Source organism: Symphalangus syndactylus, chromosome 12, assembly GCF_028878055.3.
Source record: "Symphalangus syndactylus isolate Jambi chromosome 12, NHGRI_mSymSyn1-v2.1_pri, whole genome shotgun sequence".
In the NCBI taxonomy this organism is placed as follows: Eukaryota; Metazoa; Chordata; class Mammalia; order Primates; family Hylobatidae; genus Symphalangus; species Symphalangus syndactylus.
The window spans coordinates 132,164,803-132,451,946 of record NC_072441.2 but is presented as its reverse complement, the minus strand read 5'-3'; the positions used below and the strand labels follow the sequence as shown (position 1 = coordinate 132,451,946).

The window sequence follows — 287,144 nt, the reverse complement described above, 5'->3', positions numbered from 1 at the left end:
CTTTACGCTCCTACCTTGCTCAGTCATTTGCAGGCTGCCCCTAGAAAAGTATGACCTCAGATGAAGCAGATCTCTGCTGCTGAGACAGACCGTGAATCAGCTGACAGTTGGAAGCTGTCTGATGAAAGCACTTCCGGCAGCTGGGCAGCAAGTAGTTCCCTGAAGAGAAACAGTGTAGTTCACCTTCATCTCTACCACATAAAGAAAAATACCCCACCCAGGGTTATGCCTCTTCTCTCTCAGGTCAGCCCACATCTATTTCCAGATAATTCTCAAGTGCCATCCCAGCTGCAGAGCTCCCCATAGGATTGACTGAAGTCTCCGTTGCGATTCCATCAATTCGACTTCTCTGCCCTCCTAATCGTGCTTTCCTCACTCCTTTATAAGTGTCCTGAAAGTACGCAGGGAATTGAGGCTCGGAGAGGTTAAGTAACTTGTTCAAAGTTACACAGCTAGAAAGTGGCGGAACTGGGAATTGGGCCCAGGTCTCCAAACACAGCACTTAGGAATTTAGACCTCATTCTCTACGAAACAGAATGTTTGAAGGTTTTCCTTTCCTTTTTGTTTTATTGGAATATTTGCTTTTCTAATGATGGCTTTATTATATAATTCATACATAATAGAGCTCACCCTTGAGAGGTACACAACTTTGAAAAGTACACAATTTGGTGTTATTTAGTGTATTCAAAGATTTGTGCAACCACCACTATCTAATTTTGGAACATTTTCACCCCAGAAGGAAATCCCATACCCATTAGTAATCACTCCCCTTTACTCACAGGCCCTAGGAACCACTAACCTACTTTCTGTCTCTAGGATTTGCCTATTCTGGATATTTTGTATAAATAAAATAATATATGTGGCTTTTACCTTTTTATTGTGGTAAAATATACTAAGATTTATCATTTTTAAGTGGACAGTTCAGTGGTATTAAGTACGTTCACTCTGTTGTGCAACCATCACTCCTATCTCCAGAATTTTTTATCCTCCCATACTAAAATTCTAGTTCAACAGAACAGTAACTCTTCATTTCTCTCTCCCCTCAGCCCCTGACAACCTCTATTCTACTTCTATCTCTATGAATTTGCCTACCTAAATACTGCATATAAGTGGAATCATATAATGGTTATCCTTTGGTGTCTGGCTTATTCACTTGGCATAATCTTTAACATTCATCCATGTTGTAGCATGTATCAGGATTTCCTTCCTTTTCAGGGCTAAATGACATTTCCTGTAGATAGAAAGACAGGAAGGAAGGAAGGAAGGAAGGAAGGAAGGAAGGAAGGAAGATAGACCACCTTTTGTTTATCCATTCATCTGTCGATGGACACTTAGGTTGTTTCCATCTTCTACCTATTGTGAATAATGCTGCTGTAAAACATGATTGTATAAATATCTGTTCAATTCCCTGCTTTCAATTATTTTGGTTATACACCCAGAAGCAGAATTTCTGGTTCATATGGTTATTCTATGTTTAATTTTTTGAGGAACTGCCATACTGTTTTCTACAAAAGCTACACCATTTTGTATTTCCAAATGGTTCCAACTTCTCCACATCCTTGCCAACATTTGTTATTTTCCGGCTTTTTAAAAAAATAATAACCATCCTAATGGGTGTGAAGTAGTATTTCATTGTGGTTTTGATTTTCATTACTCTAATAATTAGTGCTGTTGAGCATCTTTTCTTGTGCTTATTGGTCATCTGTACATTGTCTCTGGAGAAATGTTTATTCAAGTCCTTTGCCATTTTTGAATTAGGTTGTTTCTTGTGGCTGAGTTGTAGTTCCTTAATATATTCTGGATATTAATCCCCTTATCAAGCAGTTTGGTTTTGAGTGGCTATTAAGATATCCATTTAGAAATATCTGGTAGGCAAATATATATGCTGATCTTTGGATTATTTGGAAGTGCTTCAGAGTTTCAAAGGGAAGAAGTAGCTGGCCATGCTGATTAAGTTCTGGTCTCCATCCCAATCCCCAGCACAGCTTGGATTTTATCTGCTGCAAAAGCTGGAATTCCAGCACAAGATTTCATTTGAAAGTTAGAGTACAGTTGCTTTAAACAAATTTTAAACCACTACATCATATCATGCTATCTTTTTTTTTTTTTTTTTGAGACAGAGTCTCGCTCTGTCGCCCAGGCTGGAGTGCAGTGGTGCAATCTCGGCTCACTGCAAGCTCCGCCTCCCGGGTTCACGCCATTCTCCTGCCTCAGCCTCTCCGAGTAGCTGGGACCACAGGCGCCCGCCACCATGCCCAGCTAATATTTTTGTATTTTTAGTAGAGACGGGGTTTCACTGTGGTCTCGTTCTCCTGACCTCGTGATCCGCCTGCCTCGGCCTCCCAAAGTGCTGGGATTACAAGCATGAGCCACCGCGCCCGGCCCATGCTATCTTATGTTCATAAAAATGTAGTTGAAACTGTAGAAATAAATTAGATTGTAAATTAGAAGACTTGATATAAGGCGCATCCTACTATTGTGGGGTAAGAGAATAAAAGAAAATAGAAAGAAAGCCAGAATGGTGAAGTAAAACAAAAATCTAGGAAGAAACGTTTCAAGAGAAATGTACAGTAGACTACAGAAAATTCTATATAGAGGTCATGAAGAATAAGGACTAGAAAAAAGATACTGCGTTTGGCAATCATGAGGTCACTAGCGACCTTTAAGAGATCAATTTTAATTTAGTGACTGAAAGAATAAGTCAGACTACAAAACCTTTAGAAGGTGGAGTGAAGGTTGAGGGAGGGAAGATAAATACAGAATACTCTCAATTTTGGTAAAGGCTGTAATAATAATAGTAAATATTTACATAGCACTTAATGTGTTCAGTCTCATTCTAAGTGCTTTACATATTAATTAATTTAATTCTCAAAACAACCTATGAAGTAGATACCATCATTTTGCCCTTTTACAGTTGAAAAAACTGAGACTTTGAAGGAGCCAGAATTACATATTTGTGATAGTATGTATGTATACATATGTGTGCATGTGTATATATATATATACACACATGCACATATGGTAGATATATCCAAATACATGTGATGGTAAAGACTACAATAATATAATATTCAGTGAGACAAAAGATAAGAGTTTTTCACAATAGGGAGCCATAATGTGGGGAAGGATTTTATATTACTAATAACATCAATGTATGTTGGTGATGTTGGCTAGTCATATCAGTTAGCAGGTATTGATAGATTTAAACAAAATAAGAACAAGCTGGCTTTTCCAGAATCTATTAGTGCTACAGGCCTCTATTCAATAAAACCATGAATGAATAGAGGGAAAAATGTAATTATCTCCAAGGCTTTCAAAGACACAATACATTTTCCTGTTGCTCACAGACCAAAAGATAATGGAACAACAAAAAGCTATTTTCCTGATTAGTTCCATTGTATGTTTATACCTAAAAGAAACAACAATTTTTTAACAAAAAAGGAAAGGATTATCTGAAGACAACAAAAAGCTATTTTAAAGCCAGAAATCTGTAAAGTTTACTCTGAGAAAAAAGGATTAATATTTGGTAACATCTTGTCATCTTCCTTCCTACTAATATTACCCCTTTGGATCAACTATGCACCAAAGTATTACGGGGCATACAAAATGTTAATACAGAAAGAATTTTATTAAAGGTTAATCTGGCCAGGCGCGGTGGCTCACGCCTCTAATCCCAGCACCTTGGGAGGCCAAGGTGGGCAGATCACAAGATCAGGAGATCGAGACCATCCTGGCTAACACAGTGAAACCCTGTCTCTACTAAAAATACAAAAAATTAGCCGGGCGTGGTGGCGGGCATCTGTAGTCCCAGCTACTCGGGAGGCTGAGGCGGGAGAATGGTGTGAACCCAGGAGGCAGAGCTTGCAGTGAGCCGAGATTGCGCCACTGCACACCAGCCTGAGCAACAGAGCAAGACTCCGTCTCAAAAAAAAAAAAAAAAGGTTAATCTAACTTGTAAGCAGTAAAGTGTTTTCAATCTTTATTGCAATATTAGACATAATTCTAAAATTTCTTATTAATTGGAATTATATTAAAATAGAGCAATGTATCCTGTAGTCCCTACTTCCCAAGTTAATCACTTCCTACTCTCTGCCCCCATAGTAACTTCTTCTATTATTACAGAACATTGTGGTAAATGCCATTTTATCTATTCAGACCCTTAACTGATTTAATAGAAAATTTTTAAACGCCATTTTTATATGTACATTCCATAGTAAACTGTGTGCCTCTTAAATATAGAAATTATGTTCTGTTTTGCACAGAACATACTAAAAAACTTAAAGTTTTTGTTTTTTTGTTTTTGAGACAGGGTCTTGCTCTGTTGCCCAGGCTGCAGTGCAATGGCCTGTGATCACAGCTCACTGCAGCCCCAACCTCCCAGGTGCAAGCATTCCTCCCACCTCAGCACCCGCAAGTAGCTGGGACTGTAAGTGTGTGCCAACATGCCTGGCTAATTATTTTTTTTAATAGAGACAGGGTCTCTCTATGTTGCCCAGGCTGTTCTTGAACTCCTGGGGTCAAGTGATCCTCCCACCTAAGCATCCCAAAGTGCTGGGATTACAAGCATAAGCCACTGTGCCCAGTTAAAAAAAAAATAGGTTTTATAAATAAATGGGTGAACAAATATGAAGAAAATTATAGCTTGGCATTATATTAAATACAAATGTCTTTTGAGGATAGTAACAATGACAATTTTTACTTTGGAATAAGGCCTCTCCAAAATACAGAGAGACATTCTTTGAGTAGTTAAGAGACGATTTTCCTTCACATCCATTAATAAAGATAGGTGAAACAATAAATAGAAAAGGAAGTTGACATGGTCCATAGCATTTGTAGAATAAAAATTACATAAAGTTTTGACTGCCAACAACAGGTTCAGAAACAATGATAACACTAATAAAGGTGTTAATTTTTCTTCTTTTTTTTTAGACAGGTCTCACTCTGTCACCTAGGCTGGAGAGCAGTGACGCCATCATGGCTCACTGCAGCCTCAACCTCGGAGGCTCAAGCGATCCTCCCACCTCAGCCTCCCAAGTAGCTGGGACTACAAGTGAGCACTACTACACCCAGCTAGTTTTTTTTTGTTTTTTTTTAAAGATGAGGTCTCAGATCACGAGGTCAGGAGATCGAGACCACGGTGAAATCCCATCTCTACTAAAAATTACAAAAAAATTAGCCGGGCGTGGTGGCGGGCGCCTGTAGTCCCAGCTACTCGGAGAGGCTGAGGCAGGAGAATGGCGTGAACCCAGGAGGCGGAGCTTGCAGTGAGCCGAGATTGCGCCACTGCACTCCAGCCTGGGCGACAGAGCGAGACTCCGTCTCAAAAAAATAAAAATAAAAAAAATAAAAAAAAATAAAAAAATAAAAGAAAAAGATGAGGTCTCAATATGCAGCCCAGGCTGGTCTCAAACCCCTGGGCTCAAGTGATCCTCCTGTCTCGCCTCCCAAAGTGCTGGGATTTCAGGTGTAAGCCACCACGCCTGGCCAGGTGATCGTTTTTCTACAACAGCATTTCTCAACCTTGGCTGCATATAAAATTACCCGGGAGCTTTTTAAAAATTCTGAAATTTGGTCCTAATTCTCAGCAGATTCTGATGTGATTAATTTGGGGTGAGTACCAGGTACTGTTTTGTTTTTTTTTTTTAATTTCCCTACGTGATTTTAATGTGAAACCAAGATTGAAGCCCACAATTCTTTTTTTTTTTTTTTTTTTTGAGGCGGAGTCTTGCTCTGTTGCCCAGGCTGGAGTGCAGTGGGGCGATATCAGCTCACTGCAAGTTCCGCCTCCTGGGCTCATGCCATTCTCCTGCCTCAGCCTCCCGAGTAGCTGGGACCACAGGCACCTGCCACCACGCCCAGCTAATTTTTTGTATTTTTAGTAGAGGCGGGGTTTCACCATGTTAGCCAGGATGGTCTTGATCTCCTGACCTCGTGATCTGCCCGCCTCAGCCTCCCAAAGTGCTAGGATTACAGACGTGAGCCACCGCGCCTGGCTGAAGCCCACAATTCTTTTCTTTAAAATCAAATTTTTGAGGTACAATTTACATTCAGTAAAATTTGTCAATTTAAGCATACAATTTAATAAGTTTTGACAAATGAATATAGTCACGTAACCACTACAGTCATTAACATTTCCATCACCCAGAAGTTTTCTCACACCTACAAACCTGAGCCAATCTCTCAAGACGAATCCTGAGTGGCTAACTGGTCCTATATTTAAAATAGAGCCAAAGAGTCATTTACTGACTAGAGGTTACACACTTACTCTGAGTTCCTGGAAAACCCACACCTCTGCTTAACTTTGGGACTTTCATAGCTGACTATTCCTATTCACACTGCCCAAAACAACCAATAGGCTGTGGCTTGCATCAACCAATCAGAACTCAGCTGCACTGACCAATTAGAGTTTGTCCTTTATTTGCATATATGGACCTGATTGGGAACCTGGACAGGAACTTTCAGTATAAAAGCCAAATCCCTTGTTCTCTGGAATGCACCTTTGTTTTACACCAACAGCTGCATCTCCCTGGTTTGCAAACTGTTCTGTGGAATAAAGTCTCTTTCCTCTAAATTCTATTTCAGAGAACTTTTATTCACAAACTCCATTCCCTTCTACTTTGATCTACTGATCAAACCACTGATCTACTTTGTCATTATATCTCAGCTTTCTAGAATTTCATATACATGAAATTGTATATAGTCTTTTGGGTATGGTTTCTTTTATTTAGCATGATACTTTTGAGATTCATCCATGTTGCTAGCCTATCAGTAAGTTTGTCCTTTTTTATTGCTGAACAGTATTCCATATGTATGGATATACAACAATTTCCTTATCCATTCACCCATTTGGTAAGCATTTGGGTCATTTCTAGTTTCGGGCTATTATGAATAAAGCTACTATAAATATTCAAGTACAAGTCTTTATGTGAACATATGAGGGTCTTCAAAAAGTTTGTGGAAAATGAGTATTATAAAAAAACTACACATGGATTTCACTTTTTTTTGCACTAAGATAAACTCACACTAACTTGCTATAATATATCTGGATAGGATCTAGTTTAAGGCACTAAAAAGGATAAGACATTAGTTTGAAAAGAGCCCCTATCAGAGAAACATGAATACTGCTAAAATTGAAGCAAGAACAAACACCAAATTCATGGTGAAGCTTGGGAGAAAGAATGGTGAAGCCACTGATGCTTTATAAAATGTATATGGGGCAATGCCCCAAATAAATCAGCAGTTTACCAATGGGTAACTCATTTTAAAAGGATGAAACGATGCTGAACATGAAGCCCGCAGCAGCAGACCATCCACATCAACTTGTGAGGAAAAACACTCATCTTCTTTGTGTTCTAATCGAGGAGGGCAGACAATTAACAGCAGAAACAATAGACAATATCATAGACATCTCAATTTGTACAGCTTACACAATTCTGCTGAGAAATTAAAGTAGAACAAACTTTCCACTTGACAGGTGCCAAAACCACTGCATCCAGATCAGCTAATAAGAGCAGGGCTTTCATTGGAAATTTTAAACAAGTAGGATCAAGATCCTGAGGCATTTCATTGAAGAATTGTGACAGGAGATGAAACATTACTTTACCAGTATGATCCTGAAGACAAAGCACAATCAAAGCAATGGCTACCAAGAGGCAGCAGTGGTCCAATCAAAGCAAGACCAAACTGATCAACAGCAAAGGTCATGGCAACAGTTTTTTAGGATATTCAAGTCATTTTACTTGCTGACTTTCTGGAGGGACAAAGAATGATAACATTTGATTTATTATGTGAGTGTTTTCAGAAAGTTAGCCAAAGCACTAGCAGAAAAATGCCCAGGAAAGCTTTACCAGAGTTTTTCTCCACCACAGCAATGTTCCTGCTCATTCCTCTCATCAAACAAGGGCAATTCTATGAGGGTTTTGATGAGAAATCATTACGTATCCACCTAACAGTCCTGATTTGGCTCCTTCTGACTTCTTTTTGTTCCCTAATCTTTAAAAAAATCTTCAAAAGGCACCAATTTTTCTTCAGTCAATAATGTAAAAAAGACTGCATTGACATGGTTGAATTCCTAGGGCCTTCATTTCTTTAGGGATGCACTAAGTGGCTTGTATCATTGCTTACAAAAGTTCTTGAACTTGATGGAGTTTATGTTGAGAAATAAAGTTTATACTTTTAATTTTTATCCTTTAATTCCATTTCTCCATGAGCTTTTGAAATCCCCTTATATGTTTTCATTTATCTCAGGTAAATACCTAAGAGTAGGATTGCTGAATCTTTTGTTTAAGTATATGATTAGCTATATAGGACATGGTTTTCCAATGTAGCTGCACCATTTTGCATTCATGCCATACATTACACACCAGCAATGTATGAGAGTTCCAGTTACTCCACATACTTGTCAGCAATTGGTAGTCTTTTTTTTTCTTTAACCATTTTAGTGTGTGTGTGTAATGTAGGTATTTCCTTGAATTTTAATTTGTATTTCTCTAAGGACTAAATTATACAAAGTATACAAACAGCTGTTGTTAAGGCAAGAAAACCACTAGGCAGAAGGGCACTTCAGCTTTTGCTTCAATAGTCTTTTTTTTTTTTTTTTTTTAGACGGAGTCTCACTCTGTCGCCCAGGCTGGAGTGCAATGGCATGATCTTGGCTCACTGCAACCTCTGCCTCCCGGCTTCAAGCAATTCTCCTGCCTCAACCTCCTGAGTAGCTGGGACTACAGGCATACGCCACCACACCTGGCTAATATTTTTGTATTTTTAGTAGAGACGTGGTTTCACCATGTTGGCCAAGATGGTCTTGATCTCCTGACCTCATGATCCACGTGCCTAGGCCTACCAAAGTGCTGGGAATGAGCCACCACGCCTGGCCTCAATAGTCTACTTTTAAATAAGGTAACTATGTTATACTCCCCTAAATACCACATTCATCACTCCATTATAAGGAACAGGCAAATGACCAAAAAACATGTATGTGAGGAACTTTTCAAAAACAGGTTTCAGAAACTCTCAGAGTCAAATACTCACTCAGTTTATAACTTCCTCCCTACATAAGGAAGGCAACGTAATGTAGTCGTTAGTTTAGGCTTTGATGCCCAACCTAACTTTGTACTCTAGGATAGGAAAATGCAAAGTACTACAGAAAGATTTCCACCAAAAACAGGTAAACAATTATTTACTGAGCCTTACATGTAATAAGTGACTAAATGTTAATTCAATGACTGAACCAAGAACAAGTTAATAATAAGCTTCAAGGATAATTTTTATCTATGTAATGCTTTAAAAATCAGAAGCGGGCCGGGCGCGGTGGCTCATGCTTGTAATCCCAGCACTTTGGGAGGCCGAGGCGGGTGGATCACGAGGTCAGGAGATCGAGACCACGGTGAAACCCCGTCTCTACTAAAAATACAAAAAATTAGCCAGGCGTGGTGGCAGGCGCCTGTAGTCCCATCTACTCGGAGGGGCTGAGGCAGGAGAATGGCGTGAACCCGGGAGGCGGAGCTTGCAGTGAGCCAAGATTGCACCACTGCACTCCAGCCTGGGCGACAGAGCGAGACTCCATCTCAAAAAAAAAAAAAAAAAAAAATCAGAAGCATCCAGAAATTGAGCCACAAATGCCAGTACATCTTTTAGGCTTCACTTACGTATAAATCAATTAAGAGAGATGTCATACTACACAAATATAAAAAATGATATGACAATTTACTCATTCATTCAATAAACATTTACTGAGCACCAACTTAGGACAAACCACATTATATATCCTAAGGGGGAGAACAATTACACTGAAAACCAAAAATTAATCAGTTGACTATATATGATTACAAAAACTATCGCAGAGTAATTTAGCATATAAATCACATAATACTACAGCTAATATTTAAATAAGTATGATTTTCTTAGTCTACTAGCTCCATGATAGGCTAAAAGTGTCCAAGAAGCATGCTGCCTGTATTAGAAAGAAATGAGCCTATAAACCACAAGGTAATAAAATCCACATAAAAATTATCTGGAATAAATTATTATCTATTTCTAATATCAAACACTAATTCTAAACCATAGTAATTTAGGGTTTGGAAACAGACATTACAACACTGTTTATATGCTTTCAAGGTTATCCATTTCTAAAGCTGAGTTATAAATGGTGTGCACGAAAAAAAAACCCACAGTATTCTATTCATTCATATATGTGTACCCTGAGTGCTATATCACAGTCATTTTTTATCAAGAATGACAATTTTAACCTTTAAATAACCACTTATTTGTCAAAAACATTCCACATGTATTAAGATTAAATAATCAATCATGCAAATTGAATCAAGCAAGTCTAAATAATGCTTACCTAATAAAATTAATATGGTGATTTCCTAACTTAAGCCATACTTCATGTAATAAAGTTTAAAATTCACATGAAACTCAGATATGCAACAAGAAACAAGTATGAGAAGCTGTTATGGGCTGAATTATGTCACCCCCTAAAAAATATGCTGAAGTCCTAACCCCCAATACCTCAGAACATAACCTCAGTCCCTCATGACGTGACCTTGGAAATAGGGTTGTTGCATATGTGATTGAGACGAGGTCATACTGGAGTAGGGTGAGCCCCTAATCCAATATGACCGGTGTCCTTACAAGAAGGCCATGTGAAAACAGACACACACAGGGAGAATGCCACATGACCACAAAATCAGAGATTGGAATTTTGCAGCTACAAGTCAAACAATGCCAAAGACAGCCAACAAACCACCAGAAGCTAGCAAGAGGCAACAAGGGATTCCCCTGTAGGTTGCAGAAGGAGCATAGCACTGCCAACACCTTGATTTTGGATTTCTAGCCTCCAGAACTCTGAGACAATACGTTTCTGTGGTTTTAAGCCAATCCAGTTTGTGATACTTTGTTACAGCAGCCACAGGAAACTAATACAGCATTTTATAGTAATAGAATGTTTCTCTTGTACATTATATTAATGCATTGATTTTTTAAAATTTTATTTTCTATGGTATCATACAGTAAACTTGACTTTCTTGGTGTATAGTTCCATACATTTTAACACATGTATATATTCATATAACCCTCACCATAATAGATTACTGACAGTTAATGTCTTGTTTTTTAATTGCCGTTATTGAAACAAGAGAAATAAAAGTGTTTCCCATAGCCATAAATTTCCAGCCTTTTCAATAATATATTTTTAAAATTCCTAAAGATAATCTCTAAAATAAAATTCACTATCTTTAGTTTATTCATCATCTTTAAAATCCAAAGTTCTATCCTTGAGAAAGTCACCTTTAGAAAAATTCATTTAAAGCTTTCATTTGAAGAAATTGATAAATCACCATTCTTCACACAAAACAGATGGTTAAACACAGAAGATACATCTAAGTTGTAACACGCATACTACTTAATGCTATCAGTTTATTATATGCACAAGTCTGGAGTTTTCCCCATATATTCCAATACCACTCATACTCAAAATTCAGGTCTCTCTCTGTTTTACAACACTGAGAAATTCATTCTTAACATTCAGTCATTCAACAAGCACTTACTGAACATTAAAATGTGTGCATATGTGATGTGTTAGGGTGGAGGGAGAGAACTCATTGCTCAAAAAAAAAAAAAGATAATGTGATTTAAAACCTGAAAAATTTCTATGCTAAAAAGCACACCCACTTAAAGGAATGCAGCTGCCTTCTGTGATGGAATATCTTAAATATCAATAAAGTCATTTTTCTCCACATGAAATTTTATTATAATTTTATTCATTCTAACTCACATACGATGCCATAGTTTTTTCAATGTAGATATCTTTTGTTCCCCCAAACAATATAGATTAAAACAAATTACATGTAAAAATCAACAAACTGTAATACTTGTTACTGATAAATTTCATAAAAGTTATACTACAGAAAAATTTCACAGACCTGTTTATTGATGATGTACAAGTGTACACAATTTTAAACTTACTACCTGATGTTTAAGTTATAGATAACTTCCTGAAATGGGCCACTTTTTATATTTCCATTATTGACTTTGTAATTGTACCTCTTCCACATAAGGTAATACTTAGCATTCTGGTTCTAGTCGTGAAGACTTCAAGAACAAATCATGTACTTATTTAAAAATGTGTAGACTAAAACTATGGGGTTTTGTTGAAGTCACCTGTCAAGATCTACTTAAAATTTCTGGATAAATATGTACATAACTAAGATGTACCAGGCGCAGAAGGCCCCTGAATGCCTTTACCCAATATTTAAAACTAAATATTCAAGTAAATATAATATTTCTGTGTTTAAGTGAGAAAAACTGTTAATTTTTTTTCCTTAATTCAGATTTTCCTGAGAAAAAGCAAAGCCTCTTTAAGTTTTACCAAACACAAAGAAATCGATTTAAAATACAGTGGATAGCAAAAGGGTCAAAATGTTAAAACCGTTAGTAAATTATAGGTGTCTTATTCTTATGCCATCTGCAGACTCCTGAATAAGTATTTTCCCAAGGTTTATACTACTACTGTATCCATGGGCTTCTGAAACAAGTTAAAAATGCAGACACTGAAAACATATGAACTCTATTACCTTTACAATACTGAGATCAGACTATAAGTCTATTGACATAGCTTCAAACTTACAGACATCCCTGAAGAGACTAATTTGCAATTTTCCCCTTTTAAAAGGAATACTACTTCTGATGCAGTACTTACCTAAAAGAAATGTATCCTTTGAGCACAGCTGGAAAAGTTTTAGTTTTGATTTAAAATCTGAAGTATCCAATTTTTAGCCAGAATTCATGACTTCCCATTACCAGATTTTGTGTGGAAAGTAATTAGAAATGACAGAATTTAATCTATCTACTCTTTCTACAAGTTTTTGTTTGTTTTTAATTTATTTGCCTTGAAGGCTTTTTTCTTTGTGCTTTCTTTTTCCATTTAAATTCCCTTTTTCATTAAATTCCCTTATGACTCTTTTTCTTAAAAGGATGTTGTCACAGAAATACCCCAACTTTCTGTTCTTCCTAAAGCAACGGCCTTCAGTAACTTCCCAAATCTGAGGTTCAATCGTTTAGAAACAGTAAGGAAATATGCAGAATTCTTAATTAGCATCACTTATTAATTAATTGAGTTTGAAGTGCAGTTATAAACCGAAGAACACGATTACCATCTTGGTATATACGAATCACTTGCTTACTCATCTCTTGGCAATACTTTTAGAAAGCCTACTCTCTAGATTAAGTCATTTACTTACAACTTTAAGTTTAGGAGATTGGGGATGAGTCTCTATTAAAGGTGGTTCATACCAAAATACAGAACTCAAAAAGATGCAGAACAGGCTATCCTTCTCTCCTATACTTATTAACCTAAATTAAGGTCAGAATAATAAAAATTACACAGCTTGTGGTTCTCAAGTAGCATAAACTTAAAGTGATAAATTTATTCACCGGTCTTCGTCTTTGAAATCCAAAGTCAATCAGAAAACAAGTTTGTTTATATGTGTCTTTTCTCAAGTCAATCAGAAAACATGTTTGTTTATATGTGTCTTTTCTGAAACTACCATAAGAGAGCCTGTAACTCCAGAACCACATTAACTTTCATATTATAAAGGGGAAATATCTGATTTAAACATGATCTAGATTACCCAAAATATCCGATTTCATTTGGAACGTGACACTTTAGTCATTTTAAAAATAGACACCTCTATAAAACTCTTCCTCTCTTTCATTTGCTCCCTCAAGTTTGAAAATTCTTCCTCATCCATCTCTTACTATAAAACGACCACTTAAATTGCTCCTTTTCCATTTAAAATATTTGAAACAAGAATCTTAAAAGTTAAATGATCGAAACTCAGAAAAATTAAAATTTACAGACTAATAGGAAAATGATTGTATTTATTTTCATGTTTTCAGTGTTTCAGTATTAAAGCTGTACACCTTAATTACATATTTATTCAAGTCACTCTTTCAAAAATATACACAAATAAACAAAGGACTAACCTCTTTCAAATAAACAAAACTTGCTCAAGCCACTGTCACTATATTCTGGCACAGGATAAATTTACATTTCACATTTGCAAAACAAATTGTGGTATGCTGTTGTTTTGGTTAGAAACACAGGAATCAATGATTCTCAATAACCAGAAGCAGATTATATGAAACAGCACGATTCAAAGAAAAACATTTTTCGAATATGTTGGTTTTACCTGGAGAGCTAGATGTCTGGGGTTTGTGTCTCTCTGTGCTTGTTTAATTCTAAAAACAACCTCCCTTCAACTCCTTTCAAAAATCAGTATTTTCTTCAATTAATAAGAGCATATAGTGTACAATAAAATGCATAAAGATATGTACTTCCAGAATGCTATAATAATCCAAATAGAAAAAAATTGGTGTTTTAATTTTCCACATAGCAAAGTCAATGTTAATCAGTCATTTTTTTATCCTTCTCCTTAACCATTCCACAAATCAGAAGCACTGTATTTATATATTTAATAAGATTAACAAACTGACTAGAAGCTCCGGAGGAGTAAAGGAAGAAATCATTTGTATAATATATTTTTCCATAACAAAAAGATAAAAGCAAATAGGACTTGTTAATTGAGAAGCATTTGAAAAACCCAGAGTGACCAGCTTTTGATTTACCCCAGTCTGACAAGGAAGAGAGACCCCACCCCCACTCCAGATTGTATGGCTTTTTTTTTTTTTCTTCCTTGGGTGGGGGTGTGGAGGAGAAGCTGTCACACTTCCATCTTCGGTTATTGTTAGTCCGCAGCCTAGATTCCCAAGCATCACTGGTCCAGGGGAAAAATCCTAACGCAGACAATTAAAACTGTCTGAAACATGCAGTATTTTGTTGGGGCTTTTTTCCCAGTGTTAATTTCATCGAGACTCAATCGGCTAGGGCTATAGATTGCCTCTGACAGTCTGTCCCTCAAACGCTCCCTCTAAAACCGCTTGTTCCAGATTTACTAACAATCCTCTCCTCTCCAAACTTAAATTAGGACAACACATTTGTGAAATTATTACATCCAAAAAGTCATACCTCCCTATTCTCTTTGCCTTAGTGTGGGGAATAGAAAGAGTGAAGAAGAGAGATCTATTCACTCTTCAAACAAAAAGAAATTGGGGTAGAGGGTCAGTGGAGGAAAGAGCAGTGGTGGACCTGAGTGAAAGGTTGAAAAAAGTTTTTGTGACTTGTTCGTCCTTCGGCAGGGGTACAGGAGTTGGGGAGAAGGCCGGGGTCTCGGCCCCAGGGCTCGGGCAGAGAAGAGGCACCTGCGGAAGAGGAGGCTGAGGACCCGAGAACGCCCGGACGAGCACATACCGACTTGCAGCACGTTCTCCACGGAGCCGCTGTCCAGCAGACGGATGCCCCGGCGGAACGGGAGCCCCTCGCCACCGCAGCCGGCCCCTGCGCCCAGCGCGGGGGATACCCCAGCCGCGACGCCCCCGGGGGCGGAGCCGGCCGGAGCGGCTGCCCCGGTGGGTGGTGGCGGCCCCTCCTCGGCCGGCGAAGCCCCCGCGGCGCCGCCAGCCGCGCCGGCGCCGGGGCCGCCCCGGTACTGGAAGCTGGAGTACATGCAGATCTCCCGCTCATTCCGCGGGAAGGACCAGTAGACGATGCGGCGCTGCACGGGCTCCGGGATCCGCTCGAAGCGCTCCTCCACCCGTTCGTACGCCCACTTTTCCGCCACCGTCTTGGCGGCGCAGTCCAGTAAGGACTCCGGCTGCAGGTGGGGGCGGGCCCCGAGGACCAGGCAGCTGCTGCCGACGCCCCCTGCCCCTCCGCCGGCTGCCCCAGGCGAACCGCGAGGGTGGTGAGCCTGCGGGCTGGGCCACGAACACAGCCGCTTGGCCGGAGAGACCGGTGACGGCGAGAGCAGCTCCTCTCGCTCACCTCCGTCCGCCATTGCTGGGGACTGACTGACTGACTGAGGCGGCGGCGGCGGCGGCTCGGGCTGCGGCGAGACCCGGGCCACGGCCACGCGCCCCGCGCAAGCGCCCAGCGGCGGCGCCGAGGGGGGCGGGGCGAGAGAACTCGCGAGCCAGCCGGCCCGAGTGGGGAATCGCGGCCGGGCCCGGGAGCGCGCCGCGAGGGCAGACGCGGGCGGCCTGCGGAGTAGCGTGAGGCGGCGCGCGCTGTCCGGGCCGCCGCGGACGCGAAGACAGGCGGGAGCGAGCGCGGGCCCGCGGCGCGCTCCAGGCTCAAACAGCCCAGAACGCCAGCAGAGCGCTCTCGCGGATCCGGCGGCCGCGGAGGGGAGAGGAGCGCCGGGCGCTTTCGCACGCCCGCCCGCTCACCTCCAACCCACCTGCGGTCGGCCAGACAGGAATGGACTGTGTGACTGAATGAAATAGCGGGGCCATAAGCCATCCAAGGAGCCGCCTCCGTGAAGTTATAGGCTCGCGGGGTACAAGGAGAAAAAAACAATCCAGCTCCAACGGTACTGATGTGACAGGAGGCTGTCACAGCAGAGCTGAAGATCTGGCAGAAAGACGCTGGGAAAGAAGACACTAGGGGAAAACATCAGAAAGTTCGAATGATGAAAACTCGCCTCACGCCACAACAATGTAGGATAAAGCCGGCGGTCACCCCACCCCAGAGTGGGACAAAGTCGCATCACCCCTTGGCAATGGGGCATCAAGATCTTATCGCCACGGGGGCTGCATCCTGGTGGGGTCTTTTGGAGGGTTTAGCACCTTGCATCCTAGGATACAAAACACTTTTTGTGTGTTTTTTGGTAGAATTCTCTGATCCCCTACCTCCAATCTGAATTAGGTCTTTCATGTTTTCCTCACTTGGCTCAGTCTTCTACACCTTTACATAGTTGTATTTTTATATATTTGTTTAATGTCTGACTGTCAACTCCATAAGAGTGAGAATCATGTCTGTTTCCTTCACTATAATTTATCCTCTGCCTGGCACGTAGTGGGTGTTCAAGAATGGCAGCTTCATCACTAACTCCATAAACAACACGCAATTGTAAGTGACTGTCTCTTGCTCCATCAAGAAAGCTCAGAGTATTTCAGAATTTGCTGACAAACTAATCTCTACAACTTTAAAACGTTCCAAGAACTGTATTAAAAGAGTTTCTATAGTTGAGTTTGCCCTTCAAAGTGAGCGAGATTTAGAATGTAGGATAAAGTAAGAGTAAGAAGAGTGTAAATGATTGGAGACAGGCTGGAGCCACAGTTTGGTTTTGCTGTAATCTCAGAATTAAAGAGCACAGGCTATAGGGTCAGAATTGGGTGTGAATCACACTTGCTGCCTGTGATGCTATTCATGATTCAATTAAATCATTTGTAAAAGGGAGCTAGTAATAATGCTTCTACACATAAATGTTGTAAGAATTAGAAATAATTCACTTAAAAAAAAGTTTTTTTAGAGACAGGATCTCACTCTGATGTCCAGCCCGGAGTGCAGTGGGGTGATCACTGCAACCTCAAACTCTTGGGCTCAAACTGTCCTCCCATCTCAGCCTCCAGAATAACTAGGACTACAGATGCACAGCACCACACCCAGCTAATTCTAAATTTTTGTAGAGGGGATTTCTCCCTATGTTGCCCAGGCTGGTTGGAATTAGAAGTAATTCAAATTGTTTGCTTATTCAGTGTAGTAGGTCCTCAATAAGTATCTGTTTAGGCCAGATGTAGTGGTGCATGCCTGTAATCCCAAGGCTTTGGGAGGCCAAAGTGGAGGATCCCTTGAGGCCAGGAGTTCTAGACCAGCCTGGGCAACAGAGCAGACTGGAGACCCCATCTCTACACAAGAAATAAAAAATAGCAGGGATTAGTGGCCTACACCCTGTAGTCCTAGCTACCCTGAAGGCTGATGTAGGAGGATGGCTTGAGCCCAGAAGTTCAGGGTTACAGTAAGCTATGATCATGCCACTGCACTGTAGCCTGGGCAACAGAGCAAGACCCTCTCTAAAAAAAAAAAAAAGAAAGAAAAGAAATCTTTATATTGGTAAATGGATTTATATCTGTAAATATCTATAAATAGATTACTGCAAAATAGCATAATCCGTACTCCACCTTGAATCTGGTACCACATTTACAGGCTTCCATAACACACATTATTTTCCTTCCTATAATTTATCAGAGTTTTTTGGGATAATGAATATTCCTTTAATGCCTGTCCCCGTAACTAGACTATGAGCTGTGGAAGGGCAGGAACCATTTCCATGTAAGGGCCTATTTCTACCACCTGCCAAAATGCCTACACATAGAAGATATTCAGAAAATATTTGCATTTTGAATCAATGAATATGTTACTCTGCCTTAATCAGTTACTGCCTTTTTTTTTTTTTTTTTGTGATGCAGTCTCACTGTCACACCCAGGTTGGAGTGCAGTGGCACAATCTTGGCTCACTGCAACTTCCGCCTCCTGGGTTCAAGTGATTCTCTTGCCTCAGCCTCCCAAGTAGCTGGGACTATAGGCGTGTATGCCACCATGCCCAGCTAATTTTTGTATTTTTAGTAGAGATGGGGTTTTACCACATTGACCAGGCTGGTCTCAAACTCCGGCTTCAAGTGATCTGCCCGCTTCAGCCTCCCAAAGTGCTGGGATTACAAGTGTGAGCCATGGCGCCTAGCCTATATTTATGTGTTTATTTGCTTAATGTCTGTTTCACAAAATAGACTATAAGCTCCATGTTAGGCGGGCGTGGTGGCTCACACCTGTAATTCCAGCACTTTGGGAGGCTAAGGTGGGTGGATCACTTGAGGCCAGGAGTTCGAGACAAGCCTGGTCAACATGGGGAAACTCCACTTCTACCAAAAATACAAAAATTAGCTGGGCATGATGGTGGGCATCTGTAATCCCAGCTACTCGGGAGGCTGAGGCAGGAGAATTGCTTGAACCTAGGAGGTGGAGGTTGCACTGAGCCGAGATCGTGCCACTGCCAGCCTGGGAGACAGAGTGAGACTGCGTCTCAAAAAAAAATAAAAAATAAGCACATAAATATATAAATACAGATGGTAATAACATGACGAATAAGACATTTGGGAATATGCAATATGTGGTTGTGAATAACAAGAATGCTAGATTAATTGGACCATAAGTTTGTGGTCAGATATAGTGGGAAAAGACTGCAAGAGAGACAGGAGACATTGTGAAAAGCTTTTAAAAGCATTGTAAAATGCTAACTTGAGGAATCTGCATTTTCTTAGGTTGGTGGAGGGAAGCTAATAAAGGTATTTTGAGCAGGACGGTTATATGATAAAAGGCAGCGTTTTAGGAATATTAATCAGACAAATATGTAGGATGAATCAGGAGAAAAATAAAGTCTGGAGGCAAAGGATGAGTTTGGAGATAAACCAACAGTGTGGGAAGGAGGTAATAAAGGCTTGTAGAAGGCATTGGACGAAAAGATATCTAGACTTTGGGCAAAAAGGGGCTGAAATCTGGCCAGCACTCCATTTGCCCATCCCTGCACCAACCAGGTTGCATCTGGGTGCCTCTTTCTCATTCTCAGCAAGTGACCATATGGGCTAGCAATGGCTCTGGGCCTGTGTTACCTCTCTCTGTTTGATCCCTCTTCTCCGATGAGAGAATTGACGTATTTCAAGGAGACTGTGGGAGTCTAAAGATACTTCTTTTACAGCATTGCAATCTCCAGGGTGAAAACATAAATACCAAAAATCAATAACCAGGAAGAATACCTCACATCTTAAGACAACTCTTTTGATGTCAGGAAAATTTTGATCCAACCTTCGAAATAAATCTTTAAATTTGCATTTGTGAAACATCCTCAACCCCTCTGCATGGAATGAAATGATGAAATGAAGGTGAGGGATAGAGTGAGGCTCAGAGATGAGGATTTAGGTATCATTTGACAAGCAAACTGTATGCAACCCAGTCATTTAATAAAATTTATTTTGGCTTCTATTTCAAAATGTAGAAGATAGACACCTGTGCTTCCTGATAACACTTTGTTTGGGTATATAATAAACACTGAATGAAGTGGGAATGAGAAACATTTAGGAACTAGAAAGGAAGATCATGATTTTTTTTTTTCTTTTTTTCTTTTTTTTCAGACAGTGTGTGGCTCTGTTATTCAGGCTGGAGTGCAGTGGTACAATCTTGGCTCACTAAAACCTCTGCTTCCTAGGTTTAAGCAATCCTACCACCTCAGCCTCCCAAGTAGCTGAAACCACAGGCATTCGCCACCACACTTGTAGAGACAAGGTCTTCCTGTATTGCCCAGGCTGGTCTCAAACTCCTGGGCTCAAGCAGTCCTCCCATCTTGGCCTCCCAAAGTGCTGGGATTACAGATATGAGCTACCATGCCTGGCTGGAAGACCATGATTTGAATTGATTGGACCTATTACCCTCTGCTATTTTTTTTTTTTTTGATACAGATTTTCGCTCTTGTTGCCCAGGCTGGAGTGCAATGATGCAATCTCAGCCCACTGCAACCCCCACCCCTTGAGTTCAAGCAATTCTCCTGCCTCAGCCTCCTGAGTAGCTGGGATTACAGGTGCCCACCACCATGCCTGTCTAATTGTTGTATTTTTAGTAGAGACAGGGTTTCACCATGTTGGCCAGGCTGGTCTTGAACTCAAGACCTTGGGTGATCCACCCACTTCGGCCTCCCAAAGTGTTGGGATTACAGGTGTGAGCCACTGTGTCCAGTCAACTCTGCTATTTTTCTTGTGGTAGACTTTGTGGTTATCTTCCTTCAGTTATGGAGCAGCCATAAAATTAGGGGACTTTAGCTCCAAGGGTAAGCGCTAACTTGTCTGATCAACTGGCATAATTCCATATCTCATTCTAAAGTGATTCATTCAGGGATAGGCAGAGATAAGTCAATCAGTGTATGGCATTTCCCTGGTCGTAGGGATTGGTTCAGGAATGAGCATAACCTATTGGGCCAATAAGATATGTGGTTTGCTAGCAACTTCCAGGAAGGAAGAAAGTTCTTATTCTTTTAAGAGAGCTTACAAAAGCAATTCTCTTAGTGCCTTGACCCAGAAAAGGAGGTTGTTGGTAGCATGCTGTGAATACAAAGGTAAGCCAGGCTTGGGTTGAAGCTGACATACCAAAAGACTTAAGGGAAAGATGAAAAAAAAAAATGAGATTTCTGATGGCATTGCTAAACAGCTGAATCAAATCTACCTGAAGCCCTCTAAGTCTATCGACATCCAGTTACATGAACCATTTTCATGCATTAAAATGCACAAATCGCTGGGCGCAGTGGCTCACACCTGTAATCCCAGCACTTTGGGAGGCCGAGGTGGACAGATCATGAGGTCAGGAGTTCGAGACCAGCCTGGCCAGCATGGTGAAACCCCATCTCTACTAAAAATACAAAAGTTAGCTGGGCATGGTGGCACGCGCCTGTAATCCCAGCTACTCAGGAGAATCACTTGAACCCAGGAGGCGGAGGTTGTAGTGAGCCGAGATCATGCCACTACACTTCAGCCTGGGCGACAGAGACTCCGTCTCAAAAAAAAAAAAAAAAAAAGCACCGATCTTTTTTTTTTTAGTACTTTTAATTAAAAGGCACAGATCTCAGGTGTACAGCTTGATGACTTTTCCCCCCTCTGAGTCTGCTTTCTAGGAAGACTTTTTACAAATGTATACACCCATGAGGTCTTTACATAGAAAAAAATGTAGAATGTTTCTGTCATTCCAGAAAGTTCCCTTATGTCCCTTTCAGCTTGATACCCACCTCCCAGAGATACCAATTATTCATTTAAATGGAATAATATAGCATAAATTATTTTATGTCTGGTTTATTATTAAGCATAATAATAATTGAGAGTCACCTATGTTATTCTCATGACAGTTTGTTCTGTTTTTATACTTAGTAGTATTCCACTATATAAATGTATCACATGTCGTTTGTCTATTCTCCCTCTAATGGACATTTAAAGTGTGAATTAGTCAAGATGGGATTAGATGTGCAAGAGATTAGACATTATGCTTAATAGGGAACATGGAGAGGAAGCTAGGAGCTAGGGAAGACTGTAAGAGACATCAGATCTCAATGCAGATGAAAGAGAAAAGAAAGGAAGGAAGGTTGAGTGGGAGGGTCTTAGAGTGCAATACAGTTTTCTAAGAAAGTTAGGCAAGACCAAATGTGCCCATCAGAGGAGTCCTGCGCCTTCTAGGAATGGACCTGTCTTAGTACTCCTTCTCATTGTACCAAATCATTGGGTGGCAGCAGCCTGTGGAAAGCATTTGTCCAGAGGTAAATGCAGGGATAGATTTTGGAGCACAGCAGCTAAAGTGGTCAGTAAAGTATGCCTCCCACAGCCAGAAATCTGAGAAGAGGATTTTCATGGCTGCCACAGTTCATCTCTTTTACCTCACCAATTTACTTCTTCATGCAAAATCAGGGAGCAGATCTTCCACGGTTCTCTTCCTGAGGGGAAACTCAGAAGAGGATAGTTAATGGGATGAGCTATATTCCCTATTGTTATAACTGGTCTTGGGGTCACAACTGGAACTCATCTTTTGCTTCTTCCACTATCCATTCTGAATTCCCCTCACCCTCAGTCATCACCTCAGCAGGTCTTGGAGCTTGCTTAGAGGTGTGATCCAAGCCCTCAGTCCTTAGAGTTCTGAGCTCTCAGCAATCATAGCTTTATAGGCCAGGATTATTCCATGTGTCTGTTCACAGTTACAGTGGGGCAGGGAGGCAATCAGGAAGATCTCTTCAATTCTACACGTATTCCTTCCTGCTTGCACTGTATAAGAGGAATACTGCCTCCTGCTTAAGGGTCAATGACTCCTGCCAGTATGCTAACTCCTTTTCTCACCTGCTAGCCCCTGGGCACAAGGAGTCTCTGATGCCCTGGCAGCAGCCGTAAGTTAGGGTGCAATGGATTCGAACCTTTAGTCGTGTAGAACCTAGAGTTGTGGGGACAGGAAGCACAGAATCTCCCAGAAGTTCACTGTAAATGATGATAAATAAAGAGGCCACTCTTGTCTCTACTCCTTGGTTTCTAAACCTATGTCTCATTTCTGTTGGAGCCACAACACTATATAGAGGTGCCTAATTTATTGCATACTCATCATCTTGAAGGATGCCACCCCATCCCTTCAAAATGTGGTCTCTGAACTAGGCATATCAAATGTGTCTATAGAAGGGCATTTAAGTATTTTATAAGGCTGGTTGCTTCTATGCCTGTAGAAGGTCTTTCCAGCATTTTATGAGGCTGGCTGGATAATGTGTTATATGATATGACTAACGTATTCAATGGTCATGCCAGATACCTTAGTCCATTTTGTGCTGCAATAACAGAATACCACAGACTGGGTAATTTACAAAGAATATAAGTTTATTCAACACATATTTGGAGGCTGCGAAGTCCAAGAGCATGGCACCAACATCTAGTGAGGGCCTTTGTGCTGTGCTTTCCCACAATGGAAGAAAGTGAGCCTGTGAGACAGAAAGAGGATGGGGGCCAAACTTCATCCTTTTATCAGGAACCCACTCCTGTGATAACTAACCTACTCTCATTATAATGATGGCAGGGCCCTCATGACCTAATCACCTCTTAAAGGTCCTGACTCTCAATGCTGTTATAATGGCAATTAAATTTCAACATGAGTTTTAGAAGGGACATTCACACTATAGTACCCGATGACTCTCAACCACCTGTTGCTGTGAAATGGGTTCCCTGGTTGGTTGCTATTCCTTGTTGAATTCTATGCCTGTGGATCAGGCATTTCGTAAGCCCTTGGGTACTGGTGCTATTTGAGGTCTGTAGGCAGGAAAGGCAAACTCATATGCTGGTATCTCTTCTTTTGAAAACAAACTCTTGACCCTTTTAGAACGAAAGGGACTGGTGTGCTGTGTCTGCCACCAGAGACCAGTTGGCCTGTATCAGGAACAGTGCTATATCAGGAGGTTAGTTGTTCATTATGGTTGCCAACAGGTTGGACATTTAAGGCAGCAATAGCTAAATAAATCTTGATAGGTGGGAATGCCTGCTGTTGAGCCTATACGTAATTTCCACTTATGCCACCATGAGTTCTCTGTCATGTCCCCATCATACCAGTCCTGGGGCAGCCAGATAGTTAGCACCAAGCTAGTTAGCAACACCTGGCCAAGTCATTTTTGTCTGCTTGACTGTTCAATGCCTCTTTCATGTTGGATGCTTTTAGGTGGCCATTAATATGTGACACAAAAATCCTTTCCCTTCCAGGTCCCTGACCAGAGGGCCCAAGCTTGTATCCACATTCCAAACAGGCCTACCCATAAACCAAGCTCAGGCTTTTTCTTCCTTTTTCAGCTCTCATATCAGACTTACCTTCTCTCATATAGATATAAGCACAAGCTTCGGGAAGAGCAATAATGCAAATATAGCAGGTGGTATAGGAGGCCTAGACTTCCTGCTCATGCTCTCTGTTCCTCCTAAGGCTGTTATAGTCCTGGATGTAATGTCTCTGTCTAATGACAGATGCTGGTATGGCTGAATTTATGACTTGGCAGGTCTAACAGAACCTAGCTCATAATGGAAAGTTTCATACTCAAAGTAACTTTGTGCCCCAGAGTCAAGCGTCCTGTCTCTACCAGGGCCCGGTAAGGCACCAGGAGCTATTTCTCTTAGGGTATATAATCCTCTCCTGTGACTAACATGACCTTGTTCCAAATTCCCAGAACCTGCACTGTGATTCCTCCACTGGGGCTTCCCATAAACTCCATATTGCATCTTTTCCCACCACAGATACCTTCAACTGGGCCTGCTGGCTTATACAGCCCAAGCATCAAGGCTGCTTCCCCTACTGCTTGGCCCTGCTTCAGAGCCCTTTCCTACTCCAAGCACCACAAAGGATGATAGTATTCTGTGTTATCTCAGTACAGGGGCTAGAACAGTATTCCTAGGTGTGCAGTCCCTCTTACCTTCAGAACCTGAAGAGGCCTATCTGGCTCTGTGCTTCTTTCTATGTACTTGGGATGCAAGATGAAACAATTTTATCTTTCACTTATCCTAACATGTTTCACATGTCCTAACATGCCCTGAAACTGGGCCCCTAAGCGTTTTACCAAAATGACATGTCTCCAATTCACTGTAGTTTTTCTCCCACCCTGCACAGCACATATGTGTCTTAATAAGGCCACTAGCATCCTAGCAAACTTTTGCTTATGCTTTTCAGTCAACTTGATGTCATCAATGTAATGAATCAACATGATGTTCTTTGAGATGGTCCGGATCATACTACATTATGACAAAGGGCAGGAAATGTAATATAACCCCAAGGCAAAACTATAAATAACTGCAATGGTTAATTTTATATGTCAACTTGACTAGGCTACGAGATGCCCAGATATTTGGTCAAACATTATTCTAGGTGTTTCTCTGAGGGTATTTTTGGATGAAATTAGCATTTAAATCAGTAGACTGACTTAAGCAGATTGCCCGCCTGGATATGGGTGGGCCTCATCCAACTAGTTGAAGGTCTGAATAGAACAAAAAGGCTGACCTTCCCCTTACTAAGACGGAGTTTTTCCTGCTTGACTGCCTTTGAACTAGGACATCAGCTTTTTTCCTGTCTTCAGACTCAAACTGAAATATTGATTTTTCCTGGGTCTCAAGCCTCACATAATTCAGACAGGAACTATACTCTCAGCTTTCCCGGTTCTTACACCTTCAGACTCAGACTAGAACTAAGCCATTGGCTCTCCTGGGTCTCCAGGCAAGGTAAGCTTGCCAACTTACCTTGTAGATCTTCTCTGGAAAACGCTGACTAATACAATAACTATGTTTCATGTGAGCGTATGTCATTCTGATTCTTTCTTGATTTGGACAGAAAAGAAATGCCTTTGCCGACAAAATGGCTACATGCTATGTACCTGAGGCCATATTAATCTAATCTAGTGATAATACCATGTCCAGTATGGCAGTTGCTACTGCCATACGATCAGGGCTGCTACTTGGTTGAGATCGTGGTAATCTACAGGCATCCTTTGGAAACTTTCTAGATTCTACAGGGGCCATATTGGCAAGTTAAATGGGGTTACAGTGGGGATCACAACCCCTCGCATCTTTTGCATCCTCTCAAACTTTAAACATGGCACTAATCTCCTCCACTGTCCCCACCCCAACTCTGAGCGTTCATAGGGATGGGGCATTTTCAGAGGCATGGTGGGATCAGACAGGCAGAATGGTCAGACCATGGTGCCAACCTTTGCAGCCGAATAGAGGGCTTCAGGGTAAAGATTTCCCATTAAAAGAGTCCTGCATTAAGCACAAATGGCAAGGCACATGTACAGTCATTGGCTAGAGCCTCCCTGAGAAAAGCATGCCTTCAGCTCACAAACTGAGGTAGACCTGATGAAGCTAACAGCTGGAAACTATTAGCTAAACACATTCCTTGCAGTGGAGCAAATAGTCCTCCTCAAAAGGGGATATCAGTGACACAGTTATGTGTCTACCACTTTTTCCTTTCTTCCTATACACCCACCCTTATAAACTTTTCCAGGCACCTGATATCTCCAAGCCCTGAGTTTTTCTAAGGTTTGCAATCTAAACAAACCTTCTTTGTGGATTTCATCCCATGAAGATTCCCGGGTTTCTTCCTACACCATTCAGCAAAGACAATTTGTCCATCTGCCTTTCATCTTCCAGGTTTTTAAAAAATGTTGGTCCTCTGTTGTTATCTCATTTGTTCTTTCCATGGGTTTATACTTTTCTCATTCTCTTTTTGCCATCTAGATAGGCGCTGGCAAAACTTTTTCTATTTAGAGACAGATAGTATATGTTTTAGGCTTTACAGGCCATGCAAAAAACAGGCTGTGGCTGTAGTTCATCAGCCCCTGATCCAAAGCCTTACTATCCAAAATGTGATCCACAGATCAGCAACACTGGCATCACCTAGAAGCTTGATAGAAATGTAGAACCAAGCCTCACCCCAGAATTGTTGGATGCATTGCATGTTAATGAGCTCCTCAGTTGATTCATATGCATGTTGAAGTTTGAGAAGTACTGATCTAGAGAGATTTAGCGGAAGGAGCAGAGATAAATGCAAATGTTCAACCCATTATAGTTAACCAGAAGTCTTTTTCATTAAAGCTACTCTGACTTGGGGTTTCTAATACTTGCAATTGAGGGTGTGCTAATTCACATCTCCTTGGTGATGGAGCCTCATGCAAATCATTTCACTTTTCTGGATCTTATTCTCTTTTCCATAATTAAATGTTTACATCAGATGATCTTTTATGGTCTCTTCTAGCTCTCAGATTCCATGACCCTGTGTCTCTAGTCCTGAAGAAGAAAGAGAAACTGACGCCCTGGGCAGAAAACAAAAATAAAATGAACTCAGACACAGAGACGCAAAGACCCAGTTACTGGACTTTAAATAAGAGGATAAGGTTTGATCTCCGAATGAAAATAGATATAACATGATTAAAATGAAGCTTAAGTTTCAAAACCCCTCACTTGCACTGGCTGCTTTTTTTTTTTTTTTTTTTTTTGTAGAGACAGAGACTTGCTCTGTCGTCCAAGCTGGAGTGCATTGGTGCAATCTCGGCTCACTGCAATCTCCCCATCCCAGGTTCAAGCAATTCTTCTGCCTCAGGCTCTCAAGTAGCAGCTGAGATTACAGGCGCGCGCCACCATGCCCAGCTAATTTTTGTATTTTTAGTAGAGAAGAGGGTTCGCCATGTTGGCCAGGCTGGTCTTAAACTCCTGACCTCGGGTAATCCACCTGCCTCAGCCTCCCAAAGTGCTAGGATTACAGACGTCAGCCACTGAGCCCAGATGCACTGGCTGCTGGCTGCTTTTAAACTGCACCTTTTTTTTTTTTTTTTTTTTTTTTTTCCAGACAGAGTCTCACTCTGTCACCCAGGCTGGAGTACAGTGGTGTGATCTCGGCTCCCTGTAACCTCTGCCTCCTGAGTTCAAGAAATTCCTCTTCCTTGGCATCCCAAGTAGCCGGAATTACAGGCACATGCCACCAAGCCTAGCTAATTTTCCTATTTTTGTGGAGACAGGATTTCACCATGTTGGCCAGGCTGGTCTCAAACTCCTGACCTCAAGAGATCTGCCCGTCTAGGCCTCCCAAAGTGCTGGGATTACAGGTGTGAGCCACTGCACCTGGCCCCATTTAAACTCTTGTAACTAATTTGCTTTTGTGCTTAATCTTATATTCATAATTGTGTTCCTTTTCTTAAAGACAACACCTAGATTGCATAGGCTCCTGGTCCCACAAAACTTGGACCTGCCTCAATTTCTGAAAAGTAATAAGGAATAATTACCAGAATCATATATAAGAAGAGAACGACCAGGCGCAGTGGCTCACACCTGTAATCCCAGCACTTTGGGAGGCCGAGGCAGGTGGATCACAAGGTCAGGAGTTCAAGGCCAGCCTGGCCAAGATGGTGAAACCCCGTCTCTACTAAAAACAACAAAAATTAGCCCGGCGCGATGGCAGTCGCCTGTAGTCCCAGCTACTCAGGAGGCTGAGGCAGGAGAATCGCTTGAACTGGAAGGCAGAAGTTGCAGTGAGCCGAGATCACGCCACTGCACTCCATCCTGGGCGACAGGGCGAGACTCCGTCTCAAAAAAAAAAAAAAAAAAAACCTCTGAATGCATTATCCTCAGAAGATTAGTTATCCACTTATTCTACAAAGAACAATAGGCCATTGCACTGACTTCTTCCTTTCCTTCTCTAAAGATCACAGCATCCTGCCTTCTTTTTACCCTGCCTCCTACCAAATTTAAGCTCTTCGCCTATGCCCTCCAACTCACCTTCTCTGGGTCCTTCAGGATCTTCCTGTCATAATTAGCCCCTATTTTTCAGACCTTCTCAATTTCTCTCTCTCCACTGGGGATTTTCACTTCCCCTTGCAATATGTACAAACTCTCTTATTCTGAGAGGAAAAGAGTCTCTGTTTGACCCCTCAGTTCTCTCTGACTTGTGTTATATTTCACACTCTCTTTTCATTGTCATACTTGAATAAGTGGTCTAGATGTAAAGATCTCTATGTCTTCATCAGTATCTCCTTAATGCCCAGGCATTAATAAACACTGGCAGTATCAATTACTTCTGAAACTAGGGATGAAGGAGAGTAGCTAAAATGAGGATTGGGTAAAAGCTGTTTGAGTAGTGATTACTTTCCTACATCTCCTCCCCCATTTCCCTATGGCTACATGACCGTCCCTCTCCCACTACAGTGGAAGTTTAGAGGCTTATTTTCTGGGGAGGATATGATGAAAACCTCTGGTCTGGGGGTGCCAGGTATAGTTAAAGGGTTGGATACTTTGTAAAAACAGGGAAATCAGATGACAATACACATACTAAATGCTGAGACCCTCTTAGTTCATCTCCCACACTGCTCCCAGAACACTGGCTGCAGCTGGACCTCTGCAGGCAGGAAGTTTAAGACTCTCACCGGGGAGTCTGACCATCCCAAAAGAAAGACCTAAAAATACTGACATTAGGGGTTTTTCCAACAAATGGCTCGTGTTGAACTGTTCACAGAGAGACTCAAAATGAATAAGCCCCACCTCGTGCTCAAGCTTCCAATCAGCTCTTTAACTTGTAATCATGAGCAGATAACCAAGAATTTTTATATCTTTGAAGAAGATATATGTCTCACACAAAAGACATATATCAAAACAACCAAACAACAAATAGAAAAAAAAATCTTAGGGAAAATAAAGCATCTGCCAGGAGAAGAAAATTCCACAGAGAGAAGAGAGAATAACACATGCATAAAACAAGAATAGGGTGTCATCAAGAATGAATTAATAAAAGGAGCATTTAGAGGACAAAGGAAAAAGAATTTTGGAAATTAAATACATAATAGCAGAAATTCACATATTAATAAAATTGAAGAAATCTCTTTAAAGTAGTGCAAAATGAGTTAGAAATGGAAAATAGGAGAGAAAAGATGAGAAAAATAGATGACCAGTTCAAAACGTACAACATCAGAATAATAGCAGTCGCCCAAAAAAATCAGAGGGGAGGGAATCATCAGTGAAATAATTTAAGCTGGGCAAAGTGGCTCATTGCCTGTAATCCCAGCACTTTGGAAGGTCAAGGCAGGAGGTTTGCTTGAGGCCAGGAGTTTGGGAACAGCCGGGGCAACACAGTGGGACCCCATCTCTGCAAAAAAATTTTTAAAAACTTAGCCAGGCTTGGTGGCACATGCCTGTAGTTCTAACTACTGAGGAGGCTAAGGTGAGAGGATCTCTTGAGTTCAGGAATTTGAGGTTACAGTGAGCTATGATCACACCACTATGCTCCAGCCTGAGTTACAGAGTGAGACCCTGTCTCTAAAAAAAGAAAAAGGAAAGGAAGAACTCAAGAAAATTTCCCAGAATTGAGGCACACAAATTTCTAGATTTGAAAGGGCTATGGCAAAAAGTTTGAAATGACTGGAACATGAGGAGTTAGTGACGCCTGCTGAAGGACCCTTTATGCCATTCCAAGGAGCTTACATTTTATCCTTAAGCACTTAGGAGCCAGCAGAGATTTTTAAGAAGGGAATGACCAGATTAAAGTGTGTACAAAGAGGATGTCAAAATATGGCAGTAGCATGAAAATGGTGTGGAGAGGACAGAAAATAATGGCAATGAGAATGGTTCCATGGATATTTCAATGGGTTAGGAGAAGAATGTTAAAACAGATTTAAGAACTATTTGGGAGGTGAACTAAGCAGACCTGGAGCTTTGATGAAAGATAAGCTTTGATGAAAAATAAAGAAAGTAGAAAGTGGTTTCAAATCTTTAACTTGGACTATGTAGTAAAAGTTGAAGTCAATAACCAAAATAGAAAATTCAGGAGTAGCAGATTTCTTTTTTTTTTTTTTGAGACGGAGTCTCGCTCTGTCGCCCAGGCTGGAGTGCAGTGGCGCAATCTCGGCTCACTGCAAGCTCCGCCTCCCAGGTTCACGCCATTCTCCTGCCTCAGCCTCTCCGAGTAGCTGGGACTACAGGCGCCCGCCACCACGCCTGGCTAATTTTTTTGTATTTTTAGTAGAGGCGGGGTTTCACCGTGGTCCCGATCTCCTGACCTCGTGATCCGCCCGCCTCAGCCTCCCAGTGCTGGGATTACAAGCATGAGCCACCACGCCTGGCCATATTCAGCATTCTTAAAGAAAAGAATTTTCAACCCAGAATTTCATATCCAGCCAAACTAAGCTTCATAGGTGAAGGAGAAATAAAATACTTTACAGACAAGCAAATGCTGAGAGATTTTATCACCACCAGGCCTGCCCTAAATGAGCTCCTGAAGGAAGCACTAAACATGGAAAGGAACAACCAGTACCAGCCACTGCAAAAACATGCCAAATTGTAAAGATCATCAAGGCTAGGAAGAAACTGCATCAACTTACAAGCAAAATAACCAGCTAACATCATAACGACAGGATCAAATTCACACATAACAATATTAACCTTAAATGTAAATGGGCTAATGCGCCAATTAAAAGACACAGACTGGCAAATTGGATAAAGAGTCAAGACCCGTCAGTGTGCTGTATTCAGGAAACCCATCTCACGTGCAGAGACACACATAGGCTCAAAATAAAGGGATAGAGGAAGATCTACCAAGCAAATGGAAAACAAAAAAAGGAGGGGTTGCAATCCTAGTCTCGGATAAAACAGACTTTAAACCAACAAAGATCAGAAGAGACAAAGAAGGCCATTACATAATGGTAAAGGGATCAATTCAACAGGAAGAGCTAACTATCCTAAATATATATGCACCCAATACAGGAGCACCCAGATTCATAAAGCAAGTCCTTAGAGAACTACAAAGAGACTTAGACTCCCACACAATAATAATGGGAGATTTTAACACCCCAGTGTCAACATTAGACAGATCCACGAGACAGAAAGTTAACAAGGATATCCAGGAATTGAACTCAGCTCTTCACCAAGCAGACCTAATAGACATCTACAGAACTCTCCACCCCAAATCAACAGAATATACATTCTTTTCAGCACCATACCACACCTATTCTGAAATTGACCACATAGTTGGAAGTAAAGCACTCCTCAGCAAATGTAAAAGAACGGAAATTATAACAAACTCTCTCTCAGACCACAGTGCAATCAAACCAGAACTCAGGATTAAGAAACTCAATCAAATCCGCTCAACTACATGGAAACTGAACAACCTGCTCCTGAATGACTACTGGGTACATAATGAAATGAAGGCAGAAATAAAGATGTTCTTTGAAACCAACGAGAACAAAGACACAACATACCAGAATCTCTGGGACACATTCAAAGCAGTGTGTAGAGGGAAATTTATAGCACTAAATGCCCACAAGAGAAAGCAGGAAAGATCTAAAATTGACACCCTAGCATCACAATTAAAAGAACTAGAGAAGCAAGAGCAAACACATTCAAAAGCTAGCAGAAGGCAAGAAATAACTAAGATCAGAGCAGAACTGAAGGAAACAGAGACACAAAAAAACCTTCAAAAAAATCAATGAATCCAGGAGCTGGTTTTTTGAAAACATCAACAAAATTGATAGACTGCTAGCAAGACTAATAAAGAAGAAAAGAGAGAAGAATCAAATAGACGCAATAAAAAATGACAAAGGGGATATCACCACCGATCCCACAGAAATACAAACTACCATCAGAGAATACTATAAATACCTCTACGCAAATAAATTAGAAAATCTAGAAGAAATGGATAAATTCCTCGACACATACATACTCCCAAGACTAAACCAGGAAGAAGTTGAATCTCTGAATAGACCAATAATAGGCTCTGAAATTGAGGCAATAATTAATAGCTTACCAACCAAAAAAAGTCCAAGACCAGATGGATTCACAGCCGAATTCTACCAGAGGTGCAAGGAGGAGCTGGTACCATTCCTTCTGAAACTATTCCAATCGACAGAAGAAGAGGGAATCCTCCCTAACTCATTTTATGAGGCTAGCATCATCCTGATACCAAAGACTGGCAGAGACACAACAAAAAAAGAGAATTTTAGACCAATATCCCTGATGAACATTGATGCAAAAATCCTCAATAAAATACTGGCAAACTGAATCCAGCAGCACATCAAAAAGCTTATCCACCATGATCAAGTGGGCTTCATCCCTGGGATGCAAGGCTGGTTCAACATATGCAAATCAACAAATGTAATCCAGCATATAAACAGAACCAATGACAAAAAACACATGATTATCTCAATAGATGCAGAAAAGGCCTTTGACAAAATTCAACAGCCCTTCATGCTAAAAACTCTCAATAAATTAGGTATTGATGGGACGTATCTCAAAATAATAAGAGCTATCTATGACAAACCCACAGACAATATCATACTGAATGGGCAAAAACTGGAAGCATTCCCTTTGAAAACTGGCACAAGACAGGGATGCCCTCTCTCACCACTCCTATTCAACATAGTGCTGGAAGTTCTGGCCAGGGCAATCAGGCAGGAGAAGGAAATAAAGGGTATTCAATTAGGAAAAGAAGAAGTCAAATTGTCCCTGTTTGCAGATGACATGATTGTATATCTAGAAAACCCCATTGTCTCAGCCCAAAATCTCCTTAAGCTGATTAGCAACTTCAGCAAAGTCTCAGGATACAAAATCAATGTACACAAATCACAAGCATTCTTGTACACCAATCACAGACAAACAGAGAGCCAAATCATGAGTGAACTCCCATTCACAATTGCTTCAAAGAGAATAAAATACCTAGGAATCCAACTTACAAGGGATGTGAAGGACCTCTTCAAGGAGAACTACAAACCACTGCTCAATGAAATAAAAGAGGATACAAACAAATGGAAGAACATTCCATGCTCATGGGTTGGAAGAATCAATATCGTGAAAATGGCCATACTGCCCAAGGTAATTTATAGATTCAATGCCATCCCCATCAAGCTACCAATGACTTTCTTCACAGAATTGGAAAAAACTACTTTAAAGTTCATATGGAACCAAAAAAGAGCCTGCATTGCCAAGTCAATCCTAAGCCAAAAGAACAAAGCTGGAGTCACGCTACCTGACTTCAAACTATACTACAAGGCTACAGTAACCAAAACAGCATGGTACTGGTATCACAACAGAGACATAGATCAATGGAACAGAACAGAGCCCTCAGAAATAATGCCGCATATCTACAACTATCTGATCTTTGACAAACCTGACAAAAACAAGAAATGGGGAAAGGATTCCCTATTTAATAAATGGTGCTGGGAAAACTGACTAGCCATATGTAGAAAGCTGAAACTGGATCCCTTCCTTACACCTTACACAAAAATTAATTCAAGATGGATTAAAGACTTACATGTTAGACCTAAAACCATAAAAACCCTAGAAGAAAACCTAGGCAATACCATTCAGGACATAGGCGTGGGCAAGGACTTCATGTCTAAAACACCAAAAGCAATGGCAACAAAAGCCAAAATTGACAAATGAGATCTAATTAAACTAAAGAGCTTTTTTTTTTTTTTTTTTTTGAGACGGGGTCTTGCTCTATCCCCCAGGCTGGAGTGAGTGCAGTGGCGCGATCTCGGCTCACTGCAAGCTCCGCCTCCCGGGTTCACGCCATTCTCCTGCCTCAGCCTCCCGAGTAGCTGGGACTACAGGCGCCCGCCAACACATCCGGCTAATTTTTTGTGTTTTTAGTAGAGACAGGGTTTCACCATGTTAGCCAGGATGGTCTCGATCTCCTGACCTGGTGATCCGCCGGCCTCGGCCTCCCAAAGTGCTGGGATTACAGGCTTGAGCCACCGCGCCCGGCCTTTTTTTTTTTTTTTGATAGGATTTTGCTATGTCGCCCAGGCTGGAGTACAGTGGAACAATCTCAGCTCACTGCAACCTCCACCTCCTGGGTTCAAGAAATCTTCCCATCTCAGTCTCCCCAGTAGATGCGACTGCAGGCACACACCACCACAACTGGCTAATTTTTTATTTTTCTGCAATTTTTGGTAGAGATGAGGTTTCTCCATGTTGCCCAGGCTGGAGGAATTTCTAGCAGTGCAAGAACATCCTAATATAATTCCCTTTAAATCAGAAGAAAAAACAAACTTTTAAGTCAAAGGTTTTTTGGTTTGTTTGTTTTTGAGATAGAGTCTCGCTCTGTCACCCAGGCTGGAGTGCAATGGTGTGATCTTGGCTCACTGCAATCTCCGCCTCCTGGATTTAAGCGATTCTCCTGCCTGAGCCTCCCGAGTAGCTGGAATTACAGGTGCACGCCATCACATCCAGCTAATTTTTGTATTTTTAGTAGAGATGGGGTTTCACCATGTTGGCCAGGCTGGTCTCGAACTCCTGACCTCAAGTGATCTGCCTGCCTCAGCCTCCCAAAGGGCTGAGATTACAGGTGTGAGCCACTGCACCCAGCCTGTTTAAGAGACAGAGTCGCTCTGTTGTCCAGGCTGGGGTGCAGTGGCTTGATGCTAGTTCACTGCAGCCTCGAACTCCTGGGCTTGAGTGACCCTCCTGCCTCAGCCTCCCAAGTAGCTGGGACCACCGGCTTGACTGCGCCTGGCAAAGAAGATGTTTTAATAAATAATATTAATATAATTTATCTTTGTGCTAATGCAGTCATAAAATATAACGTTAAAAAAATGTTTACAGGCTGGGCGCAGTGGCTTATGCCTGTAATCCCAGCACTTTGAGAAGCTAAGGCGGGTGGATCATGAGGTCAGGAGTTCGAGATCAACCTGGCCAACATAGTGAAACCCCATCTCTACTAAAAATACAAAAATTAGCCAGGCATGGTAGCGTCTGCCTATAGTCCCACCTACTTGGGAGGCTGAGGCAGGAGAATCGCTTGAACCCGGGAGGCGGAGGTCGTGGTAAGCCGAGATCACGCCACTGCACTCCAGCCTGGACAACGGAGCGAGACTCTGTCTCAAAAAAAAAAAAAAAAAAAAAAAAAAGTTTACATAGGAAGGGGCTCACAAAGTCTTAATGCTGCTCTGTTTGTAACAATAAACATGCTTTCTGCTATAACAGAAACCCAGTGGCAATGGCTCCAACAGTGACAATGTTTAATTTCCCTTGTGTGAGGAAGTTCAGTGTTAGTGTGGCCTCCAGGGTTGGCAGATTGGGTGCCCTTAAAGGCAAAGACTCCTTCCATCTCTCTGCTCTGCCACCTTTTTTTTTTTTTTTTTTTTTTTTTTTTTTTTTTTTTTTTTTTTTGTATTTTTAGTAGAGACGGGGTTTCACCGTGGTCTCGATCTCCTGACCTCGTGATCCGCCCGCCTCGGCCTCCCAAAGTGCTGGGATTACAAGCGTGAGCCACCGCGCCCGGCCCTCTGCCACCTTTATTGTTGGCTCCATCCTCAGGTGTTAGCAAAACAGCTGCAGCAGTTTCAGGACACCTTCAGACTTCACAACATTCCCAGGAAAAAGAGATACTTCTGTTTACATCACTCTCACCTAGGGGTGAGGAAACCTTTCCCAGAAGGCCTTCAGCAAAGGTCCTTGTTATGGAATAAATGTTTGTGTCCTCCAACATTCTTATGTTGAAATCCTAACCCCCAAGGTATGTATTAGGAGATGGGGCCTTTGGGAGGCGATTAGGTCAGGTGATTAGGTGTTTGGTGACCTTATAAAAGAGACCCCTAAAGAACTCTCTTCTTATTTTATTTTTATCTTTTTAGAGACAGGGTCTTGCTCTGTCACCCAGGCTGCAGTGCAGTGGCACTATCATAGCTCACTGTAGCCTTGAAATCCTGGCCTCAAGTGATGATCTTGCCTCAGCCCCCAAGTAGCTGGAACTACAGGTTCTCACTATGTTGCCCAGGTTGGTCTTGAATTCCTGGCCTCAAGCAATCCTCCTGCATTGGTCTCCCAAAATGTTGGTATTACAGGTGTGAGCCACAGTGCCCGGCCCCCAGAGAACTCTCTAGCCCTCTTTCTGCCAAGTGAGGTCACAGCAAGAAGACAGTCAATGAACCAGGAAGCAGGCCCTCACCAGACACCGAATCTTCCCATCCTTTGATCTTGGTTCCCAGCCTCCAGAACTGTAAGAAATACATGTGTATTGTTTAAACCATCCAGTCTATGGTATTCTGTTATAGCAGCCTGAACTGACTAAGATGGTCCCTTTCATCTCACTGAGCAGGACTGGAGCATATCTTCATTCCTAAACCAACTACTGGCAAGAAGGATGGAACGAATGTGATGGACTAAGATCAATCACGTGGGGTGGAAGAGTGCTTAGGGAGTCAACCCTATGCCTTCTCTAGAAGTCTTCCTCCAGGAGGTGGGAATTGAAGCTGAAAGCATGGATGAGCTCACCCAGAGAGTGTTCAGAGGGAGAAGCACAGAAGACCTAGGAACTTCAGCTGAGCTGGAGATCCAGCTCAACTGGAAGGCTACATAGGCAGAGACTAAATCAGTTATGGCTCCTGCTGCAGAAGGGCTTCCTGTCTGATGGAAGAGACCACCATCAAATACAGTTACAGATGGACCCGAAGTATAGTTGGGTCAGCCTGTGACAGTAAACTGGATTGAAGTCCCAGTTGTTTATTAACAACTGTGTGACTTTGGGCAGGTTACTTAAGCTGTATGGCTCAGTTTCTTCCTCTGTAAAGCACCCTATACATAGTAAATATCAAATAACTACAGTTATTATTGTCCACATGATTATCATATTTAGGTGGTGGGAGGCCAATGGATGGGATCTAAGCAGGAAAGCGTCCTAGTCAGCTTTACATTTCAATCAGGTAACTTGGGCAGCCTGTGTTCTGTCCCTGCTCAGAGGTACCTCTTACCCTCACTGAGTTTCCATCCATCTTCCCCCAGAACTGAGCCCCACCAGACCCTTTCAGGCCCCAGCAGCATCTCCACAAAATCTCTCTGTTGATTTTAGCTGTGCTTCTGTGCCTCGGAATCAGGATGAGTTACTGTTCCTCATTTCACCTCTGTCCACTTGGCATTGTTGCCGCTCCAAGAAATTAATCAGGTTTATTAAGCACGACCTCTCTTTTGTGAGCCCTGTTCCTGGCCTGCTGATCTGTACCTGTCTGCTGCTCTCCTGGCTCGGCTCAACTGGAGAGGCCTCAGCCTCCATTACTGCTTTGGTGGGGGCAGGGATAGGCGGCCGGGTGGTCACATCTTTTGTTTGCAAAGACTGACGCACCAGGCTGGATCAGAGACAAAGGCAGGACGCTCTGCTAGAGTGAGCACGAGGCCCTTTGTTGCCATGGCTGTGGAAAAATAGGAACAAAAAGGATAAACGTTGCATCCAAATATGCTAATAATTAACACTTAGCACCATGGATATAAAAAGCACTTAATGCTAAATTACAACGATCATAATAGCTAGTCTTTATTCAGCCCTACTCCATATGGCACCATGGCTTGGTAGCTAAGTATGTGTGAGCTAGAGCCTAAGTGCTTGGGTCCAAATCCTGGCTCTGCTATTTACTAGCTCTGTGACCTCAGGCAAGTTACTCAAGCTCTCCTGTCTCAATCTTTGCATCTGTAAAGCACAGATAATGAAAGTACACAGCTCATAGGGTATACGAGTTCACACCATGCTTAGAAAGCACTTCAACATGGCCTGCCACATGATAAGCACTCAATGAATACTTTATTTTTATATACATTTTTATAGACATTGATCAGCAAATTCAGACCTCAAAACAAACTTGTGACATAGATATTATTATTCCTATTTACCAGTTGAGGAACTCAAGACTCAGAGAGGTTGAGTAACTTTCCCAAGGTCACCCACCAAGAAAATAGCAGAACCCAGTTCTGTCTGACTATAAAGTCCTGTGCTTTCCACTGCACCAGGTGACTGTCTTCCATGAGCTTCTGGCAAGAAGCCCCAGGTCAGTATAAGGGTACATTGCTGATGACTGTCTCACAGTTCCCTCTTCCCTTTAGTCACAGTTGGAACACACTAGGTATTTTCAGAATGAAGGACAGAGGAGTCCTGAGTACAAGGCAGCTTCATCAGTCATTTCTGTCCACTCCAGCCCTGCATTATGCTCAGCCTGCCCTAGAATGTGCAAGGCCCAGTTCTCTGGTAGAAGACGGAAGGCCAGCTGTGGAAGGACAGAGACATGACCCAGCTCTGATGAGGACTTGCTCAAGCTCCACCTGTCCAATGATGTGGCTGGCTGAGTGGAGCCACAGGGCAGAAATTAGCCACACCACAGGGCAACGGGTCACACCAGACACAGGTGCTGGGTAGTTGGCAGATTTTTGCACCCTAAGACTCTTGGACAGAGTCAAGGAAATGCAGTGAACCTGCACAGCCTAAAGCCCACTACATTTGAATAGCAGCTGCCTGCCAGGGAACTTAAGATTCCTGAAGGATGTTTGTATTTTGTTTTTTAATATGAAGGAATCCCAGAGCTGGCTTATTACACCTCCTGTGGAGGGGACATCTGGCTGCCAGGCCACTTCCCATCACAGTCAGGCCTTGGTCCATACCTGTACAAAAGCAACTTTTGTTCAATATTCAAAAGCAGCTCAATTCCTAAGTGACTGCCTGGGCAAAATAAAACTCAGCCTTACAATGTCCCTGGGAAGGAGAGAAGCCTGGCTATACAATTAACTGCAACCATTTACTGAGCATGACCCTGGTCACAGCTCCCACCCAGCACTTGTCCCTCCAGTTTATGGCTAACTCCCGTGCTCTCCCATGTCCAGACGTCCTTTTGTAATCATGAGAGTGGGCTAGGTCCACCCTGGACTCTGGGAAACATAGCCCTGGCTCCTCAATTAGGACCCAACTTGGTGTCAGAATAAGTGCCCATGAAGGAGCCTCCCTGGATGTTCCCAGGCTATGTCCACATTTAGCTCAAGGTGGCAGAGCCCACTCATGAAAGGACAAGCAAGCTGTCATGCCATGTGCCCATCCCCTTCCCCAAGCCCTGATCACAGGCCCCCTTCCTCAACCGCTTCCACCCACACCTGCCTCTTGCTTCCCATTCATATCCCTGGGTTCCCAAATGAAGATTAGAGCAGCAGAAAAATGGCCAGGCTGCAGGTTCAGGGAAAATCGCAGGAGCTCTGTGGTTGAACAGACATGCGTTTGAATTTCACCACTTAACACCTGTGTGACTTGGGCTGGTCACTTAATCTCTGAGTCTCAGTTTTCTCATTTCTAAAAGGGGAGTAATCTGTACTCTTAGGATTTCTATAAGGATTAGAAACAATATGTGTAAGTGTGTTGTACCCAGTGGCACTCACTAAATGGTAGTGATTGCCTGACAAAGGTGAGTCTCTTTATTTACAGTGTAAATACTGTTTCTCTCTTAATTCTTATAATCACCAGGCTGCATGCAGGGTCTGCCCACCATGGATGTTGCTGGGAGGGGTTTGGCTGGTTGGAGCTAAGCCCTCTTGCTGGGCCTGGACCTTGCTCCAGGTCAGATACGGGAGTTTTGGCTCTTCCGACTGCGGTTGGGTGACCAACTCTCCCAACTGCCTGGGATTATCCCAGCTTTAGCACTGAAAATTCCTTGTCCTTGGAACACTGAAAGTTCAGTCCTGGGAAAACTGGGATGTTTGGTCATCCTATCAAGGCAGCTGGCCAGGACAGATGGAAAGGTATCAGACCTGTGGAAAGAAGCTGAGCTTTTCGACAACCTTTCCAACTTGCTGGATGAACACACCAGGCTGGGGACCACTCAGCCTAGACTGAGTTAAACTAAGGCCAATGATGACATCTACAGGTCATGTGAAAAAACTGCAGCCTAGGAATCACCCACTTAGTCCGTAAGTGGTTCATATATTCATTGTGGTTCATATATTCATATATGTAATGTGAATAAACATATTCATATATTTATTGTGCTCTCAACACGGCATACGTCTCGGCGGTCTTGGAAGGCATCCCCAGGCAAGTGAAATTTATGCTGAGGCTTGGTGATTGAAAAAGTGTTAGCCAGGTTAAGGTGGGAGGGAAAGAAAGAGCATTCCAGGATGGAGAAAACAGCAAAGAAAAAAGCCCTGAGTGCAAAGGAACAGAAAACCTTCAAGAAACAAATTACGGCATGGGGAAGGGGACAGCAGTAACCAAAAAAAGCTGGAGAGTGTCTGAGCCTAATCAACCATGGAAAAAGTTTCTGTCTTTACCCTAAGAGCAATCAGAACTTACTGAAAGGTTTTAAAAAGCAGGATAGTAACATAATTAGATCTGCATTTCTCAAAGTTAACTCTGGCTACAGGGTGGAGGCTGGTTTAAAGAGTAGCAAGCCTACCACTTCAACCCGGGGAGTCAAGGCCACAGTGAACTAAGATCACGCCAGGGCACTCCAGCCTGGGGTACAAAGTGAGACCCTGCTTCAATTATTAAAAAAAAAAAAAAAAAAAAAGTAGCAAGCCTAAATCCAGGGAGGCAATTAGAACATCATTGCAGTGTCCAGGCGGTACAGAAGGTGGTGGGGACAAGGGGAGGAAAAGAAAGGTGACCGTTGGTAAGAAATAATGGAAAATTGGCCCGGCGCAGCAGCTCACGCCTGTAACCCCAGCACTTTGGGAGGCCAAGGTGGGCGGATCACGAGGTCAGGAGATTGAGATCATCCTGGCTAACACAGTGAAACTCCGTCTCTACTAAAAATACAAAAAATTAGCCAGGCGTGGTGGCAGACGCCTGTAGTCCCAGCTACTCGGGAGGCTGAGGCAGGAGAATGGCGTGAACCCAGGAGGCAGTGCTTGCAGTGAGCTGAGATCGCACCACTGCACTCCAGCCTGGGTGACAGAGCGAGACTCCGTCTCAAAAAAAAAAAAAAGAAATAATGGAAAATTAGCCAGGCATGGTGATGGTGGTGTGTCTGTGGTCCCAGCTTCTCGGGAGGCTAAGGCAGGAGGATCACTTACAGCTGGAGAGGTTAAGGTTGCACTGAGGCATGATTGCACCATTGCACTCCAGCCTAGGCAACAGGGCGAGAACATATCTTAAAAGAAAAAAAAAGGGAAAGAGATTATGGAAATAGAATGGGCAGGGCCATGGTGATTGACTAGAGGTGCAGACTGAGGAATAGGGATGTTCAGATAGCCAGACCTGTAGGTTTCTGGCTAGGAGAGCAGTGGAAGAGCTACTGAGATGGGAGCGTGAGAAGGGGGAGGATAATGTTGGGTATGACTGATTTGAGGTCCCTGTGGGACATTCAACTCAAGATGACAAATAAGCAGTTGAATAAAGGTTAGGAAGGGAGACTTCACTGTGTGGATCAACTGCATGTAGATGGTAATCAAAGCTCTGAGCAGCACCAACATTTCAGAGTGGGCAGAGGAAAGACAACATGGCCAGAGGAAAACCAGGCAAGTGTGGCACTATGAAAGCTGGAACAAGAATGTTTCACAAAGGAGAGAACGGTCAACTGTATGAAGTCTTTGAGAAGCAGTGAAATGAGATCTGAAGATTGTCCATAGGACAACATGAAGATCATTGGTGACCTTTGAGCCTTTGAAGGTGGAGTGATAGAGAGAAGCCAAATTAGAATGAGTTGTGGAGTGAGTAGGAGGTAAGGCGGTGGAGAAAGCAAGTGAGACAATTTGAATAAATGTAGCTAAACAAGTCACCAGTGGGAGGGTAAATAGGTAAAATCATAAATTAAACACACACATAGCTTTTACCCCAACAATTCTACTTCCAAGAAATCAGACTACAAATATACTCCACATGTGCACAAAGACCTACAGAAAGGATGTTTACTACACCATTTTATAAACAGCTACAATGTTTATCAATAGGGGGCTGGTTAAATTAATATAACACATCCACACAACAGGGTATTATGTGGCCATTAAAAATATCATGGTAGGCTGGGCGCAGTGGCTGACACCTGTAATCCCAGCACTCTGGGAGGCCGAGGCAGGTGATCACCTGAGGTCAAGTGTTTGAGACCAGCCTGGCCAACATGGTGAAACCCCACCTCTACCAAAAATACAAAAATTAGCTGGGTGTGGTGACAGGTGCCTGTAATCCCAGCTATTCTGGAAGCTGAGGCAGGAGAATTACTTGAACCCCGGAGGTGGAGTTTGCAATGAGCCGAGATCGTGCCATTGCCTGGGCGACAGAGCGAGACTTCTGTTTCAAAAAAAAAAAAAAAAAAAAATCATGGTAGGGCCATGTGCGGTGGCTCAGCCTGTAATTCCAGCACTTTGGGAGGCCAAGGTGGGCAGATCACCTGAGGCCACGAGTTCCAGACCAGCCTGGCCAACATGACAGAAACCCCCATCTCTACTAAAAAGACAAAAATTAGCCCAGCGTGGTGGCGCACACCTGTAATCCCAGCTACTTGGGTGGCTGAGACACGAGAATCGCTTGAACCCAGTGGTGTGCCACTGCATTCCAGTCTGGGCAACAGAGCCAGACTCCATTAAAAAAAAAAAAAAAAGTACATATGGTAAATATGTGTATTTTACCAAAACAATTTTTATTTTTAAGGCAGAGTCTTGCCTTGTCGCCCAGGCTGGAGTGCAGTGGTGCGATCACAGCTCACTGCAGCTTTAACCTCCCCCAGCTCAGGCGATCCTCCCACCTCAGCCTCCCGAGTAGCTGGGACCACAGGCCTGCGCCACCATGCCCGGCTAATTTTTGTATTTTTGTAGAGGCGGGGTTTCACCATGTTGGCCAGGCGGGTCTCGAACTCCTGATATCAAGTGATCCGCCCGAATCGGCCTCCCAAAGCGCTGGGATTACAGGCGTGAGCCACCGCATCTAGCTGAAAAAGAATTTTTTTAAGTCACCATTTCTACGAGGTTTTTCTGGGCCACCCCCCGGTAAAATGTCAAGCCCTCGACAAGCCGGGAGAGAGTCAGAGTCCTGTGGGGGAGGCAGGGGCGTGTCCAGAAAGCCGGGAGCTTCCGGGACCGCTTAGAGCTAAGGGAGCTCGGAGCGGGGGACGCGGCCGAGGGCGGAGCAGGGTGGGGAAGGCGCGGGTCCAGAAAGACGGGAGCTTCCGGGGCCGCCTCCTCTGGAAGGAAAAGGGGAGGGAACGTAGAGGGGGCGGAACCAGGAACGAGAGCGCTTGGGTTTCTGGGGTGTCCGCCGGCGCCCGCTGGGACTGGGGAGAGAGGGAAGGGCCGAGGCTCACGGTTTCGGAGTAAGGGGAGCGGTTAGGCAAGCCTCCGCGCCTCGGTTAAAAGCAGCAGGAGGAACGTGGCTTCACGAGTTCGGCTCCTCGGCCATCCACAGCCGGGGCCTCCGCCTCTGCTGACCTGGCCTCTGTAGAAGGCAGAAGAGGCCTGAAACCTGCAGCAGGAGCACCGCCCTGCCCCGCGGCCCCGCGCGCCCTCCAGTGACGTCATCCCATTCGCTTTGGTCTCGACTGGCGCCCCTGCACTCGGCAGCGGCACCCCTTGGGAGGGCAATCGCGGCCAGGCTTCGAGGACACATCTTGCGAAAGTTCTGCAAGGTCCTGACTTTAAGGGAACAGGGGTCGTACGTGGGCCACGGCCGGAAGGGAGACCCAACATCCATGACGACGTCTACCCCCCAGCCTACCTCTTCAGAGCCCAGTCTGTGCCTTGCATAAAAGTCAAGCACAGGGCTCTCGTAGGGCACCAAGCCCCAGCCAAAATCACCCTTTTCTTTCAGATAGCCCCCACTTACCCCCAGAAACCTTACTCTCTCCCTCGGGAGCAGGTGGGAAGTGAAAGGCCGGGGGGTCCTGTTTCTGCTCCCCCTGGATGTACCTGTGGCCCTTGAGTGGAAACCCCCGCCGCTGGACCAAAGACCTCGAGGGTCCAGGATTGCCCACTTGGGACCCTGACTATGAAGGGTCAAGATAGCCCATTCTGCCCCAGCACTCACAGAGCCCTATTACCAAGGCCCCTACCCCAAGAATCCACCATCAAAACCGGGGCCCTGCCAGTGCCTTCCCAGTGTTCAGGCCTGGGGAAGAGTAGCCCCATTATGCCTGTTACTCCTGATCCTTCTGCAGTCTCTCTCTCTTTGTGACCCCATGGCCTTTGCTGCTGTGTCTGCCCTGGCCCCACAGAGTGCCAGGTCAGAGCCACCCTGGCCTACATAGCCAGGCCCCGGTTCACAGGCTAAAACCTGGGCCTCCTGCCAGGCTGCAACTCCCAGCTGCACACCGCAACGTGAGACATCTCAGCACATTCTAGGGACTAGTAATTGGGACGCTTCCACTCCCTGGGGAAGGGAGATTAGGGCCTCTAGCTCTCCATGCCCAGTCTCTCATCATCAAAGTCATTTAAGGCCCCAGCGACCCCAGGGTTCAGCAGCATCCTGTTCATCATGAGCAGGGGGGTGGCTGAATAGAATGGGAGGCAGGTGTGGCCTGAGCAGTTCCCAACTTGAATTTTCCTTTGAGCTTAGTGATTTGGGGTGGGGGATTGAGATATTTTCCTTTCACTTGTGGGAAATCTTGGGGCCCCACAAATCACTAAACTGAAGGGAAAAGTCAAACTGGGAACTACTCAGGGCAAACCTGCCTCTCATTTTATCCAAAGTCACTCCTCTGCTCACTGAGATAGACACATACCTGATTGCCTCCTTTGGAGAGGCTTATCAGAAAGAAAATAATGCAACCATTTGTCTCTCACCTACCTGTGACCTGGAAGCCCCCTCCCCACTTCGAGTTGTCCCCACCTTTCTGGATGGAACCAACGTACTTATTACGTATATTGATTGATGTCTCATGTCTCCCTAAAATGTATGAAAGCAAACTGTGCCCCGGCCACTTTGGGCACAGGTCGTCAGGACTCCCTGAGGCTGTGTCACGGGCACGCATCCTCAACCTTGGCAAAATAAAGTTTCTGAATTAACTGAGACCTGTCTCAAATTTTCAGGGTTCACATTTTGGTAACCATTGAGGGATTCTGAGTGGAGATGCCCCTGACCTTTGACAAATCTCCCACTGGTGCATGGTACCAGCATGAGCTAACTTTATGGCTCAAACCAATAGGACAATTTGCTGAGGTCTGAGAGTACCCCTCCAGAGAATCCCTGATCTCCCAAAATTTAGTCAAGATCTAAAGTTTATTTTGCTGTACAACTCCTCTTTTTCTAGAGTTTTACTTGCTTCCAACACAAGGAAGGCAACTTTTTTCCTGCTTCCATGACAATGGAATGCAGGTAACTCCTATGGAGTTTGAACTCGCTTCTAACAGGGAAGATGAGTTTGTTTGTTTGTTGTTTTTTTCCTGCTTCTAGGATGGTAGGAAGCAGCCTTCAGCCTGAGACCCATCCCTAGGTAGGTAACTGAATTGGGGTTTGTCTTGGATAAAGTTAAGATTAACAACCAGCTGGTCTTAATTTCTCCTTACCATTAGAGCGCTCAGTGATCACATTGTTGGTTTTTTGTTGTTGTTGTTTGTTCCAGTCTGAAGTTGTTGTTTAAGGATCCTAATTCTAGTTCAGAGATGCATTCTAAAGGGTCTTCTCTATTGCTTTTTCTCCCAAATTTAAACTTAATTCGGTTTGTCTGTGTGCATTTGCGTGAAGAAGTGAACTGTTGTTTTCATACGTTAATGACAGTTTTCTCAGCTCCGAAGAGAAAGGGTGTTTACTCCTCCCAGCTGAAAGAACCCCTGGGTGACTGGGGACCTCATGGGAGTCGGGGGGGGGGGTAGACCCCTTGCGATGTGCAGCGGCCCTGGAGGGAAATCCCCAACAAAAATTAATTTTTAAAATGGCTCATCCAGGAAACGCATATAAGGGCTGATCGCCCAGCCTTTTGAGCCTTTTCTGAGGTCATAAACCTCTGGAGAGAGAAACTGAGACATGTAAGAGGGTGGAAATGACTCAGCGATGACACCATAGCACCCTGCCCACAAGCAGCACATAGCAATCAAAAAACCTGGGCCACAGCTCAGTTCCTCCTATTAAGACCAAAAAAAAAAAAAAAAGTGGGAAACAATCTAAGAATGAGGAAGAAACAAGGAGAATCGCCCCTTTCGAGCACTCCATAGGTTTTATGGCACATCTACTTGCCAAAGTTTATGTCAAATGGAAGTAATATGGTCTTTGTGCACATTTACATTAAGGAAAAAGAGCCCTAAGATCGACCTGCAAATTATAGAGTTCCTAAGTGCTCTTTTTCTCTATTTTTTTCTTTTCTGCCTGCTCTAAATCTGCTGTTATTTTTCTATTAAGATAAAAACAGCTGTATCCAACAAGTTCTTTTTGCAGGCTGGTGAATTTGTGTTTATCTCATGGCTAAAAGTTCTGAAGTAAAAGCTATATTTGTTTATGTGAGTGTCTATGTGTGTGTGTATATATATTTAAAAGGACTTTATAATTTCTACAATTTTATGCTTAATTGGCAATTAAATCTGTTTTAATTTCCCTCTAGCACACCAAACGTTTTCTCTCTGACCTTATAATGTAAATTTTGCTATTTGACTTTCACCTAAGTTGTTTCCTTTAATATGCAAATGTAAGGCTATTTAGCTGAAAACTGCCCAGGGTTATGAAATAGGTCATCAAGAATCTGAAAGTCTAATAAAGGGGAAAAAAAGGTTTTCATAAATCTGTAAAATGGCTTCCTTCCTTCCTTCCTCCCTCCCTCCCTTCCTTCCTTCCTTCCTTTCTTTTTCTTCTTTCCCTCTGTGGCCCAGGCTGCAATCTACTCGGCTTGCTGCTGCCCGCGCCGCGAACTGCCTGGGACTGCCGGCGCGCGCCACCGCTGCCTGCCTTTTCTCCTTTCACTGCAGGCACGCGTTCGCCATCTTGGCCACGCTGGTCGCCAGCTCCTGACGCCCAGTCCTCTGCCCGCCTCAGCCTCCCGAGGTACTGGGATTGCAGACGGAGTCTCGCTCACCCAGTGCTCGGTGTTGCCCGGGCTGGAGTGCGGTGGCGTGGTCTGGCCTCGCGGCAGCCTCTACCCCCCGGCCGCCTGCCTTGGCCTGCCAGGGTGCTGGGATTGCAACCCCTGCCCGGCCGCCGCCCCATCTGGAAAGTGGGGAGCGCCTCTGCCCGGCCGCCCCGTCTGGGAGGTGAGGAGCACCTCTGCCTGGCCACCCCGTCTGGGAAGTGAGGAGCGCCTCTGCCCGGCCGCCCCGTCTGGGAAGTGAGGAGCGCCTCTGCCCGGCCACCCACCGTCTGGGAAGTGAGGAGCGCCTCTGCCCGGCCACCCACCGTCTGGGAAGTGAGGAGCGCCTCTGCCCGGCCGCCCCGTCTGGGAAGTGAGGAGCGCCTCTGCCCGGCCACCCACCATCTGGGAAGTGAGGAGCGCCTCTGCCCGGCCGCCCATCGTCTGGGAGGTGAGGAGCGCCTCTGCCCGGCCGCCCATCGTCTGGGAGGTGAGGAGCGCCTCTGCCCGGCCACCCCGTCTGGGAAGTGAGGAGCGCCTCTGCCCGGCCACCCATCGTCTGGGAAGTGAGGAGCGCCTCTGCCCGGCCGCCCCGTCTGGGAGGTGAGGAGCGCCTCTGCCCGGCCACCCATCATCTGGGAAGTGAGGAGCGCCTCTGCCCGGCCACCCATCGTCTGGGAAGTGAGGAGCGCCTCTGCCCGGCCGCCCCGTCTGGGAGGTGAGGAGCGCCTCTGCCCGGCCACCCATCGTCTGGGAAGTGAGGAGCGCTTCTGCCCGGCCACCCATCGTCTGGGAAGTGAGGAGCGCCTCTGCCCGGCCGCCCCGTCTGGGAAGTGAGGAGCGCCTCTGCCCGGCCGCCCCGTCTGGGAAGTGAGGAGCGCCTCTGCCCGGCCGTCCCGTCCGGGAAGAAGTGAGGAGCGCCTCTGCCCGGCCGCCCCGTCCGAGGAGAAGTGAGGAGCGCCTCTGCCCGGCCGCCTCGTCCGAGGAGAAGTGAGGAGCGCCTCTGCCCGGCCGCCCCGTCCGGGAAGAAGTGAGGAGCGCCTCTGCCCGGGTGCCCCGTCCGGGAAGAAGTGAGGAGCGCCTCTGCCCGGCCGCCCCGTCCGGGAAGAAGTGAGGAGCGCCTCTGCCCGGCCGCCCCGTCTGGGAGGTGAGGAGCGCCTCTGCCCGGCCACCCATCGTCTGGGAAGTGAGGAGCGCCTCTGCCCGGCCACCCATCGTCTGGGAGGTGAGGAGCGCCTCTGCCCGGCCACCCATCGTCTGGGAAGTGAGGAGCGCCTCTGCCTGGCTGCCCCGTCTGGGAAGTGAGAAGCGCCTCTGCCCGGCCACCCATCGTCTGGGAAGTGAGGAGCGCCTCTGCCCGGCCGCCCCGTCTGGGAAGCGAGGAGCGCCTCTGCCCGACCGCCTCGTCTGGGAAGTGAGGAGCGCCTCTGCCCGGCCACCCATCGTCTGGGAAGTGAGGAGCGTCTCTGCCTGGCCGCCCCGTCTGGGAAGTGAGGAGCGCCTCTGCCCGGCCACCCCGTGTCTGTGTAGAAGTGAGGAGCGCCTCTGCCTGGCCGCTCCGTCTGGGAGGTCTACCACGGAGGCCAGAAGCAATGTGGGGGCTGGTCGTGGTGGCTCACGCCTGTGGTCCCGGCACTCTGGGGGGCGAGGCGGGTTGATCACTTCGGGCTAGGAGTTCGAGACCAGTCTGGCCAACTTGGTGAAACATGAAGAATACAACAGACAAACCAACCAACCAACTCAGTGACAACAAAACAGGTCTACCCTGGAGTCATACTCTAATTTTTTCTATTTTCCTCCCTTTCTGATCCTTTATCCCACTTTCTTTTTCTTCCTCTTCCTTCTCCCTCTTCTTTGTCAAATAGAGGATTGAGTTATTATCACTGATCCATATAAAGTCCCTCTCTCATTTATTTTAACTCCCACCCCCCATTTCTAGTCCCCGACTTCCCATGTGCAACCTTCCTAATATGTTTGATACGCATCTTTTTGTTTGTATGTATTTTTAGAAAATGTTTATTGTTTTTGTATGCAAAAAAAATTAATAATAAAAAAATAAAAACAAAACAAACAAAAAAATAAATCTGTAAAATGTACTTCTGTCGGCATGCCTAATACGTCTATGTATTTATGTGTTGTGTACAGTGTTTCACTACTAAAAATATATAAAAGAGCACTAATTAATTGGTTTAAAATAATGAAATAAAAGTGCTTAAATCATATACTACAAAAGACTAGTGAAATGCTCTTTCAAGTTTATGTAACTTAAGTAAAATCTTTAATAAATAAGCTAGCTTTAAAATTAATGGTAAGGTAATATTAGAAATGTCTTAAGAATTGCCCGCCTACTTTTTTCTTTGCATGTATTAATGAAGCAATTTCATACTCATCCCTGCCAAATATTATAAGGTGTCAAAATTTGGCATAGGGGTTACAAAACTATAAACGCAGCCCAAGACAGAATGATCTTGCTTGTGTAACCTTTAACAAATAAGATACTGATATGGGTTTAATGAATATAGTTATATCTTGAATTATTTAGTAAAATCACCATAACCTCTAATCTTGTGGCTTTAGGCAGTCTAATCCACAGACGGTAAGTAGGTTTGTTTTGGGAAAGGACTGTTACCATCTTTGTTTCAAAGCTGAACTATAAACTAAGTTTCTCCCAAAGTCCAGGAATGAACAATGACAGCTTGCGGTTTAGAAGCAAGATGGAGTCAGTTAGGTCATATCTTCCTCACTGTCTCAGTTATAATTTTGCAATGGCAGTTTCATAACTTTATTTTTTATTTTTTATTTTTATTTTTTTGGAGATGGTGTCTCACTCTGTCACCCAGGCTGGAGTACAGTGGTGCAATCTCGGCTCACTGCAACCTCCGCCTCCCGGGTTCAAGGGATTCTCTTGCCTCAGCCTCCCTGGTTGCTGGCATTACAGGCATCTGCCACCACACCCAGCTAATTTTTGTATTTTTAGGAGATATGGGGTTTCACCATGTTGGCCAGGCTGGTCTTGAACTCCTTACCTCCGGTGATCTGCCTACCGGAGATGTGATCTGCCTACTTTGGCCTCCGAAAGTGCTGGATTACAGGCATGAGCCACCATGCCCAGTCATTTATTTATTTATTTATGGACAGAGTCTTGCTCTGTTGCAAGCTGCAAGCATCTGTGATGGTCCAGGAAGCTTCTGAAGTGATCAGGCAGCATCAGTCTTCAGCCACTAAGCCAAGAAGATCTGGGAAGGAGTCAGTCAGAGAGCCTTGGGCCAGAGTTCCAGGGGCTCTGGGAGTGGCTGCTGGGTGAGTTGGACAGTCTGATTTTCAGTGGGGTCCTGCACAGATGGGACACAGCTTAGGAGGAATCCCAGGCTGCGGGCATTCCTTGTCCCAGTGGTCAGATTTCTGGCACTTGAAGCAAGATCCTGATGGAGAAGGTCCTGTAGGATTGCTTGACTGCTGTGGCTTAGGCATGTGCAGCTTAGGCATTTCAAAGTTCTTGTGTGCTAGAGGTGTGGCTGGATTTTTTCTCACAGTGGAGGCAAGTAATTGTAACTTTCCTCTATTATTGTACACCTTGAAAGCAAAGTTCATTAAGTCCTGTTGTGGGGTTTGAGGGCTGGAATTTAATTTTTGGAGCTTTATTTAATGTTGGGAGTGGATTGGGTAATAAAATGCATATTGAGAATAAGATGGCCTTCTGACCCTTCAGGGTCTAGGTCTGTAAAGCGTCTAAGGGTTGTTGCCAAATGGGCCATGAACTGGGCTGGGTTTTATCTTTGATGAAAAAAAGCCTAAACACTAACTGATTTGGGAGAGGTTAGATAAAGAAAAAGGAGCATTAACCTTGAATATGCCTTTAGCTTCAGCCATCTTTTTAAGAGGAAATTGCTGGGCAGGTGCGGGAGGGCTAGTTGCAGAACAAAACTGTAAGCCAGACCAGGTGTAAGGAGAGGAAGTGATAAAAGGATTATAGGGTGGGGGAGTGGAGGCTGAGGAAGAATTAGGACCTGGCTTGGCCTGGTGAGGAGCATCCTGGGGAGGAGGGGAGAGGTCAGGTGGGTCCGTTGAAAAGGAAGATTGGAAAGACTCAGAGATGCTTGGGTTTGGGACTGAGGGATCAGGTGGGAGGGAAAGAAGGAAGATTTGGGATGAGTTGCATTGGGAACAGAGACTAGGGAAGGACTGATGTGTAAAAGAATGCCTGGACGTCAGGCACCTCAGGCCATTTGCCCATTTTATGATAAGAATTATCTAGATCTTGTAGGATGGAAAAATCCAAAGTGCTGTTTTCTGGCTATTTGGAACCACTGTTGAGTTTGTATTGGGTCAAGCGGCATTGTAGAAGAAAATAAGGCAGTTAGGTTTTCGGTCAGGTGTGAGTTGAAGAGATTTGAAGTTCTTGAGAACACAGGCTAAGGGAGAGGAAGGAAGAATGGAGGGTGGAAATTCACCTATAGTGAAGGAGGCAAGCCCAGTGAAAACAGAAGGTAGAGATACGGAAAGAAGGGGTGGGGGGTGCTTGCCCCCCAGGAAAGTGGAGAGAAAAGAGAGAGTAGAGACACAGAGAGAAGGGGGGGTGCTTGCCCCCCAGGAAAGTGGAGAAGGGGTGGAGGGTGTTAGCCCTGCCAGGAAAGTGGAGAGAAAAGAGAGTGTAGAGACACGGAGAGAAGGGGTGGGGGGTGCTTGTCCCCCAAAATAGTGGTGCTTGCCACTGAAGGTGAAGGATCAAAGCAGGCATCCCTGCAGTGATCAGACACCTCTGAAACATGCGTGAATAATCAAGCAGGTGTCCCTGCAGTGATTAAACACCAAGGGAAAACTGTCTTCCCCAGTCCATGACTGGCACCGGAGTTTTGGATTCACGGAAAAAATGTGTCTCCTCTGTCTCTACCAGAAAATGAAAGAAACTGAAATTAAGAGAAGGGAGAGATTGAAAGATGGCACCAAGATTGAAAGGAGAAAGAGGTTGAGGAATAGTAAGAGAGGTTGGAGAAGAGAGTAAAAAGAGGCCGCTTACCCGATTTACAATTGGTGAGATATTCCTTGGGCTGGTTGGTCTGAGGACCCGAGGTCGTATGTGGATTTTTCTCACAGAGCAAAGAGCAGGAGGACAGGGGATTGATCTCCCAAGGGAGATCCCCCATCCGAGTCACGGCACAAAATTTCACACAGGTCCATGTGAAGAGACCACCAAACAGGCTTTGTGTGAGCAATAAAGCTTTTTAATCACGTGGGTGCAGGCGGGCTGAGTCTGAAAAGAGAGTCAGCAAATAGAGATAGGGGTGGGGCCATTTTATAGGATTTGGGTAGGTAGTGGAAAATTACAGTCAAAGGGGTTTGTTCTCTGGCTGGCAGGAGTGGGGTCACAAGGTGCCCAGTGGGGAAGCTTTTGAGCCAGGATGAGCCAGGAGAAGGAATTTCACAAGGTAATGTCATCAGTTAAGGCAGGAACAGGCCATTTTCACTTCTTTTGTGATTTTTCAGTTACTTCAGGCCGTCTGGATAAATACATGCAGGCTTGGGCTCAGAGGCCTGACAAGATCGAGTTGGTCAAAACCAATGGGAAAAAGACCGAAACAACAACAAAAACAAGCAAACAACAACAACAAAACATTTAAGTAAAACAAATGATCGCACAACTTATATGATTACTGAGTGCTCTAATGGTAAGGAGAAATTAAGAACAGCTGGTTGTTAACTTTAGCCAAGGAAAAAACCCAATTCAGATACTTACCCAGGAATGGGTATCAGGCTGAAGACTGTTCTCTACTATCCTAGAAGCAGGAAAAAAACTTCATCTTCCTTGTTGGAAGCAAGTTCGACCCCCATGAAGGACTTACCTGCATTCCATCGTTATGGAAACAGGAAAACTTGCCTTCCTTATGTTAGAACCAAGTAAAACTCAAAAAAAAAAAAAAAAAAAAAGGTAGGGGGGTGGGGAGTTGTACAGCAAAATAAACTTTAGATCTTGACCAAACTTGAGGAAATCAGGGATTCTCTGGAGAGCATGCTCCCAGACCTCAGCAAATTGTCCTGTTGGGGCCAGGCACACTGGCTCATGCCTGTAATCCCAGCACTTTGGGAGGCTGAGGTGGACAGATCACCTGATGTCAGGAGTTCCAGACCAGCCTGGCCAACATGGTGAAACCCCATCTCTATTAAAAATACAAAAATTAGCTGGGCATGGTGGTGTACACCTATAGTCCCAGCTACTCAGGAGGCTGAGGCAGGAAAATCGCTTGAACCTGGGGGGCAGAAGTTGCAGTGACCCCAGATCGTGCCACTGTATTCCAGCCTGGGTGACAGAACAAAACTCTGTCTCAAAAAAAAAAAAACAAAAATTATCCTATTGGCTTGAGCCATAAAGTTAGCTCAGGCTGGTACCAAGCACCGATAGGAGATTTGTCAAAGGTAAGGAGCATCTCCACTGAGAATCCCTCTGTGGTCACCAAAATGTGAACACGCCAAATTTGAGACAGGTCTTAATATAGAAAGTTTATTTTGCCAAGGTTGAGATCATGTGCCAGTGATACAGCCTCAGGAGGTACTGACAACATGTGCCCAAGGTTGTCAGAGCACAGTTTTGTTTTATACATTCTAGAGAGACATGAAATATCAATCAACATATGCAAGATGGACATTTGTTCAGTCTGGAAAGGTGGGACAACTTGAATCAAACGTGGGAAGACTGGAAGTGGGAGGGGGCTTCCAGGTCACAGGTAGGTGAGACACAAATGGATCTTTGTGAAAAGAAAATAAATCCCCCCGAAATCATTAAGCTAAAGGGAAAAGACAAGCTGGAAACTGCTTAGGGGCAATCTACCTCCCATCCTATTCAAATTTGTCCCTCTGCTCACTGAGATAGATGCATATTCTGATTGCCTCCTTTGGAGAGGCTAATCAGAAACTCAAAGGAATTCAACCATTTGTCGCTCACCTACCTGTGACCTGGAAGCCCTCTCCCCCTTCAAGTTGTTCCCACCATTCTGGATGGAACATATGTACTTCTTACATGTATTGATTGATGCCTCATGTCTTCCTGAAATGTATAAAACCAAGCCATGTCCCAACCATCTTAGGCACGTGTCATCAGGACTTCCTGAGCCTGTGTCATGGGAGTGTGTCCTCCACCTTGGCAAAATAAACTTTCTCAATTAATTGAGACCTATCTCACATTTTGGGGGTCCACACACATTTCCTCCCCGCCTCTTTTTTTTGAGATGAAGTCTCCCTCTATTGCACAGGTTGGAGTGCAGTGGCATAATCTCGGCTCACTGCAACCTCCGCCTCTTGGGTTCAAGTGATTCTCCTGCCTCAGCCTCCCGAGTAGCAGGGACAACAGGCGTGTGCCACCATGCCTGGCTAGATTTTTAGATTTTTAGTAGAGATGGGGTTTCACCATATTGGCCAGGTTGGTCTTGAACTCTTGACCTCATGATCTGCCCACCTTGGCCTCCCAAAGTGCTGGGATTACAGGCATGAGCCACCACACCCGGCCCCCACTTTTTTTAAAAAAAATCTTTGGGAGAAACGATTTTACAACAAAATGAGTCTCTGGTCTCAGGTTTCATCTAATCTCTTAAGGCTAGAGGGTTTATTCTTACACAGGCAGGTCCTGAGATATTAGGACAACTCATTTTTAGCAGGTTGTGAAGTCTCATGTCCTATAAAGAAAAATGGGGGAGGAAGGGAGAAAAACAAGAACAAACATAAGAACAATCCCGGAAGGGCCAGGCTCGGTGGCTCACACCTGTAATCCCAGCACTTTGGGAGGCCGAGGCAGGCAGATCACGAAGTCAGGAGATCGAGACCATCCTGGCTAACACGGTGAAACCCCGTCTCTACTAAAAATACAAAAAATTAGCCGGGCGCGGTGGCAGGCGCCTGTAGTCCCAGCTACTCGGAAGGCTGAGGCGAGAGAATGGCGTGAACCCGGGAGGCGCAGCATGCAGTGAGCTGAGATCGCGCCACTGCACTCCAGCCTGGTCAACAGAGCGAGACTCCGTCTCAAAAAAAAAAAAAAAAAAAAAAAAGAAGAACAATCCTGGAAAATCGATATAGGCCATTTTACTCTGAAGTCTATACATCAGTAAGCAGGTATGAAAGTGGCTTATGTATGTAAATAGGTTGCTGGTATTTTCTTCTGAAGTTTAAGTTGTCTAGCTTACTCCAGATTAGGAAAAATGGGGGAAAAAAGAAGAAAAACATTGAAAACATTATTTTGAAGACTTGTAGCCTAGAAAAATCAGAACTTGGTCCAAACTGTAGAAAATAATGAAAGTGGAAAAACATTAGGCAAGACTAAAATGTAACAACGGGTTTACTATAGTTTTTGAAACATAATTTTTTTCTCTCCAGTTTCCCATTTTTACTTAAGACGAATCACGGTAGGACTGGTTTGCTTTATTATACTTGGCCAAATTATTGGTATAGAGTGGAGCGAGGATATTCTTACCTAGGCTTTTAAATGGGCTTTGATGGAACTGGTTCCTTGGAAGGAATCTCAGATGAGTTTTTCTTTCTTTCTTTTTTTTTTTTTTTTTTTTGAGACGGAGTCTCACTCTGTCGCCCAGGCTGGAGTGCAGTGGCGCAGTCTCGGCTCACTGCAAGCTCCGCCTCCCGGGTTCACGCCATTCTCCTGCCTCAGCCTCTCCGAGTAGCTGGGACTACAGGCGCCCGCCACCACGCCCGGCTAATTTTTTGTATTTTTAGTAGAGACGGGGTTTCACCGTGGTCTCGATCTCCTGACCTCATGATCCGCCCGCCTCGGCCTCCCAAAGTGCTGGGATTACAAGCGTGAGCCACCGCGCCTGGCCTCTTTTTTTTTTTTTTGAGCTGGAGTTTTGCTCTTGTTGCCCAGGCTGGAGCACAATGGTACAACCTCGGCTCACTGCAACCTGTCTCCTGGGTTCAAGCAGTTCTCTTGTCTCAGCTTCCCAAGTAGCTGGGATTACAGGCATGCGCCACCACATCTGTCTAATTTTGTATTTTTAGTAGAGACAGGGTTTCTCCATGTTGGTCAGGCTGGTCTCGAACTCCCGACCTCAGGTGACCTGCCTGCCTCAGCCTCCCAAAGTGCTGGGATTGTAGGCTGGAACCTGGCCATTCGGATAAGATTTTTTTTTGAAGCTGAGCCCAGTCATGAGTTTGTGCCATCAAATACCCATGAATTGGATGATCCTCTCCTCTTGAGGTTCCAAAATAAACTTGGGGCTCCTGGGCCTGCCAGAAAGTGACAGTCTTTACTTGCCATGGTTCAGGAACCCTGTACAGGGACTGTGTAGACAAAGGTATGAGGCCAGTTTTTCCAAGGGGCTTTTATTGGTTTCATAAATCAAGTTCGATTCCTTAAAGGAAAGCACACCATTCCAGCCAAAGCCTTGATAAAATAACCAGTTTCTGTAATTGTGTCCTGTTACAAATGAAAACAGCTTATTATTGCACTTATGCAAACAAGTGTATTGCCATAAGAACACTCGCAAATAGTTTCCAAATTCTGGAGAAATCAGATAGAGAGAAACAGATATGCTCCAAATGTTGCTCTTAAGAGTATATTTTACTCAATTGTTAAAAGCTTAAAGAAAAGTTTTCTTGGCTCTGAAAACAAAACAAAGAATCAGCAATGTTTTAAGCAAAAAGACAAAAAGATCACTTTAGTCTTCTATTAGTTCAGCTTACACAGTTAACTCTTGTTCTGCTTGATATTCATGAATATTTCAGCTCTCCATGAGAGTCTGGAAAGGTTTTCCCTCTATTCTAATGTCGTGATCTCCAAAGTTATCAGAAATCTGCATTTAAGAACACCTGTTAGAGGCTGGGCATGGTGGCTCATGCCTGTAATCCCAGCGCTTTGGGAGGCCGAGGCGGGTGGATCATCTGACGTCAGGAGTTCAAGACCAGACTGACCAATATGGTGAAACCCTGTCTCTACTAAAAATACAAAAATTAGCCTGGCCTGGTGGCATGTGCCTATAGTCCCAGCTAGTTGGGAGGCTGAGACAGGAGAATTGCTTGAACCCAAGAGGCGAAGGTTGCAGTGAGCTGAGATCACACCACTGCACTCCAGCCTGGGCAACAGAGCAAGACTCCATCTCACACACAAAAAAGAACACCTGTTAGAGTTCTATAGCTGATTATAAAACTACATTCTAAGGAGGATCAAAACAAGACAACAATTGTCCGTGGATGACAAAAGGTTTTAGGGAAGCTGTAGTCAAAGACACAGTTGACAAGGAAATGTGTTACCTCAGTGGCACACTATAATTTAACATAACAACTATGATTATTACTGATAATGTACACTACATCATATCAGAACTATAGGAGTTTCCCATGATTTTGGAACACATACCAATAACATATTTATACAAATACAGCCTACGGAAAACCAAACATCATTTCATATTTGACAATGTTTCCTGCATAATTTTATACTAAATAAGCAAAATTATGTCATTTTTGGATTTTTAGGGAAAATAATATCTTAAAGGATTAATTAGATCAGAAAAAGACATAATTTATCATTTGATTTTGGAAAGTTTCTCAAATATCAAAGGTTTAAAACACTTGATACGAAAGTTCATTGTAAAATAAGTCATTTATTTAACCAAAGTGATAACTCAAGGATTTTTTTTAAAAAGGGCAAAAACTTTCATTGCTTGAGAGAAGACTGAATTTTCCAAGCAAGAAGCCCTAATAAAAACAGCTGAAGGAATTAAATTTGTTTTTCCTAATTTTTTTTATTATTTATTTATTTATTTATTTGAGACAGAGTCTCTCTCTTGGTTCCCAGGCTGGAGTGCAATGGTGTGATCTCAGCTCACTGCCAACCTCTGCCTCCTGGGTTCAAGCGATTCTCCTGCCCCAGCCTCCTGAGTAGCTGGAATTACAGGCTCCCACCACCACACCCAGCTAATTTTTGTATTTTTAGTAGAGACAGGGTTTCGACATGTTGGCCAGGCTGATCTCGAACTCCTGACCTCGGGTGACTCTCCCACTTCAGCTTCCCAAAGTCCTGGGATTACAGGCGTGAGCCACCTCACCCAGACCCATTTTTCCAAATTTTATAAACAATCTATAAAATTTTAATCTTGATCAGAAGATATAACTTCCATAAGCCTTTTATAACCTTTATAATTTTTATTTAGCAGTCGGATAATGCTTCAATAATACCTTTTTAAGGCTGGGTATGGTGGCTGACGCCTGTAATCCCAGTGTTTTGGGAGGCTGAGGCAGGTGGATCAGGAGGTTAGGAGTTCGAGACCAGCCTGGCCATCATGGTGAAACCCCGTCTCTACCAAAAATACAAAAAATTAGCTGGGCGTGGTGGTGGGTTTCACTGGCTTCCGTGTGAAGAGACCACCAAACTGGCTTTGTGTGAGCAACAAGGCTGTTTATTTCACCTGGGTGCAGGTGGGCTGAGTCTGAAAAGAGAGTCAGCAAAGAGAGATAGGGGTGGGGCTGTTTTATACGATTTGGGTAGGTAGTGGAAAATTACAGTCAAAGGGGTTGCTCTCTAGCTGGCAGGGGTGGGGGTCACAAGGTGCTTAGTGGGGGAGCTTTTGAGCCAGGATGAGCCAGGAGAAGGAATTTCACAAGATAATGTCATAGCTAAGGCAGGAACAGGCCATTTTCACTTCTTTTGTGATTCTTCAGTTACTTCAGGCCATCTAGATATATACGGGCAGGTCACAGGGGATATGATGGCTTAGCTTGGGCTCAGAGGCCTGACATTCCTGCCTTCTTATATTAATAAGAAAAATAACATAAAATAGTATTGCAGTGTTGGGGCAGTGAAAATTTTTTGGGGGGTGGCATGGAGAGATAATGGGCAATGTTTCTCAGGGCTGCTTCAGCGGGATTGAGGCGGCATGGGAACCTAGAGTGGGAGAGATTAAGCTGAAGGAAGATTTTGTGGTAAGGGGTGATATTGTGGGGTTGTTAGAAGGAGCATTTGTCATATACAATGATTGGTGATGGCCTGGATGCAGTTTTGTATGAACTGAAAAACTAAATGGAAGACACAAGGTCTGAATAAGAGAAGGAGAAAAACAGGTATTAAAGGACTAAATGTTGGGAGGACCCAGGACATCCAATTAGAGAGTGCCCAAGGAGGTTCAGCATTGTCCTGTCAGCAAAGATTATTTATTTACTTTAAGAGGGAGTTAAGAGTGGCGGTTTGGGGGTATGACTAGACAGAAGATAGTAGGGATGACAAGTTTTTGGGGCACAGTCCAAGTTGGGCTGGTATCTGGAATGAGACTGGGGCCTAATAAAAAAGAGTGTCTATACAGGAGCTCGCATGGGCTGTACCCTGTAGCATTCCGAGGACAGGCCCGAATTTTGAGAAGGGAAAGTGGTAAAAGTATTGTCTAGTCCTTTTTAAGTTGGTGGCTGAGCTTGGTGAGGTGTGTTTTTAAAAGACCATTTGTCCGTTCTACCTTTCCTGAAGATTGAGGACAGTAAGGGATATGAAGTTTCCACTGAATACTAAGAGCCTGAGAAACTGCTTGGGTGATTTGACTAATAAAGACTGGTTCATTATTAGACTTTATAGAGGTGGGAAGGCCAAACCGAGGAATTATGTCTTACAGAAGGGAAGAAGTGACCGCGGTGGCCTTTTCAGACCCTGTGGGAAAGGCCTCTATCCATCCAGTGAAAGTGTCTATCCAGACCAAGAGGTATTTTAGTTTCCTGACTTGGGCCACGTGAGTAAAGTCAATTTGCCAGTCCTGGGCAAGGGCAAATCCCCGAGCTTGATGTGTAGGGAAGGGAGGGGACCTGAACAATCCCTGAGTAGTAGAATAGCAGATAGAACACTGAGAAGTGATTTCCTTGAGGATAGATTTCCACGATGGAAAGGAAATGAGAGGTTCTAAGAGATGGGCTAGTGGCTTGTAACCTACATGGAAGAGGTTATGAAATGATGACAGAATAGAATGGCCTGTGAGGCTGGAAGGAGATATTTTCCTTGGTCTAAGAACCATTTGCCTTGTGTGGGAAGAGATTGATAGGTGGAAGTTTCAGTGGGAGAGTAGATGGGAGTGGCCAGATGAGAAGGAGAAAAACTGCCGTGAGGGATAGAAGTTGGAACCTAGCTGCTTTTTTAGCTACCTTATCAGCATAAGTGTTGCCCTGAGTGATGGGATCTGATGCCTTTTGATGGCCCTTGCACTGAATGACTCCAGCTTCCTTTAGAAGTAAAGCGGCCTTGAAAAGAGTTTTTATTAAAGAGGCATTAATGATAGAGGACCCTTGCGTAGTGAAGAAACTTCCTTCAGCCCATATAACAGCATAGTGGTGCAAGATATGGAAGGTATATTTAGAGTCAGTATAAATATTGACACGTAGTCCCTTTGCAAGGGTGAGGGATCAAGTTAAGGCAATGAGTTTGGCTTGCTGAGAGGTAGTGGAGGGGGGCAGAAAGTATATGCGTCAGGTGTGAGGAAGAAAATCGATTTTGGAAGTTATGAGAACTGTAGAGAGTGAGTTGAGCATAGTTTGTGATTTTTGAGGGCTTCTAAAAGTATTAAGGCAGCGGCAGCCGCTGTATGCAGACATGAGGGCTAGGCTAAAACATTAAGGTCAAGTTGTTTGGATAAAAAGGCTACAGGGTGTGGTCCCGGCTCTTGGGTAAGAATTCTAACCACACAGCCCTGCACTTCAGCTGTGTGTAATGAAAAAGGTTGGGATGAGTTAGGGAGAGCTAGTGTGGGAGTAGCTTTTAGGGCAGTTTTTAAGGAACAGAAAGAGGAGTGGGGAAAGGATTTAGGATCTGTGGGGTCAGCTAGGTTTGCTTTTGTGAGTTTATATAATGGTTTAGTCAGGATGGTAAAACTAGGTATACAAAGGCGGAAGTACCTAACCATGCCTAGGAAGGAAAGGAGTTGTTTTGTAGAAGGGATTGGAGTTTGGGAGATTAGCCAGACCTGATCAGCAGGGAGAGCAGGTGTGTTTTCATGAGAATTATGCCAAGATAGGTAACAGATGAGGAGGAAATTTGGGCTTGACTGAAGTAATGGGGGCTGTCTGTGAAGCCTTGCGGCAGTACAGCCCAAGTAGTTTGCTGAGCCTGATGGGTGTCAGGGTCAGTCCAAGTGAAAGCGAAGAGAGGCTGGGATGAACGGTGCAAAGGAATAGTAAAGAAAGCATGTTTGAGATCCAGAACAGAATACTGGATTGTGGAGGGAGGTTTTGAGGATAGGAGAGTATATGGGTTTGGCACCATGGGGTGGATAGGCAAAACAATTTGGTTGATAAGGCACAGATTCTGAACTAACTTGTAAAACTTGTCTGGTTTTTGGACAGGTAAAATGGGGGAATTGTAAGGAGAGTTTATAGGCTTTAAAAGGTCATGCTGTAACAGGAAGTGATAACAGGCTTTAATCCTTTTAAAGTGTGCTGTGGGATGGGATATTGGCATTGAGCGGGGCAAGGGTGATTAGGTTTTAATGGGATGGTAAGAGCTGCATCATCCGTTGCCAAGGAGGGAGTAGAGGTGTCATACTTGTGGATTAAGGTGCGGAGATACAAGGAGAGGATGTGAAGGAGGCTTTGAACTGGGGGAAAAGGCGGCAATGAGGTGTGGCTGTAGCCCAGGAATAGTCAGGGAAGCAGATAATTTAGTTAAAATGTCTCAGCCTAATAAGGGAATGGGGCAGGTGGGGATAACTAAAAAGGAGTGCATAAAAGAATATTGTTCAAGTTGGCACCAGAGTTGGGGAGTTTTAAGAGTTTTAGCAGCCTGGCCGTCAATACCCACAACAGTTATGGAGGCAAAGGAAACAGGCCTTTGAAAAGAAGGTAATGTGGAGTGGGTAGCCTCTGTATGAAGAAGGGGATGGACTTACCTTCCACCGTGAGAGTTACCGAAAGCATCTGTGATGGTCTTGTAGGCTTCTGAAGTGATTAGGCAGTGTCAGTCTTCAGCCACTAAGCCGAGAAGATCTGGGAAGGAGTCAGTCAGAGAGCCTTGGGCCAGAGTTCCAGGAGCTCTGGGAGTGGCTACTGGGTGAGTTGGACAGTCGTCCGATTTCCAGTGGGGTCCCACACAGATGGGACATGGCTTAGGAGAAATCCTGGGCTGCAGGCATTCCTTGGCCCAGTGGCCAGATTTCTGGCACTTGAAGCAAGATCCTGATGGAGAAGGTCCTGTAGGAATGCTTGACTGCTGCAGCTTAGACATTTTGAAGTTCTTGTGTGCTGGAGATGTGGCTGGGGTTTGTCTCACAGTGGAGGCAAGGAATTGCAACTCAGAAATATGTTACTAGTTGGCTGCCTCTACTCTATTATTGTACACCTTGAAGGCAAGGTTAATTAAGTCCTGTTGTGGGGTTTGAGGGCTGGAATTTAATTTTTGGAGTTTTATTTAATGTCGGGAGCAGATTGGGTCATAAAATGTATATTGAGAATAAGACAGCCTTTTGACCTTTTAGGGTCTAGGGCTATAAAGCGTCTCAGGGTTGCTGCCAAATGAGCCATGAACTGGGCTGGGTTTTTATATTTGATAAAAAAGAGCCTAAATGCTAACTGATTTGGGAGAGGTCAGATAAAGAAAAAGGAGCATTAACCTTGACTATGCCTTTAGCTCCAGCCACCTTTTTAAGAGGAAATTGCTGGGCAGGTGGGGGAGGGCTAGTCAAGGAACGAAACTGTAAGCTGGACTGGCTGTGAGAGGGGAAGTGATAAAAGGATTATAGGGTGGGGGTGTGGAGGCTGAGGAAGAATTGGGACCTGGCTTGGCCTGGAATGAGCAGCCTGAGGAGGAAGGGAGAGGTCAGATGGGTCCGTAGAAAAGGAAGATTGGAAAGACTTAGCAACGCTTGGGGTTGGAACTGAGGGGACAGGTGGGAGGGAAAGAAGGAAGATTTGGGATGAGTTGCATTGGGAACAGAGACTAGGGAGGGACCGATGTGTAAAAGAATGCCTCGACATCAGGCACCTCAGACCATTTGCCCATTTTAGGATAAGAATTATCTAGTTCTTGTAGGATGGAGAAATTGAAAATGCCATTTTCTGGCCATTTAGAGCCATTGTCAAGTTTGTATTGGGGCCAAGCAGTGTTGCAGAAGAAAATCGGGCATTTAGGTTTTGAGTCAGGTGTAAGTTGAAGAGGTTTTAAGTTTTTGAGAACACAGGCTAAGGGAGAAGAGGGAGGAATGGAGGGTGGAAGTTTGCCCATAGTGAAGGAAGCAAGCCCAGAGAAAAGAGAGGGTAGAGACATGGAGAGAAGGGTGGGGGGGTGCTTGCCCCACAGGAAAGTGGAGAAGGAGTGGGAGGTGCTTGCCCCCCAGGAAAGTGGGAAAGGGGTGAGACATGGAGAGAAGGGGTCAGGGGGTGCTTGCCCCCCAGAAAAGCAGTGCTTGCCACTAAGGGTGAAGGATCAAGGCAGTTGTCCCTGAGGTGATCAAACAGCTCTGAAACGTGGGTGGATAATCAAGCAGGCATCCCCACAGTGATTAAACACCAGGGGAAGACTGTCTTCCTGAGTCCGTGACCAGCGCTGGAGTTTTGGGTTCATGGATAAAACTCATCTCCTCTGTCTCTACCAGAAAAGGAAAGGAACTGAAATTAAGAGAAGGGAGAGATTGAAAGATGGCGCCAAGATTGAAAGGAGAAAGATTTTGAAGGATATAGTGAGAGAGGTTGGAGAAGAGAGTAAAGAGAGGCATCTTACCTGATTTAAAATTGGTGAGATGTTCCTTGGGCTGGTTGGTCTGAGGACCCGAGGTCATAGGTGGATCTTTTTCACAGAGCAAAGAGCAGGAGGACAGGGGATTGATCTCCCAAGGGAGGTCCCCAGATCCGAGTCACGGCACCAAAATTTCACTCACATCCATGTGAAGAGACCACCAGACTGGCTTTGTGTGAGCAACAAGGCTGTTTATTTCACCTGGGTGCAGGCAGGCTGAGTCTGAAAAGAGAGTCAGCAAAGGGAGATAGGGGTGGGGCTGTTTGATAGGATTTGGGTAGGTAGTGGAAAATTACGGTCAAAGGGGGTTGCTCTCTGGCTGGCAGGGGTGGGGGTCACAAGGTGCTTAGTGGGGGAATTGTTGAGCCAGGATGAGCCAGGAGAAGGAATTTCACAAGGTAATGTCATCAGTTAAGGCAGGAATAGGCCATTTTCACTTATTTTGTAATTCTTCAGTTACTTCAGGCCATCTGGATGTATACCTGCAGGTCACAGGGGATATGATGGCTTAGCTTGGGCTCAGAGTCCTGACAGTAGGCACCTATAATCCCAGCTACTTGGGAGGCTGAGGCAGAAGAATTGCTTGAATCCGGGAGGTGGAGGTTTCAGTGAGCTGAGATGGAGCCATTGCACTCCAGCCCAGGCGACAATGTGAGGCTTCGTCTCAAAAAAAGCAAAAAAACAAAAAAACAAAAAGCCTTTTTAATATGACACAGTGGCTATATGCTGGCCTTGCATCAGTGTACCTTTGACATTAATAATTAATTTATAGAGAAACTAAACTTATTTTATCATTCAAATTGGCCCTTACAATCTCATGCACCCACCTCTTCCATGATAGTCCCTGGGCCTTGCAGTATTGAATGGGTTTAATTTTTGGCCCTGTGTCTCAGGAATGCAGTTTATTTTGACTGGCATCTTCTTCCAGACCTAAAGATGGGGCTTTAATTGCTGTCAGTGTTTAAGATTTAGCAGGACTTGTTGTCCTTTTCAGACCCTGTAGTCCAAGTCCTGTAACTCAATGTCACGAGTACTTTTTTTTTTTTTTTGAGACAGAGTCTTATTCTGTCATCCAGGCTGGAGTGTAGTGGTGCGATCTAGCCTCACTGCAACCTCCGCCTCCCAGGTTGAAGTGATTCTCCTGCTTCAGTGTCCCAAGTAGCTACGATTACAGGTGTGTGCCACCATGCCCAGTTAATTTTTTATCAATTTTTTTTTTCGAGATGGAGTCTTGCTCTGTTGCCCAGGCTGGAATGTAGTGGCACAATCTCAACTCACCGCAACTTCCACCTCCCAGGTCAAGTGATTCTCCTGCCTCAGCCTCCCGCGTAGCTGGGATTACAGGCACCCACCACCACACTTGGCTAATTTTTGTTTGTTTGTTTGTTTTGTTTTGTTTTTGAGATAGAGTCTTGCTCTGTTGCCCAGGCTGGAGTGCAGTGGCACAATCTCTGCTCACTGCAACCTCCACCTCCCAGGTTCAAATGATTCTCCTGCTTCAGTCTCCCAAGTAGTTAGGATTACAGGTGCATTCCACCATGCCCTGCTACTTCTTGTATTTTTAGTACAGATGAAGTTTCACCCTGTTGGCCAGGCAGGTCTTGGAACTCCTGAGCTCAGGTGATCCATCTGCCTCAGCCCCCCAAAGTGCTGGGATTACAGGCATAAACCACCACGCCTGGCCTAATTTCCTATTTTTAGTAGGGTTTCACCATGTTAGCCAGGCCTTTGGGAGGCCGAGGTGGGCGGATCACCTGAGGTCAGAAGTTCGAGACTAGCCTGACCAACATGGGGGAGAAACTCTGTCTCTACTAAAATACAAAAAAATTAGCCGGGCGTGGTGGCGCATCCCTGTAATCCCAGCTACTTGGGAAGATAAGGCAGGAGAATCGCTTGAACCTGGGAGGCAGAGGTTGCAGTGAGCCGAGATCACGCCATTGCACACCAGCCTGGGCAACAAGAGTGAAACTCTGTCTCAAAAAAAAAAAAAAAAGAAAAAAAGAGTTGCCAGCATACATTTTTGTTTACACTTATTGATCAAGCAATTTCATACTTATCTCTGCCAAATACTACAAGGTGTCAAAATTTGGCATCAAGGCTAAAAAACTGTAACTCAGCCCAAACAGAATAATCTTTGCTTGTGTAATTTTTGAATAAATGAAACATTAATGTTAGTTTAATAAAGATAACTACATCTTGAACTATTTAGTGAAATACCCTAACTTCTAATGTTGTAGCCTTAGGCAGTCTAGTACACAGACATGAAGGAAGTTTGTTTTGGGAAAGGACTGGTATCATCTTTGGTATTAAAGAAAAGAGAATTTATATAAAAAAAATCTTACATGGTAAATTCTTGTTCTAAAGTAAATTAACTGGTTGTTTAAAGAGAGGGATGTTTACAACAAGTCACAAAGCCGAGGCATGTCAGAAATTGTCAGCATAAATCATGAAAAAATTTTATAAAAGGGAATGTTGTACAATTTTAAAGTGATTAGGCCTGCTGAATGCTTTATAAAACGCCACTATAACTCTTAGCTGTACAACTTGTCTGCTTTGCAGCTAGGTAAGATCTAGGACACATGGAGTTAAATGCTGGAATAAGTCAGACCCTATCTGCACTTCTGTCTAGGTCCCAGGCTCTACACCTAGTACATAATTAAAATCCCAAACTTACTAACAAAAGTCAAAGTTGCTAAAAGGTAACAGTGTAATATGTATTTAAAACTACTGAAAAAACAGTTTACATATGCTTTTGGTAAAAAGATTATAAGGAGGCATGAGAATGTGGATTTTTACCTAGATTAAAAGATTGAAGAATTGTTTTGAAGGTTTAAGCAAGTTTTGAAAGGTTAATTGTAAAGGAAATTCTATGTGTAAACATTGGCTAAAGTTGAAAGGGTATCATCCAGTTTTTCTGTAAATTGAGCATTAAAATAAAAGCACAATGGGTTTCTCTTAAACCACTAATCTGCTCTTTAACAAAAATTATAGAGGGTTAAAAAGGTTCTATAAAAGTCTTACCTTACGGTCAAACATTAAAATTGGGAAAATGTGTCTACAAGATTTTATTAAAATTAAGTTTAACATTAATAGGCCAGGCGCAGTGGCTCACGCCTGTAATCCCAGCACTTTGGGAGGCCGAGGTAGGCGGATCACCTGAGGTGCAGAGTTCGAGACCAGCTGGACCAACATGGAGAAACTCCGTCTCTACCGAAAATACAAAATTAGCCGGGCATGGTGGAGCATGCCTGTAATCCCAGCTACTCTGGAGGCTGAGGCAGGAGAATGGCTTGAACCCAGGAGGCAGAGGTTGCTGTGAGCCGAGATCGCGCCATTGCACTCCAGCCTGGGCAACAAGAGCAAAACTCCGTCTCAAAAAAAAAAAAAAAAAAAAAGAAGCACACTAATATGAAGATAAAATTTGGCTTATTTGGCATAAACTAATACAGGAAACATTGTCGAATATAAAATGGTGGTTTTAGGGCTATATTTGTATAAATATATTATTGGTATGTGTTCCAAAGTTATGGGAGACTCCTCTAATTCTTATATATCTTAGTGTACATTATCAGTAATAATTATAATTGTTAGGTTAAAATTATTGTGTGCCACAAAGGTAACAGAAATCCTTGTCAATTGTAACTTTATGGCTACCCTAAAACTTTTTGTCATCCATAAGCAATTGTTGTCTTATTTTTGGTCGTCTAGAGACTGAAGTAATAACAGATATCCTTGTCAATTTTGACTTTATGGCTACCCTAAAACTTTTTGTCGTCCATAAACAACTGTTGTCTTGTTTTGGTCCTCTTTAGAAGGTGGTTTTATAATCGGCTGTAAAGCTCTAACAGGTGCTCTTGAATGCAGGTTTCTGATAACTTTGGAGATTATGACATCAGAATGGAGGAAAAATGTTCAGGACTCTTGAAGAGCTAAAATGTTCATTAAGGCCAGGCGCAGTGGCTCATTCCTATAATCCCAGCACTTTGGGAGGCCAAGGTGGGCACATCACCTGAGGTCAGGAGTCCAAACCAGCCTGTCTATCATGGTCAAACCCTGTCTCTACTAAAAATACAAAAAATTAGCCAGGCTTGGTGGTGCACACCTGTACTCCCAGCTACTTGGGAGGCTGAGGCATGAGACTCACTTGAACCGGGGAAGTGGAGGTTGCAGTGAACCTAGATTGCACCACTGCACTCCAGCCTGGGCAACAGAGCGAGACTCGGTCTCAAAAAAATAAAATAAAATAAAATGTTCATTAATATCAAGCAGGACAGAAATTAACTGCATGAACTAAACTAATAGGAGACTGGAGTGATCTTTTCAACGTTTTGCTTAAAATATTGCTAATCCTTTGTTTTGCTTTTCAAAGTCAAACTTTTCTTTTGAGCTATTGACAGCTTTTAACAATTTAATATACTCCCATGAACGAAATTTGGAGCATACTTGTTTCTCTCTACCTGATTTTCTCCAGAATTTGGAAACTATCTGTGAGTATTCTTAAGTTATGGCAGTATAGTTATTTGCGTAAGTGCAATAAGAATCTGTTTTCTTTTGTAACAGGACACAATTGGTGAAACTGGTTATTTTTCCAAGGCTTTGACTGGAATGGTGTGCTTTCCTTTGAGGAATCAAACTTGACTTATGAAGCCAATAAAGCCCTTGGGAAACCGGCCTCATATTTTGTGTGCACAGTCCCTGTGTAGAGTTTCTGATCTGCAGTAAGTAAAGAATGTCACTTTCTAGCAGGCCAGGAACCCCAAGTTATCTAGGAACCTCAAGAGGAGAGGAATTCTCCCAACTCATAGGTATTTGATGGTACAAATCCATGGCTGGGCTTGGCTTTAAAAAGTAATCTCAGATTCCTTCTACGGAACAAGCCAATTTAAAAGGCCTACATAACAAATAATTATTCTTGCTGCACTGTATGCAAAGAATTAAGCTAAGTATAATAAAGCAAACCAGCCGGGCGTGGTGGCTCACGCCTGTAATCCCAGCACTTTGGGAGGCTGATCTCTAGGTAAGGAGATCGAGACCATCCTGGCTAACACAGTGAAACCCCATCTCGGCCGGGCGCGGTGGCTCACGCTTGTAATCCCAGCACTTTGGGAGGCCGAGGCGGGCGGATCACGAGGTCAGGAGATCGAGACCACAGTGAAACCCCGTCTCTACTAAAAATACAAAAAATTAGCTGGGCGTGGTGGCGGGCGCCTGTAGTCCCAGCTACTCGGAGAGGCTGAGGCAGGAGAATGGCGTGAACCCCGGAGGCGGAGCTTGCAGTGAGCCGAGATTGTGCCACTGCACTCCAGCCTGGGCAACAGAGCGAGACTCCGTCTCAAAAAAAAAAAAAAAAAGAAACCCCATCTCTACTAAAAATACAAAAAATTAGCCGGGCGAGGTGGTGGGTGCCTGTAGTCCCAAGCTACTTGGGAGACTGAGGTGGAAGGATTGCTTAAGCCCAGGAGTTGGAGCCTGCAGTGAGCTATGATCATGCCACGGCACTACAGCCTAGGTGACAGAGTGAGACCTCATCTCTAAAAAAACTTTTTTCTTTTCTTTTTTTTTTGAGACAGAGTTTCTCTCTTGTTGCCCAGGCTACAGTGCAATGGCATGATCTTGGCTCACTGCAACCTCTGTCTCCTGGGTTCAAGTGATTCTCCTGCCTCAGCCTCCCGAGTAGCTGGGATTACAGCTAATTTTTTGTATTTTTAGTAGAGATGGGGTTTCGCCATGTTGGCCAGGCTGGTCTTGAACTCCTGACCTCAGGTGATCCACCTGCCTCAGCCTCCCAAAGTGCTGAGATTACAGGTGTGAGCCACTGTGCCCAGCCCTAAAAAACTTTTTAAAATAAATAAATATTAGAACATGTGGGAAAATAAAATTAATTTAAAAAAAACAGTAACTACAATAGCCACAGCTACTATTTACTGAACACTTACTCCACCTCACTTAATCACAACTCTTTGAAGTAGGTACTATTATTTCCATTTTTACAGATGGGCAAATTAAGGCTCAGAGACGTTAAGCAACTTGCCCACACAGGCAGTAAGTGTTGCTGGTGATTCAAACCCAGGTCCATCTGGCTTTTGGAACTCATGTCCTCACATTCACTGGTCTGCAGAGTAGCACCAAGTACCTTTTACCACCCTGACCAGCTCCTGGGTACTGCCCTCCTGCCTCCAGGCCTGAACACCATGACATCCAGCTAGCCCCTGTCCCCTATGACATCCTTCTCCCTCTTGCCAATGAGACCCAATAGATCAGGCTGCCTGACAAAAAAATCTCTTGTGATGCCTTGGACTGTGGCATTCACCCTAAATGCCTCCCTAACAGCATGGCCCATTGCTCCTCTAAGAGTCTGGCTCACATTCTTACTGAGTTTTTGCTTATGCCTTTTGCCCTTCTTGGATGCCCTTCCCTAACCCTTCAAGGGCCACTCAGTTGAAGTTCCAGAAGACTCCAAATTCCACAATCCAGTCATCTCACACAATTCTGGGTTCCAGAGCCAGAAGTGCCCCCACTACAGAAATCTCTGGCTCAATGCCAAGTCAGGAAGCTGCAAAGAGCAAGAAGGGCCTGAGTTCCAGTCCTTAAAGGACGGGGAAGGGGAAGGACAGCCAGGCAGCTGTTCCTTTCAGGTCCCGAACTCTCAGATTTTTCCTCCAAATCTTGCTTGGGACCAGGGGTTAAATGATGTTGACAGAAGTGGGATTGAAGAAAGAGACAGGACTGGTTGAGAGATTGCCCAACACTTTGGGAGGCTGAGGTGGAAAGATGGCTTGAGCCCAGGAGTTTAAGACCAGCTTGGGCAAAATAGCAAGACCTCATCTCTTAAAAAAAAAAAAAAATTATTTTTAATTAGCTGGGTGTGGTGGCGTCCGGCTGTGGTCCCAGCTATTTGTGCGCTGAGGCAGGAAAATCGCCTGAACCCAGGAGCTGGAGGCTGCAGAGAGCTGTGATTGTGCCACTCCAGCCTGGGTGACAGAGTGAGACCCTGTCTCAAAACATAAACGTGTGTGCGTGTGTGTGTGTGTGTGTGTGTATTCCAGGGAACATTAAGACTTAGAGGCAAACTCCAGAACTTAAAGAAAAAACATGAAAGTCCTAAGAAATTCCGTTCTTGTGGAGAGAGAATTCCAACTCTTTCCCTGAACCCGGGCTGAGTCCCTTCGCTGTGAGTTGGGGGGACAAGTGGGAGCCCAGCGCCTGGCGCCGAGTGAAGGCAGCCATTGTGAGTTCCTGGGCTGAGGAAGGGAGGCTCAGTGCCCAAGGATGTGACCGGGCGTGAGGCCCCGGGAAAGAGCAGCGCGGCGACACCGCAGTATCCTAGGCGACAGGTTGTGGGCGAGGGGGTGGGGAGTCAAAGGCGGAGTCACGGGCTCCACCCTCTTTCTCCCGCTTGGCGCGAGCACAGGCTCCGCGTGGTTCTCACAACTAGCAGCTCGGCTCAGTGAGACCCGGTGGTCCAGAGGCTGCTCCTGGCTGGGGTGGCGCTGCAGGGAGAACCGCGAGCTCTCAGGGGTAGGCGGGTGACTTCTTTCCGGAAGAAAGCGAGGAACGCGATCTGCGGGGTGAACTGGACTCCCCAACTCCGGACGATCAGCCCAGGACCGAGAGCCCCGAAGTCCGCAACCACAAGTGAGCGGCCCCAGAAGGACAAGTCTAGGTCTCCGTCCAGAGCGCCATGGCCGCGCCCCCCCTTCGTTTGTGCCACATCGCCTTCCACGTGCCCGCGGGGCAGCCCCTAGCCCGGGACCTGCAGCGCCTCTTCGGCTTCCAGCCCCTGGCTTCGCGGGAGGTGGACGGCTGGCGGCAGCTGGCCCTGCGCAGCGGCGACGCGGTCTTTTTGGTGAATGAGGGCGCAGGCTCTGGAGAGCCGCTCTACGGCCTGAACCCGCGTCACGCAGTGCCCAGCGCCACAAACCTGTGCTTCGACGTGGCGGACGCCTGCGCTGCAACCCGGGAGCTGGCAGCGTTGGGCTGCAGCGTGCCTGTCCCTCCCGTTCGCGTGCGGGACGCGCAGGGTGCCGCCACTTATGCCGTGGTCAGCTCGCCCGCCGGCAACCTCAGCCTGACCTTGCTGGAGCGCGCCGGCTACCGCGGATCCTTCCTACCCGGCTTCAGGCCCGTGTCCTCTGCGCCTGGCCCCGGGTGGGTCAGCCGCGTGGACCACCTGACCTTGGCCTGCACCCCCGGCAGCTCCCCCACACTTTTGCGCTGGTTCCACGACTGCCTGGGCTTTTGCCACTTGCCACTGAGCCCAGGTGAGGATCCCGAGCTGGGCCTTGAAATGACAGCAGGGTTTGGGCTTGGGGGACTGAGGCTTACAGCCCTGCAGGCCCAGCGGGGCAGCATTGTCCCCACTCTCCTGCTGGCTGAGTCCCTGCCGGGGGCGACCACACGACAGGACCAGGTGGAGCAGTTCCTGGCCCGGCACAAGGGGCCAGGCCTGCAGCACGTCGGGCTGTATACTCCTAACATTGTGGAGGCCACTGAGGGGGTGGCGACTGCTGGAGGCCAGTTCCTGGCTCCCCCTGGGGCATACTACCAGCAGCCAGGAAAAGAGAGGCAGATCCGAGCTGCAGGGCACGTGCCTCATCTGCTTGCTCGACAGGGGATCCTGCTAGATGGTGATAAAGGCAAGTTTCTGCTTCAGGTCTTCACCAAGTCCCTTTTTACTGAGGACACTTTCTTCCTGGAGCTGATTCAGAGGCAGGGGGCCACTGGCTTTGGTCAGGGCAACATCAGAGCTCTGTGGCAGTCCATACAGGAGCAAGCTGCCAGGAGCCAGGAAGCTTAAGGATGCCCAGAGCTGGGTGCAGCCAGCTGTCCTGCAGCTCTGGGGAGACCAGCACGGAACTGAGGAACATCGGCAGGAGGCTCAACTAGTGAAAGGCTTTGCCTCCAGGGGGCAGGTGTGACTTCCATCTTGCCTGCCAGAAGCCATGTCTCTCACTGGGCTCCAAAGAGGTGGGATTTTTTAAAACTAAAATATTTCTTATATACAGTCTATAATAAATATGTAAGATACAAAGAACAATAATAGAATTACACACTAGGAAATAGAACATAACCAGTACTTTCGAGTCCTCCTTGTGTCCCGCTGTGATTCTATTTCCTCCCACCCACTCCTCAAATCCTGTCATTATTAGCCCTTTGCTTTTCTGTATTGTTTCACTCTGTATGTAACATAACCCTAAATAAATGATTTCGTATTTGAGGTAGGAATTTAAAACAGAACAAATCTTCTCCTGTGCTTCCTCTCCCCCTAGGGAGCGACCACTGCAGGTGGGGAGGGGCTGGGTGAGAGTTAAGCCCAACTACCTGCTCCGGAGTGATGCCACCGCTCCAATCAGAGCTGATGCGAGACCTAGACGGAGGGTGTTGGGTGTCAGCCACTGGCAGGTTCTCCCTGTAGCTGCCTTGCCTTTCTCCTGGGGGATGGAGAACAGATCAGTCTGGACAGAACACCCCCCCCAACCCCATCTGCCCAGGGCTGGCTGGGAGTTCAGCCAGAGGAAGTCAGGACCAAGCAGAACATCAACACTTTTCTGGGTCCCTCCCTCAGAAGTGAGGAGTGAGGGGGCTAGGGAGAGGGTGGAAGGCTGTCCAAAATAGCTACAAAAGGGCGAGCGTGGTGGCTCATACCTGTAATCCAAGCACTTTAGGAGGCTGAAGTGGGAGAATCACTTGAGGCCAGAATCACCTGAGTTCGAAACCAGCCTGAGCAACATAGCAAGACCCCCATCTCAAAAAAATATAACATAAAATAACTACAAAAATAAGCACTTTACTAACAGGATTCTCGGGGAATGGGGGCTTTCAGAGGTGTCACTGGGCTGCACTGTTGAGGCTATGTGCATCAGTGGAGATGTGAGACCGAAAGAAATTATCCAGGACTTGCTGGCCCATGCGGGGCTTTTTCCGACTGCACGGAGAGGACACCTGGGACCTTTTGGAACCCTGCGAAAAAATGGAAGGAGGGAGGCCTTGTAGTTGGGGGAGGGGGAGCAGAGAATCCTCTCCTTGTCCTCCCTCCTTTTCCCTGACTCTACTGATCTAGCTCAGGCTTAGCCTGGAATGCTGTAGAGCTTTCATCCTGCCTCAAGTATCTGCCCCATCAATCAACCCTCCAAAAGGCTGCCTGAGGGAATCGAATTGTCCTAAAAATGCAAATCTGACTCCTCTCTCCTCTACCTAAAATGGGTCAGCAGCCTAGGGCTCACACCCTGACTGACCCAGCAGGCCCTGCTGACCTTTCCAGCTAAACCAACTGCTCACAGCTCCTTGAGCACTGCAGCCTGCACTGGGCCCCACCTTTGCTCACACTACTCTTGGGACTGGAAAGAACATCGCTACAGTTGATTCCCCTCCCAAACTTGAAGAAAATGATTCATTTCTAGGACCCAGATTACCAGCTGCTTCCTCCAAACAGCCTTTCCTGATCCTTGTCTCCCAGATAGAACTGATAGCTCCCATGGATGGGTGTGGTGGCTCACGCCTGTAATCCCAGGACTTTGGGAGGCCAAGGCAGGCAGCTCACTTGAGGTCAGGAGTTCGAGACCAGCCTAGTCAACATGGTGAAACCCTGTCTCTACTAAAAATACAAAAATTAGTTGGGCGTGGTGGCGGGCACTGTAATCCCAGCTACTTGGGAGACTGAGGCAGAAGAATCGCTTTAATCCAGTTGTCAGAGATTGCAGTGAGCCGAGAACAGGCCACTGTACTCTAGCTTGGGTGACAGAGCAAGACTCTGTCTCAAAAAAAAAAAAAAGAACTGATGGCTCCACAATTCATATCCCACAAAACCCAAAACCCAGTACACGCATTTCACACACCTGTGACACTGCAGCGTCCTCATCATTTTTTTCCTTTCCCTCTACCCTGCACCCCACAATGCAAGGGCTCCAGGTCAAGAACTATTCCTCTCTCCAGTGAAGCCTCGAGTGGAGAATGTTCACCCAAACATTCGTCGGTTAACTGACTAAAAACCTATGGACTCAGGCCTGGGGAGACACAGTTGGGAGAGGCCTAGGAGACTTACCGTACAGGTCCCTGGCTGTTGGCCCTGATACACACGGAAAACCTAGACAAGAAGACAGGGAGGTGAGGGCTGGCACTTTTTCCAAAAGAGATAAACTGGTGTTCTGCCCTTAACTTCATGTCCCAGTACTTTTGTTTAAAATACGCTTTTTTGGCCAGGCATGGTGGCTCACGTCTGTAATCTCAGCATTTTGGAAGGCCAAGGCGGGTGGATCACTTGAGGCCAGGAGTTCGAGACCAGCCTGGCCAACATGGTGAAACCCCATCTCTAAAAATACAAAAAATCATGGCTGGGTGTGGTAGCTCACACCTGTAATCCCAGCATTCTGGGAGGCTGAGGCGGGCGGATCACTGGAGGTCAAGAGTTCGAGACCAGCCTGGCCAGCATGGTGAAACCTCATCTCTACTAAAAATACAAAAAAAAGTTAGCTGGGTATGGTGGTGCAAGCTCATAATCCCAGCTAATTGGGAGACTGAGGCAGGAGAATCACTTGAACTTGGGAACCAGAGTTTGCAGTGAGCTGAGATCACACCACTGCACTCCAGCCTTGGTGACAGAGGGAGATGCTGTCTCCCTCCCAAAAATTAAAAATAATACAAATTCAAAAATAAAAAATCAGCCAGGCGTGGTGGCACACGCCTGTAATCCCAGCTACTTGGGAGGCTGAGGCAAGAGAATCACTTGAACCTGGGAGGCAGAAGTTGCAATGAGCCAAGATCATGCCATTGCACTCCAGGCTGGGCAACAGAGCAAGACTCCAACTCAAAAAAAAAGAAAAAAAAAAAAGCAATTTTTTTGGCCAGGTGCAGTGGCTCATGCCTGTAATCCCAGAATTTTGGGAGGCAGAGGTGGGTGGATCACTTAAGGCCAGGGGTTTAAGACCAGCCTAGCCAACATGGTGAAATCCCCATCTCTACAAAAAATATAAAACTTAGCTGGGCATGGTGGTGTGGTACACGCCTGTAATCCCAGCTACTCGGGTGGTTGAGGCACGGCAATCACTTGAACCCAGGAAGCAAAGGTTGCAGTGAGCCAAGATCGCACCACTGTACTCCAGCCTGGGTGACAGGGACTCCATCTCAAAAAAATAAAATAAAATAATCGCCGGGCACAGTGGCTCATGCCTGTAATCCCAGCACTTTGGGAGGCTGAGGCAGGCAGATCGCCTGAGGTTGGGAGTTGGAGACCAGCCTGGCCAGCATGATGAAACCCCATCTCTACTAAAAATACAAAAATTAGCCGGGAATGGTGGTGGGCACCTGTAATCTGAGCCACTCAGGAAGCTGAGGCAGGAGAATTGCTTGAACCCAGGAGGCGGAGGTTGCAGTCAACCGAGATAGCGCCACTGCACTCCAGCCTGGGCAACAGAGCGAGACTGCGTCTCAAAAAAAAAAAATGCTTTTTTTCCTGTTTACACAGTAATATATTCATGTAGAACATGTAGGAAACACAAGGAAGTACAACAAAGACAACAAAGGTAGTGCCTTTTTCATGGCGGTGGAAACAGCTGCCGTGTGAAATTCCTCCTGGGTCAGCCAGCGAGCGCCTGGTGGTACGGTGGTCACTGGGGTCTGCCCTTCCAAGGCCAGACCATATACTTGATATGTCAGCTTGATGTGAGAGAAGGTGTGGACAACCTGGAGGAAGGGCCAAGGGATTCAAATAGGCCTGTGGATATAGCCTCAAGAGCCAACATCCTTGGCTGTTCCACCGCTCACTTACCTCTCCAAGGTGCCGGAGGCGTGTGGCTTGGAGGGGCCCAGCCCAACGCTGTAGTTCCTGCAGCAGGGCCTTGCGCTGAAGCTGCTCTGAGGGCTCCCAGGTCACAGACGGGAACTCCCACAGTCCTGCCAGCAGACCTGAGAGGGAGGGCAGCCAGGCAGGGGTCAGGACTTAGCTGCCGATTCCCTCCATTCTCCCTTGTTACTCACGCCACTGCCCTCCACGCCCAGTATCCAGGTACCTGAGTTGGGCCTCTGCACCAGCAGAATTTGGGCCCCAAGGGCGCCAGGCTGTTCCAGAACACAGGTGGCAGAGCTCTCCTCCCTGGGGGGCTTGCGGCTGGCCTTTCTGGGGAAGTTGACCACTCCCAGGGTCTGGTCCCAGGGCTCCGAGGGAGGCAGGCACAGGTGGCACTGTCCAGTGTTGGGAGCTGGGAACGGAGATCCCCGAACCCTACTCAGGCCAAGAGGGCTTCAGGGGCCAACCTAGAGAGCAGGCTTTGGCCGGGTTCTGCAGAATCTTACTCAGGTTAGAGGAAGAACTGGAATGGGGCTTCTGACTGGGCCAGGAAGGGTTGGGGTGGGGGCTAGGTTTGGTGCTCACCACACTCCTCCACGTCAGGACTGCCCAACAGGCTCCGTGAGGCTAAGAGCTGTTCCCGCTCCACCTGAGAGGCACAGGGTTGAGTGTCATAGGGCAGAGTCACTCCTTAGGACTTCTCACTGCCCCTTCCCCAGTAGGCTTACTCTCTGGCGTGCCCGGCACAGGCTCTCCACAGGGCACTGGCTGCACAGTGGGCGCTGTGGGGTACACACTGTGGCCCCTAGCTCCATGGCTGCTTGGTTGAAATCTCCTGGCCGGGCTGGGTCCACCAACTGCTGGGCTAGACCCCTAAAAGGAGGGAACATTGCTGTGAGCCAGAGCTCCTTTGGAGACACCCCTGAAGCACCCTTGTTACCTCAACATCCTACCAGAGCTGCTGGGAGACAAGAGTGCTGCTGGGATCAGCACCAATGGCTCGGACACGGCACAGCACCCGTGCTACGTTGCCATCCACCACACCGGTTGCCTGGCACAGAGGGGCCAAAGAGTTAGCCTGGGCTGGGAGGAAGGAGGCTGGGCACGCACAAAGTGGGGGTGGGCTGTGGGATCACCTGGCCAAAGGCGATAGAGGCAATGGCCCCAGCTGTGTAGCGCCCCACACCAGGCAGGAGCTGCTGCAGGGTCTCTGCTGTACGTGGCATGTGGCCCCCTAGCTCCTCTACCACCTGATTGGAGTGCAAGACTCAAGATTATGAGACACCCAAGACTCCTGGGTTCCTACCCTCCTGCAATCCCCTTACCTTCCGAGCTCCCTCCTGTAGCCGCCGGCCACGAGAATAGTAGCCCAGGCCAGCCCAGAGCTGATTCACCTCCTGTGGGTAGGATCAGAGGTCAACGAGATCACCCGTCAGTCCCTCTATCGTTCCTATTTCCCCTACCCTAGGGTGGCTCTCACCTCCAGGGAAGCACTGGCCAGGTCCTGCAGTGTAGGCCACTTCTATAGCCACAGGCAGGCAGAAAGAGACAAGGTCAAGGGTGAGAGTGGTAGAGGAAGCCTTCTCTACACCAATCCCAAAGTAGAGGCTCTCATCTGGGGTCTGACCCATGACCCTTCCCTTCCTCCCCTGGAGTCACCTGCATCCATCCGGTATAGTAGTTGATCACAGTGGCAACCTGGGTCTGCTGCAGCATGACCTCTGAGACCCACACTGGGGGAAAGGGGTTGGCATGAGGACACTGCTGACCTGCCCTACCTGGCCCACAGCCCCCAGACCCAAGGGCCTCGAGGCAAAGTGGCCCTGCTCTCAGGAGATGTACTGACCAGCATATGCCCGCCTGTCCAGGTCCACCTCATCTTCTGCCTGTCAATGCAACCCCAGATGAGGAGTTAGGGTGGAGGGGGCTGGGTGCCTGCCTCCCACCCACTGTCCCTGCTCCTCACCCACCTACCCGTCTTCTCCATGGTAGGTCCCGCTTCGCTTGGTCGTACCAGCTTAGCAGGCTCCCTCGGAAGGCTGTGACTTCAGCTACGTCTCTGAATAGATGGTATGAGGAGACAGAGGCCTGCAATACCACCTCTTCCGGCTGCCTGGCCAGGCCTGCTGGGGCCCCAGGACACTCAGGAATCATCCCTGCACAGGCTGTGCATCAGGGTCTTGGGACACAGCAGCCTGTGGCAGTATGCTCCTACTTAGGGCTTCCCCCAACCAACCCCCTTAAGCTTTGGAGCTGGAGTCAGACCAGAGTTATGTAATTGTGTGTAGCTGTGGCTAAGTTTCTGGCTTTAATTTTCTCAGGGTGGTACTGCTGGCTTCTTCGTCTCTGAGCCATAATGAAAACCTAATAGTTTTAGCCAGCTATAATGTATACTGGTGCAGGACCTTCCTATTTACAAAACACTTTCAGGCTCATAAACTCATTTGGTCCCATGGAAGCCACATGAGGGAGGAAATGCTGAACTACTGCTCCATTTTACTGGTAAGAAAGCAGCCATTCAGAGCAATTATCCTAATGTCACACAGCAACATAGTCAGAATTACACCCTTAGTGAGTCTCTCTTTTTTTGAGACAGAGTCTGGCTCCATTGCCCAGGCTGAAATGCAGTGGCACTATCTCGACTCAGTGCAACTTCTGCCTTCCAGGCTCAAGCAATCCTCTCACCTCAGCTTCCCGAGTAGCTGGGACTACAGACGCTCACCACCATGCGAGCATAGAGAGGGGGTTTCGCCATGTTACCCAAGCTGGTCTCAAACTCCTGGGCTCAAGGGATCCACCCACCTCGGCCTCCCAAAGTGCTGGGATTACAGGTGTGAGCCACCGCACCTGGCCCTTAGTAAGTCTCTTAATGTCTTGATACGTATCACAATCCCTTCCCAGCCTGAATCTGCCCCCTTTCATGGCTAATGAGCCTTGGGTCACAACCGAGTTCCTTACCATCACAGGCAGAAGGCTTGGCCTGACTGTTGTTCTTAGCATGCTTCTGCCTCCCTTCCTGGCTGGCTGCCTGCTTCCTGTGACCACTTCCCACGGCTGCTCGTGGCTTCCTCATGATGGCCTGAAACAAAAAGACCCAGCCAAAGCAGTCAGTCATGATGAGGCCGAATCTTGAGGCCTTCCAAGGGTGATTGCCATCTCCCTCTCATCTACCATTCATGTAGGGTCCAGCTTTTCTCAAGCACTCTCAAGATGCTCACGGGTTTACTCTTGGCTGGCTGCAGCACTGAGATACAACTAGTACAGCTGAGCAAGTGGCCTCAAGGGGGCCAGCGTTACAGCCCTGGAGACATGCAAAGACTGAGAGGCCAGGGCTGGGATGGGTCAAGGACGAAAGCCTCCTGTTTGGGAGCATTTGTATATCTCTGATGCTTACTGTGACTGTGTGTGTGGATAGGAGTTGTTTAGGTGTGTCTGGGAGAATGGGGGTAGGAGGTTTCTCTGCCTCTTAGAGACGTAGCATGGTTACACTGAAACAGCCTTTAGTAGTCATCTAGTCCAAAACCTTCATTTTATCCTAGAAGAAACCAAGGAACAGAGGGACAAAAGATCTGAGAACAGATGGCAAATCAGTGGGAGAATAGAGATTAGCTATTTTTATTCTTAATCTTTTCCTGATCTAGTAAATCATAGGTGGCTGACCATCAACAATGAGAAAATGTGCCTGGTTGATTTTCACTGCTCCCTGACTGTTATAATGGCCGCCTTTTCTCTAACAGCTAAAATTAGCTGATACTTGGTGAGTGCCTACTCTATGTCAGACCCCATGAAGAGCTTTACCGGATCTCTCAATCTCCTGGTGACTCTATGAGGTATGTACTTGTATCACCTCCACCTTAGTTATAAGGAAATTGAGGTTTATGGAGATTAAGCAACTTGTTCTTTCAAATCCACAACCAGCATTCTTATACTGTGATAAAATGCAGTCCTTGCTAAGCCTCTGTATCAAACTCTCCCCCCAAACCTTTGACTTTACCACCTCATCTTCATCAAAAGAGCTTGCCTCCTCCTTCAGAAAAAAAACAACAAAAACTTCAAATCTACCTCCATTTGCACTGTCCTACCCTCCTCCTCTTCAGAGTCCTGCTCCTCCAATCCCGTCTAACTGTTGGAACTCAGAAACCAATACCCCAGGCCGGGCACGGTGGCTCATGCCTGTAATCCCAACCCTGCGGGAGGCTAAGGCAGGCAGATCACTTGAGGTCAGGAGTTCGAGACCAGCCTGGCCAACATGGCAAAACCCCATCTCTACTAAAAATCCAAAAAAGTTAGCCGGACGTGCTCGCTTGAACCCAGGAGGCAGAGCTTGCAGTGAGCTGAGATCATGCCACTGCACAGCCTGGGCAACACAGACAGAGCAAGACTGTGTCTCAAAAACAAAAAAAACAAAAAAGAAAAGAAACCAATACCCCAAAATATGGCCCTCTGATATGCTGAACTCAAGAAGCCTCAAGGTCTCTCTGATCCTTCCACCCCAGACTCTCCCAAAGCCAGGACAAAGTTGTTCTCTGGCACTCTTTATCTGCCTAAAGTCCAAACCCACTAAAAAGAATACTTGTTTTTTCTTCCCCTCCCACTAAGACTAACATGTAACCACACCTGAACAAACCCTTTCACAGGTATTGTGTACCTCAGGATCATTCAAATTCCAAACAGAACTATTAACAAATTAATCTCTGTCCCCATTCCATTCTCCCTAGTAATCCTTTATTGCCCTTCAACAGAATCTCCTTCTGGCAAAAGTTCAGTTTATTTAAAAACAAATAGAGCTGGACATGCTGGCTCAGGCCTGTAATCCCAGCACTTTGGGAGGCCAAGGCAGGATTACTTGAGCCCAGGAGTTCGAGATTAGGCTTGCAATATAGCAAGACCCGGTCTCTACAAAAACAGAAAAACAGAATTTCTCTTCTATCCCTCATCAGGCCTCTGAGCCCAAGCTAAGCCATCATATCCCCAGTGACCTGCACGTATACATCCAGATGGCCTGAAGCAACTGAAGATCCACAAAAGTGAAAATAGCCTTAACTGATGATATTCCACCATTGTGATTTGTTTCTGCCCCACCCTAACTGATCAATGTACTTTGTAATCTCCCCCACCCTTAAGAAGTTTCTTTATAATCTCCCCACCCTTGAGAATGTAGTTTGTGAGATCCACCCCTGCCCCCAAAACATTGCTCTTAACTCCACTGCCTATCCCAAAACCTATAAGAACTAATGGTAATCCCACCACCCTTTGCTGACTCCTTTTTCGGACTCAGCCTGCCTGCACCCAGGTGAAATAAACAGCCTTGTTGCTCACACAAACCCTGTTTGGTGGTCTCTTCACACAGACACATGTGAGACACCCCTCCCATAATCTGTTTTGCCAGATGGTATATAAACTCACGAACTCTGTAGGGAGATGGGTAATCACTTTGTGGTTCTCCCAGTGTGCATGTTAATAAATTTGTATGCCTTTTCTCCAGTTAACCTGCCTTTTGTGAGCTGAGTTTTTCAGCAGATCTTCAGAGGGCAAAGGGAAAGATTTTCCCCTTGGCTTGTACACAATCAAATCCCACCCTCCTTCCCTTCATAGCCAAACTTCCTTCACCAAACCTGCTTACTTCCACACTCATTCTACAATCCATTCTCCAAAGAGCAAAGGAACCTTTTCTAGATCATGTCACTTCCTTCCTTATAACCTTCAATGGCTTCCCATTCTTTTTTTTTGAGGGGGATGGGGTCTCACTCTGTCACTCAGGCTGGAATGCAGTGGTGTGATCTCGGCTCACTGCAACTTCTGCTTCCTCGGCTCAAGCAATCCTCCCACCCAACTCCAAGCAGCTGGGACCACAGGTGCACACCACCAACACATCCAGCCAATTTTTGTATTTTTGTTAGAGACAGGGTTTCACCATGTTGCCCAGGCTAGTCTCGACCTCCAGAGCTCAAACAATCAACCCGCCTCGGCCTCCCAAAGTGCTGGGATACAGGCATGAGCCATGGCGCCTGGTGACACCCCATTATATTCTTTTATTTATTTATTTATTTATTTATTTTTGAGATGGAGTCTCGCTCTGTCGCCCAGGCTGGAGTGCAGTGGCGCAATCTCGGTTCACTGCAAGCTCCGCCTCCCGGGTTCAAGCCATTCTCCTGCCTCAGCCTCCTGAGTAGCTGGGACTACAGGCACCCACCACCACGCCCAGCTAATTTTTTGTATTTTTAGTAGAGACAGGGTTTCACTGTGTTAGCCAGGATGGTCTCGATCTCCTGACCTCGTGATCCGCCCGCCTCAGCCTCCCAAAGTGCTGGGATTACAGGCAAGAGCCACTGCGCCCAGCCTATTCTTTTATTTTCTTTCTTTTCTCTTTTTTTCTCCCTCCCTCTTTCCTTCCTTCCTTGTTTCCTTTTTCTTTTTTAAATACTCTAGGCCTTTACTATGGGTCATTAATTCTTGAGCAAGCTGGTTGTGGTGGCTCAACACTGTAATCCCGCTACTCTGGAGGCTGAAGTGAAGAACAGCTTGAGCCCAGAAGGTCGAGGCTACAGTGAGCTATGATTCTGCCACTGCACTCCACCCTGGGCTCAGCAAGACCTTGTCTCTTAAAGAAAAAAAAAAAGATTGAGCAAATATTTATGGAGCCCCCTAATAGGTGCCAAGAAGTTTTAGGCACTTGGCGTACTTCAGTAAATAAAACATCAAAAGTTCCTGCCCTCAGGGAGCTTATATTCTAACGGGGACAGAAAAGGAATAATGAACATAAGTAAATTCCATAAGATGTTAGGTGATAAAGATTAGCATAAAAAGCAAAAATTAGACCAAGTCGGGAAAAAAAAGAGTGCCAAGGTGGGGTTTAATGTTGCAATTTTAAAGACTGTGGTCAAGGAAGACCCAAAGCATTCTAAAGGAGTGCAAAGGCCCCAAGGAGGGTGCCTGGTATGTCTGTGGTACAGTAAGTAGGTCAATGTGGTTAGAATGGAATGAGATGGGACTGAGTGGTAGAAGAGGTCAGAGAAGTAAACCAGATGAGGTGGGGAGAGGAGGGTCACAAAGTACCTTATAGGCCATTGGAGGGATTTGGCTGCCACACCCTTGCTCTTATAAGGCAGTCCTCTTACTACAGCCTTGCAGGTCCAGTGATCCAGGCACCATCTGCCTTATCCCCTCACTATGCTCTAGCCAAGGTTGACTGAATTTAGTTGCTTGAACACCTCAAGTGTGTCTGCCCACCTTGGGGCCTCACACAATCCATTTCCTCTGTTTGGACTCTTTTATACTTTACCTAACATCTAATCATTTTTCAAGTCCTGACTGAAATGTCCAAATCAGGTCCCCTCATCTTATCCTATCACATATTTCTGCCTTGTAGCTCTTACCTAATGTAATTTCACATTACTTTGATTCTTTCCATCAGCGTGTACTTCCTGAACTTGACTGTAAAAAACGACTTGAGTTCAAGGACTGATTCTCTTTTGTTGACTGGTGTGTGTCCAAAGTCAGTGCCAGGTAAACTGTACACAATAGTTACCTGTTAAATGAATTAATGGGATGGGGGATAGTCAAAAGACTTTCCCTTTTTTAGGATAGGAGAAATCCAAACAGTTTTTTTTGTTTGTTTGTTTGTTTTTTTAGAGACAGTGTGTCCCTCACTTTGCTGCTCTGCCACCCAGGCTGGAGTGCAATGAGATCATGGCTCACTGCAGCCTCAGCCTCCTGGGCTCAAGCCATCCTCTCGCCTCAGCCTCCCAGGTAGCTGGGACTACAGGTGCGCACCACCATGCCCAGCTAATTTTTAATTTTTTTTTGTAGAGACAAAGTTTCACTATGTTGCCCAGGCTAGTCTTGAACTCCTAGGGCCAAGCGATCCTCCCACCTCGGCCTCCTAAAATGATTACAGGCATAAGCCACTGCGCCTGGCCCAAGCAGTTCCGAATAATGATGAAATGGGCTCAGTTGAGAGAAGCTGAAGATGAACTATAAACAATGAGGAACAAAGAAGCATTGGAAGGCAGAGGTGGATGGGAATCGGAGTGTTTACGGAGGGACTAGTCTCCGATAGGAACCTCTTTTTTTTTTTTTTTTGAGTCGGAGTTTCGCTCTTGTTGCCCAGGCTGGAGTGCAAAATGCCGTGATCTCGGCTCACTGCAACCTCCGCCTCCCAGGTTCAAGCGATTGTCCTGCCTCAGCCTCCCAAGTAGTGGGATTACAGGCACCTGCACCATACCCAGCTAATTTTTTTTGTACTTTTAGTAGAGACGGGGTTTCACCATGTCGGCCAGGCTGGTTTTGAACTCCTGACCTCGGGTAATCCGCCCGCCTCGGCCTCCCAAAGTTCTGGGATTACAGGCGTGAGCCACCGCGCCCGGCTTAGGAACCTCTTTCAAGTTCAATCACCCTCTAGGTCGACTATACCGCCTAGCTGTTTCACAATTTGTCCCTTCCTCGCCATCCGTATTGTCAGCCTTAATTCAAGTTCACATTATCTCTTGATTGGATTATTTCAAAAGCTTCCCTACCAATCAGTCGCCCTACACCCTCCACCGATGGCCTTCTCCTCACCTCTTTCACTTTCTGGAAATCACTAAGCTCTCCATCCTCTCTGGGAATTTACCCATGCCCAGAACGCCCTTTTTTCCCCCCACCCGACCCTCTCCTAGTCTAACGCCTGGGCGTGCTTTAAGCTCAGCTCAGGCAGCGTCACCTTCTCTGGAAAGCCCAAACCCAGCCACCCCACTACCCCCCACCCCCGGCCCACGCTGATGAAGACAGCGGAGCACGAAAGCCCCACGTTCCCGCCGCGAGTGCGGGAGAGAAAAATTACCTCCCGAGAGCTCTAGCGCGCCCGGCTTTCCGGCGCACTCCAGGGGGCGTGGCTCGGGTCCACCCAGGCGGCAAGCCAGCAGCACAGGCCAATAGGCAATTAGCGCGCGCCGGGCGGCCTTCCCCGCGCCGCACCCGGGAGGTCTGAGCGGAAGTTCAACCCCTCTGCGACCTGACGGCGAGACCCCGCCCCATCCCCGACTGCCTGAACCGCGCCAGGACACGGAGCGCAAGTCTAGCGTACCCACAGACGACTCAAGCGGGAGACGAGCGGTGTCATGGCCGCCGACAGTGACGATGGCGCAGTTTCAGCTCCCGCAGCTTCCGACGGTGAGCGGCTTCCCAGAGGTAACCTTCAAAGCCTCTGCGCTCTGGTAGAGGGGAAGGCCTCGGGCTCATAGTTCTAGAGGCCCCTCAAGCTTCAGAGGACTGCTCCTTCCGCCTGAACTAGCCACGAGGAGACTACAAGTTCCGTTGTACACCGCGGCTCGGGCTGCAAAAGCCTGGAGCGTTGGGAGCATGGGGCTGATGGAGGCATGGCGGGAGATGTAGTTTGGAGCTCATAATGGTTAGTAATAATAGTTGTGATTCAGTTCAGTGGAGTGGATTGAGCGTTGTGATCCAAAGGAAGGTAGGACGTATTGGGAGCTCTGGTGTGGGGCACTGCCAGGCTCTGGGGCTTACTGGGAGCTGTTGCTTGTGGCGCTGGGGCACCATGAGAACAGTAGTGTGGATCCCTGTGGGATATTAAGGGAGCTGAGATCTTCAAGCCCTGCAAAATGTTTCCTGCAGGACATGGGAAAAAAGAATCAAAGGTCATCTAGTCTAACTTTCTCCTCTACAGATTGTGACAGCGAGGTGGGAAGTAATTTACCCAGGCTCATATAAGCCACTAGAAGACTCAGGCTTCCTCTCCCTAAATTCAGGGCATTCTCCACTCCAAGGCCTGTGTGTAGAACACGTGGGATACAAAGGCTTGTGGGAAAAGCTACCAATGGAAACTACCCCACTCACCACCATCACCGTGGCCTAGCTTGGTGTCTGTTCCCCTGGGCTCTTTCCTTAAGCGTGAACATCCATCACCCTCCTAACCCCCAGGTGGTGTCAGCAAAAGCACAACATCTGGGGAGGAACTAGTAGTCCAGGTTCCGGTAGTGGATGTGCAAAGCAACAACTTCAAGGAGATGTGGCCATCCCTCCTGCTAGCCATAAAGACAGCTAATTTCGTGGCTGTGGACACGGTGAGAGTTGGGAAACAAGGAGGGCAGGTGGTTGTGAAGGGGCTGGTGCTAGAGGCCTGTCACAACCCTCCCTTTACCTACCCACAGGAGCTGAGTGGGCTTGGGGACAGGAAGAGTTTGCTGAACCAGTAAGTATAATAAGCCCTGTTCTCTTTAGTGCCAGCCCTCAACTGTGGAGTGGGGGGGTGGGGGGGTCACGGACCTGGGTGGTTTGGGTCCTTCATAAGGCTAACTCCTAGCCACAGCAACCCCCATACCCAACCCCAAGGTGCATCGAGGAACGTTACAAGGCCGTGTGTCATGCTGCCAGGACCCGTTCTATCCTTTCCCTGGGCCTCGCCTGCTTCAAGCGGCAGCCAGACAAGGTATGAGCTGATCTCACCCCAATCCTAGGTGTGGCTGTGGGGAGGAGGGTAGAGAGATTCTGGGGAACATCAGATATGAAGCGTTTTTCTCCCAAATCTTTTTTTTTTAACTTGATAGATTTTTTTTTTTTTTAATTTGAATAGGTTTATGGGGAACAGGTGGTGTCTGGTTAAATGAGTAAGTTCTTCAGTGGCGATTTCTGAGATTTTGGTGCACCCATCACCCAAACAGTGTACACTGTGCCCAATGCGCAGTCTTTTATCCCTCACCTGCCTCCATCCTTTCCCCCCTGAGTCCCAGAGTCCACTGTATCATTCTTAAGCTTTTGCATCCTCCTAGCTTGGCTCTCCGAAATCTTGATATAGCAGACTTCTCTTTCTCCCAGGGTGAACATTCCTATCTGGCTCAAGTGTTCAATCTCACTCTGCTGTGCATGGAGGAGTATGTCATAGAACCAAAGTCTGTGCAGTTCCTGATACAGCATGGCTTCAACTTCAACCAGCAGTATGCCCAAGGCATCCCCTACCATAAGGGCAATGACAAGGTAGGCCTCCAGCGTCCCTAGCCTTGAGGCTGCCCCTTCTGTGACTTTATTTCTTCCTACTCTAGGCTGGATGTCTGGGGAGAATCTGCTTCTTAGGGAGTATGGGGAATCACTAGTGACAGGGCTTGGGAAACAAGACTGGTATGAGGAGGGTGGGTAGCATTGGGTAAGGTAGAGAGAGAGCGTTCCAAGTGGAGAAGTCTGGGATAAGTGCCCAGCAGAAGAGGCTCCCTGGGGGACTCTGTCCTCCTCATTGACCCCTTTACTTTCGCCTAGGGTGATGAGAGCCAGAGCCAGTCAGTACGGACCCTATTCCTGGAGCTAATCCGAGCCCGCCGGCCTCTGGTGCTACACAATGGCCTTATAGACTTGGTGTTCCTGTACCAGAACTTCTATGCACACCTCCCTGAGAGTCTGGGAACCTTCACCGCTGACCTGTGTGAGATGTTCCCAGCAGGCATTTATGACACCAAATATGCTGCTGAGTTTCATGCCCGTTTCGTGGCCTCCTACTTAGAATATGCCTTCCGGAAATGGTGAGGAAATGGTTGAGGGAAAGGGGTGGGGCCTGATACGAGTTTATTTCATTCACTTAAGATATTTATTGAGCTCCTACCGTGTGCCCAGGCAGTGTTTTAGGTGCTGAGGATTCAGCAGTGAACAAAACAGACCACAAAACCCTGCTCTTATGGAGCTTATATGCTAGTGGACCATTACCCTCTTGCGCTGTTGCAGTGAACGGGAAAATGGGAAGCAGCGGGCAGCTGGCAGCCCACACCTTACCCTGGAGTTCTGCAACTATCCTTCCAGCATGAGGGACCATATTGATTACCGCTGCTGCCTGCCCCCAGCAACCCACCGTCCTCATCCCACCAGCATCTGTGACAACTTCTCGGTGAGAGCACCCACCTATTTCTTGGGAGGGGAGGTTCTGATGCCTGGAGCCTCTTTCTAAGCCTCTTTCCCACCCCTAGGCTTATGGCTGGTGCCCCCTGGGACCACAGTGTCCTCAGTCCCACGATATTGACCTTATCATTGACACTGATGAGGCTGCGGCAGAGGACAAGCGGCGACGGCGACGACGTAGGGAAAAACGGAAGAGGGCTTTGTTGAACCTACCGGGGACACAGACCTCTGGGGAAGCTAAGGATGGTCCTCCCAAGAAGCAGGTCTGTGGGGATAGCCTCAAGGCTGAAGAAACCGAGCAGGAGGTGGCTGAGGATGAAACTAGGAACCCGCCTCACTCCAAGCAAGGCAACAAAAATGACTTAGAGATGGGGATTAAGGCAGCAAGGCCTGAAATAGCTGATACAGCTACCTCAGAAGTGCCAGGGAGCCAAGCCAGTCCTAACCCAGTGCCTGGGGATGGATTGCACCGGGCTGGTTTTGATGCTTTTATGACAGGTTATGTGATGGCCTATGTGGAAGTGAGCCAGGGACTGCAGCCCTGCAGCTCTGGACCCTGGCTCCCTGAATGCCACAATAAGGTATATTTGAGTGGCAAAGCTGTACCCCTCACAGTGGCCAAGAGCCAGTTCTCCCGTTCCTCCAAAGCCCACAATCAGAAGATGAAGCTCGCTTGGGGCAGTAGCTGATGCAACTTCCACCTTGCACTCAGGTGGAACAGAGGTATTTTGGGTCTCTCTAGCCTGAAATGTCATCCTCAATTATTACTGAGTTTAGGGGTGGGGGAATGTCCTGGCAGACATATCACTGCATTGCCCTGGACCACCTCCTTTATCCCAGTGTCTGAGGTACAAGTAAGAAGGCTGACCAGCACCTGTAACACCGACTTTATTTTTAAGTCTGAAAATGTCTTGGGAAAGTTTTACAAAAAAACAACAGAAGCAAGTTATGAAAATATTTGACCAGCTTCATCTTTGGTTATTTCTTATTGCAGCTCTGTAAGGACAGACTGTTCCCAAAGCTCCAGCCATGGCAGGAAGGGAAGAAAATCAGTCCATGTATAAACCATTTAACCAACTGAATGTATCACATGTTGACAAATACATAGAAGCAGGCCCTAGGGCCTACAAAACCAGCCCCACTCCCAACCACAAGGTTGAAAGTCTTATGGGGCAGAACATTAAGACTCCTTTATAAATATGAAAATAGATTAATCAATGGGAAAAGATCTTTGAATAGGTTAGCTAAGAGCCATGACCACCACGCTGCCTTGCTGTCCCCTTGCATAGAAATGTAGTGACGTGGTCTGACCATGCAGTAAGTGCAAACAGCAATTACTCAAGTGTCTTAGAATACTGGCAAGAAGCACCCCAATATTCAGGTCTGGGAAACAGCCATGCCCATTTTGGCCTCTTGGTCAGCTCCATGTTCCACTCAGTAGCTTATATGCCCCAAGAAAGGGGAAGAGACGGACCTGGGGTGGGGAAAGAACCGGGGTAACAGCTGCCTGCCAGCTCAGCCTAGAACTAGACATCCTCTGGTCTTATCTGGGGAAGTACACTGGAGGGGGTCTGGTGGGAGGCAGACCTCCTTGCCGGATTTCAGAGGCTTGGTATCAGCTGTTGGCCCTGACTAGGAAGGCCTCTCACTGCTGCCTCCCCTGTCATACACAGCCAATGGGCACTGGGAGCCCAGAATTTGAACCTAGCTTGGCCTAGCCTGCCTGCTCTGTAGGCTCCAGGGAAGAATCAAGGCTGTGCACCTAGGGGGCCATATGGTTTCAGCTGAAGGTCCATCCCCAAGGTGAGGCAGGGACCAACCCCCCTCACTCATCCTGCTTTCCCTGGGTTTGCAGGCCTATGCCCGAGGTGGAGAAGGTGGCTGGAGTTGAGCCTGCTGGCCTTTCTTCTACCTCCATCTCCTCAGAAGCACCCGCAGGGCATGGACTGGCCCCCTGGGGCCTGGACCCAAAACCATTTTCTTCCTGGAGACTGGAGCAGTCCATAGCCTCATGGGCTTGAGCAGCTGGTAGGGCAGATGCCCGGAATGGTGGGATCTCTTTAACTCTGTACTTGAGACTACTTAGGCGTGGTGGGGGCCCATCAGATAGCGATTCTTCCCGGCCCACAAATGGACAGGCCTCTTGATGCAAGAACTCAGGCGAACCAGGCAAGGAACGCCACCGGCGAATAGGTGGGGCCAGGGGCTCCTGCCAGTCAGCCAGGGGCATAGTTCTGGGCCCTGGTGCATCCAGGTCAAATACCAGAGAGATGACAGACTTGCTGGGAAGGTCAAAAAACTTGATCTTGCCCCCCTTGAGGTCCTGGCGAGCACTAAAAGGGTTGACTTTGGGGGTGCGGGCAGCACCATCTCGTGGCCGGTAGTATGGGTCCAAGACGCTCACTGTACGTGGGGGCTTACGGGAAAAGATGTCTGACTGGCTTCGAGACAGCCAGATGGTACGTCTTGGGCATGGTGACTTGTGGGGGATCTTGTCATCCAGTGAGCTTAGTCGCTTCACCCCAGGTGCTTTCTCCAAGAGTCCTGAAGAATAATCAAGTCTGGGTTACTCTCACTAGTCATAACAAATACAAGCAGCATTTTACCACAGAATGTTTTCACTCATGAAAGTAAAGCTGATACCATGGCCCTGTTTCACCAGTGAAGAAACAGACTCAGAGATGGGAAGCAGTATGCCAAGCTACAGCTCTTAAAAAGGCCAGTACTTTCTGCATCATCTCCTTCCCCTCCGCTTTGTTTCTGGACCTGGGATCCTGGCAATCACAACCCTAAGAGGACAAGGCCCCACATCTGAATTTCCTCCCTTAGGGTTAGATTGGGCTTCCTGGTCTAATCTCTTACCCCTGGCTGTGGGCTGCAGCTTCCTATCCCTCTCCTGCTCTTCTTCCTGTAGGCGGCTCAGAATTTCCTCCAGGGTCTTCCCAATCTCCACAAAAGATGGGCGCAGTTTGGGGTCCATCTGTAGGTATCCACAACAGCCATGAGCTCTGCCCTCCATCTCCCACCCCAAAGATGGCATTTGAGTCTATTTCTGGCATCTTTGAAGATTCAGATGTGCAGCTGAGAGACCTTTTCTAAAGGCCCCAGACAATGAAGGTGATCCCTACAGTTCAGGTCAGGGAAAACACTACTGTCTACTACCCTCCCTGTCTTAGTGTTTGTCTTACCACCTTGTCACAGAACCTTCCAAAAGTATGCTCATATTAGTTTATTCTGTTCTTGAGTTCTGCTCCTAATGTGTTTCTGGGACGTATCTGAACGAAGCCCACCTACCCCTTGATCCTAACAGGTAAGATCCAGCCCCAGAGCTATATATGTGAAGGCCAAGAAGAGCCTTTCTCATATGCCTCAGGACCAGTTGGATCCACAGTCCAACAATAAAACCCAAGGCAAGGAGTGATGGGTCTACTCTACAAGCTGAGGACCAGATAATACAAAGCAATTTTTTTCTTTCCTTGGTCCAGAGCTCTGAATAGGTTAGCTGCCAGAGGGAGGAGGAGGAGGTGTGGTTGCTGTCACTACAGTGAAAATGAGGTCCCTCATGAAGCTAATTAGCAGCCTCTCTGTACAGTCCTAACCAGGTGAAAAGGGTTCAGCCAGCCCCTGATGAAAGGCAGAGGGAGAAAGACACTCACATTACAGCAGTTGAAGGTAAGCTGCAGAAAGTCTGGGGGACAGTCTCCCACCATGTGCTGGAAAGCATCATAGTCCAGCCCGAAATTCTGTGGATGGGTATGGAAAGCATAGGTAGACAGTTCATTAATCCCCCCACCCATCCCAGCCTGCTCAGTAGAAGAGGTTGGGAGCTGCCCCTGACAACCAGCAACAGAGAGTTCCAGCAAGTCCACCCCAGGGACAGAACAGTTCCATTGCTTCAAACTAGCCCCATCAGTGGCCATGCTTGCAGCTCACCTCTGTGCGGGGAAGATAGTCCGGGTCGGCCTGGATGCGGGCGATGATCTCGCAGAGGATGATACCATAAGAGAACACATCTGCCTGGTGGATAGTCGGACTTTGGTTTCCCTCTTAATGGGTTGAGGGGTAGGGTATCTGCCCCTGCCCCTGCCCCTGCCTCCCCCCCACCCCACCATCTAACAGCCCAGGCCTGGGCCATATTGCCCATATTTCATCCAAGTCAGTCACTGGGCAGCTGCCAGGTACCACCACTGCTCTTGGTAGGAACATCTTGGACACTCTGCTAAGAGTGGATTCTAAGGAGAATCGGCCGAGCGCGATGGCTCATGCCTGTAATCCCAGCACTTCGGGAGGCCGAGGCGGGCAGATCACTTAAGGTCAGGAGTTTGAGACCAGCCTGGCCAATATGGTGAAACCCTGTCTCTACTAAAAATAAAAAAATTAGCTGGGCGTGGTAGCACATGCCTGTAATTCCATCTACTTGGGAAGCTGAGGCAAGAGAATAGCTTGAACCCGGGAGGCAGTGAGCCGAGATCGTGCCACTGCATTCCAGCCTGAGCAACAGAGTGAGACGATCTCAAAAAAAAAAAAAAGAAAAGAAAAAGAAAAAAAGGAGAATCAGGCCTTGAGATCCTCCAAACTTACCTTTTCATTATAGGGCTCATCTCGGAGAACCTCAGGTGCCATCCAGAATGGGGAACCCACCACAGCCAGCTTCTCACTCCCCATGCTGTGGGGTGAGATTATACAGAAAATGAGCTTACCAATGGCTGGTGCAATGGAATCTTTTGACCATTCCTCCACCCCAAGGATGGGTACAGACGAGGACTAAACAAATTTAGGGAGCTGAGGTTGAGCTGTGACCAAGTCCTGGCCTCTGGGAAGGAGGCTAGAATTTTCCCTTAGCTTCAGCCTCCTGTCCCTTGGACCCCAGCATCCAGTAGGGCTACACACCTGACATCGGGGATCTTCTCAGCCAGGCCAAAGTCAGCTACCACTGCAGAGTAACCATCCTCATCCCTCTTTATCAGGCAGTTCTAGGGTTCCCAGGAAGGAAGAGAAAATAATGTGGCTCAGAAGTGGGGATCAGCCAGCCAGAGTTACCACCCATTCCTCCCTTCCCAGCACAGGGCACCTTGTTCTCTGCTCCTTGGTGAACCGCACTCAAGCTGACCCCACTGGTCAGATTAGGGGCTCTAAGACAGCCAGGTGAGATGAGTTAGTCTTGGGTCTTGGGTGGCTGTCCTAGGATACACTTCACATTCCCAACAATTACTCATCTTTGCTTTCTAAGTACTAGGCATAGTTTTAAGTGCTAGAAATAGCTAGATGAAAACCAAAACCCTTGTCCTCTTGGAGCTTGCAATATAGGGGAGAACAACAAACTATCAGGCCCCTGGCCTCCCTTCCTCCTTCCTCAGAAACACAGACCCAAAGCCCAGGCCAGACCTTGCCAACTCGATACAAGCACAAGACAAGTGTTTAAGCCTTCACTAACCTTCACTGTCCACAAGATCACAACCAACCTCTTCTCTGGCATTAAAAGTCTATGATCTGGCTTTATCCAACTGGCCTAGCAGCTGTCCCCCTGTTCCTGATGCCCCTATGCACATATCCTCATCCAAACTTGTCACAGACAAGCTTGACTTACAAAACCTGAACAGGTCCTTCAAGCCTTTGCCTTTGCTTACACTGTTCCCTTTCATTTGAAATATTCTCCCAATTATCCTTTTCACCTAAGAAAATTTTGTATTTTAAGGCAAGCTGCCTTTTTAGCCATGACCTAATCTTTCTTTTCTTTTTTTTTTTTTTTTTTTTTTTTTGAGACGGAGTCTCGCTGTCACCCAGGCTGGAGTGCAGTGGCGCGATTTTGGCTCCCTGCAGGCTCCGCCCCCCGGGGTTCACGCCATTTTCCTGCCTCAGCCTCCCGAGTAGCTGGGACTACAGGCGCCCGCCACCTCGCCCGGCTAATTTTTTGTGTGTGTTTTTAGTAGAGACGGGGTCTCACCGTGTTAGCCAGGATGGTCTCGATCTCCTGACCTTGTGATCCGCCCGCCTTGGCCTCCCAAAGTGCTGGGATTACAGGCGTGAGCCACCGCGCCCGGCCGCCATGACCTCATCTTTCTCCCTCTCATCTCAACTCCTTTAGCTCCTTCTCTATGCCACTCCTCTTACAGTCTAGCAGAAAAGCTGTGAACCCCTCAGGAGCAAGTTCTGGTTTGCCTTCCTTCCTCAGCTTTCAATTCATGAGATAGGCTGAGAACATGCTCACTGAACAAATGCTGTCTTCAGGTCAACCCAAGTGACCTGTAAATAAACAAAAAGCAGCAACCAGCTCTCCCCAAATAGCTGCTTTCAAAATAGCCCTACACTGCTCTGGCTCAAGAGGCACCTCACCCCACCCCCTTCCTTCAGAATAGCAGAGAGCAGGGATCCTTGGCTCACAGAAACACTTCTGGAGCCAGCAAGGCCCCATCTGACCCAAACCAGCCCTCCTTCCTTGCCAGCCTTGGTATCTAGTTGCTAAGACATGGCCAAGTCACCTCCTGCTTACTCCTGTCAGGTACAAATCAATCCCTTGCTCTGGCCTTGACATGATTACACTATTCCCCTTACCCAAGCTGGAAGGAGCCGTGATTTTATCACTTCTACCCTGGATCACAGGTAGACATGCCTCATCTCTGGTTTCCAGGAAGGACAGTTCTCGTGCTTGTCCTGGCTTTGGCTCTCTAATCAGTCCTGTTGGCTCAGCACCCCCAGCTCCCTGACTTTGACTGACTGTGAGAATATGGGCCCTAGGCCAGCCTGCCTATTAGCCAAAGCCCCAGATATAGGGCACCAGCCTGTGAGGCAGTGGCAGCTCAGATATGTCACCTATGTCTCTTCCCTCCTAGAGGACTTTTGAGTGAGGTAGCCCTGCCTACACTAAGCAGTAAGAGAGGCCCAGTCAGATTTCCCTGAGGCAAGAGGTGACCTTTTCAGTTTCAGAAAACAGTCCAGGCACTGTTGCTGCCTGGTTCCCGTTCTTCATTGTCCTCACACCTATTATGTTACACTGCAGCAGTGACTTACATGTTTGCCTCTTCACTGGCAAGGAATGATTTCATTTGTCTCTGTATCTGTAACCTAGCACAGGTACCCAGAAAGAGCTTGGCAAAAGTGGGTTAAATGAAAGTTTGGTCTGATGACTGAAGCAACTGGGCTTCTTTTAAAAGCATGTGTCAAGCTGGGTGTGGTGGCTCATGCCTGTAATTCCGGCACTTTGGGAGGCCGAGGCATGCGGATCACCTGAGGTCAGGAGTTCAAGACCAGCTTGGCCAACATGGTGAAACCCTGTCTTTACTAAAAATACAAAAATTAGCCAGGTGTGGTGGCAGGCACCTGTAATCCCAGCTACTCGGGAGGCTGAGGCAGGAGAGTCACTTGAACCCGGGAGGCAGAGGTTGCAGTGAGCCAAGATCACACCACTGCACTCCAGCCTGGGTGACAGTGAGACTCTGTCTCAAAAATTAAAATTAAAAAAAGCGTGTGTCAAACGTATACAATAATCATACATTCCACTCTCCATAGTGAGGACTGAGCTGAGAAGAGACTCAAAAGGGTGGCCATGGATGCATTTCCTGGAAACCTACACAAATTCTTCAGAACTGGGCCAGATCAGACACCTGAAAGTTCCTGGGGTGTCCTGGAACAGCTGCACAGTCAGTATTAACACTGAATAAAGCTACCTGAGTGGAGAAATGCCAAGTCTATTCATGTTCACTCCAAAGCTGTTTCCGCAACAAAAACAACAAAACACTTTCTGTGTGGCTTCACCTCTTTCCCCTCACCCGCAACAAACTGACTCCATAAACCCAGTTGGGATCAGGCAGGAAAAGACTGATTCTACTGAAAGACTGAACAGTTAAGAGGTTCTTTTCATAGCACAGGGAGATCAGTGACCGAACTGCCGGACTCCTAAATGCCTCAGGGACTGTTATATTTCAAGTCTCTTAGAGGATTATCTGTTTTGGTGTGATGTGTCCCATCCCTTGCCCTCAATCCCACTATGTGATCCCATACCTTTACCATAGCTCTTGTGTAATGACCTCCTGACTTAAATATCTCCACAACTAGAGTAGAGCCCATGGAAGGTAGAGATTGGATTCCCCAATATTGTGCCCTCTAATAGCACAGCATAAATAGTTCCCAGAAGCTGCTGATGGTTTTAATTATAAAAATTAACTTCAGGGTACACTAACAGTCATTCTCTATATCCCTCCAGCATTCAACGTTGTTCCTAATTCATGTTGTCTTCACTCTGAAAATTGGCATTTTCTATTCCTCATTGTGTGGCATAGCCTAAGACCATAACTGAATAGGCTTTTCATTCTAGTGAAATCACCTAAGTGACTTCTATGCAGTCAACAAAAACAACAGAAAAGAACTAAGAACTAAAGGTGCAATTCATAATTCATACTCATTCCCAACAGTAATCACAGAAGATCAGTTGGGCAGTAATGGTATTAAGCAGAAGCAAACTACTTTCTCAGCTGCCCCCAAGAGCCAAGGCTCGGGTATGTGTGTACTGGTTACTTCTAGAGCTACTGATAAAAGCCTGTGTGTGGCTATTGGCACTTCTTCATAGTGCTCACAAACTGAATATTTTTAAAGCCACACTGCCTCCCACTTCCTTCTAAGTAAGTTCTTGGCCTTGCCACTGCAAAAGTCTGTTTCAGGCTGTTTCTTAGAAGTAATTACAAAATTAGACTGAATGGCTATATCTGACAGACATTTTACTCTTAGAGCATTATTGCAGTAGCTGCAGACATGAATCCTATAAAGGCAATACTACTTTCAGGAGGCACGTTGATAGGAAACTAGGGATCTTTTTGCTTCTAACCACAGGCTCAGGATCATTTGGAAAAAGGCATCTACTTCTCTCTGTCCTGGTTTACCCACTTGGAACATGTTACCTCTACTTTAAATCCCTCTTGTCAGCTCTGGTCTGAGCAGTGTGGACTGATCACTCCTGCAAAGTCAAGGAGAGCATCTATTTTACAGACTGGGAGCGTGGAGGTTCCAAGGTCACTGAAGTCATTCAGAGATGGAGACAAAACTGGGCCTGGGACCCAGAATCTCAGCTCTGGAGCAGGCGTTTTGGCCTCTTTGCTATCAAGCCCTTCGCCCTTCCTTGAAATAGGCCCAGGAAGACTTTACTCTCATAGGCTCTGTGCTAGGTGGTAAGAAAACAAAAGTGAATAAGAGGAGCACTTGAGAAACTCATATGCTGGTGGGAGATACAGACACAACAGAACAATCAAGTGATATGGAGTGTATAATATTAAAATATAAGAAAACCTGATACTGTCCTTAAAGAAATAAGACACAGACCCAAGATGGACTATGAAGAGATAATTTGGAAATCTCAGAGCCCTCTACTGTCCCTTGAGCTTTATTTCTCAGAGATGATAAAAGGGCAATGAACATAGACAGTATCTCAAATTGGACAGTCTGGTTCATAAGACTCACTTGTTTGTCTTCAACTTGAGATCCCCGATAGTGTACTTCCCAGCCTTCCTCCAGAGTTTGCAAAAGTCCTTTGTTCTCACCACCTGGAAGTATCCTCAAAACCTCCTTAAAGTCCAGACCCAAGAAAGTATAGCCCAGAAATACAGGGAGTTATTTCTCCTATGTTCCTAGTTTCTTGTCTCAAGCCAACTGACACTGGGAATACCCGTTCCCTATAAGGAAGAGCAAAGGGTAGTGGTCTTATCCTATAGTCTAAAAAGGTTATTTTTATAATACAGCACAACAAGCCCGGACAGAACCACACTTGGACACTAGCACAATGGGACAAAGTGCTTTTGGGGCACAGAAGGGAATATGATGAACTCTTAGGGAGTGGGGGCTTTCCTCGAGGAAGCCTAGCTGCCCTGGCCTAGAGTGATATTTCCTGCTTGGAAAACTTGTTGTCTATGTAGCTAAACAATTATAAAATGCTGTGCACTACTTTTTAGTTATTTGCCAACAAGACTGTACATACCTCTAGGTCAGAAGTTCCTCTTTTCTAATATTCCTTCATCCTTGGAGCCAGGTACAGGAGACACGTGTGTGTGTGTGTGTGTGTGTGTGTGTTGGGGGGAATATCTGAGTAACTGATATGTATTTTGTCACAAACTCCTTCTATCTTAGAAAAAATGGTGCTTTCTGAGTAGGAAGCAAAGATCTGATATCTAAGTTGATTCAACCCCATCCATTTGCCTGGAACAAATGCATTTTTCTTTTTCTTTTTTTTTTTTTCCAAGACGGACTCTCGCTCAGTCGCCCAGGCTAGAGTGCAGTGGCACGATCTCGGCTCACCACAACCACTATCTCCCGGGTTCAAGCGATTCTCCCGTCTCAGCCTCCGAGTAGCTGGGATTACAGGCACCCACCATCATGCCCGGCTAATTTTTGTATTTTAGTAGAGACAGGGTTTCACCATGTTGGTCAGGCTGGTCTTGAACTCCTGACCTCAGGTGATCTGCCCGCCTAGGCCTCCCAAAGTGCTGGGATTACAGGCGTGAGCCACCACGCCTGGCCTGTACTTTTCTTAGTCTTGGTTTTCCAAAACATTCTGGGGGAGAAGAAATGGCTAATAAAGAGATAAGATACCACCTTCCAGGTCCCAACTGCCTAACTGTCCAGTTCTTACAGACAGTAATGTAGATAAAGGTCTCCTTACAACTAGGCCTCAGCTGGTTCCCAGTTTCTACTTGCCAGTCTTGTGCTCCTTCAGGAACAGTGCAGCTGACTACAAATGACTCTGCCACACACCAAAACCATTCCATGTGAGGCATCCAGGTACTTACTGCTTTAGGCTTTATTGACTCAGAGTACTGCTACTTTTGTTCCCTTTCAAGCTTTTTCTTTTTTTTTTTTTTTTTTTTTTTTTTTTTTTTGAGACAGAGTCTCGCTCTGTCGCCTGGGCTGGAGTGCAGTGGCGCAATCTCGGCTCACTGCAAGCTCCGCCTCCCGGGTTCACGCCATTCTCCTGCCTCAGCCTCCGAGTAGCTGGGACTACAGGCGCCCGCCACCGCGCCCGGCTAATTTTTTGTATTTTTTAGTAGAGACGGGGTTTCACCGTGGTCTCGATCTCCTGACCTCGTGATCCGCCCGCCTCAGCCTCCCAAAGTGCTGGGATTACAAGCGTGAGCCACCGCGCCCGGCCAAGCTTTTTCTTAAGATGGGCTCCCTTCCCCTCCCCCTCATCTGGGGCAGAAGGAGTAGGAGTATGTGCATGCATGTGTGAATATGTATACATGTAGGTATTGAGGGTGGGGAATGAAGTGACAGCTATTCTTAGGCAGGTACAAAACTCTTATACACCTCCCTAGCAGACTTTAATTCAGTTCTTGGGCAGAAGTCATATTAGATATGTTAGATTGCCTTATAGTTCTCCCATTAATAATCAAATAGTACTATTTATATAAGCCTTGTCATGATGGTATCTTAGGCCATTTGGCTATGAGGTGCCTGTTTTGTGGCATGGCCAACTTCCTCTGAAAGCGACTCTTTTCTAACCTGGTCACACAGCAATTTGGACAGCAAGAGAGTGCTACAGAGATCAGCTGATGCCAAAGAGGAACTGGCAGGGCAGTAGAAACTCAATCACACAGGCAGAAAATGGGTCAGTACATATGGCCCTAAAAACCTGCATTCAAGTGACTAAAAATCACTGAACTCCTGCTCTTAGCTAAGAACTACATCATGGGGCCACGGGAAAGAAAACTTATAGGCCTTGACTGCTGTCATTCCTATAAGGCAAGAATTTCTTAACCCTTCTCATGTCATTTGCTCCTGTAACACATATTCAGGAGATTGAAGTTAAACATGAAGGCTCTCAAGATGTATGAGTTGGCTGGGCACAGTGCACACCTGTAATCCCAGCACCTTAGGAAGCTGAGGTGGGTGGACTGCTTGAGCTCACAAGTTTGAGACCAGTGTGGGCAACATGGCAAGACCCCATCTCTATTAAAAATACAAAAAAAAGGCTGAGTATGGTGGCTCACGCCTGTAATTCCAAAACTTTGGGAGGCCAAGGCACGTGCATCACCTGAGGTCAGGAGTTTGAGACCAGCCTGCCAACATGGTGAAACCCCATCTCTACTAAAAATACAAAAAATTAGCCAGGGGTGATGGTGGGCGTCTGTAATCCCAGCTACTCAGGAGGCTGAGGCAGGATAATTGCTTGAATCCGGGAGGTGGAGGTTGCAGTGAGCCAAGATCACTCCATTGCACTCCAGCCTGGGCAATAAGAGTGGAAAAAAACAAAACAAAACAAAAATACAGCCAGGCATGGTGGTGTACGCCTGTGGTCCCAGCTATTCGGGAAGCTGAGGTAGGAGGATTGCTTGAGCTGATGGAGTGGAGGCTGCAGTGAGCCGAGATCACGCCACTGCACTCCAGCCTGAGTGACAGGGCGAGACCCTGTCTCAAAAAAAAAAAAAAAAAAAGTATGTGTATTGGCTCACTCAGCACTGAAAGGAACCTGCTGTAAGAAAATACAGGCTTATGGTGGGGCACAGTGACTCATGCTTATAATCCCAGCACTTTGGGAGGCCAAGGCAGGGTGGATTGTTTGCAGCCAGGAGTTCAAGACCAGCATGGCCAATATGGCAAAATTCTGCCTCTACTAAAAATTAGCTGAGTGTGGTAATACGCACTTCTAGTCCCAGCTACTCAGGAGGCTGAGGCACGAGAATTGTTGAACCCAGAAGGCAGAAGCACTCCAGCCTGGGCAACAGAGTGAGACACTGTCTCAAAAAAAGAAGGAAAAGATGTAGGCTTTCTAGGGACCAACTATAAAATATAATGAATTATGTCCTCTGTGATTAAATGTTAAATCTAACACAGCTTTCTTGGCAAAAGAGAAGGGTGGTATCTCTCAATGAGTTGTGAGAGTAAAGCCTTCATACCTTAGATGTGAGGTCCCGATGAAAAATGCCTTTGAAGTGAAGGTAGCTGAGGCCCACCGCTATGTCATAGGCCAGTTTTACCCTCACAGTCCAAGGCAAATGCAGGTTACTGTCTAGCAACTGTTCCAGGTTCCCGGAGTTGATATACTGCAAAACAGAAGGAAAACCCAGCTACCATTTATCAGAAATGTTTAGGCTAGTGGTGAAACCATTAGAGAGTAAACACCTAGAAGAGAGAGACTGTATTTTTTTTTTAAGTTACTGAGGGCTTATTCTGCCTCCAAGCACTATGGTAGGTGCTGCACACAGTGACACTTTCCTTTAAGGAGATCACAATCTATTAAGGGACATAGTCAAACAATATCATATAATAAATATTAAAATATAATTATGTGCAGGTAGGACAACACCATGCAGCGACAAGGATAAAGCTAAACTGTGGAGGCATGTCAGAGGAAATGCAGAGAGGAAATAAGGAGTCAGAAAGGATGACCTGGAGTAGCAGGAAAGATAGACACAGAGGGAGCAGCATACGCAAAGTTATAGGTTAAGTGCATGATGCATTCAGGAACTTAATTTACTTCGATATGGCCAGAGTGCATTTATAGACAAGTCAGGAAGTGAGGCTGATATGTTTTGCTAAGATATGTGAACTTTATCCTGTCTATAGGAAACAAAAGAAGCATTTTAAGCAGGAGAGCCACATGGTTATATTTGCTTTTTAAAGAAAATATTATTTTAGCAATGGTATGATAGGTGGATTAGAGTGAAAAATACAGAGAAAGGGAAATAGGAGATTACTGCAATAATGCTGGTGAGAGCAGGGCATCTGAATCATGGCAACAGTGGAGGCATTAGAACAAGGCAAGATTCAAAATGTATTTAGATGGCAGAGTTTAAAAAAAAAAAAACTTGATAATTGCCTGGATTAGAGAATGAGAGCAATAGGCTATTGGTCCCTGGGTGTCATTTTTAAATACCCAGAGAGCAAGGAGGGAGTAGGTCTTTAGAATAAGAGGCAATGTTAAAAGAGAGTGAGTTCAGGCCAAGTGTGGTGACTCATGCCTGTAATCCTAGAACTTTGAGAGGTAGGAGGATCGCTTGAGCTCAGGAGTTCAGACCAGCCTGAACAGCATAGTGAGAGACTTAGTCTCTACAAAAATAAACAGAATTAGCTGGATGTGATGGTGCACACCTGTAGTCCTAGCTACATGGGAAGATCACTTGAGCCTGGGAGGTTGAGGCTGCAGTGAGCTAAGATCATGCCAATGCACTCCAGCCTGGGTGATACAGTGAGATCCTGTCTTTAAAAAAAAAAAAAGATAGTGAGTTCAGCTGGGAGAAGTTAAATTATTAAAGGTGCAGGTGCTTATTGGACAACTAAGGTGGAAATGATCTAAATAGAGTCAGTTTGAAGTTTAAGAACAAAGTCTAAGTGAAAGACTTAATATTTAGGTGGTAAAAACATTGAGCTGAAGCAGTCATGCATTCCAAGGTCATGCATGCCCAGGGTTTAACATGTAAGATGGGAAATTAACAGAATCCCAAGGAACAGACAAGAATGTCAATATGAGAATATTCTAAATGTTCAGAAGGACTAAACTCCATCTCATAAATAAATAAATAAATAAATGTATGTTCAGAAGGACAATGACATTCTACATGTCAGAAGGAAAGCATTCTACAAAGGAAATGACTGACAGTATCAAAAGCTATGAATGAGGAAGACGAGCTTGAAAGGTGTCCACTGAATTTGCAACCAGGAAATCACTGGCAACCTTGGACAGAGCAGTTTCAGTAAAGTGGTTAAGACGAGTAAGACTGAAGTGAACAATGGAAAGAGTAGCAGATAAGGTTATGGAGAAACCATGTGAAGATTGTCTGGCTGTTCATCATTCCTAAATACCCATGAAGGGCAGCTTTGCTTTTTTATTTAAAAAAAAAAAAAAAAGTGAATAAGTCTGGGCACGGTAGGAGGCCAAGGTGGGAGGATCGCTTGAGGTCAGGAGTCTGAGACCAGCCTGGGGAAAGTGGCAAAATCCCATCCCTACAAAAAATACAAAAATTGGCCAGGCGCAGTAGCTCCCAGAGGTGGGATCACAGTAGCTCACACCTGTAATCCCAGCACTTTGGGAGGCCAAGGCAGGTGGATCACCTGAGGTTGGGAGTTCAAGACCAGCCTGACCAACATGGAGAAACCCCGTCTCTACTAAAAATACAAAATTAGTCAGGCATGGTGGCGCATGCATGTAATCCCAGTACTCGAGAGGATGAGGCAAGAGAATCACTTGAACACGGGAGGCGGAGGTTGCAGTGAGCCGAGACCGCACCATTGTACTCTAGCCTGGGCAAGTGACGGAGTGAAACTCTGTCTAAAAAAAAAAAAAAAAAAGCCCGGGCGCGATGGCTCACACCTGACACCTGTAATCCCACCACTTTGGGAGGCCGAGGTGGGCAGATCACGAGGTCAGGAGATCGAGACCGTCCTAGCTAACATGCTGAATCCCCGTCTCTACTAAAAATACAAAAAATTAGCTGGGCGTGGTTGCAGGCGCCTGTAGTCCCAGCTACTCAGGAGGCTGAGGCAGGAGAATGGCGTGAACCTGGGAGGCGGAGCTTGCAGTGAGCCGAAATTGCACCACTGTACTCCAGCCTGGGCAACAGAGTGAGACTCCGTCTCAAAAAAAAAAAAAAATTAGCTGGGTGTGGTGGTGTGTGCCTATAGTCGCAGCTACTCACAAGGTTGAGGTTGGGATGATCACTTGAACCTCAGGAGGTCAAGGCTGTAGTGAGCCATGATTGTGCCACTAGATTCCAGCCTGGGCAACAGAGAGAGACCCAGTCTCAAAAAAAAAGTAAGTATATGTATTTATAAATAATAATAGCAGATGTTATTTATATAGTATTTAAATTGTTTCAGGCACTGTTCTGAGAGTTTTGCCTATATTATCTCATTTAATCTGCACAATAACCCTATAAGGTAGGTATACTGTTACTTTTTTTCCTTTTTTTTTTCATGTCAGACAGACAACGTGCAGACATTAATAAGGTTTAAGGGTAGTACACCTCACATGAAAATCCAATCATCATGCTGTGGACTACAAAATGACTATATACTATTACTCTTATTTTAGAGAAGGCATTTAGAAATTAAGCAACTTGCTTAAAGTTATCCAGTTATTAAGTGGCAGAGACTGGCAGACTCTGCAGTCTGGCTCCAAGTCCATACTCTTTACCACTACGTTGCATTGGAGAGTTAGAGACCACAGCATCTGAGTCAGAGAGACTCATGCAGCACAGGAGCTCAAAAATGAATTTACTCAAACCTTATATGATGTATTATCTCCCTCCTCCTCCCAAGGGAGAAAAAGGGAAATTCCTCTAAGCGTAAAATTTATATCTTAATACATATTTTGGGGTACTATTGAGTTTACAAAGGACTAGGGAACTTAATGGGATAAGAGGAGAAATATCTGAATTCTAGCCCAATTCAGCCTCCTAATAGCCATTTAACTTGGACAAATCAACTAATAAGGCTATCCATCTTTCACTTTTCTCAACTATAAGTAGGTGTGATAATCCCTGATTCACCTAATTTGCAGTGTTGTTATGAGAATCTAATAAAATATGTGAAAGTTGGCCAGGCGCCGTGGCTCACGCCTGTAATCCCAGCACTTTGGGAGGCCAAGGCGGGCAGATCACCCAAGGTCAGGAGTTCAAGACTAGCCTGGCCAACATAGTGAAACCCCATCTCTACTAAAAATACAAAAATTAGCCGGGCATGGTGGTGGGTGCCTGTAATCCCAGCTACTCGGGAGGCTGAGGTAGGAGAATCACTTGAACCCGGGAGGCGGAGGCTGCAGTGAAGTGAGATTGAGCCACTGCACTCCAGCCTAGGAACAGAGTGAGACCCTGTCTTGAAAAAAAAATATGTAAAAGTTGGCCAGGCAAGATGGCTCACACCTGTATTCCTAGCACTTTGGAAGGCCGAGGCAGATGGATCGCCTGAGGCTAGGAGTTTGAGACCAGCCTGGCCAACATGGTAAAACTGCATCTCTACTAAAGATACAAAAATAAGCAGAGCATGGTGGCAGACGACTGTGATCCCAGCTACTCGGGAGGCTGAGGCACGAGAATCGCTTGAACCTCTGAGGCAGAGGTTGTGGTGGGCAGAGATCATATCACTGCACTCCAGCCTGGGCAACAGGATGAGACTCTGTCTCAAAAAAATAATAATAAAATAAAATACGTGAAATTGCTTCGGAAAAAATTTAAATGTCATGTATTTTCTGATGTGGTAATAATATAAGCACCAAAAAGAACCAGTTGGGGGCAGCACCACGCAGCACTTCAGATCCTTGGACGCGTCGGAGCAGTTTTGCCAAGGCAGAAAGAATGACTAAAAATAAATCTTCTAACTTCTCAAAAGGGAAACTTGTTGATCTGCTTCATCCTGCTTGATAATCCATCTTTGAAAATCTTAAAATAAGGCATAATGACGGCATAAGCACAGCGCCTTGCTCTCTTCTTTCTAGTTGAATCTGCCCAAGGTTCACATTTGAGGTGCCCATTTGCTGAAAAGAAACTGAGCTTGTGAACTTCAGGGTTATAAGTGGGCAGTGAAGCTGACATCTAATCACACAGGCAGATTTCCTTAGCTCTGAAAGTCAAAAGGTAGACAGTGGTTCACTTCTTTAGCATGATGACAGTGTGATATGTCGGGCCTGTCTTCAGGAGCCACTCAGGTTTCCCAACTGAGTGCCAGGCAGAAGACACTATAATGAAAAGACTGTATGTGCACTCTCTATAGGCCAGGTGAGACCAGGACTCTTGGTTCCGGGAAACACTTGTTTACTCTGTTCAGCAATGTCTCTGAAGGCCCTGGAAATCCATATGCAAAGCCAGAGGGTGGAGAGCACGGGGAAAAGGTGACAAAAGATGAGGAATCACACTTGGCTAATAGATTCTGGCTTCTCCAGGCAAAATGCAAAAAGCGCAAACCAAGGACCAGAGTGGGAAAACAAATGGAATTTGCTTTTACAACCCATTTCTCTTGCCTGCCTTTGGTGAATAAATGAGTTGGGCTGATAAGCCTGTAGGCCCTCAGAAACCATGTCTCAATGTTTCAAGACCTCTGCATGTATAAGAAAAGGAAATTTGAGATTTGTCAACAAGGAAGATTTCTTTCTTTTTTTTTTTTTTTTTTTTTTGAGAAGGAGTCTCACTCTGTCCTTCAGGCTAGAGTGCAGTGGCGCCATCTCGGCTCACTGCAACCTCTGCCTCCCAGGTTCAAGTGATTCTCCAGCCTCAGCTTCTCGAGCAGCTGGGATTACAGGCTTGTGTCACCACACCCAGCTAATTTTTGTATTTTTTAGTAGAGACAGGGTTTTCCCATGTTGGCCAGGCTTGTCTCGAACTCCTGACCTCAGGTATTCCACCCACCTCAGCCTCCCAAAGTGCTAGGATTACAGGCGTGAGCCACCGCACCCAGCCGGAAGATTGCTACACAGTCTCTGTGCCCATTAGCTGGAATGTTCACTTCTCCATAAGCAACTCTCAGTGCAGACTCAGCTGGTGTGGCCTCTAAACAAATCCCTCTGCAGGAAGCAGAGACAAGAGCAACTGCATTAGCATGTTCAGCTTTCCCCGGATGGGGATAACAGCTGCTTTGCTTTCATTTTCAGCTAGACTACTCCCTCGGTCAGCCCTATAAAACAACCCAAGGCATTGGTAATACATTTAATTAATACAGAAGTTTTAATATTTTTAATTGTTGTTATTTTAACCTTTCAAGTTAGAAAACTATAATACAGCCAATAAAATGTGTTATAAGTACTTCAATACCTCTCAGTGGCTGTTACCTTTTTCTACACCAACTTTACCTATACCAAAACTTGCCTCACTTCCTCATGGTCTAATAAAATAACAGAGTTTCTTTTATTTCATTTGTGTTTGATACTTGGTTTCATTAAATATATAGAGCCTTTTCCTAGAAGGCACTCAATAACTTTTAAAAGTGTACTGGTAATTCAACTATATTATGTAAATAAACCTTTATTACTAAAATGCAAGAAATAATATGCCAACATCTATTTTAAAATCACCAAAGGCACAGAGAAGTGAACACTCAGTTCTCCACTCGGGAATATCAATTCAGGTTATTTCTACAAACATTTATTGAGCACTCCTCCCCCTACTGCCACTTCCATATGAGAGTAAGAACTTGTCTCTTGGCCAGGCACAGTGGCTCTCGCCTGTAATCCCAGCACTTTGAGAAGCTGATGTGGGAGGATCGCTTGAGGCCAGGAGCTCAAGACCAGCCTGGACAACACAGCAAGACCCCCACTCAAAAAAAGATGGTAAATTATATGCTATATGTATTTTACCACGATAGAGAGTGTGTGTACAAGCGTCCCCATAGTTCTTTAGTCCCTTCCACTATGTAAGGACACAACAAAAAGACAGGCATTTATGAACCATGAAGTAGGCCCTCACCAAACACTGAATCTGCTTGTGCCTAGATCTTAGATTGCCCAGCCTCCAGAAGTGTGAGAAATAAATTTCTGTTGTTTATAAGCTACCCAGTCTATGATATATTCTTACAGCAGCACAAATGGACTAAGACAACTGCCTAGGCTAAAGAGTATAGGTTCTTCCCACATATCCCAATAGGGTCTGGTAGGTACCAATTTAGGCACAGACAAGCACATAAACATATTCATACAGAGAATATTCTGGACTGGCTCTAGGGAATATGTACCTCTCTTTGAAGTAAATGCACCCAGGACTCCAGTTCCCAATTCTTGCTGATTCTAGTCAGCTACAGTAGTTTCAACCAATTATAACTATTCAGAACAATAAGACAAAATGGTAGCTTTAAAAAAATTTGAATTACCAATGTACTGATACTTGCAACCAAATAAGCTTATCTCTGAACAGTGGCTCAAAGGCATTCAGAGAAGGTCTGGAGAAAATATCAACTGTAAGAATTATTATTCCTTTTTGAAAAATCTACCCAACTGGCCAGGAGTTAGGGCACTTACCCAAGGAAGATAACTGTGCTGCCATCTAACTAACAGAGATCATTTGCTACCATCTAATTAGCAACATGGTACTGAGAAAGATTCATCCATCCTTCTGTTCACCTACCCAAACACTGAAAACCTACAATGTGAAACACAAAGATAAATGGGGCCAGTCTCTGCCCACAGAGACTGGTCTAGCCTAGATGGTCTAGTAGAGATGCCATACAGTCAACTAACACTTTTTTTTTTCATACAGGAGAATAACATGATCAGATATGCTACATAGAAATATTCTAACAGTAGTATAAAAATTGTATGAAAAAGTCAGGAACTGAGGCTGGGGGAAGAGTTAGGATAAACAAGGCCTGAGTAAGACAATGGCAGCAAGAATGGAAAGGAGGTTAATATCTCAGAGACATTAGAGGTGGAATCAACAAGATTTGGTGTTAGTTCAAAGGCAAGGAGTAATTAAAGAGATATGGTCTAAATACAAAGTCAGTCCAGTTTGGTGTTTAGCTCATAGTACACAACTCATTCTCCCAATTAACAGTATCTTTTTAAAATTTATTTTCATTTTTTACAACAGGTAGAACCCACTATCAATAACTTATCATTCTCACCCCTCCCTTAGGTTATTCCATTAGCTTTCTAACCTGTTTTCTTGCTCCCTTTTGCATCTTGAAAAGATTTAGCCCTCATTCCAATCCATTTTCCACAATACAGCCAAGACAATCTTTCTGAAATGCCAACCTGAAGCCACTCTCCTGTTAAAATTATTCAGTGATGCTCTATTACTTGTAGCATAAAACCCACAATCCTTAGAAAGGCACACAAAGCCTTTCACTCCTGCTTATAAAAGTCTGACTCCTGCTCACCTGCACATTTGTACACATTGCTGGTCCCTTTACCTGTAATATCCTTCCCCTTTCCCCACCTAGGCCTGGCTAATATTCACTCATTGTTAAGGATTTAATTCCATTTCATGGTAACCCATAGGCAGGGTTGGGGATAAGAAAGACAGTCTATGCAAAAGGAACACAAAGATAACAAAGCACAGAGATTAGTAATTATTCTTTTTTTTTTTTTTCTGTATAAGTAGGGGAGAAAGGATGAAGCTAAAAATTTAAGATGGGCAGTATAATATAGTGGTGACTGCAGTTAGGCTGGCTAGGATTGAATCTCATCTCAGACTATAATAGTTGTAGAGCCCTGAGTTGGTTACTCAGTTTGTTTAATACACATCTATAAAATGGGAATAATAATAGTGCCTAACCCACAGAGTTGTGAAGATTCAATACGTTGATACATGTAAAATGATAAGAATAATGTCAAGGAAAGTGCTCAATATGTCAGTTATGACTATTTCTATTATTATTATTATATTTGTTATTAGTGCAGAAGTTCTGGAATATCAAGATGAAGCATCTACAGTTAATTCAGCAGAACACAGGGGCCACTGAAGGTTTATAGGTAAAGGTATAATATGATCTAATGGGGGTTGAATTACATCCCCCCAAAAGATGCATGCAAGTCCTAAACCCTGGTAACTATAAATGTGACCTTATTTGGAAATAGGGTCTTTGCCGATGTAATCAAGTTAAGATGAGGTCATATTGGAGTAGGGCAGGCCCTTAATACAATATGACTGGAATTCTTATAAAAAGAGGGGCAAGAGATACAGGCACACAGGGAAAATGTCATGTTAAGATACAGGCAGAAATTGGACTGAGACATCTACAAGCCAAGGAACACCAAAAACCTACCAGAAGCTAGGAAAAGGCAAGAAGGATCTTCCCGTAGAGCCTTCAGAGAGAACAAGGCCCTACCAACACTTTGATTTTGGACTTCCAGCTTTCAGACCTCTGAGATAATAAGTTTCTGCTATGTCACCCACATTGTAGTGCTTTGCTATGGCAGCTCTAAGAAACTAATACATGACCCAAACTGCATTTTAGAAAGGTCATTCTGGTAGCAGGATAGAGAAGGAATTAGAGGCAGTTTTGGAGGGTAATGCAACAGCCAGATGAGAGGTGACCAAACATCTAACTAACAGTGCTATTTATGGGCAAGAAAAAGTTGGCTATAGTCAGAATATAAAGCTTTTTAGCAACTGAGTGATAGATATGAGAAATAAGGAAAAAGAGTCAAAGACATCTCAGAGATTCCAAATTGAAAGGTTCAGACAGCAATGGAAAAAGATTTCAGAATCTTAAATGACTTGATGTGCCATCAGTAAGTCAGAAACCTGTCAGAAACCAGTATCAATGTCAAACAGCCAAATCAGTGGCTTGTTGGCACTCTACTTTTTGGAGGGGCTCTTTGCAGAAAAGGGTTTGGGCCCCGACCTAGTTTTCACTGTAGCCCAACAATGCTTTTGTGCTGGCCACCGTATGTTTGTTGGTAGGCTCCAAACACAAAGGCTAGCCGACATCCCATCCTGCTGGCTTGGGTTAAGGAAGAAAAGAAAGCTTTGTTACTGCTCTGGGTAATTCCAGGACAGACATCCCAAGAGTGCCCTGTGGGAGGCTTGTGCTCCAAAGAAGCCTCCTGTTCTCAGCTCGAGAATCCACAGCCACTACAAGTGTACATCCGTATATCTGCCAAGGACTGAATTTGCCTACCACTCCAGGAGGTTCACCAGGGCCTGCCTGACTGAAACAGTCAACAGTAATGAGCTGACTCAAAAAGAAAAAGGAAAGACTAGTTCTAGCCACAGAGTAAAACGTTCTTAATAACCCAAAATATATTTCAGAATATTTAAGTGTTTAACTCTTGGCCTTCATATATGCTTGCTGAATACCCTTCTTCGTAGCTTTGCTAATTCTTATTCATCCTCCTTGTTTATTTATTTTCATTTTTATTTTATTTTATTTTTTGAGACAAAGTTTCCCTCTTGTTGCCCAGGCTGGAGCTCAATGGCACGATCTCAGCTCACTGCAACCTCCTCCTCTTGCGTTCAAGTGATTCTCCTGCCTCTGCCTCCTGAGTAGCTGGGATTACAGGCATGTACCACCACGCCTGGCTTTTTTTTTTTTTTTTTTTTTTTTGAGACAGAGTCTCACTCTGTCACCCAGGCTGCAGTGCAGTGGCGCAATCTCAGCTCACTGCAACCTCTGCCTCCCGGGTTCAAGCAATTCTCCTGCCTCAGCCTCCTGAGTAGCTGAGATTACAGGTGTGTGCCACCACACCAGGCTAATTTTTGTATTTTTAGTAGAGACGGGGTTTCACCATGTTGACCAGGCTGGTCTCGAACTCCTGACCTCAGGTGATCCGCCTGCCTCGACCTCCGAAAGTGCTGGGATTACAGGCATGAACCGCCACACTGGGCCTTATTTATTTATTTATTTATTATTTATTATTTTTTGAGACTGAGTATCGCTCCGTCGCCCAGGCTGGAGTGCAGTGGCATGATCTCGGCTCACTGCAACCACCACCTCCAGGATTTAAGCAATTCTCCTGCATCAGCCTCCTGAGTAACTGGGATTACAGGCACGGACCACCACACCTGGCTAATTTTTGGTATTTTTAGCAGAGACAGAGTTTCAATATGTTGGCCAGCTGGTCTCAAACTCCTGACCTCAAGTGATCTGCCCGCCTCAGCCTCCCAAAGTGTTGGGATTACAGGTGTGAGCCACCACGGTCAGCCACTTATTCATCCTTCTGAACTCGTCGAAAGTGTTCCTTGATACTCCGTCCCATTCTTTGTGCTAGGCTGGGCACCTGTAATCCCAGTACTTCGGGAGGCTGAGGCAGGAGGATTGCTTGAGCCCGGGAGTTCGAGCCCATTCTTGGTGCCACTTTAGCATCCTGCACGTTTCTACTATTGTAGGCATCATTTGGTTCCTCATTCTCCTTCTTTTTTTTTTTTGAGACGGAGTCTCTGTCTACTCTGGGTTCAAGCAATTCTCTTGCCTCAGTCTCCCAAGTAGCTGGGATTACAGGCATGCGCCACCATGCCTGGCTAATTGTTGTATTTTTAGTAGAGATAGGGTTTCACCATGTTTGTCAGGTTGCTATCCAAATCCTGACTATCCAAATCCTGGACTATAACATTTATGGCAGGAACTAGGTCCTGCTCAATTTTGTAGGCCCCTTTGTAAAACTCAGTGAAATTATTTAACAAACAAATGCATAATTAAGTGCATTTAAATAAATGGAGGTGGGTTTCAAGTTCCCTCTTTTATTGGAAGCCCCATCCCCCAATTTAATCATTAAAATGTAATTTAAGATATAAAAGAGAAATGTGCTTTTAGAGGAACTTTCCAATAAATATCATGCAAAAACAAATATTTAATAATGCTGGCTGGGCGCAGAGGCTCACGCCTGTAATCCCAGCACTTTTGGAGGCCAAGGTGGGCAGATTGCTTGAGCTCATGAGTTCAAGACCAGCCTGGGTAACATGGCAAAACCTTGTCTCTACAAAAAATACAAAAATTAGCTTGGCATAGTGGTGCATGCCTGTAGTCTCAGCTACTCAGGAGGCTGAGGTGGGAGGATGGCTTGAGCTGAGGAGGCAGAGGTTGCAGTGAGCCAACATTACAACACTGCACCCCAGCCTGGGCATTAGAGCCAGACCTTGTCTCAAAAAATAAAATAAAATAAAAATAAAATAAAATAAAATAAAATAAATAAAAAAAATAAAATAAATAAAATAAAATAAAATAAAATGTTTAATAATGCCTACTTGGACAAAGAAAGGCTCAGGCAAAAGACTAAGTCTGATCTTCTGCATTGAGGAGACCATGTTGATTAGTGTTATGTTCAAAAAAATCAATTCCCAAGTAATGCATACACAGCTGAAAGAAGGAAGTATTCCAGCTGCACCCTCCAAGTTTTCTACATCTCAGTAAACGGCATTGCCACCCACCTAGAAACTGGGCATCATTTGGTTCCTCATTCTCCTTCTTTTTTTTTTTTTGAGACGGAGTCTCTGTCGACTCCGGGTTCAAGCAATTCTCTTGCCTCAGTCTCCCAAGTAGCTGGGATTACAGGCATGCGCCACCATGCCTGGCTAATTGTTGTATTTTTAGTAGAGATAGGGTTTCACCATGTTTGTCAGGTTGCTATCCAAATCCTGACCTCAGGTGATCCACCTGCCCCGGCCTCCCAAAGTGTAGGGATTACAGGCATGAGCCACTGCATCTGGCCACAAAACATTTTTTTTGAGATGGAGTTTCTCCCTTGTTGCCCAGGCTGCAGTGCAATGGAGTGATCTTGGCTCACTGCAACCTCCGCCTCCCAGGTTCAAGCGATTCTCCTGCCTTAGCCTCCTGAGCAGCTGGGATTACAGGTGCCTCCCACCATGCCTGGCTAATTTTTTGTATTTTTAGTAGAGACGGGGGTTTCACCATGTTGGCCAGGCTGGTCTCGAACTCCTGACCTCAGGTGATCCACCCACCTCAGCCTCTCAAAGTGCTGGGATTACAGGCGTAAGCCACCACACCCGGCAAAGCACTTTCATAGTTACCTCATTTGACCATTGTAATATCTTTTTTTTTTTTTGAGATGGAGTTTCACTCTTGTTGCCCAGGCTGGAGTGCAATGGCGCGATCTTGGCTCACTGCAACCTCTGCCTCCCGGGTTCAAATGATTCTCCTGCCTCAGCCTCCAGAGTAGCTGGGATTACAGGTGCCTGCCACCATGCCCGGCTAATTTTTTGTATATTTAATAGAGATGGGTTTCACCATGTTGGCCAGGCTGGTCTTGAACTCCTGACTTCAGGTGATCCACCCACCTTGGCCTCCCAAAGTGCTGGGATTACAGGTGTGAGTCACCACACCCAGCCTGACCATTGTAATATCTTGAAACATTCTTGTCATCTTTTCGTTTTTGTTTTTTTTGTGTGTTTATTGGCTTTTTTGGTTTTCTTTTGTTTTGTTTTTGAGACGGAGTCCCGCTCCATTGCCCAGGCTGGGCTGCAGTGGTGCAATCTCAGCTCACTGCAACCTCCGCCTCTGGGTTCAAGCAATTCTATCTCAGCCTCCCGAGTACCTAGGACTACAGGCGCCTGCCACCACGTCTGGTTAATTTTTGTATTTTTTAGTAGAGACGAGGTTTCACCTTATTGGTCAGGCTGGTCTGGAACTCCTGACCTCAGGTGATCCACCCGCCCAGCCTCCCAAAGTGCTGAGATTACAGGCATGAGCCACCGCACCCGGCTGGTTGTTTGTTTTTTGAGACGGAGTTTTGCTCTTGTTGCCCAGGTGTGAGCCACTGCACCCAGCTGGTTGTTTGTTTGTTTGTTTTTTGAGATGGAGTTTTGTTCTTGTTGCCCAGGCTGGAGTGCAGTGGCGCCATCTTGGCTCACTGCAACCTCCACCTCCTGGGTTCAAGCAATTCTCCTGCCTCAGCCTCCCAAGAAGCTGGGATTACAGGTGTGCGCCACCATGCCTGGCTAATTTTGTGTGTGTGTGTTTTTAGTAGAGATGGGGTTTCACCATGTTGGTCAGGCTGGTCTCGAACTCTTGACCTCAAGTGATCCACCTGCCTCAGCCTCCCAAAGTGCTGGGATTACAGGTATGAACCACCAGGCCAGCCCAGAGAACTTAAATAACTTGCCTATGATTATTCAACTAGTAAATAGTACAGCTTGGATTTGTATCCAAGCCTTGTGACCTAAAAGCCTGGGTTTCTTCTACCCTAGGAATGTACACTTATGTAGGGAAGCTAAAGCAAAAAAAGCTTTAATAAATGAAAGAATGGGGCTGAGTGCAGTGGCTCATGCCTGTAATCTCAGCACTTTGGGAGGCCAAGGCAGGTGGATCACAAGGTCAAGAGTTCGAGACCAGCCTGGCCAACATTGTGAAACCCCGTCTCTACTAAAAATACAACAAAATTAGCTAGGCATGGTGGCAGGCGCCTGTAATCCCAGGAGGCTGAGGCAGGAGAATCACTTGAAACCAGAAGGCGGAGGTTGCAGTTAGCCGAGATTGCACCACTGCACTCCAGCCTGGGCAACAAAAGTGAAACTCCGTCTCTAAATAAATAAAGAAAGAAAGAAAAGAAAAGAAAAGAAAAGAAAAGAAAGAATGTGTAATAACAAAGGTACAAAAATTCTATATAGGAGAAGATGAACGGAGGGAAACATTATGACCAAACGGGTGGTGGCAGTGGAGGCGGGTAGAGAGGATGCGGCCGAGAAAAAGAATCAGGAAAGGTTTTATGGGGAAATAAGTGGACTCTAAGGCCAGGTCTTGAAGGGAAGATAATTTTTTTTTTTTTTTTTGAGATAGAGTCTTGCTCTGTCACCCAGGCTGGAGTGCAATGGTACGGTCTCGGCTCACTGCAACCTCCACCTCCTGGGTTCAAGCAATTCTCCTGCATCAGCCTCCCCAGTAGCTAGGATTAAAGGTGCGCACCATCACATCCAGCTAATTTTTGTATTTTTAGTAGAGATGGGGTTTCACCATGTTGGCCAGGCTGGTCTCGAACTCCTGACCTCATGATCCACCCACCTCGACCTCCCAAAGTGCTGGGATTATAGGCGTGAGCCACCACATCCAGCCAGGGAAGATGATTTCTATAGGACAGAGGGAAAGAGTATATTCTAGGTTGAAGAAACAATATGGATAAAGAGGCGGGAAAACACAGACCATGTTCAGTAAACAATAAGAAATCCTGTTTGCCTGAATTGTAGAGTACTTGTTAAAGAAGAGAAGAACTAGGAGAAAAGTAGTATTATAGTAGGGCATAAAGGACTAGAATATCAGGCTGAGTTTATCCTGAATTCCATTTTTAAACTCTAGCTGTGAATCAAAATAATTTGTAGAACTTTATTTATTTATTTATTTTTAAATACAGATATCTGCATCTCACCTAAGACTTTAATCAATGAGGAAAGGTTTTTGAGCCAGGAAATGCCATTGATTGTTAATTTATTTATTCAATCAACAAATATGATAAGCAGCTACCATTTGTCAGGCACTGTGCTAGGAACCAATGGATGACAATGTAAATAAAACAATCCTTGCCCTCAAGGAATTTATAATCTATTTATAATCTACACATATGAACAGTCAGTTGAAATCAATGATAAATTATATTGTATTATGAGAGCACATAGGTGAGGGACCAAACTACTCTTAGAAAGAAGATCAGAAAAGGCTTCCCAGAGAAAATGAATTCTAAGCTGGGGCCTGAGGAATTGGTTGGGCCAGGGGGGATGAAGAGGTGTGTTCTGAGCAAACAAAAAGTCTGGTGCAGAGCTCTGAAGGTGGAAAGGGTCATGTTCCATTTGTGGAACTGAAAGAGGTTCAATACAGCTGTAGCACACAGTTGCGACAGGACAGAGGCAAGAGAAGTGAGGAGTGAGGCCATAGAGATAAGCAGTAGCAAGATCAGTTTTGACTTTACCCTGAAGACAATGAGGAGCCACAGAAGGGTTTTTTCAGGGAGAAACAAAATTAGATGTGTATTCAGAAGTGGTACTGGCATAAAAACAGACATATAGACCAATGTAATGGAATAGAGAGCCCAGAAATAAACACCTATCAATTGGGAAAGGGCAGTCTTTGCAACAAATGAGAAATGCAAATCAAACCACAATGAGATATCACCTCACATCCATTAAGATAGCTACCATCAAAAAAAAAAAAAAAAAAAACACACAGGAAATAACAAGTATTGGTGAGTTGGTTAAGATGTGGAGAAACTGGAACACTTATGCACTGTCAGTGGGATTGTAAAATGGTGCAACCGCTACAGAAAAAAAATATGGCAGTTTCTCAAAAAGTTAAAAATAGAACTACTATATTGTCCAGCAATCCTACTTCTGGGTATGTACCCAAAAGTCTGGAAAGTAAGGTTTCAAAGAGATATTTACATACCCATGTTCATAGCAGCATAATTTAGCCAAGAGGTGAAAGCAACCCAAATGTTCATCAACCCATGAATGGATCAACAAAGTATGGTATATACATACAATAAAATATTTATGCAGCCATAAAAAGGAAGAAAATACTATCACATGCAACAACATGGATGAACCTTGTGGACATTATGCTAAGTGAAATAATGTGATCCCCAAAAGACAAATACCGTATGATTCCACTTATATGAGGTATGAAAAGTAGTCAAATTCATAGAAACTGAAAGTACAGGCTGGGTGTGGCGGCTCACACCTGTAATCCCAGCACTTTAGGAGGCTGAGGTGGGTGAATTGCCTGAGCTCAGGAGTTCGAGACCAGCCTGGGCAACATGGTGAAACCCCATCTCTACAAAAAATACAAAAAAAAAAATAAGCTGGGCATGGTGATGCACACCTGTAGTCCCAGCTACTTGGGAGTCTGAGGTGGGAGAATCGCTTGAGCCTGGGAGGTGGAGGTTGCAGGCAGCCGAGATTACACCACTGCACTCCAGCCTGGGTGACAGCGAGACCCTGTCTCAAAAGTAAAAAGAAAATAGAATGTTTGTTACCAGGAGCTGGGAAGAGGGAGAAACGAGGAGGTGTTGTTTAACGGGTATAGAGTTTGTTTCACAAGATGAAAAAGGCCAGCCATAGTGGCTCACTTCTATACTCCCAGCACTTTAGAACAAGCTGAGAGGATTGCTTGAGCCCAGGAGTTTGAGACCAGCCTGGGCAACATAGTGAGACCTCATATCTACAAAAAATAAAAAATTAGCCAGATGTGGTGGCATATGCCTGTAGTACCAGCTACTCAAAAGGCTGAGACAGGAGGATCACTTGAGCTTGGGAGATCAAGGCTGTAGTAAGCCATGATCACCCCACTGCATTCCAGCCTGGGTGATGGAGTGAGACTCATTTTATTTTTGAAAAAATAACAATTAAAAAAAAGATGAAAAAGATCTGGCAGCCAGGCACAGTGGCTCAAGTTTGTAATCCCAGCACTTTGGGAGGCTGAGGCAGGCAGATCACCTGAGCTCAGAAGTTCAAGACCAGCCTGGGCAACATGGTGAAACTCTGTTTCCACTAAAAATACAAAAAAATTAGCTGGGTGTGGTGGTGCATGCCTATAATCCCAGCTACTCGAGAGGCTGAGGCAGGAGAATTGCTTGAACCCAGGAGGCAGAGGTTGCAGTGAGCCAAGATCATGCCACTGCACTCCAGCCTGGGTGACAGAGAGAGACTCTGTCTCAAAAACAACAACAACAACAACAAAACAAGATCTGGCCTGGAACAGTAGCTACTGTCCCTGTTACGTGGGAGGCTAAGGCAGGAGGACTGCTTGAGCCCAAGAATTTGTGGCTGTAATGCACTATGAACTCCAGTCTGGGCAACAGAGCAAGACTCTGCTTCTTTCTTAAAAAAAAAGAAAAGAAGGCCAGGCACGGTGGTTCATGCCTGTAATACCAGCGCTTTGGGAGGCCGAGGCGGGTGGATCATCTGGGGTTCGAGACCAGCCTCAACATGGAGAAACCCCGTCTCTACTAAAAATACAAAATTAGCTGGGCGTGGTGGTGCATGCCTGTAATCCCAGCTACTCGTGAGGCTGAGGCAGGAGATTTGCTTGAACCTGGGAGGCAGAGGTTGCGGCGGTGAGCGGAGATCGCGCCATTGCACTCCAGCCTGGGCAACAAGAGTGAAACTCCGTCTCAAAAAAAAAAAATAAAAGAAAAAGGTCTGGAGATCTGTTGCACAACAATGTGAAAATACTTAATACTAACTACTGAACTATATACTTAAAAATGGCTAAGATGATTCAAAACAAACAAAAAAAGATTTGTATTTCAGGACCACTCCGGCTGGCAATATAGACTATAGATTTAAAGTGTGAAACAAGACTGACAGAGAGACTAGTTAAAAGGTTATGGCAAGACATAATGAGGCAGAAGGAATGATGTAAGATAAATGATTCAAGAATAGTAAAGAGGTAAGATGAACAGGACATGGTGATTGGTAAGATTTGGAAAAGGGATAGATTAGGGATAAAGGAAAAGGAAACTGTCATTTGTAGAAGAGCCATTCACTATATTAATACATTTGCAATTTATTAATTCATTTAACAAACATTTATTGAGCAGCTACTTGTGCCTAGTAGTACAGAAGATTTTAGACAGTATTCTGCCACTATCATAGAACAGCTTCTCATTTTTTGAAGTTCACTAAACTAGCCCTTGACACAGTGTCTGCTTAATAATTATTTGTTAAATAGGAAACAGACACAAGCAATTGCATTGAAATGAGCTAAAATGAGCAAGTAAGGAAATAAATGCCTATGACTGACTCTGGAAAACACTGATCTAAGAATTTATTATCTAAGCAAATAATGGTGACCAGGATAACAAGAAAAGACCACATAAAGAAAAAGAGAAAGTAAATACAGAAAGTGCAGACAGTGATTACGTATCAGGCACAGGGATGCAGAAATGCCCCTGAGTAGTAGCAATGTGTGAGAGGTATATTGGGAGACCCTCCTTCCATGGTCCTACTTGCTACAGATTCCAAAGTTGGAACAGCTCCCAGGAGCCAACATAGAACCAACTCCTGGGAATGATACCACTTATCAAGTTAGGAAAATTACACTTGGCAAATCTATTAGAAACACATCTAGCCTAAACTCAAAAAGAACTCTGTGAATTCAACTGTCACACTAGTTTAACAATCATGAGGGGATTAGGAGAAAGATTAGCTAGAAATCCTCTGAAGAACTTTCTAAATCCTTCTGCTGTCCTCATACTACCAATGCTGTAAAAAGATTCATCAAATGGATGGCTGAAATGACCTTGAAAGAGGCAGATATCTTTGCAGCTAACAGTTTAACTGTTAAAAGCTCAAGTGTTGGGAAGCAGTACTCATTTATCCATTTTCCATTTACCCAACAAATATTTATTGCATGCCTTTATGCTCCAGCTACTGACAATTCAGCAGTGAACAATAGCCAAGCCCAAGGAGCTCAAAGTCTAGTAAGTACGGGATTATAGTCAGCCAAAACTTGATTTAAATCCTCGCTCAGCTACAAGACCTTAGCTAACTTAATCTCTTTCTGAGCCTCAGATTTATCATCTGTAAAATGGGAAAAATATTACCTATTTCATAGGATTGCATGCTAATTAAATAATATATTGAGAGGGAGAAAAAAAAAGCTTAGCAGACCCTGGCACATAGAAAACATTTAGTATGAAAAATCACTGAATGATTTTTTTATTTTTGTTACTCAGGAGATAATACAGCAGTTGAAAAATGCCTCCTTCCAAATCAGTGAAACACTCTCTAATGAAAATGTTGATAAACAGGATATGAACAAGGAAGGTATCATTCAGAGTACTCCTTCAGACACCAGTAATCTATGAATATATCTCAACTCAAATGTCCAATAAATATCTCAAACTGAACCTATTCAAAAATGACCTCTTGATCATCTCCCATTGTGTACCTCCTAGAGTCTTCCCCATCTCCATTAATGGCAACTCTATTTTTTAGGTGTCCAGGCCAAAAACCTCAGAGTTATCCTTGACTTCTCTCATCCTCTCATACCCCACAGCCAATGCATCAGGAAAGCCTATTTGTTTGTTTTTCTTCTACTTTCAAAATGGATCCAGAATTCCCAGCTCCACTGCTATACTTCTGGTCCATTACCATCAACTCTCACCTTTTTTGCAGTCTTTATGTATTGCACAGACTTTATTGTAACAGTCTCTTAACTGGTTTTCCTGCTTTCACCCTTTCTCTTTTTTCAGTCATTCACCAAACAGTAGCCAGGATGATCCCATTAAAGAATAAGTCACAAAAACCTCCAAATACTTCACAATTTATCCTGAGTAAAATCTAAAGTTCTTACAGCAGTATATATGAGACTCTGATCTAGCCAGTGTTTCCTCTCTAACCCCATCTACTACTGTTCTCTTCATGCTCTCCATTGCAGTCACATCACCCACCTTGGAGTTATTCAACCAGACCAGGCACATTTCTGCCTCCACGCCTTTGCACATACTATTCCAACTACCTAGAACACTTTGATATCCACACAGCTAGTTCTTCACCTTCTTAATTTTGTGTGTGTGTGTGTGAGCCACTGCACCCAACCCACCTTCTTAAATTTTAGCCTCTTTTGTGAGGCCTTCCCTGTCTACATGTTGAAAATTGTAAACCACCTAGCACTTAACATCATATATATTACAATTTGTTCCCTTGTTTAGTTTAACTCCTCTGCCCGCCCCCTGCTGATTAAAATATAAATTCCAGCTGGGTACAGTGGCTCATGCCTGTAGTCCTAGTGCTTTGAGAGGCCAAGGTGGGAGGATCACTTGAGCCCAGGACCAGCCTCGGCAACATAGCAAGACCCATGTCACTACCAAAAATAAAAAATACAAAATAAAGTTAAACTTAAAAAAAATTAAAATGTGGGACAGGGATTTTTATTTGTTCATTATTGTATTCCCAGTACCTGGAATAGTGCCAGACATGGTAGGAGCCAAATAAATATCTTTCGGATGAATAAATGAGCCAAAAGCAAGCAAGCAAGTCAGAGAAAAACTGTTTTAAGATAAACTAAATAAACTCTTCTATTATTTGTGGGCTAGCTTGCCAACCTCAAATTCTTGTTTCTCAAATGTCACAGGGAGTTACTAAAAATAAGAACAGAAATGTACCACAGTTTGAGAGTTTTTTATTAGTAAATGAGCAAAGCAAAAAAATTAAATAAAAATTACTTTTTCCAAAAGCAAAGTGCAGTCAAACTGTATTTGTAGAAATATTTTTTGCACATAGAAGTTTAAGTGAAATAAACTTCTAATTATGAAAGGATTTGAGATGTGACATTTCTTTCTCTCTCTCTCTTTTTTTTTTTGAGACAGAGTCTCACTCTGTCACCCAAGCTAGAGCGTAATGGTGATGGTGTGATCTCAGCTTTGTAGCCTCTGCCTCCAGGGTTGAAGCAATTCTCCTGCCTCAGCCTCTCAAGTAGCTGAGATTACAGGCCCCCGCCACCAAGTCTGGCTAATTTTTTTTTTTTTTTTTTTTTTTTTTTTTTAGGAGAGACAGGGTTTCACCATGTTGGCCAGGCTGGTCTTGCACCCCTGACCTCAAGTTATCCATCTGCCTTGGCCTCCCAAAGTGCTAGGATTACAGGCGTGAGCCACTGTGCCTGGCCTTCACACTATTTTTGATTTCTGGCTCTTTCCACTAGGGCTAATTCAGCTTTCTCAGAGCTGGGTCTACACTAGACCATCAACTACAAACACACACTAAGCATATGCTATGGGCCCAGCCACACAGAGTATTATTATAAGCTCTATCTAGGAGACTTAGTTCCATTAGAGAACCTGGGATTTCACACAGCTTGGAGAGAAGAGAGATAAGGACATTCCTAGTCCTGGGACACCTAAAGCAAGAATGTATAGAAGAGAGCAAAAAGACCCATGTAACTAAAGGAGGGATGCGTATTATCAAACGAGATTAGAGAGTTTAGAATACAAAACAGAATTTTTTAGACAGAAGCATCACATTATCAGGTGTGCTTGATGATGATTATTCAGATAGTAGTATGTCAAAATGAAGAAAAGAGGTCAGGTGTGATAGCTCACACCTGTAATCCCAGCACTCTGGGAGGCCCAGGTGGGAGGATCCCTTAAGATCAGGAGTTCCAGACCAGTCTGGGTGATATAGTGAGACTCATCTCTACAAAAAAATGTAAAAATTAGCTGGGTGTGGTGGCATGCACCTGTAGTTCCAGCTAATGGGGAGGCTGAGACAGGAGGATCACTTGAGCCCAAGGGTTTGAGGCTGCAGTGAGCTATGATGGTGCCACTGTATTCCATCTTAGGTGACAGAGCAGCAAGACCTTGTCTCTTAAGAAAAAAAAAAAGTATTTGTAGGAATTGAGGTATGGAATAATATTATGGCTTTGGAATGAAGAGAAAGAAAAATAATCAGAAAGATATCACAAAGAAGAAAATAGGAAAAGACTGGGGACCGATTAAATTCAAGTGATGAGAAAAAATCAAAACTAACCCCAAAGAACAAAGGATTCTAATAACAGAACAAGGATTTTTTTCTTTTTTTTTTTTGAGACAGAGTCTCGCTCTGTTCTCCAGGCTGGAGTGCAGTGGCACGATCTCGGCTCACTGCAACCTCTGCCTCCCAGGCTCAAGTGATTCTCCTGCCTCAGCCTCCTGAGTAGCTGGGATTACAAGCATGTGCCACCACACCCAGCTAATTTTTGTATTTTTAGTAGAGACGGGGTTTCACCATGTTGGCCAGGCTGGTCTCGAACTCCTGACCTCAGGTAATTCGCCCACCTCGGCCTCCCAAAGTGCTGGGATTACAGGCGTGAGCCACCGTGCCCGGCCGAGAACAAGGATTCTAATAATGATAAGGGCCGGACACAGTGGCTCACACCTGTAATTCCAACACTTTGGGAGGCCGAGGTGGGCGGATCATGAGGTCAGGAGTTTGAGACCAGCATGACCAATATGGTGAAACCCTGTCTCTACTAAAAATACAAAAATTATTCTGGGTGTGGTGGTGTGTGCCTATAGTCCCAGCCACTTGGCAGGCTAAGGCAGGAGAACTGCTTGAACCTGGGAGGTGGAGGTTGCAGTGAGCCGAGATCGTGCCACTGCACTCCAGCCTGGGTGACAGAGAAAGACTCCGTCTCCAAAAATAAAGAAATGAAATGATAAGGTTGGAATGGATGGCCAGTTTGGGGAAGGTAACCAAGCTAAGCTGTACTGCAAACACTAGCAAAATAACTGAGTGGAAAAAAAGAATATGAACTATAATGAGTAACAACTATTAATATACAGAGAGATCTGAGAGTTAACAGCATGGGATAACAGATTTTTAAAAAACAGTTTCTAAGGAAGGGCACAGTAAGAATTTTCTCACTATCCCAGCCATTAACCATTGAGTTCACGAAAGACACTCCAGTGAACTAAAGATGGTCATTGACAGATGGCCTTAGTGACTTGCTTGACCAATAGAATGCAGCTTAAGGGACATTCTGAACTTGCACGGCTAGGTCATAAAAGGCTTGCAGCTTCCACTTGAGTGGTTTGTAACAGTCTAACTATCCTGAGATCACCATGCTGTGGGAAGCCTAAGCCATATGGAGATGATCTAAAGAATGAGACACCATGTGGAAAAAGAGAAGAACCAAGGAGTACCATGGCACCAGATATGCAAATGAAGAAGCCATCTTGGAAATAGATTTGCCAGCTCAGTCACTCCAGCTGACACATATGGATCAAAGATCCAGCAAAGCCCTTCTGCATACCTGACCTACAAAATCACAAGCAAACTAAAATTAAAAAGCCACTAAGTTTTGGGGTAGTTTGTTATGTAACAATAGATCACGGGAGCAGATGTCTTTTTATCCTAAACCCAGAGCCTAGCAAACTACCTAGCCCATAGTAGATTCACTCAAAGTGGTGTGTATCAAGTGAATCTCTATCTTCCTGTGTATTTTCTAATTTACATCTTTGTCATTTCCCCCTCACTTGTCCTTTTAGGAAAACCTGAATCACAGACGCAATCACTGTTAGTACCTCTGGTGTGTCTCTTAACTACCATGTGGTGGTTAACAGCTGCCAGTCCCAAACTTGAAAGATAGGTATGTCTTTGCTGCCAAAGTTAACCCAAGGCAGGGCACCAAGCAACTTCGCATCTTTATCATGGTAAATAAGGATAGGAAAATATTCTGTACTGAAACACACAAAAAAATAAGAAGCAGGCACAACTAATAACAATATCACATATCACAGCACACCAAAAAAAGGTCTGCCTTGTTCATTTTTCCTTTCTTTGAGATGGGGTCCCACTTTGTTGCACAGGCTGGGGTGCAGTGGCAGAATCCTAGCTCATTGAAGCCTTGCCCTCCTGGGCTCAAGCAATCCTCCTGCCTCAGCAGGAGTAGCTGGGACCACAGGCACAAACTATCATGTCTGGCTAATTTTTAAATTTTTTGTAGAGATAAGATCTCACTATGTTGCCTAGGCTGGTCTTGAACTCCTGGCCTCATATAATCCTCCCACCTCAACCTCCCAAAGTGCTGGGGTCACAGGTGTGAGCCACTGGACATGGCCTTGGCTTGCTCATTTTTATAAATAATGCATGAGTTTGGTCACTGAACCCATGGAGTTTCATTGTAAGCTGTCTGATTATATAAGGCTTCTTATAAGTCTGACAAAACCAACTCAGAAGGAATACATATCAACCCACATAAACAAGAAATTTCCAAAGCCACTAATACTCTTTAATAAAGAAAGAAGATGTATGGTTGGGTGGGAATAGGGAGTGATAGGAGGATCAGGGCTATGTGAATAAAAAACTCTCTGCAATAGCCTTCAGCTAAAAGCATTTCTTTCAGTACTAAACATCTGCTCGACTGAGGTGGCTCTGTTGTAAAAAGACCGAATCACCTCAACTAGGCCAAGGAATATTCTGCAACTGCAGAATTGGCTGAGTGGTTCTCATTGCCACAGAAGAAAATAAGAGTAGTTTATTTTTTTTTTAATTTTTTGTAGACAGAGTCTTGCTCTGTTGCCTAGAGCTCTGTTGGCTGGAGTGTAGTGGCATGATCTCGGCTCACTGCAACCTCCACCTCCCAGGTTCAAGTGATTCTCCTGCCTCAGCCTCCAGAGTAACTGGGACCATGGGCATGTGCCACCCACTCCTAGCTAATTTTTGTATCTTTTGTAGAGATGGAGTTTTACCATGTTGGCCAGGCTGGTCTCAAACTCCTGGCCTCAGGTGATCCACCTGCCTCGGCCTCCCAAAGTGCTGGGATTACAGGCATGAGCCACTACACCTGGCTGGATAGTTTTCTTCGTGGCAGAAAAGGCAAGAGAGTCCCCCAAAACATCCTGCTCACCAAGCAATTCAATTGCTGACTCCCCTGATCAGAGAGTACTGCCATTTGTGATCCCTCTCCACAACCATATACCTTACCCAATTCCCCAATCTTCTAGCCACTGAGAGGTTCTGCACTAATGGGTTCCCAAACTGCTTGATTGTGATGGTATTTCCTTCTCTGTGCCTTTCTTAACAATATTAAAAGGAAAAAGCGCTTTGAGATGACACACAATCTATCTCTTTCTCTTCTCTCTTTCTTTCTCTCTCTCTCCTCTCCATCCCAACCTCCCACTCATCTTGAATATAGAAGAGAAAACATATACCATGTAAGTTTTTGGCAGCTACTTTTTGATTATGAGTGACAGACATCTTTATTTTAGGATGAAATTGACAACATAAAGACAGAGCAAAGAGAAAGAATAAGGTCTCTGGACAGCGTCAATTTAACCGTTGAATTATATCAATACTTAATCTAATAAACTGCTAAAATTCCAGTTATATGAGTCCTTTTGTTGTTTAAAGCCCATTTAACTATTTTCTGTTACTTGCTCCCAAACACACTCTAATATACCCAATGACCAGGAAGGAAGTATCTTTTCCAAATAACCCAGGATACATAAAAAGTGAGTCAGAATTGAATTCTACAAATACTATGCATGCTACACACATAAGATCTTGTGCTTAGCACTGTGGGGGAATATAAAAATCAATTAAGAACAGCATGTTGTAATAGAAATAGACTTTGAAGTTAGATGAACCTGGATGCAATCCTACTTTGGGGAAGTAACTTAATTTCTCTAAGCTTTAGTTTTCTCATCTACAAAATGGAAGAAATAAGATTATAGCATTGTGAGAATTACAGTTAATATAAAGTATCAACCATAGCATTCTGCCCATAGTGGGAGTTTAAGTAACTAATAGTTGTTATGGTTTAAGAAATGGGAGAAATTCTTTACCCTCCAATGGGGCAGAAAACACAAATACTTATGATCTGCTGACTGGGATATTTACAGGGCATGGGTGATTGTCAAGGGTTCCAATTCTTTGCCTCCTACTGAATCTGTGCCTTTTGACGCATAACTTTGCGGCATATTCCTGATAAGGGCAGAGCATATTTCCTACCCCTGGACTCAAGCATGTGACTTGCTTTGTCCAATGGGATGTTGGCCAAGCAAATCTGAACATAAGGAGAGTCATGAAAAGCAGTTGTGCAAATGGACTGGCATATTCTTGCTATTCTGACATCAACTTAAAAAGGACAAGTCCAGTCTAGCCCACTGGCCCCAGAAGGAGGATGAGCTAGAGCAAAGTTCTCCCAGAAATCTCAGCCTAGAGCAGACCACCAGCTGGTCTGCAGATGCATGAGTGAGCCTGAGATCAGCACAACTGCCCAATCTAGCCTCACTCAGTTCAGCTAACCCTAGAAATGTATGAGAAATAAACGTTTATTGTATGCTTTTGAGGTTTTGTTGCTGGAGGGCAACAGCTAACCAATACACAGAATTATATTTTCTGTTTAAAAAAACCAAAGATTTACACTTCCCTGATACTTGTGACTAAGTGAAAGACAAGGTTAGGTCTTGTGAATGAAAGACATACTTATGGTACATTCCTATTCTTTTTTTTTTTTTTTTTTAAGAGGTCTCTCTCTGTTGCTCAGGCTGGAGTGCAGTGGTACAATCATGGCTCATTGCATTCTCAACCTTCAACCTCCTGGGCTCAAGCAATCATCCTGTCTCAGCCTCACAAGTAGTTGAGACTATAAGTGTGTATCACCACATCTGGCTGATATTTTTAATTTTTTGTAGAGTCTGGGTCTCACTATGTTGCCAAGGCTGGTTTCAAAATCATGGCCTCAAGCAATCCTTCTGCCTCCACCTCCTAAAAGTGTTGGGATTATAGGCATGAGCCACTGCACCCAGCCTCAATACAGATTCTTATTTCAACTCATTAAATTTAAAAGGTTTCATGTGACCTTTCACCAAACCGTTTTCACTATATATTTTTTGAGACAGGGTCTTGCTCTGTCACCAAGGCTGGAATACAGTAGTGCAAGTATGGCTCACTGTAGCCTCAACCTTCTGGACTCAGGTGATCCTCCTACCTCAACCTCTCCAATAGCTGGGACTACAGGTGCACGCTACCACACCTGACTAATTTTTGTATTTTTTGTAGAGACAGGCTTTTGCCATGTTGCCCAGGCTAGTCTCAAATTTCTGAGCTCAAGCAATCTGCCCACCTTGGCCTCCGGAAGTGTTGGGTTTACAGGCGTGAACTACCATGCCCAGCCTATGCTTTCACTTTAACAAATACTAGTTTGCTTAAAAACTTGAGTCAGCTGGCCGGGCGCGGTGGCTCACGCCTGTAATCCCAGCACTTTGGGAGGCCGAGGCAGGAGGATCACCTGAGGTCAGGAGTTCAAGACCAGCCTGACCAACATGGAGAAACCCCATCTCTACTAAAAATACAAAATTAGCCGGTCATGGTGGCACATGCCTGTAATCCCAGCTACTCAGGAGGCTGAGGCAAGAGAATTGCTTGAAGACGGGAGGTGGATTGCAGTGAGCTGAGATCGGGCCATTGCACTCCAGCCTGGGCAACAAGAGTGAAACTCCGTCTCAAAAAAAAAAAAAATCTTTAGTCTATCCTTACTGCAGGTAGTTTAAAAACAAAAACAAAATAAAAACTAAGTGTTTGACTGTTCCAAGTTCAATTAATGTCTACAATTACAAAGAAGACTCATGGAAATGGCTCAAGCCCAGGAAAGTCCAGATCACTAATGTATATGAGAAATATTCTTCCTAATAATGTCAATGTTTTATAGGTATTAATGAGTGCTATGCTTGTCTACTGTAATTATTGACAAATAAATGTGAAGAGAAATGAGGAATGGTACTCACATTACTTTGGAGGACAAGCATTCCACCAACTGAAAAGTATTTACTGAATATCATCTAAGTTTCAAAGACTGTGCCAGATATTATTAATAATTTATTTTTTATTATCCTTACCATACATTTGTGCTGCCAAGTCAAATTATAAGGCAATTAAACCTAGAAGTCTCCAAAGACCTACGCCATCAAGGCCTTTGCTGATCCCTTCTAAAAATAACCAAGAGCATTTGGCTATTTGGGCTTCATCACTATCAGCCTATTAACGTCATATTAAAAATTACTAATATCATAAGCTATGTCAAAATCTCATTAATGCTGCTGGAAAGACTGGCAATAAATACTCTTCCATAAAGTACACATTGTATGTTTTATATGGCTATAAACAAGCTAACAAGCAGCAGATTAAGTACAACATGGCCAAGAGAATATCGCATTATGATCACTCATTACTGTCATTTCCACCACAACCTGCTTTAAAATATGCAACTTAACACAAATTTTAAAGGATGTTCTTCTCTGTCAGCAAAACTAACACACCAGCCCTTCCAATGAATTCACATTTCAGAGAACAATCACACATGCAGGGAATGCATCAAATACTTTTATGCTTATTAGCGTCAGAACTCTGGTAGACAGAAGGAAGGGGAGAACTTTATCTTTGAAGAATTTATAGACTCACTTCCAAGAAAAGAAATACATGGGAAATGTTTCTTGATCTGGGGTGCTGGTTATGGGTGTGTTCATTTGTAAAAATTTAGTGAGTGGTACTTTTCATATGTATACTTTTTCTGATATGTTATACTTCAGTAAAAAGTCTAATTTAATGACACTAACAGCAGTATAGGACTAAGTACAAAATGAAAAATATTAACAATTCAGAGTTCAGAAGAGGGACTAGTCACTGTTATTTTGTTCAAAGAGTTAACATGTATTAAATAATTTATATATGCCAGGCACTGTACTAAATAAGTATTTTATATTTCATCCTCACAACATCCTTGTGAAGTCAACATTATATCAACAGCATTTGCCACAATTAATTCTCCCTCCTTGAAACTCTTTCCTTTTCATTCCAGGCCAGCATGTTCTTCTGGTTTTCTACCTACCTCACTAACTGCTCTTTCTCAGTCTGTCCTCCCCAGACTTTCATTCATCCATTCATCTATCTATCTATCGACAGGGTCTCACTCTATGTATGTATGTATGTATGTATGTATGTATGTATGTATGTATCTATCTATCTATCTATCTATCTATCTATCTGTCTATCTATTTAGACATAGGGTCTCACTCTGTTGCCCAGGCTGGAGTGCAGTGGCACAATCATGGCTCACTATAGCCTCAAACTCCTGGGCTCAAGCAATCTTGCTGCCCCAGGTTCCTGAGTAACCAGGACTACAGGTACATGCCATCACATCCAGCTAATTTTTAATTTTTTTTTTTTTGTAGAGACAGAGTCTTGCTACGTTGCCCAAGCTGGTCTCGAAATCCTGGTCTCAGGTAATCCTCTCACCTCAGACTCCCAAAGCAATGGAATTACAGGTGTGAGCTATAGCACCCAGCCTTCTCTAGACATTTAAAATTTAAATATTCTAGGGCTCAGCTCTTGGTTGTCTTCTCTATCTAAACTCCCTGGGGCAGGTATTATTATTATTAATTATTATTATTCCCATTATACAGATGGAAACTTTGAGGTACAGACAGATTCAAACCTATGTAATCAAGACGTCAGAGGCCATGCTCTTAACCTCTTCACCATTCTGCCTTCTTTGGCTTTCCATTTAAGAGACAGGGCATAGCTGCACACATTCCACATTCTAGTGCTTTCAGTAACTGAGAAAAGAGAGAGACTGAGGCACATGGGACCCTCTTTCATAAGCTATTAAGGACTAATACCAGATACCAAGCCAGTAAAAAACCAACACTCTTGCAAATTCTGTTAAACAACTTTCCTTCCTAAGTTTCTTCACTTTGGTAATTGCTTCTCAAGGAGGAATGTGAAAAGAATCTAGAACATAGATTCTCAAACCTAGATATTCATGAAATAATCTGAGGAGCTTTTAAAAATATAGATGTAATGGGCCCTATACAAACCTATTAAACCTAGAAGATTCCAGGAATCTGTGTTTCCAAGGAGCACCCAAGCAAGGTCTGAAGCTGATAACTTGGTACCTGAATTTGCTCTAAAGAGAGTTCTCTGATCCTCAGAGGATGAATAATGACCATCACATATTCTGCCTAGCAGAGGCTGGAAATGAAATGAGAATGAAGATGTAAACTGATTCCAACAAGTAATAAGACTAATCAGGAAACCACAGCAGGAACTGTGGAATTCTAGATCAGGACAGCAAACATTACCAGGTGGTCTGGTAATGTGTTGCCATAGAGAGTTTGCAGTTAAGTGCTGTCATTCCTTGGCTTAGGATGGAGTCACATCTAGGCAGCAAGAGCTAACTTAATACTTTAATACTTGAGCACTCATATTGTCAGAGTATTCACCAAGCATTATGAGGGAATACAAGGATATTAAGAAATACTGCCCATTCTGCACATGTACCTCAGAACTTAAAGTATATATATATAAAGAAATAGTGCCATTGTTCCCAGGCAACAGAAGAAAGCATTATTAACACTGCCATTTTTGCATAAACATAAATGCACATACATTTTGTTTACATATGCAAGCAACACTTACTATGGAACTATAAATGCTGAAACTAAGGCAAATACGTTACTTCAACACTTAGTGATGTCTTACCTCTGTAAGTGCATGCAATTGTCCTTGATGAACACACACACCCATGAACCTAAAGAACAAAACAGAATTATTTAACAAGTGAAAAAGGACACAAATATAAATGTCATATAAAGAAATCAGGTTAGTTATCCATGCATTAGAAACAACCTGTGGGGTGGGGCGTGGTGGCTTACATCCGTAATCCCAGCACTTTAGGAGGCAGAGGTGTGCGGATCACCTGAGGTCGGGAGTTCAAGACCATCCTGGCCAACATGGTGAAACCCCATCTCTACTAAAAATACAAAAATTAGCTGGGCGTGGTGGTGGGCGCCTATAGTCTCAGCTACTCGGGAGGCTGAGGCAGGAAAATCACTTGAACCCAGGAGGCAGAGGCTGCAGTGAGCCGAGATCGTGCCATTGCACTCCAGCCTGGGCAACAAGAGCGAAACTCTGCCTCAAAAATAAATAAATAAATTAATTAATTAATAATAGAAATAAAACAAGATACGTCATTTTTCTCTAAATGTTCATACATCTCCCCAATCACTAGAATTATAAGGGTATGCCATTAATTTATTAAACAACTATTTATTGAATGGCTGCTATGTTGAAAGTATTAAGGACAGAGAGTAAATAAAAACTTTCATTCTAGGGTCATTCTGTTGGAGGGCAATTATAATAAAAAGATAAATTATGCAGAATGTGGTTAAATTGTATATATGAACTGCTGTTTCTAGTCAGCCTCTTTTAGAAAGACAGCTTCTCTGAGATGAAATTATATCCCTGCCTAGGAATAATTCTATTCCCATTATCCCACTATAACAAAAACAGTTAAAGTAAAATATGATAAGCTACATTTCCTGCTTGATTAAGACTTTCCAAATTATGATGGGTACTAGCAGGAGTTGGCTAACTATGATCAACTACCTGTTTTTATAAATTAAGTTTTACTAGAACACAGATATGGTATTATCGATGGCTTCTTTGATGTTACAATGGCAGAGTTGAATAGTTGTGACAGAGACTGTGTGACTTGTAAAGACTAAAATATTTACTATCCAGCCCTTTATAGAAAAAGTCTGCTGACTACAATGGTTTGAATGTTTGCTCCCTCCAAAACTCATAGTGAAACTTAATTCCCAATGTGGCAGTATTCAGAGGTACGGCTTTTTTTTTTTCTTTTTTTTTTTTTTGAGACGGAGTCTCATTCTATCACCCAGGCTGGAGTGCAGTGGTGAGATCTCGGCTCACTGCAAGCTCCGCCTCCCGGGTTCATGCCATTCTCCTGCCTCACCCTCCCAAGTAGCTGGGACTACAGGTGCCCGCCACCACGCCCGGCTAATTTTTTGTATTTTTAGTAGGGACGTGGTTTCACCGTGTTAGCTGAGATGGTCTCGATCTCCTGACCTTGTGATCTGCCCGTCTCGGCCTCTCAAAGTGCTGGGATTACAGGCGTGAGCCACTTCGCCCGGCTGAGAGGTACGGCTTTTAAGAGGTGATTGGGTCATGAGGGCTCTGCCTAATCCATTCATGGATTAATGGATTATTGCAGGAATGAGTCTGGTAGCTTTATAAGAGGAGGAAGAGACTGAGCACAGCGGTTCATGCATATAATCCCAACACTTTGAGTGATCAAGGCAGGAGGATTGCTTGAATCCAGGAGTTCAAGACTAGCCTGGGCAATATAGGGAGACCTGAGACCTTGTCATATACATATGTTAGCTGGGTGTGGTGGCACACTTTTGTGGTCTCAGTTACTCAGGAGGCTGAGGTGGGAGGACCACTTGAGCCCAGGAAGTTGAGGCTGCAGTGAGCTGAGATCATGCCACTGTATTCAAGCCTGGGTGACAGAGTGAGACCCTGTCTCCAACAAAAAAAGAAGAGGAAGAGAGACCTGAGCTGGCATACTCAGCCCCTTTGCCATGTGATGCCCTGGGCCATTTCAGGACTCTGCAGAGAGTCCCCACCAGCAAGAAGACTCTCACCAGATGTGGCCTCTCAACCCTGGACTTCTCAGCCTCCACAACTATAAGAAATAGTTTCCTTTTCTTTATAAATTGCCCAGTTTCTGGTATTCTAAGCAATAGAAAACACTAAGCCATTGACCCTTCCTCTAGAGCACAGGGATATCTATCCATTTCCACCTGGGAGACATTAAGAAAGTTACCTAATCTTTATAAATCACAATTTCCTCATCTATGAAAATGGACAGAAAAATAACACTACCTTAAAAGGTTGTTATGAGAATTAAATGGGATATTTTCAAGTATACTGTGTAGCAATACCTAGTGTATGCTCAAATAAAGGTCAATGGTTTTTATTTTATCATTATTAACAATCCTAAATTACATCATCCTTTACATGGCTATAAGAGTTACCTTTTCAAAACACAAAATATGTCATTCTCTTTTTCATAACCCTTCAATGGTTCCCTTCTGCCTACAGAATAACGTTAAAACTTCCCGTGATCCACTCCAACTTATCTTTGAAATGTCACATTTTCCCATGAGCCTTATTCTTCACCCATCTGTCCTTTTCCTCTGGGCTCTATGACCCTAGCCTACAGATATATAGTTAAATTTCCCTCATCTTAAAAAATTCTTCCACCAGGCACAGTGGCTCACACCTGTAATCCTGGCACTTGGGGAGGCCAAGGCGGGCAGATCTCTTGAGCCCAGGAGATCAAGACCAGTCTGGGGAATATGGTGAAATATGATCTTTACAAAAAATACAAAATAATAATTGTATTTTTTATACAAAAAATACAAAAATTAGCCAGGCATGGTGGCATGCCTGTGGTCCCAGCTACTCAGTAGGCTGAGGCAGGAGGATCACTTTAGCCAGGGAGGCAGAAGTTGCAGTGAGCCAAGATCATGCCACTGCACTCCAGCCTGGGCGACAGAGCGAGACTCTGTCTAAAAAATAAAAATAGAAATCTTCCCTTGCCCCCTCGCTAAAATATGAATCTAATTCACTCTTTTTATTTGTTACCAAACGTTAAGAATAGGTTACATTCTCTATCTATGTTTCTAAGTTTTTTTTTTTTTTTTTCTTTAAAAAGAGTCTTACTTTGTTGCCCAGGCTGGAGTACAGTGGTGTGATCACTGCTCATTGCAACCTTGAACTTCTGGGCTCAAGCAATCCTCCCACCTCAGCCTCATGAGCAGCTAGGACTATAGGTGTGCACCACCACGCCTGGCTAATTTTTGTATTATTATTATTATTGTTACTGTTACTATTATTATTATAGTGATAGGGTCTCATTATGTTGCTTAGGCTGGTCTGGAACTCCTGGCCTCAAGAAATCCTCCCACCGCAGCTTCCTAAAGTGCTGAGCTTACAGGCGTGAGCCATTGCACCCAGCCTCTAGCTACATTTCATTTCTTTTTTTTTTTTTCTTTTTTTGAGACAGAGTCTCACTCTGTCGCCCAGGCTGGAGTGCAGTGGCGCGATCTCGGCTCACTGTAAGCTCTGCCTCCCAAGTTCACGCCATTCTCCTGCCCCAGCCTCCCAAGTAGCTGGGACTACAGGCGCGTGCCACCACACCCAGCTAATTCTTGTATTTTTAGTAGAGATGGGGTTTCACTGTGTTAGCAAGGATGGTCTTGATCTCCTGACCTTGTGATCCGCCCGCCTTGGCCTCCCAAAGTACTGGGATTACAGGTGTGAGCCACTGTGCCCAGCCCCTTTTTTTTTTTTGAAAGAGTCTTGCTTTGTTGTCCAGGCTGGAGTACAACAGCATGATTATAGCTCACTGCAACCTCAATCTCATTGGCTCACGTGATCCTCCCACCTCAGCCTCCTGAGTAGCTGGGACTACAGGCACACATCACCACAGCGAGCTAATTTTTTAATTTTTTAAACAGAGATGGGGTCTTGCTGTTGTCCAAGCCGGTCTTGAACTGTTTGCGTCAAGCAATTCTCCTGCGTTGGCCCCATATCACTCTTGTAACTTTTCTCACTATGGAAGATTCAGAGCTTCATTTATCTCTGCATTTCTACTACCTAGTATAGTGTCTGGAACACAGTAAGCTAGTTCTCAGTAAAGATTTATTAAATGGCATGAATGATTTTTATGACTTGGAAACTTGGTTGAAGTTCCTTCCTTGAATTGGAATACTATACTTACTGAAAATCATCCAAGATCAGCTAAAATTTCATCTTTTATACAAAGGATCTCCTAGATACCCTTAGCATTAATCTTTTCTCTCTCTCTTTTGTCTCTCCCTACCTCCCACAGTACAACTAGCACTTTTCACCCTACTTTGAATGACTGCTAATTAGTATTAAGTGGTCTGGATCTAGAGTTAGACTGCTTTGATTTGAATCCTGGCTCTACCATTTACTGATGACCTCTCTGCAATTCAGTTTCTTCACATGCAAAATGTAAATATTAATATTACCTAACCCATATGGTTATTGTGAAGATGAAATAAGATAACTTGGGCTCCTGGAACATTATAAGCACTAGAAAATGTCAGCTATTCTTGCTACTCTAACATTTCTGACTCCTTCCCCAGACTGGAATATAAGGTATTTATTGATTGATTGATTGACTGATAGAGACAGTCTCGCTCTGTCACCTAGGCTGAAGTGCAGTGGTGCAATCTTGCCTCACTGCAACCTCCACCTCCTGGGTTCAAGCGATTCTCCTACCTCAGCCTCCTGAGTAGCTGAGATTACAGGCATCTGCCACCATGCCCAGCTAATTTTTGTATTTTTAGTACAGACAGGGCTTTACCATGTTGGCCAGGCTGGTCTTAAACTTCCTCACCTTAGGTGATCCACCCACCTCAGGTGATCTGCCTGCCTCAGCCTCCCAAAGTGCTGGGATTACAGGTGTAAGCCACTGTGCCTGGCCTATTTGAATATTTTTTAGCCGGGCACAGTGGCTCACGCCTGTAATCCCAGCACTTTGGGAGGCAGAAGCAGGCGGATCACCTCAGGTCGGGAGTTTGAGACCAGCCTGACCAACGTGGAAAACCCCGTCTCTATTAAAAATACAAAATTAGCCAGGCGTGGTGGCACATGCCTGTAATCCCAGATACTCGGGAGGCTGAGGCAGGAGAATTGCTTGAACCCAGGAGGTGGCGGTTGTGGTGAGCCGAGAGCGCGCCATTGCACTCCGGCCTGGGCAACGAGAGTGAAACTCTGTCTCAAAAAAAAAAAAAAAAAAAAATTTATTTTTTAGAGATAGTATTGCTATGTTGCCCAGGCTGGTCTCAAATTCCTGGACTCAAGTGATCCTCCCACCTCGGCCTCCCAAAGTGCTAGGATTACAGGCATGAGCCACTATGCCAGGCCAAGGCTTTTAAGAGTACAGATCTTGTCTCATTTGTTTCTATATACAATGTCTCACACAAAATGTTTTGTATACAAGTTGCTAAATACACATTTATTGAATGAAGAAGCAATAATTACCAAATTAACTTCACAATGTAAACTCGTGTTACAATAAAGAACATCAGAGGCAAGTACAAGGCAGTAAAGCCAAGAGGTATTTGATTTTCTTTAATCAAATATTTATAAAGAAGTCAGGAAATAGGATTCTACTAGAAAAACAATGGCTACATTTTAAAATCATGGGTTTTTCTAGAAGCTGAAAATACATGGTTTGGATGTGACACACCCTTGCTTTTCTTCCTCCCAGGCCCACTATTATTTTGACCACACCATCTACAGAGATGTCATAGCACATCCAGGCAGGCACTGGCTTCATAGGACAGTTTTCTGTCTGCTTTCTTCCCACCCTCTACTCAAATAACCATATCACAATTGTGTCACACAACTCTACTTCTATGTGCAACTTTACTGCCTAACCTCTCCCAATTCATTCCGAATGGAAAACCACCACCACATCCAAAATGGTGTCACGGAGCTGGCAATCTGAGACATGCATTAGCTTTATATTGGAAAAAGAGCGTCCGGACATGGTGGCTCACGCCTGCAATCCCAGCACTTTGGGAGGCCAAGGTGGGTGGATCACGAGGTCAAGAGATCAAGACCATCCTGGCCAACATGGTGAAACCCCATCTCTACTAAAAATACAAAAATTAGCCAGGCGTGGTGGTGGGCATCTGTAGTCCCAGCTACTCGGGAGGCTGAGGCAGGAGACTCGCTTGAACCCGGGAGGTGGAGGTTGCAGTGAGCTAAGATTGTGCCACTGCACTTCAGCCTGGGCTACAGTGAGACTCCGTCTCAAAAAAAAAAAAAAAAGAGCTTGAACAGAGTTAATCACTCTAAATGTTGTAAAAAAACAGAATATACTATAAAGAGGAAATATTACTCACCCTTGACAGGGAAGTGACGCCTAGAAAAGCATGTAACATCAATAATAAGTTTTCACTAAAGTTTTTATTGCTAACTATATCAAAAATCGAAATGAAGCCTCAAATCATTGTCATGTCACAAGACCTTAAAAATTTATATTCTGAATGATTTTTATCCCCATACCCCACCCCAAATCATACCAGCTAGAATTATACTCAGGAAGGGGGTGCTTTCTTAATGCATGTGCTTTGAGAGTAAGTGATTACTCAACTTTGTTATTTTTAGTTTCATATGACATACAGATTTATGTTGAGAAGGATGGTTGCTTTTTTTTTTGAGACAAGGTCTTGCTCTGTCGCCCAGTCTGGAGTGCAGTGGCACAGTGCAATAGTGTGATCATAAGCTCGCTGCAGCCTCAACCTCCCAGGCTCAAGTGACTCTCCTGTCTCAGCCTCCTGAGTAGCTGGGACTACAGGCACACACCACCACAGCTGGCTTTTTTTTTTTTTTTTTTTTTGGTAGAGACAGGGTCTCACTATGTTGCCTAGGCTGGTCTCAAGTTCCTGGCCTCAAGTGATCTTCCTGCCTTGGCTTCCCAAAGTAAGCCACCACACTAGGCCAAGGATTGCTTTTGTACTTTAGACCACTGTGGAAACAAACCCATGAAGGATCTTGTCAAAATGCAGACTCGCACTCTGTAGGTCAGGGATGGGGCCTAAGAATCTGAATTTCTAAACTCCCAGGTGATGCTGATGTCGCTTGGTCTACAGACTACGTGCAGTGCGTAGCAAGGCCTTTAAACAAATGACTGTTTATCACTGCTCTAAAGATAGTAAGACCAACAGGAAACTCTTTTTTTTTTCTTTTTTTTTTGAGACAGAGCCTCACTGTTGCCCAGGCTGCAGTACAACGGCTCAATCTTGGTTCACTCCACCTCTGCCTCCTGAGTTCAAGCGATTCTCCTGCCTCAGCCTCCCAAGCAGCTGGGATTACAGGAGCCCGCCACCACACCCGGCTGATTTTTGTATTTTTAGTAGAGACGGGGTTTCACCATGTTGGCCAGGCTGGTCTCAAACTCCCGACCTCAAGTGATCCGCCCGTCTCAGCCTCTCAAAAGGCTGGGATTACAGGCATTAGCCACTGCACCCAGCCCCAACAGGAAACTCTTAACTCTGATACTACTGGTAAACTAGACTTTGTCTAGAGACTAGAGTCTTTTCTTTTTTTTTTTTTTGAGACGGAGTCTCGCTCTGTCGCCCAGGTTGGAGTGCAGTGGCGCAATCTCGGCTCACTGCAAGCTCCGCCTCCCGGGTTCACGCCATTCTCCTGCCTCAGCCTCTCCGAGTAGCTGGGACTACAGGCACCCGCCACCACGCCCGGCTGATATTTTGTATTTTTTAGTAGAGACGGGGTTTCACCATGGTCTCGATCTCCTGACCTCGTGATCCGCCCGCCTCGGCCTCCCAAAGTGCTGGGATTACAAGCGTGAGCCACCGCGCCCGGCCGAGTCTTTTCTATAGCATGATTTACCATTCCCCATAAAGTGTCATTATTAAGCTTTTCCACATCTTTGCCTTTACTCAGACTGTTCCCACTACCTAAAATGCCCCTCTCTTCATTTCCACATACCTCACTTAATGATGGGGATACATTCTGAGAAATGCATTCTTAGGTAATTTTGTGGTTGCATAATCATAGAGTGTACTTACATAAACCTGGATGGTATAGCCTACAATACCCTCAGGCTATATGGTAGAGTCTATTGATCCTAGGCTACAAGCCTGTACAGCATATTATTGTACTGAATACTGTAGGCAACTGCAACAAAATGGTAAGTTCTGTGTATCTTAACATATCTAAACATAGAAAAGGTACAGTAAAAATATGGTATTATAATCTCATGGAACCACCATCATGTATGCGGTCTGTTGTTGACCAAAACATCTTATGCACTACATGACTGTAGTTAGATTCTACTCATCCTCAAATACCAGTTCAAATACTTCCTTCTCATGTTCTTCAACTACCAAGAGACCCATTTACACTCCTTTTCTTTTTTTTTTTTTTTGAGACAAGGTCTCACTCTGTCACCCAGGCTGGAGTGCAGTGTTGCAATTACAGCTCACTGCAACCTTGAACTCCTGGGCTCAATCTTTCTGCCTCACCCTCCCAAACATGCTAGGATTACAGGTGTGAGCCACCATGCCCAGCCTATATCACCTTCCTATAGCATCATTTCCAACCTTTATCTATGTTTTATCACATGCTTTATAACTTTTTTACTAGACCACAAGCTTCTTTTTTTTTTTTTTTTTTTTTTTTTTGAGACGGAGTCTCGCTCTGTCGCCCGGGGTGGAGTGCAGTGGCGCAATCTCGAGTAGCTGGGACTACAGGCGCCCGCCACCACGCCCGGCTAATTTTTTGTATTTTTTAGTAGAGACGGGGTTTCACCGTGGTCTCGATCTCCTGACCTTGTGATCCACCCGCCTCGGCCTCCCAAAGTGCTGGGATTACAAGCGTGAGCCACCGCGCCCGGCCAACCACAAGCTTCTTAACAGCAAGATATCATTCTCTTGCCTGGCATATGACAATATGTAAACACTTGTTAGTCTTTCTCTGAAGGAGGTTAAAAATAAATAAAAAACACTTGCTGGGTAAATTATAGTTTTTTTTTTTTTTTTGAGGCAAGATCTAGTTCTGTCAACTATGCTGGAGAGCAGTGGCACCATCATAGCTCACTGCAGCCTCAAACTCTTGGGCTCAAGTGATTCTTCACTGGGTAAATTTATTTTTATTTTTATTTATATATTTTTATTTTGAGACTGGGTCTTGCTCTGTCACCCAGGCTAGAGTGCAGCAGCGCTATATGGCCTCCATGTTCAAGTGATTCTCCCACCTCAGCCTCCCAAGTAGCTGGGATTACAGGCGTGTGCCCCCATACCCGGCTAATTTTTTTGTATTTTTAGTAGAGACAGGGTTTCACCATGTTGGCCAGGCTGGTCTTGAACTCCTGACCTCAAGTGATCCACCCGCCTTGGCCTCCCAAAGTACTGGGATTACAGGTGTGAGCTACTGCGCCCAGCCTTCACTGGGTAAATTTAAAACACAACTCAAAATTTTTTGAGTGCTTATTATATGCCAGGCACTGGCAACAATGATAATGATGATGGTATCAGATAACTCTTTTTTTTTTTTTGAGACAGAGTCTCACTCTATTGCCCAGGCTGGAGTGCAGTGGTGCAATCTCAGCTCACTGCAACCTCTGCCTCCCAGGTTCAAGCAATTCTCCTGCCTCAGCCTCTCGAGTAGCTGGGATTACAGGTGCCTGCCACCATGCCTGGCTAATTTTTATATTTTTAGTAGAGACAGGGTTTTGCCATGTTGGCCACGCTGGTCTCAAACTCCTGACCTCAGGTGATCCACCTGTCTCAGCCTCCCAAAGTGCTGGGATTACAGGCATGAGCCACCTGGTATCAGCTAACTTTTTTTTTTTTTTTTTTTTGAGATGGAGTCTCACTCTGTTGCTCTGTTGCCTGGTATCAGCTAACTTTTTTTTTTTTTTTTTTGAGATGGAGTCTCACTCTGTTGCTCTGTTGCCCAGGCTGGAGTGCAGTGGCACAATATTGGCTCACTGCAACCTCCACCTCCCAGGTTCAGGGGATTCTCCTGCCTCAGCCTCCCAAGCAGCTGGGATTACAAGCATGCACCACCATGCCTAATTTTTGTATTTTTATTAGAGACAAGGTTTCACCATGTTGGCCAGGCAGGTCTCAAACTCCTGACCACAAGTGATCCGCCATCCTCGGCTTCCTGAAGTGCTGGGATTCAGGTGTGAGCCACCACACCCAGCCTGGTATGAGCTAACTCTTAATGAGCACTTACTATGCAGGCATTGTTCTAAGCACTTTACCTTATATGAAATCATTTAATCCTCATAATAACCCAATGAAGTAGTACTTTTATTATCCCAATCATACCAAAAAAGAAACTGAGGCACAGAGATTAAGTAACTTGCCCCAAATTATACAGCTAATAAAAGGCACAGCCAGGAGTCAAACCTAAACAGTTGATTATAGAGTCTGTGTTCTTAATCACAATGCTATATTACCTTTCCATATAGTTATAAAAAGTATATAAAGATGAGCAAGACACAATCGCTTCCCTTTAGAAACTGTTTGCTACTCAAAAAGCTTTTGTGGCAGCTTACAGATCCCGATTAAAGTCCAAATTCCTTACCATGTTATTCAAAGGTCTGAATGATCTGATCCAAACCTCTCTTGCTTTATCTCCTATTACATCCACCTGCATTCTCTCTCTTTTCTTTTTATTTTACACTTTATAAAATTCTTATTTTTCCAACCTGGACCCAGAGCCAGCACTGCCTGCAGGCTCTGAGGCCACAGGCACCACCTGCATTCTCTATGTTGCAGTTATATAACCTGCCACTTCTAAATATGTCCTGAATCCTCCTACTTCCATATTGTTGCAAGGATGAGTCTCTCTGTCTGGAATCCATTTTTCAAAGCTCTATGAATCCTTAAAAACTTGGCTCAAGAACATCTCCAAATAACAACAATAATAATAGCACCAAACATTTATATAGCATTTAGTGTGCCAGACATGTCCACATATTAAATCACCTAACTCTTTTTGTGTTTTTTAGAGACAGGGTCTCACTCTGTCACTCAGGCTGGAGTGCAGTGGTGTGATCATAGCTAACTGCAGCCTTGAACTCATGGGCTCACACGATCCTCCCACCTCGGCCTCCAAAATAGCTGAGACTACAAGCATGCACCATCTCACCTGGCTAATTTTTTAATTTTTTGTAGAGATGGGGTTTCCTTACGTTGTCCAGGCTACTCTTGAAATCCTGGCCTCAAGCAATTCTTCTGTTTCAGCCTCCCAAAGGGCTGGGATTACAGGTGGGAGCCACTGTGCCTGGCCTGTCACTTAATTCTTAAAATAGCTCTTTGAAGTTGGTTATAAGAATCTCTAGCTCAGAGATGTAATTTCAAATATTTCCAATCATAATTAATCTTTCTCGAGGTGGGAGAATCACTTGAGGTCAAGGGTTCAAGACCAGCCTGGCCAACATGGAGAAACCCAATCTCTACCAAAAATACAAAAAAAATTAGCTGGGTGTGGTGGTGTGCACCTGTAGTCCCAGTTACTCAGGAGGCTGAGGCAGAAGAAAATTGCTTGAACCCAGGAGGCAGAGGCTGCAGTGAGCCGAGATTGTGCCACTGCTCTCCAGCCTGGGTGACAGAGCAAACCTCCATTTCAAAAAAATAATAATAAAAATAAAAATAAACCTCTACTGGAGCACTTATTAGGCCCTGCCTTCTATATCAAGTTTTACCTAATGTCTACCTCTTCCATTATTAAAAGGTTTCTGAGGGCAGGGATCCTGTGTGTGGAAGAGAATAGCTACTTGTTCAACAAATTGCTTCCCCTTTCCTCCTATGTTCATTACAGTTGGTTAAGATTGTAACACTAAGTTCTGGCCAGTGGTATATGGGCAGAAGTGATTATGTCATTTCTAGGCCTGTTCCATAAAACCTCAACACTATTTTCCACAGCGTCTTCCTTCATCTGCCAGCAGATGCAGAAGATCCAGTGGAGGAATCTGAGGCCCTGTTCTAGGTGAAAATGAGCTCCCCTTCCACCTCTACCCAACCTTCATTGGACTAGGACATGAAAAAAAAAAACCAAAAAACAAGCCTTTAAGCCAATAGTTAGTCCACCTGGACAACATATACCATGTAGGTTTGTGCCTCTCCATATACTTAAAACATTGCCTTGTTCACAGTTAGCGCTCAGTATTCATTGAACTTAAATAAAAGTTGAAATTTTTTTTTTTTTTTTTTTTTTTTGAGACAAGTTCTCCACATTTTGCCCAGGCTGGAGTGCAGTGGCATGATCTTGGCTCACTGCAGCCTCCACCTCCTGGGCTCAAGTGATCCTCCCACCTCAGCTTCCCAAGTAGCTGAGACAACAGGTACGCACCACTACACCCAGGTAATTTTTGTATTTTTTTTGAGATGGAGTTTTGCTCTTGTTACCCAGGCTAGAGTGCAATGGCATGATCTCGGCTCACTGCAACCTCCACCTCCCGGGTTCAAGTGATTCTCCTGCCTCAGCATCCCAAGTAGCTGGGATTATAGGCATGCACCACCACACCCAGCTAATTTTTGTATTTTTAGTAGGGATGGGGTTTCTCCATGTTGGTCAGGGTGGTCTCAAACTCCCGATCTCAGGTAATCCGCCCGCCTTGGCCTCCCAAAGTGCCAGGATTACAGGCGTGAGCCACCGCACCAGGCCTAATTTTTGTATTTTTGTGGAGATGTGGTTTTGTCATGTTACCCAGGCTGGTCTTGAACTCCTGTGCTCAAGCAATCTGCCTTCCTCGGCCTCCCAAATTGCTGGGATTTCACAGGCACGAAGACACTGTGCCCTGCCAAAAGTTGAAATTCTTATTCTAAGACAGGTCTTTTCCTAGGACCTACTATTAGCCAGCAGTCTCCAAAATGGGTAATGAGCCGCGTTATCCATTGGAGTATGGGAAGAAAATGAAAACTTTTACTTATTTTTGATAAAAAGAGAAATTTCATTTTACTAATATTTAATTATGGGTTAATAGTACCACACGGGGATGTGCTCAAAAATGCTTTCCTAACGGGATACTGAGGTAGACAGACTAATGGCCCCCCAGAAATGTCTATGTCTTAATCCCCAGAACCTGTGACTGTGTCACATTATATGGCAAGGGAAATAAATCAAAATTGTAAATGCAATTAAAGTTGCTGGTCAGAAGACTTTAAAAGAGAGATCATCCTGGATTATCACTGTGGGTCCAAAGTAATCACAAGGTCCTCATAGGTGGAAGAGGGAGGCAGAAGAGTCAATATCAGAGCAATGCAATGTGAGAAAGACTCCTTGCTGGGTTTGAAGATGGAAGGGGTCTATGAGCCAAGGAATGCAAACAGCCACTGGCAGCTGAAAAAAGTAAGGAAATGGATTCTCCTCTAGAGCCTCCAGAGAGGAATGCAGCCCTGCTGATACCTTGATTTTAGCCCAGTGAGACTCTTGTCAGACCTCTGACTTATAGAACAGTAAGATAAAATAAATGTGTGTTGTTTTAAGCTACTAAGTTTGTGGTAATTCGTTATGATAGCCACAGAAAACTAATAATAGGTACATAATTTAAAAAATTGTATGGGTCACTCCCCTGTGATATAACGTTCACAGATCTAAAACAAATTTTAGACTTTGACTCTTTGTAAACTAGCATAAGGAAAATAACATTAACATGTTCCTTGGTGGCATTCACATTCAGTCAGTCAAATATTTATCAAATTCACAGTTCTGTATAAAGCTCAGAGTTAAACATTAAAGCATAAATGTCCTCCCTCAAAGCTTTATTACCTAAACAAAGAAGTGAAGGAAGAGCCAGGCATGGTGGCTCACACCTATATAATCCCAGCACTTTGGGAGGCCAAGGCAGGTGAATCACCTGAGGCCAGGAGTTCAAGACCAGCCTGGCCAACATGGTGAAACCCCATCTCTACTAAAAATATAAAAATTAACCGGATGTGGTGGCACACACCTGTAATCCCAGCTACTCAGGAGGCTGAGGCACAAGAATTGCTTGAAACCAGGAGGTGGAGGTTGCAATGAGCCGGTATCATGCCACTGTACTCCATCCAGCCTGGATGACAGAGTGAGACTCTGTCTTAAAAAAAAAAAAAAAAAAAGAAGTGAAGAAAGAGGTGTGACATAGTCTAAAACATATCTAGCTGTCCTTACTCTGATTTAAAAAACACTGACACTACTGGCCAAGCGTGGTGGCTCACATCTGTAATCCCAGCACTTTGGGAGGCCAAGGCGGGTGGATCACCTGAGGTCTGGAGTTTGAGACCAGCCTGGCCAACGTGGTGAAACCCTGTCTCTACTAAAAATATAAAAATTAGCCGGGCGTGGTGGCAGCCGCCTGTAATCCCAGCTACTCAGTAGGCTGAGGCAGGAGAATTGCTTGAACTTGGGAGGCGGAGACTGCAGTGAGCCAAGATCTCACCATTGCACTCCAGCCTGGGCAACAAGAGCAAAACTCCATCTCAAAGAAATAACAATAATTAATAAATAAATAATAAAAATAAAAAAAAACACTGACACTACTATTACTACTGTTCATGGACCTCCTGAAGGCTGAATAACAGCACCTGGTAGGAAGAGTCCTGGGGCCACTGTATCAAAGCTGTCAAGAAAATTACTTACTGTTTACCTACAATAAAGCTGGAAACTGTGCTAGTTGCGTTATAAATATATTACCTGAGATGAAATTACCCCCACTTTATCATCTAGGAAAATGAGGTTTGGAGTATTTAAATGACTTGACAAAGGTTAAAGAGGGTACTGGAATCTGGATGTTTGGCTCCAAAGTCTATGTTTTGCCCTGTAATAATGAGTAAGAAAGAAAAAAAGGCCAGTGGTCCAATAAAACCACTTTTGATTTTTGATTCATAAAAAAGAACTGCCTATCTATGAACCAATGAGCATCTACCCGGTTTGCTTTACAAGCTTTTCTGCTGCCAACGTTGAGCAGTAAGCAGCATACATATCATAGGGGTTCTTCTGACCCATACTGGTCTTTCCAGAAAAATGTCTGATTCTAAAGGTTATGGTAACAACAATTAAGAGGCCTAAATAAACCTATAATACAATGTTAAAGCGTGGACATAATTTTGATACTTAAGTTTTCTAAAAGGCCTACATCTAAAACACTGAAACCCTGCTAAGAAAAATAACCATTAAAAAAAAAAAAGAAAAGAAAAGAGGCCAGGCACAGTGACTCACACCTGTAATCCCAGCACTTTGGGAGATCAAGGTGGGAGGACCACTTGAGGCCAGGAGTTCAGGACCAGCCTGGGCAACATAGTGAGACCCTGTCTCTAAAAAGATTAAAAAATTAAATTAGCCAGGCACGGTGGTGTGTGCTTGTAGTCCCAGCTACTCAGAAGACAGCCAGGAGGTTCACTTGAGGTCAGAAGGTCAAGGCTATAGTGAGCTATGACCATACCACTGCACTTCTCTGCCTGGGCAAAACAGCAAGATCTTGTCTTTAAAAAAAAAAAAAAAGAAAGAAAGAAAGAAGAAAAAGAAACAGATGCATACAAAGATTGATGAAACCTACATAAATTGGTTTACTATTTTGAAACGGAGTTTCGCTCTTGTTGCCCAGGCTGGAGTGCAAAGGCACGATCTTGGCTGACCACAACCTTTGCTTCCTGGGTTCAAGCAATTCTCCTGCCTCAGCCTCCTGAGTAGCTGGGATTACAGGCATGCACCACCACACCAAGCTAATTTTGTATTTTTAGTAGAGACGGGGTTTCTCCATGTTGGTCAGGCTAGTCTCAAACTCTGGACTTCAGCTGATCCGCCCGCCTCGGCCTCCCAAAGTGCTGGGATTACAGGCACGAGCCAATGCACCCAGCCTATTCTTTTTTAAAAAGTATGTTTTTCCAGAATTTTTATCTAATTTCCTCTATAATTTTGGAAGAAAGGGGCCTGTAACATACTCTGCCAGACTCCACTAACCTTTAACATGTAGCACAAAATAAATTGCTTTGCATTTTACTCCCAAATAATACAAAGATACCATCATTTCTTGGACTTGGGCTAGAAAAAAAATCACCAATAACAACAACAAAAAGGCCAGGTACAGCAGCTCACACCTGTAATCCCAGTACTTTGGGAGGCTGAGGTGGGAGGATTGCTTGAGCCCAGGAGTTCAAGATCAGCCTGGGCAACATAGGGAGACCTCATCTCTACTAAATATCAAAAAAATTAGCTGGGTGTAGGGCACGACTGTGGTCTTAGCTACTCAGGAGGCTGAAGTGGAAGGCTTGAGCCTGAGAGGTTGAGGCTACAGTGAGCCATGCTGAAAAAAAAAAAAAAAAAGATGAAGAAGAAGAAGAAAGAAGAAGAGAAGGCAATAGCTCAGATCTCAATTCCCAGAAGAACTATGAATCTAAACCCATAAAATGGCAGTAATATCCTCAGGTAAGTGCAGTTCGAACATGTTTTAGAGGTATTACATCATGGAAAACTGGTTGTGCTAGGTCCTAGATATGAGAACTCATAAGGAAAACTCAGCTGAACAGATATTAACCACCAGAGTCTCACATCAGGTGACACTAAGCAGAGCTGGTTCAGTCTTGCTTTCTCCTTTTTGTCTTTGGTTTTTAACAGTCCAATTTTAAGACAGCCAAAGGCAGAACAAACATTGCTTAGCAATCAGATCATGTCAATAGCACTACACATAATAACAAGAGGCCCAATCAAGTTCATGGTCCAATTTTACTTTTTTTGGGTAAAGCAATACAAAGATCTAAAAAGTTAAAGTCAGATCTGCTTGCTTACAAATATTAAAATAGTTTAATAAATAAAAAACACCCAAGATTTCTGGGAGGAAAATATATACCCTCTATCTTGAATAACAAACTGAAATTAAACAAACAATGAATTTATAAGTAGTTTAACAAAAATTTTAAATCACATTGCTCAAAACTGCCATGCAAGCAAAAAAAAAAAAAAAAAAAACAAGTCTCCTGACAAACGCAGAACTATTAATACATACAGTGACTTTAAATATGGTCAGAAAGCTTTTTATTAATCCAGGAAGTTCAAAAGAGAACTAATATCCACAAACTCAAGTATTTGTCTCCCCAAGCCCTGAAAAAGTTTCTTCTTCCTTTCCAAATTTCTCCTTTATTCTAAAATTACTTATAAATTTACACCAAAGTAACAAAATAGAAATATAGACTTCAATCTATGTGAGCATATTTCTGAAACAATACTCTCAGTGATTTATTTCTTCTCCCTCTCCCAAAGTGAATGAAATGTATAAAGGAAAAAAAATGTCAGTCTACTAAGTATGTATCAAGTAATTAATATTTGCAAGGTTTGTGCTCTCCACAGATAAATATTAGAATACTTGAAATTTTTGTAATGCCTGTCACATATATATTAAGTACAGTGCCATGCAAAGGGGATTAAGTGGGGGCTACAGAAATAAATGTGATGTTCCCTTCTTCAAGGGAACAGACAAAACGATGTATAACATTTACTACGGCCGGGCGCGGTGGCTCACGCCTGTAATCCCAACACTTTGGGAGGCCGAGGCGGGCGGATCACGAGGTCAGGAGATCGAGACCATCCTGGCTAACACAGTGAAACCCCGTCTCTACTAAAAATACAAAAAATTAGCCAGGCAAGGTGGCAGGCGCCTGTAGTCCCAGCTACGCGGGAGGCTGAGGCAGGAGAATGGCGTGAACCCCGGGGGGCGGAGCCTGCAGTGAGCCGAGATCGCGCCACTGCACTCCAGCCTGGGTGAAAGAGTGAGAAAAAAAAAAAACAACAACATTTACTGAGCACCTAAGGACGTGTCAGACACTGTTCTAAATACTTTTACAGAGCTTATCTCATTTAATCCTTGTAAAAACATGTGATAAATATATTTCTATTTTATTTAATTATTATTATTTTTTTTTGAGATGTAGTCTCACTTGGTCACCCAGGCTGGATTGCAGTGACGCAATCTTGGCTCACTGCAACCTCCACCTCCTGGGTTCAAGCAATTCTCCTGCCTCAGCCTCCCAAGTAGCTGGGATTACAGGCATGCACCACCACGCCCGGCTATTTTTGTATTTTTATTAGAGACGGGGTTTCACTATGTTGGCCAGGTTGGTCTCAAATACCTGAACTTAGGTGATCTGCCCGCCTTGGCCTCCCAAAGTACTAGGATTACAGGCCTGGGCCACCACACCAGGCCTATTTCTATTTTAGAGATAAGAAAAATAAAGATTAAGTGGCTCACCTAAGGGCACACAACGAGCAAATGGTGGAGTCAGGGAATGGATTTTTACCTCTTAAACTTTAAGCTATACAGCCTCAATATATGATACTTCAGATTATTATGACAGTAGTAATAACAATAATAAAAAATAATGACAGGTAAGATTTAGTGCCTTTGTACTGTGATCAATTCTTTATGTATATTATCTCATTTAATCTTCCCATCAAGCTGATACAGCAGTACTATTATTATTTCCTACTTCACAGGTAAGAAAACTGAGGTTATAGATATTTCACAATTTGCTCAAGATCCCCTAAATTACTACGAGGCACAACCATCCTGAATCTCTCCTTTGAATTCCAAACTTGTTTATCCAACTGCCAAGTTGATATCTCCTGATCTCCCATTTCCAAAACTGTTCCCCACAATGTCTCCCCAGTACAGTTACTGGCAATTCAATTCTTCCAGTTGTTCAAGTCAAAACCTAAGTAATCTGCACATGTGTATGGTGGTTTGAAATAAAAAAATTAATAAATTTAAAGTTTAAAAATTGACAAACAAAAAACCTAATTAAGAGTCATCCTTTATGCCTCCTTCCCTTGTGCTAATATCCCACACCTATTCCCTCTTTAAAAAATATTCAGGGCCAGGTGCAATGGCTCACACCTGTAATCCCAGCACTTTGGGAGGCTGAGGCGGGCAGGTCGCTTGAGCTCAGGAGTTCAAAACCAGTCTGCACAACGTGGTGAAACCCCATCTCTAAAAAAAAAATATATATATATATATATATATATAAAATTTGTGTGTGTATATGTATACATATGTAGATATATACACACACTAAAATTTTATATACATATATTTACAAACACACACACACACAAAAATTAGCCAGGTGTGGTGGTGTATATGTGTAGTCCCTGCTACTCGGGAGGCTGAGGTGGGAGTATGATTTTAGCCCAGCAGGAGGCCAAGGCTGCAGTGAGCCATGATGGTGTCACTGCACTCCAACCTGGGCAACAGAGCAAGACCCTGTCTCAAAAAAAAAAAATCTCTATTTTTTCTTGGAGAAATAAGAAAAATTAAAAGAAAGAAGATATTCAGAACCCAGCTGGTTGCAGTGGCTCACACCTGCAATCCCAGTATTTTGGGAGGCCAGGGTGGGAGGACTGCTTGAGCCCAGAAGTCTAAGATCAGCCTAGCCAACATAGTGGGTCAGTCTGTCTCTATAAAAAAAATTTAAAAAAAAAATTACCCCAGTGTGGTGGTGCTCACCTGTAGTCTCAGCTACTTGGCAGGCTGAGGCAGAAGAATTGCTTGAGCCCAGAGGTTGGAGGCTGCAATGAGTTGTGATCATGCCACTGTACTCCAACAAGGACAACAGAGCAAGATCCTATCTCAAAATAAATAATTATGAACAGTATTTTAAAATTTCTCAATAAAATATTTTGAACCTAAAATTATGTGGTTGGTCTGCCAACTAAATCTTAGGGCAAAATAAAGACTTTACCAAATGAGTAAGAACTCAAAAAGTCTCCCGGGTGTGGTGGCTCATGCCTGTAATCCCAGCACTTTGGGAGGCTGAAGTGGAATGGTCACTTGAGGCCAGGAGTTAGAGACCAGTTTGGGCAACATAGAGAGACGTTGTCTCTACAAAAAATAAGACAATTAGCTGGGTGTGACACAATTAGGTGGTGCATGCCTATAGTCCCAGCTGTTGTGAAGGCTGAGGCAGGAGGATCGCTTGAGCCCAAGAGGTTGAGGCTGCAGTGACCCATGATCGCACCACTGCACTCCAGCCTGGGTGACAGAGCAAGGCTCTGTCTAAAAATAAAAATAATAAAAAAAAATTCAAAACCCAACTCCTCTTCACCTCTACTACCACCACGTGGTCCCAGTCATCATGAGCTCTATCTAGATGGTTACAATAGCCTCTTTAAGTAACTTAAGTTACACACTTATATAGCTTCAAATAGGCATATAATAAAAAATAACAGTTCCCTACGCTGCCCACACCACATTGAATCACCTCCTCAGAGGGAACCACTTTCAACTCTTTTTAGCTATTTATTCTATTTACCTTCATACATCTAGCTAACATACACTGCCATTTCTGACCTTATCTACTGATTTTACAGTGTAGCAGCTGAGGATTTAGCACTCTTAAATATTTCCCTTCCAATATTGTTATAAGACAATTTGGGGTAAAATCGACATTCAAGGGAAAAAAATCAAGACTCAGGATTACATCGTTAAAATTATTATTATTTTTTAGAGACAGGGTCTTGCTCTGACACCCAGGCTAGAGTGCAGAGGTGTGATTACAGCTCACTGAAACCTTGAACTCTTGGGCTCAAGAGATCCTCCCACCTTAGCCTCCTGGGTGGGTAGGACCACAGGTGGTGGCCCTACAATGGGCTTTTTTTTTTTTTTAATCTTTTGCTGAGACAGGGTCCCGCTATGTTGCCCAGGCTGGTCTCAGCCTCCCAAAGTGCTAGGATTATAGGTGTGAGCCACCGTGCCTGGCCAGCATTTACATTATTATGACTGATTATAATCACTACAAGGCCAAGTACTATATTATGATTTCACTTTATTTCTTCTATAATTGTTTGTATTTTACCCCTTTTTTCATTTGCTTAGTTATTACATGCTATTATGGTTTGGTTGTGTCCCACCCAAATCTCATCTTGAATTGTAGCTCCCATATTTCCCATTTTGGAGGGACCTGGTGGGAGGTAATTGAATCATGGGGACAGGTCTCTCCCGTGCTGTTTTCATGATAGTGAATAAGTCTCACGAGATCTGATAGTTTTATAAAGGGGAGTTCTCCTGCACATATTCTCTTGCCTGCAGCCATGTAAGACGTCCCTGTGCTTTTCCTTCATCTTTTGCCATGATTATGAGGCCTCCCCAGCCACGTGGAACTATGAGTCCATTAAACCTCTTTTCTTTATAAATTACCCAGTCTTGGGTATGTCTTTATTAGCAGCATGAGAAAGGACTAATACGCATGCCTACTGCTACTTCTTTCCAAAGCCTCCAACGAAATTGTAAAATTCTTCTGAATATGGATTTCCACCCTGCCAAACATATCAGGAAATATATAAGTTCTTTCCTCACACTCCTACTTCCCAACATCTCTCCTGAATTTTGTAATCCTTCGAATCCAACCTGAACTGCTTATTTTCTAGACTGTTGCACAACAGTCATCCTGGAACTTCCCATTACCTTTATACCCTCTTCTTTTTAGGTCTCAAGTCTTCCTTTTTATTTTTATTAGGGTGTTTTGTTTACTTCCCTGTTTTGAAGGGACACATTCTCCAATAGCATCATGAGAAGGGGCTCATGAGAGGCTAATTTTTTGACAATTTGCCTATCTAAAAATGTCTTCATTCTACTCTTATGCTTGATTGGTAGTTCAGCTGGACATAGGATTCTAAGTAGGAAATCATTTTCTCTCAGAAAGCATCTTCTATTGTTCTAGCTTTTTTGTATGGGATTTTTAAAAAAATTTTTTCCTCTGTGGAAATGTTTAGAATATTTTTATTACCCATATTCTAAAATTTCATAATGATATGCTCTGGGTGGCTGTTTTTTCATTCATTGTGCTGGGCCCTTTCAATCTGGAAGCGTATGTCCTTTGGTTCTCCCCTCCAGCTATTAGCCAGGCCCAGCAAAATGGGTTAGTCTGTATACTGAATGGTGAGAACTCAAAGAGCATGAGCCTATGGCTATACCACCCCAATGTGCCTCATCTCATTTGATCTAAACTCCACCCTGAATGTGCCTCATCCCATTTGATCTTAGCTAAGGTCTTAGGTGGTATGGCCATAGACTCATGCTCTCTGGGTTCTAGAAGATGTTTTCTTATCAATCAAAATTAAACTTCCTGGGTTAATCTTTTAATTTCCGTATCTTTTCTGCCTTATTTTCTTTTATCTTTTCCTACTAATGGAGGATTTCCTCAACTTCATCTTCTTAACCATCTATTGACTTTTTAAATCATATTTTTAAATTTCTAAAAACAATTATCTGTGTGGTTTTCTATTCACATTTTATAGTATTCTATTCATGTTTCATGGATGCAGTACCTTCTCTAACCTCCTAAAAGGATGATAATTGTAAGATTTTTTGGTTGTTACTTTTAAAATTTTTTAAATTGTTTTATTATATTGCCAAAGCCAAATACTTCTGAGAAAGGTTGTCACTTTTAAAAAACTGTCTTCCTTTATTTGAGTCTATTCATTTTCTCCAGGAAAAAAGTCCATCAATTTCCTGGCAAGTGGCAGGGTTGAGGGTAGGATAGGAATGATTCTTGCCTGCCTGAGAGCCAGGTGATGGAAGGTGACTAGAAGTCTTGTGAGCCTCACCATTCCAGTATGCAGACTATCCCCCCATCTCCTCTTTTATGTATTGCATTCTTCCTCATATTCTATCAGATGTTCACTAGTATGAAGTATTTCTGGTTCAATTTTTCTCCAAAAATAAACCATGTCTTATTGGGGTGGGTGATATTTAACTCATTAGTTACAAGAAATGGGGATGTTGACTTTCAGGCCCAGTTACCCCTTAAAAGACTTTCAATAGCCCTCTTATTTTTAGCCCAAGCCTGACACCCACCTTCAGTTCCTGAGCTTTTGTAAGTTTCTGTGATGCAAACTGGCTTGGTTCTAATTGGCATCAGCTTCTAGAGATACTACACTATAGGCACTACAAACACAATGATGAAAAAGATAAACTTCTACCCTCAGAGAGCTCACTCAATACTGGAGACTTTAAGCAATAGGTAAACAAACAAATGAATAAGGTTCTTTTTTTTTTTTTTTTTTTTTTTGAGACGGAGTCTCGCTGTCGCCCAGGCTGGAGTGCAGTGGCGCCATCTCGGCTCACTGCAGGCTCCGCCCCCTGGGGTTCACGCCATTCTCTTGCCTCAGCCTCCCGAGTAGCTGGGACTACAGGCGCCCGCCACCTCGCCCGGCTAATTTTTTTTTTTTTTTTTTGAGACGGAGTCTTGCCTTGTCGCCCAGGCTGGAGTGCAGTGGCGCGATCTCGGCTCACTGCAAGCTGCGCCCGCTGGGCTCACGCCATTCTCCTGCCTCAGCCTCCCGAGTAGCTGGGAATACAGGCGCCCGCCACTACGCCCGGCTAATTTTTTGTATATTTAGTAGAGACAGGGTTTCACCGTGTTAGCCAGGATGGTCTCGATCTCCTGACCTCGTGATCCACCCACCTCGGCCTCCCAAAGTGCTGGGATTACAGGCGTGAGCCACCGCGCCCGGCTAATTTTTTGTATTTTTAGTAGAGACGGGGTTTCACCGTGTTAGCCAGGATGGTCTCGATCTCCTGACCTCGTGATCCGCCCGCCTCGGCCTCCGAAAGTGCTGGGATTACAGGCGTGAGCCACCGCGCCTGGCCATGAATAAGGTTCTTTTCAGAAGTAATGAGAACTTGTAACAAAGCACGATAAGAGGAGATATATATATAGATATAGATATAGATATATATCGATGTCTATTTTAGACTAGTCAAAAAGATTTCTTTGAGGAGTGGCTATCTCAGCAGAAGATATGCAGAATCATATGATTCTGGAATAAAGTAAGTACAAAGGCCCTGAAGCAGGGGAAAAAGGTTAATGTGTCTGAGAAACAAGAAGGTTAGTGAGTGTGGTTAGAATGATGTAAGAAAAAGGAAGAATGATTGGAAATATGGTCAGAGCCAGGTAGGCCAAATCATTCAGGGCCTGATAGGTTAAAGCCCAGAGTACGAACTTTGAAGAATGACAAAAAGTTGTATTAGGAAATTCAGCAGGGAAATGACATAATCTGATTTACCTTCTTAAAATTCAATCTGGCTATTGTGGGGCAGAAGGAGAAGACAAGAGATCAATTAGGATGGTTGGGCTAGAGTAGTAAGTGTAGAGGTAAATAGACTCAGGACATATTTTGAAGATAATGCTGAACTACTTGGTGGTTTGAAATAGGGTGTAAGAGAAAGATAATAAGAATGGTAAGTTTTTTGCTCAAGTGATAAATGAATGGTGGGAGAGGTCTGGAAAGAAGAAAGGGAGTGCGGCAGGAAATTAATAGTGGTCCATAATGGGTACTCAATAATTAGTAATCATTGTTCATATTAAAAATCTTCAGCCAAGACACAGTGGCTCACACCTGTAATCCCAGCACTTTGGGAGGCCAACGGGGGCAGATCACTTGAGGCCAGGAGTTTGAGACCAGCCTGGCCAACATGGTGAAATCCTATCTCTACTAAAAATACAAAAATTAGCTGGGTGTGGTGGCACATGCCTGTAATCCCAGCTACTTGGGAGGCTGAAGCACGAGAACCTGGGAGGTGGAGGTTGCAGTGAGCAGAGATCATGCCACTGTACTCCAGCCTGGGTGACAGTGAGACTCTGTCTCAAAAAAAAAAAAAAAAAAAAAAAAATTAAGATCACCTTACCAATATGCTAGTGTTACAAAAGATGCTTTGTGAACTTTCTTGAGAGTCTTTCACCTAGTTACCCACCAGGATTACAATGATAAAATCAGAGAGATCCACTTTATTATTATTTTTTTCAACCTTCAACAGATTACAAAAAAACATTTTAGGCCGGGAGCAGTGGCTCGCACCTGTAATCCCAGTACTTTGGGAGGCCGAGGCAAACGGATTACCTGAGGTTAGGAGTTCGAGGCCAGCCTGGCTAACATGGTGAAACTCCGTTTCTACTAAAAATACAAAAAATAAGCTGGGTATGGTGGCGCGTGCCTGTAATCCCAGCTACTCGGGAGGCTGAGGCAGGAGAATCACTTGAACCTGAGAGGCAGAGGTTGTAGTGAGCTGAGATTGCACCGTTGCACCCCAGCTTAGGCAACAAGAGCGAAACTCCATCTCAAAAAAAAAAAAATTTTTTTTAAACACTGCCCATTTATTCTGGAACACACTCTACATCCACATTCACTCACCCTTAAGATATTTTAAAAACCTGATTATTTAAAAATTATTCAACATTTAATTCAATGTGATTTCTTATTTATTTATTTATTATTATTATTATTATTATTTTTTTTTTTACCATACAGGGTCTCACTATATCACCCAGTCTGTGTTTCAGTGGCACAACTGAAACCACCTTTGCAAAAGAGAAATCTGACATAGTTAACTCTATCTTGCCTCCAACCTCAAGCTGTTTGTCTTTGGTCATTCCTGGGCATAAGCCAAGCTAACTTTGGGAGGAATTTAGTTTACAGTTTAACCTTAAAGCAAGGATGATAATAGCCCTGCCCAAAACTAAACCACCTTTGTAAAACTAAGGAAAGGCCACAAGGTTAGGATTATGGGAGGGGAGAGAATTCTGCGAAAATGTAGGTATAGCTCTACAATTTCTTACTGCTTGGGAGTCATTTGGCTAGAGATCACAAGATTTGTGACTTCTCCAACTGCTCCTATAGATAGCATCACTATTATAGAACCTAAGACTGGTTTTCTGAGAGATTTTTTCAGACCGACCCCACCCAGACTCATGACTCATGACTCAACTGGTCCTGTAGCCCAGCCTTCCCCAACCTTTTTGGCACCAGGGACTGGTTTTGTGGAAGACAATTTTTCCACAGACTCGGGTAAGGGTCAGGTTGGAGGGATGGCTTTGGGATGAAACTGTTCCACCTGAGATCATCAGGCATTTGATTCTCATAAGGGACGCGCAACCAAGATCCCTCGCATGCACAGTTCACAACAGGGTTCACGCTTCTATGAAAATATAATGCCACTGCTGATCTGACAGGAAGCAGAGCTCAGGCAGCAATGCTTGCTCACCTGCTTACCTCTTGCTGTGTGGCCCAGTTCCTAACAGGCCACAGACTGATACCGGTCCATAACCTGGGGGTTGAGGACTCCTGCTATAGCCCTACACAGAGGTACACTCAGTGCACAAGGACTTTTCCACACCCCCAATTAATCAGCAGCACCCATTCCCTCAGCTCTGCCCACCAAATTGTCCATAAAAACTCTAACCTCTAGAGGGCTTCAGGAAGACTGATTTAAGTGACAACTGCCTCTTTGGCATGGCTGGCCTTGAGTCAATTAAACTCTTTCTTACTGCAATGCCACGATCTCAGGGAATTGATTTTGTCTGTGCAGCTGGCAGGAAGAAACCATCATAGCTCACTACTCCTAGGCTCAAATGGATCCTCCCGCCTCAGTCTCCCAAGTGCTGGGATTATAGGTGTGAGCCCACCATGCCCTGCCTCAATGTGATTTCTAACAACTGATCTGGTCCATTCTCATTAAACAGAAGAAATCAAAGCACAGAGGTTAAATAACTTGTCCTACAGAATATAATTAGGAAATGGTGGAGCTGTGTGAATTGTACAACAGAAAGAGTGGAAGAAAAGGCTGGAAAAACAGACTGAACCTTAACTGTCAGTCTAAATAATTTTTGACTCAATTTTGAAACCAATGTGAGCCACAAAAAGTTTTAAGAAATAAACTATACAACTAGAGCTGTGTATCAGGAAGAGTGAAAAAGAGGGCAAAGAGACAGGGAAAATAATTCACTCCAGGTGAAAGTGAAGAAGGCTGAATTACAGCACACATATAAGGGAAGGAATAGATGCAAAAGCCTTTGAATATTTAGAACCACAGCTTAGCTTCTCATTAGAAGCAAGGAATACATGATAACCAAAAATGGCTGGAATTTTTCAGGATGGATAACTGGAAAGATGGCTGTCTTAATAACTGAGACTGGGAAAATATCCTGCCATATTCTCACGGCATTAGCTAATGCTAGTCTATTTCCTACATAGTATAGTTTACTTCTTAAAGAGACTCTCTGAGAGACAAGAAGCCTTTATTTCTCTTGCATTAATCATATTACCTAGCACAGGGAGGGACTGAGTAGTTCCAAGTAAATATTTGTGAATTGAAGGCATAGTCTTCAATTTCATATTTGGTGAATTGAAGGCATATTTGGTGAATTGAAGGAGGAATCTAAAAGAAATATTAAATTTCTCATGGCATAAATAACAAAAAAGAGGGACCCAGTGCAGTGGCTCAAGCCTATAATCCCAGCATTTTGGGAGGCCAAGGTGGGAGGATTGATTGAGCTCAGGAGTTCGAGACCAGCCTGGGCAATATAGTGAGAACTTTCTCCACAAAAAAATTTTCAAAGTTAGCCAAGTGTGGTGGCATACGTCTGCAGTCTCAGCTACTCAGGAGGCTGAGGTGGGAGGACTGCTTGAGCCCAGAAGGCAGAGATTGCAGTGAGCCTGGGCGACAGAGTGAGGCCCTGTCTCGGGGTCAGGGGTAGGTATGAGAACAAATCTGAGTGTATAGTTCCTCAGAAAGGCCACTGGGGAGTGGAAGTGAGTGGGGCATGGAACTGGGTTACAGATCTTAAGCATAAGACTTCCTGGCGTAAACAACCTTATTCACAAGAGACCTAAACAATCAGTCCCTGCACTCAACAAAGTACTTTATTGTTCCTTTTTTTAACTGATAACTTTGAGCAACTGATGATAAAACAACCTATCTTCACTGGGCCCATGTATAAACAGAATACACACACATGAACAAACTTTACACAAGTACTACCTCTATGACTTACCAGGCCCACACTGTTCCTTCCAAATAGAAATCTTAGGAGGAAGGGAGATAAAGGGAAAAAGGGAAACTGGGAGGTTGGAGTCAAGAAAAAGAGAACTACAAAGGTTCAGCTCACTCACTCCTGCTGGGCACACAATAGCTCTGGCAGAAGAGAACCAAGGTATGCCCAGAGGATTAAATGCCTGCCATCTGGCAGATCATGCAGATAGGCTTCTTTCCCAAGTAGCCTTTCCAAAGCACTAACAGAGGAATTTTCAACTCACTCTTTTTCTCTTTTTCTTTCTTTCTTCCTTCCTTTCCTTCATTTCTCTCTCTCTCTCTTTCTTTTAAGCAAGAGACCTTTTCTTCAAAACTCTTATACAGAAGTTCAATATAAAAAAGATAAAAAGTGGAACTGTTCTGACTAGATGAAGCCAAGAGAACAGAAGTCCCATCTACTCTGCAACCTCCCATCCGGGGCCAGCACCTGAGAAGGCACATCTGTGTAATCCTAGGGTTCCAAGAGATGGATTCTTCCCAATGTAAATCTAATCTCAATTTGGGGAAAAACTCTGGTTCATACTTCTGCACCTATAAAAGAAAGCTTATAATGTTTACAGCTTGAAAATAGACTAAGAGCCATACTAACAAATAGTAACCAAAAATTTTAAATCGTAAGTATTTTTTTTTTTTTTTTTTTTTTTTTTTGAGACGGAGTCTCGCTCTGTCGCCCAGGCTGGAGTGCAGTGGCACAATCTCGGCTCACTGCAAGCTCCGCCTCCTGGGTTCACGCCATTCTCCTGCCTCAGCCTCTCCGAGTAGCTGGGACTACAGGCGCCCGCCACCACGCCCGGCTAATTTTTTTTTGTATTTTTAGTAGAGACGGGGTTTCACCGTGGTCTCGATCTCCTGACCTCGTGATCCGCCCGCCTCGGCCTCCCAAAGTGCTAGGATTACAAGCGTGAGCCACCGCGCCCGGCCCAAATCGTAAGTATTAACAGCAAATTGCTAAGACAACCAGAAAGCATTTAGAAAATATGAATTCTAAGAACCTTGAGAATAAAACATAGTCATGCTTAGTTTGGCATTTAAGGAGTCACAGGGAAGTATAATAAATGTTTCTATTACATTAATACTCCTCCGGGTAACAAAAGCCAAGAGGACTTTTTTTGCTCTAGGCCACTGGTTAGAATAATTTCCTTTTGTTGTATTCAAAATATATAGTGAAAGTGAAGACATAAAAACATAAATGATATAAATAATTAGAAGCTTCTTTTAAAAAGTAATCCACTTTCAGGCTTTTAAACCACAGTATATTTGAGACAGATGGCTTATGCAGAACAAAAATGGTCACCATCAGAGGGCAAACCCACGTGGTTAACAATAATTATCATTCTCATGTATTATACTTGCAGTGTGACAGTTCCTGTGCCAGAGGCTTATATATATCATCTCATTTGTGGGCTTATTGGGAAGATTTAGATAGACTGAATGCTACCTTTCATACATTAGAAAACTTGGCTGAGAGCAAAGAACATTACTTTTTTAAGTCAAGGGGGATGAGGATGGAGGTGGGGATCATTCCTAAGCAATAGGATCAAAAGGAGATAAGTTAAGAAAGTACATCAAGGAGGTATGGAATAGGAATGGTAATGTTGGTCTCATCACAACCCTACATGTTTCTAGGCTGCAACACATATACCCGTAGCAAAGCAAAGGCAAAGATGTAGGTAGCCCAGCATTATCAAATACAGTAGTCCCTAGCTTCATGTGGCAATTTAAATTTAAACCAATTCAAATAAAATTTTAATTTCTTGTTTGCATTAGCCATATTTCTGTGCTTATTAGCCACATGTGGCTATTGGACAGCAGAAATATAGAACATTTCCATCACTGCAGAAGGTTCTATTGGACAGCAATGCTTTAGTAGAAAACCGTTGAATCTGTTAAAAGCAGCAGTAGGCACTCAACAAGCGTTGAGTGAGTAATTGAATAAAAAAAAGGTGCTTTGCAGACACTGCTGCCACCGCCGGGAGCTCCGTACTATCAGCCATGGTCAACCCCACCATGTTCTTCGATATCACAGTCAAATGGCGAGCCCTTGGGCCATGTCTCCTTCGAGCTGTTTGCAGACAAGTTTCCAAAGACAACAGAAAACTTTTGTGCTCTGACCACTGGAGAGAAAGGATTTGGTTATAAGGGTTCCTGCTTTCACAGAATTATTCCAGGGTTTATGTGTCAGGTTGGATGGCAAGCATGTGGTCTTTGGCAAAGTGAAAGAAGGCATGAATATTGTGGAGGCCATGGGGCACTTTGGGTCTGGGAATAGCAAGACCAGCAAGAAGATCACCACTGCTGACTGTGGACAACTCTAATAAATTTGACTTGTGTTTTATCTTAATCACCAGACCATTCCTTCTGTAGCTCAGGAGAGCACTCCTCCACCCCATTTGCTCGCAATATCCCATAATCTTTGTGCTCTCGCTGCAGTTCCTTTTGGGTTCCATGTTTTCCTTGTTCGCTTCCATGCCTAGCTGGATTGCAGAGTTAAGTTTATCATTACGAAATAAAAACTAAATAACAACAACAACAACAACAAAAGCTATAATAGGCCACTGAAAGAAGCAGCCAGAGGAAAAGAAACTAATAATAATAGCTAACATTTACTGAGCACTTACCACATACCAGGTACTATTCTGAGTGATTTACATGTAGTAATTTAATTAATCTTCAATAACAACTCCATAAAATATTTACTGTCATTACCCTCATTTTTATAGATGGGAAAACTAAGGCTCAGAGAGGTTAACTAAACTTTCCCAAGATCCAGGATTTGAATCCAGGCAGTTTGATCTAGAATCTACAGCAAGCTTGTTCAACTCGCAGCCCATGGGCCACATGTGGCCCAATGGCTTTGAATGTGGCACAACACAAATTCATAAACTTTCTTAAAACATTATGAGATTTTTTTTTGCAATTGTTTGTTTTAGCTCATCAGCTATTGTTAGTGTTAGTGTATTTTATATGTGACCCCAGATAATTCTTCTTCCAGTATGGCCCAGGGAAGCCAAAAGATTGGACACCTCTAATCTAGAGCTTTCTTTTTTTTTTTTTTTTGAGACAAGCTCTGGCTCTATCACCCAGGCTGGAGTGCAGTGGTGTGATCTCGGCTCACTGCAAGTTCTGCCTCCTAGGCTCAAGCCATCCTCCCACCCCAGCCTCTAAAGTTGCTAGGGCTACAGGTGCACACCACCATGCCCAGCTAATTTTTGTATTTTTTGTAGAGAAAACATAACATTTTCTCTACAAAAAATACAAAAGAAAACATGGTTTCACCATGTTGCCCAGGCTGGTCTTGAACTTGAACTTGTGAGCTCAAGGGATCTGTCTGCCTCAGCCTCCCAAATTGCTGGGATTACAGGTGTGGTCACACCCAACCTAAAGCCTTCATTTTTAATCATACTATACTACTACTTCTTAAAATAGATCAAACATAAATGTATACAGTGTAGAATGATTAAATCAAGCTAATTAACATATCTATTCCCTCACATCATTTTTTGTGGTGACATATTTGAAATTTACTCCTATTCCTGGATCATATAGCAGTTCTATTTTCTCTGTTTTTTGAAATATACATTATTATTAACTATAGTCACCATACCGCACAACAGATTTCAGAAACGTATTCCTCCTATGTAACTGAAACTTTGTGTCTCTGACCAACATCCCCCCATTTCCTCCCCCATCCCACCCCACTCATCCCTGTCCTCTGGTAACCACCATTCTTCTCCCCACATTTTTTTTTTTTTTTTTTGAGACGGAGTCTTGCTCTGTCACCCAGGCTGGAGTGCAGTGGTGCGATCTCGGCTCACTGCAACCTCTGCCTCTCGGGTTCAAGCGATTCTCCTGCCTCAGCCTCCTGAGTAGCTGGCACTACAGGTGTGTGCCACCACACCCGGCTGAATTTTTGTATTTTTAGTAGAGACCTTCCAAAGTGCTGGGATTACAGGCGTGAGCCACCGTGCCTGGCCTATGTTTTCTTTTAGTAGTTTTACAGTTTCAGGTTATACTATACCATTTCATTATATAACAAGTATATCTAAAGATTTTGCTGTAATGGAATAAAATTTATTTAAAGTCAACTTTCCATGCATTTGCTAGTTCCGTTCACAGTGAAGAGAATAAGAAAAGGAATGGTAAAATAAAAAGATTAGCACGAAAGATGCCAAAATGCTAATACTAGTTTTAGCCCTACATGCTGAGATTAAGGGCAAGTTTTATTTTCTTTTTCTTACTAATTCTATTTTCTAAATGTTTGCATTGCAATTATGTATCACTTCTGTAATAATAAAAAAATTAAAATATGACTTCTTAAGCTAGATATTACTTAAAATATGATCATCTTAAAAATTCCTAAGCAGAATATCAAAGCCTCATCTACCTCACTCTCAAACATAGTGGAAGCCCGCTAACTGATCTCTTTGCTACCAGTCTCTCTAACACTAAACCATTCTGCATCTTGTCATCAATTACCTTATCATTCTAGTTTCTGCTCAGAATCCAACCACAGATCATAAACTACAATCCTTTGGATTTATGCAAAGCATTTCTGGATAATTTGACTCAATTCTACTTTTCCACCTTTATCTACCAATACTATCCTATCAAATCCTCAGTTCTTCTAAGAGAAGCCTGGTAGAAAGAACACAGGTCTTAGAGGAGACTTTGGCCCATACCTAATCTCTTGGCCTCAATGGAGAGTGAATGTGAAGATTAAATCTTTAAATAAGTAACACACCCAGTATACAACATGCCTTCAATAAATGGTCATTATTATTATTGTCATTATTAGCCAAACAGGATTTTATTCACTGACTCCTCAAAAAGCTTTGCATTTTTATATCTGTGCTTTCTATATCACTATTTGCTCTGAGTTCCTCCCCTATCTTCTAAAATCCTTTTAAAAATCAAGCTTCATTATTATGCATGACATGCCTGCATCAAAATATTTTATGTAACCCATAAGTATATAAACTTACTATGTAATCACAAAAATTAAAAGTAATTTTAAAAAAAATTCAAAGTCCAGTTCAAGTCCCCTCCTAGAAGGCTTCCCTGACCCTTTTTTTTTTTTTTGAGACAGAGTCTTGCTCTGTCGCCAGGCTGGAATACGGTGGCGCAATCTCAGCTCACTGAAACCTCTGCCTCCCAGGTTCAAGAGCTTCTCCTGCCTCAGCCTCCCAAGTAGCTGGGACTACAGGTGCATGCCACCACACAGCTAATTTTTGTATTTTTAGTAGAGATGGGGTTTCACCATGTTGGCCAGGATGGTCTCGAACTCTTGACCTTGTGATCTGCCCGCCTCAGCCTCCCAAAGTGCTGGGATTACAGGCGTGAGCCATCGCGCCCAGACTTCCCTGACTCTTCAAAGTTAATATGACCCCTCACTCATTTGAACTCCTATGGCACTTAAGAGTTTATTCTACTCAAATGGTGGTGTCTTAGTTAATTTATTAGTTCTCTTTCCATCAATGTAAGTAGAGCAAGTAAAGTATAAATTCCTTGCTAGCAGACACTCTATTTTATATATATCTTGATACCTTTCTGATGTCTGAATATATCACCAGGCACATAGTAGATGCTCAAAAAAATGTGTTAATCTGGCCAGGTGCGGTGGCTCACACTTGTAATCCCAGCACTTTGGGAGGCCAAAGCAGGTGGATTACCTGAGGTCAGGAGTTCAAGACAAGCCTGGCCAATGTGGTAAAACCCCGTCTCTACTAAAAATACAAAAATTAGCCAGGTGTGATGGCGAGCACCTGTAATCCCAGCTACTTGGGAGGCTGAGGCAGGAGAATCACTTGAACCTGGGAGGTGGAAGTTGCAGTGAGCTGAGATCAAGCCATTGCACTCCAGCCTGGGCGACAAGAGTGAAACTCCATCTCAAAAAAAAAAAAGTGTTAATTTGACTTATAAATTTGAAAGAAAGTCACCACAATAAAAATACTGGCTGAATATTTTTGTAGTAGACTAGGAAGCCAATAATCCTATATAAGGATAAAAAGTTTCAAGTAAGCAGTATAATTTAATTCCATAATTTAATACCATTGACCAAACATGTAAGTCATACTTAAGCCATATGAGTTCTCTCTAGCCCAATATAAACATACAAAAATTAGCAATAAATGACCCTAAGTAAATAGCACTTTAAACTTTACAAAACATCCTGCACATAAACCCTAACTAAATATACATTGAATTAAATTGTCTTATTTGGTCTCATTTAAAAACATACTTGGCCAGGTGTGGTGGATCACACCTGTAATCCCAGCCTGAACAACACAGTGAGACCTTGTCTCATTTAAAAAAAATTTTTTTAATAAAATAATTTTTGTATTTAAGACAGGGTCTCACTCTGTCACTCAGGCTGGAGTGCAGTGCTGCGATCATGGCCCACTGCAGCTGTGAACTATTGGCTCAAGAGATCCTCCCACCTCAGCCTCCCAAGTAGCTGAAACTATGGGCACATGCCACTATACCTGGCTAATTTTTCTGGTTGTTTGTTGTTGTTGTTGTTTGTAGAGATGGGGTTTCACCATGTTGCCCAGGCTGGTCATAAACTCCTAGGCTCAAGAGATCCACCCACCTTGGCCTCCCAAAGTAGTGAGATTACAGGCGTGAGCCATCATGCCTGGCCAAATAAAAAAAATTTTTTTTTTTTTTTTTTTGAGACGGAGTCTCGCTCTGTCATCCTGGCTGGAGTGCAGTGGCGCAATCTCAGCTTACTGCACTAGGTTCCCAGAGGGAACCTCTGCTTCCCGGGTTCAAGCAATTCTCCTGACTCAGCCTCCCAAGTAGCTGGGACTACAGCCATGTGCCACCACACCCGGCTAACTTTTTTTTTGTATTTTTAGTAGAGATGGGGTTTCACCATGTTAGCCAGGATAATCTCAATCTCCTGACCTCATGATCTGCTCGCCTCAGCCTCCCAAAGTGCTGGGATTACAGGCGTGAGCAATCGTGCCCAGTCAAAATTTTTTCTAAAAAGAAAATATACTTGCCTGACTAAAATATCAAAATAATTAAGGCAAGAAAGATTCAGATACAGATTATTAAAAAGTGACAATTATATAAACTTATAAAAGTAATTCTCCACTTTGGGAGGCCAAGGAAGGTGAATTGCTTGAGCCCAGGAACTTGAGACCAGCCTGGGCAAATGGTGGAACTCTGACTTTACAAAAATTGTGGCTCACGCTTGTAATCCCAGCACTTTGGGAGGCCGAGGCGGGCGGATCACAAGGTCAGGAGATCGAGACCACAGTGAAACCCTGTCTCTACTAAAAAATACAAAAAATTAGCCGGGCGTGGTGGCAGGCGCCTATAGTCCCAGCTACTCAGAGAGGCTGAGGCAGGAGAATGGCGTGAACCCGGGAGGCGGAGCTTGCAGTGAGCCGAGATTGCGCCACTGCACTCCAGCCTGGGCGACAGAGCAAGACTCTGTCTCAAAAAAAAAAGTGAAAATTAGCTGGATGTGGTGGTGCGCCTGTAGTTCCAGCTGCTCAGGAGTCTGAGGTGGGGAAGATCAATTGGGCCCTGGAGGTCAAGGCTGCGGTGAACCATGATCATGCTACTATACTCCAGCCTGGGTGACAGAGTGAGACCCTATCTCAAAAAAATAACAATTCTCAAAGGCAAAATGTGCCTCCTCAAGTGAGTGCTAAAAGTTAAGGATAGATAACTTGAGGGTGTAATTTTACATTTATTGCCACTCGTTGATTTAATTACAATTTCCTATTAAGTAATCAGGAAAATTAAATAACCACATAAAGACCAATCTCTCCTCTTTGATAAATTAGCAGCCAGCAATAGAAAACAACTGTTCTAATGAGCTGCTGCTAATGTTCTAATGAGAGTAAAGCAACTTAAGAGATCGAGGAAGTTGCTTTATTAAATGCAGTTAATTACCAATAAATTAAGTCTCAATGGGTAGAAAACAACCTAGAGTACCACTAAACCCCAGCAAGATAGATTCAGCATGATAAATCCTGAATCCCTCCGTTTTTTGCTATTAGTGCTATTCTAGCAAGCCTCCAATGTTTCAGTTTTCTCATTGATCAGAAGGAAGGAAAAACCATTACCTAAGGATGTTGGGATGGGAGAGTCTATTCATGAGCTGTACTTCTTTCAGCATGTTTGCCCGGTTACTGCTCAACGTGTTCATCTTAAGAGCCATCACCTGACCAGAAGCTCGGTGTCGTACCTAGAATATTAAATAGAACAAGAAAAGAGGGTCAACGGCAATAGTTATATGTGAGGTCAACATCTCCAAATGTACAATATGCCAAGATATTTTTGTGCCACTTTAGATAAAATATACATCTAATTACATTAAAGTATCACTTCCATGAATGAAGATGAATTATTCTACCCAAGACCGGTATTATTTCACATTGAGTTGGCCAGAAAAACATTGTTAATAACATCTCAAGAAAACATGTCTGATATCCACCATGGAATACTATGCAGCCATAAAAAGGAATGAGGTCATGTCCTTTGCAGGGACGTAAATGAAGCTGGAAGCCATCATCCTCAGCAAATTAACACAGGAACAGAAAACCAACACTGCATGTTTTCACTCATAAGTGGGAGTTGAACATTGAGAACACATGGACACAGAAAGGGAAACAACATGCAACAGGGCCTGTTAGCAGGTGGGGGGTGAAGGAAGGGAACTTAGAACTTAGTCAATTGGTGCAGCAAACCACCATGGCACAAACCTGCATGTTCTGCACATGTATCCCATTTTTTCCTTTTTTTTAGAAGAAATAAAAAAATGAAGAAAGAAATAAAAGAAATCATGTCTGGTTTGTTGCTGTTGTTGTTTTTGTTTGAGACAGGGTCTCACTGTGTCACCCAGACTGGAGTGTAGTGGCACAATCTTGGCTCACTGCAACCTCCATCTCCCAGGTTCAAGTGATTCTCCTGCCTCAGTCTCCTGAGTAGCTAGGATTACAGGCATGTGCCAACACACCTGGCTAATTTTTGTATTTTTAGTAGAGACGGTTTCACCATGTTGGCCAGGCTGGTCTCAAACTCTTGACCTCAGGTGATCCGCCTGCCTCGGCCTCCCAAAGTGCTGGGATTACAGGTGTGAGCCACCATGCCCAGCCAATCCTGTTTTGTTTTGTTTTGTTTTGTTTTTTTGAGACAGAGTCTTGCTCTGTCACCCAGGCTAGAGTGCAGTGGTGTGATCCTGGCTCACTGCAACCTCCACCTCCTGGGTTCAAGCAATTCTCCTGCCTAAGCCTCCCGAGTAGCTGGGATTACAAGCGCCTGCCATGGTGCCCAGCTAATTTTTGTATTTTTAGTAGAGACAGGGTTTCACCATATTGGCCAGGCTGATCTCGAACTCCTGACCCTGTGATCCACCAGCCTTGGCCTCCCAAAGTGCTGGGATTACAGGCGTGAGCCACCATGCCTGGCCTGTTTTTAATACCTTAGAAAAAAAAAATGAGAGAAAATTTTTAAGCTGATTCCTCACGGCTGACCTTGGTGAGTCTTAAGATACCAACAGAAAAGAGTCCGTTCTGTGGCATTCTAAGTGTGCAAAAAGAAGATATATGCATGAGCCTTATATAACACTTAATGAAACTGTCTTTATAAGATGCTAAACCCACATACTCAAAGTCTCCCCCAAGTACCATAAAAATCTATAGGCTGGGCACAGTGGCTCATAGTAGTAAACTGTGCAAAAATGTCATTATCCTATGGACTTCAGGAGTATCATTTCAGTATGCTATACTTGACCAAATGGGAATTCCAAAAGAAAACATGACAACTTACTTAAACTCTTCAATATCTGAAAACTCCTTGAAATGACAGTAGCTCCACAAGTTTATCATAGCTATTAATACAGGTCAGACATCACAGCTTATCTTAGAATTCAGTGTTTCAGAGTGGCCAGGCAGAACAGGGAAGGCTGTTGACGGGGAGGCCAGGCCAAAACACAAAGAGCCACAGGAACCCTGATCGGAAAAACTAAGACAGGCAGAACGCTGGCTGCCTCTCCTCTCCTAGATCACCGAGTGAGATTTGGAACCCAGCTCTCTTCTCAGTGCATCAATGATTCTGTTGTAATGTACCTCTTGACTGATGAAGGAGAAGTAGCTTTCCATTTCAGATCCTGCATGGATAAGTTAAAAGAAACATTTATAAACTAAGAGCTCACTGGTAGTATTTTTCCAGCTCTATTTACAGAAGATATCTGTGTTTTAATAAGGACTCTCCAGCTGAAAGTCACTCTTCTTATTTTTCCATCATCTGAAAACTGTCAACTAAGATTTTAGCAAAATGGCAAAACCCATGAAAAGATCATTCATCCTTTATCCCTGGGATGTAAGGATAGTTCAACATATGTAAATCAATCAATGTGATACATTATATCAACAGAATGAGGGACAAAAACCATATGATCATTTCAATTGATGCTGAAAAAGCATTTGATAAAATTCAACATCTCTTCATAATAAAAACCCTCAAAAAACTAGGTATAGAAGGAACATAACTCTAAAAGCCATATATGACAGACCCAAAGCTAGCATCATACTGAATGGAGAAAAACTGAAAGCCTTTCCTCTGGGATATGGAACACAAAAAGGATGCCCACTTTCACCACTGTTATTCAGCATAGTACTGGACATCCTAGCTAGAGCAATCAGACAAGAGAAAGAAATAAAGGGCATCCAAATTGGAAAGGAAGAAGCCAAATTATTCTTGTCTGCAAATGATATGATCTTGTATTTGGAAAAACCTAAAGACTACACTAAAAAACCTATTAGAACCGATAAATTCAGAAAAGTTACAGCATACAAAATCAACATACAAAAAATCAGTAGCATTTCTACATGCCAACAGTGAACAATCTGAAAAAGAAACCAAAAAGTAATCCAATTTATAGTAGCTCCAAATAAAATTAAATACCTAGAAATTAAGTTAGCCAATGAATTAAAAGAGCTCTAAAAGGCCAGGCACAGTGGTTCATGCCTATAATCCCAATACTTTGGGAGGCCAAGGCAGGAGGATTGCTTGAGTCCAGGAGTTCGAGACCAGCCTGGGTAACATAGTGAGACTATCTCTACAAAAAATACAAAAAAAATTAACTGGGCTTGGTGGCTCAAGCCCGTGGTCCCAGCTAGTCGGGAAGCTGAGGTGGGAGGATTGCTTGAGCCCAGGAGGTCGAGGCTGCAGTGAGCTGTGATCGTGCCACTATACTCCAGCCTGGGTGACAGAGCAAGACTGTCTCAAAAACAAATAAAAAAGTTCTCTACAATGAAAGTTATAAAACATTGATGTAAGAAACTAAAGATACAAAAAAATGGAAAGATATTCCATGTTCATGAATTGGAAGAATCAGTATTTTTAAAATTCCCATACTACTTAAATGCTAAACTTTCTATGGAATCACAAAGACCCAGAATTGCCAAAGCCATCCTAAGGAAAAGAAAAAACGCTGGGCTGGGCGCAGTAGCTTACGCCTGTAATCCCAGCACTTTGGGAGTCCGAGGTGGGTGGATCACCTGAAGTCAGGAGTTTGAGATCAGCCCGGCCAACATGGTGAAACCCTGTCTCTACTAAAAAAAAAAATACAAAAATTAGCTGAGCGTGATGGCATGCCCCTGTAATCCCAGCTACTCGGGAGGCTGAAGCAGGAGAATGGTTTGAACCTGGGAGGCAGAGGTTGCAGTGAGCCAAGATTGCACCACTGCACTCCAGCCTAGGCAACAGAGCTGAGACTCTGTCTCAAAAGAAAAAAAGAAAGAAACTGGAGGAATCACATACCTGATTCAAATTATACCACAGAGCTATTGTAACCAAAACAACATGGTATTGGCATAAAAACAGAAACATAGACCAATGGAACAGAATAGAGAATAGAGAATCCAGTAACAAATCCATAAATCTACAATAAACTCATTTTCAACAAAAATGCCAAGAACATACATTGGGGAAAGGGCAGTCTCTTCAATAAATAGTGCTGGGAAAACTGTATAGTTACATGCAGAAGAATGAAACTAGACTCCTATCTCTAGCCATATGCAAAAATCCAATCAAAATGGATTAAAGATTTCGATCTAGGACCTCAAACTATGAAACTACTACAAGAAAACATTGGGGGAAACTCTCCCACTGGTCTGCAAAGATTGCTCGAATAATACTCCAAAAGCACAGGCAACCAAAGCAAAAATGGACAAATGGAATCACATCCAGTTAAAAAACTTCTGCACAGCAAATGAAACAATCAACAAAGTGAAGAGTCAATCCACGGAATGGGAGAAAATATTTGCAAAATATCCTTCCGACAAAGGATTAATAACCAGAATATATAAAGAGTTCAAACAACTCTATAAGAAAAAAAAATCTAACAAACAGATTTTTTAAATGGGCAAAAGATCTGAACAGACATTTCTCAAAAGAAGACATACGAACAGCAACAGGTGTATGTAAAGGTATTCAACATCACTGATCATCACAGAAATGCAAATCCAAACTACAATGAGATATCATCTCACCCTAGTTAAAATGGCTTTTATCCAAAAGAAGGGCAATAAAGAATTCTTGCAGGCTGGGCATGGTGGCTCACACCTGTAATCCTAGCACTTTGAGAGGCCGAGGTGGAGGACTACCTGAGGTCGGGAGTTGGAGACCAGCCTGGCCAACATGGTGAAACCCCATCTCCACTAAAAATACAAAAATTAGCCGGGCATGGTAGTACCTGTCTGTAATTCCAGCTACTTGGGAGGTTGAGGCATAAGAATCACTTGAACCTGGGAGGCAGAGGTTGCAGTGAGCCAAGATCACGCCACTGCACTCCAGCCTGGGCAACAGAGAAAGACTCTGTCTCAAAAAAAAAAAAAAAAAAAAAAAAAAGAATTCTTGCAAAGATGTGGAGAAAGGGGTAAGCCTCGTGAACTGTTGGTAGGAATGTAAATTGGTATAGCCACTGTGCAGAACAGTTTGGAGGTTCCTCAAAAAACTAAGAATAGAGCTACCATATGATCCAGCAATCCCACTGCTGGGTATATACCAAAAGAAGGGAAATCAGTATGTCAAATAGATATCTACACTTCCATGTTTATTGTAGCACTATTCACAATAGCCAAGATGTGGATGCAACTTAAGTGTCCATCAACAAACAAATGGATAAAGAAAATGTGGTACATACACACAATGGAGTACTATTCAGCCATAAGAAAGGATTAGAATCTGTCATTTGCAACAACATGGTGGAAATTGAGGACATTATGTTCAGTTAAATAAGCCAGACATAGAAAGACAAACTTCACATGTTCTCATTTATTTGTGGGAGCTCAAATAAAACAATTGAACTCATAGAGACAGAGTAGAATGATGGTTAACAGAGGCTGGGAAGGATAGTGTGGGGTGTGGGGGAGTGGGGGCAGTTAATGGGTACAAAAATATAGCTAGATAGAACGAAGAAGATTTAGTGCAACAGGGTGATTACACTCAACAATAATTTAATTGTATATTTTAAAATAACTAAAAGTATAATTGGAATGTTTGCAACACAAAGAAATGATAAATGCTTGAGGTGATGGATATCCCATTTACCCCGATGTGATTATTACACATTGTCTGGCTGTATCAAAATATCTCATGTATCCCATAAATATTATCTACTATGTACCCATAAAAATAAAAGTTCAAAAAAGATGCCCCAACCATCACACACAGTTATAAAACAGCAATAACACAGCTAACATTTACAGCATTTGCTACATACTAGGTACTGCTGTATAACTGCTTTATACATATTAACTTATTTAATCTTGAAGATAATCCTGTGAGGCAAGTATCACTAATAACCTCATTTTACAGCCATGGAAACTGAGGCACAGAGAAATTAAATCTTTCTCAAGATCGTACATCTAGTAAATGGCAGAGACACAATTTGAATACAAACTATGCAAAGAATATTGAGTCTGATACAGTCAGACCAACTGATTCAAGAAAAAAAGCACTGTGTGAACATTGCATAAAAATTATTCTACCAAGGGATAATAATCATGATCTTGTATGTATCTCACAACATGGTCTTGTAATATAGAAAACAAAAACTGACAATGTAAGGCAAATGTGACAAATCTATGATCTTTATTTTTATTTTTTTTTAAACAGGGTCTCGCTCTGTCACCCATGCTTGAGTGCAGTGGCATGACCTCAGCTCACTGCAGCCTCCCCCTCCTGAGATCAAGCAATCCTCCCACCTCAGCCACTTGAGAAGCTGGGACCACAGGTGTGCACCACCATGCCCAGCTAATTTTTAAATTTTTTTTTAGAAACAGGGTTTCACCATGTTGTCCAGGCTGGTCTCAAACTCCTGGACTCAAGCAGTCTGCCTGCCTTGGCCTCCCAAAGTGCTGGGATTATAGACATGAGCCATTGCACCCAGCTCTAAATCCATGACTTTTTTTTTTTTTTTTTTTTTTTGAGACGGAGTCTCGCTCTGTCACCGAGGCTGGAGTGCAGTGGTGTGATCTTGGCTCACCGCAAGCTCCGCCTCCCAGGTTCATGCCATTCTCCTGCCTCAGCCTCCCGAGTATCTGGGACTACAGGCACGTGCCACCATGCCCGGCTAATTTTTTGTATTTTTAGTAGAGACGGGGTTTCACCATGTTATCCAGGATGGTCTCGATCTCCTGACCTTGTGATCCGCCTACCTCGGCCTCCCAAAGTGCTGGGATTACAGGCATGAGCCACCGCACCCGGCCCCTAAATATTATGAGACATTTTAACACATCTCTCAAAAACTGAAAGCTCACCAGGTGCAGTGGAGATCAGGAGTTCGAGACCAGCCTGGCCAATACGGTGAAAACCCGTCTCTTAAAAATACAAAATTAGCCAGGCGTGATGGTGCGTGCCTGTAGTCCCAGCCACCTGGGAGGCTGAGGCAGAAGAATCACTTGAACCCGGGAGGCAGAGGTTGTAGTGAGCCGAGATTGTGCCATCGCACTCCAGCCTGGGTGACAGAGCGCGACTCCATCTAAAAAACAAATTAAAAAAAATTTTTTTTAAACCTGAAAGCTCAAGAAGACAAGAAATTAGTAAGGATATGGAACATTTCAATAACAAAAGTGGTGTCTTTCATCTAATCCTTCCTCAAAGACAGGCATTTTTTTTAAAGTATATATGACAAAATTTACCAAAATGCTACTAAATAAAAATTACAGGAGGCCATAACAGTTTTGGATTGAGTTCCTGCACTAGGCTTTAACAGATGAGACTAAAAATGAAAACGGAGTTACCTGTGCTAAAGTTCTACTAAGTTGTTATCTGACTTTCCAAGAAATCAGGAAAGAGAGATAACAGCCAATCACCCAAACTGGGCAGCTTCAATCTTCAATTGGCATAACTAAAGTCCCTCCGCTTTAACTCTTACACAAAAGAAGTAGCCTGAAGTAAGTTGATGCTAACAAATCAGTTACTTTTCTGTTGTTTTATATCCCTGCCTTTGTGTTATAAGAACTTTGAAAGGGCTAATAATACACTCTCAGGTCTTTGTTTCTGCTTTTTTAAGCCCTTCTCTGACTATAAAGCCAAATTCTTCCACTGAGCTCATTGGTACACTTATTCTATTTTAGGAAATGAAGAGTTGCTGGACTCTAGAATAGCAATAAAGACAATTGAAATCTTTAAACTATATTTATTCTAATTTTGTCCTTTAACAAATGTGGCGACCACAAAGGGACCTGAAGGAGACTGCTGAAGACCCTTAGACCCTAGGCTCTGCTAACCCCTTTTTGGAGGAGAATCTGTCTTCTCATGGAGCCTGAAGAGTTGTGAAGATGGGTATGGTGGCTCGCAGCTGTAATCCCAACACTTAGGGAGGCTGAGGCAGGTAGACTGCTTGAGCCTAGGAGTTCGAGATAGCCTGGGCAACATGGTAAAATACATCTCTACAAAAAAAATACAAAAATTAGCTGGGTGTGGTCGTGTGCACCTGTGGTCCCAGCTACTCAGGAGGCTGAGGTGGGAGGATTGCTTGAGCCCAGGAGATCAAGGCTACAGTAAGCCATGATCAAGACACTGCACTCCAGCCTGGGAAACACAGTGAGACCCTATCTAAAACAAACAAACAGAAAAAATAGAGTCGTGAGTAAATCTATCTCAGGTCTGAGCTCTGCTCTCTTTTGCCTTTGATCTCTCTGATCTCTTTGCCTTTTGAGGTGCCAAGGGTTAGTTTGTGTTGTGAGAGAGCACTTGATGATGAGATAGCTAGGGTTAGTTTGTACTGTAGCATGGCACATGACTTTTGGGTTTGTGGTGGTTGACAAGTCACTGGCAAGGGCTGCATTTTTTTGCTTCCTCTTTGGCGACATTTCATGTGTGGTTCTATAAAAGGCTTCAGCCAAGCCCCCAAGAATATGGCTGGACAGAAATGTGGGTTACAACTCACTTGCTAGTATATGGACAGACAGAAATATAAGTTGCGTTATATTTGTAGTTAGTGTACAGAGCTACAGTTTTATAAGGCAGAATCACCCAAAAAAATTCTGGAGATAATCCTCCAGTGACTTACACTTCCTGGACAAAAACTGAGCTTATGGCCTAGAACCCATCTACTGAAAAGTAAGCAGATTAAACAATACGAATTATTTACTCAACACCAATTTTCTTCTTTTTTGTGACTGAAAGAAACCCAACCTGGCAATCTTCCTTGCAACTAGGAGAGTGCATGTTACATAATGCTAGTAAGAAGATGCAAGAGGCCGGGCACGGTGGCTCATGCCTATAATCCCAGCACTTTGGGAGGCCGAGGTGGGCAGATCATGAGGTCAGGGGATCGAGACCATCCTAGCTAATATGGTGAAACTCTGTCTCTACTAAAAATACAAAAACTTGGCTGGGCATGTTGGCACGTGCCTGTAGTCCCAACTACTCAGGAGGCTGAGGCAGAAGAATCGCTTGAACTCGGGAGACGGAGGTTGCAGTGAGCCGAGATTGTGCCACTGCACTCCAGCCTGGGCAATAGAGCGAGACCCTATCTAAAAAAAAAAAGATGCAAGTGGGAATTGCTGCATGGAATTTCTGGGGATGCTATTGCTTTCTTGATGAAATTGTACTTTTTACTTCCCCCTTATTACAGCCTGGAACGAAGACATGATGAGCGCATCAAGAGTAGTTATTAGGGATGCTCAACCAGTAAGTATAATGCAAATATTCAAAAAAATTTTCCAAAATCCAAAACACCTCTGGTTCCCAGCTTTTGGATAAGGGATACTCAACCTTTTACCGGCCACCAGTAAAAACCTTGCTTGAAGGGGTCAGAGAAGGATTCCCAGAGGAAGTTATCCTTCAGTTTTCTTAAAGAATAAGAAAGAGCTTGTCAAATAGAACAAGCAAGGAAAGGGCATACTGAGCAGGTGTAAAGCAAGTGCAAAGTCTCAGAGGAATAAGAGCATGAGATATTCTAAGGAATGGTGAGAAATTGGGTTTGGCTCAAGGCCTGGTGGGTACATGTTAAGGAATTGCAAGCTTGTGATAAGTCTAGCATGGAAAGCAAGAACCAGAAAATAAACGATTTTTAGGGCAAGGCACAGTAGCTCATGCCTGTAATCTCAGCACTCTGGGAGGCTGAGACAGGAGGATCACTTAAACCCAAGAGTTCAAGGCCAGCCTGGGAAACATGGTGAAACCCCATCTCTACAAAAAATACAAAAAACATTACCCAGGCATGGTGGTGCATGCCTGTGGTCCCAGATACTTGGGAGGGTGAGATGGGAGGATCACTTGAGCCTGGGCAACAAAGCAAGACCCTGTCTCTACAGAAATAAAAATAGGCATAGTGGACCCAGCTACTTAGGAAGTAGGTCTCGAACACCTGACATTAAGTGATCCTCCTGCCTCGGCCTTCCAAAGTGCTAGGATTACAGGTGTGAGCCACTACACTAGGCCAAGTATTTATCATTTATATGTACTGGGAACATTTCAAGTCTGCTCTTCTACCTACTTAGAAATACACAATACATTGTCCGGGCACAGTGGCTCACACCTGTAATCCCAGCACTTTGGGAGGCCGAGGCAGGCGGATCACGAGGTTAGGAGATCAAGACCATCCTGGCTAACACGGTGAAACCCCATCTCTACTAAAAATACAAAAAATTAGCCGGGCGTGGTGGCGGGCGCCTGTAGTCCCAGCTACTCGGGAGGCTGAGGCAGGAGAATGGCGTGAACCGGGGAGGCGGAGCTTGCAGTGAGCCGAGATCACGCCACTGCACTCCAGCCTGGGCGAAAGAGCCAGAGTCCATCTCAAAAAAAAAAAAAGATGTATACATTATTAATGATAGTCACCATACTCTCCTATTGAATATTATAACTTTTTATATTTATTTATTTTTTTGGAGATGGAGTCTCGCTCTGTCACCCAGGCTGGAGTGCAGTGGCATGATCTCGCCTCACTGCAATCTCTGCCTGCCAGGTTCAAGTAATTCTTCTGCCTTAGCATCCTGAGTAGCTGGGACAACAGGCACATGCCGCCACACCCAGCTAATTTTTTATATTTTAGTAGAGATGGAGTTTCACCGTGTTGTCCAGGCTGGTCTCAAACTGAGCTTGGGCAATCTGCCCACCTTGGCCTCCCAAAGTGCTAGGATTACATGCGTGAGCCACCGCGCCCAGGTGCTTTTTTTTTTTTTTTGAGACCGAGTCTCACTCCGTCACCCGGGCTGGTTGCAGTGGTGCAATCTCGGCTCATTGCAACCTCCACCTCCTGGGTTCAAGCGATTCTCGTACCTCAGCCTCCCAAGTAGCTGGGACTACAGGCACGTACTCACCACGGCCAGCTAATTTTTTTTGTAATTTCAGTAGAGACAGGGTTTTGCCATGTTGGCCAGGCTGGTCTCGAACTCCTGGCCTCAAGTGATCCGCCCTCCTTGGCTTCCCAAAGTGCTGAGATTACAGGCATGAGACACTATGCCCAGCCTATGACTTACGCTTTCTATCCAACTATATGTTTGTATCTATTAACCAACTTTCTCTATCCCACGCACCCTTCCCAGCCTCTGGTAACTATCATTCTACTCTCTACCTCTATGAGATCAACTATTTTAGTTCTCACATATAAGTGAGAACATGCAATATTAGTCTCTCTGTGCTTGGCTTATTTCACTTAACATAATGACTTCCAGTTCCATCTGTGTTGCTGAAAATGACAGGATTTCATACATTTTTATGTCCAAATAGTGATCCATTTTGTATATACACCACATTTTCTTTTTCCACTCATCGATCGATGAATGCTTAGGTTGATTCCATATATTTGCTACTGTGAATAGTGCTGCAATAAACATGGAGATGCAAGTATCCCTTTGGTATATTGATTTCCCTTCCTTTGGATAAATACCCACTAATGAGATTGCTGGATCATATGGTAGTTCTATTTTTTACTTTTTTGAGAAATCTCCATACTGTTTTCCATAGTGACCATACTAATTTATATTCCCCTCAAGAGTATAAGAGTTCCCTTTATGCCATATCTTCATCAGATCTGGTTTGTTTTTTGTTTGTTCATTTTTGGGGTTTCGGGGTTTGTTGTTGTTGTTATTGTTGTTGCTGTTTTTGAGATGGGATCTCACTCTCTCTTCCAGGCTGGAGTGCAGTGGCATGATCATAGCTTACTGCAGCCTCAAACTCCTGGCTCTAGGGATCCTCCTGCCTCAGCCTCCCGAGTAGCTGGGACTACAGGCATGTGCCAGCACACCTAGTTAATTTTTGTATTTTTGGTAGAGACGAGGTTTCACCATGTTGCCCAGGCTGGTCTCGAACTCCTGAGCTCAAGCAATCGCACCTGGCTCAATCTCCCAAAGTGTTGAGATTACAGGCACTGGCCAACGTGCCTGGCCTGTTTTTGTTTGTTTGTCTAAGACAGGGTCTTGCTCTATTGCCAGGCTGGGGTGCAGTGGCACGATCACAGCTCACTGTAGTGTCAATCGGGGCTCAAGCGATCCTTCCACCTAAGCCTCTCAAGTAGCTTAAACTACAGGTGTGCACCACCACATCCAGCTATTTTTTTTTTTTTTTGTAGAGATAAGGTCTTTTTGTCTTTTTGATGGTAGCCATTCTAAATGAGATAATATCTCACTGTATTGATTTGCATTTCCCTGATTAGCAAATTTTTTATGATGTTGAGCATTTTTCATATACCTGTTGACCATTCCTATGTTTTCTTTTTCTTTTTTTTTTTTTTGAGACGGAGTCTTTCTCTGTCCCTCAGGCTGGAGTGCAGTGGCGCAATCTCGGCTCACTGCAAGCTCCGCCTCCCAGGTTCACGCCATTCTCCTGCCTCAGCCTCTCCGAGTAGCTGGGACTACAGGCGCCCGCCAACATGCCCAGCTAATTTTTTGTATTTTTAGTAGAGACAGGGTTTCACCGCGTTAGCCAGGATGGTCTCGATCTCCTGACCTCGTGATCCGCCCACCTCGGCCTCCCAAAGTGCTGGGATTACAGGCTTGAACCACCGCGCCCGGCTGACCATTCCTATGTTTTCTTTCAAGAAATTTCTGTTAATTTCCTTTGCCCATTTTTAAATGGGATTATCGGGGTGGGGAGAGATGGTTTTTTATTTTTTACCATTGTGTTGTTTGGGTTCCTTGTATATTCCAAATATTAGCCCCTTTTTGGATAAATAGTTTACAAGTATTTACTCCCATTCAAAAGGTTGTCTCTTCACTCTATTGTTTCCTTTGCTGTGCAGAAGTTTTTTAGTCTAATATAGTCCCATTTGTCGATTTTTGGTTTTGCTGCCTATGCTTTTGAGGTCTTTGCCATAAAATCTTTGCCTAGACCAATGTCTTGAAGTGTTTCCTCTGTTTTCTTTTCCTTCTTTTTTTTTTTTTTTCTTTTTTTGAGACAAGGTCTCTCTCTCTCTCTTACCAAGGCTGGAATGCAGTGGCTTGATCATAATTCACTGCAATCTTGAACTCCTAGGCTCAAGAAATCCTCCCACTTCAGCCTCCCAAGTAGCTGGGACCACAGGTGTGCACCACCATGGCTGGCTAATTTTTTATTTTTTTGAGTCAGGGTCTCACTCTGTTACCCAGGCTGGAGTGCAGTGGTGTGATCACAGCTCACTGCAGCCTCAACCTCCTAGGCTCAACCAATCCTCTCACCTCAGTCTCCCAGGTAGTTAAGACTACAGGCACACGCCACCACACCCAGCTAATTTTTTTGTATTGTTTGCAGAGACAGGGTTTCACCACGTTGGCCAGGCTAGTTTCAAACTCCTCACCTCAGGCAATCTGAGGCATCCCAAAGTGCTGGGATTACAGGCATGGGCTACTGCACCCAGCCATTTTTTTTTTTTTTTTTCTAAAGACAGGGTCTCACTATATTACCCAGACTCATCTCGAACTCCTGGGCTCACGTGATCCTCCTACCTTAGCCTCCCAAAGTACTGGGATTATAGGCGTAAGCCACTGTGGCCTAATTTTTTTTGTTTGTTTGCTTTGTTTTGTTTTTTTGTAGAGACAAGGTCTCACTATGTTGCCCAGTATTCTTTTTTTTATTATTAAGACCCAGAATAACATGCTGAAACCCCTGTGTTTTCTTCTAGTAGTTTTGTAGTTTGGGGTTTTACATTTAAGTCTTTAAATTACGTTTATTTTATTATTTGAGATGGAGTCTCACTCTGTTGCCCAGGCTGGAGTGTACTGGTGTGACTGGATTTGACTTTTGTATATAGTAAGAGATGGAGATCCAGTTTCATTCTTCTGCATATATAATATGCCATGTTCTCAGCACCATTTATTCAAGAGTCTTGTCCCCATTGTATGTTCTTGGTGCCTTTGTTGAAAATCAGTTGGCTGCAAACACGTGGATTTATTCTGTTCCATTGGTCTATGTGTCTGATTTATACCAATATCATGCTGTTGTGGTCAGTATAGCCTTGTAATATATATTGAAGTCAGGTAGTATGATGCCTCCAGCTTTGTTCTTTTTGCTCAGGACTGCTTTGGCTATTTGGGCTCTTTTTTGGTTCCATACAAATTTTAGGACTGCTTTTTCTATTTCTGTGAAAAATGACATTGGTATCTTCTTTTTTTTTTTTTTTTTTTTAAGATGGAGACTCACTTTGTCACCCAGGCTGGAGTGCAGTGGCGTGATCTCAGTTCACTGCAACCTCCACCTCCCGGGCTCAAGCGATTCTCCTGCCTCAGCCTCCCGAGTAGCTGGGATTACAGGTGTGCACCACCATGCCTGGCTAATTTTTGTATTTTTAGTAGAGATGGGGTTTCACCATGTTGGCCAGGCTGGTCACAAACTCCTGACGTCAGAAGATCCACCTACTTTGGCCTCCCAAAGTGCTGGGATTATAGGTGTGAGCCACTGCACCTGGCCTTTTATTTTATTCTATTTTTTGAGACGGAGTTTCACTCTCGTTGCCCAGGCTGGAGTGCAATGGCCCGATCTTGGCTCACCGCAACCTCCACCTTCCGGGTTCAAGCGATTCTCCTACCTCCCCTCCCAAGTAGCTGGGATTACAGGCATGTGCCACCACACACAGCTAATTTTGTATTTTTAGTAGACACAGGTTTTCTCCATGTTGGGCAGGCTGGTCTCGAACTCCTGACCTCAGGTGATCCTCCCACCTTGGCCTCCCAAAGTGCTGGGATTACAGGCGTGAGCCACTGCCCCCAGCCAACATTAGCATCTTTTTTTTTTTTTTTTTTTTTTTTTTGAGTCAGAGTCTCGCTCTGTCACCCAGGCTGGAGTGCAGTGGCACAATCTCGGCTCACTGCAACCTCCGCCTCCCAGGCTCAAGCGATCCTCCTGCCTCAGCTTCCCAAGTAGTTGGAACTACAGGCATGTGCCATCATGCCTGGCTAATATTCGTATTTTTAGTAGAGATAGGGTTTCACCATGTTGGCGAGGCTGGTCTTCAATTCCTGGCCTCAATCCACCCACCTTGGCCTCCCAAAGTGCTGGGATTACAGGAGTGAGCCACTGCGCCTGACCCAACATTGGTATCTCGATAGGGATTTCATTGAATCTGTAGATTGTTTTTGGGTAGCATGGTTATTTTAACAATATCAATTCTTCCAATTCATGAGCATGAGATATCTTTCTATTTGTTTATGTCCTCTTCAATTTCTTTCATTAGTGTTTTGCAGTTCTTCTTGCAGGGTCTTTCACCTTCTTGGTTACATTTATTCCTAGGTATTTTATTATTATTGTAATTGGGATTGCCTTCTAGATTTCTTTTTCAGCTAATTAGTGGTGTATAGAAATGCTGATTTTTGTGCATTGATTTTTGAATCTTGTAACTTTACTGAATTTATCAGATCTAAAAGATTTTGGTGGAATCTTTAGGTTTTTCTAGATATAAGATCATTTTATCCGCAAAGAGGAACAATTTGACTTCCTCTTTTCCAATTTGGATGCCTTTTCTTTCTCTTACCTCACTGTTGCAGCTAGGACTTCCAGTACTATGCTGAATAGGAGTGGTGAAAGTGAGCATCCTTGTTCTAGTTTTCAGAGAAAAGGCTTTCACAGCTTTTCCCTATCAGTATGATATTAGGTGTGGGTTTGTCATATATAGCCTTTATTATGTTGAGGTATGTTCTGCCTATGACTAGTTTGTTGAGAGATTTTATCATAAAGGGATGTTGAATTTTATAAAATACTTTTTCTAGATTTTGAAGGTTACCTTAACTCTCTGACTACCTGGAAGAGTTAAATTCTGAAATGGCTGGTTTGATATGAGACAGACAAGCAAACCTTCCTGGTTATAGACACACACAAGTGTTGCTCATAGATGTTGGGGTTTGGGGATGGTTCTGAATACTTCCAAGTAGTCTTTTTGGGAGCATATAATTTTTGTTCCCCAAATAGTCTTGGTATATACTGACATCTCAGTCACCCAGTGACTCTGAAAACTGGTATGTCAGAAATACCTAATAGGCTTTCTCCTGACTTTTACCTTTAAGTAGAACATCTACTATCTCACATCATCCTTACTGCCCAGTTCTTAGCCATCTTAACAAAAGTTGCTTTATATATTTCCATGACTATAGAGCTAAACTCTTTTCTGATAGAGTAGTTATTAAAACATAGAAGCACTGGCCGGGCACGGTGGCTCATGCCTGTAATCCCAACACTTTGGGAGGCTGAGGCAGGTGGATCACCTGAGGTTAGGAGTTCGAGACCAACCTGGCCAACATGGTGAAACACCATCTCTACTAAAAATATAAAAACTAGCCAGGCATGGTAGTGGGCATCTGTAATCCCAGCTACTTGGGAGGCTGAGACAGCAGAATTGCTTGAACCTAGGAGATGGAGGTTGCAGTGAGCTGACACGGTGCCACTGTACTCCAGCCTCAGCGACAGAGTAAGACTCTGTCCCAAAAAAAAAAAAAAAATACAAGCACTGCATCTTGTTAAAATAATATCACACACCACTGATGAAGACACTTTTTTAACTTTTAAGTTTTTAACTTTTAATAAAAGTTTTAAGTTCAGGGGTACACATGCAGACTTGTTACATAGGTAAACTTGTATCACGAGGGTTTGTTGTGCAGATTATTTCATCACCTAGGTATTAAGCCTAGTACCCATTAGTTATTTTCCCTGATCCTCTCCCTCCACTCTACGATAGGCCCCATTGTGTGTTCTTCCCCTCTATGTGTCCATGTGTTCTCACCATTTAGCCCCCACTTATAAGTGAGAATATGCAGTATTTGGTTTGATGAAAACTTTTACAGTGAGATCTCAGAAAGGCATACAGAGAAACAAACACAACCATGAAATAAGACAGTGATAATCTGAGGAAAAACCTTAAGTATTTTAGATTCAGACTACAATAATAATCACATTTAAAAGAGAAAACATTCACTCTCTAGACAATTTCATAAGTTACTGTTTGGAAGGTTAAAAAATTAGTCAGTTTTTAGTACAGTTGTGACACTGAGGCCACTGTAGAAGCACCAGCATTTTGATATCCAGTATCTAAGTTCTCAGACAAAGCTCCCAAACAGAAAATATAAAACCTTTACCTATTCTAGTACAAAAATAAAATATCCCGAAACAAAATAACATTCACTTACTAAAATGTTCCTCTTACTTTCCTTAAACCACAACTGTTACAACACTGCAAGAAATTTACAGTTTGCATGACAAACTACATATGCACTAAATAATAAATGTATAACCATGAACTCGAATGAATCAATTTTTCAGTATCAAGCAGATGGCAGATACTAGCTCTTTTAGTTTCTACATCTTTGAAGCTCAGTGTTCTCATTTATGAAATGAAAGTGTAACTACTTACAAGATTGTTATAGATACTATGCAATAAAATGTATACATGTTCTTAATACAATACCTAGCTCAAAGAAATAGTTCCATAGATATTAGCTACCTATATAACAGAAATAATAACTAGCCCTTAAATAGGGTGAATTATTTATAACATTATTCTAATGTTTTACACATAATAGTTCATTATATTTTCTCAACAACTCTAAAGTTAGATATTATTATAATCCTCATTTTGCAGATGAGGAAACGGAGGCACAGAAGTCAAGGCCAGAAAGTTTGTAAGTGGTAGAGCCAAGACTCAAACCCAGCCAGGTATGGTAGCAAACACCTGTAGTCCCAGCTACTCAGGAAGCTGAGACAGGAGAATTGCTTGAGCCCAGGAGTTCAACACAAGCCTGGGCAGCATAGCAAGACTCCATCTCTCAAAAAAATTTAAAAATTAGCCAGGCATGCTGGTGGCACATGCCTGTAATCCTAGCCATTCAAGAGGCTGAGGCAGGAGGATCACTTGAGCCCAGGAGTTCCAGGTTACAGTGAGCTAAAGTTGTGCCACTGCACTCCAGCCTGTGCAACAAAGCAAGCACCCGGCCCCGCCACTTTTTTTTTTTTGAGACAGAATATTGCTAGGTCACCTGGGCTGGAGTGCAGTGGCATGATCTTGGCTCACTGCAATCTCTGCCTCAAGCGATTCCCATTCCTCAGCCTCCGAAGTAGCTGGAATTACAGACATGCACCAGTATACCTGGCTAACTTTTGTACTTTTTGTAGAGACGGGGATTCACCATGTTGACCAGGCTGATCTCAGACTCTTGGCCTCATGTGATCTGCCCGCCTTTGCCTCCCAAAGTGCTGGGATTAAGGTGTGAGCCACCACACCTTGCCAAGGCCCCCCCAAAAAGAGGTATCATTGCTCCAATAAAAGCCTATATAAAACATACAGAAGGGACAAAGGAGGGAATGATCAATCATGCTATGAAAAATATGATAATGGTAAGAAAACAAGGCATCTCATTTCATATAATCATCAAAAATAAAATCACACCTAAAAAATAGTGGGGCCAGGGGCTGGGCACGGTGGCTCACACCTGTAATCCCAAGGCAGGTGGATCACTTGAGGCCAGGAGTTCAAGACCAGCCTGGCCAACATGGCAAAACCCCACCTCTACTAAAAATATAAAAAAATTAGCTGGGCATGGTGGTGCGTGCTTGTATTCGCAGCTACCCAGGAGGCTGAGGAGAATCACTTAAACCCGGGAGGCAGAGGCTGCAGTGAGCCAAGATCGCACTACTGCACTCCAGCCTGGGTGATGGAGCAAGACTCGGTCTCAAAAAAAAAAAAAAAAAAAAAAAAAAAAAAATATATATATATATATATATATATATATATATATATATATATATATTTGCACCACTGCAGGCGACAGAGTGAGATCCTGACACTCTCATTTGCTGACTTTAATGAATCAGGCAGCCACATTGTGTGCTGTCATAGAGAAAAGGCCATAATGGCAAGGAACTGAAGGCAGCCTTCAGCAAGAACTTGAGGCCCTCAGTTCAAGGAACTGAATGCTTCCAACAACCACATAAATTTAGCAGCAGATCCTTCCCCAGCTGAACTTCACATAAGAGAGCAGCTCTGACTGACACCTTCACTATAGCTTTGAGAGACCTTGAAAAAGGCAATCCAGTAGTCCAGTTGAGTCAGACTTGGACTCCTAAACTACAGAAACAGATATAATAATGCATATATATATAACATATATATAAACATATATATAAACAGATATAACACATATATGTATATATATATACACATATATATAGAAGTTGCTATTTCCTTGATGTACTAGGTATTGTACAAAGTGCTCTATATATTCATTTGATCTCTGTAACACTACAAGTGTGCTTTGCCAGGCATGGTGGCTTATGCCTGTAATCCCAGCACTTTGAGAGGCTGAGGTGGGTAGATCACCTGAGGTCAGGAGTTCAAGACCAGCCTGGCCAACATGGTGAAACCCTGTCTCTACTAAAAATACAAAAATTAGCCAGATGTGATGACGTGCACCTGTAATCCCAGCTACTCTGGAGGCTGAGGCAGGAGAATTGCTTGAACCCAGGAGGCAGAGAATGCAGTGAGCTGAGATCATACCACTGCACTCCAGCCTGGGTGACAGGGCGAGACTCCATCTCAAAAAAAAAAAAAAAAATGATATATTAGAAAACATGTTTAGCCTGGCGCGGTGGCTCACGCTTGTAATCCCAGCACTTTGGGAGGCCGAGGCGGGCGGATCACGAGGTCAGGAGATTGAGACCACGGTGAGATCCCGTCTCTACTAAAAATACAAAAAATTAGCCAGGCGTGGTGGCGGGCGCCTGTAGTCCCAGCTACTCGGAGAGGCTGAGGCAGGAGAATGGCGTGAAACCAGGAGGCGGAGCTTGCAGCCAGCTGAGATCGCGCCACTGCACTCCAGCCTGGGTGAGAGAGCGAGACTCCGTCTCAAAATAAATAAATAAATAAATAAAACATGTTTAATATTTCAAATCATTTCACTCTTTTCTGTCCTCACTGCCAAGCCCCCCACTCCAGCTGTGATATACAAATCACATCACATCTTTCAACTGGAACACTGCCAAACTGAATCTATTCTTACCCTCTCCAATTCATTTGATGTCTTGCAGTCAGACCAATCTTTTCAGAAAGCATATCAGAACACATTATGCCCTGCTTAAAAGCAAGTCCTGTAGGATAAATTCCAAAATCTTTATCCCCAAGGACCTCTATAAATGATGAGATCTTCAACAATAAACCTTTGTTTACCTCTACAACATCATTTCATCAATCACCAATCTCTCCTTGACCATCTGCTCTGGCCATTCTGGACTTTTTTCAGAGATCCTCAGTTGCACCACAGACTTCACTCATCTAAGCCTATGAATACCATTCCTTCTGACTACAATGGTTATCTCCAACCTACTCCTTTTGTAATGAGATGTCACCTGGCTAATTCCTAAGTACTCTTCAGGTCTCGATTTAAACTTTACTTTCTCAGGAAGATCATCTCCCTCCTCAAATTAGATTATGTCCTTTTTGTACTCCCACTGTAATGTGTGTGTGGTGACAGACTCTAGGTTGCTCTCATGATCCCACTTCCTGGTGTTCATGCTGTTGTGTAGCCCCCCTCCCCTTGAGAATAAGCAGAATCTGTGACTTCCTTCTAACCAACACAATATGGTAGCCTAGGCAACATAGCGAGACGCTGTCCCTACCACAATTTTTTTTTTAATTAGCCAAATGTGATGGCATGTGCCTGTAGTCCCAGCTACCTGGGAGGCTGAGGTGGGAGGATAGCTTGAGCCCCAAAGGTTGAGTCCACAGTGAGTTGTGATTACACCACTGCACTCCAGCCTAGGGAACAGAGCAAGATCCTATCTCAAAAAAAAAAAAAAAAAGAAAGAAAGAAAAAGAAAAATGCCAAAGGTGATTTTAACCTAAATCAAAAACATTTATTTAAAAATTAACTGTAGGGCCAGGTGCAGTGGCTCATGCCTGTAATCCCAGCATTTTGGGAGGGTGAGGCAGGCAGATTGCTTGAGTTCATGAGTTTGAGACCAACCTGGGCAACATGGTGAAACCCTATCTCTATAAAAAATACAAAAATTAGCTGGCTGTGGTGATGTGTGCTTGTGGTCCCAGCTACTCGGTAGGCTGAGGTGGGAGGATCACTTGAGCCCGGGTGGTCTAGGCTGCAGTTAGCCGAGATTGTACCACTGCAGGCGACAGAGTGAGATCCTGACAGTCATTTGCTGACTCCAGTAATCCAGTTGAGTCAGACTTGGACTCTTAAACTACAGAAACAGATATAATAAATATATGCTCTTTTAAATCACTTTTACATTTGTGGTAATATTGGTTTGTTGTTGTAGTTTTATTTTTTTGTTTGTTTTTTGAGACAGAGTCTTGCTCCATCGCCCAGGCTGGAGTACAATGGCATGATCTCGGCTCACTGCAACCTCTGCCTCCCAGGTTCAAGCAATTCTCCTGCCTCAGCATCCTGAGTAGCTGGGATTACAGGTGCCTACCACCACGCCCAGCTAATTTTGTATTTTTAGTAGAGATGGGGTTTTGCCATTCGCCATATTGGTCAGACTGGTCTCGAACTCCTGACCTCAGGTGATCCGCCCGCCTCGACCTCCCAGTGTGCTGAGATTACAGGCGTGAGCCATCGCGCCCAGCCTGTTGTTTTTTAATAGAGACAGACTCTTGCTATGTTGCCTAGGCTGGTCTTGAACTCCTGGCCTCAAGCAATCCTTCTGCCTCAGCCTCCCCAAGTGCTGAGATTACAAGTGTGAACCACTGCACCCAGCCAAAATTGTTCTTTTTTTTTTTTTTTTTTTTGAGACAGAGTCTCACTCTGTTGCCCAGGCTGGAGTACAGTGGTGCGATCTCAGCTCATTGCAGCCTCCGCCTCTCAGGTTCAAGTGACTCTCCTGCCTCAGCCTCCGAGTAGTGGGATTACAGGTACATGCCACCACGCCTGGCTAATTTTTGTATTTTTAGTAGAGACGGGGTTTCACCACGTTGGCCACGCTGCTCTCAAACTCGTGACCTCAAGTGATCCACCTGCATTGGCCTCCCAAAGTGCTGTGCTGGAATTACAGGCATAAGCCACTGTGCCCAGCAAAATTGTTTTTGTTTTGTTTTGTTTTGTTTTTGAGACAAGGTTATGCTCTTGTTACCCAGGCTGGATTGCAGTGGTGCTATCTCGGCTCAACGCAACCTCTGCCTCCCAGGTTCAAATGATTCTCCTGCCCCAGCCTTCTAAGTAGCTGGGATTACAGGCATGTGCCACCATGCCTGGCTAATTTTGTATTTTTAGTAGAGACGAGGTTTCTCCATGTTGGTCAGGCTGGTCTCAAACTCCCAACCTCAGGTGATCCACCCGCCTCAGTCTCCCAAAGTGCTAGGATTATAGGCGTGAGCCACCTCACCTGGCCAAAATTGTTCATTTTTAAAGAGAGACTTTTATGGTATGTGAATTATTTCTCACTAAAGCTTTTTTTTTTAATTTACATTGATACTTTGCTGTGGGATGGGATTCCAGGTTTTACAGTTTTCACAATACATACTTACCAGCAGACTTACATCATGGGTAATGATGTGTACTTGAATTATCTCATGAGACTAGAACAATCATTTTCTTACAAGATTTCAAGGAAAGAGACTTTCTAGGAAGTTTCCAATTATACTCCCAAACAAAACTAGGACTATTATAAAAAGAAAGCAAAAGCCTTTTACTGTATCCCAACAGAACCACTCTTTTTTCTTTTTGACATCCTCAACAGAAGCACTCTTAATTTGAAACATTAAACAGGTTGTCGGCCACTGCTATGCTGCAACTGAAAAGCTTTTCCACTTACTAGAGGTTAGAAGCTGGCACAATTATGCCATTTGCTTTTACTTTCACAACTGCACACGCATGTGCCACTTCCACTTCCACGTACTTCAGTTCTTCCCTAAATAAATTTCACTAACATCCAAATTGTTTCAATTTTTTTTTTCCTTTTTTTCTTTTTTTTTTTTTGAGACAGTCTCTCTCTATCACCCAGGCTGGAGTGCAGTGGCGTGATCTCCAACCTCCATCTCCTGGGTTCAAGCAATTCTCCTGCCTCAGTCTCCCAAGTAGCTGGGACTACAGGCATATGCCATCGCACCCAGCTAATTTTTGTATTTTCAGTAATGACGGGGTTTCACTATGTCGGCCAGACTGGTCTTGAACTCCTGAGCACAGGTGATCTGCCGGTCTTGGCAAAGTGCTGGGATTACAGGAGTGAGCCACCACATCTGGCCTACTTTCATTATTTCTAAGAAGCTAAACACACTTAAAAGAGGAGATTTTCTGTAATCCCAGCACTTTGTGGGATGTGTGGCCAAGGTGGGGGGGATCACTTGAGACCAGGCGTGAGCCACTGTGCCCAGCCAACTAGGGTCTATTTTTAAGGATGACCAGATGATCCTAAATTCCAAAACTAAGTTATTTTAAAGGAAGACAAATAAACTGGCCAGGCATGGTGGTTCATGCCTGTAATCCCAACACTTTGGGAGGCCGAGGTGGGCGGATCACGAGGTCAGGAGATCGAGACCATCCTGGCTAACGCGGTGAAACCCCGCCTCTACTAAAAAACACACAAAAAAATTAGCTGAACATGGTGGTGCATGCCTGTGGTCCTAGCTACTCGAGAGGCTGAGGCAGGATAATCGCTTGAACCCGGAAGGCGGAGTTTGCAGTGAGTTAAGATCACTGTACTCCAGCCTGGGCGGCAGAGCCAGATCTATCTCAAAAAAAAAAAAAAAAAAAAAAGGCATACAAATAAACTACATAAATCCACACTCTAATTGTAAAGTAATCCATCAACCAATCTTTATTTTGCTATCTAGGACAACTAAAAGTCCTTAAGTTACCCACACCACAAGTCAAATATTTCCTTTTATCACCACTGATATACTTTTTATTTAACCTGAACTTTAAAGCGCCATAATCATCTGTACTTTGTAATCAAAGATAAAACTAAACATCACCTACTTGTGCACTACAGCTATTAGATCAGGAGTTGGCAACTTTTTCTGTAAAGGGTAAAACAGTAAATATCTTAGGCTTTGAAGGCCAAGTACAGTGGCTCATGCCCGTAATCTCAATGCTTTGAGAGGCCAAGGTGGGAGGATTGCTTGAGGCAGGAGTTTGACACCAGCCTAGGCAACATAGCGATACACTATCTCTACAAAAAAATTTAAAAATTAGCTGGGTGTGGTGGCACATGCCTGTAGTCCTATCTACTTGTGAAGCTAAGATGGGAGGATCTCTTGAGCTCAGGAGTTCAAAGTTACAGTGAGTTATGATCATGCCACTGCACTCCAGCCTGTGTGACAAAATGAGACTCTACTAAAAAAAAAAAAAAAAAGGCTTTGAGGGCCATATGGTCTCTGTTACAAAGTACTCAATGAGTACAGATGTGTTCCAATAAAACTTTATTTCTAAAACATTGGTCCAAGGGCTGTAGTTTACCAAATACTGTATCAGACTATATTATATGCAACCGAAAATAAACAGACCTATTCCCCCCTTTCCCATTGATAATGTTTTCACCATAAAATTAAACAATTACTTTCTAAAACACCACAAAATACATTTAACTAGCTTTCTTCTATTTTGTAATAGGCATTCATAGTGGGATAATGCTATCCCTATTGCCTCAAATGAGGAATAACAGCCAACTATGAGATTCAGGGTTAGGATTCAGATTTGAACCATACACACTGTATAGAAAGACTGAGCTAATAAATAAAAATAAAGCATTTAGGTTCACATCCAGAATCTATTTGATCCCAGCAGAGGCAAAAGTGAGTTCACCGTATTGGAACATATCCACAACCTAGATTAAAATAACTCCCAGGGAAAATGAAACCGCCTTTGCAAAATTGTAACAGTAAGAGAAATCTAACATCGCTGACTCCATCTTGCTTCTAACCACATAAGATAACTGTCCCTGCCCATATCTGGGCATAAGCCAAGCTAACTATGGGAGGAATTTAGCTCATGGTTTAATGTTAAAACAAACATGATAACAGTCCCTTCAGGAAACTAATCCCCTGCTTGCTTGGGGATGAAACTGCCTTTATAAAACTAACAGACTGGCCATACAGTTAGAATTATGGTTCAGGGGTCATAAGATTTGTAACTTCCCCAATTGCTCCTACAGATAACATCACTATTGTAAAACCTAAGACTGGTGTTTGAGTATTTTTAAGACCTTGCATTCTGATGAATCAGATGGCACCACCTGGATTGGCAGCCTATAACAAGAAACCAGCTTGACTGGTCTTGTGACACCCCCAACCACCACCACCTAGTAACTGACTCAGTGCAAGAAGGCAGTTTCAACCCCCTATGATCTCATCCTTGACCCAACCAATCAGCACTCCCCAATCCCTAGCCCCCTGCCTGCCAAACTATCCTCAAAAAACCCTAGCCTCTAAATTCTTGGGGAGATAGACTTGAGAAATATCTCTCATTCTCATTGCTTGGCTTGCTCTGTGATTATTAAATTATTTCTCTGCTGCAACTCCTGCTGTTCTCAGTTTATTGGCTTTTCCGGGAAATGGGTAAGAAGAACCAGTTGGACAATTACAAAAACATCTACCCTTGAAGATGGGCTTTCAATAAAAAATTAAAAATCAAAGGAGAAAAAAAAGCCAAGGCCAGGTGCAGTGGCTCACACTTGTAATCCCAACACTTTGGGAGGCTGAGGTGAGAGGATCACTTGAGGCCAGGAATTCAAGACCAGCCTGGGCAACATAATGCGACCCTGTCTCTACCAAAAAAAAAAAAAAAATCAGTGGGCATGGCAGCATACACCTGTGATCCCAGATACTTGGGAGGCTGAGGCAGGAGGGTCACCTGAGCCCAGGAGGTCAAGGCCACAGTGAGCCATGATCACATCACCACACTCCAAACTAGGTGACAGAGCAAGACCCTGTCTCCAAGAAATAAATAAATAAACCATGAAGAAGTACCAGTAAACACAATTAATAGCCGGACTTATGATCTACACTCTAAGAGTTGCAACTAATCTGAAAAGGATTTAACAAAAAAAATTTTAAAGGTCAAGTTTTACTCAGCTCTTTGCAAGTATATTAGAAAAGTTGTAAGAAATTATAATTTTCTAGTAAAATATAATTTACAAAAATTGGCCTCAGAAGAAACAAAAACTTAAATAGACCAATTATCCTAGAAGAATAGGAAAAGTTTTCCAAGTACTTGGCACAGAATTTCACAGTGGAATTCTATCAAATATTTAAGAAATAAATTATTTTAATACCACCTAAGCTGTTTCAAAGCATAGAAGAAAAAAAAACTTCCTTTTTTTTTAGATAGGGTCTCTCACTATTTTGCCCAGGATAGCTCAAACTATCCAACGTAGGTGGATCACTTGAGGCCAGGAGTTTGAACCAGCATGGGCAACATAGTGAGACTCCATCTCTACAAAAAAGTCAAAAAAATTAGCTGGGTATATTGTTGCGCACCTGTAGGCCTAGCTACTCAGGAGGCTGGGGCAGGAGGATCCCTTGAGCCAAGGAGCTGGAAGCACCAGGGAGCTATGATCGTACTACTGCACTCCAGCCTGGGCAACAGAAAGAGACCCTGTCGTCTCTAAAAAATTTTTAAATAAAAATAAAAAAGAGGAAACATTAAAGCTTAAATGCATATATTAGAAAATATGAAATCTTAGGAAAAACTGAGATAAGAATAACATTCCAGATCCTAGAGAAAGAACAAAAAAATAGGCCCAAGAAAGTAGGCCAAAGAAAGTAACCGAAGATAGAATTAGAAAACAATGAACTATAAAATGCATACAAACAGTAGATATCAGTACAATCAAAGAGTAATTATTTGACTGTCAGGTTCTGCCCGGGGTAAAGCTATCAGCAGGTTTGGCAAATATACAAAGTCAAACTTCCCTAAGGCAGGTATAGGGGCAAAACCAAATACCCCGCCTCCAGAATCCATTTTTTAAGCTTTCCATTTATCAGGAAACAACAGCTAGTTTAAAAAAGAAAGAAGGAGTATCCTTTGAAAGAAAACATAAATTTGTGTTAAGTGTGATTTTTTTAAATGGGGCCTCAGCCAGGTAGAGCTGTTCACACCTATAATCCCAGTACTTTGGGAAGCCAAGGTAGGAGGATCATGTAAGCCCAGGAGTTAGAGACCAGCCTGGGCAACATAGTGAGACCTCAACTCTACAAATAATTTTAAAAATTAGCCGGGCACAGTAGTATGCCAGTAGTCCCAGATACTCAGGAGGCTGAAGCAGGAAGATCTCCTGAGCCCAGGAGTTCAAGGATGCAGTGAGCCAAGATCGTGCCACTGCACTCCAGACTAGGTGACAGAGTGAGGTCTATCTCAAAATGAAAACAAAATTAAATTTAAAAATATAATTGCTTCTTTCACAGTAACACTTAGCTTAAAACACAAACCCATTGCACCAAGCTGTACAAAAATATTTTCTTTCTTTATTCTATAAGTTTTATCTATTAATTTTTTTTTTACTCTTTAAACATTTATGTTAAAAACTAAGACACAAACACACACATTAGCCTAGGCCTATAGAGGGTCAGGATCATGATATCACTGTCACCTATCTCCACATCTTGTCTCACCAGAAGGTCTTCAGGGACAATAACACATATGGAGCTATCATATCCTATGATAACAATGCCTTCTTCTGGAATATCTCCTAAAGGGCCTGCCTGAGATGGTTTTGTAGTTAACTTTTTTTTTTAATAAATAGGAGTACACTCTAAAATAACAATTAAAAGTATAATGTAGTATATATATAAACCATTAACATAGTCAATTATTATCTTTATCAAGTATTACGTTCTGTACATAATTATATGTGCTATACTTTATACAACTGGCACTGTGGTAGGATTATTAGCACCCACAATACCACCGTCACGGGTAATACATTGCACTACGATGTTACAACAGGTACACAATGTCACTAGGTCACAGGAATTTTCCCTCTCTATTATAACCTTATAGGACCACCATTTTATATGCAGTCCATCATTGTCTGAAATGTCATTATGACTTGTATATACAGGATCTATATGAGAAAAACCACAAAACTCTGATGAAAGACATCAAAGAACTAAATAAAATGGAGAGATACTTCACATTCATGGATAGGAAGACTCAATGTGTGTGTGTGTGTGTGTGTGTGTGTATGTGTGTGTGTGTTTTTGGTAGAGACCTTGTGTCTACAAAAAAATACAAAAATTAGCCAAGCATGCTAATGCACACTTGTACTCTCAGCTACTCAAGAGGCTGAGGTGGGAGGATCACTTGAGCTTGGTAATTCAAGGCTTCTGTGAGCCATGACCACACCACTGCACTCCAGCCTGGGAGACAGAGTGAGACCCTGTCTCAAAAAAAAAAAAAAAAGAAAACAACCTGATTAAAAAATTGAACAGATATCTCACCAAATAAGATATACAGATGGCAAGTAAGTATTTGAAAAAATATTCAACATCATATGTTGTGTTAGGCCATTCTTGCATTGCTATAAAGAAATATCTGAGATCAAGTAATTTATAAAGAAAAGAGGTTTAATTGGCTCACGGTTCTGGAAGCTGTATATGAAACACAGTGCCAGCATCCACTTCTGGTGAGGGCCTCTGGAAGCTTACAATCATGGAGGAAGGTGACGGGGTGGGGGCAGCATGTCACATGGGAGAGTGAGATCAAGAGACAGGGAGGAGGGGGAGGTCCCAGATTCTTTTAAACAGCCAGATGTCACATGAACAAACTGAGCAAGAACTCACTTATCACCAGCGGGATGGTACTAAACCATTCATGAGGGATCTACTTCCATGATCCAATCACTTCCCACTAGGCCCCACCTTCAACATTGGGAATCACATTTCAACATGAGATTTGGAAGGAACAAACATCCAAACTATATCATACACCATTAGATATTTGAAAATTAAAATAACAATGAGATACTACTATATACCAATTAGAATGGCCAAAATCCAAAACACTGACATCAAATACTGACAAGGATATGGACCAACAGGAACTCTTTACTCATTCCTGGTTGAAATGCAAAATGGGGCAGGGCGCGGTGGCTCACGCCTGCAATCCTAGCACTGTGGAGGCTGAGGCAGGTGGATCACAAAGTCAGGAGTTCAAGACCAGCCTGGCCAAGATGGTGAAACCCCATGTCTACTAAAAATACAAAAATTAGCTAGGCGTGGTGGTGGACATCTGTAATCCCAGCTACTTGGGAAGCTGAGGGAGGGAATTGCTTGAACCCGGAAGGCAGAGGTTGCAGTGAGCCGAGATCACACCAATGCACCCCAGCCTGGGTGACAGAGCGAGACTCTGTCTCAAAAAAAAAAAAAAAAAGGAATGCAAAATGGTACTGCCACTTTGGAAGAGTGTGGCAGTTTTTTATAAAACTAAACATATTTTTACCATACAATCCACCAATTGCACTCTGTGATATTTACCCAAATGAACTGAAAACTGACGTCCACAAAGAAACCCCACACATGCGTGTTGACAGCAGCTTTATTCATAATTGTCAACATATTGAAGCAACCAAGATGTCCTTCAATAGGTGAGCAGATAAGCTGTGGCAGATTGAGACAATGGGATATTATTCAGTGCTAAACAGCAATGAGCTATTAAGCCATGAAAAAGCATGGAGGATAAACAAATACATAAATCAATTAATTAATTTCATGCTATCAAGAGTGTGGTGATGCATAATTTCTTAAGAGATTGCTACATTATTATATCCAGGTGTTTCTTTAACCACTGACACCCATTTTACAAGTTTTGATGCACATGTACAGGTGCCTGGAAGTAATTTTAAGACATCTCAATTTCAAAATAGTGAAAGTGTTAGAAATGATGAAATGTAGTAGACAGTTTTTTATGCTTAACTCATCTTGAGTTTATTTCAGTGTTTGAAATTAGGTATAAACATTTAATTTTATCATTTTTCAGATAGTTAATTGTCTAAATACAATTTTTTAATTAGTTTACTCTCCCCCCAGTGGGTTGAAATTTCATTTTTATCCTTGAATTCTGGTGTGATTAACATTTAAATAGACAGAACAATGGAATAAAACAGAAAATCCAGAAGTAGGCTCAAATATATATGCTAATTTAGTGTATGATAGAGATATTTTCTTAAACTAGTAAGGAAAAGATGAACTAGTCAAAAGACGTTAACATAACTAGGTAGTCATCTGATGAGCAAATAGAATTGGATCAATGTTTTATACCTTATACTAGGATAAATTCCGAATGGATCAAAAATTTAAATATGAAAATTAAAATTATAAAAGTTCTATAGCAGAATATGGAAGAATTAATTTTTTAAAATTAATAGGCTGGGCACAGTGGCTCATGCCTGTAATCCCAGCACTTTGGGAGGCCAGGGCGGGTGGATCACCTGAGGTCAGGAGTTCAAGACCAGCCTGACCAATATGGTGAAACCCCGTCTCTAGTAAAAATACAAAAATTAGCTGGGCGTGGTGGCATGAGCCTGAAATCTCAGCTACTTGGGAGGTTGAGGCAGGAGAATTGCTTAAACCCGGGAGGTCGAGGCTGCAGTGAGCTGAGATCGCGCCACTGCACTCTACCCTGGGCAACAAAACGAGACTCACAAAACCCACAACTATGCTGCATCAAGTCCATAAAGGCCTCTTAAATAAAAAATTAAACTTCTAAGTAATGTGAATTGTCATAGTTTAATTGGCAAGAAGTACATCTTATAATCAATGGCATCTTATATTCAATGAAATCTACCATAAAAGCATGAGGAAAACAATATTTTCAAAACCTCTTAGGCTATATGCAAAATCCACAAGTTGTAAATGAAAAGACTGATAGGTTTATTTTGTATTTATTTATTTATTTTTCTTTTTTTAGAGACGGGGGTCTCACTGTTGCCTAGGCTGGTCTTGAACTCTTGGGCTCAAGCAATCCTCCTGCCTTAGCTTCCCAAAGTGCTGGGGTTACAAGTGTAAGCCACCACTGCCAAGCCGAGGTTTAACTACATAAAAACTAAAATGATAAAAGATGAGCAGGGAGAAAATACTTGCAACATAGGTAATAAAGAATTACTATCAGGCAGGCGTCAGACGTCCCCAGCACACTGGAGTCTGGGGTTTGGTGCTGATGGTGCCTCATCAGCATGGACAAACACTGCCTTACAGCTGGACTTTAGTGTTGGGAGCTGTTAATTATTCTAAAGTTCCATAGATTCATGATTTTATAGTTAAGAGTTTATATCTACTTGTGTGTGTGTTTTTTTTTTTTTTTTTTGAGACGGAGTCTCGCTCTGTCACCCAGGCTGGAGTGCAGTGGCGCAATCTCGGCTCACTGCAAGCTCCGCCTCCCAGGTTCACGCCATTCTCCTGCCTCAGCCTCTCCGAGTAGCTGGGACTACAGGCGCCCGCCACCACGCCCGGCTAATTTTTTTGTATTTTTAGTAGAGACGGGGTTTCACCGTGGTCTCGATCTCCTGACCTCGTGATCCGCCCGCCTCGGCCTCCCAAAGTGCTGGGATTACAAGCGTGAGCCACCGCGCCCGGCCTCTACTTGTGTTTTTAAAGGAAGAACCCAGGGCCAAATTATTTTGAAGTGGGAGTGGGCTGGACCGGAGTCTTTCTGTGCCCTTTTCATGCTGTGTTTGAGGATGTGTCCATTGCTACATCCATGTAACTCATCTGGGGCAGGGGACGGCAAACCGTCTAAGATTTTTCAGGGGTAAAGTTAAGCAGAAGTATGTGTAAATATGAGTGCAAAAGTGTGGCTGAGCCATATGTGCCCTTGATTTGATTTGGGAAGCCTGAGGGAGGCAGCATTCCTAGCCACGTGCTGCCTGCCCAGCACAAGGTAGGGTGGTAACTGGGGTGGTGAAGGGGCAGCTCTGTAGAGCATGGTCTGCCTTAGGGCCTGAATTGTCCTCGAAGCGCATGCACTGTGGAAATTGTTCACATGAGCCAGAGACATCACTCTTTAGGATTCTATTGGCAGCACCTGAACTGGCTTGACATTTGTGGAGGTGGTGTTTCTTTGAAGCACGAACCTTTGTTTTATAATAATTAAAATCTTTATTTGGTGGCCAGGAGTAGTGGCTCACACCTGTAATCTCAGCACTTTGGGAGGCCAAGGCAGGCAGATCACCTGAGGTCAGGAGTTCAAGACCAGCCTGGGCAACATGGTGAAACCCTGTCTCTACAAAAATATAAAAATTAGCCAGGCATGATGGCGGGTGCCTGTAATCCCAGCTACTCAGGAGGCTGAGGCAGGAGAATCACTTGAATCCAGGAGGCAGAGGCTGTAGTGAGCCAAGATCACACCACTGCACTCCAGCCTGGGAGACAGACCAAGACTCCGTCTTAAAAAAAAAAAATTTATTTGGTATAATTTAATATAGTTTAGAAGCTATCTAATCTGGGTTTTTTTGGAGGGGCAAACTCTTTCGAAAATTAAGTTTTGCTTTTAATTAAAAATTAAGTCTTAGTTAAAACTCAGGCTGCACAAAATTCTTCAGTTACTTCCCATTACTTTATCAGTAATATTCACCACATTTTCCTAGATGTTTATTGATTACAGTGTTGGGATCAAATTCTGCATTAAATGTATGCAAATATATTGGACAGGCTTTGTGTTTTTCACTGTGAAATGCAATGGTAGCTTGAATAAGAAAGTATCTAGAAGCCAAATTAACATAATAATGACTTCAAAAAAAGAATTACTATCAGGATATGTAAAGAACTACAAAAAAAATCAACACAACAGAAGAAGGCAGGTAAGAATATAAGTGAACAAGTTTTATAAATGACCAATAAACAAAAGGACTTCACTAACAATCAGAGTACAAAAATTAAAATGAATTAACAACTCAGGAAGTTGAAGCAGGAAGATTGCTTGAGGCTAGGAGTTTGACCAGCCTAGGCAACACAGACAGGGACCCCATCTTAAGAAAAAGCCTGGGCACGGCGGCTAATGCCTATAATCCCAGCATTTTGGACTTTGGGAGGCGGGGGCAGGAAGATTGCCCAGGTCCAGGAGTTCAAGACAAGGCTGGGCAACATAGCAAGACCCTGTCTCAAAAAAAGAAGAAAAAAAAAGCCGAGTGCAGGGGCTCATGCCTATAATGCCAGCACTTTGGGAGACTGAAGCAGGAGGATCATTCGAGTCCAGAAATTCAAGATCAGCCTGGGCAACAGAGCAAGACTCAGCCGGGCGCGGTGGCTCACGCCTGTAATCCCAGCACTTTGGGAGGCCAAGGTGGGTGGATCACGAGGTCAGGAGATCGAGACCATCCTGGCTAACACAGTGAAACCCCGTCTCTACTAAAAGTACAAAAAATTAGCCAGGTGTGGTGGCAGGGGCCTGTAGTCCCAGCTACTCGGGAGGCTGAGGCAGGAGAATGGTGTGAACCCGGGAGGCGGAGCTTGCAGTGAGCTGAGATCGCGCCACTGCACTCCAGCCTGGGCGACAGAGAGAGACTCTGTCTCAAAAAAAAAAAAAAAAAAAAAAAAAATAGAGCAAGACTCCATCTGTACAAAACACTTTAAAATTAGCTGACGTGACAGTAACATGCCTGTAATCCCAGCTACTTGGGAGGCTGGGATGGGAGAGTCACTTGAGTCCAGGAGGATGCAGTCAGCTATGATCACGCCACTGCACTGCTGCTTGGATGACAAAGTGAGACCCTGTCTCTAAGGAAAAAAAAAGAGGCTGGACACGGTGGTGTATACCTGTAATCCCAGCACTTTGGGAGGCAGAAGCAGGCTGATCACTCGAGCCCAGGAGTTCAAGCCCAGCCTAGGCAACATGGTGAAACCACAACTCTACAAAAAAATAACAAAAATTAGCCAGGCATGATGGTGTGTGTCTGTAGTCCCAGCTACTCAGAAGACTGAAGTGGGAGGATCACTTGAGTCTGGGAGGTCAAGGCTGCAGTGAGATAGCACCACTGCACTCCAGCCTAGGTAACAGAATGAGATCCTGTCTCAAAAAAACAAACAAACAAACAAAAAGAGAGAGAGAGAGATCAACCCTCGCTAACATGGTTAATTGACTGTGACATGAAGGGTGCCAAAACCATTCAATGGGGAAAGGACAGTCTTTTCAACAAACAGTGCTTGTAAAACTTGGTATCCACAAGCAAAAGAATGAAATTGGACCCTTACTTTATACCATATTGAAAAATTAACTTAAAATTATCAATAACCTAAATGTAAGAGCTAAAACTATAAAACTCTTAGAAGAAAAACATTGTGGAAAATCTTAATGATATTGGATTTGGTGATGATTCCTTGGATTGACACCAAAAGCAAAAGGTAACAAAAGAAAAAATTAATTTGACTTAATCAGAATTTAAAATTTCTGTGCAAAAAAGGACACCATCATGGGAGTGAAAAGACAAATTACAAATTGTGAGAAAATATTTGCAAATCATATATCTGGTAAGGGATAAATATTCCCTATATATAAAATATATAAATACAATGCAATTCAAAAATGAGCAAAGGATTCAAATATACATTTCTCCAAGAAGATATACAAAAAAGGTCAATAAGCACATGAAAAGATGCTCAAAATCACTAGTCGTTTAGAAAAATGCAAATCAAAACCACAATGAGATACCACTTTTCACATCAAATAGGATGATTACCATGAAAAAGAAAATAAGTGCCAGTGAGCACCTGGGGAAACTGGAACGCTTACGTATTGCTGATAGAACTGTAAAATGGCACAGCCACTATGGAAAACAGTCTGGTGGGTCCTCAAAAAGTTAAACATAGATTGACTAAGTGAAATAAGGCAGTCAAAAAAAAACAAATACTGTATGTTTTCACTTACATAAGATATCTAGGGTAGTCAAACTCTTAGAAATAAAGTAGGATAGTGGTTGCCAGGCGTTGGGGGGAATGGAGAAATGGGGAGTTGTTTAATGGGTACAGAGTTTCAGTTTTGCAAAATGAAAAAGTTCTGGAGTTTGGAGGCACAACCACGTGTACATACTTAACAGTTGTGTTAAGTATGTACTTAACATAATTAAAAACTTTTAAGATAGTAAGAAAAAAATTTTATTTTATTTTTTATTTTTTTTTCCCCCCAGAGACAGAGTTTCGTCATGTTGCCCAGGCTGGTCTCAAACTCCTGGGCTCAGGCAATCCTCCCGTCTTGGCCTCTCAAAGTGCTGGCACAGGCATGAACCACAATGCCCAGCCAAAATGATAAATTTTGTATGTATTTTGCCATAATCTTTTCTTAAAATTAAACATAGAATTACTATATGGCTCAGCAATTCTATTTACAGCTAAATACCCAAAAGAATTGCAAGCAAAGAATCAAATAGATACTTGTATATCAATATTCATAGCAGCATTAGTCACAATAGCCAAAAGGTGGAAACAACCCAACCATTGACAGATAAAATATAACATATACATACAATGCAATATTAGCCATAAAAAGGAATGAAATTCTGATATATGCTACAACATGAATAACCCTGAAAACATTATGCTAAGTGAATTAACTCTAACACAAATGGATAAATATTATATTAATCCACTTATATAAGGTACCTAGAATAAGCAAATTCATAAAAACAGAAAGTAGAAGATATTAGTGGGTGGGAGTGAAACTGCCCCCACAGGGTTCACAAGAAGTGCATGCCAGGTTCTGGACAGAAATATAATTAAGCATTAATCAGGCCGCACTTTGGCCCACTTCCTAGTTGCTAAAAGTCATATAGCACTAGATACTATTTGCATCCCTATTGTTCCTACAGAATAGGATTTCTGATATTAGGGTCATAAAACTTTAAGATGTTATTTCCATTCCCATCTTTCCTATAACAGGATCTCTGACATTATAATCATAAGGCTTTTGTTTAAGGATTGCTTAATATGTTTTTCAGACCCCTGAATTCCAGCAACCAGTTTGAAGACCCCCACAGAGGAACAGGATCTGCAAGAGAATACAGCTTCTTCATCTCCCTGTCCCATGACTTCACCCTGTACTCTTTTTTTTTTTTTTTTTTTTTGAGACGGAGTCTCGCTCTGTCGCCCAGGCTGGAGTGCAGTGGCGCGATCTCGGCTCACTGCAAGCTCCGCCTCCCGGGTTCACGCCATTCTCCTGCCTCAGCCTCTCTGAGTAGCTGGGACTACAGGCGCCCGCCACCACTCTTTAACAAATAAACAATTGCTTGGCTGGGCGCGGTGGCTCACGCTTGTAATCCCAGCACTTTGGGAGGCCGAGGCGGGCGGATCACGAGGTCAGGAGATCGAGACCACAGTGAAACCCTGTCTCTACTAAAAATACAAAAAAATTAGCCGGGCGTGGTGGCGGGCGCCTGTAGTCCCAGCTACTCGGAGAGGCTGAGGCAGGAGAATGGCGTGAACCTGGGAGGCAGAGCTTGCAGTGAGCCGAGATTGTGCCACTGCACTCCAGCCTGGGCGACAGAGCGAGACTCCGTCTCAAAAAAAAAAACAAAAAACAAATAAACAATTGCCACATTTCGGCCCACTTCAAAACCCTTAAAAAACCTTAGCCCCAGTCTCCTGGGAAGATGAATTTGAGGTTTTCCTCCATCTCCTCATTTGGCGGCCCTATGATTAAACCTTTCTGTGCTGCAACCTGGTGTTTCAGCTTATTGACTTGCTGTGTGCATTGGGCAATGAACCTATTTACAGTTACAGAAGGGAGAATTAGTGAGTTAATATTTCATGGATACAGAGATTCTGTTTAGGATGATGAGAAAGTTCCGGAAAAGGATAATGAAGATGGTTGTACAACATTGTAAATGTAATTAATGACACTGAATTGTACACTTAAAAAATGGCTAAGATGGTAAATTTATGTTATATATATTTTACTGCAATAAAAAGTACTTTAGAGGAAGACACACTAGAAAGAAAGAAGCTGGAAATGGTACATAGAGACAATTCTATGGAGTTGTTTTGGTCCAAAAAAAAAAAAAAAAGACATGGGAAAGTATACATATTAATAAAAGAAACAATAGGGGCTGGGTGTGGTGGCTCTTACCTGTAATCCCAACACTTTGGGAGGCCAAGGCAGACTGATCACTTGAGCCCAGGAGTTCAAGAACAGCCTGGGCAACAAGGTGAAACCCCAACTCTCCAAAAAATACAAAAATTAGCTAGGCATGGTGTCATGCAACTGTAGTCCCAGTTACTCTGGAGGCTGAGGTGGAGGGATCATCTGAGCCCAGGGAGGTCAAGACTGCAGTAAGCCATGATCACACCACACTGCACTCTAGCCTGAGTGACAGAACGAAACCCTGTCTCAAAAAATAAAATAAAATAATAGAATAAAATAGGTCAGGCATGGTGGCTCATGACTGTAATCCCAGCACTTTGGGAGGCTGAGGTGGGCAGATCACTTGAGGTCAGGAGTTCAAGACCTGCCTGGCCAAAATGGTGAAACTCTGTCTCTACTAAAAATATAAAAATTAGCCAGGTGTGGTGGCAGACACCTGTAATCCCAGCTACTAGGGAGGCTGAGGCAAGAGAATTGCTTAAACCCGGGAAGCAGAGGTTGCAGTGAGCCAAGATTGTGCCACTGCACCCCAGCCTGGGTGACAGAGTGAGACTCCATCTCAAAAAAATAAAAATAAAATAAAATAAAGGGGAAATAACAGAGCCAAAATGTTTGTTTTTTTTTCCTTAAAAGAATTTTTTTAACATGTTAATGGTAATACTTAGCACTGAAAATACAATGTAGAAAAGAGAGGGGAGAATTTCTTAGGCAATGCCTATTAGTAGGCAAGTGGAAATGGAACGTACAATATAAACAGAAATAATGGACTTAGGAGCATAGGTAGTTCATCCATAGCACAAGGTATAAAGGCCAAGTAACTGGGTAAAGATGTGTGTTGATAGCTATTGGTAGTAATGGGAGTCTGCAGAAGTTCTCTTCAGCTTGCTTCAATTTTCTCAGTGAATTCGGAAGCAATTCATTAATTACTGACAATGAGGACTAGAGAGGAAATACTGGGATTTGATGAGAGAAGAAAAGGTACAAAATACTCTCTTGAGGGAGTGAGTGAACTAGGGAAATATGATTGCTTAGGAGCATTATGGGCTCATATTTTTTTGAGACAGGGCCTTGCTATGTTGCCCAGGTTGCTCTCAAACTCACAGCCTCAAGCAGCCTCCTGAGTAGCTCGGACTACAGGTGCATGCCATTGTACCCAGCTATCAATTTTACTGAAGATAAGCAAACAAAAACTATATATGTGGGTGTGTATATATATAATTTTTATATATGTATATAAGGTGTGTGCCTAATATATGTATACGCACAGAAAGAGTCCAGAAGTATACATACTGAATTGTTAACAGTGGTTATTACTGGAGAATGTATGTGTGGATGCATACACACGTGTGGCTGGGGGTAGAGGTGAGGTGGAAGAGACTCCTATGTTATTTGAATTTTTAACCAGCACATTATTTTGGGGATTCAAACAAAATATCTTAATATAAGTTAATAAATAGCTTGAAAGGAGAATTTAGAACAGTGTTCAAGATCCACAGCACCTTTATTAGGCAAATCCTACATCCTAATTAAACACAACTATCAACCTGCAGTAAATGTAACCACAGCAAGACACTATGAGAAAAGCTGAAGAATCACTCACCTTGAACACTTCAGAAAAGAAGCCAGACCCTATTTTTTCACAGGTGAAGTCATCCAAACGCGTCAGTCGGGAAAAGGCACTTATAAGAGCTCGATACGAAGATGGCCAAACTCTTCCCACCTGGCTCACATTTCCATCTCCTCCACCACCTCCTTCAAACTCTTCAAGACGCTCCACACGTGGGGGAAATCCTGCAATTGAATTCCGTTTGCTCCGATCCATAGTCTAAATAATCACTTTTTTCTTCTTTTAAGAAGGAACTCCACACATAAATTTTTGTTGAATTTTACTTCTCTTCTGGTTTGACACTAAAGAGATCAAAAAAATTTCCACTGAAATCTTTAATGAATAAATACATGCAAAGCAATAAATACTCAATGCAAAAATATTTCCTTTCACATTCTAGTTCCTGGTTTTCAGATTTAAAAAACGCTTTATGTCTTTACCCTCAAATAACACTGATATATTTAAAGCCCAAGATATAATCAGTCTTTACCATGAGTAGAGTATCATGAAGATCACCAATTACATTCTAAGTAACAAAATAACAATGATAATATCTACCATTCATTGAGCACCTACTTTCCAGGAAACATAGTATAAGAGCTTGACATACATCATGTCATTTGATTCTCAGATAATCCATGATATAAGGATTATTATGTTCATTTCACAGAGGGATCAAGAAATCAGTCACTAAAAGGCAGAGATAAAATTAAAATGGAAGCTGGGTGCAGTGGCTCACGCCTATAATCCCAGCACTTTGGGAGGCCAAGGCAGGCGGATCACTTGAGGTCAGGAGTTTGAGACCAGCCTGGCCAACGTGGTGAAACCCCATCTCTACTAAAAATACAAAAATTAGCCAGGCATGGTGGGAAGCACCTATAATCTCAGCTACTCAGGAGGCTGAAGTAGGAGAATCACTTGAACCCAGGAGGCAGGGGTTGCAGTGAGCCGAGATCATGCCACTGCACTCCAGCATGGGCAACAGAGTGAGACACTGTCTCAGACAAAAAAAAAAAAAAAGTGCAAAGCCTGTCTGATTCAAAAGCCTGTGCTTCTTTCTACCAATACCCTTTATAGCCTCATATATTTTCTTTATTTCAAAAATTAATTCCAAATATATAAAACAAACATTACAAGGAGACTTCAAAATTATGTATTATATAATTTTTAAAAAAGAAAACTATATCCAAAAGCAATCTAAAAATTCACTGTTGATGAAAAAGCACAGTCCAGTAGAAGTAACTATAGAAGGCTCCATCCCATCTGGTACATAACTAAGAATAAAAGCACAAGCCTACTTTTTCTTTTAGCCTGTCTCTCCCTATTTCTGCTTTTTTCCATGAGACTCAATTGTAAGGGTTCTATGCAAAATACAACATTGTGACTCCTCAATTAGTGAAATGCTTTCATAAAGGAGGTGGATACCTACTCAGTTTACCACCACCACTTCTAACCAGCTCTGCAACTCAAAGAAAAGTGGCAGGAATCCCAGGGCCATCTTAGCAACATGAGTCTGCCTCCTTACCCATTGCCAGAAGTCAGCACTGTACCCAGTGTGTACAACCACAGTTTCTTTCCTGGCAATGTGCAATTGGAATTAAGATAGTCCAGTCTCAATATGGCGGCTTTCTAAAATAGAAGTCATGTAAAATCAGGAGCTGTTGGCCAGGGCCATTTTCTATAATACAGCCTGGAAGCCAGAAGAAGTCAAGAGATTGAGGCCAATTTTCAAAGAAAAAAAAGGGAACTTTTTGAACTCCCTGTTCTGCTCTAATCCCCAATTCTTAAGGCCTAACTGCATCCTGAGGTTCCATGCGATCTCCCTGAATCTAGTTAATCTAGTTCTACCACAATCTTCAAAGAAGGAAGAATACTCTGAGTTCCCAAATAACAAAACATTTAAGTACCTCTATTGAACCTATGCCAAAAAGTGGCATCAGCACCACCAGACCAAATATTTATATCCACAAGAACAAAAATTTAGGGTTAGCTGGCCACAGTAGCTTGTACCTGTAATCCTAACACTTCAGGAGGCCAAGGCAAGAGGATCACTTGAGTTCAGGAGTTTGAGACCAGTCAGGGCAACACAGTGAGACCTCGTCTGTATGAAAAAATGTAAAAATTAGCCAGGCACGATGGTACACGCCTGTAGTCCCAGCTACACAGGTGGCCGAGGCAGGAGGATTGCCTGAGCCCAGGAGTTTGAGGCTGCAGTGAGCTGTGATAGCACCACTGCACTCCAGCCTGGGCAACAGGGCAAGACCTTGTCTCAAAAAAATTTAGGGTTATAAGACAAAAAATTTGCAGCCACAAAAAAGAATGAAATCATGTCCTTTGCAGCAATATGGATGCAGCTGGAAGCCAGTATTCTAAATGAACTAACGCAGAGACAGAAAACCAAATATCACATGTTCTCACTTATAACTAGGAGCTAAATCTTGGGTTCACGCGAACATAAAGATGGGAACAACAGACACTGGAGGCCCCAAAATGAGGGAGACAGGCAGGGGCTGAAAAACCCCCTATTGGGTACTATGTTCACTATTTTGGTGGTGGGATCAATAGAAGCCCAAACCTCAGCACCACACAATATACCCTTGTAACAAATCTGCATACATACCTCCTGAATCTAAAATATAAATGGAATTTTAAAAATAAAATAGAGGCTAGGCACGATGACTCACACCTGTAAAATCCCAGCACTTTGGGAGGCCAAGGCAGGCAGATCACCTGAGGTCATGAGTTCGAGACCAGCTTGGCCAACATGGCAAAACCCTCTTTCTACTAAAAAAAAAATACAAAAAAATTAGCTGGGCGTTGTGGTGGTCACCTGTAATCCCAGCTACTCGAGAGGCTGAGGCAGGAGAATTGCTTGAACCCAGGAGGCGGAGGTTGCACTGAGCCGAGATCATGCCATTGTACTCCAGCCTAGGCAACAAGAGCAAAATTCTGTCTCAAAGTAAATAAATTAAATAATAAAAATAAAATAAAATAGGGTTGGGTGCAGGGGCTCATTCCTGTAATCCAAGCCCAGGCTGGAGTGCAATGATGCTATCACAGCTCACTGCAGCCTCAAACTCCTGGGCTCAGGCAATCCTCCTGCCTCAGCCACCTGTGTAGCTGGGACTACAGGCATGTGCCATCATGCCTGCCAGTTCAAGACCAGACTGGGCAACACAGCAAGACCCCCATCATTAAAAAAAAATAATAATTTTAAAAACCAAATTTTCTTAATTTTAGAGCCAGTAGAAAACATCAACTTCAGTCATTCATTTTATATTTGAAGAAACATAAGGCCCAGAAAGTGGAAATGCTAAAAGTTAATGCTATAACCTATTTACTAGCAAAGCTAGACTTGAAACCAAGGAGCCAAGGGTAGTGCATTTCTCAAAGTATGTCTGTTGATAATGTGCTTCAAACTACCTGAGGAGCTTGTTTAAAACCCAGAGTCATGGGTCATAACAGCTTTTTTTTTTTTTTTTTGAAACACAAGGTTTCACTATATTGCCCAGGCTGGTCTTGAACTCTTGGTCTCAAGTGATCCTCCCACCTCAGCCTCCCAAAGTGCTAAGATTACAGGTGTGAACTGCACCTGGCCACTGTGTTTTTTTTTTCCAAACATCAGGAATTTTAAAAGCATTTCTTCATTTAATCTCAAAATGTGGCCAGGCACGGTGGCTCACACCTGTAATCCCAGCACTTTGAGAATCCCTTGAACCCGAGAGGCAGAGATTGCAGTGAGCTCAGATCACACCACTACACTCCAGCCTGGGTGACAGAGTAAGACTCTGTCTCAAAAAAAAAAAAAAAAAAAAAAAAAAAAAACAGCAAGATAGGTCTGATCTCCATTTTACAGAAAAAGAAATATAGGCTCAGAAGATGAAGTAACTTGCCTAAGGATACAGAGCTAGTAGAACCAGAACTGGAACCAAGTTCTATCCAGCACCAAAGCTCAAACTTCTTCCATTTCATTATTACTTAGCTCAGTATTTTTCCACTATGAGAGTTGTAGGAGTTAAGTTAGTTATCTGGGTTGAAAAAAGAACAGAGACTTTAGTGCAGAGGAAGGCTAGGCTGATTATAATTTGAACAGAGAAAAGAAAAAAGAAACTTTAGAAAAATAAAATATATTAAAGTAATTTACAAAACATATGTAAAGTACATAAAACATCATTGACTATATGAAACACAGTTGTCTGCTAAACTGAACAATTTGATGTTTGCCATCAACTGACTTTTTCATTTTTGAGATATAAACTCTTTTTAATTTTTATGTGTACATAGTAGGCATAGACATTTACAGGGTACATGAGATATTTTGATACAGGCATACAATGTGTAATAATCACATCAGGGTAAATGAGGTATCCATCACCTCAAGCATTCATCATTTCTTTGTGTTACAAACATTCCAACTGTCCTCTCCCAGTTATTCTAAAATATACAATGAATTATTGCTGACCGTAGTCCCTCTGTTGTGCTATCAAATACTAAATCGTATTCATTCTATCTAACTATATTATTGTACCTATTAACCATCCCATTTCCCACTCAACACCCCCAACACACTACCCTTCCCACCCTCTGGTAAACCATCATTCTATTCTATATCTCCATGAGTTCAATTGTCTTAATATTTAGCTTTAGCAATGAGTAAGAACATGCAAAGTTTGTCTTTCTGTGCCTGACTTATTTCACTTAACATGATGTCCTCAAGTTCCATCCATGTTGTTGCAAAAAAGAGGATCTCTTTTTTTTTTTTTGAGACGGAGTCTCGCTCTGTCACCCAGGCTGGAGTGCAGTGGCGCGATCTCCACTCACTGCAAGCTCTGCCTCCCAGGCTCAGGCCATTCTCCTGCCTCAGCCTCCTGAGTAGCTGGGACTACAGTCGCCTGCCACCACGCCCAGCTAATTTTTTGTATTTTTAGTAGAGACGAGGTTTCACCGTGTTAGCCAGGATGGTCTCAATCTCCTGACCTTGTGATCCACCCGCCTTAGCCTCCCAAAGTTCTGGGATTACAGGTGTGACCTACCCCGCCCAGCACAGGATCTCATTTTTTTATGGCTGAATAATCCATTTGTATAGGTGCCACATCTTCTTTATCCTTTCATCTGTTGAACATTTAGGTTGCTTCCAAATCTTGGCTATTGTAAACAGTGCTGTAATAAACATGGGAGTACAAACGTCTCTTCACTATACTGATACCCTTACTTTTGGGTATATATTCAGCAGTGGGATTGCTATATCACATTGTAGCTCTATTTTTACTATTTTGAGGGACCTCCATAGTGTTCTCCATAGTGGCTGTACTAATTTACATGTCTATCAATAGTGAACGAGGGTTCCCTCTTCTCCACATCTTGGTTAGCATTATTTGCCTATCTTTTGAATAAAAGCCATTTTAAGGGTGAAATGATAACTCATTGTAGTTTTGATGTGCATTTCTCTGATGATCAATATGTTGAGCAACTTTACATAGATCTGTTTCCCATTTGTATGCCTCCTTTTGAGAAATGTCTGTTCAGATCTTTTGCCCATTTTTTAATTAGATTGTTAGATTTTTTTCCTATAGAGTTGTCTGAACTCCTTATATTTTCTGGTTATTAATTCTTTGTCAGATGGGTAGTTTGAAATATTTTCTCCCATTCTGTGAGTTGTCTCTTTACTTTGTTGACTGCTTCATTTCCTGTGCAGAAGCTTTTTAACTTCATGTGATCAAATGTGTCCATTTTTGCTTTGGTTACCTGTACTTTGGGGAGGTTGCAGTGAGCCAAGATCACGCCACTGCACTCCAGCCTGGGAGACAGAGCAAGACTCCATCTCAAAAAAAAAAGAAAAAGAAAAAAAAAAATTGACCAGGCATGGTGGTGTGCACCTGTAGTCCCAGCTATTCAGAAGGCTGAGGCAGGAGGATTAGTTGGGCCCCAGGAGGTCAAGGCTGCAGTGAGCCATGACCACACCACTGCACTCCAGTCTGGGCAACAGAGCAAGACTCTATCTCAAATAATAATAATGATAATATATATTATATATTATATATTATATATTATAGAAAAGCAGAATAGCATAGTCATGAATGCTATGACACCTACAGCCAAACAATCTGGGTTCAAATCCTTGCTCCATAACTTCTAGTTATATGAACTTGGATATGTTATTTAACCTCTCTACATCTCCAGTTCCCTATCTGTAAAATGAAAATAAAAACAGTGCCTACATTATATTTTATATCTATGAACTCATTTAATCCTTACAATAACCACAAAGTTATTGATTAAATGGATAGTACCTAATAAACAATAAGCATTCAATTCCTGTTTGTTATTATAATTATTAAAGATATTACATATTTATAGTGAACATCTAAAAGCATGAACTAAAAATGAAGACATTAAATTCATAATAGTATTTGCCTCAGGGGAAAGAAAGTGAAACGACAAGAAAGGGAAACAAAAGAGACATCCACTATACCAATAAGATTTTGTTTCCTTAACGTGATGAAGTGGCCAAGTGGTTAAAGTGATGGACTGCCAATAATATTTTTGTTTCCTTTTATTGAAAAATAAACTTATGGCAAACAACACAAAATGATATATTTGTTAATTTTATCATTTTTCATTAATTAATATTTGTTAATTCTGGGTGTTATTTATTATACTGTACTCTTTTCTGCATTTAAATTTTTTTAATTTCAAAAAAGTTTAACAGGTTTTTTTGTTTGTTTGTTTGTTTTTGTTTTTTTTTGAGATGGAGTCTCGCTCTGTCACCCAGGCTGGAGTGCAGTGGCGCGATCTCGGCCTCGATCTCTTGACCTCGTGATCCGCCCGCCTCGGCCTCCCAAAGTGCTGGGATTACAGGCGTGAGCCACCGCGCCTGGCCTTTTTGTTGTTCTTTTTTTTAAGATGCAGTCTTGCTCTGTCACCCAGACTGGAGTATAGTGGTGCGATCATGGCTCACCACAACCTCTGCCTCCCAGGTTCAAGGGATTCCCCTGCCTCAGCCTCCCTAGAGGCGCGCGCCACCACGCCCGGCTAATTTTTGTATTTTTAGTAGAAACGGGGTTTCACCATGTTGGTCAGGCTGGTCTCAAACTCCTGACCTCGTGATCCGCCCGCCTCGTCCTCCCAAAGTTCTGAGATTACAGGCATGAGCCACTGTGCTTGGCCTTCACAGTTTTTTTTTTTTTTAAGTCTATTGCTAATGCAACAGCTATGTAGCATGCTTAAGCCAAAAGATTGAGAACAACTTGGCAAATAAATAGCATGCCAATGTGCAAGCCAAGCCTCTAGACTCTCAAACTTTTATTCTGCTAAATTTCCACCGTAGTTTTTGGTCCTAGGAATATATATATATCTTAGGCTAAAACTTCAAAATCATGGGTGAATATTTGGATGGCCTAACTTATTTAAGTCCACAAACTTAAAATATTGGGTGGGATCACTGGCTCACGTCTGTAATCCCCCAGCACTTTTAGAGGCTCAGGCAGGATGACTGCTTGAGCCCAGGAGTTCAAGATCAGCCTGGGCAACATAGTGAAATCCCCGTCTCTACAAAAAATGCAAAAATTAGCCCGGCATGATGGTGCACACCTGTAGTCCTAGCTACTCAGGAGGCCAAGGTGAAAGGATTGCTTGAGCCCAGGAGGTCAAAGCTGCAGTGAGCCGTGTTTGGGCTACTACATTCCAGCCTGAGTAATAGAGCAAACGTCTGTCTCAAAAAAAAATAAAATTGGAGAGCTCATAACAAACACTGATATTTAGTGTAGAGCCCCTATCACATGCTAAAGTAATACTAATGATTAGATAGCTGAGATGAGTGGTAAGAAGTAGAGTCCTCTCCATGGGAGTAAGAACTGTATTAATCCATTTTAGGGAAGTGCTGAGAAAGAGAAAACTTCCAAACCATGCCTTCTGCTCCCTTGGCGAGCAAACTAAATGACTATATTTTAAATGAAATCAACCAAGCTATAAATGGCTGTCAATTTATTCTGACAGATTTTAACAACTAATAAAAGGCGGCAAAAGTATACATGTACAAACCCTAAAACCAAGCCCAATTTTATAAAATGTGGGAATTATTACTTTTAAAATAAGAAAATACATTATTTCAAATATATGACATTTTATGATGGTTTCTGCCTCTGGATTACCTCTCTTGGTCTTATTTATTGAGTATTATCTATTGATACTAATAGTGTCCCTCAAAGTATTAATATACTTTTTTTGGAACAGAGATAACTACAGTTACCATCACATTACCAGAAAGACATAAGGCGTTATTGTCACAATGATGGGGGTGTGGGATGAGCACTACTGGTATTTTAGTGGGCAGGGGCTAGGAAAGCTAAATGTCCCACAATGCACAAAACAAAGAATTGTCCTCCCCTAAATGCCAATAGTGCCCTAGCTGAGAAACACTGTGTTAGAAAAGCTTAATCATTTTTGTTCTTAAACTAGGAAATAGCATTTAGCAGTCTTTCAAAAATGCCCAAATTACGTGGCTTATAAGGACACAAGTAATTTTTTAGTAACTATGTTTTCAACTTAAATATTATAAACTTGGAAGTTCAAAACTTTTTCTTTTCTACATAGGTAGGTTTGTTTTTTCAAATATTAATTTCATTTATATAGGAGTTGATTTGTTTTTCACAAAGAAAATACAATTAAAAGCTTTGATTGGGGAAAGTAATTTGAAAAGCTACCGATTAAAAAACAGTTAGTGAACTAAATAGCCTATGTTCAATATTATACTTTTTTATCTTTCCAAAGTAAGAATTCCAAAAATCACTTTTCAGAAATATCAAGGAAATTTTTAGGACTCTCAGACCACACTCCTGTCCTAAACATGCTTCTGGAAATAATAACTGCAGCTGCTATTTACTACAGACCATGCATTCTACCAAGGGTTTTGTGTGTTGTCTCTAATCTTTGTGACAACTCTGCAAAGCACGTATTATCATCTCTAATTTAAAGAAAAAGAAGTCAAAATCCTGAGAGATTATGACTTCTCCAAATATAAACAACTAGTGAGACTCAGGATTCAAATCTAGCACTTCAAACCTAAGCACTTCCCATTATAACATGTCTCCTTCAGAAATACAAATTTCTGTGAAAAATGATTTGTGGATTAGCTATGTAGAAAGCTGCTACTATTCCCAAACTTCCCTCAACAGGGAGAGTAAAAAGTGTACAAATGATGGCTCTACCAGTCTCTGAGGCAAAAGCCTTCCTTCAGTCATTCAATCACATTCTACAGACAGAAAAATCAGTATTGATTTAAACAGGCTTTCTAAAGAATGGATGCCATGATGACAGCGAAAATATGCCAAATCCCAATCATTCTCTATTTTCCATTCTAATGCACAGTATCTGTTGTTTCTCACCCCTTCATTTCACCAAAACAAAGTAGATACAACTTCACAATAGTCCAGACACAAATTTAATCCTGCAATGCACTAGAAAGCTATCTACCAACAGGTAGCTGGATTTGGCAAAGTGTCAGCCAGCAATAAAAAATTGTCAATGTCCATCCAAATATGAAATCATGTGTACACAAAGTTGGTAATATTATCCCACAAAGTCATCAAAAAAGATTTCTGAGAATTCAGTGGACTTTTACACCCTAAAGAGTAGAAAAAGACTGCAAACATAATATACCAATATCCTCATCACATTGTTTTCTTTCTTTAATCATAAAAAGTCCCCACCTAATCCAAAATAAATTAAGGATTCATTATGAGTAATATGTAGCCCCAAAAACTGGCCACTTATTTTCTAGAATGGGAATACTGACAAGTACATTAGCTGGGTATCAATACCAAACACATGGCAAATCTACATGACAAGTCTGCTCAGCTGTTATCCTTTCTATGGACCAACACAGCTAATACAGACACGTTTCAGGATGACTGTCTAATTAAAAATAAAAGCAATACTGCTGAGCTTGCCATCCTGCTGTGAAATAATGAGTTGCAGTTTCCATTCAAACCAAAGGCAATCTAGCATAAAAACTGGCATCCCTTATCTAATTAACCAGGAATATACACAATGGCATATATTAGTACCAGACAGATCAAAAGCCAGTTCTTAAAAGCGTATTAGCTCTTCTAAATAAGCATCATATTTGCTGTGTAACTTCAATCCACCAGGCCCCAAGCCATGACATAAAACAGAAACTTAGGGTGAAAGTTATAAAGGCAGTTAGAGATGAACTAGTTTAATCTTTAGACCAATTCAGGAATCCCCTCTATTAGCTGACTCAAATATTAATTGGGTAGCCACTAGGTGCAAGGCATTAGGACAGGTGCTATAGTATTTACTGAGCATTTTTTATAATCTAGATGCTTTTCCAAGCGCTTTACATTTAATATCCATAACAGTCCTCTAAAATAGATACCATTATTACCCCCAATTTACAAATGTGTAAACGAAGGCATTAAGGAATTAACTTGCCCAATCTCATAACCAAGAAATGGTAGAAGGCTGAGCACAGAGGCTCACATCTGTATTCCTAGCACTTTGGGAAGCCGAGGCGGGTGGATCACGAGGTCGGGAGATCGAGACCAATCTGGCCAACATGGTGAAATCCCGTCTCTACTAAAAATACAAAAATTAGGCACTGTGGTATGCACCTATAGTCCCAGCTACTCAGGAGGCTGAGGCAGGAGAATTGCTTGAACCCAGGAGGCGGAGGTTGCAGTGAGCTATGATCACACCACTGCACTCCAGCCTGGTCGACAGAGCAAGACTCCAACTCAAAAAAAAGAAGTGGAGGAGCCAGAATTCAAACCCAGAGGCTGTACTCTTAATCGCTATGTTAATATTGCCTCTCTGGTAGGAGGATGTACAAAATGGAATAAAACAGGACTCCACCTTTCCAAGAACTCAGTCTCCCGAAAGATACATGTAAATCAATGAATATAATACAGTACAATAAGATAATTTTTTTTTTTTTGAGACAGAGTCTTGCCTGTTGCCCAGGCTGGAGAACAGTGGTGCGATCTCGGCTCACTGCAACCTCCGCCTCCTGGGTTCAAGCAATTCTCCTGCCTCCACCTCCCGAGTAGCTGGGACTACAGGCACGCACCACCATGCCCAGATAATTTTTTTTGTATTTTTAGTAGAGACGGGGTTTCACTATGTTGGCCAGGATGGTCTCAATCTCTTGACCTAGTGATCTGCCCAACTCAGCCTCCCAAAGTGCTGAGATTACAGGCATGAGCCACTGCGCCCAAACAAGATAATTGTTAATGACAGATAAGAGGGAAGGCTTAATTAAGACACTGGCAGTGAGGAAAAATAAGTGAGAGAAGGTAAGTGACCATTTTTTTAGAGATGGGGGTCTCACTATGTTGCCCAGGCTGGACTTTACAGGCATGATCACTGCACACTACAGCCTCGAACTCCTAAGCCCAAGAGATCCCCTTTGCCTCAGCCTCCTCAGCACTACCATGCTGGGCAGAGATAAGTGACATTTTTAAAAAGGTGTTCTGGCCAGGTGCAGTGGCTCACGCCTGTAATCCCAGCACTTTGAGAGGCTGAGGCAGGTGGATCATGAGGTCAGGAGATCGAGACCATCCTGGCTAACACGGTGAAACCCCGTCTCTACCAAAAATACAAAAAAATTAGCCGGGCGTGGTGGCGGGCACCTGTAGTCCCAGCTACTCTGGAGGCTGAGGCAGGAAAATGGCGTGAACCTGGGAGGTGGAGCTTGCAGTGAGCCAAGATAGTGCCACTGTACTCCAGCCTGGGCGACAGAGCAAGACTCCATCTCAAAAAAAAAAAAAAAAGGTGTTCAAGTCTGGGCACCATGGCTCACACCTGTAATCCCAGCACTTTGGGAGGCCAAGGCAGGCAGATCACCTGAGGTCAAGAGTTCGAGACCAGCCTGGCCAACATCTCTACTAAAAATACAAAAATTAGTCAGGCATGGTGGCAGGCACCTGTGATCCCAGCTACTTGGGAGGCTGAGGCAGGAGAATCACTTGAACCCAGGACGCAGAAATTGCAATGAGCCAAGATTGCGCCATTGCACTCCAGCCTGGGGGACAAGAGCAAAAATCCATCTCAAAAAAAAAAAAAAAAAAAGGTGATCAAGTGGATATATGAGGTACAAGAGGTACCCAGATGACTCCAAGTTTAACTAGAATCCCTCCCATGTTTCTGGTTTGGGTAACTGGGAGAATGGCTAGCCATTCACCTAGAGGATATGATGTGTAAGGAGATGCGAATTATTCTCAGATCTTACTGAGTTTAAGTTGCCTGAAGGAACACCAGTTAACAATGTCCAGGAGGCTGTTGGAGACACCACGCTGGAGCTTAGGAGAGAGGACTAGACTGAAGATGTACACTTAAAAGTCACTTCAGCCTGGGCGACAGAGCAAGACTCTGTCTCAAGAAAAAAAAAAAAAAAAAAGTCACTAGCATGCCGGGCGCTGTGGCTCACGCCTGTAATCCCAGCACTTTGGGAAGCCGTGGTGGGCGGATAACGAGGTCAGGATATCGAGACCATGCTGGGTAATACAGTGAAACCCTGTCTCTACTAAAAAAAAAAAAAAAAAATTAGCCAGGCATGGTGGCGGGTGCCTGTAGTCCCAGCTACTCGGGAGACTGAGGCAGGAGAATGGCATGAACCCGGGAGGCAGAGCTTGCAGTGAGCCGAGATCGTGCCACTGCACTCCCTGGCCAGAGAGTAAGACTCCGTCTCAAAAAAAAAAAAAAAAAAAAACAAAAAGTCACTAGCACTTACTAAAGAATTTCCCGAAGTAGAGAATATGACTCTAGGTAATACCAAATTCCTACCATGCACCAAAGCCCAGGCACCTTCTTTTTGTGCTTAGGTGAAAGCAGGTAAGTGTTCAAGGGAACATCAATATATACAGGACAAAAAAAGGAAGAGTATACAAATGAGACTAAAAAGGAAAAAAGCAAGAATAAAACCAGAAGAAAGTATATTGCCATTGATAGTACTGACAAAAACCACAATTACTTTTGCACCAACCTAATATGTCACAGAAACCAAAAGTGGAAACAGCACACATATCAAATACCACAAAGTAGTATCTGGTATGAAGAAAACTGTCCACTGGATTGGACACTACAGAAGGCAGAGTCAGCCTGGCCTACTGAAACACTACCAGTAACAAAGAGCTCACTACAGTAGTCTGTTCTACTATTGCAAAGTACTGGTTGTTAAAAAGCTTTTCTTCTTTCCAACAACACAACGAAAAGCAAAGGCATTGGAGTACACACTACTGTGTTCAAATTCTGACTTTGAAGAATTAACAGTTAAAACAACCAAATGCAATGATGATACTTGGCTAGATCCTGATTTGAACAAACCAGCTATAAAAGACAATTAGGGGCCGGGCGCGGTGGCTCACGCCTGTAATCCCAGCACTTTGGGAGGCCAAGGCGGGCGGATCACGAGGTCAGGAGATCGAGACCATCCTGGCTAACACAGTGAAACCCCGTCTCTACTAAAAATACAAAAAATTAGCCGAGCGTAGTGGCGTGCGCCTGTAGTCCCAGCTACTCAGGAGGCTGAGGCAGGAGAATGGCGTGAACCCGGGAGGCGGAGCTTGCAGTGAGCCGAGATTGCGCCACTGCACTCCAGCCTGGGGTACAGAGCCAGACTCCATCTAAAAAAAAAGACAATTAGGGATTTTTTTTTTTTTTTAGATAAGGTCTTGCTCTGTCACCCAGGGTGCAGTGCAGTGGCTCAACCATAGCTCACTTGCAGCCTCAAACGCCTAGGCTCAAACAATCCTCCCACCTCAGCCTCCCAAAGTGCTAGGATTACAGGCATGAGCCACCATGCCCAGCCAACTGGGGAAGTTTTAATAAGCACTACTACTAGATAATAGTAGAAAATTACTGTTAATTTAGTTAAGTATAATAATGATATTAAGATTATATGTGACATTTTTTGGCCAAGTGCAGTGGCTCACACCTGGAATCCCAACACTTTGGGAGGCTGAGGTAAGCAGATCACCTGACCTCAGGAGTTCGAGACCAGCCTGACCAACAGTTATGAAACCCTATCTCTACCAAAAATACACAAAAAATTAGCCAGGTGTGGTGGTGCATGCCTGTAGTCCCAGCTACTCAGGAGGCTGAGGCATGAGAATCACTTGAACCCAGGAGGCGGAGCCTGCAGTGAGCCAAGATTGCACTCTAGCCTGGCTGATGGAATGAGATTCGGTCTCAAAAAAAAATTTTCTGGGCTATGCACAGCTGCTCACTCCTGTAATCCCAGCACTTTGGGAGGCCAAGACAGGAGGACTGCTTGAGGCCAAGACTTTGAGTCCAGCCTGGGCAACATAGCAAGACCCCATCTCTTTTTTTTTTATTGTATTTATTTATTTTTTTTTGAGATGGAATCTCTCTCTGTTGTGCAGGCTCAAGTGCAGTGGCATGATCTCAGCTCAATGTAATCTCCGCCTCCTGGGTTCGAACGATTCTCCTGCCTCAGTCTCCTGAGCAGCTGGGATTACAGGCGCGTACCACCACGCCTGCTAATTTTTGTATTTTTAGTAGAAACGGGATTTCACCATGGTGGTCAGGCTGGTCTTGAACTCCTGACCTTGTGATCCACCAGCCTTGGCCTCCCAAAGTGCTGGGATTACAGGTGTGAGCCACCGCACCTGGCCTCTGTCTCTTTTTTTTTTTAATGCAGTTTCTGATTTTCTGTGTATACTAAATGTATCTATAACTTTATATGCTGGAATATGAAATAACACAAAACTAACTAATATTGGACCCGATGTAAATAATGTGAGATGGTAAAGCACTAGGTGAATTTATGAATTTCCAGGATAATATCTCCTTTGATCAATTTTCCTAGTTAAATATGAGAAGGCCTGAAAAGGACCACTTGGGGCAGAAAGGCAACTCAAGGGCCAGGTGCACAGCATGGCAACAGAGCAAGACTCCATCTCAAAAAAAAAAAAAAAGAAAAGAAAAAAAAAAGAAAGGCAACTCACCTCTTCTTCTGATGTTAGAGGGCTATTTCAGAGACTGTGGGAAAGAAAGTAATCAAGAGGAAAGAGGAAGTTAAGTTGTTCCTCGTGTTAGCCTGGCTTTTTTTTTTTTTTTTTTTTTTTGAGTCTCGTTCTGTCGCCCAGGCTGGAGTGCAGTGGCACGATCTTGGCTCACTGCAACCTCCACCTCCTGGGTTCAAGTGATTCTCCTGCCTCAGCCTCCCAAGTATCTGAGACTACAGGCATATGCCACCAGGCCTGGCTAATTTTTGTATTTTTAGTGGAGACGGGGTTTCATCATGCTAGCCAGACTGGTCTCGAACTCCTGACCTCAGGTGATCCACCCGCCTCGGCCTCTGAAAGTGCTGGGATTACAGGCGTGAGCCCCTACCACACCCGGCCAAGAGAATATTTTTATAGCCATGAAAAATGACAGTTGCTATCAGTACGCCAAGATATATGTACAAGAATATTAAAGTATACATTGTTGGTAACTGTGATGGTTAATACTGAGTGTCAACTTGATTGGACTGAAGGATGCAAAGTATTGTTCCTAGTGTGTCTGTGAGGGTGCTGCCAAGGGAGATTAACATTTGAGTCAGTGGAGTGGACAAGGCAGACCCACCCTCAATCTGGGTGGGCACCATCTAATCAACTGCCAGTGTAGCTAGAATAAAGCAGGCAGAAGAAGATGGAAGAGCAAGACTTGCTGAGTCTTCCGGCCTTCATCTTTCTCCCATGCTGGATGCTTCCTGCCCAAGAATATCAGACTCCAACTTCTTCAGCTTTTGGACTCTTGGACTTACACCAGTGATTTGCCAGGGGCTCTCGGGCCTTTGGCCACAGACTGAAGGCTGCACTGTCAGCTTCCCTACTTTTGAGGTTTTAGAACTTGGACTGATTTGTCACTGGCTTCCTTGCTCCTCAACTTGCAGACGGCCTATCGTGGGACTTTACCTTGTGATCATGTGAGCCAATCTTCCTTAATAAACTCCCTTTCATATATACATATATCCTATTAGTTCTGTCCCTCTAGAGAACTCTGACTAATACAGTAACAGAGAAAAATGGAGACAATCCAAATATCCAAAAATAGAGATGATTAAATAAATTACAGTACAGGCCAGGCACAATGGCTCACACCTGTAATCCCAGCAGGTGTGGGAGGCCTGAGGCAGGTGAATCATTTGAGCTCAGGAGTTTGAGACCAGCCTGAACAACATGAGGAGACTTTGTCTCTACAAAAAATACAAAAATTAGCCAAGCGTGGTGGCCCATGCCTGTAGTCCCAGCTACTTGGGAGGCTGAGGCAGGAGAATTGCTTGAACGTGGGAGGTGGAGGTTGCAGTGAGCCGAGATCGTGCCACTGCACTCCAGCCTGGGAGACACAGCGAGACTCCATCTCAAAAAAAAAGAATGAGGTAGCCAGGCACAGTCGCTCATGCCTGTAATCCTACCACTTTGAGAGGCCAAGGGGAGGATCCCTTGAGCCCAGGATTACAGACAGGAGCCACCGCACCTGGCCAATTTTTTAATTTTTTGAAGAGGTGGGGTCTTACTACGTTGACTAGATTGGTCTTGAACTCCTGGCCAACGTGGTGAAACTGCGTCTCTACCAAAAAATATATATATATATACAAAAATTAGCCAGGCGCGGTGGCACATGCCTGTAATTCCAGCTACTGAGGAGCCTAAGTGAGGCAGGAGAATTGCTTGAACCCAGGAGGCAGATGTTGCAGTGAGCTGAGATCGCACCACTGCACTCCAGCCTGGGCGACAGAGTGAGACTCTGTCTCAAAAAAGAAAAAAAAAAAATTAAAAAAACAAATACAAAAGATATAGTCATTAAGCTGAATTCATACTAACTGATATATAGTAGATGGAATTTCTTTAGCTTTCTGATAGAGGTTTGCTTCCTTTAATATTTTTCCTGATAAAAGTCCAGGAAAGTAAATTTCAGGCAGGTGGATCACCTGAGGTCAGGAATTCAAGACCAGACTGGCCAACATGGTGAAACCCCGTCTCCACTAAAATACAAAAATTAGCCGGGCATGATGGTGGGTGCCTGTAATTCCAGCTACTCGAGAGGCTGAGACGGGAGAATCGCTTGAACCCGGGAGACGGTAGTTGCAGTGAGCTGAGATCACACCACTGCACTCCAGCCTGGGCAGCTAAGCGAGACTCCATCTCAAAAAAAAAAAAAAAAGAAAGATTTTAACTGAATTTCAGACTAGCCAGAAGGAAGCAAACTGCAACCTGTAACTGTTCAGACAATACAGGTGACAGTTAAAAATCTTCAGTGATATCTGTTGCTTATAAAATTCTTTAGCCTGGCATTCGAAGATTCTGCTCCACTATAATTAGCCTAATCATTATTCCCCACACTTAACGCACCCTTCTGATGTAGCGTTGACTTTTTGTCTCAGCTTATATGATGTTCATGTCATTCTAGCTCTTGTAGTAATCTGACTATACCACTTACTTGGCACTCAATTAATGTCTTTTTGGTCTTCCTAGCTCCACTCTCACACCTTTTCCAATCTGTTTCACCAGGCTAAGTAAACTTCTGAGAATCATTCATGTGTCATACAAAAGTTCTGCCTCATTTGACCCCTACCCACATCTCCAGCCTCATCTATGTCCATTCCTCTATCTGCAGTCACAATCTACTCCAAACATAGAGAACTGCTATATTTGTAGAGCCGTGCTCACACTTCAATATCTATGCACGTAATATTCTTTCTCCCTGGTGTGTTCTTCCCAGATTCTTCCACATGACTCTCTCAGTAATCATCTCATGTGGGAGGTGTTCTCTGACCCCTCAATCTCGTTTTCCGTGCTTTGATATCACCCTGCACAAGTCTTAGTTATTATAGTCATCGTATAGCATTTTAATTGTTGCTTATCATCTCTTTCACTGGACTATGAGCTTCTAGACTATGAGCTCTTTTAATCCAAGCTAAGGGCTTGGACTCAAACTTACCTTCAAACTACGGCAATACAAAGTGTAATACTACAATATTGAGTCAAAATGTACAGTGGAGAAAAAGTAAAATAAATAGGGCATCAAGATTCCACATTTTCAATGTAAAAAACATACTCACTCTTTCATTCACTCAGCCAACATATCTTTATTTAGCACCTCTTACGGGCCAGGCACTATGCCAAATCCTGGAGAGGTGGTGATGACAATATAGACATACACAGACAAATAATTCTGAGAGGATACAGTCCAAAATGTTAACAATGGTTTTTAACTTTTTTTTTTTTTTTTTTTTGAGACAGAGGCTCACTCTGTGGCCCGCTCAGGCTGGAGAGCAGTGGCACGATCTCGGCTCACTGCAACCTCTGCCTCCTGGGTTCAAGCAATTCTCCTGCCTCAGCCTCCTGAGTAGCTAGGATTACAGGTGCACACCACCTTGCCCAGCTAATTTTTGTATTTTTAGTAGAGACGGGGTTTCACCACATTGGCCAGGCTGGTCTCAAACTCCTGACCTCACATAATCCGCCTGTCTCAGCCTCCCAAAGTGATGGGATTACGGGGTGAGCAACCATACCCAGCCTGTTTTTAACTTTTTGAATAATGGGCAAATTATGAATAATGTATATCTTCTCCTTTAAAATCTTCTCTATTTTCCAATTCTTCCTTAATGAATATGCATTACTTTTATAATCATCAAAAAAATTTTTTAACATCCTTCCAAAATACAAATACCTACCAAACAGTAGCAACACAAAACCCAAAGTAAATACTATGCAATGCGAAAGTGAAACAAATGTTGAGAACTTTTAGCCAGATTCTAGTTATACCTAATACAAAGAATAACGGGACTAAAGTATAAAAAATACATGATTTCCACAGTGAAATCATTATGGAAGTCATTGTGAAGAAGATTCCACGCAATTGTCCAAGGAAAACACTGACCACAAGATCAATACCACCCTAGTTTTCCATACTGCAGAAAGAAAAAAAAATTTTGTTTTTTTTTTGGAGACGGAGTTTTTGCTCTTGTTGCCCAGGTTGGAGTGCAATGGCTCAATCTCAATTCACTGCAACCTCCACCTCCTGTGTTCAAGCAATTCTTCTGCCTTACCCTGCAAAGCAGCTGGGATTACAGGTATGTGCCACCACGTCCGGCCCAAAAAAAAAATTATATTATTCTATTTTATCTAATTCAGAGGAAGAGAGAATAGCCTCCATACTTGTTCCAAAGACAAATTAATAACACCATATTTAATCTGTATAATGATTTACAGTTTACAGTTCATGGAGCACTTTGATCTTCACAATAATTGTTTTCTTGTTCTCACTGGATAGATTAAAAAATAAAGGACTGAAATGCAGAAGGCCCTTCTTTTTTTTTTTTTTTTTTTGAGATGGAGTCTCACTCTGTTGCCCAGGCCAGAGTGCAGTGGCAAGATCTCGGCTCACTGCAACTTCTGCCTCCCAGGTTCAAGCAATTCTCCTGTCTCAGCCTCCCAAGTAGCTGGAACTACAGGCGCATGCCACCACGCCCGGCTAATTTTTGTATTTTCAGTACAGACGTGATTTCACCACGTTGGTCAGCTGGTCTCGAACTCCTGACCTCAGGTGATCCACTCGCCTCAGCCTCCCAAAGTGCTGGGATTATAGGCGTGAGCCACCACACCCGGCCAGGCTCTTCTCTTTTTTACTCAATATCCAAAAGCTATAAAAGACTGAGGGCCGGGCATGGTGGCTCACGCCTGTAATCCCAGCACTTTGGGAGGCCGACATGGGCAGGTCACAAGGTCAGGAGTTCGAGATCAGCCTGGCCAATAGGGTGAAACCCCATCTCTACTAAAAATACAAAAATTAGCTGGGCGTGGTGGCATGCACCTGTAGTCCCAGCTACTCAGGAGGCTGAGGCAGAAGAATTGCTTGAACCTAGGAGGTGGAGGTTGCAGTGAGCCAAGATTGCACCACTGCACTCCAGCATGGGAGACAGAGCAAAACTCTGTCTCCAGAAAAAAAAAAAAAGAAATCTCATTTCTGTGAATTTATCCCACAAATATCCCTGTACACATATAAAATGACATGTTCAAAGGCCCTTTTTACAACACTGTTTATAATATCAGAACACTGGAAACATAAATGTCCATTATAAGGAATTAATTAAATAAATTATGATACATCCATTCAATGGAATACTATGCAGGTGATTAAAAAGAGAATAATAATAATAAATGAATAAATGAATAATATATATAGGCCACAGTGGCTCATGGTAATATAGTGAGACCATGCCTCTACAAAAAAATAAAAAATTATCCTGGAGTGGTGGCACACACCTGTAGTCCCAGCTACTCGGGAGGGTGAGATGAGAGGATGGCTTGAGCCTGGGAGGTTGAGGCCATAGTGAGCTATGATCAGACCACTGCACTCCAGCCTGGGCAATGGCCTCTGTCTCAAAAAAATCAATAAATAAAAATTTGAATTGCTTGATAGGTACCACAGATTGAGATCTGCAGCAGTAGTGGTCAGCCATTTAAAAAAAAAAAAAAAGTAAGTTCATGAAGCCAGGCTTCACAATGCCAACAGCAACAGCAGTTAAGTTTTGGGGGAGGTCAAAAATTATACCTGGGGCCAGGCATGGTTGCACACACCTGTAATCCAGGCACTCTGGGAGGCCAAGGCAGGTGGATCACCTGAGGTCAGGAATTTGAAACCGGCCTGGCCAACATGGTGAAACCCTGTCTCTACTAAATATACAAAAATTAGCTGGGCGTGGTGGCAGGCCCCTGTAATCCCAGCTACTCGGGAGGCTGAGGCAGAAGAATGGTGTGAACCCAGGAGGTGGAGCTTGCAGTGAGCCGAGATCACGCCACTGCACTCCAGCCTGGACAATAGAGCAAGACTCTGTCTCAAAAAGAAAAAAAAAAACAAAAACAGGAGTGGGCATGGTGGCTTACACCTGTAATCCCAGCACTTTGGGAGGCAGAGGCGGGCGGATGGCCTGAGGTCAAGAGTTCAAGACCAGCCTGGCCAACATGGTGAAACCCTGTCTCTACTAAAAATACAAAAAAATTAGTTGGGCATGGTGGTGCACACCTGTAAACCCAGCTACTCGGGAGGCTGAAGGAGAACTGCTTGAACCCAGGAGGCAGAGGCTGCAGTGAGCTGGGACTGTGCCATTGCACTCCAGCCTGGGCAACAAGAATGAAACTCTGTCTCAGAAAAAAGAAAAAAAAAAAGGAAATTAATGAAGCCAGGCTATGCAACACCAACAACAACAGCAGTAGATAAGTTTTGCCACGAGGGGGCGGCGGAGGGGGGTCAAAAATTATACTTGGGGCCAAGGCACAGTGGCTCATGCCAGTAATTCCAGCACTGTAGGAGGCTGAAATGGGAGGAGTGTTGATGCCCAGGAGTTTGAGACCAGCCTAGGCAACATAGGGAGGCCCTGTCTCTACAAAAAAAAAAAAATTAGCCAGGCACGGTGGCATGCACCTGTGGTCCCAGCTACTCATTCAGGAGGCTAAAAGGGGAGGATCACTTGAGTCTATGAAGTTGAGTCTGCAGCGACCCATGATCCTGCCACTGCACTCCAGCCTGCGCAACAGCAAGAGATTCTGTCTTTAGGAAAAAAAAGAAAATTATACTTGGAATTTCTACTGCACAGGGGTTGGCTTCCCAACCCCTGTTTTGTTCAAGGGCCAACTGTATATGTTTTTTTATTACTCTTTTTTTTTTTTTTTTTTTTGAGATGGAGTCTCCCTCTTGTCGCCTAAGCTGGAGTACAGTGGTGCGATCTCAGCTCACTGCAACCTCCGCCTCCTGGGTTCAAGTGATTCTCCTACCTCGGCCTCCCGAGTAACTGAGATTACAGGCACCTGCCACCACGCCTGGCTAATTTTTGTATTTTTAGTAGAGACGGGGTTTCACCGTATTGGCCAGGCTGGTCTCAAACTTCTGACCTCAGGTGATCCACTGGCCTCCGCCGCCCAAAGTGCTGGAGTTACAGGCGTGAGCTACCACACCCAGCCGTATATTCTTACTTGTAAGCATTTGCCTAAAGAAAGTCTAAAAGAGGCCGGGAGCGGTGGCTCATGCCTGTAATCCCAGCACTTTGGGAGGCTGAGGCAGGCAGATCACTTGAGGTCAGGAGTTCAAGTCTAGCCTGGCCAACACGGTGAAACCACGTGTCTACTAAAAATTAAAAAATTAGCCGGGCGTGGTGGTGCACACCTGTAATCCCAGCTACTCAGGAGGCTGAGGCTGGAGAATCGCTTGAACCCAGGAGGCGGAAGTTTCAGAGAGCCGAGATTGTGCCACTGCACACCAGCCTGGGCAACAGAGTGAGACTCTGTCTCAAAAAAAATAAAAATAAAAAAGAAAGTCTAAAAGAACATAAAGAGACTATTCAAAGTATTTGGGAGAGGGCATGGAATCAGGTTAATAAGGAACAGAGATGGGAGTAGCTGAGACTACACGCATGCGCCACCACGCCCAGCTAATTTTTTTTGTATTTTTATTAGAGACGGGTTTTCACCGTGTTAGTCAGGATGGTCTAGATCACCGGACCTCATAATCCCCTGCCTCGGCCTCCCAAAGTGCTGGGATTACAGGCATGAGCCAGCATACCCGGCCGACTTTTCACTGTTACATAAATTTATTTTTATTATTTTTTTAGACAGAGTCTCACTCTGTCACCTAGACTGCAGTACAGTGGCGTGATGTCGGCTCACTGCAACCTCCACCTCCTGGATACAAGCGATTCTCCTGCCTCAGCCTCCCAAGTAGCTGAGATAGCAGGCGCACGCCACCTCACCCAGGTAATGTTTCATATTTTTAGTAGAGAGGGGGTTTCACCATCTTGGCCAGGCTGGTCTCAAACTCCTGACCTCAAGTGATCCACCTGCCTCAGCCTCCCAAAGTGCTGGGATTACAGGCGTGAGCCACAGCACCCAGCCCTAAATTTGCATATTAAAAAATGTTTACATTTAATAACCAGTTGAATGTATTATCTATTCAAAGATTAAATGTCTCTAAAAGAAAAAACTAAAGCTCACAAAACATAAGTAATTTGCCTTTGTATTAACCATCATATAGTTAATAACAACAGAGTTGAATACGACTAAGACTTTCCTAGTGTTCTTTTCCTTTTATCACACTGCCTTTTGGAAATTTTCAGGAATGGAAGACATAAAACGTATTACAACCAGGCTTTTCTCTGAAACAGCCACTGCCTCTGGTTGTTCAGGGAAAATAACAATAGTGAGACTACACTGAAGTCATCTCCATATGATGACTTTGTAAATAGTATAATAGCCATTGTTGGGTCAAAACATTCACCATCACCCACACAATACAATGTAATAATTGGGCTTCATCTACCAGAAGGAGATGAAATTCCCATAAATGCCCTTATCATAGGTTTCAAATTCCAACACTATATTCTTTTCACAAAACAAAATGAAATGTATGACACTAAGAATATATCTATAAATACTTTCATACAGGGGGCCGGGCGCGGTGGCTCACGCTTGTAATCCCAGCACTTTGGGAGGCCGAGGCGGGCGGATCACGAGGTCAGGAGATCGAGACCACGGTGAAACCCCGTCTCTACTGAAAATACAAAAAAATTAGCCGGGCGTGGTGGCGGGCGCCTGTAGTCCCAGCTACTCGGAGAGGCTGAGACAGGAGAATGGCGTGAACCCGGGAGGCGGAGCTTGCAGTGAGCCGAGATTGCGCCACTGCACTCCAGCCTGGGCGACAGAGCGAGACTCCGTCTCAAAAAAAAAAAAAAAAAATACTTTCATACAGGGAAGAAAGCATAAAAGCAAGTCAGCTTTCTCCTCAAAATAAGTACGGGATGAGCATATGTAAATGTGTAATTTTCTTTTTACAATTAACTAAAACCGTTTGAGACCAGCCTGGCCAACATGGTGAAACCCCATCTCTACTAAAAATATAAAAATTAGCCCTGCATGGTGGCCCTCACCTGTAATCCCAGCTACTCAGGAGGCTGAGGGGCAGGAGAATTCTGTGAACCTGGGAAGTGGAGCTTGCAGTGAGCCAAGATCTTGCCACTGCACTCCAGCCTGGGCGACAGAGCAAGACTCCATAAAAAAAAAAAAATTAAAAACACACACACACACACAATTAACTAAAACCATAAAAAAATGTTACTGAGGATCCTGAGGTGGAGAGTCCCTAGCCTCCCAGCACACACACACACACATATATATATATATATATATATATATATACTTTTTTTTTTTTTTGAGACGGAGTTTCGCTCTTGTTGCCCAGGCTGGAATGCAGTGGCCCGATCTCGGCTAACCGCAACCTCCACCTCCTGGATTCAAGCGATTCTCCTGCCTCAGCCTCCCAAGTAGCTGGGATTACATGCATGCACCACCACACCCGGCTAATTTTTGTATTTTTTATTTTGGTAGAGACGGGGTTTCTCCATGTTGGTCAGGCTGGTCTCGAACTCCTGACCTCAGGTGATCCACCTGCCTCGGCCTCCCAAAGTGCTGGGATTACAGGTGTGAGCCACCGCACCCAGCCAGCATATATATTTTAAACAGAATCAAAGCCCATCATATGTCAAGCTTACAAAGGAATTTTGTGTTTGAGGGTCTATCCCAAACATATATCTGTAAGACAGAATAACACATCATACATCCAGGGCAGCAAGTATCTGAGGACATCACCATTAATTCATGTACAAACATCTGTACCATTTGGTACTACTTTTCAACAAATGCCAAGTAACCACCAATCCAACTCTGGGTCCCTCCTTGGTGAGCAGGCCCACCTGTAGGACTTACTGTCTCCTCTGCTCAATCTCCTGCTATCATGCTGGACAACTGTGACATTCATACTGATGACATATTCAACACAGCCCCTTAATCTCCCACTACTTCAATAACCTACACCTCCATTCCCCTTCAACAGCATTGAGAGAGTTAAGCCAGTTTTTGTCTTTACCTTGAAATAATGAACTCTGAGCTGTCCAATTATATATTTCTTACAAAATCTGGTCTTCAACCACATTTCTGATTGTCTTTTTATTCTCTTTTTTTTTTTTTTTTTTTTTTTTTTTTGAGATGGAGTCTTGCTCTTTCACCCAGGCTGGAGTGCAGTGGCGCGATCTCGGCTCACTGCAGGCTCCGCCCCCCGGGGTTCACGCCATTCTCCTGCCTTAGCCTCCCGCGTAGCTGGGACTACAGGCACCCGCCACCTCGCCTGGCTAATTTTTTGTATTTTTAGTAGAGACGGGGTTTCACCGTGTTAGCCAGGATGGTCTCGATCTCCTGACCTCGTGATCCGCCCGGCTCGGCCTCCCAAAGTGCTGGGATTACAGGCTTGAGCCACCGCGCCCGGCCTGTCTTTTTATTCTCTAAGTACACCAGCCTCCCTATAGATTGTGCTTCTTATAACTCCCAGCTTGGTCCCTTGGAATCAAACATATCTCCTACACTATCAATAGCAGTGTAAAGTTGCTTCCCATTTTATCTTTCTGTCCTGCAAGTTTCAATTTTGAATCAATCCAACCATCTTTTTTGTCCTACTATTCTTAGGCTGTTGAAGGAAGTGTAAAATCCATGCTACTGGGCCCCATTACAAATATATTATTTCTAACTAGTAGGACCCTCAATGTGGTCAACAGTCTTTTAGCTCCTGAGTTTCTTTCGCTTCTTTTTTTTCCCCCCAGGCTGGAGTGCAGTGGCACAATCTTGACTCCCTGCAACCTCAGCCTCCCGGTTCAAGCAATCCTCCCACCTCAGCCTCTCCAGTAGCTTGGGACAACAGGCATGCACCACCACACCCAGCTAATTTTTTAACTTTCTGTAGAAACAAGGTCTCACGATGTTGCCCATGCTGGTTGCAAACTCCTGGGCTCAAGTGAGCCTCCCACTTCAGCCTCCCAAAGTGCTGGGATTAAAAAATCCAAAGTGAGCCATCACACCTGGCCAACAATTTTTTTTGTTAAATCTTTATTCTCTTTCATTTTCCATTTAAGATTCCCATGGCCATAATACTCAAGTCAGAAACTCACCATAGTGTCTTCAGTCTCCAAACTGACTTCTCGACAGATAAGTAATCACATCAATAAGGCCATCTGTCAAACTCCCTCACTTTCCTTCCCTTCTACCACATCATTATCCATTTTCACTACTATCCTTTTGGTGTCAAAGGGCAAAATGCCTGACTGACATATTTCCTAGATGAACTTTCCCCTCACTTACAGAACTGTTTCACCTGTACTGAAAAGAAAAACACACATGTGCCATAATGGAAAGAACACAGGTTTCAGAACTAGACATACCTGCTCAAATCCTTGTCCACAGTATTCTCAACTGTAAAAGATGGATACTGACATGTTAACCACAAGGCTATTGTGATCTATAAAGCATCTTTATGTACCTGGCATATAGTATATTCTCCATAAAGATGAGTTTCACTAGAACCAGCTCTCCTTCACAACCAAACTCTGGAGAATAATTTTACTCATTTCTTCTCACTTATTCCTCAATCCATCATGATCTCACTACTACCTTCATTGCCATCCCCACCCTACCAAAACTGCATTTCAGAGGAAACAAGTGACCTCCTGATTGCTAAATACAGGGCAGGTCGGGCATGATGGCTCAACCCTGTAACCCCAGCTCTTTGGGAGGCCGGGGAAGGCAGATAGCTTTGAGCTCAGGAGTTCGAGACCAGCCTGGGCAACACAGAGAAACCCCGCCTCCACAAAAAATACAAAAAATTATCTGGGTGTGGTGGCTCCTGCCTGTGATCCCGGCTACTCAGAAGGCTGAGGTGGGAGGCTCCGAGACTGCACCACTGCACTCCAGCCTGGGCGACAGAGTGAGACCCTGACACCAAAGGAAAAAAAAAAGCTTCTTAATTCTCATTCAGCTGGACCTCGGGAGCATATGACATTGATAGTCACCCCCCTCCCTTCTTGAAATCCTTTCTTTGGCTCCTATTATAATGCTGTTACGTTCTAGTTCTTGTCCCGTTCCTTTAATCTCTCTTTTTCAGTGTCTATTACCTTTCAAACAATGATGCTCCTTCTGGTCCACAGCCCTTCTCATCTTTCATTCCATACTAAGGCATACAAATATCCCCCATATATTCTCTTGACCCTCCAAATTTATGTATCCGGGTCCAAGCTTTCTCCCAATTTTCAGACCCAAATTTCCAGCTACCCACAGTGATATTTCAAAACACCTCAAACTCGGCTGGGAGCAGTGGCTCACGCCTGTAATCCCAGCACTGTGGGAGGCCGAGGTGGGTGGATCACCTGAGGTCAGATGTTCGAGACCAGCCTGGCCAACGTGGGGAAACCCCGTCTCTACTAAAAATACAAAAATTAGCCGGTCGTGGTGGCGCATGCCTGTAATCCCAGCTACTCGGTAGTCTGAGGCAGGAGAATCGCTTGAACCTGGGAGGAGGAGGTGGCAGTGAGCTGAGATCATGCCACTGCACTCCAGCCTGGGTGACAGAATGAGACCCCGTCAAAAAAAAAAAAAAAAAAAAACGAACAAACAAAAAAACCCTGAAACTTAACTTGTTCAAAACCAAATTTATTACCTTCTCTCAAAATTGCTTTTTTATGCTCCCTATTTCAGATGAGATCAGGCGCGTTGAGGGTGATATGACCGGAGACTATGTTCCCTATTTCAATTAACGCTACCGATTCACACCATCAGCCAAGTCAGAAACTTTCTACTATTCCTCTCAACTTTATTTTGAAGCCTCTTGGAATTTCGGGCCATTCCCTCCCGCCGGGATGAGCACACTCGTTTTCTGCCTACCTGGCCTTTCCGCCTCCACGGTCTTCACTTTCAATCCTTCCTCTATATTTTCACCAGAGATAATGCAATCATACCAAGCTCCTGCTTACAAAACCTTCAACGGCTCCCCATGCATGCAGCATAAAGTCCAAATTCCTCAGCAAGTTCTTCTCAGAGGTATACAATTTAAAGATTTTTAAATTACACAAACCTGGGTTTCACTTGTGGCGAAATCTGAACACTGGCTTAGTCCAGTCTTCATAGCGAAGAGTAAAAAGCAGAGAGGGGAAAGGAAGGGAGATGATGACAAGCGAGGAAAGAAGAGGGGGAAGGCAGTAGGGTCTGAGGGGAGGGAACTGTTTTCCTGGGTAGAGGTGAACGTTTTCGAGGGAAGAGTGTATCGGAGGGAAGTCAAGTGAAGGAACCCAGATCTCTGAGGCAGGAGTGGGTATGAGAGCAGGGAGGCGCTCAGTGGGGAGCTGGAAGTCTCTGAAACAAGAGTTTTCCGAGAAAACGAAAGATCCCCAATGCGAGCGAGGTAACTTCTAATGGGTTCCCAGGTTCTAAGGGGGAGCAGACGTGGCGGGGAGCCTGAGGGAAGTAAGGAAAGGAGAAAGCGGCCAGGAAGGGAGCGTCCGCCGCCGCTGAGAGGGGGACCTCTGTGAAGCCGAGGGGTCCCGTCGGGTGCGGAGGGGCGCAGGCGCCTCTGCTCCGGGGCAGAGGAGGTGGAGCGGCCGCGCGCGCGGGCCGGGCAGGATGCCCGGGTTTGTGTCCCCCGTCCTCTTTTCACGTTACCTGAGGCAGGACTGAGCAGCCAGAGGGGTGCCTGCGCGGGCAAGAGGAGGAGACGGCGGCAAAGAGGGAGCATAGTAACCCTCACAGCTCGTTGGTGGTAGCGGCTCCTTAGCCTGCGGAGGCGGTAGGAGCCCCTAGCGCAGAAGCCGGCGACTTAGCTGGGCTAGCGGCGGCGGAGAACCAGGAGACTACTGCCATGGCCCCACAGTCGGGGCCGCTCCCCCCGCCTGTTTGGCGGGGCCAGGAGGACAATCCGACCAGCGAAACCAACAGGGCAGCTGGTAGCTCTGCTGAGCTCCCGGGCCGCGAGAGACTGAAACGCCTAACCGGCCCAGCAGGGGGGCTGGGGGGCGGGGTCTCGACTGGCCACGCCCCTCCCTCAGTCCCTCCCTCAGAGTAGCCAATCAACCGTCAACTTCTGATAAACGAGCTAGTGAAATTGCCCAATTAGCGCTAGGAATGCCACGTGGTATGAGGGTGGGCACAATGGGCGTCCAGAAAAGCCAATCAACAGCCGTAGGCGCCAACTCCGGAGGATGAAGGGAACCAATAGGAAGGAAGTCGAGGTAAAAACAGAAGAAGCAGTGTGTGGGAAAGGCGGAACCGAGGAGGAGGGAATACACCTGGGGGAAACCCAAGTCCAGGAGCCTCTTAGAGGGCGGGGCAGTAAACACAAGATGGACCAATAAAAATGTTAAACACAGAAATGATTGGTAATTGATAAAGCCAATTGAAAATGGACTAGACTGGCGCGGCTTTCGGGTTGGTCAAGGTATAGCTGAGTAAAGAAAAGCGGTAAGAATGCTGCGCCCTGCAGGATTTCAGTATAGTGAGGAGGAAAAAATATATCAATAATACCGACTTGAAATAGTAAGAACAGTCAGTAGAGCTAAACAAAATGCTAGGCAAGCAATTAATAAAGACTATGAGATTCGGTTAAGTGAAAGCTTAGAGGAGGTAACACTTCAGCTAGCTTGAACACAGATTTTGAAAGAAAGCTGGTGGGGAATAAATTGGGATTTTTTTGTTGTTTTTATTGGGTTTTTTTGTTTGTTTGCTTTTTGTTTTTTTTTTAGAAGGGTCTTACTCTGTCGCCCAGGATGATGGAGTGCAGTGGCGCGATCATGGCTCTCTTGCAGCCTCAAACTCCTGGACTAAGATGATCCTCCCAACTCAGCCTCCCCGGATACCTGAGACTACAGGCGCACGCCAGCATGCCTGACTAATTTTTTGTGTATTTTGTAGAGACAGGGTTTACCATGTTGCCCAGGCTGGTCTGTAACTTCTGGACTCAAGTGATTGGCCCACGTCGGCCTCCCAAAGTGCCGGGATTACAGGCGTGAGCCACCGCTCCCAGCTAAGAATTCTGCCCAGCTGTTCAAGGCACATATTTCTTCACTCTTTGCTTGTGCCTGGACATCAGGAGCTCATAATCTCATGCCTGAAGAGACTGGAACAGGAGAAGGGCAAGAGCAAGCAGTATGGGCCTTACTGTATTAGCACTCCCAGGGGTTACAGACCCCTTTTCAGACATCTTAAGACTTCCATCCTCCTGGAAGAGTATAGGTGGTATGCATTCCTGGTGGCCATAAAGTTTAAGAAATACAGCCAAGGCTGGAAGCAGTGGCTCACGCCTGTAATCCCACCACTTTTGGAGGTCGAGGCAGGGGGATCATGAAGTCAGAAGATAGAGACCATCCTGGTAAACATGGTGAAACCTCGTCTCTACTAAAAATACAAAAATTAGCTGGGTGTATTGGCGCGTGCCTGTAGTCCCAGCTACTCAGGAGGCTGAGGCAAGAGAATCGCTTGAGCTTGGGGAACAGAAGTTGCAGTGGGCCAAGATCACACCACTGCACTCCAGCCTGGGCGACAGAGCAAGTCTCCGTCTCAAAAAAAAAAAAAAAGAAAGAAAAAAGAAATATGGCCAGACACAGTGATTCACTTCTGTAATCCCAGCACTTTGGGAGGCCAAGGTGGATCACTTGAAGCCAGGAGTTTGAGACCAGCCTGGGCAACATAGCGAGACCCTGTCTATACAGAAAAAAAAAAAAAAAATGAGCCCAAAATGGTGGCATGTACCTGTGGTCCTAGCTACTTGGGAGGCTAAGGCCAGAAGATCACCTGAGCCCAGAGGTCAAGGCTACAGTGAGCTGTGGATGGTGTCACTGCACTCCAGCCTGGACAACAGAGCAGGACCCTGTCCCAAAAAAATATAAAAAGAAAGAAAGAAGTGTGGTAGGAGATATTAGAGAGAGAAGAGGCTGCATGTGGGTTGGGCTTAAATGCCAATATTTAAATTTGTCTTTTGTTTTTTATGCTGTGAGAGCTATTCTTGAGCAGGACCATAAACTAAACAGGGCAGTGTTTTAGGAAGATTAATTGGTAGCTCACAGAATCTCTGAAGGGAGAAGAGAGATCACCCCAGCCTAGCCCCCTGACCAAAGGCTTTTTGGTACCATTCTTCTGGCAACAAATCATGTGCTGCCACCTGGTGACAGCTCAAATAACAATTTTCCACATTGCTATTTAATATTTCTGTTGAGGTTGGGTGTGTGGGCTCAGACCTGTAATCCCAAGGGCTTTGGGAGACTGAGGTAAGAGGATCTCTTGAGCCCAAGGGTTTAAGACCAGCCTGGGCAACATAGTGAGACACGTCTCTACAAACAAAAATCCTTTTTTAATTAGCTGGGTGTGGTATCACATGCCTGTAGTACTAGCTACTAAGGAAGCTGAGGCAGGAGGATCACTTGAGCCCAGGAGTTCAAGATCAGCCTAGGCAAGATGGCGAAACCCTGTCTTTACAAAAAGTACAAAAAATTAGCTGGGTGTGGTGGCGCATGCCTGTGGTCCCAGCTACATGGGAGGCTGAGGTGGGAGGATCACTTGAGCCCAGGAAGTTGAGGCTGCAGTGAGCTGTGATCTCTCCACTGCACTCTGGCCTGGGTAACAGAGTGAAACTCCATCTCAAAAAAAAAAAAAAAAAAAAAGGTGGACACATGCAGTTCATGTTCCATGTTGTCCAAGTAGTGAAAAGGATCAGGATCATTAGTCACAAGGCATTTTTTAATGAAATATAATAGAAAATATCAGTGTATCACTCTCACTAAGGATAAAAATTAAATCATAACATTTTTGTTTCAGTTAATAAATCTACCCACATATTTACTAGGTCACAATGTAAATTGTATTTCTTACTGGAAGTCACAGCCAAAAATTCTTAAAGCCACTGGATTAGAGGCAGAGAGACTGAAAGAAGAGACCAGGGAAGAGGCTGCTACAGAAATGCAGTCTGGGCTGCTAAGGATGATGTGTGGAAATGCCAAAGAGAGCCTCAAGCAGCAGAAGTTGGGGCTAGGCATGGTAGCAGCTCACACCTGTAATCTGAACACTTTGGGAGGCCAAAGTTGGTGGATCAGTTGAGCCCAGGAGTTCGAGACCAGCCTGGGCAACATGGTGAAAACCTGTCTCTACAAAAAATATTTAAAAATTAGCCAGGCATGATAGCATGTGCCTGTAGTCCCATATATTATTACTTGGGAGGCTAAGGTGGGAGGATTGCTTTAGCCCAGGAAGTGGAGGCTGCAGTGAGCCAAGATCATGCCACTGCACTCCAACCTGGGCAACAGAGTAAGACCTTGTTTCAAAAAAAAAAAAGGCAGAAGCTGGAGATGAGGAAAGGTAGCCTCCTACTCTCCAGATCCAAGTGCCACCAGAATATCTCATCCTCCTTTGCATCCCCCAGCACTACTGCCCCAGAGCAGTGTCCTACCTCATTCTACTCACCAGAATGGGAGCTCCCATTACTTTCCAAGTTCAACTGAGCTTGCACTCAGAAGGTACAGCTATAGGCTGGGCACGGTGGCTCACAACTGTAATCCCAGCACTTTGGGAGGTCGAGGCGGGCAGATCACTTGAGGTCAGAAGTTCAAGACCAGATTGGCCAACATGGTGAAACCCCATCTCTACTAAAAATACAAAAATTAGCACACACCTGTAATCCCAGCTACTTGGGAGGCTGAGGCAGGAGAATCGCTTGAACCTGGGAGGCGGAGGTTGCAGTGAGCTGAGATGGCACCACTGCACTCCAGCTTGGGTGACAGAACAAGACTCCGTCTCAAAAAAAAAAAAAAGATACAGCTATAAATGTCTATGAACTTGGATTTCAGGGGTAGAGGTCACAGAAAGCACTCCAAGTAACAGGAAGATGAACAGGTACAGCTGATTCTATCCCATGTGGGTGCTGACTCACAGAAAACACATCAGGGAGGGTTAAACCATTTTATTGCAGTTGGGGGGCAAGGATGGGCAGGCAGTGAAAAGCCTCAGTAGAGAAGACAGATAATAGCTACTTCAAGAAGGCGGGGCGGACAGCCCAGAAACAGGGCCTTGGAGGGGAGGGTGGGCAAAGAAGGCTTCGTCCTACTATTCTTAACGAGTCCTTACAGGTCATTCAGGAGCATCTTGGGGCCCCAAAGGAATGGGTCCTCTTGCTTAAGACTCTGGACATGGAGCTGAAAGATGCTGGGCTCCAGGTTAGAAAGGGTGCTCCTCTGGGGATCTAAGAGGAAAGAAAAGGGAAGAGAAAACAAGTCATCAGCAAGCATTGTGATATGCACAGAACTAGGCCCTAGGCCTTTCTAATAGAGAGGGACATACAGGACTGACAGGATAAATAGCAACAGAGGTCAGTGAATTCACAGAAAGGCAGAGACTCCATTCTACCTAGTGTTAAATAATTAGTCAGCTGGCATTCAGGCATCATTCAGATTTAGCCTCCCCCAAAATGGGAATCCTTGTCCTTATCCTCACCTGGCTTCCATAAAAGTTCCCAGCTACTGTTACTGTCCAGAAGACTGAATTAAGAGCTGGATGAAGAAACAGACATGGTGAAAGTAGTGGCCAGAGGCAGCTTAGATTGGACAACATGAATGGAGGTCCTGAAGGGGAACAGAACCAAAAACAGAGATGATAATGATGTATCAAGGGGGCCCTTCCAGCACAGAACTGTCCTCCTTCCTGAGGCTAGGACTCTGGTCTCCTCCCTTTTTTTTTTTTTTTTTTTTGAGATGGAGTCTCACTCTGTCACCTAAGCTGGAGCACAATGGCGTGATCTCAGCTTACTGCAACCTCCGCCTCCTGGGTTCCAGCGATTCTCCCACCTCAGCCTCCCGAGTAGCTGGGATTATAGGCACTCGCCATCATGCCCGGCTAATTTTTGTAGAGATGGGGTTTCACCATGTTAGCCAGGCTGGTCTTGAACTCCTGACCTCAGGTGATCCGCTAACCTCAGCCTCCCAAAGTGCTGGGATTAGAGGCGTGAGCCACCGCGCCCTGCCGATCTCTCCTCCCTCTTTAACATCCAAACATATAAAGGCACCTCAGTGACTCTATCAAGTAAAGAATGCCCTTATGGGCTACAACCCAGATACTCATACTGCCCCCATAAGCCCAAGCCAAATCTAGGATAGCTGAACTTTGGTCCCCACTGCCTGACCTGTGAGACAATTTCCCTCCACTGGCACAGCTCCCACACCCCCTGACCTGAGGAGGTTGTCCTCCCTCCAGGCATCTTGGGCCTCTGTCCTGGCAGCCTCCAGGGTATGACCCTTGCCTTCCTGGCCACTTTGCAACTGCTCCAACATCTGCCAGATCACGGGCTCAGGTGGAACCAAACCTCTCCCTCTCTCCCTCCCCATGACAGTCCTCTTCAGCACACTTGGAACCCTCATGTGGGCAAGGATAGTTTCTCATGGCCGGGAGCAGAAGGGTTAGGAAGAAGAGCTCTGGAGAGAGAGTCAGCACAGGGAAGAGAAGAATGGAGACAGGGGCAGGAGAGGGTATCTTGGCCTCTCTGAAGAACAGGATAGACAGAGAAAGGAAGGGTCCTCCATAGAGAAATATGCAGAGACAAGTCTGAAACTAGTCCTACCTTCCACCTGCCAACCTAAGCCTGTCGTCCCTCAGCCAGCTGTTTCAGCAGCAGCTCCTGGTGCTGGCCTGCAGATGAGAGAGAATGTAAGGGGGCTGTTCCCCAACTTCTTTCCTTCTCCCTCCCTGCCTGTGACCACCCCGCTGCTGAAAACTGAGACAGAAACATTCTGGCTCAGCTGTTGGTAAGCTTCCAAGCTGACTGAAGAGATTAAACTCACACTATGGGAGGCAAAGAGCGCAACAAAATACTTGGCCACACTTCTCAGTAGCTCAGGCAGTTGGAGCCATGGCCACTTAATGGGAGAGCAAGAAGACTTTCCAGGCCGGACGCGGTAGCTCACACCTGTAATCCCAGCACTTTGGGAGGCCAAGGCAGGCGGATCATCTGAGGTCAGGAGTTCGAGACCAGCCCGGCCAACATGGTGAAACCCCATCTCTACTAAAAATACTAAAAATATGAAAAAAAGTGGCCAGGCATGGTGGCGGGTGCCTGTAATCCCAGCTACTCAGGAGGCTGAGGCAGGAGAATCGCTTGGACTCGGGAGGCAGAGGTTGCAGTGAGCCAAGATTGCACCATTGCAACAGAGCCTTGGCAACAGGCAACAGAGCGAGCCTGGGCAACAGAGCGAGACTCCATCTCAAAAAAAAAAAAAAAAAAAAGAAGATGACTTAAGATGACTTTCCAGAAAAGGTGACAAGCAAACACATATTCACCCCCAACCACCTTTTACTTACTCAACTGGTACTGCAGCAACTTCAATTCCTTCTGCATAATCTCTGACTCCTCCCACAGCACTGTAGGAGTGACAGCAGTGCTATTCTAGAGTCAATCAACAAATCCAGAGTAAGAAGGCAAGTGGACTATCTAGGGTCTTGTGAAACTCTTAGAGAGGATGATCCCCAACTTGTCCCACTACAAATGCCAAAAGTTCAAAGTCCTCAAGAAGGCAAGGTCTTGCCTATCCCTTAGTCGGTCTGCAGCTCCTGAGGAAGGCCATTGGTAGTACCGCATTCTCCTGGTCCTGTTTGCATCTGGGCGTGGGCTTGGGCTTGCTCCCACACCTGGCTCTGAAGGCCCTGCAGTTCCCTTCTCAGCTCCTCCAGGCATTGCTCCAGGAGAAGAGCGCTCCCCTTTGGGGCCCCCTGCAGCAACCTTAGTGATGCTGTAGTGGGACAAGTTGGGGATCATCCTCTCTAAGAGTTTCACAAGACCCTAGATACTCTACTTGCAAAACAAGACACGTGCACACACAACAGATGTGTGGCAAAATTGTGTGCATACATATGAAGCTGTGTATGTGAAGAAAATAACTGGCCAGATACCTTCCAGGACACTGATCTGGTACTTCTGCTGTTCTCGCTCTTCTAGCAGGCCCTGCACTGCCTGCCTCAGTGCCTCAGTCACCTACCCAGGCAGAAAAAAACACATGAGCTACCGTATAACAGCTTTTCCCAACCCCTAGTATCCGCATCTCACACAAACATCACGTATACACACCAAGGATTCCAAGCCTCACCTGAGCCTGAGATTGAAGCTGGGATCAGAGAATAGTAACCTCATCCCAGAGAGAGGATGGGCTGTAGGACTCAGGGCAGCTCAGCCTTTGTGGAACTGTGGGAGTCTCTAAAGCCCAAGGCTGTTGAGCTTGGACTCCTGACTGCAGAGGCAAGTGATGAGAGGAAATCCAGATCCCAGCCAGGTCCCCGGCTGAGGGAGTAAGGAAGGGGTAAGTGCAGGGTCTGTGTGGGGAAACAGAGTTCAGGGAAGGTCAGAGTTGGAATTTGGAAGGAGTAATGGATGATACAGGCACTGGAGGAAGCCACAGAAAGAGAAAGGGCTTGGAAGTAGAAAGAGACATTACTTACCTAAGGTGGAGACCCCAAGAGGATACAGCCACTGCTACAAAAGAAACAGTTGCACAGGCCAATGAGCTCTGAGAGTCCCTTAGTCTCCCGACGCAAACTGGGGACCTCCACCAACCCCTCACCTTAATCCGGACTACATTTCCATCAGTAGCGTTGAGAGAAGCACATCCAGCTGCTCAAACCAGCTGAGGCTCCTATTCATATCCTGTGGCAGGGGAGCGGCAGGGGTTAGGGTGTCTTGTGCTTGCTCTCCCACCGGGGGATATCCAAGGTATCCCCTGGTGTCTTGTGCTTGCTCTCCCACCGGGGGATATCCAAGGTACAGCCCAGGAAAGGCCACCATGTTAGATGGAAAGAGGGAAGTGGGGATGCAACACTGGGGTAGGGGGATGCGCTATCAGACCAAAACTGCGATCCTGTGACTAGCGAAAGGAAGGACGCTCTTGGGGAACTGGGGGAAAAGCGGGATACCCTGATGATAACACAGATATCAGGTGGGGATTAAAGGCGCCAGAACCTGGTCGAGACCTCCCCAGAAGTAGTACACTGGCGCCACCACGCCAAACCTGTGCCAGTGACAACTGCCGCCGCCGGGTTCAAAACTTCGGGCTGGTTTTGAAAGTCCGACTTTGGACTGGTTGCCGCAGGGCCACCTGGGAAACAGTTCGCCTCTTGCGACCACAACCGGCGATGGAGGCGGTGGAACTACCGTTCTCTGGAAGAGACACGTACATGCCCACCCCCGCCGTGTAGCTTGCCGGGAAACTGAGTTTTCCTGATTCCGTGTGGCTGTCTCTAAGGAGCAAACGAACTACGCATCCCAAGATGCATCGCGCATAGGCAACACTGTCCCGCTACTGGACCCATTTCCTACCTGGGAAATGGAGTCGAAGCTGACTCAGAACGTAACGGCCCAGTTGTCCTTGAGACTTCATTCCCCAGCAAGCTCAGCGTGTAACGTGCGCTATGGAGCCGAAAGTCGCAGAGCTGAAGCAGAAGATCGAGGACACGCTATGTCCTTTTGGCTTCGAGGTTTACCCCTTCCAGGTTAGTTTATCCCTCCTGCTGTTCTAGGGCGAAATATATGATTGGCTTCGTTGCAACTGGCGTGAGGCCTCGGGAGCCCCTGATCCTCCTGAGTTCCTGCAGCCCAGTGTCCATGTGACAACAGGGACGGGGTTTCAGTGGGGGCTTGGGTTAAAAAGGTAGTGGTCGAGGCCGGGCATGGTGGCTCACGCCTGTAATCCCAGCACTTTGGGAGGCCGAGGCGGGCGGATCCCCTGAGGTGAGGAGTTCGAGACCAGCCTGGCCAACATGGTGAAACCCCATCTCTACTAAAAATACAAAATTAGCCGGGCGTGGTGGTGCATGCCTGTAATCCCAGCTACTCTGGAGGCTGAGGCAGGAGAATCGCTTGAACCCATGAGACGGAGGTTGCAGTAAGCCGAGATCGCGCCATTGCACTCCAGCCTGAGCAACAAGAGCGAAACTCTTTGTCAAAAAAAAACAAACAAACAGTTGTCGCATGTTTGTCCTTTACCCCCATATAATGCCGGATTGGTTAACGGGAGACACCATATGACCTGTAACGTGGGTGGCTCAGATTGTCACCTATATAATTACAAGAAGAAAGGGACCTGTGAGGCAGAGTCACCTTGCAACTTCCTAAAGGATTTAGGAGAGGGCAAAGCCTAGGAGGTTTGCATAGCTATCGTTTAGGTCAGCTGAGGAGGGTAGGGCATTCCTGGTGATGAACAGGCAAACAATTGGCTGGTTTGTTCCCTCTACCAACAGAAGGATAATTCATGATATTTCCAGTCATCAGTGCTGGGCTGGGTAATGAAACTTTGTACACTCGCCTGGCACAGCAGTCTCAGGACCGCACCCCGACCCCCATTTACACAGTTAGATTTCCCCACATCAGTGCCCTGTGCACTAAGCAGTTAAGTTACAAAGCTAAATCAACTCAGCTTGAGCCATCTGCCTGATGCTTAAGAGACTACCCACTTCCCATTCCTTCTGCTGAGTGGCTCACAGCAGTCCTGGGTGAGGATATAGAGGGAGAAGTAGGTTGGGTCTAGCTTGAGACTGGTCTTGCCAGAAAAAATGGAATTGAGCTATATATGAAAAGATAGACTGGAAGGAAAGAGGGTTATGTACATCCCAAATATCAGAAAAAGCTTGAGTAAAGGTGTGGAGATAGTGGTGTGGTGTTACCAAGTAAAAGGGCTTGATGCCTGATGTGCTAGAAGCTAATATTATGACACTGGGTTTTTGAGAAAACAAAAGCTATTTGTTGCAGATCAACCTTTAACTTTTTGAGACACCGTTTCAGTGGATGGCAGGTGTGTGGGAGAGTGAGAATGCCTATCTGGCAAGTTGAGTAGACCTGGGTATTAGGAGGGGCTTTTGTGCTGAACAAAGCCAACTGCAGCCCTGCCAGTCACCCTAGGCTCCTACCTCTCACGTCCCTACCCCCACATCCAGTCAGCCACCAAGACCTATAAGACTGTCTACTGAATCTCCCAAATCCATTCCCTTGTATTCCACCCATCTATGCTGTGGCCCAGGCCACCATTTCTCACTTGGATTACTGTAATAACCTCCTTGTTGTCATTTTACCTCCAGTCCATCCTCCACACTGCAGCCAGTTTGATCTAAAAATGATCATGCTAGTTTACTCCTTAAATCTTCAGTGGCTCTTCACTGTCACCAAATTAAATCCGTATTCCTTAAATTGGTATTCAAAGCCAATCAAAATCTCACTCCTATTGATCTCTCCAGCCTTCTCTCCCTCTGATTCCCTCTACAGACCCTTCACTTCCACCAAACTAGACAATTCTCAGATATACCCAGGAATTTTCTGCCAGTGTATTTGCTTATGCTGTGACTTGTTTATTTTATTCTTTATTTATTTAGAGACAAAGTCTCACTCTGTCCTCTTGGCTGGAGTGCAGTGGTGCAATCATAGCTCACTGCAGCCTCAAAGTCCTGGGCTCAAGTGATCCTCCCACTTTAGTCTCCCAAGTAGCTGACTCCAGGCATGCACCAATACTCAGGGTCTCACTTTGTTGCCCTGGCTGGTCTTGAACTCCTGGCCTCAAGTGATCCTTCTGCTTCCGCCAGCCACCCAAAGTGCTGGAATTACAGGCATGAGCCACCATGCCCGGCCACAAGGAAGCCTTTTCTAATTTCAGAGGACCCTCATCTGACCCTGTCATTGCACTAGGTATAGTACAGTCATTTCTATTGTTCTTAGTGGTTCTGCCTATTAGAACTTTCTGCAGCCGGGCGTGGTGGCTCTCACCTATAATCCCAGCACTTTGGGAGGCCAAGGTGGGTAAATTACTGGAGGTCAGGAGTTCAAGACCAGCCTGGCCAACATGGTGAAATCCCGTCTCTACTAAAAATACAAAATTAGCTGGGCGTGGTGGTGTGCACCTGTAATCCTGGCTACTCGGGAGGCTGAAGCAGGAGAATCGCTTGAGCCCGGGAGGTGGAGGTTGTGATGAGTTGAGATCGCGCCATTGCACTCTAGCCTGGGCAAGAAGAGCAAAACTCCATCTCAAAAATAATAATAGTAATAATAACTCTCTGCCTTTTTTTTTTTTTTTTTGAGATGGAGTCTCACTCTGTTGCCCTGGCTGGAGTGCAATGGCGCCATCTTGGCTCACTGCAACCTCTGCCTCCCAGGTTCAAGCGATTCTCCTGCCTCAGCCTCCTGAGTAGCTGAGATTTCTGCCTGTCTATTCTAAGTTCCCTGCCATATAATACATGAATCTATAGTAGACATGAGGGGGAACAGACCTAACCACAACAGTCACATTATTAGTTGAGCACCGACACAGACTTCACTTATCTGTTACAGCAGTAAAACCAGCTACAATCAAACGAGTAATGGTCATCCCATTCTGTCCCATTAATGCACAACCCCAGGTAGCCTGTGTAGACCTGTGTCAAGTGTTCTGTACTATGAGTCAGAAATCCCCAGTAAGTGATGCAGGTATCTTCATAGCACTTTGTGTGAACAGTGGCAACCTCCACAACTATGTGATTTAGCAAGTTCATTGAAGGTTATGTTATGGGTCTTTGGTTCAGGCTTCTTGTGACATCTCTTCTCCATGTTCAGTGCGTGAATGTGGGTGTAGACAGTGTTACAGGTGAATCCAATTTCTTGGATGTCCAGGCCAAGTGGACAAAAGCAAATATTGTGTGTCCTAAAACTGAAAATAAAGTTTGCATTAATCACATATTTGCTTTGCTGATTGGTCAACCTCAAAAACATAAGCTTGCTGGCCAGGTGCGGAGGCTCATGCCGGTAATCCCAGCACTTTAGGGAGGCGGAGGCGGGTGGATCATCTGAGGTCAGGAGTTCAAGACCAGCCTCGCCAACATGATGAAACCCCATCTCAACTAAAAATACAGAAAATGAGCCAGGTGTGCTGGCAGGCACCTGTAATCCCAGCTCCTCGGGAGGCTGAGGCAGGAGAATCGCTTGAACCCAGGAGGCGGAGGTTGCAGTGAGCCAAGATCGCACCACCAACTCCAGCCTGGGGAACAAGAGCAAAATTCTATCTCAAAAAAAAGAAACCAAACACAAGATTCCTGTTAGGGGTTTTGTAGAGTAATATGGTGTTGACCGTGGTAACAAGAAAGTCTGTCAAAGGCAGGAAAATCCCATCCTGGGCAACATAGGGAGACCCTGTCTCTACAACAAATTATTTTTTTGTTTTAATTAGCCAGCCAGGTGTGGTGGCTCACACCTGTGGTCCCAGCCACTTGGGAAGCTGAGGAGGGATGATTGCTTGAGGGAGGGAGGTTGAGGCTGCAGTGAGCTGTGATCACCTCACTGCACTCTAGCCTAGGTGACAAAGCAAGACTGTCTCAAAAAAAAAAAAGCAGGAAAACCCCTGATGGGCTCAAGTCAGAGTTTAAGTACGTTTCTAGCCTCTTTGGTAGCATCAGTTCATCATTAACTGATAAAAATGGTTTTTTTGGCCTGGCACGGAAGCTCACGCGTATAATCCTAGCACTTCGGGAGGCCAAGGTGGGCAGATCAGTTGAGGCCAGGAGTTCGAGACTAGCCTGGCCAACATGGCAAAACCCCATCTCTACTAAAAATGCAAAAAATTAGCTAGGCCTGGTAGCACACGCCTGTAATCCCTGCTACTTGGGAGGCTGAGGCACAGGAATCGCTTGAACCCAGCAGGCAGAGGTTGCAGTGAGCCAACATCATGCCACTGCACCCTAGCCCCTGGGCAACAGTGAGATTGTATACATTAAAAAAAAAAAGGGGGGGGGGGCATTTTGTTTTTAAAGACAGCTTCTCGCTGGGCGCGGTGACTCACGCCTATAATCCCAGCACTTTGGGAGTCAGATGCAGGTGGATCATGAGGTCAAGAGATCGAAGACCATCCTAGCCAAAATGGTGAAACTCCGTCTCTACTAAAAAATACAAAAATTAGCTGGGCGTAGTGACGCATGCCTGTAGTCCCAGCAACTCGGGAGGCTGAGACAGGAAAATCACTTGAACCCGGGAGGTGGAGGTTGCAATGAGCCGAGGCTGCACCATTGCACTCCAGCCTGGCGACAGAGTGAGACTCTGTCTCAAAAAATAAAATAAAATGGCCGGGCGCGGTGGCTCACGCTTGTAATCCCAGCACTTTGGGAGGCCGAGGCGGGCGGATCACGAGGTCAGGAGATCAAGACCACGGTGAAACCCCGTCTCTACTAAAAATACAAAAAAAAATTAGCCGGGCGTGGTGGCGGGCACCTGTAGTCCCAGCTACTCGGAGAGGCTGAGGCAGGAGAATGGCGTGAACCCGGGAGGCGGAGCTTGCAGTGAGCTGAGATTGCGCCACTGCACTCCAGCCTGGGCAACAGAGCGAGACTCCGTCTCAAAAATAAAATAAAATAATAAAATAAAATAAAATAAAATAAAATAAAAAAATAAATACAGGTTTTCACTCTGTTACCCAGGCTGGTCTCAAACTCTTGGCCCCAAGCAGTCCTCCTACCTCAGCCTCCCAAAGTGCTGGGATTGCAGTTATGAGCCATCATGCCCAGCCTAAAAACAGTATTTTAAGAAACTGCCTGGGCTGGGTGCGGTGGCTCACGCCTGTAATCCCAGCACTTTGGGAGGCCAAGGCAGGTGGATCACGAGGTCAGGAGGATCAAGACCACCCTGGCCAACATGGTGAAACCTCGTCTCTACTAAAAATACAAAAATTAGCCGGGTGTGGTGGCACGTGCCTGTAGTCCCAGCTACTCAGGAGGCTGAGGCAGGGGAATCACTTGAACCCAGGAGGCAGAGGTTGCAGTGAGCTGAGATCATGCCGCTGTACTCCAGCCTGGGCAACAGAGTGAGACTCCGTCTCAAAAAAAAAAAAACAACTGCGTGTTCTCTCCAAATTCATCTCTAGAGTTAGGGTCATATAGCCTGGAACTATGATCTCGTCTTTTGATCTGTCTGTATGGAGATGCTCTGGATATAATAAACTTTTAATCTATTATAACCCCTTGATCTTCAATGAAGACATAGCTTGCTGCCGCTGATAGTTTCCCCTGGTGACATATCAAAAGGGTAAAGAAGTGCTGGTTGGGAAGAGACTGGTGGAACCACATCGTTTTGTGTCATTTGAGGATGAGTTGGACTGTGGCATGAATGGCATTAAGGGTTCAGGTGGCTTTCTCCCTCTCAGGCTTGGCTGCAGCAACATGCTTCTCCAGATTAACAATATTTTTCTGAACAACTGTCATGGCATCATATGTTATTCTGCTTTGAGAAATCTCCGATCTTGCTTTTGTCTTAGAATGCCTTCAAGGTGTTGGACTTGGAGGGCAAGTGCGTTGACAGCCACTTTGACTGTTCCTATGCCCTCATGCACCTCAGTCAGTTGTGGATTTAGGAACTCTGCTCTGTGGATCCTCGTTCCTGGGTTTTTCATTTTATTATTATTATTTTTTGAGGCTGGGGTCTCACTTTGTCACCCAGGCTGGAGTGCAGTGGCACGATCTTGTCTCACTGCAACCTCTCCTACCGATTCTCCTGCCTCAGCCTCCTGAGTAGCTGCGATTACAGGCAAGTGCCACCATGCTTGTCTAATTTTTGTATTTCTAGTACAGGCAGGGTTTCACCATGTTGGCCAGGCTGGTCTCAAACTCCAGATCTTAGGTGATCCACCTGCCTCCACCTCCCAAAGTGCTGGGATTATAGCTGTGAGCCACCACGCCCAGCGGGGTTTTTCATTTTCATTGGTTCATTTGTAGTTGGATGAGGGCTGAAATTATTTGTTGTCAGTCAGTCCTTCAATAAATAAAATAATTCCCCGGGCCAGGCTCGGTGGCTCATGCCTATATAATCCCAGCACTTTGGAAGGCCGAGGCAGGTGGGTCCTAGCTGAGGCCAGGAGTTGGGAGACCAGCCTGGCCAACATGGCGAAACCCTGTCTCTACTAAAAATACAAACTAGCCAGGCGTGGTGGTGCACATCGTAATCCCAGCTGCTCGGGAGGCTGAGGCACGAGAATCACTTGAATCTGGGAGGCCAAAGTTGCAGTGGGCCAAGATCATGCCACTGCACTCCAGCCTGGGTGACAGAGCAAGACTCTGTCTCAAAAAATAATTAATTCCCTGTCAAATTCAGTTGAGTTGCTCATAAAAATATATCACATAGCATCAGTGAAAATTCACGAATGAGATGGAAGCTGGGGCAAAAGTGTGAGGCCTGAAGGTTAAGGTGTGGGCCAGGCTAAGGCCTAGACTGGTCTTCTCCAGCCTGGCCTAAACTTTCTGTTTTAGGTGGCATGGTACAATGAACTCTTGCCTCCAGCCTTCCACCTACTGCTGCCAGGACCTACCCTGGCCTTCCTGGTACTCAGCACGCCTGCCATGTTTGACCGGGCCCTCAAGCCCTTCTTGCAGAGCTGCCACCTCCGAATGCTGACTGACCCAGTGGACCAGTGTGTGGCCTACCATCTGGGCCGTGTTAGAGAGGTAAGGAAGGCTCAGTTTTCCCCCAGCTCCCAAACCTACAGCTGCCTCCAGCTCCTCCACGCTCAATACAGATCTAGACCTAGGGCTAGGAGCCACTTCAAAGGTGAAATGATACCCTAAAGCCAGGCTTGACATTCTGTGATCTTTCCTCATTCTGCCTTCTCACACACCCAGGTTCCACCACCCTCCTCTAGCAGTCCCCCAGTGTGAAATCAGTCTCACTCACGCTACACTGATGGGCAACTATATGAACCTCAGATCAGGTTTTCCTTGGCCTCCAAGTGGAATAGGAATGAGTCCAACATTCCCCAGGCATTGCTTTGTCCTAGACCTGCAAGCTTTACGCTCTCCTTTTGAGGACAGAACAATATTCTCCCAACACACACTCACATATACACTTAACTATGTACATACCCACTGGATCTCCCCAAAGCTGACCATGCCTTCCTTCACACCAGGACTTGTGTATTTCCTTTCAAAATGGGCTCTTCTGGAAATAACTATAACTATGTCCACACTGGAGCCTCCCAAGTTAAGGTCATGTTTTCTCTTCTGGGGACAGGACCATGTTCACACACACACAACAAACTAGGGCTCCCTAGGACAAGGTCATAACTCCCCTCATGCTGACAGTACCCTCTATTTTGTCCACTGTTCCAGAGCCTCCCAGAGCAGCAGATAGAAATCATTGCTGACTACGAGGTGCACCCCAACCGACGCCCCAAGATCCTGGCCCAGACAGCAGCCCATGTGGCAGGGGCTGCTTACTACTACCAAAGACAGGATGTGGAGGCTGACCCATGGGGGAACCAGGTGAGAGAAAATGTAAATAGAGGCTGAGACAGACTGATAAAGGCCTCTCCTTACCAGATCCCACATTCCTCAGCCTTCCCTGGATGGATGTGACATGACCCAGAACAAATTAGCTTTGTTCTGGATGGGGGGCAGTCCTGTCACATGCGGTTGTCTAACTGGGGACTCGTGAGATCAGAAAACTTAGCCTGCAGAACTGTCTTATGATACAGGGGGCACAGCAATGTTAAGACTAATGGTGAGACTAGGAAGCCCAGCCCTTCCTTGTGCTCAGAATAGTTTATGAAAGGGTTTGCCGAGAAAAGGACAGAGGTTTACATAGAGTCAGTGTACACTGGGTGGGAAATAAGTGAACAGGCCTAGCTTGCAATGGCAGTTGGACTTGGTGCCAAGGGGACCTCCGTGACCTTTTCTTCACCCTCTCCCCAGCGCATATCAGGTGTGTGCATACACCCCCGATTTGGGGGCTGGTTTGCCATCCGAGGGGTAGTGCTGCTGCCAGGGATAGAGGTGCCAGATCTGCCACCCAGAAAACCTCATGACTGTGTACCTGCAAGAGCTGACCGTATCGCCCTACTTGAAGGCTTCAATTTCCACTGGCGTGACTGGACTTACCGGGATGCTGTGACACCCCAGGAGCGCTACTCAGAAGAGCAGAAGGCCTACTTCTCCACTCCGCCTGCCCAACGACTGGCCCTATTGGGCTTGGCTCAGCCCTCAGAGGAGCCTAGTTCTCCCTCCCCCAATCTTCCCTTTACCACACACCCCCCCAAGAAGCCTGGGAATCCCAGCAGAGCCCGGAGCTGGCTCAGCCCCAGGGTCTCACCACCTGCATCCCCTGGCCCTTGATACCTTTCTCCCATGTAGACCCTCATTTATGGTGGTACTTGCTAGGACTTAATTGGCTTTGGCAAAGCAAAAGGTTTTGAGTACAAGATTACTATTTTTGATAATATAGTAGAGATGTTCCATGAAGATAACAAGGCTCGAGGAAGTTAGGTTTGGCCAAGATAAAGGCCAGGGAACCAGAACTCCCATCTGCCTTCACATGAGACAGCCTCACTCTGTCACCTAGGCTGGAGTGCAGTGGCACAATCTCCACTCACTGCAACCTCTGCCTCCTGGGTTCAAGCAGTTATCTGCCCCAGCCTCCTGAGTAGCTGGGATTACAGGTGTCTGCCACCACACCTGGCTGATTTTTTGTATTTTTAGTAGAGATGGGGTTTCATCCTCTTGACCAGGCTGGTCTTGAACTCCTGACCTCGTGATCCACCCATCTTGGTCTCCCAAAGTCCTGGGATTACAGGCGTGAGCCACCGCGTCCAGCCAAGACTCTTTTATCTGTTCCCATTTCTAAGCAATGCCCCAAGATGTTACAGGGCCTAAGGGGCAAATATCCTCTAAAGAGTACCTACCAGCAGGGCATGGTGGTTCCCGCCTGTAATCCCAGCACTCTGGGAGGCTGAGGCAGGTGGATCATGAGGTCGAGTTTGAGAGCAGCCTGGCCAATACGGTGAAACCCCGTATCTACTAAAAATACAAAGTTAGCCAGGCATGGTAGTGCAGGCCTGTAGTCCCAGCTACTCAGGAGGCTGAGGCAATACAATCATTTGAAGCAGGGAGGCGGAGGTTGCAGTGAGCCGAGATTGCACAGCTGCACTCTATGCACTCTAGCCTGGGCGACACTGTGAGACTCTGTCTCAAAAAAAAAAAAGTACCTACCTCAGGTAGGGACTGAATAAACACGTGTAAGGCACTTTGGAAAAGTACCTAGCATACAGTAAGCAGTATGTTGGCCATTACCAAAGGCCCTGGGAATTCTGTACTGCTGCTCATGGGTGTAGTCTGGGTTCTAGAGGGGTGGGCAGGTTGGAGTAGCTGAGGAAGACAAGTGGCTGGAATGGCATCACATGATACACGGTAGTATCCTCAGTTCTTAATCTACCTTGGCCTCAAGGGCCCAGGAGAATAACTTTTCCCAGCTGACAGCCTCTCTGAGGACAATGACATATGAATGAAGATCAAAATGGGCTTTGGCCAGGCACTGTGGCCCTCACCTGTAATCCCACCATTTTGGGAGGCTGAGGCGGAGGACCGCCTGAGGCGAGGAATTCAGAACCACTCTGGGCAACATAATGACACTAACAAAGACTATCTCTAATCAAGGCTAGAACCAAGGGAAGGCTAAGAATTGCCCAGTACAGTGCAACTACTGAAAGCCCTACCCAAGGCCACCAGCCTTGCCTTCCTCTTTCCTCGTCAGTTCAAAAGGAACAGAAACCTCCAACTCTTTTACATAGCAGGTACCAGGTATTTATCAGAAGAGGCCAAGCTTCTGGTTCCCATGCAGCCCTTTGAATAGTGTGTCCAAGCAAAAACAGGTGTCCAAGTAGTCACACTGAGGCTGGTAACCCAGCCTGTGGCATAAGTCGCAGTGCTCTGGCCAACACTATAGCAGGGCTTATTCTTCTCGTGTAGTGAAACAAAATGTAACACCTTGGGTTCATTCAGTTCCATTCCCTGTGTCTACCTGTGTCAACACAATTCCCTGATTTGGAGGCAGCTCTCCTCATTTTCCCCTAAACAGGGAAAGCAAGGAGTAAATTCCTCTTAAAATCAAAGGCTAATAATATGCTTCCAAAAATAAAGACTCATCAAGGTCTCAGTTGAAGTTTAATACAAACTACAAAAAGATTAATGGGTTGCTCTACGGATACATCATACAAACCAGTGGCCTGCCCACAACGCCAACTCAGGCCATTCCTACCAAAGGAAGAAAGGCTGGTCTCTCCACCCCCTATAGGAAAGGCCTGCCTTGTAACACACCACAATTCAGCTGAATCTGAAGTCTTGTGTTTTACTCATGGAAAAAAAAAAAAATACAGAAGAGGTTTTGTTCTCATGGCTGCCCACCGCAGCCTGGCACTAAAACAGCCCAGCGCTCACTTCTGCTTGGAGAAATATTCTTTGCTCTTTTGGACATCAGGCTTGATGGTATCACTGCCAGGTTTCCAGCCAGCTGGGCACACTGCAAGAGAAAGGTACCACTAATTAATAACCTTCTCAATGGTATGCACCACCATTCTCCTATGGACAAAACCAGTTCTGCACCTGAACACTCAGATACCAGGAAACCTACCCCTGCAATCAGTCTAAGATCATACCCTTTTAGTATAAGCTAACCATTTTACAAACATTATATAATCATCACCACAGCCTTAAGATACTATCATGCCTAATTTATTCATGTAGCACTTGAAATTTAAATTTTACACAAAAAAGGCAAAGTTTAAATGATTTGCCAACACTCTCCAATCCTTAAGGGAAAAAAAAAAAAGCTAAATAAATGACACACATAGGACTATGTAAACCCTTAACACTAAACTGTTTCCCTCTGACAGCCCTTCAGAGCTCTGAAGACAGCAAACTCAGTCTGCCTTCTCAGCATTCTTCTAACTCTACCAAACTGGATAGCCTGAACCTTATAAAGGATCAAGAACTTCACAGAAGCCCCTGCTTGTTTCATTAAGTAACTGCCATCTACCCCTCGGTAAACAAAAGGCAGAGTTTGAAATTTTTCATAGATTTATACAGAAAGCACAGCCTTCAACCTTTTCCTGACAATGCCTAAGAATGTGCCTCAGGCTAGCCTGAAGAAAATGAGGCAAGGGGACTAATCTCTTATATTTTCTTTTTTTTTTCGAGACGGAGTCTCGCTCTGTCACCCAGGCTGGAGTACGGTGGCGCAATCTCCACCTCCGTCTCACTGCAACCTCGATCTCCCGGGTTCAAGCGATTCTCCTGCATCAGCCTCCCAAATAGCTAGGATTACAGGCGCCCGCCACCACACCTGGCTAATTTTTTTTTTTTGAGACAGTCTCACTTTGTCACCCAGGCTGGAGTGCAGTGGCACGATCTCAAGCTCACTGCAAGCTCCGCCTCCCGGTTCATGCCATTCTCCTGCCTCAGCCTCCCGAGTAGCTGGGACTACAGGCGCCTGCCACCACACCCGGCTAATTTTTTGTATTTTTAGTAGAGACGGGGTTTCACCGTGTTAGCCAGGATGGTCTCGATCTCCTGACCTCGTGATCTGCCCACCTCGGCCTCCCAAAGTGCTAGGATTACAGGCATGAGCCACCACACCCGGCCTGATTTTTCCACTGCCATGTGCTGTCATATTCTACGAGACATGTAGTCATCAAAGTCCAACGGGAGCAACAAGAGTCTCAACTGCTCTAGTGAGACATACAGAGGCCCCTCTTTGGTCCAAGGATATCATAACCTCAGATGTCAAGACTCTCTAGGTACAAGGTATAGATGGAACAAGAGCTAAATAGAAGGACTAGCTGCCATAATTTTCCTAAAATCTCCATCTGATTGTTAGTTATTGGCTTTAGTGATATCAAAGGGTTACGATACAGGTCCTAAAGATACAAGTTGCAAAGAACAGCATAAAAGCAAAGACTAGGCCACAGCCAGCTAGAGGTTTGCCAATAGGTACTACAAGGGGACCAAAAAAGATTCCTCTGTCCAGGATGAAACAAAGAACTGGGCCTCACAGCTAAATAAGAGGAATAATGAACCCGAAACGACCTTGCCAACTCAGTTTCCTGACACTAAGGCCTCATGACTCTTACAATTATACTTGTATTAGTGACAGATCCCCAGTTAAATGTTTCACTCATATCCAACACTGTTGGGTATGGGAGGCTGAAGCGGGTGGACCACCTGAGGTCAGGAGTTCGAGACCAGCCTGGCCAACATAATGAAACCCCATCTCTACTAAAAATACAAAAAATTAGCTGGGCATGGTGGTGGGCACCTATAATCCCAGCTACTAGGGAGGCTGAGGCAGAATTGCTTGAACTCAGGAGGTGGAGGTTGCAGTGAGCTGAGATCGCGCCACTGCACTCTAGCCCAGACGACAGTGCGAGCCACCATCTCAAAAAAAAAAAAAAAAAAGTGTTTGGCAGCCGGGCACAGTGGTTCATGCCTATAATCCCAGCACTTTGGGAGGCCAAGGCGGGAGGATTGCTTGAGTTCAGGAGTTTAATACCAGCCTGGCCAACATGGCAAAATACCGTCTCTACAAAACATACAAAAATAGTGGGGCGTGGTGGTGGACCCCGGTAGTCCTAGCTACTCAGGAGGGCTGACGCAAGAGAATCGCTTGAACCTAGGAGGTGGAGGCTGCAGTGAGCTGAGATCACACCACTGCACTCCAGTCTGGGTGACAAATCAAGACTCTGTATCAAAAAAAAAAAGTATTTGGCATTCATTGGCTTTTAAATGGTGCCTATTTAAGAGGTTGTACATGTTCCAGTGGGATGGGAAGCAGCAGAGACCAACAGAGTCTGAAGAAGCAAGCTTCTGAGTTATGAAAGCTTGGGTTCGGGAGACTAACCTACATGTAGGTTCCTAGGAAAGTCAAAAGGGCCTACTTTGCCACTGCCGCTTCCTTCTTAATGCTGAACCTCATCTCCCACAAGGGGGCAGTCTCAGCAGGTGTCAGCTGAGCCATGTGTCATCTGTCCAGGCTAACTGCCCACACATCCTTCTGCAAAGGGTACCTCCTGGTTATCAGTGCTCACTGATCCCTATATAATCAGACTCTAATCCCTGTAAAAAGATTACTTGCTGCTAGCCAAGCTAGCACCTTTGGGTCTTCCCAAACATACACCCCTAATCCAGACTCTAATAACTTCATTTTCTTTAAATCACAAGATCAGAGCTGAAATAGGCCTTAGAAAGCTAGTCTGGGCTGGGCGCAATGGCTCATGGGAGGCGGAGGTTGCAGTGAGCCAAGACTGCGCCACTGCACTCCAGCCTGGGCAACAGAGCAAGACTCCATCTCGCAAAAATAAATAAATAAATACAAATATGAACTATATGGATTAACCTCTTCTCTCAAGAAAGTTATTTAAAAAATGGCATGCTTTATCTCTAGATGTGATTCCCAACCATTTTGTTTTGCCCTAATACATCTGTGAGATCATCCTACATTCAGTAAGTTAGATCTTTAGGAGTGACTCATTCTAAATGAGCAGGACAGAAGAGAGGAGTATGTATACTTTGAATAAAAAGCCTTTCTATTCTCCTTCCCAAGCTTTTCCATTACCCTCGCCCTCACAACACACTGTAATCGAGGGGCTTCCATTTATGAAGGGAAATACCCATTTTCTTATTTGGTAGCTTCTGTTCCTACTATCTTTACCATTCTACCACTGTGGGGAAAAGAAAGAGACATCAGATTGTTACTGTGTCTGTGTAGAAATAAGTAGACATAGGAGACTCCATTTTGTTCTGTACTAAGAGAAATTCTTCTACCTTGAGATGCTGTTAATCTGTAACCTTACCCCCAACCCTGTGCTCTCTGAAACATGTGCTGTGTCAACTCAGGGTTAAATGTGTTTTGTTAAAGATGTGCTTTGTTAAACAAATGCTTGAAGGCAGCATGCTCCTTAAGAGTCATCACCACTCCCTAATCTCAAGTACCCAGGAACACAAACACTGCGGAAGGCCGCAGGGACCTCTGCCTAGGAAAGCCAGGTATTGTCCAAGGTTTCTCCCCATGTGATAGTCTGAAATGTGGCCTCGTGGGAAGTGAAAAACCTGACCATCCCCCAGCCGGACACCCGTAAATGGTCTGTGCTGAGGAGGATTAGTAAGAGGAAGGAACGCCTCTTTGCAGTTGAGACAAGAGGAAGGCATCTGTCTCCTGCCTGTCCCTGGGCAATGGAATGTTTCATATAAAACCCGATTGTATGTTCCATCTACTGAGATAGGGGAAAACCGCCTTAGGGCTGGAGGTGGGCCATGTGGGCAGCAATACTGCTCTTTAAGGCACTGAGATGTTTATGTGTATGCATACCTAAAGCACAGCACTTAATTCTTTACCTTGTTCATGATGCAGTGACCTTTGTTCACCTGTTTAACATCTGCTGACCTTCTCTCCACTATTATCCTATGACCCTGCCACATTCCCCTCTCCGAAATACCCAAGAATGATCAATAAATACTAAGGAACTCAGAGGCCAGCGGGATCCTCCGTACGCTGAACGCTGGTCCCCTGGGCCCCCTTATTTCTTTCTCTATACTTTGTCTCTGTGTCTCTTTCTTTTCCAAGTCTCTAATTCTACCTAATGAGAAACACCCACAGGTGTGGAGGGGCAACCCACCCCTTCATACCACCACTCTGTTGTCCTGTTATCAGAGAGATGGCTTACCTTCCCCATGTTTGTCAGTGAACTGGAAGGCCTGAACTAGTCTCAAAGTCTCATCCACAGAGCGGCCAACAGGGAGGTCATTTACAGTGATCTGCCGAAGAATACCCTTATCATCAATGATAAAAAGGCCCCTGGGAAAAGAGATGAAAGGAAAAGCAATACAGGTTTAGAGATGTGCTTTGTTAGAATATAGAAGCTTGAAGTCTTAAAGAAATGGACTGGTCTCCACCTTTGTACTGGCCTGGCCTTAGTGAGGAGGCCCCTGCATAAAGGAATGAAATGACGAAGGAGTCTCTACAGATCAGGGCTCTAGATCTCTCCAAATAAAAGGCTTTTAGCCAACTGGATACTTGTCTTGATGATATACCTGAACGAGATGCCTTCATCAGCCTTTAAGACCCCATAATCCTGAGCAATGGTGCGCTTCGGGTCTGATACCAAAGGAATGTTCATGGGTCCCAGTCCTCCTTGTTTCTTAGGTGTGTTGATCCTATGGCAAAAGGCAAACATACAGTTACATTGAAACTCTTGACTTAATTGTACCCATTCCTCTTTCCCCTTTCCCATATTCCTAATCTCTAACTTTCCAAAAAAACTTTTTTTTCCTTTTCCAGCAATAAAGTGAATGCTGAGAACAGTTAAGGTAGGTCACTAGGGTACACTCAACTGCAACTGAAGCTGCTTCTTCTCTGCTGCCAGGTCATGAGAGCAACAAGAGAAAGTCAGACTTTGCACTCCCTTCCATGAGAAGCCAATACTTGAAAGTCTATTGCCAAAGTTTCCCAGTTGCTGTTTTAAAAGTTCACATGCCAGCCGGGTGCAGTGGCTCATGCCTGTAATCCCAGCACTGTGGGAAGCCGGGGCGGGCAGATCACGAGGTCAGGAGATCAAGACCATCCTGGCTAACACGGTGAAACACCATCTCTACTAAAAATACAAAAAAATTAGCCGGGCATGGTGGCAGACGCCTGTAGTCCCAGCTAACTCGGGAGGCTGAGGCAGGAGAATGGCGTGAACCTGGGAGGCAGAGCTTGCAGTGAGCGGAGATCGCACCACTGCACTCCAGCCTGGGTGACAAAGCGAGACTCCATCTCAAAAAAAAAAAAAAAAAGTTCACATGCCAAATGGACCAAGAGATTTACCATGCTAGATGACAGAAGTGAGAATCCACAGAAGCACCAATCACTTGGCAGTTGAGTTTCTTAAATTCTTCTGCCCTATCACTGAAAGCAATGATCTCCGTGGGGCACACAAAGGTGAAGTCAAGAGGGTAAAAGAAGAACACAACATATTTTCCTGGGGGAAAAATAGGAGTCATGGTTAGCATTTGACACAGACTTCCTTGCTTTATATTTTCCTATACAAAAAGAAGCAAGGTGATGGCTGACACAATAACCACTGCCAAGATGCTCAATATGGATGTCTCCTAGAAGCTACTTTTAGAACCTGGTGCATTAGGAAGACCTGAAAGAAAAAAACTTCCAATCCCATGCTTTATTCTCCTACCTCCATGTTCTTAGCTGCCAACTACAGAATAAACACTGTTCGGTCTAATTTTGATCTTTTCTGAGTGGCTAAAATTAGCATAAACACCAAGTTCTCCAAAGATAGCAAAAGCAAGGATGCACTTATAAGCATGGCCTAATGCCAATGCTTAACAAACAGTGCCCAGAGAAAGCTGAATTGCAGTTACTCCTCTGCTGTAGAGATAAGACACCAATAAGAAGTCAGAGCTTTTGCACCTCTCCCATGATGAACCATAGTAATGGAACAAGCATTAAGTGATCACATGTATTCCTAACGTGCCTGACAGGACAGGAAAAATTTTAAGCCAGGCACAGTGGTGCGTGTCTGTAGTCCCAGCTACTTGGGATGCTGAGGTGGGAGGATCCCTTGACTCCAGGAGTTTGAGGCCAGCCTGGGCAACAGAGCAAGACTGTCTCAAAACAACAAAAATATATATACAGGCTGGGCACGGTGGCTCAAGCCTGTAATCCTAGCACTTTGGGAGGCTGAGGCGGGCGGATCACGAGGTCAGGAGATCGAGACCATCCTGGCTGGTACGGTGAAACCTCGTCTCTACTAAATATACAAAAAAAAAAAAATTAGCCGGGCGTTGTGGTGGGCGCCTGTAGTCCCAGCTACTTGGGAGGCTGAGGCAGGAGAATGGCGTGAACCCAGGGGGTGGAGCTTGCAGTGAGCAGAGATCCCACCATTGCATTCCAGCCTGGGGGACAGAGTGAGACTCCATCCCAAAAAAAAAAAAAAATATATATATATATATATATATACATATACATATACACAGAGAGAGAGAGAGAGAGACAGAAAAAAGTACTAGTGAGTAACAGAACTTCTAGCTGCAATTTTAATGAAGTCACTGGGATTAACCACTGAAAAAACAGATCTTCAAACTGGCCAGGCAGCCTTCTCGCCACACCCACCAGGCTTAAATACTAGAACAATTCCAAATATTCACTCATTTCCAGGTAACAGCAATGTTTGAAAAGTCAAACAGGCTGGGTGTGGTGGCTCAGTCTGGCATGGTGGCTCACATCTGTAATCCCAGCAGTTTGGGAGGCCAAGACGGGTGGATCACCTGAGGTCAGGAGTTCAAGACCAGGCTGACCAACATGGTGAAACGTGTCTCTACTAAAAATACAAAAATTAGCTGGGCGTGATAGCCGGGGCCTGAAATCCCAGCTACTCGGGAGGCTGAGCCAAGAAAATCACTTGAACCGGGGAGATGGAGGTCGCAGTGACATGAGATCATGCCACTGCACTGCAGCCTGTGCGACAAGAGCGAAATTCCATCTCGGGGGGCGGGGGGTGGGGAAGCCAAACAATCAGCCCTTTTTGACATTTACCACTTTGCAGTATCACTGGAAACTAACTCATCTAAACAACCCCTCCAGGGCTTTGCCTAACAAGCACTTTGGGACCTCACAGGTCAAGCTCAGGAGGGCAGAGAGCAGCTCCTCTTAGACCTCCTGCTTATACTCCTGGGCCAAGGTCACCTCCCTGTGGTGCAACTTACCTTGTTTGCTAGGAGAAGCCCCAACAACAAAGTGTGATTATGTCAGGAAACCTAGTCAAATGTTCTACCAAAAACTAACTCCAGGAACTAATGCTACACCACTGAGAAAAGGACACTTGACACCTGAGTTTCAGGTTAGCATTCTAAGGAATCTATATCCTCAGCTGTCCCAGGAGATCCAGCTGCTCTGGGACTACAAGGTAAAGAAAGGAGGAGCCTCAACAGAACTTGGCAAGTGTCTGCATGAAACTATGACAACAGAGGCCGGGTGCGGTGCCTCACGCCTGTAATCCCAGAACTTTGGGAGGCCGAGGCGGGCGGATCACGAGGTCAGGAGATCGAGACCATCCTGGCAAACACGGTGACACCCCGTCTCTACTAAAAATACAAAAATTAGCCGGGCGTGGTGGCAGGCACCTGTAGTCCCAGCTACTCAGGAGGCTGAGGCCCGAGAATGGTGTGAACCTGGAAGGCGGAGCTTGCAGTGAGCTGAGATCGTGCCACTGCACTCTAGCCTGGGTGACAGAGCGAGACTCCGTCTCAAAAAAAAAAAAAAACAGGCTGGGCGCGGTGGCTCACACTTGTAATCCCAGCACTTTGGGAGGCTGAGGCGGGCGGATCACGAGGTCAGGAGATCAGACCACAGTGAAACCCCGTCTCTACTAAAAATACAAAAAAATTAGCCGGGCGTGATGGCGGGCGCCTGTAGTCCCAGCTACTCCAGAGGTGGAGGCAGGAGAATGGCGTGAACCCATGAGGCGGAGCTTGCAGTGAGCCGAGATCGCGCCACTGCACTCCAGCCTGGGTGACAGAGCAAGACTCCATCTCAAAAAAAAAAAAAAAAAAAACTATGACAACAGAAAGGAGAGTTGTTCCATCTGTAATATCAACTCTTCTCTGAGGTCAAAACAGGCAAGGGAAAGTGCCTAGCCATTAGCCTAATATTAACTTCTGTGATATATACATGACCCAAACTGAACGAGCAGTGTCACAGCTCCAAAGATTTGAGTGAGCTCTGAGACTTTAAATGTAGAATGTATCTTATAACGAGATAATGAGTATTTCTCCAATAATAAAATAGAGGAGGGCCAGATGCAGTGGGTCACACTTGTTATCCCAGCACTTTGAAAGGCTGGGGCAGGCAGAGGGCTTGAGCCCAGGAGTTGGAGACCTGCCTGGGCAACATGGTGCCCATCTCTACAAAAAATACAAAAATTAGCCGGGCATGGTAACATGCCCCTACAGTCCCAGCTACTCAGGAGGCTGAGGTGGGAGGATCACCTGAGCCCAGAGAGGTAGAGGCTGCAGTGAGCCATGACTGCACCACTGCACTCCAGCCTGGGTGACAGAATGAGACCCTGTCTCAAAAATAAAAATAAAGAAAGAAAATAGAGGAGGAATACTGAAAAGATAATTGAGCTAGTATGTCCAGACATAATGAAGCAGGTGGTTTCTCCAGAAGTGGTTTGGTCCTAGGATATATATCCTGTAATCACTTGATAATCACCACTTCAACATGAAGGTAACAACAACCTGAATACTTCTTCCTAGGAGACAAAACATTTTACAGTCAAACATAACATTGACACAAATCTAACAAGCCATCCCTAGAATATAAAATAACTCCATCTCAATGAGCCCAGTGTAAATTCTCTCACCTTTGTAGTCAGACAGGCTGATATCTTTAAACTGACCATCTGGCATAACGGCTGTGGCTTTGAAGTTGGGGGCAGAGTGCCCAATTTTAGCATTTCCTGAAGACATCTTCCTATCAGCTAGAAATAACAGAAATGAATTAGAAACAAGCCTTAATTTCCTACATAACCAGCAGCCTTCACCTACTTAAGAGACTTAGCTGTAAACAATGAAGGCATTGTCCAGTGTCCCTGAATACATTAAATGTTGTTTCAGTAAGAAGCTCTGGCCAGCAGTCAAGGGTCACAATCTGAGCTTTCCAACTTTTGGAATGAAACAAGTCTCTGAATCTCAGCCTTTGTTTTCATTTAAAAACAGCAAGGCAATTTCTTTATATACTGAGATAACCTCTCATTCTTTCTGAACCATAATTAATGCAGTGGCATCTTATTCATTATACAGAAGCAGAGGGAGGCAGGTGAAGACTCTCAAACCAGAATCCAAATGCACAATGCTACAAACACTTTTGTTTGGCTCCCAAAAAGTCATGTTGACCTTTCCCATCACTGTGCCTCCACCTGCCTTCATAACATCAGAAGCATGTTTGACTTTTTCTCTAGGTAGCTTTGTCCAAGACAGCACACAACCTACAACTAATCCAACTTGTTTTTTTTTTTTGTTTGTTTGTTTTTTTTTTTAGACAGAGTTTCCCTCTTTGGGCCCAGGCTGGAATGCAATGGCGTTATCTCGGCTCACGGCAACCTCCGCCTCTCGGGTTCAAGCGATTCTCCTGCCTCAGCCTCCGTAGTAGCTAGGATTACAGCGCAGGTCACCACACCAGGCTAATTTTTTTGTATTTCTATTAGAGACGGGGTTTCTCTATGTTGGTCAGGCTGGTCTCAAACTCCTCACCTCAGATGATCGCCCAACTCGGCCTCCCAAAATGCTAGGATTACAGGCATGAGCCACCGCGCCCTTCCGGCCAGTCCAACTTTTAAGAGGCAAGACCACTGGGCGCAGTGTCTCACACCTGTAATCCCAGCACTTTGGGAGGCCCAGGCGGGCGGATCACAAGGTCAGGAGTTCAAGACCAGTCTGGCCAACATGGTGAAACCCCATCTCTACTAAAAACACAAAAATTAGTCGGGTGTGGTGGTGCATGCCTGTAATTGCAACTACTCAGGAGGCTGAAGCAGGAGAATCGCTTGAACCCGGGAGGCAGAGGTTGCAGTAAGCTGAGATCGCGCCACTGCACTCCAGCCTGGGCAACAGAGTGAGACTCTGTCTTTAAAAAAAAAAAAAAAAAAAAGAGGCAAGACCAAGATATTGGCATCTGCTTAATTTCAAATCTTTAGGTATTGTGTAAGCCCTAGGATTCCCTTCACAAACGGGTTCCTGACTTTGGGGCTAATATCCCATGGCGAAAAGTAGAACAAGAATCAATTTACTGCTGAAAAGGAAGGTTGCGCTGGATTCACCCAGATCAACACCAAGATTAGTATTGAGATTTTGGCCAAGCGCTGTGGCTCAAGCCTGTAATCCCAGCACTTTGGGAGGCCGAGGCAGGCAGATCACCTGAGGTCAGGAGTTCGAGACCAGCCTGGCCATCATAGTGAAACCCCCATCTCTAACAAAAATACAAAAAATTAGCCGGGCGTAGTGGCACGCGCCTGTAGTTCCAGCTACTCGGGAGGCTGAGGCAGGAGAATCACTTGAAACTGGGAGGCAGAGGCTGCAGTGAGCCGAGATGGCGCCACTGTACTCAGCCTGGTTGACAGAGCGAGACTCTGTCTCAAAAAAAAAAAAAAAAGACGTCGAGACTGGCCTGGCCAACATGGTGAAACCCTGTCTCTACTAAAAATACAAACATTGGCTGGTGGCGGTGGCTCACGCCTGTAATCCTACCACTTTGGGAGGCCAAGGCGGGCGGATCACAAGGTCAGGAGTTCGAGAACATCATGCCTAACATGGTGAAACCCCGTCTCTACTAAAAATACAAAAAAAAAAAAAATTAGCCGGGCGTGCTGGCGGGCGCCTGTAGTCCCAGCTACTCAGGAGGCTGAGGCAGGAGAATGGCGTGAACCCGGGAGGTGGAGTTTGCAGTGAGCCGAGATCGAGCCACTGCACTCCAGCCTGGGCGACAGAGCAAGACTCCGTCTCAAAAAGAAAAAAAAAAAAAAAAAATTAGCCAGGGCTTGGTGGCACAAGCCTGTAATGCCAGCTACTCGGCAGGCTGAGGCAGGAGAATTGCTTGAGTTCGGGAGACAGAGGTTGCAGTGAGCCGAGACCGCGCCACTGCACTCCAGCCTGGCCGACAGAGCGAGACTCTAACTCAAAAAACAGATTTAACCCACTAAGCCGCGGTCTGAAAGCTTTTCCAACTCCCAAAGTTCTTAGTTCACAATACCACAACCAAAAGAAATTTTGTAAGCATGGATCTTAGCAAACTTTTAACTGTTTTTTAAAAAGTCCTTAACACCTTTAACGACAAAAAACAAAAACCAAAAACTAAAGCATGCTGCAACTTGGTGCCCCCAAATGGCCTTCTCTGGGAAAGATCCTACTTTCCCAGGTGGCCCCCAAGTACAAAACCCAACCAATTCGGGGTGAAGGCTGCTGGGATTCAGGCCGGCGCCGGACCCCTTCAGGGCATCTGCCCAGCGCAGAGGGCCACATCCCTAAACCCCACTTCAGGTACCCCTGTCCCTCCCCAGCACTGGAGAAAGCACCAGCAGAGAGAGTGCTTCAGCAGGGACATTTAGGCTCATCGCTAACTCCATTCCACGTACAGGAAAATAAAGACGGGGAAAGTGTACCCGAAACTCCGCAGCTAGTCAAGGCCCAGGACCCGGAACAGCCAAATACAAATACATACAGGATGTCTTCTACAACCACAAGTCTGGATACAGGTCCGTTCCAGAAGCTTCCTGAACCCACCCCGTCCGGCAGGAGGCTAGTCTCGAAGACCCCACCACCAGCCCGCGCAGACGCCGCACCACGTGCTCTAGTTGCCGGGGGAAGACTCGACTCGAGTCCACGCTAGCCTTGGGATTCAACCAGATCCCCGCACCTACGTGGGGGGGGCCCACGAGAGGCGTGTGCGTATCGCTCAAGCAGTCTCGGACTCCGGGCCTCCCCCGGCTGTCTCACGCATCACAGCACCCCCACCCGAGCGCGGGCGGGCCCCGGATAGGAGGAGGAAGAAGCAACAGGCAAGAAGGGAGCGCCGCGCCTCACTCTGCAGAGGCCGCACTGCCCACACTCACCAGTCCTGACACAACTCGAAGAAACAACCCACCGACGCCAGGCAAGAACAGGACGCACAAAATCTCCCCGGGGCGCTGCCTTTATAGCCAGTAGGGCTCTCGCGAGAGTCGGAACGGACGGGGGTGCCGGAGGAGGAGAGAGAGGAGGGGGATGTGGCCCGAGCCCCGCCCGGCGCGCCCCTCCGGAATGACTCGGCGCTTTCCCTCGTTGGGGCGGGCGCGGAAAAATGCTAATACCCCGCCCTGTTGCGAATGGCTGAGGTTGGAGTGAGGCGCCCTTGTGGCCGCTCCCGAAACCAAACGCTTAGGTTAATCCTAGATCTCTGTGGAAAGCCAGGATTCTCTTTACTTCCAGGACCGCTACGCACTGTGCCTTCAATGCCCAAACCGGAGTAAGCGTCTTAGCTGCCGCCCACGGAGAAGCACGCCTAACTAACCACACCAAGCCATGAGAACTGTCTATCCAAATATTTCTTAAGTTCGCAGCCTTAACCCCAGCGCAGATCCTCAGTAACCCTCATTGTTCTCTTTGATTACAGGGTTGCTGCTTTCTGTTGTAAAGGAAAATAAAATATCAAGACTTCTAAACTTACGCCAAAGGGAAAGTTCAGCTTGGGAGGCTGACTCAGCTACACGACCATCCTCTCCCCGGATGAATAATTTGACTTTACAATCTTGAGTCAAAATATTACACATTAGCCAGACCCACACGGTAAGGCAAAAGGCCTCAGACATTTCCTGATGACTACCCCCAACAAACACACATACACAAAATCATAATTAATTATTTCCTACCCTGGAAACCTTTAAAGTATGTAGCCTCCCATAAAACAAGGACGTGTCAATTGCAACTAGATCTACAATATAAAGTCTAGTTTCTAAAACTAAAGTTTGTTCTATTCCACATGTTTTTTGAGACCCAGTCTCACTCACCCTGTCGCCCAGGGTGTAGTGCAGTGGCGCGGTGTTGGCTTACTGCAACCTCCACCCCCCGGACTCAAGCGATTCTCCCGCCTCACCTCCGGAGTATCTGGGACTGCAGGCACGCACCACCACGCCCAGCCAATTTTTTGTATTTTTAGTAGACACGGGGTTTCATCATGTTGGCTAGGCTGGTCTCCAACGCCTGACCTCAGGTGATCCGCCCGCCTTGGCCTCCCAAAGTGCTAGGAATACAGGCGCGAGCCACCGCACCTGGCCTCTATTCCACAAATTCCATAAATGTTGACTACTAGATTACCTTTCTACTAGACTACTTTCTTTCTAGTAGTACCTTACTACTAGATTACCCTGAGTCCCCCACATAATTGTTTTCTTCCTCTATTCCCTTTTTCCTCAAACATTCACCTTATCTTATGTAAAAATGTAGATTTAGGCCACCTAGGGGGGGCGGATCATAAGGTCAGGAGATCGATCGAGACCATCCTGGCCAACATGGTGAAACCCTGTCTCTGCTGAAATACAAAAACTTAGCCGAGCGTGGTGGCACGCCTGTAGTCCTAGCTACTTGGGAGGCTGAGGCAGGAGAATCGCTTGAAGCCGGAGGCAGAGGTTGCTGGGAGCCAAGGGTACCGCTGCACTCCAGCCTGGCAACAGAGCAAGACTCCGTCTCAGAAAACAAAATGTAGATTTGCTGAGCATTAGCTAAAGTCTTTGCCTCAATCTTTCCCACCCCCACTTTTCGAGGAAGATGTATAAATACTAAAAACCTCCTGAGAACCTCTTTGGAAGAAACAGCCACAGAAGTGTCTGTGACGTGGTTTAGTCAGTTTAGTCACTCATTTCAATTAACACTATCTCTTATCCATCTCTTCCACTGCAGCTGAAGGAAATCTTTCTGAAGTCTGATCATGTCTCTCTATTCGTGGTTTAAAAGCTGTGGCTAAAGAAAGAAATAAAGTAAAATTTTAAAAGAAAAGAAAAATAAAATAAAAGCTGAGGCTCTGTAGTCAATTTACTGAGTTAAAACTCCTCACTGTCAGGGCCGGGCGCGGTGGCTCATGCCTGTAATCCCAGCACTTTGGGAGGCTGAGGCCGGCAGATCACCTGAGGTCAGGAGTTCGAGACCAGCCTGACCAAAGTGGAGAAACCCCATCTCTACTAAAAATACAAAATTAGCCACGTGTGGTGGCGCTTGCCTGTAATCCCAGCTACTCTGGAGGCTGAGGCAGGTGAATCGCTTGAAACGGGGAAGCAGAGGTTGCAGAGAGCTGAGATAGCGCCACTGCACTCCAGCCTGGGCAACAAGAGCGAAACTCTGTCTCAAAAAAAAAAAAACCACAAACACAAAAACTCCTTGCTGTAATTTTAGGTGTGAACTTGGGCAAGTCTTAAACCCATTAAACCTTACTTTTCTCAACTGTAAAATGGGAATACTATTAATACTTTATTGTGATTATGTAGTTCAGTACAGTACTTAGTTCTTATTATAAATTAGAAATGTTAGCTGCTATTAGTATAACTCTTCCATCCTTCACACTTATAACACCCAGAATACAGTGTAGCTGTTTCAAGCCTTCAGACTCTTTTTTTTAAGACGGAGTTTCGCTTTTCTTGCCCAGGCAGGAGTGCAAAGGCACAACTTCAGCTCACTGCAACCTCCACCTCCAGCGTTCAAGCGATTCTCCTGCATCAGCCTCCCAAGTAGCTGGGATTACAGGCACCCACCACCATGCCCGGCTAATTTTTTGTATTTTTAGTAGAGACAAGGTTTCACTATGTCAGCCAGGCTGGTCTTAAACTCCTGACCTCAGTTGATCTACCTGCCTCAGCCTCCCAAAGTGCTGGGATTACAGGAGTGAGCCACTGCGCCCAGCCGCCTTCAGACTTTTGTTCGAACCTGGAAAACTCTTTCCCTAGAGAAAACATGTCTTTCGAGAGTCAGCTGAAGCATTACTTCCTCTCCAGCTGTCTCTTACCTTCACGCATTCCCAGGATTTACAATTCCCCTCCTTTGTGTCCAAACAATAGCTTGTATAGCCAAAAAAATATTTTAAGCAATTTTAGTTTTACATTTCTTCCTCTGCCTGCTAGAGTGACTTTCTGGAGAGTAGGATGTGGGTAACATCTGTCTCTATGTCCCCAAAGTCACAACAAAGCATCTGATATAAAATAGCAGCTCAGTCAGTGAGCATTCAATCAACAGTATCATGTTTCTGTCTCTGTCCCCAGCTCCCTAACTCCCTTGGCTCTTATAGTAGGATAATGAATGAAGAAGTGCTGTGTCATGCTCATTGAGCATCTCAGTTTTGGTTATTTTCATACTACTTTGCATAGAAGTGGTTTATTTGCTTCTTCCTTCTTTGCCTGAGGCTGAATAGTTATTTGGCATTATTCCTTTTTTTAATTTTTATATAACTTTTACTCTTTTTTATCAGGCAGCCACCCGAGCCAGTGTAGGCTCAGAGAGACTCCCCTTTCTTTCTTGCAGGAGCAAGGGCAGCATGAAAGTTCAGAGCTTAATAATGGATGGTTATTGGCTATGGGCAGGCTAAACCAATACACAGTACATACAGTCATACTTCAGCCCAAAGAAAATTGCCACCTATTGTATTCACCATATGCCAGGCATTGGGCTGGGCATTTGAGTTTATTTTTCTAATTTAAGAACAAAAGCCGGGCGTGGTGGCTCACGCCTGTAATCCCAGCACTTTGGGAGGCCAAGGCAGGCAGATCACGAGGTCAGGAGTTTGAGACCAGCCTAACCAACATGGTGAAAACCTGTTTCTACTAAAAATACAAAAATTAGCTGAGCGTGGTGGCAGGCACTTGCAATCCCAGCTTCTCAGGAGGCTGCTGCAGGAGAATCACTTGAACCCTGGAGGCAGAGGTTGCAGTGAGCTGAGATCCCGCCACTGCACTCCAACCTGGGCGACAGAGCAAGACTGTCTCAAAAAAAAAGAAAAGAAAAAAGAACTAAAAGAGAGTAGAGCACATTTGGCACTTGCCTGTAGTCCCAGCTACTTGGTAGGCTGAGGTGAGAGGATCACTTGAGCCCTGGAGTTTGAGCCCAGCCTAGGCAGTGCTGCAAGAATCGGTCTCTAAACAAACAAACAAACAAAAAAACAGGAAAAAAAAAAAGAGTTATCCTGGCCTAGAGAAGTGTTAACAGTCTATCCCCTTAAGAACATAAAAGTGAAATAACTGGACAGAGTACCGAAAAAAGAAGAAATCTGTTGAACAAGTCTAAGTGATTTGTAGAGTCTCTCCAAAGGACAGTAAAGATCTCAGAACCATGGGGAGGAGACTTTCTTGCAGGGTCTGGTGTATACCTCTAGTTCTATTTTTAGATATATTCCATTATGTTCTCTTCATTTGCTCACCATTAGCATGGGAATTATTCCCCTTGTTTTATTTATATTTGTAGTAACAAGTCTAGCACAGTAACTGGCATAGAAGTACTTAATAAATATTACAATGTATCGAAGACTTTTGAGATGTAGAATTAAATTATTTGAACTACGTTTTAGCAAGTTGACTCTGGAAGCTGTGTAATGAATGAATTTAGTGACTAGGAGATTAGGCAAAGAGAGCAACTGGGAGGCCACGGCAATGGTCCAGACAAGAGAAGTCTCAGAACTGTAGTGTGACATTAGCAGCAGGGTAGAAAGAAGGAAATACAAGGTATATTTCTTCAGGCTTTAGGATTAATTGGATTTACAATGAAAGGAAAGAGTAAATTAAATCCAGTTTCTTGGTGACATGAGTGATGTCATTAACCTGTGACATAGGAAACACTGGAAGAAAAGCAGGTTTGAGGTTTAAAATAATGATAAACGGGCCGGGAGCATTGGCTCACGCCTGTAATCCCAACATTTTGGGAGGCCAAGGCAGGAGGATCATCTGAGGTCAGGAGTTCGATATCAGCCTGGCCAACATGATGAAACCCTGTCTCCACCAAAAACACAAAAATCAGCTGGGCATGGTGGCGGACACCTGTAGTCCCAGCTACTCCGGAGGCTGAGGCAGGAGAATCGCTTGAACCCGGGAGGCGGAGGTTGCAGTGAGCCGAGATCGCACCACTGCACTCCAGCCTGGACGACAAGAGCGAGACTCCGTCTCAAAAAAAAAAAAAAATGCCGGGTGTGGTGGCTCATGCCTGTAATTTCAGCACTTTGGGAGGCCGAGGCAGGTGGATTGTCTGAGCTCAGGAGTTCGAGACCAGCCTGGGCAACACGGTGAAACCCCCGTCTCTGCTAAAATACAAAAAAAAAAAAAATTAACCGGGTGTAGCAGTGTGTCCCTGTAATCCCAGCTACTCAGGAGGCTGAGGCAAGAGAATTGCTTGAACCCAGGAGGAGGAGGTTGCAGTGAGCCAAGATCGCACCACTACACTCCAGCCTGGGCAACAGAACAAGACTCCGTCTCAAAAAAAAAAAAAAAAAAAAAAAAGCAGTAGTTACATCACTGCACTAATTTGCTGTGGGAGACAGTTACCTGACTCATCAACAGCCGTTGTCTCTTCTTCACAGCCAACTAAATGTAAAAGGTAAGGCAATTCAATGTAAGTATAAAGCCCATGTCCCAGGACAGCAATCATTTTAACAGTAGGACTTGCTAACCTAATAGTAGCCTGCTATAAACTTATAAGCCATTAAAATTAAACCTATAAACCATGAAACTAAATGCTCTCAGATAATTGTAACAACAAATGCAAAATAAAATAATGGACGCCGGGCATGGTGGTGCATGCCTGTAAAGCCAGCACTTTGGGAGACCGAGGTGGGCAGATCACTTGAGCCCAGGAATTTGAGATCAACCTGGGCAACATGGCGAAACTCCATCTCCACAAAAAATAAAAAATTAGCCCAGTGTGGTGGTGTGCGCCTGTGGTCCTAACTAGTCCAGAGGCTGAGGTGGGAGGATCGCTTGAGTCCCAGAGCTTGAGGCTGCAGTGAGCCGAGATGGCGCTACTGCACTCCAGCCTGGGTGACAGAGTGAGCAGAGTGAGACCCTGTCTCAAAAAATAATAAAATAAAATAATGGGAACCCAAATCACAAGATAGCACTCATTTTTCTTTTTTTTTCTCTTTTTCTATTTATTTATTTATTTATTTATTTATTTATTTATTTATTTTGAGACAGAGTCTTGCTCTGCTGCCCAGGCTGGAGTGCAGCAGCATGGTTTCGGCTCACTGCAACCTCCACCTCCTGGGTTCAAGCAATTCTTGTGCCTCAGCCTCCCAAGTAGCTGGAATTACAGGTATGTGCCACCATGCCTGGCCGATTTTTGTATTTTTAATAGAGACAGGATTATGCCATGCTGTCCAGCCTGGTTTTGAACGCCTGGTCTCAAGGGATTCACCCACCTCGGCCTCCCAAAGTGCTGGCATTACAGGCTGAGTCACAGCTATCTGGCTTATTTTTCATGCAGATGATTTAGAATATGTTTATGTTAAATTTTTTTAGATTATCACTAAAAGAAAACAGTTGAATTCTTCAATTTACAAGGATTCAATTTTTAAAATTATATTTGAATGTACAGAGGCCTACAAATACCAATTTCAGAAACACTGTTATCAAGGATATCTATTTGTTAAAATTGAATACAACTGAAAGTAATGGATTAACTGCAAATAACAAGCTTAATTAATTTAATTAATTAATTTTTCCCATTTAACAAGGAGACAGGGCCGGGCACAGTGGCTCATGCCTGTAATCCCAGCACTTTGGGAGGTCAAGGCGGGTGGATCACTTGAGGTCGGGAGTTCAAGACCAGCCTGACCAACATGGAGAAACCCCGTGTCTATGAAAAATACAAAATTAGCCGGACATAGTGGCACATGCCTATAATCTCAACTACTCGGGAGGCTGAGGCAGGAGAATCGCTTGAACCTGGAAGGCGGAGGTTGCAGTGAGCCAAGATCATGCCATTTGCATTCCAGCCTGGGCAACAAGATGAGCTCCGTCTCAAATAAAAAAAAAAAAAAAACAAGTAGACAGGGCCAGGTGGAGTGGCTCATGATTGTAATCCCAGCATTTTGGGAGGCCGAGATGAGAGGATCATTTGAGCTGAGGAGTTCGAGACCAGCCTGGGCGACATAGGGGTGTCTCTACAAAAAATTAACCAAACAAACAAACAAAAAACAGCCAAACATGATGACGTATGCCTGTAGTCCCAGCTACCCAGGAGGCTGAGGTGAGAGGATTGATTGAATCCAGGGAGTTTAGGCCACAGTGAGCCATGAATGCACCACTGCACTCCAGCCTGAGCGACAGAGCAAGACCCTGCCTCAAAAAAAAAAAGCGAAACAAAATGATAAAAAGCAAGTAAGGCAGGGCACAGTGACTCACGCCTGTAATCCTAGCACTTTGGGAGGCCGAGGCAGGTAGATTACTTGAGGTCAGGAGTTCAAAACCAGCGTGGCCAACATGGTGAAACTTCGTCTCTACTAAAAATACAAAAAAAATAGCCAGGCGTGGTGGTAGACACCTGTAATCCCAGCTACTCTGGAGGCTGAGGCAGGAGAATTGCTTAAACCCGGGACGTGATCACGCCACTGCACTCCAGACTGGGCTACAGAGCAAGGCTCTGTCTCAAAAAAAAAAAAAGAAAAAAAGCAAGTAGACAGCTATTGCAGTATGTTAAGCTCCATAGAGACAGCACCAGGGCAAGGGAGAGCCTGACAGGCACAGGGTGACTCTGTGCCTCACTGAGGAAAAATAACTAGACATGAGCAAAGGAGGTCCTCAGAAACCTAGAGGCAAAATGTCATCATATGCATTCTTCGTGCAAAACTTGTCGAGAGGAACATAAGCACCCAGAGGCTTCAGTCAGCTTCTCAGAGTTTTCTCTTTTTTTTTTTTCAGATGGAGTCTTGCTCCCATCACACAGGCTGGAGTGCAGTGGTGCGATCTCGGCTCACTGCAACCTCTGCCTCCCGGGTTCAAGCGATTCTCCTGCCTCAGCCTCCTGAGTAGCTGGGATTACAGGTGTGCGCCACCATGCCTGGCTAATTTTTGTATTTTTAATAGAGACAGGGTTTTTGCCATGTTGGCCAGGCTGGTCTCGAAATCCTGACCTCAGGTGATCCACCTGACTCAGCCTCCCAAAGTGCTAGGATTACAGGTGTGAGCCACCACGCCCAGCCAGCGTTTTCTAAGAGTGCTCAGAGAGGTAGAAAGCTGTATCTGCTAAAGAGAAAGGAAAATTTGAAGACATGGCAAAGGTGGACAAGGCCCGTTATAAAAAAGAAATGAAAACCTATGTCCCCCGTAAAGGGGAGACAAAAAGAAGTTCAAAGATTCCAGTGCATCCAAAAGGCCTCCTGTAGCCTTTTTGTCTTTCTGTTCTGAGTATTGCCCAAAAATCAAAGGAGAACACCCAGGCCTATTCATTGGTGATGTTGCAAAGAAATCGGGAGAGATGTGGAACAACACTGCTGCAGTCGGGCGCGGTGGCTCACGCCTGTAATCCCAGCACTTTGGGAGGCCGAGGCGGGCAGATCACTTGAGGTCAGGAGTTCAAGACCATCCTGGCCAACATGGTGAAACCCCTTCTCTACTAAAAATACAAAAATTAGCCAGGCGTGGTGGTGCATGCCTGTAATCCCAACTACTCAGGAGGCTGAGGCAGGAGAATCGCTTGAACCTGGGAGGCGGAGGTTGCAGTGAGCTGAGATCGCACCATTGCACTCCAGCCTGGGCAATAGAGTGAGACTCTGTCTCAAAAAAACAATGACCAAAAAAACACTGCTGCAGATGGCAAGTAGCCTTATGAAAAGAAGGCTGAGAAGCTAAAGGAAAAATATGAAATGGATATTGTTGCATATCGAGCTAAAGGAAAGCCTGATATAGCAAAAAAGGGAGTCGTCAAGGCTGAAAAAACGCAAGAGAAAGAAGGAAGGGGAGAAAGATGAGGAAGATGAGGACGAGGAGGAAGATGAAGATGATTAATAAATTGGTTCTATCAGCTGGGCGCGGTGGCTCACGCTTGTAATGCCAGCACTTTGGGAGGCCGAGGCGGGCGGATCACAAGGTCAGGAGATCGAGACCACGGTGAAACCCCGTCTCTACTAAAAATACAAAAAAATTAGCCGGGCGTGGTGGCGGGCGCCTGTAGTCCCAGCTACTCGGAGAGGCTGAGGCAGGAGAATGGCGTGAACCCAGGAGGCGGAGCTTGCAGTGAGCCGAGATTGCACCACTGCACTCCAGCCTGGGCGACAGAGCGAGACTCCATCTCAAAAAAATAAATAAATAAATAAATAAATAAATAAATAAATAAATAAATAGGTTCTATCACATTTTTTTTTGTCTAAAAAGCATTTAACCCTTCTGTATACAAATTACTCCCTTTAAAGAAAAAATCGATGCCGGGCGCCGTGGCTCACGCCCGTAATCCCAACACTTTGGGAGGCCAAAGTGGGCAGATCACCTGAGGTCAGGAGTTCAAGACCAGCCTGGCCAACATGGCGAAACCCCATCTCTACAAAAATACAAAAATTAGCTGGTTATGGTGGTGTGTGCCTGCAATCCCAGCTACTAGGGAGGCTGAGTCATGAGAATCGTTTGAATCCGGGAGGCAGAGATTGCAGTGAGCTGAGATGGCGCCATTACACTCCAGCCTAGGCGACAGAGCGAGACTTCATCTCAAAAAAAAAAAAAGAAAAAGAAAAAAATTGAAATGTAAGGCTGTGTAGGGTTTGTTTTTAAACTATACAGTGTCTTTTTTGTATAGTTAACACACTACTAAATGTGTCTTTACACATTATCTTTTAGTTTTTTTAGAGACGGAGTCTTGCTCTGTTGCCCAAGCTGGAGTGCAGTGGCACGATCATAGCTCACTGCAGCCTGGAATTCTTGGGCTCAAGCAATCCTCTTACCTCAGGCTTCTGAGTAGCTGGGACTGCAGATGGTTGCCACCATGCCTGGCTAATGAAAAAAAAAAATTTTTTTTTTTTGAGATGGAGTTTTGCTCTTGTTGCCCAGGCTGGAGTCCAGTGTCATGATCTCTGCTCGCTGCAACCTCTGCCTCCTGAGTTCAAGTAATTCTCCTGTCTCAACCTTCTGAGAAATTGGGATTACAGGAGCTCGCCACCACACCAGGCTAATTTTTTGTATTTTTAGTAGAGATGGGGTTTCACCATGTTGGTCAGGCTGGTCTCGAACTCCTGACCTCAGGTGGTCCGCCCACCTTGGTCTCCCAAAGTGCTGGCCACCACGCCCGACCTACAAAAATTTTTTTTGTTGGCCGGGAGCGGTGGCTCACACCTGTAATTCCAGCACTTTGGGAGGCTGAGGCAGGTAGATCACGAGGTCAGGAGATCGAGACCATCCTGGCTAACACAGTGAAACCCCGTCTCTACTAAAAATACAAGAAATTAGCCAGGTGTGGTGGCAGGCGCCTGTAGTCCCAGCTAATAGGGAGGCTGAGGCAGGAGAATGGCGTGAACTCGGGAGGCGGAGCTTGCAGTGAGCAGAGATCGCGCCACTGCACTCCAGCCTGGGCAACAGAGTGAGACTCTGTCTCAAAAAAAAAAAAAAATTTTTTTTGTTGTTTAGACAGAGACTCATTATGTTGTCCAGACTTGTCTTCAATTCCTGGGCTCAAGCAATCCTTCTCCCTTGGCCTCCCAAAGTGCCGTGACTATATAGTTTTTTGATTAGAAAAAAAAAAAAATACAAGTTAAAAACTGGTATGATCATTCCATACTGCTATCAGGAACTCAGCTCACTGCAACCTCCAACTCCATGGTTCAAGTGATTCTCCTGCCTCAGCCTCCCAAGTAGCTGGGACTATAGGCATGCACCGCCATGCACAGCTAATTTTTGTATATTTAGTAGAGATGGGGTTTCACCATGTTGGTCAGGATGGTCTCGATCTCCTGACCTCATGATCTGCCCGCCTCAGCCTCCCAGAGTTCTGGGATTACAGCTGTGAGCCTGGCCTACTTTTATTCTCATGATAACACTACAGTCACAAAATGTCTGCCCTACTTCCAGCCTGGACAACATAGTAAGACCCAGTCTCCAAAAAAAAAAAATTAAAATCATTAAAAAAATAAAAAATAAATGTATTTAAGTTGCTCTTTACCTAGTCTTTTTTTCTAAGAGATGAGTTCTCACTGTATTGCCCAGGCGGGTCTTGAACTCCTGGGGTCAAGAGATTCTCTCACCTTGGCCTCCCAAAGTGCTAGGATTATAGGTGTGAATACTGTGCCCAGCCTACCTAATCTTTATTTGAACTTTTTTCTTTTCTTTTTGAGATGGCATCTTGCTCTGTTGACCAGGCCAGAGTGCAGTGGCACAATCTCAGCTCACTGCAACTTCTGCCTGCCAGGTTCAAGCAATTCTCCTGCCTTGGCCTCCTGAGTAGCTGGGATCACAGGCATGCACCACCACACCTGGCTAATTTTTGTATTTTTAGTTAAGACAGGGTTTCGCCATGTTGGCCAGGCTGGTCTCTAATTCCTGACCTCAGGTGGGGACCTCTTGGCCTCCCAAAGTGCTGGGATTACATGCATGAGCCAACACGCCTGGCCTTTTTTTTTTTTGAGATGGAGTCTTGCTCTGTCGCCCAGGCTGGAGTGCAGTGGCTCAATCTTGGTTCACTGCAACCTCAGCCTCCTGAGTAGCTGGGATGATAGGTGCCTGCCGCCACTCCTGGCTAATGTATTTTTAGCAGAGACAGGGTTTCACCATACTGGTCAGGCTGGTCTCAAACTCTTGAGCTCAGGTGATTCACCCGCCTGGACCTCCCAAAGTGCTGGGATTATAAGCCACCACACCCGGCTTTTTTTTTTTTTTTTTTTTTGAGAGATGAAGTGGGCTGTGAGTGCTGGCTCATGCCTATAGTTGCAGCATTTTCGGGGTGCTAAAGCAGTAGGATCACTTGAGCCCAGGAATTCAAGACCAGCCTGGGCAACATGGTAAGACCTCATCTCTACAAAAATTAAAAATTAGCTATGTGTGGTGGTATGTACCTGTAGTCCCAGGAGCTTGGGAGGCTGACGTGGGAGGATTGCTTGAGCCTTGGAGGTTGAGGCTGTAGTGAGCTATGATCGTGCCACTGCAGTCCAGCCTGGGCAACAGAGTGACACCCTGTCTCCAAAAACAACCAAAAAAAGGAGAGATGGGGTCTTGCTCTGTCACCCTGGCTGGAGTGCAGTGGCTGATGATGGGTCACTGCAGCCTCAAACTCCCCAGCTCAAGTGAATTCTCCCGCTTAAGCCGCCTGAATAGCTGAGATTACAGGAGTATGCCACCATGCCAGGTTTGAACTTGTTTCTGGGTTTACATTGACTTCCACTCATTATTTTGTTTTTTATTTTTACAAATCTGACATTTCAATATTTTTCTTTTTTTTTTGAGACAGAATTTTGTTCTGTTGCCAGGCTGGAGTGCACTGGCACGATCTCGGTTCACTGCCACCTCCGCCTCTAGGGTTCAAGCGATTCTTCTGCTTCAGCCTCCCGAGTAGCTGGGACTACAGGCATGTGTCACCATGCCCAGCTAATTTTTGTATTTTTAGTGGAGACGGGGTTTCACCATGTTGGCCAGGATGGTCTCAATCTCTTGACTTCGTGATCTGCCCGCCTCGGCCTCACAAAATGCTGGGATTACAGGCGTGAGCCACTGCGCCCAGCCTCAATTCTCATATTTTCTATCAGATATCAATCTTAAATTCAAGTATGATTTGATAATTGTTCTTCTATTGCTGTCCTGGTTAATGCTATGCTGCTTTTCATTGTTAAATAAGGCACTCACTTAGGATATTGAACTCTGTGGATTTTAGCTTCAAGTTTTCATCTTCCCAGAAGATGAAACTAGAGACATAAAATATTGATTTTTTCTTCTTTTCCTCCCTCTTCTTTCCCCTCCAATTTTAGGGGATCAAGAATGAATGTAGAGATACAGTCCAGACCAGAACAGTAAAGGGAACGTGTCCAAATTGGATCAATCATGAAGCCGACTTGGAATACTAAAGTTGGTTTTTACCTCTAGCTACCTGATGCTTCAGCAACGAATTGATTCTCAGATTCTTTTTTCTAGAACCAAGTCTCTATAAGTAGAAGCACTTTTCGGTTATTTCTTAATCTCAACACTATTGGCATTTTAGGTTTGATAATTCTTTGTTATGGAGGGACCGTCCTGTGTGTATTAGGATGTTTAGCAGTATCCTGGCCTCTTCCCTCTAGATGCCAGTAGCACCCCCCACACATGGTGCCAACTGTCTCCCCAGGTTGAGAACCGCTGAGTTAGAGAAGGTCAAAAAAATGACTAGAGGACTCCTAGTTTATCTAACCTTCTGACCTATTTGTCCTGTTTGTCCTGGCTGACAGGGTCAGCTCTGCCTAGAGGCAGGGGAAAAATCTTTCACTTCTTTCATGTATTCATACGTTACTTCTAGCTATCCATCCTGGCCAAAGCTTCCAGAAATTAGGAAGCTTGCTTGCCAAAAGCACTGCAATTAGGAGAGTGATGATGTCGGGACTAGAAAGACTCACACCCACTGTAATCTGTCTTCATATTGTTCTTGAGCGCCACTCTGCCCAAAATTTGTCATGTTGACAAAAGACAAAAGGCTCTGAAAAAGCATACACATGAAAAAGGAGAGGTTTACCTCTAGGCAAGAATGTTTCACTCTGATTAATTCCTACCCCCAACCACACCCCTCACCACAAGATAGAATCCTGTCTTTCGTGAGGTCTTAGTCATGTTCCTCTGGACCACTGCAGGCCGTAATTCTGCAACTAGAGACATCTCTAATTCTCTCCTTCCACCTTCCCCTAGAGAAATGTCAGGCCTGACAGGCTGATCCTAGTTTGAGATCTCTATGACCAGAGTGGGTTCTGAGGCAGGACCAACCTTTACGGTTGAGCAGTCTGAGCATCTGACAAAAGGGAATGGTGAGTGGTCTGGTAACCTGCCCCTAACCTGCTCATCAGGGATGGTTTGCTGAACCAGGAGAAAGCTTGGCCTTTTCTAATTATAAAATAAAACAGAATTTAACTCGGTATATGTTTCAAACCAGAAGATTTATCTCCCCTCTTTTCTTCTTTAACTTAAACAGCCCCATTTCCCCAGCTGCTCCTTAACTGACCTGCTTTCCAAACCCCTGCTGATATCTCCCTATAGCATTTAGCTTAGTATCAAGTTCAACCTCCTTCCTTAGCTTGACACACGAGGCCCTCTACCCTCTGACCCCTCGTCTCTCCTCCCTCGTATACACCTCCTGCCGCTCTAGCCATGAAGCACTATTTGCAATCCCCAGAGTGTATGTTGCAGATCTCAATGCTCTCCCCAATTCTCTCCACTTACTCTTTGCCTAAATCCTGCTTGAAAAAATTGGGCTTAAGTGTTACCAGTTCTGTGGTAGCTTTCCTGACAACCTCCTTATTCCCATTCTGATTTTCAGTGCCCCTTCCTCTGTATTTCCACCATACCCTGTGCATATTTCTATCATATGCTTACATAGTTCCATAATTGTTTACAATTTATGTTTCTCAGGCCGGGCGTGGTGGCTCACGCTTGTAATCCCAGCACTTTGGGAGGCCGAGGCGGGCGGATCACGAGGTCGGGAGATCGAGACCACGGTGAAACCCCGTCTCTACTAAAAATACAACAAAAAAATTAGCCGGGCGTGGTGGCGGGCGCCTGTAGTCCTAGCTACTCGGAGAGGCTGAGGCAGGAGAATGGCGTGAATTCGGGAGTCGGAGCTTGCAGTGAGCCAAGATTGTTTCTCTTCCCCCTTTGGACCATGATCTTTGTGAGTCAAGGTTATGGTAGTTGTAAGTATCTCAGAGCATTGAATAGAAACAGAATCATTGCATTGAACTATGCATTCCTTGAGGGCAGGACCATATTTTCACCTCTGCATACCAACATCTAGCATATCACCAGTAAATAGTTGGTGTTCAGTGAATGAAGAATGCTTCAGGCAGAAGGTTGCTCTCCTGTGGCTAGCTACACATTTGGTGATCTTTTTTTGTTTGTTGGTTTGCTTGTTTTTTTGTTGCTGTTTTTGTTTTTTGAGACAGAGTCTTGCTCTGTCCACCAGGCTGGAGGGCAGCGGTGTGATCTCAGCTCACTGCAACCTCCGCCTCCCCGGTTCAAACTGTTCTCCTGCCTCAGCCTCGGAGTAGCTGGGACTACAGGTGCCCGCCACCACACCCAGCTAATTATTGTATTTTTCGTAGAGACAGGGTTTCACCATGTTGGCCAGGATGGTCTCAATCTCCTGACCTCATGATCCGCCCACTTTGGCCTCCCAAAGTGCTGGGATTACAGGCGTGAGCCACTGCACCCGGCCTTTTTTATTTTATAAAGACAGAGTCTTGCTCTTGTCACCCAGGTTGGAATGCAGTGGTGTGATTTTGGCTCACTGCAACCTCTGCCTCCTGGGTTCAAGCGATTCTCCTGCCTCAGCCTCCCGAGTAGCTAGGGTTACAGACACCCACCACCACACCCAGCTAATTTTTGTATTTTTAGTAGAGACAGCATTTCACCATATTGGCCAGGCTGGTCTTGAACTCCTGACCTCAGGTGATCCACCTGCCTTGGCCTCCCAAAGTGCTGGGAATACAGGCATGAGCCACCGCACCTGGCCCTTTTTGCTTTTTTCAGTCTGAGTCTTTTTCATTCGGCCTGCTGCCCAGGCTGGAGTGCAGTGGCGTGATCTCGGCTCACTGCAACCTCCACCTCCCGGATTCAAGCGACTCTCCTGCCTTAGCACCCTGAGTAGCTGGGACTATGGGTGTGGACCACCAAGCCCGGCTAGTTTTTGTATTTTCTGTAGATACAGGGTTTCACCATGTTGGCCAGGCTGGTCTCAAACTCCTGGCCTCAAGTGACCCACCTACCTCGGCCTCCCAAAGTGCTAGGATTACAGGCATAAGCCACCATGCCCGGCCACATTTGGTGATCTTATTTTTGAGTGTCATGACGATGCAAAGAGGACATGTTGGAGCTAGGAGGCTGATGAAATCCTGCCCTCACCCAATTTATTGGTATCTGTCATTAAGTGTGCAAGTCCCATATTCATGTCAGCAGAGAATGTGCTGAACAGGTATTTGCTGAATTAATCAGTCTCAATTTCCCCATCTTCAAAGATCTTAGTACCTGCTTCCTTCTACCATATGTTAGCAAGAAGATTAAATATAAAATTAAAAAATAGCTCTCCCAAATACTTATTACTATTTTCTGAGTTTGTTGGAAGCAGAGAGTGTGATAAGTTAGCCTCCTCTAAAACTGAGCCAAACACAGCCACTTTGGATGGTGGCCTGGAACTGCTGACAGGAGAGAGCTTTACTTACAGGGAACTAATCTAAGCCTGAGAATTGCGCTGTAACTTCTATCCTTCTCCTTCCTGGAGTTGGGGGGAACTACAGGCATTTTTCTTTTTCTTTTTCTTTTGAGATGGAATCTTGCTCTGTTGCCCAGGCTGGAGTGTGGTAGTGCAATCTTGGCTCACTGCAACCTCCGCCTCCTGGTTTCAATCAATTCTCTTGCCTCAGCCTCCTGAATAGCTGGGATTACAGGCGCCTGCCACCAAGCCCGGCTAATTTTTTTTTTTTTTTTTTCTTGAGACGGAGTCTCGCTCTGTCACCCAGACTGGAGTGCAGCGGCGCGATCTCGGCTCACTGCAAGCTCCGCCCCCTGGGTTCACACCATTCTCCTGCCTCAGCCTCCCAAGTAGCTAGGAATACAGGCGCCCGCCACTACGCCCGGCTAATTTTTTGTATATTTAGTAGAGACAGGGGTTCACTGTGTTAGCCAGGATGATCTCGAACTCCTGACCTCGTGATCCGCCTACCTCGGCCTTCCAAAGTGCTGGGACTACAGGCATGAGCCACCACACCTGGCCCCAGAGTAGCTTTTTTTTTTTTTTTTTGAGATGGAGTTTTGCTCTTGTTGCCCAGGCTGGAGTGCAGTGGCATGATCTCAGCTCACTGCAACCTCTGCCTCCCGGGTTCAAGCGATTCTCCTGCCTCAGGCTCCCGAGTAGCTGGGATTACAGGCATGCACCACCATGCCCAGCTAATTTTGTATTTAGTAGAGATGGGGTTTCTTCATGTTGGTCAGGCTGGTCTTGAACTCCCCACCTCAGGTGATCCGCCTGCCTCAGCCTCCCAAAGTGCTGGGATTACAGTTGTAAGCCACTGTGCCCAGCTCAGAGTAGTAATTTTTGTTTGTTTGTTTGTTGAGATGGAGTCTTGCTTTGTTGCCACGCTGGAGTGCAGTGGCGTGATCTCAGCTCACCGCAACCTCCGCCTCCCAGGTTCAAGCGATTCTCCTGCCTCAGCCTCCCGAGTAGCTGGGATTACAGGTGCGTGCCACCATGGCCAGCTAATTTTTTGTATTTTTAAGTAGAGATGGGGTTTTACCGTGTAAGCCAGGATGGTCTGGATCTCCTGACCTCGTGATTCACGCATCTCGGCCTCCCAGAGTGCTGGGATTACAGGCGTGAGCCACTGCACCCAGCCCAGAGTAGCTATTTTTTAAGTGTGTAAGAATTAGGCCCCTACTGCCTTAGGTGGGACAAACCAATGTGGGGATTTTCACTGGAGAATGTTTTTGATCAGTGCTATAAACTGGATTTGCTGCTTCAATCTCAAGGGGGTTTTCAGACAGGGTCTGGCCAGGGAGCTCCAGAGCTCTAATTAACTAATTGGCCATTTAAATAATAATAGCTCAGTCTGTCCAATGCTCAGAGATCCTGAAAGATTTTATCTAATGAAGAAGGTATTTTGCTTCTTACTAGTGTCCCAGGCTTATGTGGAGCTTAATTAATGTTCATTGAGTGCCATTTGCTTCTGGTGACCCTGAAATCCTGTTGCCTCTCTGAAATAGACGCAAATATCTTGTCTCCAACTGGACAAGAACACAGCCAAGCCAAGTAGCTTGGCTGTAATTGGTCTATGACTAACAGGGCAGCCTTATATCAAAGGCTTATTGCTAGAATCCCTAGAAAAAAGAAATGAGGCAAAAGTACAGCAGGTGCCATGTCTGGCCACAAGACGGCAAGAAGCCCCTGAAACAGCACAAGGAGCAGGCCAAGGAGATGAATGAGGAAAATGAGGCTTTAAGCAGAAACAAAAAGAGAAGCAGGCCAGGCCAGGCATGGTTGCTCATGGTTGTAGTCCCAGCACTTTGGGAGGCTGAGGCTAGAAGATCACTTAAGTCCAGGAGTTCGAGACCAGCCTGGCCAAAATGGCGAAACCCTCTCTCTACCAAAAATTTAAAAAATTAGCGAAGTGTGCTGGTGTACACCTGTAGTCCTAGGACACCTGTAGTCAGGAGGCTGAGGTGGGAGGATCACTTGAGTCCAGGAGATAAAGGCTGCAGTGAGCCATGATCACACCATTGTGAGATCCATGATCCAGCCTGGGTGACAGAGTGAGATCTTGTCTCAAAAAAAAAAAAAAAAAAAAAAAAGAAAAGAAAAGGAAGCAAAAAACCAAACCAAAACAAAGCAAAAGATAACATAAAAACAAAACGAAAGGAAGCAAAAGGCCAGGCGTGGTGGCTCACATCTGTAATCCCAGCACTTTGGGAAGCCAAGGCAGGTGGATCACCTGAGGTCAGAAGTTTGAGACCAGCCAGACCAACATGGAGAAACCCTGTTTCTACTAAAATAAAAAATACAAATACAAAAATTAGCCAGGTGTGGTGGTGCATGCCTGTAATCCTAGCTATTCTGGAAGCTGAGGCAGGAGAATCACTTGAACCCCAGAGGCAGAGGTTGTGGTGAGCCAAGATCGCACTATTGCACTCCAGCCTGGGCAACAAGAGCAAAACTCCGTCTCGGCCGGGCGCAGTGGCTCACGCCTGTAATCCCAGCACTTTGGGAGGCCGAGGCAGGCGGATCACGAGGTCAGGAGATCAAGACCATCCTGGCTAACACAGTGAAACCCCATCTCTACTAAAAATACAAAAAATTAGCCGGGCGAGGTGGCGGGCGCCTGTAGTCCTAGCTACTCAGGAGGCTGAGGCAGGAGAATGGCGTGAATCCTGGGAGGCGGAGCCTGCAGTGAGCCGAGATCGCGCCATTGCACTCCAGCCTGGGCGACAGCGAGACTCTGTCTCAAAAAAAAAAAAAAACTCCGTCTCAAAAAGAAAAAAAAAAGGAAGGAAAAGAAACTCAAGAGCTAAAAAACAGAGGTCTTAGGGATGGGCCTGGCTGAGGTGGGAAGATCACTTGAGGCCAGGAGTTCAAGACCAGCCTGGGCAACATAGAGAGACACTGTCTCTACAAAAAAGTGAAAAAATTAGCAACGCATAGTGGTGCATGCCTATAGCCCTAATTACTCAGAAGACTGAGGTAGGAGGATCCCTTGAGGCCTAGAGTTTGAGATTACATTGAGCTATGATTATACCACTGCACTCCAGCCTGGGCAATAGAGCAACAATAAACTTTTGGCTGGGTATGGTGGCTCATGCCTGTAATCCCAGCACTTTGGGAGGCTGATGTGGGTGGATCATGAGGTCAGGAGTTTGAGACCAGCCTGATCAATATGGTGAAACCCTGTCTCTACTAAAAATACAAAAAAAATTAGCTGAGGCTTGTGTCAGGCACCTGTAATCCCAGCTACTCAGGAGGCTGAGGTAGGAGAATTGCTTGAACCCGGGAGGCAGAGTTTGCAGTGAGCCAAGATCGCGCCATTGCACTCTGGGTGTGCAAAGGAGAGTCTCTGGAGCGAGACTCCGGAGCAAGACGCCATCTAAAAAGAAAAAAAAAAAAAAAAGAATAAACCTTTATAGAAAAAAAAGGAAAATCATACAGTGGCTTATCATCTCCCAGCCCAGAATCCTACCAGAGTTGGCCCTTTGGTCTTTGTTCTACTCTAAATTATGTATCACCTGGAATTAAACCAACTGATTTAAAAAAAGAAGAAGAAAAAAAGAAAGGAAATCAGGTTCTCAAAGCCCAGCACTAGTAGAGCTCAGACAAGTTACCTTTTTATCCTAATGAAGTAGGAAGGGCACCACTATGTACCTAGCACCCAGGGGTGTTTAACCTTTACTCATGTTCTGCCTGGAGAAGGAAGCCAGGCTGCAATGCAGGGATCTGGCTCCTGAACTCTGTCAAGGCTGAGGCAGGGCTGGATAAGAAATCTCTACCCCCATGTCAGGCTTGTGACCAGCCTCTCCCTCATCTTGCGCAACCTTGATCCAGGGGCAGGAACTGATACACTGGCCTTTGGAAGCCGTAGGACTTTGAACTTCAGAGCTGAAGGAGCTGAACAGAGCTGGTGCCAAACCCACTTTTAGTAACCCCATAGTTTTTTTCCCCTCACTTAACAACATATCAAAGACATTTTTTCC

The 287,144-nt window shown here is 44.4% G+C and overlaps 8 protein-coding genes and 2 pseudogenes across 39 annotated transcripts in view; 4 read left to right on the top strand and 6 right to left on the bottom strand.

Moving 5' to 3' along the window:
* Positions 1-16,120, bottom strand: part of ZSWIM5 (zinc finger SWIM-type containing 5) — a 184,396-nt gene extending 168,276 nt beyond the window's left edge. Inside the window, exons 1-2 of one of the 6 annotated variants that reach the window (XM_055255735.2) lie at positions 15,513-16,120; positions 15,311-15,377 (exon numbers count right to left, since the gene is read on the bottom strand). In XM_055255735.2, the coding sequence (XP_055111710.1) occupies positions 15,311-15,377; positions 15,513-15,896 (451 nt within the window). In that variant the 5' untranslated portion in view covers positions 15,897-16,120. Of the gene's footprint in view, positions 1-14; positions 392-1,092; positions 2,144-15,310 lie in introns of those variants that run through there. The other 5 variants (XM_055255738.2, XM_063627602.1, XM_055255734.2 and 2 more) reach the window with 5 other exon arrangements.
* A 55,567-nt stretch (positions 16,121-71,687) lies between these two features.
* Positions 71,688-73,552, top strand: HPDL (4-hydroxyphenylpyruvate dioxygenase like). The gene has a single exon (XM_055254638.2). It carries the CDS (start codon positions 71,993-71,995, stop codon positions 73,106-73,108), a length of 1,116 nt encoding a protein of 371 aa, XP_055110613.1. The 5' UTR covers positions 71,688-71,992; the 3' UTR covers positions 73,109-73,552.
* Positions 73,553-74,078: 526 nt separating this feature from the next.
* Positions 74,079-86,286, bottom strand: MUTYH (mutY DNA glycosylase). Of its 15 annotated transcripts, none has more exons than XM_063627667.1 (17): positions 85,914-86,036; positions 80,487-80,627; positions 80,051-80,171; positions 79,067-79,215; positions 78,939-78,978; positions 78,752-78,825; positions 78,573-78,614; positions 78,418-78,489; positions 78,229-78,342; positions 78,046-78,143; positions 77,821-77,965; positions 77,678-77,741; positions 77,316-77,504; positions 77,075-77,211; positions 76,837-76,989; positions 75,353-75,394; positions 74,079-74,271 (listed from the first exon to the last, which is right to left on the bottom strand). In XM_063627667.1, the coding sequence occupies exons 3-17, from the start codon at positions 80,163-80,165 to the stop codon at positions 74,140-74,142; spliced, it is 1,566 nt and encodes a 521-aa protein (XP_063483737.1). In that variant the 5' UTR covers positions 80,166-80,171; positions 80,487-80,627; positions 85,914-86,036; the 3' UTR covers positions 74,079-74,139. The 15 variants fall into 15 exon arrangements, with proteins under 15 accessions (XP_063483737.1, XP_063483738.1, XP_055110594.1 ...); XM_063627668.1 differs by lacking the exon at positions 80,487-80,627 and adding an exon at positions 84,469-84,620 and having other exon boundaries at positions 85,914-85,996; XM_055254619.2 differs by lacking the exons at positions 80,487-80,627; positions 85,914-86,036 and adding an exon at positions 86,157-86,286 and having other exon boundaries at positions 79,067-79,257.
* TOE1 (target of EGR1, exonuclease) lies at positions 86,082-89,926 on the top strand. Of its 4 annotated transcripts, none has more exons than XM_055254634.2 (8): positions 86,082-86,242; positions 87,011-87,153; positions 87,241-87,281; positions 87,422-87,518; positions 87,905-88,063; positions 88,340-88,599; positions 88,799-88,958; positions 89,038-89,926. In XM_055254634.2, exons 1-8 carry the CDS (start codon positions 86,191-86,193, stop codon positions 89,656-89,658), a joined length of 1,533 nt encoding a protein of 510 aa, XP_055110609.1. In that variant the 5' UTR covers positions 86,082-86,190; the 3' UTR covers positions 89,659-89,926. The 4 variants fall into 4 exon arrangements, with proteins under 4 accessions (XP_055110609.1, XP_063483749.1, XP_055110608.1 ...); XM_063627679.1 differs by having other exon boundaries at positions 86,102-86,242; positions 88,874-88,958; XM_055254633.2 differs by having other exon boundaries at positions 86,109-86,260.
* TESK2 (testis associated actin remodelling kinase 2) lies at positions 89,841-235,462 on the bottom strand. Of its 9 annotated transcripts, XM_063627645.1 has the most exons (13): positions 235,108-235,434; positions 232,839-232,869; positions 206,552-206,859; positions 168,091-168,212; positions 132,271-132,319; positions 101,845-101,991; positions 98,417-98,521; positions 93,860-93,942; positions 93,551-93,635; positions 92,903-92,986; positions 92,626-92,712; positions 91,832-91,949; positions 89,841-91,513 (listed from the first exon to the last, which is right to left on the bottom strand). In XM_063627645.1, the coding sequence occupies exons 3-13, from the start codon at positions 206,771-206,773 to the stop codon at positions 90,795-90,797; spliced, it is 1,821 nt and encodes a 606-aa protein (XP_063483715.1). In that variant the 5' UTR covers positions 206,774-206,859; positions 232,839-232,869; positions 235,108-235,434; the 3' UTR covers positions 89,841-90,794. The 9 variants fall into 9 exon arrangements, with proteins under 9 accessions (XP_063483715.1, XP_055110589.1, XP_063483714.1 ...); XM_055254614.2 differs by lacking the exon at positions 98,417-98,521 and having other exon boundaries at positions 235,108-235,459; XM_063627644.1 differs by lacking the exon at positions 232,839-232,869 and having other exon boundaries at positions 235,108-235,446.
* Positions 104,862-104,954, bottom strand: LOC129469313 (uncharacterized; annotated as a pseudogene).
* Positions 235,463-239,374: 3,912 nt separating the features above from the next.
* CCDC163 (CCDC163 homolog) lies at positions 239,375-243,596 on the bottom strand. The gene is given in 7 exon segments (XM_055254727.2): positions 239,375-239,668; positions 239,920-239,975; positions 241,040-241,107; positions 241,777-241,861; positions 242,908-242,985; positions 243,030-243,065; positions 243,068-243,596. Coding segments are annotated over 6 exon segments (477 nt in total). The 5' UTR covers positions 243,251-243,596; the 3' UTR covers positions 239,375-239,668; positions 239,920-239,948.
* Positions 243,597-243,670: 74 nt separating this feature from the next.
* Positions 243,671-254,380, top strand: MMACHC (metabolism of cobalamin associated C). Its single transcript, XM_055254725.2, has 4 exons — positions 243,671-243,954; positions 250,708-250,902; positions 251,563-251,715; positions 252,145-254,380. The coding sequence occupies exons 1-4, from the start codon at positions 243,874-243,876 to the stop codon at positions 252,562-252,564; spliced, it is 849 nt and encodes a 282-aa protein (XP_055110700.1). The 5' UTR covers positions 243,671-243,873; the 3' UTR covers positions 252,565-254,380.
* Positions 254,370-267,254, bottom strand: PRDX1 (peroxiredoxin 1). Of its 2 annotated transcripts, none has more exons than XM_055254726.2 (6): positions 266,880-267,254; positions 263,637-263,753; positions 260,084-260,237; positions 259,309-259,431; positions 258,942-259,072; positions 254,370-254,743 (listed from the first exon to the last, which is right to left on the bottom strand). In XM_055254726.2, exons 2-6 carry the CDS (start codon positions 263,740-263,742, stop codon positions 254,658-254,660), a joined length of 600 nt encoding a protein of 199 aa, XP_055110701.1. In that variant the 5' UTR covers positions 263,743-263,753; positions 266,880-267,254; the 3' UTR covers positions 254,370-254,657. The 2 variants fall into 2 exon arrangements, with proteins under 2 accessions (XP_055110701.1, XP_063483833.1); XM_063627763.1 differs by having other exon boundaries at positions 266,489-266,881.
* Positions 267,255-274,551: 7,297 nt separating this feature from the next.
* Positions 274,552-275,774, top strand: LOC129469146 (high mobility group protein B1-like; annotated as a pseudogene).
* The last annotated feature ends 11,370 nt before the right edge of the window (positions 275,775-287,144 follow it).

Bases quoted from the DNA above. Each gene is read 5' to 3' on its own strand.
- HPDL (XM_055254638.2), top strand. From the start codon at position 71,993: ATGGCCGCGCCCCCCCTTCGTTTGTGCCACATCGCCTTCCACGTGCCC.
- TOE1 (XM_055254633.2), top strand. From the start codon at position 86,191: ATGGCCGCCGACAGTGACGATGGCGCAGTTTCAGCTCCCGCAGCTTCC. The intron at 87,154-87,240 runs GTGAGAGTTGGG...ACCTACCCACAG, and splicing joins ATTTCGTGGCTGTGGACACG to GAGCTGAGTGGGCTTGGGGA. The intron at 88,959-89,037 runs GTGAGAGCACCC...TCCCACCCCTAG, and splicing joins GCATCTGTGACAACTTCTCG to GCTTATGGCTGGTGCCCCCT.
- MUTYH (XM_055254619.2), bottom strand. From the start codon at position 86,192: ATGACACCGCTCGTCTCCCGCTTGAGTCGTCTGTGG. The intron at 79,258-80,050 runs GTAAGGAACTCG...CCTGATGCACAG, and splicing joins CAAGCCTTCTGCCTGTGATG to CCTGTGCAGGGATGATTCCT. The intron at 78,615-78,751 runs GTGACTCCAGGG...CTGTGGCTATAG, and splicing joins ACTATACCGGATGGATGCAG to AAGTGGCCTACACTGCAGGA.
- TESK2 (XM_063627644.1), bottom strand. From the start codon at position 206,773: ATGGATCGGAGCAAACGGAATTCAATTGCAGGATTTCCCCCACGTGTG. The intron at 91,950-92,625 runs GTGAGTGTCTTT...GGATACCTACAG, and splicing joins TTACCTTCAACTGCTGTAAT to ATGGACCCCAAACTGCGCCC. The intron at 91,514-91,831 runs GTAAGAGATTAG...ATTATTCTTCAG, and splicing joins GCTGCAGCCCACAGCCAGGG to GACTCTTGGAGAAAGCACCT.
- MMACHC (XM_055254725.2), top strand. From the start codon at position 243,874: ATGGAGCCGAAAGTCGCAGAGCTGAAGCAGAAGATCGAGGACACGCTA. The intron at 243,955-250,707 runs GTTAGTTTATCC...TTTCTGTTTTAG, and splicing joins TCGAGGTTTACCCCTTCCAG to GTGGCATGGTACAATGAACT. The intron at 251,716-252,144 runs GTGAGAGAAAAT...CCCTCTCCCCAG, and splicing joins CTGACCCATGGGGGAACCAG to CGCATATCAGGTGTGTGCAT.
- PRDX1 (XM_055254726.2), bottom strand. From the start codon at position 263,742: ATGTCTTCAGGAAATGCTAAAATTGGGCACTCTGCCCCCAACTTCAAA. The intron at 259,432-260,083 runs GTAAATCTCTTG...CTTTTGCCATAG, and splicing joins CACTTCTGTCATCTAGCATG to GATCAACACACCTAAGAAAC. The intron at 254,744-258,941 runs GTAAGCCATCTC...TTTCTCTTGCAG, and splicing joins CACTGACAAACATGGGGAAG to TGTGCCCAGCTGGCTGGAAA.